We start from the raw sequence: 241,386 nt of genomic DNA, 5'->3' as shown, positions 1-241,386 counted from the left end.
GTTTTTCTCTGATATTTGACATGGTATGTGTCAAATATGTGCCTTATATGTACCTTTAAAACAACTTAAAATAAAGAATTTTATTATGTAAGGTCTTACATTTTGAGATGATGCATAACTCCTGAGCTCACAGTGAACATAATTACATAATTGAACAAAATGTATCCTCAAAGAGACAGCCAAAGATGCTTAATACATGGTAAAAGTAATTTTACTGTAACATAGCAGCACAAAACAGGCTCATTTTGATCTGATTTTGCTTAAACATGCATACACATCAACAGCCTACTGACATATTTTCCAACAAATGTTTTTCTTCAGAGGTCCTGATTCAGAATTTAAAACTTCATCTGTTTAATTTATTGAAATTATGTGAGAAAACTTGGCTAGTGAAGGAGGTTTGAGACCAGCAGCTATTAGTTTTATAAGAGAAGAGTTTGAAAATATAGAAAGTCTGAGTGATGCCTCTTATCTCATATGCAATCTTTGGCTTTACACACAGCGGTGTTGTGGAAAAACTTCCCCACTGACTGGCAGAGAGCACACACTATGAAAATGTAACAATTTTGTCAGAGAATTAACGTTAGTCAGTAACGGATGATCTGACCTGATATGATCAGTTATACCAGCAACAGTAATGATCAGTATGGTAGCAAACTCAACATTAGTAACAGGAGAGGGCAGCTGTGGCACATATCCCCTGGTGGTTCGATCCCCAGCAGACCATTTATCATTTACCATGGCTTAATGTTTGCTTGTGCATTAAGCAGAACTTTTAAAATGGGTGGAGCACATGTACAGTCACGAGAAAATAGACACCTTTTTTTTTTTTTAGATTTTAAAGTTATCATTATAATGTTAGGTGGAACTAACACTTTTTGGCCCTCTCTGAGAATGATTCTGAGAAGCCACGTTGTTAACATTGGCATTGCTGGCACTGCAGTTTCCACTAGTCCTTTCAGGTTTTTATGAGCGACTTCCTCGTCGGTTAGTGTTGATTTATGTTGTGGCGAGTGGTTCATGTTTGCACTTTTCTATGTTCATAATTGAAACCTGGGCATATATGCAGTGAGAGGCACTGTAACTGCATGGGGTTAATGAAGAGACTGGGAGACAGTGAACAAAGAGTGCTTTCATTGTGTTGTTCAATTTCACAAATTATGAGTGCTTGATTTGCGGGAATCATTGAAATTCAGGGCAATTCTCACAATCCTGCACCAAAATTTAGGCCTGAATATAGACCAGCAGTTTGACAGTGTGGATCTTTTGCATGCATTTAAAGTGGAAGTGAGATAACATCCAGTCATTAGTTAGTGATTACATGGCGAAGACTTCATCCCCCCCCCCCCCCACACACACACACACACACAGGCACACACACACACACACACACACACACACTCCAGCTGAGATGTAAACAGTCAGGCAGTGCTCCAGGAAATACACCCCCACACTGCAGCTACCCTCAGGCAGATTTATACTGAGGAGGATATTTTCCAGTGTATCCTGCTGTTATTCTGTCTCTGTGTGTATTATATTTGTGTATGTACTATGTTTGTGTGTCTAAACACTTCATTGGAAATATGTACTGTATTCATGTATTGTTAGTGTGTCTAATCACTTGTGAGTGCGCACGTGCGTGTGTGGAGCAGAGCTCTCCCTGTAATCTCCATCCCTTCCCATTGCTTTTGTGGACTGATCTTGGAGAAAAAGGCTTAGTCTGATTCTTATTTAAAATAGACATTTTGGTTACAGTAGATTTCACATGGATTGGACTAGCTGATGAGGCCAAGAGTTGGGGGGCTGTATGTGTGTGGGTGGGGTGACAATGAGTGGGCTTTGGGTTTGTGGGTGGGGGAAGGGGGTGGGGCAGCAATTTCCTGAAATGATGAATCCCATTTATACGCTGAAGACTGTCTCAATTGCTTCACCAGCGCACAAAGCTTTTTAATGCTTTAATTATGTCTCAAAGGAGCAGGGCAGAATCAAATTAGAGATTGTCCTACATTTAGGTGGTGTGTGTGTGTGTATACTATGCAAATTTTTGCATGTGAGGGAGAGTGTGTGTGTGTGTGTGTGTGTGGGCTGTCGTATCCTTGTGTAAGATTCATGGCAGAGAATATTTGTTCTTCTGACAGCCAAGCATCATACGTAGAGGCTTATCACACAAAACACAGAGATGGGTACACATACACAAACAGTGTCTCTTACACGTCTATTCACTGTCTCTTTTGCTGTAACACACATTTCTCTGTCAAATTCACACTGTCTAGGCTATTCCTCTGTAACACAAACAAAAGCACAAGCACAAACACACATAAGTCAAGCTTTTTTTTTTTTGCAACACATTTTTACTCACGCAGTGTGTAGGCACCTTCTTTGTCACAGCAGATGGCATGTGTCACCATATTACAGCAGTATTTCATTAACATTATGGGCATCCATCTGTTGTAGGCTCTCAGGCTCCCATAGAGTACCTTGGTTCGGGCACTGACAGAGAGAGAGATAATAAACATTGTTGGCTATGTATATTTCTTAAGTTTCAACATCTGATGTGTTTTTAATGTTCTACTGTGAATAACCGTAAAACGGTTCGCATCTTCCCAACTTTTTTGCAATTGGGGTTGTATTTTTCTCCTTGCTTTACCAAAAATTAATCGGACTAGGACCAAGATACATAACCAACTGCAATTTTTGCATAGAGTTACACTCTATTTGTTAGGAAAGTACTAGTTCTGCTGCTTCTGACAGCCAACCAACTCAAGAGGAGTAGGTCTGAAGACCTTTGAAGCAAGGGCAAAGACCTTTTAGAATATTAGTGCAGCTTCTGAATCATATCTTATGGAATATAGGCATAAATAAAATGCCTCTTTTGCTAACCTGGTAGTAGATGAGAATAACACCTGTAACCGGGGTAAGTGTACAACAAAGATGGCAACAGCTTATCACAAATAAATATTAGAAATGCAGGCCAAACGGACTACATAATTATTTACAAAAACATGCTAAGGCTAAAATGTCAAGTCTACATATAAGTGATGTACATGTTTAAGACAAAACAAAACTAAAAAAAGTTGCTAAAGTTACCACCACTATGAGAAGTATTTACTGCACTTTGCTGGATCTTTTACCCAGGACTTTTTTGGGGAATTTTACTGATTGTTGCTATTAGATTGCAGTATAAGTATATTTCACATCACTAGACAAACAATTTAATATTACTTTTTTATGCATGTGCCACCAGTTGCGTGTTTAATACCATAAGAAAGCTTGCTTTGGCTGAATTGAATTGTGTTTTTTCTCTTGGGTGCAGTGGTTATATATTTGATGTGGTTTTAATAACATCCTTCCCATTTTGTTAGCGTACTTGTAACTTCACCTCCAGCCAAGCTTGCAAATTAATACCAGGCATCAGCCAAATGTGGCCACATTTGAGCTGGTATCAGTAAACTCTTTTTTTTTTCACTGTACAGTTCTGATCTGTATATTAGAAATCGGTTTGCCTGGGGAAACTTCAAGCAGACTTTACTCCAATATTAAAAAATCAAATTTATTGTAATGATTTACCACATTAGAAAATCTTTACGTTTTACTCTACACTTTTTGTTAAGTATTAAAAAAGCTCACATAACAGTTGCTGTGTGTTAATAATTGATAAGATTGACTATCAATACCAGAGAAGCGCAACCACAACAAATGGCATTTACAAATGGCATCAAAGGTTTGGAGTCAAAGAAGGGCAGATAAAAGCAGTAGGTACACATCTCTAAAATGAACAAAGCAATTCAGAAAACATAGCATATTCTTAAAAACAAAGACTACTTTTAAGTTTTTTATATTAACTAGAATACCAGATCAAAAAACATTTAATTTAACATAATCAAGGGTCTTCACATCTTTAAGCTTAGATATTTTACAACTAATTTAATTTACCCTACAAAACCTTACTTTGTGTATGCCAATTCAAAATGGAGCATTCTACTGTGTGCTGTTTCGGTTTCACATGCATTTTCACAAATGCCTGTAACACTTTGTATGGTCAAATTTCAATGTGGAATGTTTCATATTCCAAAATAAGGGATTTTATTTTGCATATACAGTGCTGGAGAAGTTACTCAGCTGTTGTTGTAAGTCATAAAAGTCCTAATATGCCCCTCCTGGCCTTTGCTTGCTTTAGTTTTATAATGTTACAGCTTTTAAAAAAGTCTTTAACTCCTTTCTTGTATTTTTCAATTTATTCCCCGTGGAACAAAATGCCCGACCCAGGGCTATTTCAGTAGAGAAACTTTGGTGCTTTAAATGTTTGCATACTGCACTACAGAAGAAAAAAAATAGATCTAGGCCAACAACTTTACCCTCCAGTACAAACTGCACCCTGTAGGCAGACACATACAGAAACATACAAAAACACACTAAGAGCTCAGAAACCATGCAAGTGCAGGGAGCGGTTACTGCAGCATGAGTTGCATAGTTGCCTGTAGCTGCCTGCCTTGTGTTGACACAGCCTTCGTGTGGCACAGACCCATATAGCAGAGCTGTTTGCCAAGTTTCGATCATGCCATACTGGCTGGCAAGATATTATAAAAGGTTATTCTGCATTACAGTTGAAGCCTCTCTTTCCAAGCAGTGGCTTGGTTTGTTTTGACAAGGAGTGTCTGTGTGGTGGAGGCACAATAATGTCAACACTTATGATGGCATTTTAATTATAATGGCTGAGGTCACTGTGCTCATGCGGACTGTGATATTTTTTTGTTGTTTTTAATGACCTCCCAACTGTACTTATGTTTTCCATATTTAATACATCTAAATTTCTCAAATGTTGTTTATATTTGTTGTACATTATTTAAATTTATGTTTATCTACTGTTCCAAATGATATGTTGCCCTTGGAGGCTCTTGCATGAATTCATCTCAGCCCGTTAACCATGTTCAAGCCAGGCACTGCCTACTGAGGAACAAAGCAAAAAATAATTCGGCCTTTGAAGTAGGCAGGTTTGTTACTACAACCCAAAGCAATCCTCTTGCTTAGCATATTCTCTGGCCATGCTTCTGTGAATGCGAAGCAGCCTATTTGTAGTTTAAAATGAAGCTGAACGACATGCCGCAGGGAGCAGAGTAGAAAGCAACAGGTCATTTTTAACAGCAGTGGGCTTGCTTCCCGTAAGTGCTGCAATCAGATTTCTGATGGTTTTTTATGCCTGCTCAATCATAGTGGGAAAATGTCGTTCTTTTCCCACCTGACCCATTATGCAGCCTACTGAGAAATAATGAGATTTTGTACCTATTTGGATTTGATGCTTGCTGTGCTCTAACACACAACCGGGCCATCCACCGCTGCCTGGGGAATGTAGTGCGGACAGAATTACAATAAGGGCTAATGGCAACATTCAGCCTATGTGAAAGAACGATTGTGTAGCTGCCTGTATGAGCCCCAGACAAAGTCTTTTGACAAGACATAACATGGGTTTCATTTGGTACACAATTTTATCCAATACTGTATTCCTTTCGGTCAACTGTTATAGTATTGTAGGTGTCACTGTGTACTCACCTTGACTTGGCCTGTACTTGGCTAAGCAGGTAGCCTCAAACTGAGGTGTGCCCTTGGGATTCCCATAGCCTGAACTACTCAAAATCTTTTGTACTTGTTACTCTTGTTTTCTCAAACCTCTTTGTAGTTCCATTAATATGTTGCTTGATCCTTTTTTCCTGCACTTTTTGCCTGTGTATTGTTTACCCATTCTGCCAGCATAGCCATCTTAGCTGAGATGTTGCAAAACTTTTCTTTAAACAATCACTGTTAAGGTCAAAAATGAGTTTGATATTTGAGGTTTAATAAAAATTCACAGAGATCTTTGTTAATTTTCTATATTAACACATAACATAAACTGCTTTTGTGATGGGATCCTTTATATTTAATAACCAAAGAAATCTTAACATTAATGACTCTTCTTTCTTAAAGGTGTTTAAGAAAATGACCCATATGCTTTTTCAGTTGTATTTCTTCACTATTCAGGTAACCTCACAATTTGGATGTGATTGCCTAAAGAAGTATTTGCACTGCAACATATTTCAAGACTAAAACATAAACTGCCAATAGCACATACAGAAAGCTTGAAATAAGGTCAAAACACACAGGATTATTGAGCCATAGTTATCCAATGTCTGCCACAGGACAAAAAAAAACGATTTCTAACTGAGGAGTCTGATCTAGAGGTGTTTGTAATGTCAGTACAACTGTTTTGTAGTAGTCTCTTGTCATTTGGACCTGGTTTGTTAAGGTGAATATACACTGCGCTCTGGCACATGTGCCATGCTGCCTTTAGGAGACACTTGCCATATAGTATAAGCCGCTGTGTTTGATAATTAATCATATTTATTTAAAAAAAACAATACAGACCACTACCCTCAGAATTATCTATTTGTTTTTCTCCTCAATGGCTTTCGGCTTGTCCTTCATTGGTCACCACAGCGGATTGTGTTCCGCACGTTGATTTTTATTTTTTTTAAAGGCCAGATGCCCTTCCTTCCACCACCCTTGCATTTTATCTGGGCTCGGGACTGGGCGGGCCACACCTGTTGGGCTGGGATTTGAACTGCTGCATCCTAACCTGATGCGCCCATTGATCTACTTAAAGTTGCTTCAGTATTTTAAAGATGGTGCCTGTTCCTAAACAAAGTTAGAAAGAGTCTGGGTTTGGTCTATAAAAGGTTAAATAAAGTAGTGTAGACACACACTTTTGGGTAATTGTGGCTGTCTGTGGGTTAGGCTCATGTGCAGGCACATCATTTCACAGTGGTTGAGATGAGCAACAGAGCAGTGCTGGCATTTAAAAACCTGACAGAAACAATGGTGATGCATGTTCCTGCTTCGTCCACAGTTTTAGTTTTGGATCTACACACAATTTAATGCATTTGGCTTCTTCTGAGTGTAAAGATACTTGCCAACTAATTTCTTAGCAATGATGCAGTCGTTGGACTGCATCAAATTGAAAACTGCTTGATGTCATGATTATATTTTTAATTATTTCTCTCACTCAGCTCCCTTTCTTTGTCTTTTCACCCCTCTTCATCATTTGTGCTCCTTCTTTCCACTTTTTTAACTTTCTCTCCTCTTTCTTTTGTTTTTGTCTTTGGCAGGCTTCATCACAGCAGCTGAAATTCACAACGTCCGACTCCTGTGACAGAATCAAGGATGAGTTCCAGTTCCTCCAAGCACAATATCACAGGTGCAAACAGAAATACACACACACACACACACACACACACACACACACACACACACACACACACACACACACACACACACACACACACTGAAGTAATCTTCAATTTTGCTACAAAACCTGATATATCTTAGCCTGAAATTGGATGTGATCTAGGTGTAGGGCCTTTTTAAAGACTTCATTTTAGTTACACTTGAAGGGGCAGCCACAGGGTCAGTGGTTTGATGCCTGGTCTGGGCAAGACACTGAACCCCTAACAGCCCATTCCTATCTCCAGCTGTGCAGTGCTGGTCCAAGCGTGGTAGAAATTGGGGAAGGTTGCATAAGGAAGGGCACCTGGCTTAAAAACTGTGCCAAATCACCTTGCGGACAAAGATCCGCTGGCGAACCTGAACTCACGGAATAAGCCGAAGCCCCAAAATAAATAAATAAATTAATAAAATTCACACTTACACTTGGGAAGAATTTATTTTATTTCAGAGGCCTTTATGTCAGTATCATAATTTTCCAGGAAGTTCCCCGGTAATAATTATACTGTTTGCCATTGATAGTTGATAAATTTAGGAGACCTCCAATTAGTTTGACTCAAGTAGACTCTTAAGCAAAGATGCAGTATTCATCGACAAGAAAGCAAATGATTCAAAATAAAGTACAGTAGTGAATCATATTATAATTTAATAGTAAAAAATATTTGCCTTAACCTAAAGTGATGAAGAAAACCCCTATAGAAATAAATGGTTGCTGTTCAACTCATTCCAAACAACTAAAATAATTTTTTAAAATGGGCCTAAATATTTCCTGTTTGTGTACTAGAGTGCATTAGTTCTCTTCAAATCTCCAAATCAGATTCATAAAATAAAGCTTAAGGGACCCCTCAATAGTGAACTGTGATGAAATAAAATGTCTGCTTCTTTTTCACTACTCTTTAACTCGGCCTCCACACTGCACGCTGAGGAAATATTCTCTTTTGACTTACACCTAAATCAATCGTGTTTACCCTCGCCTGTTGACTCTCTTTACTGCTTAATATTAGTACACTGCCTGAAGTCTGAGGCACTACCAAAGTGCCTGGTCCAACCTTAACTGATCTGTTTGATAGCAGGTATAAAGAGGTGGGGGATGCCACAGGGTCTCCATCTCAATGAGAGATCTCTTTGTGAGAATTCAGTCTTTGAAGCCTGCCTTCCTTCCTGAGGAGGTTGGATTGTTCTTCTGTACCTGTTCTTCTAGAACCTTCGAGAGGCTTCCCTCTGCTGGTTACAGAGACAGCCAAAGGCAGATGAAAGCCTGGTATATTGTGTGCAAAATCCCTGCTCTGGTCTGATCGCTCTTGTTTGTGGAGGATTCTGAAGCAGCAGTAACACCCTGCACGTCTTTTTCCTCGCCTTTGGTTTTTGTAATTCCCACAGCGGTGAGCAGCAGCGTTTAACCCTCTTCAGAGAGCCAGGGCACAGTTGAAAGAATACCTTTTTTGTCTGAGTATACAGAACATGCATACAGTGTCTATTGACTCAGGAGGGGAGCTGGGATAGTGTGAGGGGCTTAGGAACCATAGAAGAGGCTTTGTAGTGTGCTGCTGCTGCACTGTGCTTGTCTGGTGGTGAAGCCTTTAAAAGGCAAACGTACCGCAGGCGTTCCCTCGGGTATACTAGCAAGCATTGTAGCTGTCGCTGTCTTCTTCTTCCCACCCCCCACCCCTTTACCATCTCTTCCCCCCTCCCCTCGTTCACATGCATAAATAGATCAGGGAATACATAAATCAAAATAAAGATGACAGCAGAAGCGATTTAGAGACGAAAGAATCGGCAATAAAACTCCATCAAAGTGTCGTTTGAGAGCACATTGCAGGCCTGGGGGCTCCTGAGCACCAATCACAGGAGGCACAAAGCCAATCCCAGGTAGGCTGGTAGCAGGGAGGCCCGTTGTCATGACAACCCACCACACAGCCTACGCTTGTACGCAGGGACTGCAGGAAGGGCTCTATGTAAGAGGGAAAGGGAGTGTTGTGGATAAGTGGAGTCTACTCATACACACACAGGAATAAAGTCACCCCTTACCCCTTCAAAAATAAATATAACCCATTCCTACTCACAGTGACAACATGAGCCATCCTCACCTTGATAATGTTTTGAATTATCGGGTCTGACCATACAGCAGCATAGATCTGGACCCTGCACGTTTTTGTCAAACTAATGTAAGGTCTGGCAACATTTGGTCTCCATTCCTTTCAAGACGAACACAGTTCCAGGGTCTTTTGGGTAAGGAGTGCAGACGCTAGCAATGATGACTGGGTCATCTATCAGAAAACAGGCAATTAGCTGTAATAGCTGATGATATTTGTTTAATTACAAATTGTTTCTGGAAAATGCAGTGCAGAAACACCACCACCAGTTCTTTTTTAAAACCATGACATCACCACAATTTAAAAAAGTTCAGCCAGAATTTATAATTTTTTTTGGAACTGTAATGTACCACAATTAAAGCTAATTTTAATAAAGGATAATTGCATGGGGGCATCGCTTGGCTGCATTCAATTTGAGATGGAATGAAAACAACTCCTGGGACTTCTTTGAAGGTAATTGATCACAATCAAATGAGTAGCTTCATGAAGAGCAGTTGCATATCAGACCATAGTAGGATGCTGATATCAAGTGATTAACTAATACATCTGGAAATGAGTTTTGTGTATTGACGGTATTAAATGCTCAGTGTTTTTGGGAGCAAAATGACAGCTGAGATGAGACTGAAGGAGATGTTTCTGTCTGAAAACAAATACACAGATCATTACACAACTGTCAATGAACATGTAGTTTTTAAACAATCTTTATGTATTAAATAGTGTAAATGAAGAATGAAATTTAAAATAAAACAATTATTTTCTACATTTTCACTGATAAAGTAATTTTGTCTTGTGATTTTAAGCTTTTTTTTTTAAACAAAGGCAAAATTTGGTCAACAGAGGTCAAAAGCCAGAATCTGTGATGGCATGCGGGTGCATCAGTGCCCAGGGCAAAGATGCTGAGGTATATCCAGTTTCATATTCTCAACTCCATTGCAAGAGTTCCAAAACAAATAAAAATACATGTAATTAAAAGGAAAGACGATGGGCCCAACAGTTTCAATGTGTTACAGGCATCAGACTCTACATTTGCTTATATTTACAAAATACAAATCTAGTTGGTCACTGACTCTATTTCAACAGAGGCACTTACTTTTTAAATGAATAAAAGGAAATTGCCAGTTCAAAGATTTGCTTCATTTTATTTCAGAAAAAGTTCCAACTTTTCTGTAAATGAGGATTGTATGAAAAAGCACAAGCGCTAAACTAAACTTTTGTCAGTCAAATACCTGTATAACTATATGTTTCATATATGAATCAGTAAAAAAACTAAAGGTCATGCATGAATCCAGAAGTAAGCTCACATTATTGAGCATGTGTAATGCTATGCTCAATATGCCAGTTAGGAGTGACAACAATGAAGATTCAGTCAGCGCTGGCTGTTATCGAGCCATCATTCCTGACAGTACATCCCAGCATAAAATTACACACACCATCAAACAGGTTGCAGACTTATCCTAAATCTGAACCTATCCACCATGTGCCTGAGCATATCTTTATTTGATCCGAGTCTTATCCAGTTCTCACATCACCTGATGCCTTCTGAGACTGGCACAGTGTAACTGGCTGCTTCTGGCGTCAAGCGGCTTTTTGTTTTCTTTCTCTTTCTTTGTCTTTTTTTTATCTTCGTCTTTTTCATTTGACAATTAGGCTGACTTGTTGACGTGTCCTCCTTTTGTCCTGTCGCTTCCTGAAACATCAGTGTTGACTTGATTACAGCTAATGGCTGTGTTGTAGGGAATGGGTCACAGGAAACACTATATTTAGACTTTTTACTACAGAGCCTCATCTTTGAAAAAAATCACCCACTCTAGCTAGACACATAAATTTGACTTCTTCCTGTCAGTTGACACCTTGTCAAGCCTAGTAGAAATGCGGCTGCTGACCAGCAAAGATCAGGGTAATGACAGTAAAAATGATGACTATGACGATGATGATGATGATGATGATGATGATAAAGATGGTAATGAGAGATGATGACAGTTGAATCGGTACAGGTGATGATAAAGGTGAAGGCAGGGATAAGGGTTGAAGTGATGCCAAAAGTGATGACTCTGTCCTTACTGAAAGTGGAGGTAATGATGATGAAGGGGGAAAGATCACCTGGTGTCAGCATTTTAGAAAGAAGATTGACAAGCTCACTAACAAAGTCTGACTCAGTGCTCCTCTCTTCATCCTCTCTCCCCAGTTTGAAGCTTGAGTGTGACAAGTTGGCCAGTGAGAAGTCAGAGATGCAGCGCCACTATATCATGGTGAGTGAAGCCGTGTGTACCTATGTGTGTTGTTGTGCACCACTGACAATGGATCGTATATCTTTGAGCCCTTTTGTCAAAGTAATGTACTACAGAATTGTTGCTATCTAAATGTTATTTTTGTCGCAAATGCAACACCACTTACATTAATACTTTTCTCCTCTCCTACCAACTTTACAGTCCAATTGTTCTTCTGTGTTTTTTTTTCTCCATTTTTAAAGCTACAATCTTAAAAGGTCATTCTGATTTATTACAACTCAGATATTATTTTTGTATGTTTGACCATCTGTTCGATGTATTAACAAAAACTGTACTCACCAAGATAACTGCTCAGATCTTGCAAGAAAGTGATGCTGCAAAAACAAGTCAGATCGGGCAAGAAACACCAGCAATCAAACATGTTTAACATGCAAGAGTTTGAATCGCACAACAAAATGTTAACTTAAAATACAAAATTGATTAAATAAATAGATAAAAGGGGATAATGTCTTTCTTAGTTTACTGTCAAACCAGTCCCTCATGTCATTAGTACACTGACTTACAATATGAATTATAACTACACATAAAAACTACAAAAAGTGTGTGGGAATATGCAGCTTTTATTTTGAAGAACATTAATTATAATTTGAAACTATATTGCAGTCTGTATGAGAATGATGAAATTAAGGTAAATTTTATGAACCATCAACTTATGTACCTTTGTTCTTTGGTAGAAAGGCATTGTTCCACATGTTCTAGAGCAGGGGTACTCAATTATGATTTAAGGAGGACCGGATAGAGAAAATTTTCTCATGCACAGGTACACAGCATCATCATTTTTAAGTTGCATTAAGTTTGCATTCATTTTTGTATATTGAAGTAGGATTGTCATTGTATCAACATCTGCACTGTATGAACACTCAGATCAAACAAAGAAAGCTATAATTCAAGCTATTTCAACAATATTTAATTTCTGTAAAACTCTGGACTCTAGTTCGCTTTAAGATCGTTTATTTTCTTTAGTCAAATATTTTTGAATGCAATTTTGTGCTTTGTTCGTGTTGGGGTCTTACACTCCCACTTTTAACCACTGCCACAGTCTCAGAGCAGATGAGACAGAGTCAGAGTTTTCTGCCCTGCTTTCTTCCTTTGTTTAGTTCACCTTTTCTTGCAAAGCTAGTTTTTAAGTCATTAAATCCAGAATCGGTCAGAACAGTTTCCTTATTTGAAGATAAACTAAATGGTTTTAGTGTCAAATAGTTTTGCCCTCCCAGTCCACAGGGTGATGAGATAGGGGTGGATGAGTTGGTTAACACAATATAGGGCTTTGCAACAGGAGACCAATTTTCATTTCCCAAACCAGTTTTTTTTCTTCACGAGTTGTTCCATTATCCTGTAACACGTTACTTTTGTGCCTAAAGCCAACCAAGCCGCAACCATAATGCCCTCAGAAAATTATGTTTCTCCTTCTTTTCCCTTCTAACCCATTTCATTTAATTTCCTCTCTTTCCTGGTGCACTTTTTCTGTCTTTGTCCACACATACACGTTTATGTGCTTGCCTGGTCTCTGCTCCACCTCAGGGCTAATCTCATTGTTGCTGGCCGTGGCTGTGTAGCCGTCTGATGTTTTGCCTCTAATTGATCCTCTGACTGGCTTTAATCTCATCTAATCTGTGCTGCCGCACTGCTCTCTACACCATCAGCCAGCCAGGAGACCCACATGTATGCACACTACACACACAGAAACACTGTGTGTGTGTGTGTTTGTTTCAAGCAGGCATGAGTAAATTCACCCTCACAATTACATTTTCAGCCTGATAGTAGAAACAAACATGCACTTACTTGCACAAGTAATGATGGCACATGCTGTCACCTCACCAGTTGTGATTCCTTATGCACACACTAAAATCTACTATGAATTGCCCAAATCTCACCTCTCCCAGAAGGCTTTTGACTCTCCCACATTTTAATATCAGGTCTGTTAATATTATGCAGTCTTGTTTAAATCTCATATTTCCTTTGTTGTTGTTGCAAATGGACTTTGTATGTTTGCATTAAAAAAGAAATGGATAGCATAATCTTCACAAAGAGTAGCCTCAGCCTCTAAGCAACAGTGCTGACGGTACACTACAGAGCTCTACAACATAGATAATGTAAGCTAAATCCAGCAAAACTGACAGACATTATATTTGAAGAAGCAATTCATTGTTGGTTTTGTGTTTGTGTGGGGATTGTTGAAAATAAGTTTGAAAATATGTTGTTCTTTAACACAACAAAACTAGAGCAACATGTTAAACAAACCATGTGAGAATATGTAGAAGCGTTTTGGATTCACAACCACAGGCAATTTATAATATGATTAAGTGAAAATTATTCTGAAACTATTTTGATAACTGATTAATTGTTTTAGTCTGAAATCACGTTACAAGCTAAGACTTAACAATAACTTAACTTAACATTGAACAATTGGTTCTAGCTACAAGCTTCTCAAATGTGAGAATTAGCTGTTGTCTCATCAAATCTGATAATAACCAGACTATTTTTAAGTTTGGGGTGTTGAGTAAAACAAGCAATTTGGAATGTGGTAATTTATTACTTTTTTTATATCTAAAATATTTTTCCCCTTTTTTTTTTATACAAAATAATTGATCAGCCTTTTAAAGATACAGCTGCCTGCAGCATGGGTAAGAACACAACACATTGAAGTGCCTATTTGGCTGTTAATTTTAGAGTTTAATAAGTCTATAATTTAAGTGACAGTCCTTATTAGAATTGTGGTACTTTGATGCTTTATTATAAATCATGCTTCCCAAATACGTTTCTTCGAATAAAACTGTTATCTCAAAATGTTGGTGTAAAATTAAATTTTGTATGTTACAACGTGACCCTAACCTTAATTATGACAACTTATGTTGTCAACCTCTTTGAGTAGTAAAGAAGGGACAAACTGTCTTCACTGCAATGGTTTCTTACTAAAATTTGTTCAAACACCCATAAAAAATATGTACACACCATGTACATACATGTACACATTTTCAATCCCACTTTCACTCCATCAGTGGCATGCCTGGTCTTGTATCCCCACAACACCCCCCCACACTCTTCTCTAATAGCATACTGGGTTGCCCTACTCCCCTAGCCAGCAGCGGCACCTCCATTTCCCCAGTGCTGTAATTACATTAGGGAGCTTCCGTCAGCCTGAGCAGTGCGTTTGAGTTTGTATGTGTGTGCGTTCAGTGTATGGGTGTTCATTCATTCAAGTAGAAGTGTGTATGTGTCAGTGTGAGAACAAACAGAAAACAATGTAGTGTGTGGTTGAGAGAGTGCAAGTAAGTGACAGAACTCTTTTGTGTGTGTGTGTATACACGTCCATGTGCATGTCTCATGCATTTATGTGTGAGAAATTTGTGCATTGTTTGTTTTCCAGTGACAGAGCCAGTCCCCCTGCAGACAGAGTGGGTGATTAACAGGGTTGACGCCTAGAGGGTGGCCCTCTCATTAACACTGAACACTCAGACAACAGAGGCTCTGTCTCTGCTGTCTCTCTTTTTCTCTCTCAGTTCCTTTTCCTGTTTGTAGCAGTATGTCTTCTTTGCGTGGGAAAATGCAGGGATATTTGTGTGAGTGGGAACACATTCATAGAATGAAAATCTGGGATCTTGGTAATCATTAAGATGTCAAAAATGTCATATTCACTTGATCTACTTTGTACTCGATGATCATTTTGTCTATTTTCTATCCCAAGCTTCTATTGCTGTTAGATTTTAGTTTCATAATGGAGGATGTGTGCCACATATTTACAGTGCTACTTCCAGTGTTGCAACTCTCCAATCCACATCTAGTATTGATGCCCAGAAAATATTAGCACAGTTTTTCAGTGATTGTCCTTGATATTGTTATATTGTGTTACTGATTTATTGGGCATTTTAGTTTGAAATTGAATCAAACCATTTTTTGTCAAGATTACCAGCTAACGGCATGTTGTAGCTAAAATGCTATGGTGCATACAACATAATGGTGATACCCATTTATCAAAAAAGGTAAAACACCAAAAAAAATTATAAATTGCCAGCTGTAAATGGGAAAGTTAGACAAATCAGTATATTGCAGATTCAGAGAAATCTGCAACACATGGTTTCTCACTCAAAGTGGATAGTGTGTAATGAAGTGTTACTATAGATATCCTGTTGAGAAAAACATGACAACGGTTACAGTTACCTCTTTTATGATGTAATATAATGTTGTCTTTATTTTTTCCCCTCCTTCTTTTACAGTACTATGAGATGTCCTACGGACTTAATATTGAGATGCACAAACAGGTAAGTCTATACATTATTGAAATAATTTGCTTGTGGTACAGGCTGCATTCAAACCAGTGCATTCAGCTCTGTTGTCTTTGTAATGTGTTCATCAGCATAGGCTGTACTTTGCAGAAGATAATCCGGGGGGGGGGGGCGTAATTATTAGCCTTACTGGGACAAATGGGTGCACATGTACTGCATCTACCAACTTTCAATCATAGGGCCAATTGTAAGCAAGTTTACCTGTTTACATATTAAGGTGACGGTAAAACAATTTCCATCAATTTCCACCAATATTTCCACCAATTGCGTCAAAAATTCTTTTGTGAGAAAAGATCACAAGTTCAATACACATCAAAGCATTGCGCGTCACATAAAAGAAACGTCATTGTGCCCGCTTGCGCATTGTGAATCTTTGGACAGTTCCCTGCCCAATTCACACACGGACTTATGAGGACATAACACATAATTTGAACTTGGGACCTGGAAGGCTAAAGTCAGTTTAATAGCCGGTCCTTCGGACTCAGACATTTGCATTCTCACACACTCACTACTGCAGCTCCTCTGGGCAAAGTGTAAGTTCAGAGTTTGTCTGAAAAAAGTAGGTAGAGTTAAAAATACAGTACTGACACATTAGCTCTAAATCATACCCATGAGTTACAGTTATTCAATTCACAATATGAAAAGAGAGGAATCACTTTCATGTGGGTCTGCAGAAGGTAGCAAGAGGCATGAAAGATGCATTCGATTAAGTTAAGAATAAGTTGTTGCTGTCAGAGGAAATGCATAAATATTGTATATGATGAGTTCCCTGGTAATGTCTTCTGTCACATTCTGTTGATTACTGCTGTTGTTCGTGTTCTTACTGATGAACCAACTGGTAGAGTTTCATGGCCAAAGAAACCTTTAAAGTGTTCCAGCTGTCAGTCATCCAACATCCTCTGCGCATTAAAATAAATAAAACGACATAAAAACTTTACATCTAGATCCTTGTATGTCCAAAATAACTCTTTACTCTGTATTAGAGACACACAGCTGTGCATTCCCAACTCCAATCCCCCACTGCACACCTGTAGCTCACTGACTGGCAGGTGTGAATTACAGAGATAATCTCCCATCACTTTGGGAGTGTTAAGGGACATTTACATGATGTCACCTGAGGCTGTGTAAAATTCAGGTTCCGAGGGCATGTATTTATAATTATCTCCAAATTGTCAAATCAGTTTTAGTCCACTCAATACAAAGTATTCCAACTGTGTTTAAGGAAGTCAGTTACTTAGGTCAGAAATTTCTAACTTTCATGGCGGGAATGTTTGCAAAAATATTTGCAAAGATTTATCCTGAGAAAAAATTTAATCTAGTAGCAGTTCCATATAAAGGAATCCTTCACCCAAACAGAAGCACATGTATATACATCACTTTCTGTGGTTGAAGCTGGAAGAGTAATTTATGCCCAGCCTGTAGGAGGGAGAATGGACCGGACGTCCATAGGACCAGCCCTCACCATTGACCCCATCTGGCACTGCCTGAGCCACACACAAACACATGCACAGTCTTATGATTGACAGAGCATGCTGACAGCCATATTGGAAGAACTGAGTGTGCTTTGACAAATGGACAAACACGCACAGTAGAAGCAGCTTCCATGAGTTAAAGTCCTTTACAGATATGCACGCACACTCTGAGGAAAGAGGCAGAGGACGGCCCCTGTAATGCGCATGCGTGCACACACAGACTGTTATTGGCATTCAGTCACACACACACACATACTGAGCTTGTGTGTGATTCATCACACTCTATTCCTTTATGTTATGGGGATGAAATTCTCACAACCACCACTGTGGTTGTAGTTGTCCATTGTTAATAATGATGTGTGTTTTTGTGTGTGTAACAAATTTCTTCATACTTTCCTAATGCCTGTTTGCAATTTTTAAAAAATGCCCATCTGTGTGTGTGTTTACATGAACATGTGTCCCCCTCTATTTGTGCGTGTGTGTGTACTTGCACATGTGTCCCCCTATATTTGTGCATATACGTGTGTGTCTGTGTGTGTGTGTGTGTGTTGCTGAGGCTTGTTCATCATGTGTTCTCTTGTTATCGTGTGTGTGTGCACTCCCTTTCTGCGCAGTGTAACTGAGTGGGTGCGGAGAGTCGCTAGTTCCATTAGAGAGTTGAAATTGAAGGGGATGTGTGGAAACGAGTGTCGAGGAGCATTCATGTCTAGGCCCATTGTACAGAGCCCCCATCCTCCTCCTCTTTCCACCTCTGTCTCTATTTTCCTCTCTTCCTTTCTCTCACACTCCCACACATTCAATTGCTCCCTCTTGATCACTCTGTCCTACTCAATTCAAAAAAAGCCTATCCCCTCTCTATCGCTCTCTCTCTGTCTCTCTCTCACCCGTTTTTGTCTTTGTGAGGAGAAGCAAGATTTAGCTGTATGAATAGAAATGTATTGTCGCTGGGTCCACTTTGTCTTTCTGTTGTGCTCTCTCTTTCTTTTCTTCTCATTTTTTGCTGCACATCTGTGTCTTACCTGACAACACATCTGTTTTTGTGTTTGCATATTTTTCTTACCACTCACTGTCTGTTTTATATAATGTACGGTACATTGTTTTGTTAAGCTGTCATTGTTATACATTTTAAGTAATAATCATTTCCGAAGTAACTCATAATCATATCTGTGACAATGCTGTAGTGGATACAAAGTACTCTTTCTATTAATCATATTAACTACAGTTACAAGTAATTTAATTTTAATTAAAAACAAAGATGTTTTTGTTGTCAGGATTCAATTCAATTCAACTTTCAACTTTTTCGAGTGTAAGTATCAAATTTCCATTACTATATGCCACGTTTGGGAGTTCATATAGTTTTAAAGGCTCAAATGCGAATATAGATGCGATATACATGTAGAAATGATATCAGTTCTTAGGTTTTTATTCTTTTTTTTGAAATGCAAGACATTATAAAGTATCACGACATAAAGTCCTGATATTCTCCTGGCAGGAAGCACTAGCATAAAATTCTTAAATGGTGAGTTTCATTCAAGGAAAAAACCAGGAAAGTCTGTGAAATGTTAGGTTTGTTTAGGCTGCTGTTAAAACTTCCTTAAAGCACATTTTAAAGCAACTTCTTATCTCTACAACTTATCTCTTTTTGCTTTCTCCCTTAAGCCTACATTTTTATATGACAAAAGCTAAAACCCGTTTAAATGCGCAAAAACAGCAGAGACCTCTGCAACTCCAATGAATTTAGTCTCTTGCTGAGCCCTGTACATGTATTTGTCCAATTTTCCTGCTCATTTTTATATTGTGTATATTTTATTTGAACACATATAATTCTAATGTCACTGAATGTGTGCTACAGTAGCACTTAAGTAAAGCTAAAAAAGAAGAGGAGTTAGATGAAAATAAGAGTACAAAGGAGAGAAAGAAGCATTCGGATAGAAAAAAAGGCTGGGGGAGACAGAGAAGAAGACAATAGAAAGCTCACATAAATGAAGATACAGAAGCAAGCTCGAAAAAAAGAGCATAAAGGGCAATGAAATAGAGGATGATCCATAGTTGGCGTGAAACGAGTCCCGCAGAGACATTTTAGGGAGATATTTTAGAGATGTCAGGGAGTGTGTATGTGTAATCATAAGCGGATAGGAGTGAAGTGCTTGATGGTGAGCTGTGCTCTGCATGCCTAATGACTGTTCGGAGAGCCCCTCTCTCCTCATTGCGCCACGAATTAGGCTCTAACACAATTACAGCCGCTTTGCATATCTCAGACGGATTGAATGATTACCAAGTAAATGTGATAATAGACCTGCATGTGAGAAAGATCAGCAGTGTGCATGACGAGAAAAAGGAAAGGGTGTGTGTCTGCTTGCATAAACACAACTTTGTCTGTAGTTGTGATTGTATATGTGTGATTACATATTAATAATTTTGAGAAAAAGTATCAAGTACAAGCAGCTTAATTAAGGAGGTGAATAAAAAGGTTCTGAAAAGGTGTGCGTGAGAGAGAGGGAGAGAGAGAGAGAGATGCAAGTTATATGTGCCCTAGTCTTAGGGCACAAGAAACATAAGTGTGTTTCTCATACACGCGAAGCCGATCGTGAGCTAGTGTTGGGCTGTCACAGAGTTTCTGTTGGCCTAGCCTTTGCAGTGTTTCTTGCGGTGTTGGCGCTAGTTGGACCCACAGAGGTGGGTCAACATGTTCAATGGACATCTGTCTGCATCAGCTAGTCTGTGAAAGGGACCACTCTGATTAGCTGCTCTGCTTAGTGAATCAGTGCATGAGAAAAGATAACAGTATTAACAACACCAGAACAATTTGCAGCTTTTTATCAGACATATTCTTAATTAGTACCATCTGTAGTGCGTGCAAGTGCTGTGAAAATTGTAAGCTAACACTGCATTGCTTAGATTTTGTACATATGCAGACCTAGGTCTTCTGCCTTCTCTCTCACGCTAACGCTACACGCTCAACGGCTCTCGTCCTTGCAGTAAGTTCACAGACCACTTGTCGGCCCCTAACAGAAGCGACGTGAGCCAATGTAGCATTTGGTCTTCATCATTGCTAATTCTTTGATGTCGGCTTTGTGTGTCACGGCCCTAAGAGTGTGTGTTAGAACCCTGAGTCACACGCTTGGTTAGAGCATGAGTGGGTGTGGTTTCTACTCCATTACTGTTTGGCACACAAAATGACACATGCTGTTTGTGTTGAGAAACAGCAATGTGTGACACACACTCAAAATGCCACATGTACAAGCAGCATCTACTAAATGTCACTAGGTAGTTTGTAGGGCCTTTTAAAAATACATCAGTGAGCCACACTGCTGTGTTCAATGACATGTTAATTCATTATGATGAACATTGGCACTGTTTTATTTTGAGTCTGTAATACCACAACCATCCTGCTGATGTAAATACTCACAACGCTAAGTGTGTATTGATCCTGTATGCATCTGAATGTGGTACCTGACAAAACCACATTTTAATCCTGCTTGATTAACATTCACAAGTAGATAGCCCAACTGTTTAAGAAAATAGCTTGTCCTTGTTTAGCAACTTTATATTCGTGGCCTGTCTGTTAACAACTTAAGGAACAATAATTGGGCCTATGGCTTAGACCCACAAAAAGGGCAGGAAACATGGAAAACATTGAGAGACCGACCCAAAAGTGATATTTTTATCTGATTTTTTTCTGTGATTTATGACATAATTTAGACTTACAGATTTACAAATCTCTCTCTGCAGGCTGAGATAGTGAAGAGATTAAATGGGATCTGTGCACAAGTCCTGCCCTACCTATCTCAGGAGGTAAGCACTCTAAGACACATACTGACAAAAAGACGTCACTAACCTCCTGACCCTCGGCCCTATTCCTTACATCCTGGAATGAGATCACCCTCATTCCCACCTCATTACCTCTCTGCTTCCATGACCCTTCACTCAGCCTCCTCCATCCCTCCCTCCCTTTTCTCTCCTCTCCACTTTTCTCCTCCCGTCATTCATCATCATTTGCCTCCTGCATTCCCTCCACCCCACTTCCATTTTATTCCTCCCTCACCCACCTTGATTTGATCTGTCCTTTTTTCCTTTCCCCCTTTTCCTCCTCCCCTCTCCCTCTTGTTCCTTTTCCATCCCACTCATTTTTTTCTTTGTGTGTAATCAATGAATGTGTGATTCAGATAAGCCATGCTCTTATCTGCCCACCAGGGGGTTGACCTCCACCCATTACAACACACCAACCAACCATCCATTCGTGTGTGTGTGTGTGTGTGTGTGTGTGTGTGTGTGTGTGTGTGTGTGTGTGTGTGTGTGTGTGTGTGTGTGTGTGTGTGTGTGTGTGTGTGTGTGTGTGTGTGTGTGTGTGTGTGTGTGTGTGTGTGTGTGTGTGTGTGTGTGTGTGTGTGTGTGTGTGTGTGTGTGTGTGTGTGTGTGTGTGTGTGTGTGTGACTGGATGAATAGCTGAATGGCCAGAGGTGTTGTCAAGTCTCTCTTGGGACTATCGATATTGATCTAACCTCTCCCCCAAAACTCCCCTCCCCTTGTTTGTGTCTTGCTTTTATTGTCTTTCTCACGTTCCTTCTCTCTTCTTAAACCACCCTCCCTCCCTCCCTCAATCACCCCTCTGTCTCCAGCACCAGCAGCAGGTCCTGGCAGCCATAGAGAGGGCCAAGCAGGTCACCCCTCCAGAGATGAACTCCATCATAAGGGTATGATGTTCCAGACTCAAGCCTGGCCTCTGGGTCTAATAGTGGCTAGAAAGGCGCAGTTATTGAATACTCATGCTTTCTATAATAACTATATCATTTCCAAACCTAACCTGAGATGACCCTGATGACATCACTAAGACTAAATCTGGGGCATTTTCTCATATTTTTTCATGAAGATGCACAGAAAACATTACACAGCTATTTTCACTATTTTCCCTCACTAGTGACGGGCTAGTAAACAGATTTCCATATGTAAATTTAAATTATATTGATCATCATGACAACACCAGGATAATTAAGATGATGCCCTCCTCTGTCCCAATACATGGGTAAAATTACTGATCACTGAAAATATTAATATTACCTTGCTAGGTAAAATGGCAAGTCGGTATGGTATCCAGCTAGCCACAATCTGTCATCTTTATGGCTGGAATGTTAGCCAGCCATAAGCACTTTGTCATTGTCAGCTTTGTGCTAGCTAGGATAGTTACTCCATCATGTTACCAGAGGTTTATTGCTGGCAAGGCTACCTCCTCCATCATCTTACTATGGGTTGGGTGTTAGCCAGCCTAGCCTCTCTGTCATGGTGATGCATGATACTGAAAGGCACCTTGCCTTTGTAATTTGTCTTGCTTTACACACAGAAGATAAGGGTCTGTATTTAGGATTGGACCTTTGTGACCTAACCCAGAGTCACACAGTACTTTCAGTTGTATGATCACTCTTCATTCATTAAAGTCTCAATTTCACAGCCGCTAGTATAGACCTAATATATGCATGCAGGATATAGATTTGAATGTAATGCCAAAGTATTGCCTCTGTAGGCGGTGCCTGAGCAAGTGTGGGCAGTTGCTTAGAAATGCTGTTTATGAGACGTCAGTCGGGACTGTCATACACATCAGCCCACTTGTGTCATTATGTTCAGTGAGCATAGTCGGGAGTGATTAAAGTGCAGAGGTCTCACAGTAACAATTTTTCTTTTTATTGAAATAAAACGAGTAATTCCCATGGTAGATTTTTTATTTTTTTTTTTAATGTATACTCTGTTTTTGACATCACTCCCTCTTTCTGTTCTTACCTTGCTTTTGTGTGGAAATTGAGTTTAATTCTTAGGGCTATATATCAACATTCTCTTATTAATACATTATTTGTGCTGCAGATTTTGAGTCTCCTTTTAAGATATTTATTTATAACACATATACTTTGTGATGTCTATCGTTTTTTTGCACTGCAGTTTTGTTTAAGCCACAGTGTCTCTTTTTTGCTGTGATTTGTGGGTTGTAGCTATCCTGCTGTGTCTAAGTTGTGTCTGGTTGTATTCCATGCAGCAGCAGCTTCAGGCTCACCAGCTGTCTCAGCTCCAAGGTCTGGCCCTGCCCATGACCCCCCTGCCGCTGGGCCTGAGCCAGCCAGCCCTCCCTGCCGTTACCACCTCCTCCGGTCTCTTCTCCCTCTCCTCCCTCCTGGCCTCCCAAGCCCAGGCCAAGGAGGAGAAGGCGTCACGTGATGGAGTTGATAGCCACCGTGAGGAAGACGGAGACAAGTCTGATTAGAAAGCATCATTCAGCTCTGTTTTTATCCAGAGACCTGAATCCCCAGATCCAAGTCCCTTGGCCTACAGCCTCTCCCCTGGTCTCCCTCTCTTTTACCCAAGTTAACATGGGCTTAAGTTCCTTCATTGCAGCTCCAACTCCAGACCCCAAACCAAAAATGGGGCAAAGCTTTGGTAACTGCCTGTTTTGTCAGACCGGCCCTCATTTCTATGTATTTACTTTACCAGGATAGTTAATTTATCCTCTTGTCTCTATATCATCATCAGTATATCTGATTTGTCTGTGTTGTTTTATGGTTAACCTTTGTTTTTCTGTGTAGATTTTTTTTACAGGAATGCTTTCTATTTTCATGTGTCCCTGCCTTTCTTACATACCAGTTTTTATTCCTGTTAACTTTATTTTGATTCATCCACGCCTCTCTTCCTCATACTCTTCCCCCCAGCCTCTTGTGGGACCTTGTTAGGCAAAACTGCTCAGAGACTGAGTGCACCATACTATAGGTATAAGGATTTTTTTTTTCTTTTCTTTTTTTTTTCTTTTTTTTTTTGACAAGCTGTTAAAGTTGTTGAACAAAATGCAGGATTCCTACAAACTTTAATGGTGAAGGTCTCTCATAAATCAGTAGTATTTTTCCATACGCTCAATCAACCTAAAAATTTGCTTCTAGTTTAAATAGTACATTTTTATGGATCAGAAAAAAGTGTTTAGCTTCAGCATAAATGAAATGGTTAAAGAGAGACTTGGCCCAGGTGTATTTTGTATGTAAACCTACACATCATAACCAAAAACTGGTGATTTTAAAGCAGAAGACACCTCCAGTCTACAAATTTGAGTATTTGTGTATAATCCGAAATTTATATAGGGACAGGAAAAGTACCTTCTTAGAGCAAACTTCAGCCTGACAGCTGTTAGACTAGATAACAAACCCACGTAAGAAAGTAATCCCCCAACACACAATCCTTGCTTGACCCTTCAAGGAGCGTCCAATAAATCCACCTAGCACCTTAAATGAAAAACATAATCATGAGTAGTTAAACAAAGCTGAGGCAGCAAAATGTGCAGCAAAAAGAAGAGATGCCACTTGACTCCTGCACCCTCCCACCACCTTTTTCATCTTTAATGTGCACTACTATTAGAGCAGGCCAGGGGGGAGATAGTGTGCATGTTGTGCGTTTGACAGTAGAGGGCAGCATGTGTCTTTGAAGAATCCTCCTCGCTGGTTTCAGGCCTGAGCAAAACATGGAGAGGACAATAACAGAGCACAGGCTGTGCCATGAGGGGTTGGCTTATTTATCTTCTCTGTGCGTACAAACTTAATATACAGACTTAAGACTGGCGACATTATTCTCTGCATGAAGTCAGTCCCAGTCTCTTTTATGATGTAGTTCTCCAGGAGTAGTCTTTGGTCTATTTTAAACAACATTTCTGATGCTCCCTGTGCACGTTCATATTTAAAGATTTTCAATTCAATGTGTACATGCAGGTCAGCCACACATCACACAACTACATTATACTGTTTAATACTCACATTTGCACAGTGTGAAAAGTTTCAACTAAATTGTATCAGTGTAGATCTTATAGACAAAGTTAAAGCATCCTCCACAGCTGCTCTGATGTGTTAATAAAACAGTTCTCCCTGAGCCTTAAAGGCCCTACACACACAAACACACACACTCGAGGGTTTTGAATTACTCTGTGATTAGACCTCAGGTGGAAGTTGGTGAAACTGTGCTGGGAATAACGTGAGATCTCCATACTCCATAGCCATGTCTGTATTGTCTCTGTATTTACTGCCTATGGCATCACATGTAGCTCTGTTTAACTTGTTTTCAAGGGCCTAATAAGTTTTAGGTTTCCTTTCTAAAATACAACTCTGGATGTTGACATAAGCATTACATGCTGGAAGCAGAAAACCTGCAAACAGTATATGAGATGAACACGGCATAATACCAGACAACTATATGTGCGAGGGAGATGTCAACCAGGAATAGTTGATTCTCACTGACACAGTCCGGGGTCTAAGGGGTCAAGGGGTCTAATCAGGTATGGTAAATGAAAATACCTTTATAGGTGGACACCTGTGTTTTGTGGCGTGGCTTCAACAGTTTTATTCAATAAGTTAAAATTCACCTTTTTTTCTAAACATGTTTATTTTCCAGGCAGAGGTTGCCTCAGTGGTATTTAACCTTCCACAGATTACTTGCTTGATTTGATGGCGACAGCCTGTGTTTGTCTGAACTGTCATTCAAACACATCGTTTCTTCTAATCCTCTGTTTAATGGGTGCACTACAAGTGCAGTGTAATAAGGAGTTTAATTCTCAATTAAACCATCGCTTTTCCTCAAATGATCGCTGGCATGATGATGGATGAAACCGCTCATTGTGTTACCTTAAGTCATTGTGTTACCAAATGGTTGATTCATCTGCAGGTTTAAGACATCTGGCACTGAGTATTTGGAGAAACAAACAAAAAAAACATACATTTTATGTTTCAAAAATTTTAGGTGATATACTATTTGTGAATTTGACAGGATGCCTATTGTTGTGTATGATTGTTGATACATAAACAAGGTGTGTATAAAGAGCTGTACAGGTTCAGAAGTTGGTGATCAAACACAGAGATGAAATGCTTTGCCGTTCTTACTACAACTGAAGCTAACAGCTTGTGCTTGTGAATTAAGCATCGTTCTTTCATCTAGCCACATACTGTATGTATCTAGCTACATACTGTACTTGTCGTAGTGATATGCAGAGTGTAGACAAAGCGAGACACACAAACCCGCATCAGTGCATGTCTGCAGGGGAACTAAGATTGATTTCTTTATAGTGGAGACTTTTTTTTTTTAATGTTTGGTCAAATTTTTTGTGAACAATGCACTTGTTTATTTTCTTCTCTTCTTTGATTTTAAATATTAATATGAACTAGAACGAGAATTACAAAGCTGACAGTATAAACATACAAATGAAATTCTATGTATTTTTTAAAGTAGTTGGAGGTGCTCGCCTTTGTATACAGTTATACATAGAAAGCTTTATGTGTATATGGCTGCATTTTTTTTTTGTCTGTCCTGGATGATTCTTGTGCTATTGTTACAAAACATGTAACACACCAGGGGGGAAACTGCAGTACCTTGAACTCTTGCCCTTTTACTCCTCTCCTTATCCCACCCCCACCCTTTACTCCCATTCCACGTCCCACCTTCCCAACTTTTGCCCCCATAGCGTGAAGCATTGTAAGCGTTTTGAGCTTTGTAAGGGTCTTTTTTTAAACTCTTATTTTGTGTATAATGTAAAACCTGAAAGTGTGTACTTTGGCTAAAATGTTTTGTGTCTAAAATCATAGCTTCATTTAAGCAACAACAACAAAAAAAAAACTATAAAAAGTACAACAAACATTTACTATAAGTAATATGAAATGTTCTGCAGTAAGGAAGGATTTCTGGTGCCTTACAAATAAAGTCAATCAAATCCTAAGAAATGGTTTTGTTCTCTGTTGACTAATTTTCAATGTTTTTAACTGTATGTCTTCAATTTAACAATACATTTGTCTCCTGATAAGCTGGATGGCTGTGACCAATAATCATTATGTTATGTTATGACATGCACCTGCACACCTTTTTAAATTACTTATAATTACTGTCCAAGCAGAATGCACAGATTGGAAGTGGACACTGGTCAAATAATATTCTGTTTAATAACCTCATCTTTTAGACAGGCATTTATAAACCTTATCAAAGTATGAAAATCAGATTGTAGAGATGTAGAATGTGATTGCTGTCAGTGAGCCATCACACTAAACAAATCTGTTTTGTTTTTTTTTTAGGTTGAATTTCATTTTATAATGCATTTATGTTGTGTCAAGAAACAGCAGGTACTTTAGTATAAGTTTCTTTGGGAACTGTCTCACGTTGTCATTTTGGCAAAGTGAGGAGCATTTAGGGAAATGTGGGGCCTTGGCAAACCCAACCAGTAAAGCCTCTGTCATGTTTAATTCTCTCCAATTTCCAAACAGAGGTTCTTATCGATATGGCAAAGGTTATGTGCTGCCTTAGTTGTTACTGTTTACCGTCTTGTTTTTTCCTTCTGGTGCTTCTTAGACCAACTTGCTGCGGCACCAAGTTAGGTTTTTTGTTGTTGTTTTTCTAATTATCTGTATCTAAAATTGATAAGTCACTTTGAGGGACTTTTGTACATTGGAGAGAAAAAAAAAATTATGTATGTATGTATGTATGTATGTATGTATGTATGTATGTATGTATGTATGTATGTATGTATGTATGTATGTATGTATGTATGTATGTATGTATGTATGTATGTATGTATGTATGTATGTATGTATGTATGTATGTATGTATGTATGTATGTATGTATGTATGTATGTATGTATGTATGTATGTATGTATGTATGTATGTATGTATGTATGTATGTATGTATGTATGTATGTATGTATGTATGTATGTATGTATGTATGTATGTATGTATGTATGTATGTATGTATGTATGTATGTATGTATGTATGTATGTATGTATGTATGTATGTATGTATGTATGTATGTATGTATGTATGTATGTATGTATGTATGTATGTATGTATGTATGTATGTATGTATGTATGTATGTATGTATGTATGTATGTATGTATGTATGTATGTATGTATGTATGTATGTATGTATGTATGTATGTATGTATGTATGTATGTATGTATGTATGTATGTATGTATGTATGTATGTATGTATGTATGTATGTATGTATGTATGTATGTATGTATGTATGTATGTATGTATGTATGTATGTATGTATGTATGTATGTATGTATGTATGTATGTATGTATGTATGTATGTATGTATGTATGTATGTATGTATGTATGTATGTATGTATGTATGTATGTATGTATGTATGTATGTATGTATGTATGTATGTATGTATGTATGTATGTATGTATGTATGTATGTATGTATGTATGTATGTATGTATGTATGTATGTATGTATGTATGTATGTATGTATGTATGTATGTATGTATGTATGTATGTATGTATGTATGTATGTATGTATGTATGTATGTATGTATGTATGTATGTATGTATGTATGTATGTATGTATGTATGTATGTATGTATGTATGTATGTATGTATGTATGTATGTATGTATGTATGTATGTATGTATGTATGTATGTATGTATGTATGTATGTATGTATGTATGTATGTATGTATGTATGTATGTATGTATGTATGTATGTATGTATGTATGTATGTATGTATGTATGTATGTATGTATGTATGTATGTATGTATGTATGTATGTATGTATGTATGTATGTATGTATGTATGTATGTATGTATGTATGTATGTATGTATGTATGTATGTATGTATGTATGTATGTATGTATGTATGTATGTATGTATGTATGTATGTATGTATGTATGTATGTATGTATGTATGTATGTATGTATGTATGTATGTATGTATGTATGTATGTATGTATGTATGTATGTATGTATACACATACAGTTATGTATCCTGTGCATACAGTAGAAAACTGTTAGTACCCTATGACAGTTTACTTTTAACTAATCTAATACCAGAAACTACAAATCTCCTTTTTCGGGAGCTAAAATTATGGGTGCACAAGGTACCAAATATTATTACCATTCAGCAACACATTAACACAGCATTGACAAAACACCGCTAAAACAGCAGAGATGCAAATTGCCTTTACCACAAAGATAACCTTGAAGGTAGAAAAACACCCAGTGTGTTTAGTGCTCTTAAGGATCTTTCAAGTGATAAACAATTGTTTTCTTGGAGATGTTGTGGAGTTCTGTCCATGATTTGGATTTTGGTCAACAATCCTGCGTGTAATTACTGTAGTAAAACATGCTAATGTCCTTAAATATACCATTGTCCTCAAGTGTCACTGTGCAAAGATTGATTTAAAATATAACTGATTATGGAACAGAGGCTTACAAACACAGTCATAGATCCAATACCTTCATGAGGGCACAGGACATTGTTTTCAGACCCATCCTCATACTGATTTTGTCTAATTACCACAGGAAGGCTTCTGAAAGATGATTTCAAAGAGGCTTAGATGGCTTCTGACTGCTGTAGTTCACAGCAGGTCCAGCAGGAGGAAGTGTTTATTTACGTATAGCAGCACCGGTGCAAAGGCGATACCAGCAGGTAATGGATCTGAGATATTCTCACATGTGCTCCAGTGTTTGTGTGTCACATCAGAGAGGGCACTTCCTGTTCTTTTGGCTGCTTTGATGAAGGTTTAACAATTCTGCGCCTCATGTACCCAGAATTAATGTGACATCTCCGTGGAACAGTGGATCGCGCCCTGTTTGCCACCTGTGTATCATCCTCATTTAGACATTATGTCTATTAGTACTGAGACATAAGTTGGTGTGTTGCATTCACGCTTCCTCACCCATTCACACATACACACACACACTCACAGGCACATAGATACACATGATTTTTCTGTGTGTGAATGGCAACGGCAATGGCAATGGCAATGTTCTTGGTTTTCTTCCTCAATTCCTCCTGTATTCTTCTCACTTTCTTTCCTTACCCATCACCCCTCCCTCTGTTTACCTTTTCCCTGTGTGTCCATGCACGCAGGTGTGTGTGTGTGTGTGTGTGTGTGTGTGTGTGTGTTTTAAGAGATAGAAAACAAAGACTTGTGAAACCTCAGAGTTCCTGTGGTTGCAGCCCTTCTTCCCTCCTTCCTCTCTCTTCTTCTCTCCCTGTAGACAGTACTGGATCTGACACTTAAATAAATATGAAACTGCCCTATTTTTTCACTTTCTATCTGAGGATTCACACAAGCAGTGATGCAGAGGATGTTGCAGAATGGAGGTTTTCTCATGCAGGCATTTTCTATAGAGCACATCAGAGCTTGTGGACAAAGACACAGTACCAGATTCAAACCTGTGTTGTCTCACTAGAACTGGCATCTAAGGGTAGTGCTGGTGAAGTTCTATGTTTTCCATAGTTTCAGCACCATCACATCACCACAGCTAACTATACATTGATCCTGACAATGATTCTTGCCTGATTATAGCTTATTTCTCTGTTCATTATCATCCAGTGAGTTGCATTGTTGCACTTGGTGACACGTTCCTTCTCTGTGGTTAACGTGGGTACTGCAGTTTATTTTGACTTAAAAATATTTAGTGTCCCGTGTAATAATCCAATCCTTAAATAGTCCCAACCAAATGCACTGCACAGTGTCGATCTGTGTGACAAGGACACAGTAGTGGAAGTGTATATGTGAAAGCTGGAACCTTTTACCTGTCTCATCTCGGCATCGGGTCAGTTACTCAGGGAAATTTTCATTTTGAGAAAAACTAATTCTGAATGCCAAAGGTTGTAATGAAGTTATCAATTAACAAAATACTGACATCAAAATTCACTGTTAGTTTTTCAGACTTTGTTCAAGCTGTGCTACAATGTAAAACTTTGCATTACAACAAAACAGGAGCTTGGTGTATTGGTTGTTGGAGGTGTGGTGTTCCATGAATCAATGAGACAATAAAACACGATCTGGGTCATCCAGGCTGCTGTGTTTTATACCCCGAAACCCAGCACAGTGTTTTGTAATGCTCACAGATAGGATTATACAGTTCGGAAAAGTGATCTCAGATATTTGACCTATGGTCATGATGATCTTGTGAAAAACTAGAGAAATAAACCATTCACTTGTAATGTGAATGGTTTATTTCTCTAGTTAGCTACCAGGAATGCACACAAGGCATCGCCATGCTGTGTGTTCTCACTTTGCTTTGTAGAAAAAGCTGAACCAGTTAAAATCTTCTCTCCGCAAGAGGCAGTGTCAATTTGCCGGAGCTTTACGTACACTCCCTCATTTAAATTAATAAGACAGGCTGCATTTCTTATCTTACAGTGATGCTGTCTGAATGTGGCCTTATTCTTTGAAACAGTGCTTCCCAAAATTAACCTGAGGGGACAAGATGATTTTGATGGGGAAGGAAAACAAATAGAATGGGGGGGCAAAGACTGAGACTGATGTCCACTGTTAAACTCCCAAAGCATGTTTTTCTGTCGAATGCACTTTTCTCAGTAGGAAGACCCACAAACTGCTCACAGTTTCAGTAAAAACTACAGTATGCTGCTGCCTGTTCTGCTGCGGTTGCTGTTATTATACCGTACAGTAGTTTGCCCACCGCCTCCACCCCAGCATCCCCAGTGGGCTCTAAGTGTTGCCATCAGTACCTGCTCCCTGCTGTGCTGAGCTTGATGCCTCCATATTAGCAGCGACAAAGTCAAAGCATCAAATATCAATGCTGTACACATTCCTCTATCCTATTTCAGTTTGTTGCATGAGACTTGGCAGGTAGAACTTCTTTTAGGGCTTCACATTTAAAACCACTGGTGAACCACTATTTCAAAGAAACTGACTGTGTTACTGAAAAATACATGAATGCATGTACACAATCCTGATCGGCGTGCACAGAGGGCTGCACTGGAGAACACGGTTTTGTGTGTCTGCATGTGCATGATGATGGGGATGATGAGGCTGAGCAAAAAGAGAGAGGGAGAGAGTGACGGAGAGCGAGAAGCGCCTTGATTAATCATGATTGACTCATTCAGAGCCCACTCATCTTTTCCCCCTCGCTCCCGTTCTCCTTTATGGCTTGATTACGGAGACGTACTCTATCTCTCATTACCTCCCTTCCTCCATCCCTCTATCCCTTGCTTCTTTTTCTCCATCTTTTCTGTCTCACCGCCCATCATTGCCCACCCCCTCCACTGCACCAGTTTATTCATCCGTCCCCAGGAAAGGAGGCTGTCAATCTGTCTGCCGCCTCTCCATCCTCTAACCCGCTCCGTGTCCCTTTATCCGTCCCTCCATCCATCCATCTTTCTCATCCATCACTGTCACTCTTTTTCCTCTCTATTTTTCTCTCTGTCTCACTCATTCCTGCCACTTTGACGCACTCTTATAAATAAATTGTCTCTCCTTCTCTTTCCAAAGTCTTCATCTATCTATCTTCATCCCCTTCTTCCTCATCTCTGTATTCAGAGTGATCAGTCTTGCCGTGTGTGTCTGGTGGGCACACTCACAGTGATGGTAAAAAGGAAACGCACAGATTTTACTTCCCACATCTGCTGCCACTCTCTCACTCTCTCCCTGTATGTCTCTCTGTCTCTTTCCCTCTCGCTCGACTTCAGCCGGAGCAGCAGTGTTGACACAGCCCAATCTAATACAGATGCTTCCAGAGATGCACCATGGGAAACCGTCTCTTGGCCTGGTTTTCTAATCTTGTCTTCCCTCTGCACAGTCTGCCCCCCCCCCCCCCCTCCCGTATTTGCACACACAATGTCATGCTCAGTGTTTTTGTCTAGACTTTTGTGAACCATACAGTATGTGTGTGCATGAGTCTATGCCCTATGTGCATATATGTGTAAAAATTTGTGTGCTTACGGTATCTTTGTGTGTGCGTGTGCGTGGCAGCTGGTTTTCTCCAACAGCAGTAAAGAGAACGAGAGATGAGAACTATTCAAACTTTAATGGGCTCGTATGAGATACAACCTCTCCTTTCTTCACACACTCTCTTCTCCTTCACTGACCTTTCTCATCTCACTTTTTCTCTCTCTTCTTTCCTCTAATATTTTCATGTTTTTTTTAATTCACTAACCTTCTGTCTCTCCTCTCTCCTCTCTACTCTCGTTTGCTCCTCTCCTTGCTCATTTTATATTCTCTTCATCATCTTCTCCTGTTCCACTCACTCCTTGTGAATTTTCTCTTTCATCTTCAATCCCGTCTTCATGTTTGACTCATAACCACTCTTGCCTTATCACTATTACTCATCTCTCTGTTGTCGTTTCTGTCTCTGAATCTTTCTTGTTCTACTCGCTAATGACCTCGCTTTCTTTAGTGATTCACCAATTTCTTCTTGCTTTCTTTCTTGTGCTTTCTGTGTTTTTAAAATATCTTCACTACATCCTTCCATTTAGCATGTTCAGCTTTATGATGTACCAAAAGGTTCAAACAACTTTATGAAGCTGCGACAGTCATTGCATCCAGCTATTGTTTGCTGAGAAAATTAATGCACCAAAAATTAATGTACAAGTTAAACCAATCTATGCTATGGTTTGGCCGAATGGAACCTCACACCATCTCGATGCTTTATCAAAAAGTTTGACTATTGGGGAAATGTGCTATTTTAATAACCAAGAAGGAGTTGAGATAGTCAATATAAGATCTCCTATCTAAAAAAATCCAAAGCTAGAGCCTGTAGATATTTAGCTTAGCACAAAGACTGGAAACAGGGAGAGAAGGTGGAAAAGAAAAATCTAACTGGTGCAGGGATACACCAAAAAGCTCTTAGCAAAGTTTATGCTGGTTCAGACGACATGATAAAAACCCCACAGTCTGAACTGACAGACATTGTATCAGAACCAAAAACTGATCAACAGAACGCAGTAAGAAAAGATGCAAGCAGCACAGTGAGCATCGCCATAAACATGAAATTAGCCATTATTCATCAATTATCATATGTGAATGGAGAAGGTGGCCTTTGGAAACTTATGTTTACATTGCATTTCTTTCCAAAACACATGAAGCTTTGAGGCCAATGAAAGTCACCCATCACTACTGCTAGTGGACAGAAACTCAATACCTTTGTATCAGTGTTATAATGCTAATAATGTTTCCCCAAATGCTGAACTATTCCTTTAGTCCCCAACTGTTCTGTAACATGTGAGGATGCTCTGGAGTTGTTTTTTCTTGGTTTAATAAAAGCAAAACAAATTTCCTTTTCAACCCCTTTATTCTCTTTTTTTTTTCTTATTTCATTTTCTTCAGATTATTTTATGAACCCCCCCATCCCTCTCTCTCCCTATCCTATCTACCCCTACTGTTCCTCAGTGTGGAGCCTTCCCTGTGGTTAGTCTACTACTACCCAGCTGCCTATGATACTTCCTGCCTGTCACATCCAATCGTGGTGACAGCACGCCTATAACACTCACACAAACACAAACACTTGCCTTGTCTTTTTCTGACACACCATCATTTAGGAACATTATTTAGTTGCCCGTCCAACAGATATGCATAACCACGCACACTAATGATTTTCTGACACTCTTACTTGCAAAACAACTTGTGCATTAAGATACATATAAATGCGCGCACACACACACACACACACACACACACACACACACACACACACACACACACACACACACACACACACAGTACAAAGCATGCACTCAGCTGCAGATGCACACATGCAGGGGAAAAAACTAAATCACTGGAAACTCTTCAATACACGCTGGCAATCATACATTTGTATATATGAGGATATGAACATACAAAAACATATGCACACACACACACACGCATATTACTGGCACAGCAGTCGAGTAGACTCCCCATCGCTGAAAGCCAACCAAAGTCATTTAGCTCTCTCTCCAACTCTATTTGCAGCCTGCCTCACTCCTCCTCCTCCCACTCCTCCTCCTCTTGGCTGCCAGAGGAGAAACCAGGTCTTCTTTTCCTCTCCCTCTATCTTTTTTCTTCATTTCTTTCTCATCTTTTTTCTTCTTCCTTCACAATATTGTCTGTAACTCCCTATCTGTCTGTGATTTTTCTTCCCGTCTCCATTTCTCACAGTTTTTACTTACAATAATACACAAGCTGTACCCACATTAAGGTTTATTCCTGACTACTGTATGACAAAACATTCCCAAGGTATCTTCCATTTATTATATATTTGAAGCATTCAGCTCTATCTTATAATTCTCATCTGCAGTTGGATGTTTTTCAAACACTTACACAACATGGTGATAGCAGAGGAAACTTCTTTCACCATGGAGGATTGTAAGAATGGTTAAAACCTGAATAAACAATCTAGCAAAGATTTCATTTTTTAATTAATCAATGAAATTAAATGCATTTATATTTTATTGCCAAGTCCTTCTGGTCACAATAGAAAATGTGACAGAAAACATAAATCTAGCAGACGTGTTAGCTGGCTGGCTTCACTTTGTTGCTGATGGGGCAACATGTTGGCACGGTTAAGTTAGCACATGTATTTGTGTCTCTCACTGTTAGATAATTGTCTACAAACCATTTTCTTTAATCTGACAAAAGATGTGAAACAATAAGATGGATAGTAACCTGTACGTGTCTCTGCATGTGATCCTGGATTTAGGAAAGTCATATTAAGAATGTGCTCATGACCTGTTTTCTGTTATTCATGCTGTGCAGCTGGTTTTTAGCTTTGCCTTGAACCCTATACAATTTGGTCAACTTGTTTTAAAATGTGCTTTATAAATTAAGGAAGTTGTTTTTTATTAAGTCAGCCTCTGTAAACTCTGCTTTTACACATACAGAAACTGCCTCATTTTGGACTTTGTATTGGTGGAATTTCTTCTTGCTTACTTGTCATTTTCTTCTGTATGTCTGTAATCATTTTAAAAAGGTTTTGTCAGGTTTTGTGAGCTGAGCCACTTTGTTCAGCCTGTATTTGTTGTTCTCTTTTAAAATATTTTATTTTTTTAAATAACTCACTACGTCTTGTTTATTTGGTTTCCAGATGTTGTCATGGGGACATTAAAAAACAAATAGAATTATGAAACAAAAAAAAACACATGCAAAAATAATTCTGCACAAAGTTAACTGATGATTTTTTGATATTGCTGTAACGGTATTTTACAAAGATGCCTGCACAATAACAACACGACACATTTTCATATTTTTAGTATGATTCAACATTTGACTGCCAATAGATTATTAATTAACAGCAAAGCTAAGAGTTTACAACCTGTTGTTCGCAGCTACTGTGGTCATTGGCCATCGATGTTCATCTAACAATCATACTTTAAAAATCCAGCAGAGGCAGATATAAAAATGCGTCAAGGGCGAGCACAGTTACATACATTTTAAGTAAAAGCTTTTTCTGCTATACTGTAAGTGCATAACGGAAGAAGTTAACAAGATGCTTCCCGCCTGTTCTCTGGCTGTTGTTGTAATATATGCTGTGAAACCTAGGAAGTGCTAATTAAGTGAGTTCTTCCCCAAATACCTGCTGGAGCCGACTGACAGACTGACACACTGATTGTTGATATTATTGTTGGTTGAGTTTGTGAATGTGTAAACTTGTGTTAAAGCTAATAAAATTGCTCTTGTAGACATTCTCATGTCAGAGATGCTTTAGTTAAAATAAACCACTTAAAATGTTCATTTTGATGATGTTTGGTGATGAATCATTAATTTTTTCGTTGCCTTGTTTTCTGTCCTATGGTGTCAGTTTCCTTTTTTTTAAATGATATGTAGGTGTGATGTTGCTGCTGCTGCTGAGGAAAAAAACTTTGAAAAACTTGCACCCGAAATACAAAGATGACCTGACATTCACACTGACAGGTGTACGGGTTGTGCTGAAGTTTTGTTTGCATGTGTGATATGTGTTGACTGTGCATGGTTCATGGCCGGGCCTGTCTCGTCTATCACTCGAGCCTCACACCCCTGGTTTACCTATACCCTATGTGCTCTGCCTGCTCTGCCCTGTTGTTGCTGGAAAGCACTTTCATCCTGATCCTCATCACTAATTCATCTGCTTACGACCTCCATCCATCAGCACCAGCTAAAGTATAAAAACACCTCAGGCTAACTCACTACAATAGTGGCCTGGCTTCTCCTCATGCCGTGAAACTGTCTGTGCTTCTTTTCTTTTCACTGATATGCCTGGAAAAAAAAAATCCCTATTTCTCTCATATCTCACTTTGATTTTTTTTTCCAATTTTTCTCTGACTCTCTGCTTTTCCAACCCCCCCCCCCTTCTACTTTTGCCTCTTTTAGTCTGTGTGTTTTCCATTCTTTTAGCTCTTTCTGTTTTCCATCTCTCTGCTTTTCATTTCTAGCTGCATTTATCTGAGCTCAGCCCTAAAAGCAAGCTTCACAGTGAGTGCCAATGACAAAATAATGGTCTGCTTGTAGTTAGTCTTTTAAACACAGCAATGCTAATGTTAGATCCTCTCAGCCCCTCTGCGTACTTCACAAATATATTCCTGCCAACATGTACTTCAGAATCCTAATTGTGTCGATTTTTTTTTCTTTTTTCCTTTGTTGTTCACATTAAAAATGTATGTGTATTTTCTCCAGCTCTGTTGCACAGTGATCAAGGTTAGAGTAAGAAATGCTGCTCATGCAGTGTTAACTGTTTAGTCATGTTTGGATTTTTAGACTTTTTCACATCAGAGGAATTTTAAAAGTTTTTTTTCTTCAGCTACGGTTGGTGGGGAACCATTTAAAGTCTTTTGTATGACTTCATAAATACATGGTGTCAGACTAAAACGTTAGGTTTGCTCAATTGCTGGAATGCTGATTCCTCTGTGATACAAGTGTTTTCAGCTGTCATCTGTGATATGCTACTCAGTGTCAGCTTGCCAGCTCACATCCTAACATTTAGAAACCCAATTGAGTCTGTCCACACTGGTGTTTTTCCATGCAACATGTTGGCCCAGACTAAAATAACTACTGAAAGGATTGTCATGTAATGTGGTGTATCTATGTCCCTCTCAGGGTGAACGGTAATTACTTAAGTGCCATCCTTTTAATTTTTTTGTTTTTTGGGGAGCAAGGTAAAGTACTGGTTGAGCCAACACATACATAACCGCGGGTCCATTGTTGCCTCTGTTTGCCAATGTGTCGTGCCTCCACTGTCAAATATTTCCTCCACTACTGGTTTATATCCACATAGCTGCAAAACGAAAATGTGGCAGCTGTTTTGCATTTAAATGTTCTGCATGTTCTACAGAGAATTAACTTACTTATAATGTGTCAATTGTACGCATGTTACAATGTATTAGGCTTTACGTACCTCAAAGTACCAGATGTTAACTATAGCCTTTTTCTGTCAAATTCCTGGTGTCTCTTCAGGGCTGGCTGTTGTTGCACCAGTTTCTCTGACTCTCTGGGGATTGTTAGATCAGTTTTTTCCTGAAAAAGTAAAATGTGTTTCTCAGGTTTCATATTCTATGGCTGCACTTGCTATTATACTGTAACCCTTTATGATTTGTTTTTCGGTACAGAAAAGGCTGCAGCTTGGATGAAGATTTACAGGCATGTCGGCGCATATAATATCCTATTATATGTGTCCTTACCTGCAATATCCACTTGTGTGTCATTTTTGTACCAATTTATTCAGACAAAACAGCACATACTATTCAGCTTGCTGCTGTTTATAGCTGTTTTCTAAACTATGGTCACAGCTATTCAACTGGAAATGGTGTATTTTTAAGAGCTACTAAAAAGAATATATTCATTAAACCCTGTAAAAAGAGTTTCTCACAATTCTATGCTACATGCTGCTGAGGAATTTTTTTTATGTTCTTAATTTAGAAGTTCCTCACTGACTTTGGTACTCTGTGATGACCAATCCAACTGTAAGACAAATGTGCAACGTGGAGCCCAAACCATACCGATTCATCCAGATCACCTCTCCCATCAGCTACATGTCTTCTAAAAACCACAGTTTCCATTAAAGAAAAAAGCTAAAATGGACACCCTGGTAGCGTGATGTTCTTTTTCTGGTTACCTGTGCACTGTCACATTAAGGACTGCATGTGGCTAAGTCTTAGGATAAATCGTTTCTCCACAGTGGATCCTCTGTCAGCTGAATTACTCAGCTGCCAGTAGTAAATACAGCAGGCCTTAAGACAGACAGGAGGAAGATTGAAAGTTATTTTTTAGGAAATGATCAAATTGGGCTTTTGGTCTGTGTAAATGTCTACCTCCTTCAAATCTGCTTTTCTGCTTGTCCTTTCCTTTTTTTCTCTATCAACGGTTTGTTCTTACCTTCTCTAAAGCACTTCATCTCTTTTGCCAACTCTTTTCCTCTTGTCCTTTCTTGACTTTGCCTCCCTTCCTGTCTCCCTTTATAGCGCCCTCCCTCCCAACAGCCCTCCTTCCTTTCCATCCTGCCATGTCTTCCTCCTTTCTTTGCTCTTTGCTCCATCTCCTTCCTCCCTCCTTCCTCTTACTCCCTGCAGACGGCCATATTCAGCTCTGTAAATGGCAGTGTGCTTTGTGGTGATGTGGTCTGACTGTGGTCTGTTTGCACTGCCACTGTGGTTCCTTTTGCTTACCAGCCTGCTGCTTCACCCAATTGGGACCCGGCTGGCTGCCTGGCTGACCAGCTGGATGGTTAACTGACTGACTGCTGCGTAATTGATGCAGTAGAGAAAATGCATGCGCACACACACCACCCCAAGCCTGTCATAAAGTATGTGACACTTAAGACACAGGCCAGCCATCAACATCCTGTTGCTGCTCTGCTCAGAGCTTAATGCTCCCTGTAGTCTAAATGCACCAAACGCCATTTATCATCTGATAATTGCAACCTGTAGAAAGCTGGTCAGCGATAAAGCTGAGAATGATTAACGTGATGACTCACATACCTTTATGTATCAGTCAGCTGATGGGGACTGTGATTTGAAAGAGGCAAAACCTGCAGCCCATGTCTGTATGTAGAGAAGAGTGTGTTTAGTTGACTGTAGATCCCTACAGGAAAGTGGCTCATGGACAAAAAGAACGGAGATGATGAGCAAAGAACGCAGAAAGAATGAAAGAAACAAAGCAATGAAACAATTATATCCAGAAAGCAACACTATGAAAGTTAAAACAGGAAGATGTGGGTAAGGCAGTGGGAAAAGTGTGGTAATAGGGTTGTGTTTTGTGCTGCACTGTGTGTTTCTGCCTTTGTGTTTCACAGTCTGCGATGAAGCAGGAGAGAGAAACCAAGTCAGACAGAAAGCAGACAGAGGGAGAGAGGAAGTGGAAGCAGGAGGAGGGGTGCTGCCAGAGGGTGAACATTGGAACATAGAGCATGCTGTGTTGATTTGATTAAATTCAGTTCTGTTCTATTTGCAGTAGGCCTTGTTACTCAGCTATATTTGTACAGTGCTGTCTGATGAGCTTTAACAACACGACACAGATCTCAGAGAGAACGGGAGGCTTGGGATTAAACTCGGAAATACACTTTTAAAACGGATACAGTTAGTTTTTGGAGGAGCCTCATTTATCAATTATATCCATTGCCACTGATACCACATTAATCAACATGTCCCCAGTTTGCTCCTTGAGCTCGATGTTAACACATTAACAGAGAGTTACTATTAGCACAAAAGTGTGTGTGTGTTCACCTTAAATGAGGGGAGAATTCCACAAATAAATGTAATAACAGTTTTTTGTAAGATATGGTTTTACATTGTTCTCCAGGATTGCAATGATTGTTTGCACCTATATCTTTGTGTGAATGGCTAAAGTGTACTGCTACAAAAACATGGAATCACTGTCAGGTAAAATATCCATTTAGAATGAAATATAAACTTAATGGATATACTCACAGGCTGATGTACAGAAAACAATGTATATGTATGTGTTTGCTGTTGTTCACAGTGACTCCAGCTCTACTTGCAGACCTTTAAAGACATTTTGGCCAGTCAGTTCCGCTGCTCACTTGTACTTGACTCTTTGTTACAGGTCCAGCCCAGACTGGTTTGGGGTTTTTTGGGCTTATCATTCAATAAAATGAATGTAAAAAATAAAGCCAGTAAAAGTCAGCATGGAAAACCACTAAGATCTGGTCTGAGTCTGTTTTTGAATTATCTGACGCAGCGTGCTGAATCTGACATTTGAATGTTCTAATGAATTATTGTTTTCACTTTTACCATTAGTGTAAGCAAACAGGCCCATACTCACACATCTATAGTAAGACAGCTCAGCAGCTTCTATGTCCTCCTTTTTTTTTCATTATTTTTGCCTCAGTTGCCCACGAACTGTTCCATCTTTTTGCTTTTGCTCATCACCTGACACAGTCAGTCACCCTGGTGTTCACAGACGACCTGCTTACACTTTCTACTAGATTGTTTGTTGCTCTAATGGTTTTTATTTTGTGTTCTACTTGCCTTTATTTGCCAGTCTGTACCTTGTCTTAGGTCTCAGGATTAAAATAGGAAATGGTCATGAATGCACTTAAAGAACATACTAGAAGTAGAAGTACTACAATGAAGTAGAACTAAAGTTCTACCTCATTGATTCATTGATACCCAAAGCAATTTACAATGTTGCTTTTCATTCACCCATTCACACACCAATGACACCAAAGTTGCCATGCACAGTGCTTGCCTGACCCCCAGGGAGCAACTTGCAGTGTTGTCCATAAAAAGTGTCCAAAGCGAACAACAAAGACAGGTCTGCCTGGGCGCGTCACCTGCCCTTCCTCATGTCTCTCCCAGAATGTGATGTGTTTGTTGTTTAATCAAATTAAAGTGAAGCGATACATGCTACATGTTACACCATTAGCAACAGACACATTGAACCTTTAACAGTAAATACCATCCCCAGACATCTTTCTGAAAATGAGAACAAAGTAATTTCAAAAAAACATTTTTAAATGCAGAGAGTGTCAGGTGTAAAGAAGTGATAATGTTTTTGATTTGTGAAATCTCATGTGCATCCTTATTTATCTGAACACTGCAGTACGGAGATTATGTGAAGAAGCCAAAGGGAAGCTATAATGGTCAGTTTTCATTGCACCATTATGTGTTTTGGTTTGGAACAGACGATGAACAAAGGAGTGGTTGCTTGACGCAATGCATGAGCTCATGCTTCTCAACATTTTGACAAACTACAATTATTTAGCAGATGCAGAGGAGGAGTAAGGTGGCTTGTGTTCTGAATGCAAAATTTTGCCAGTGAAATCATTGAGGACTTAATAAGACCAAATGCTTCCTGGTAGAGAGTTCAATAAGCAAATATTTCCTGAAAACAAATTTAATCCTGGGCATAACAAGTGAGAGATTTGAAAAATATTGCTTTCTGACATAATTCAGTTGAGGGAGCTGAAACCAATTTAATTCTGTTGAGTGTGGGATTCAAAGTTTCACTGAATGTGTTTATGAATTTGATGGATGGATCTTGGTGCGTTAGTGTGTCGATGGTGAGTGTATAGCGTTCTGAGTCAATGTCTGGTGACAGCTTGGGAACATTCAGCCAGCCAGCTCCAGTCCCACAGGACTCACAGACTAGGTCACACACTCACACACACAGAGGCCAGACTGGCTTGCTCGCTCAATGTCAATTTGACATTTAGTCTCCCAGGGAACACTGCTGTCACTGAGGCCTATGTGTCAGAAAATGGAAGCAAATTTTTTACAGTGTTACTCTGTAGTGTGCATATAATTAAATACAACACAACTTAAGTAAATCATTTTTAATTTGTTGACTAAATCTGATCATTTCCAGTGTGTTTCTGAAAGTAAAACCCGAGTTTCATGTGTCTTAAGGGTCTATTAACAGTTTCCCTTTTCTACGTGATAGATGTGGAACACATAAGTGGTTTTAGTCGGATGTCCGAAGTTGGCTCCCTGAACCCAAGCTTGAAACAGACCATTGCTTCAAATTTTCACAAAAATAAAGACACACAATGTCAGGAATCCATAACACATAATTTGCCGCCCTTTTTCTCTTTGTTACCTTTAGTTCTCTTAGAGGGGCACTTATGCATATAACACAGTATCCCTATAATGCACAGAAACAAACACACACACACACACACACACACACACACACACACACACATTTCCTGGCTGACTATGTTGCCCCAGTGTCCTGCCAGATGGTGTCATTTGGCCAGACAAGGTTGCTCTGCTCCACTCGCCTGCAAAAAATCTCTATCCTAACAAGTTATTTAAAGGTTCACTTCACCCAAAATATTTATAAAAGCATTTTCCACTTACCACTAGTTGTGTTTAGCCATGCAGATATATCTGTTTTTTGCTTTGCTGAAGAGTTTGAAGAATTTACCGCTGACATGTCAGCCTTATACGATAGAGGTGAATTTAATCTTTTTTATACTCTAAGCTTTGAAAAACAATTACATTGGCAAAACAGGTACAAGTGTCTTTTCACAACTGATGGCACAGCTATTCTAGATAATACACAGTGCTTACAGCTGACAGTTAATGAAAACCGAAAAAGGGAATTATTTTACCCACTGTTTGGTTTCAAATGGTCAGTCCTACAAATTCAGCATTTCCTTTGAGCTCTTTGACACCTTTTGCCTCATGCCTCTCCTCTACTCAGCCCCCTCATTAACATTGCTCTTAGTTAATATCTGCATATCTGTCAGCTCCTAATGATCCTATTTCCTCCTTTCAGTTCACTCTGTCGCAGACACTGTTGCCACGGAGAACAGAAATGTTGGCGTTGACACGAACATGTGTGTGAGGGAGAGGAGGGTTCATAGGAAACTAGGTTAATGTTTGGGGTGGTAGGTTTGCTTAGTGTGGATGTGTCCTAGCTGGTTACTGTGACTGACTTGTTCACAGTGTGGGTGGGTTAAACTCTGTCTGTGTGTGTCTATGTGTGTGTTTGGTTTCAGTTCAGGGTTAATATTGTGGGTTGGGGTGGAAATCCCAGATGGAAAGCTTTTAGTTTCTGAACTTAATTGGCATGACATGGCCCAGGCAATGTGCCAAGCTGTATGTGTGTGTATGTGTGTGAGTTCATGTGTATGTAATGTTCTGTGTACCAGTTTGCACTGTACTGTATATGCTGTTATGTTTGCACATTTGCAGTGACCCATACATGCAGTATGTGTTCTTGTCTCTATGTGGGTGTGTCTGTACATGTCTGTACAGCGCTTGCAAAAATCCCTGTACTTCTGCATATATAGTAAAGTGTGGATCTATTTGAGTACAGGTATGCTCACACTATACTAAGGTTTGTGTGTAACACATGCATAAATATTTAGTGTATATGTGCCTATGTGTGCAGACATGCATGACTGAGGATATGTCAAGGCAGTCGACACCACAAAGTGGAAGCAACATCTGATGAATTTATCTCTGCCTCAGTTGAGTAGAACCTGAGCCACAGCTGGAGAGCATCAAACATTTCTGCATGTAAAACAAATACAAATCAAAGCCTCACAACAGACTGCCTGAAACGTGTATGGCAGTGCACAATGCCAAACTGGGATGTTTGGGTGTGTTTTTTATATGTATATATATATATATATATATATATATATATATATATATATGCTGTAATATGATTTGTTCACACTTAAGGAGCTGATAATGCTAAAACCTTTTTGTACTCAGCCATGTAAGTTTCTCAATAATAAAGACAGGATTCAGACTTCTTTTAGGGGGTATATTGCCTTTCTCAGATGAACAGCTCTTTTGCAGCTGGAATAAAGACCATGTGGATTCTGGTGAAATTGTGAAATGTACATTCAACCCAGCAAGGACAAGGTCACAGAAATCACTGCATCTGAGTCAGCAGGGTTATGTGGGGCAGTGAGCCTCTGCAGTACCTGCTTACTAAAGATTTTAAGTTACTCTTAACCTAAGCCTGCAAAAGAGAATAGGGAGATGGAAGATGACATGATCAGCAGGGGAGTTTTTATTCCAGAGCAACACCAAACAAGTGAACAAATATCCCAGTACTGTATGTATTTTTCCATGAGAAAAACATAATAAAAAAATCATAAAAAAATAGCTTTTCTGTGGATTCTCTACAGAACCAGAACTTCTGGTGTATAAATATGTGCTACTTTGAATTGATTTTAAAAAACACAACAGCTTGAAAGCAAAACTAGAAAATAAATAAAATGAGAATCAAGATAAAAAATATCCACCATTAGACTGACTTCTCTGAGGTACTGGTGTGTTGAACAACTCAGTGTAAACACAAAGAACTCTGTGTGAGGCTCTGGGTTTGTTGCCACTGCCGATGCCAGTTTCCATTACCTACACTGCAGAGTCCGAACTTGCTCCACTTGGGCTTCAAGTGCTCTGTTTGCACAAACGGTCTTGGCACGCCAATGTCTAGTACACCTCACTCAATAAACACTGTGTCACAGGAGCAGCCATGGAGTAATGTGTGTGAGGGGGAGTTTGGATCGCAGTGTTCACACTCACTGGAAACACCAGCCTCAATCGTTCTTTCTCTCTGACTGTCTCTCATCTTGTACGTGCACATATGTACAAGCATCCCACACGAGGAAAAAAGTCTTATTGTTGCAAACAATCAAATGTCAAGAGGAACTCCTAATTCACAGAGCTTCAACATTATGCAAGAAAAGCATGTCTGTCCCCCTTTTCCTTTCTTCTGAGCATCTCTGCCTCTGTGGTTTGTTTCCTGATATTAACAATGCTATTAGACTGTAAATGTCCTGTGTCAGTCTGTTGGTCAATCCAACGCTGAGACATCAAGTTATTATTAGATGGATTCCTGTCTCATTGAGTAAACACATTTCTGGTGCCCAGAGGATGAGTACTGATGACTTTAAAGATCCTCTAACTTTTGTGGTGTTTAATACATTGCCATAAAATGTGCTGTGGACATTCATATCCTCTTCACAGTGATTTGTAACCACTTTGGTGCCCGCATGATTTATAATATGGAGCCGTCTTTTTAATTTGTCCAATATTTTTAACCACACACTTACATCTAGCAAAATTAATGACATCCCTGTTAGCCTCAGCCTGACTTTGTGCTGAGTGTCAATTAACGAGCGTTAACCAAGATAGTTACGTTGTACCTGTGAAACATCAGCCTGTCAACACTGTCACTGTGGACATGTTAGCACGCTGATGTTTGCATTTTGTCGAAAGCAAAGCCTCTCAGAGCCCCTGACATGGCTGTGGATGACACCTCAACTTGATCAAATGCAAAATATTTACTCTCATTCAGCAAATGTCTTGTGTATAACTTGGATAATTTAAAAATGATAGCTAAGACTGAATCTTTTATTGGTTTACTAATTATTATTATTACTTATATAATATAGAATTATTTATTACATCTGGTGAAATGTTATAAAATATGAAACATGTACTGTCACTTTGATGCACTGGATAAAATATAACCAACATTATCAGCCGCCCCATATTAAACTCTTGAAGAACTTTGTTTTACTCCTTTGTTTTTATCTTTTTGGGAATACCTTTTCTGAAGATGAATAAGACAATGTGTTTGTTAGAAATGTACATTTCTAACACATTATTCTTGTGAAAAAGCTGTCAAATATTCACTTGACAGTTAGATAGATCTGGCAACTTTTTGAGACAAAGAAATTTCCCAAGAGGCTGGTGAAAAATCCTAAAAGATAAACAAAGGGGGAAAAAATCAAAATAACAGAAATGTTTTTTTATTTCTCTGTTTGTATCAGAGTTTCTCTGTTTCTAAATTCTGTCTTTTAACACATACACATACACAGTAGACTTATAGGCCCATGATGTATAGAGTGAGTGTGTGTGTGTGTGTGTGTGTGCAGTGCTCTGTAAGGCCAGTTGAATAACAAGATATCCCCCAGAAATCTCCAAACATGGCATCATGAAATTTTCAAGACTGACATCCGCCATCTGCACCTCGGTCAGCTCAACACACACACACACACACACACACACAAACAACAATTGAGAATTCCTCACACGCATACATGCATCTGCTCTCTTTCGGTTTGTCTCACCTCACTCTTTTTTTTTTCTGTGTGTTTTCGTACCTTCTGCATCTGCTCACAGGATCACCTGCCAGTACATTTTACGCTTACATATTGCATTCTACTGTCAAAATGGTTTAAAAAGGGAGGCAGGCAAACAGAGGGGTAGAGAAAGAGAAAAATGAAAGACAAAATGAGGGGTAGAGGCCAAGAAACATATTGATATTCTTGTTTGATTAGTATTATTGATAAAGCAACAAACCATTTTTCCACTTCAGTGTATTGAATTCAAGAAGGACCTGGGAGGCAGATGAAGAGAGTGAGTCTGAGGAATCAAACGAAAGTGTTTGGTATGCAGGACATATAGAGCAACATGCAGAGATGAAAAACAAAACACAACGACTCGGTGCTGTGCTGCTGCTGCTGGAGAAATGACGAGCTATCAAAAGGTAAAGAGCTGCTTGGGTCTATTTCCCTGATGTCAGTTGAAATGATCAAGAAAATAAAAGGCAGGAGCCCCTGTGAAGTAGAACGTGAGGTCTTTAGACCAATTTTACACCAGTGTGCTGTTTGTTCTACGGTCACACACATACAGTATTAAGAAACACCCCTTTCATATTCATCTACAATACACACACACACAGACTTATACAGTACTTCACGCACAAATACACCAGAGAACATGAACAATCGTAATGTATTTACATCTCACTTAAGTACAGTTATTAAAGCTCATCAGTATGATAGATACTGACATCCATCAGCACAAGCTACAGAGCTTTTAATGCATTTACACCCTCGTCTCGCTGTATGTTTGTGTGTGACTGAACAAAGGAAATGACAGTCGGTGAAAGAAAAGAGCTCTATAAGTATAAAGCTTGCATTAATGTGTAGAGGTCAGACACACACTCATAAATGCTATGGGGCTAACCCACTATACTGTATCCGATTTACAGAACAATGTGGATACACAGGTACTGTACCCAATGTGCTGTTGTCTTTCTCCCTCTCTCTCGCTCCGTCCTCTCACTGTGTGGCAGAACAAGGCAGTGACTGACACTAACTTCATTTTGCTTGATCGGATGCTTGCCACATTTCCTGTTGATCTGATGTTGATGTTTTCTAGTTCATTAATTGAAGGATGGTGACACATTTTCACTTCTGCTGGTTCTATTCTCCTGCACCTTCAGCTGGAAATCAAATAATGTTGTCTCATAACTTTAATTATTCACATGCATTTCACTTGGAAAATCGAGGACTTGTATACTGTTTTATAAATAACCAGCCTGATCTAAGCGTGCTAAAATACACCGGCTAAATTAACAATACTGTAAAGATTATAATGCCACACGGTAGAAACATTATAAGTACGCTGACATCGTTGTTCTTAAAGGTCAGTTAAACGTCTGCCCACACCCAACATTATGACTGGTCTGTTATTATTCTACAACCCCAGGTGAGAAGCATTGAGTCACCAGTATCTGGCAGCATAAGCATGATTGTTTACCAATGGCAGTTATGCTGTACTTTTATTTTTATTTATTTATTTGACAAAAACAATGGGCAGTCTTAAAATGGCTTTGTTATATTCAGTCTGGTCTTCAGGAAACACGAACAGATGAGTAACATTACAGCTGAGTGACAGTACATACAATAACATTTACTGTATGTTCATTTGGATGGTCCCGGGCCTTACAGGAGAGAGCAAAATAGAAAACGGGTGGTCTGATGAATGTGCAGCATGTCTGATTTTCTACAGTACACTGGTGTTTGCCTTCTGTCACAGCCCTTAAAATGCTCACGTTTTAATCGCAGTCGTTCGCTGCGAGATATTACAGGTGGCATACGGCGCTGTTGTTTAAGATAGCCAGGGGTTCTGCAGGAGCATTCAGCATCTTGTCGGGTGATGGAGTTGAAAGCAACGCCTATGAGTTCAACCATTGTCAGCTAACTACCTTTTTCAGTTAAGAACATTACAGTGTTTGTCTATAAAGAACTCACTGGATCTGTTTATTTTAATATTATTTTTTATATTTTATATTGTATTTTATATATTTTTTTATTTAGATTTATATTCACGGTAATTGTGCTACAATATAGGTGTGTGAAAAAGGTGAAACCCCTTCACCGTTCAACCAGTCACTGTTTCATTTCACATCCAACATGGCTGAATACAGAGCCAACATCAAAATATGTCGCTGTCCGCATGCACATGAACACATGTGACACAGTTCTTTCCTGCAGCCAGAAGCAGGAAATAAGTTGGATGAAGCTAATTATGGCACAGAGTGTTGCTTCACATACGGACCCGCTAGACGCACAGCCAGCCAGGAAGTCACACTAATCTTGCAAAAACATACACAATCGCACCCAGACACGTCAGCGCACACACAAGCAGGAAACACTCCAAAGCGAGCACACACAGGCACACACACGTATGTCCATACACAGTATAGCCAAATGTTTGTACTGCAAGGTCAGGAGATCACATGTGTTTGCAGGCGCATGGGGACCTGCAACACACAGCAGGTACACACATATGGCAGTTTTATTTGCCTTGTGTGTGTCTTTTCTCTGTTTGTGTGTGGGTGTGTGTGTTTGCTGTTGTGTGAATAGATGTCTATTTATCCAGCGTCACACTAGCATAGAGTTTATCCAGAGTCCCACATCATAGAGGGTAGGGTTTCTCCCTCTGCCGTTTCCTATTACTGCGGGGATTAGTCAGAGCAGATCTGCAGATCATTTCACTGACTGACAACTGATGAAGTGCATGTGTGTGAGCGTGTGTGTGTCAGGGGCTCAGTCAGAGATGGATTTCTTTTTTCCATTTAATATTATTTTATAAAAGAGCGTAACAAAGTATAGGTTAACAGGAACAGAAAGTTTTAACAAATAAATCCTAACTCAGGGACCACTTAGCCTCAGGTTTCAACCACATCTCCTTAGTCTTCCTCAGCAGATGTGAATGAAGAAACCCATAAGCTGACCTTAAGTAAAGAAGTGGGTTTCATGCTAATTTATTTTTATCCACACTATCAAGAACAACATAAAAAATGATACATTTTTGCGTCTTGGTCAATTTAGTCATCAGGCCCAGTCTGTCGTTCACATCAGCTAATAAAGAAGTTATGTTTTCTTAAACAATTTGTGGACTGGACTCTTTCAAACATTACTCTTTCATGCAGCTTTTAAATTAAACATTTTACAAAAGAAAGGAAAATGCAACCAAAATCATGTAAAGTGGAGATTTTCTATTGTATGTTTCAATCTACACTATTATACATATAAGTTAACGTGTAAGCAATTTAGAGTCAAAGAACAAGTCACTGTTGTCAGACTTCACCTTTAACACTCGATCTCAACAATCAGGGATAAACCCTCTGAACAAGTAGTTTACCCAGTGCGATGCAATGTGGCCGAACGAGGTTTGAGCACAGTCAGGTCAAAAACACTTTGACTCATATGACTATCAAAGTGCACTCAAAATCACTAACTCAAGACAATGTACGGCCCAGACAAGACAATAGGAGTCAGCAGGTTTTTATTTTTATTCTACAACAGCACAGTTATTAAATGTGGTCTGTGAATGGAGCTATCGTGGCGAGGCACGAGGCATGCCAAGACACACCAAATATTACCCTGAAATGAGATGCATCCGAGGACACATCTCAGGGAGTGGTATATAACCCAGAACAGTCAGATGCATGTGTTTCACACTGTGTCGCCCTGTAAATGTGCAATTTTTTATTTGCATGTTTAAAAATACAGAAATGCAGAAGAAAGAAAGAAAACCACACACTGCAGTTTGGGTTTCCACCTAACTTTGTATACCTTGTTTTTTTTCTCTCAATATGCCTAATTATTTTAATTTAGCCTCATAAAGGCCACGCATGTAGTCATTTTGATGGTTCAAACTTCAAGTTTTTCACAAGTCAGGTTTTTACCTACTGTGTGTGTGTATGTGTGTGTGTGTACTACTATAGCTGGTGTGTCTGTCTGCAGTAGAAATAGCAAGATTGAAATTAACGGCGGAATTTACTGAGCATTTATGTAGCGTGACTGACAGCATGCGTGCGCGTGTGTGTGTGTGTGTGTGTGTGTGTGTGTGTGTGTGTGTGTGCAGAATAATTGGAACTTCAATGCCCACAATCCCCACAGACTCCTCAGTTCCCCCCACTGCCCCTCCCGCCGCCGCCTACATCCATTCAGACGCCAATTCGGCCCGTGATTGGTCTGATAGCCTCATGACATCAGGAGCCAACGTGGGGTTTTCTGACGGGGATTGGATAACAGCAGACATCTTTTGTCCAATAAGCACACGGAGAGGATCCTCAGACAAGAAAGCACTTTTAAGGTGGAACGGAGGAGTTGCGAGCGTCTCTCTGTACAGCTAAATTGAGATGTGTGGATGAAAGTTTTGGAGTAAGAAATAGTAATAGACACATGTATTTACCTAACAGAAAGGTGACCGGGTTGGAGAGTAAGTTATAAAGAGTTGGTCTATGTCGACCGTTAATGTGGTTGTTAGTTCAAAGTTCAAATAGAAACGGTGCTTTTCTGGTTGGCTAAAAAAGTTTTTATCTCTTCCGCTTTTGTTTTTGTTTTCACTATCAACAAGTCCCCATTTGTTCTGTACGTTACTTTAGAATCTAAAAACCCAACAATGTTTTTATGGCAGATTTTTGTTTAGGTTTATGTTCAGTTGTGTATGAAAGGAATCGTTAAATTTTAATTTAAGGAACTCTCCAAACTTGAGACCATTGGAGCATTATTGTTAAAGTTTGTAATTTCAGTGTTAATTGTTGCCCAATATGTTACCCAACATTATTTTAAGGCATAACTATATAGCATAATACCACAGGGACTGGAACCCTAATTTTGTAAGAGCGGGCATTCGAATGCAGTTTCTACTATAATTAGGCCAGTAAGTAAATAACTTTAATTTTAAGCCCCTAACTCAGTCTGGTAACCACTGTTCTAGACTCTGTAAGCGCAATAGATTATTATTTGCACATGTTAACCCCCCCACACACCCCCAAAAACCTGAGAAGAATATCTGTTATCCATCCATTTTTAATTATCAGCTGGTACTGCTGTTTAGAGTTTTATCAAGAGATCATTGTGTCTTTATTGTACTTGTGCGGCAGCTGGTTAGATGCGCACCATCATGCTAAAGGTGCTGTCTGGTCTCTGAGGATCCCCTCTGCATCCTTTCTTTTAGTTATGTTTTACCAAGGCAAAGGTCAGTTAAAGGCGCTCTCTTCCATACATTCAAAACACCTAGTGAGGCTGCAATCTTGAGCATATTTTGAGAAAAAGAAATAGAAGCCAGAAAACATTTTTTTTGTCTTTCAACACTTTCTTTTGATAGAAAAGATTTTCAGATTTAAGATTAAAGCTCTAATGCATGAGCATTTTTATTAAAGGGTGTGGTTTAAGGCAAGCTTACTCTGATGTTATATTTGTGTTACCACCATAGTCCTCTGTGTTGTACAGGTTTGTACTATAGCCTACTGCATCCAGCCCAAAATCCAGGTGTAGCTTAATGCTGTAAGCAGTTTTCACAGCTAAAATTGTAGTCTGTAAATTAAAAAAAAAGAATGAACCATAGTCAACTAATACATCTGTGATCTGAAAAACCTGCTTGCCACATATATCCTGTTGCAGTGGAAAAATGGTATGGATCAACATAGTGTGATGAGTGCTAGTGGTAAATATGTACGTCTGCTTTGAATCTGTGTAACTTCTCTCTGAAACCCAGTGTGAGGAGTCAGGGACATAATTACCTGCATAATCCATTCTAGACAATTAGATGATGCTGATTAGTACAATGGGCTACATGGGGAATGGGGGTGATGAGGAGGTACACCACTGAATTGTGTGCTGTGTGTCTGTCTTTGTTTTTAGAGTGTTCAACATGGAACACAATCACCCACTGGACTGTAATGTTCCTTTCTGAGCAACTGTTGGCACTGGATTTGTACCTTGGGTACTATGTGGAGTGTAAAGTGTAGATGATAACTTACTTCCTGTGAGGATTTCCAGTCGAGATCTACTTCTAGACCAGTTTCTGCATTGTTAGACTCTGTCCCCGTGCAACCTTGCTGGATAAATAATTTGGATATGAATGTCTAGTTTGGAAGATGTTTAAGAGTGTAATTTCCTAGTGTTGTTGCGAAGGTTAAATTATGGATAAATCACAAAGAGAGACAGCAGAGGTTCAAAGAATGAAGGTCATGCTGGTAAATGAGTGTTGCTTTTATTTACTAATTTTCTTATTTAGTCTGGCGCAAATGACCGCATCACCATCAATGATGAATTTGAAGGGACACCCAACTTTTTCTGAACAGTGACCACTCCAGCCACAAGAGGTAATTACATGATAATGTCACATTTAATTTTCATTTTCTTGAGTTGCTTGCCATTGCCATAATATAACATGAACAAAAGTCAGTAAATGGGATCACAGCAAATTTGTCTTGTGAATGTAGGGCACATTTGTCTTGCGTATGTAGGGCACAGTCTTATTTTACTTAAAAAAATATGGACTTAAAAATATAACTGTATAAAATCATTGGAATGTTCATCATGATATTAAAACTAAATAGTAACTCAAAAACACACTAAAGACTAACATTAACACTTGGATCCATGACTTACAGGATTTAGCAGGTAAAGTAAACCTGTAGGCCATCTCATTATATTTACAATAGTTGAGTGAGACTGTTATTTAGGGAACCTATCATTTGTAAGAGAATGAGATGAAATACACTAGAAAGACCGTAATGTATTTTTAAACCAGCAAAACATAAAAGCAACTTTGGAAAGCATTATTTTAAATACCTTTTTTAGCCTTAAACTTACTCAAACTCAATTCATACCTACTCATAAACAATATTGGAAAAAGACTGTCTTTGCTTGCTGTGTACACTAATATTTCAACCTGCTTACTATCAGTGATCCTATGCTTTCAATATAAGGCCTCCATCACTGCATGGCGCTCCAAGATGCCCCAAGCAACCCCAAGATGACACAGTGCAGAATAAAATTCTCCCAACTTTCATAAACATCGGTTTATGCAGTATGTACATAAACCAAATTTACTTGTCCATGTCCTTTTCCCTCATACATACAAAACATAAAACGATTTCATTGTAATGGAGCTTATAGAAAATATTAGGTTTCCCCATAAGGATCTAGTATTTTTGTAAGGCACTGCAGTGGATAATAGGACGTCTGTACAGTATATGACCTTAATTGAGGCTTAGGGCTGCCCTCTGGATAACCTGCTTGTTATCAAATGCAGTTTCTGTCTTACTGGAAACCCTCCATGGATGCCAACACTGTGTGTCAGATTCTGCAGTGTCGGATTAATGGCTGTTTGATCAAGTTCAAAGGCAGAGCTGCCCTGGATAAACTCATTATAAACAGCTCCAAATGACGGCTGGGCCAGTCTGCTGTACTGTACATGGAAAGGCTTTAAATACCAGATCTTAGCTGGTCCTGGTCCATTCTGGACAGTCCTGTAAATAACATGCACACTCGAGCCAGGAGCCAAAAGTAGGTAGGCAGACATTTTGGTCTTGCTGTAACGGGAATATTTGTGGGATGTTACGGTGGTTATCCTTCAGATAATTGACACTATTGATTTCTATGACTTCTCTGTCAGTAAGTGGACATTAGTGTGATGTTCGGCACTGCGGATACGGATACAGTAGGTGGCCCCTACAGTAAAGTCTGTTTTTTTTCCTTTTGATTACATTTAGGATTATGTATAAGGCAGACTTTCTTGGTGGCTGCTGATTTGCTTTTGGTAGCTCCTGAGCTCTTCTATTTATTTAAGTCAGTGTTTTTGTTGCGAGTAAGTAAAAGCTTTTTTCTCCATGAAAGACTTTTACAGATTGTGTTAACAGCAAATGTTTAAAGAAATAGTCAGATAAGTATTATTATATTATCTGGCAATTGAGAACAGCAAAAACACGAATAAATACTTATAGGTATCACACATGAACAATTTTACTGCATATTTTATCACATGCTTCAGTGTATAGGAATATATGTTTAAGACTCTATCGATTTGTGATGTGATGTGTAAATTTAATTAAGATTATTATGACAGTTTGATTCTCATCGGTGTTAATTTTCCTGAGATACATTACATGTGACAATTAAATTGTTTGTAAAACCAGTATAGATCTGCTGTAACAACATATTTGTATAACTGCAAATGTATGACACTAATATTTGAAGCAGCATTCACGCTAAGTTCCTAATAAAATATTAGGTGGTAGTTTAATAGGTGCAACTAATTGGTTTCTATTAGTCAAATTGGGATCAGAATCTGTGTAACATCACCTGATTAGCAGACCTTGATTAGCTGTTAATCTCTCTTATAATTGTGCCAAGAGTACCTAGTTAGTTTAAGTGTTTTTATTGTTTGCCGGATAGGTCACACAGTGCGGTTATTTTGCACATAGGAGCTTCATGGTAAGTAAGTCATTTGTAAAATTAAGAAAAACATAAATAGAAAATAAGTCTCCATTTTGGTCTGATATTACCTGTTCTTTAGTCCTCTGAACTCAGAGTGACAGTGAGTATGTGATTTGACATGAGGGTGCATTTACATTAAACACACATCTGGATACTTTCAGACCACTTTCTGAGGTAGTAGCATCCTTTCCTTGCAATATGAGTGTGTTTACATCTGGATTTATATGTGATTAAGCATGATTGGATAGCTATCCAATCATCCAAGGTGATATTTAATGCAAGGTGTAAACTGGGTAATAAACTTATCACTCTAAATAACTGTTAGGTGTGTATGTGCAAGTGTATGTGTGTTTGTGCTGCATAACAAGTGTGTCCATTATAGCTGTCATGAATTTTTGTATGAGTGTCGGAGCATTTGTGTGTGTCTTGATTCATATCAGTTTGAGCTTAAGTCTTTGTGCATGAGTGATTGCTTTGTCTGTGTTCACCACAATTGAAAAGGGATCCATCTCTCTCTTTGCCTGTCTCTCCTCCCTCTGCTTCTCTCGCTTTCTGTGACTGGGTTTCTCTTTACTCAGTTCCACCTTAAGAGGAGCTTTAGCAGCCTGTCGTGTTTGTGTTGAAGCCAACAGGCACAATATATTACAGTCTAGGGCTTGCTGCTGAAAAGCCCGCTGGATCCTCCACTGACCTGCTGTTCTTTCCTGCTTTCCTCTTGCGTTTTTTCCACATTTAGATTAAAAACAAAGCTCTCTCTTTCTCTCCCTCCCTTCTCCCCTCCCTCCTTCTTCCTCTTTTTCTTCTTCTCCTCCTCCTTATCCTTCTTTTTTGCGGCAGCCGTCAAGGCAGAGGCTTCAGTGTGTCAAAGAGAGGGTGACGAAGAGGAAAAAGCAGAGAGGAAGACTATTTGGACGGAGCTAAGTGTGTTTATGTTTGTATGTTTCACCATTGGATGGCCGGGTGAAGGGGCACAAGGAGGAGTGCAAGAGGAGGATGAGAAGAAGAGGAGAGCCTGCCTTGATGAAATTCTCTATGTCATGTCACTGTGTGGACCTTGACTGATCACACGGGGAGGAGAAGAGAGAAATTAGGACGAAGAAGAGGAGAAGAAAATAAAGGAAAATAAACTGAGACTGTTGTTGCACTGGGAAAAGAATGGGAAGGGGGTAAAGTCTGTTGCTACAGTACATTTTATCATGTCATTGATGGGTGAACAACATTAAGGATTGAGTGCTTTTCAGTTGTATGTCAACAGGACTTCGCCTTAGACAGAGAGAGTGAGAGCTAAGAAGAAAAGGAGAGAGACTCTGGAAGAGTAAAGACTGCTGTGTTTAGTCCAGCTAAAAAGCAGAGACTGGACTCACTGACTGTGTGTGTGAGTGTGGGTGTGTGTGAGGCTAAGTAACCAGTGGAGGGCAGAGGAGTGGAGGGCCAGGGGACTAACCTGGCCATCAAACGGACTGGCAGCCTCTCCTCTCCTGGGATCATGTACCCTCAGGGCAGGCATCCGGTAAGTACCCCCTTAGGTCTCTTTCTTCTGTCTGTTTGACTCTTTTTCTGTCTTTCTTTCCATATCTGTCTCTTCCGTCCAGTCTCTCTTTCATTATTTCAGATTCATTTTGTCGCTTCTATCTCCTGTCGTTGTTTCACTCCTTGTCACTTCTTGCTTCTAGCATCTTATTTCTTTTCCTTTTGTTAATTCCACATGATGTCTTCCTATGTCTCTCTCCTTTTTTGTTCCTTCTAAAGTATTTCCCTATTGTTGTCCTTCGGTATGTCTCTTCAGCCTGTCTCTGTTGTCCTCTCTTGTTAAGTTATAGGGACTGTTCTGTAACATGAGGAGTGAGACATAGAAGGAAAAGAGTGTTTGGTTCGTGCAGAAAGATTCTCTGTTATGTGTGCACACACGCAAACACACACACACACACACACACACACACACACAGCCTCACTCTCTGCCAGCTGCAACCAGGTGCCTTTGAGATCTTGTTGGTGGTTAGCTGTGTAGGTGGCAAATAACTGAATCTGCACTTCTCACCTTGAGTGCGTCTGTGTGTGCATGTGTGTTCAGTATGCTTTTTATTCATCACTGTGTATATGTACTGTACAGTATGGGTTAGACCATTTGTGTGCATGGCAGCATCTGCGTGAGAATAGATCTGTCTGTATAAATGAGTGTGTGCATGTGTGCAAAAGAGTCTGTCCAACTGTCAGCTGTCCATTGACTCATTTCTGTTGCTAAGCAAACACTTGCATACACACTCACACACAAACTAATTGATAGTAAAGGCCTTTTAATTCATTTGCATTGCCGTTAAGAAAGGTCATGAGTGCACAAGTACTTTAATATCTCCTTAAACTTCTTTACCTCATTCACTTTAACCTTCCATCAGTTATGAGAACATGGATGGGTAAATTTAAAATTTGAATATGTGAAAAACCACAGAAGGATGAATGACAGCTCAGGCTTAGTCTGGCTTAGGCCATTCATTTCACAGGGACACCGGTCTGGTTGCTATAATCAGATTTGGTTTGTCAGTCTCTTTGAATGTACTACAAATGGGTCAGTGGCCACTTTGCCGTGCAGTCAGCCAGTCAGCCAACTACTCAGTCAGCCAGCCATCTAGCCAGCCAGCTAGCTATCACACAGAATTATGAATGACATTTTCACAAGAGGAAGGCATGAGGAATCAATTATATATACAGAGAGAATGCTAATAAGCCCACCACTGAGGAGAAGAGTGAGGAGAGCGGGAGACACTGAAAGAAACGAGAGAAGCAAAAAACAAAAGGAGAAAGTGAAAGATGCAAGAGCCAAAAAAGAAGAGAAAGAACGAATTATTTTAAAAGGCATGGCCGGGGGTGGAAAGAGAAATGAAAATGAATGAGAGATGCGAAGGAAGAATAGAGTGTGAACATTCTTCTGTTCTCAAGGCGTATCAGAGAACTTCCTGCTGCGATACTCTGCTTTTGTGATAAAGTTCAATCCCAGATTGAGCCAACTCAAACCGATCGATTGCCTCTATCTCTCTCTCCTCCTCCTGTTTTTCTCTCTCCAGTCTCTTTCTCCCTCTGCAGCCCTTCTCTGCCAGTGGAACTTTATTTCTGGTGTTGCTATGAAATGTGATCTGGGGAGAAGTGTGAGGGTGCAAAGAACAGTTGTGTGTGTGTCTGTGTGTGCACATGCATGCCTGCGTTCCCTGCGCTTAACTGCTTTTGAAAGTTTGCAGTTGCTGGGTCAGCCCCTGTGCATTTTTACATGCTGGGACTAAGCAATGTGTACGTGCAAGTGTGTTTATCTTTGTAAATTCTGATCAAGGTTGCTTATAAAATATGCAGTTCTGTTTCTCAGAGCAAAGCAGGAATATAAATGAATTTAATAAATTATTTGTCACTTGGATTTCTCATGTTCTAGGTTTAAATTAAAATTTATAGTAAATTCATGCAGTTTTAAACTAATCTCTCTGTTTGTTCTTCCCAAAGAACTTAAGTGACATCCCAGTAAATAGGATTGACTCTGTTCTGTGTGGGCTTGATGAATTCCTGCAGGGGTCAATCACACATTGTGGTCAGTTTCCTGAATGCTGTAGACAGAGCTGCCTGGAAACCACTTCTTTTAACACTGTGTTTCCCTTTGGAAGTGATAAGGATCATGTCTTTAGTATAAACTGATAAACTCTAGCTGTTTTTTTTAATCAGAAAAAAAGTCAGACTTTCTTATTCTTACTCCCTGGTAGGCAAGGGTTAAAACCGAGGGCTGATTTGCTAGGCGAGCAGAGCTGTAATTGGTTCCACTGGATTTTTATGGCAAGCATTATCAGAACTGTGTGAATGTGTGTTAGAATTTGTGTGAGGTGTGTTAAATGTGTTTTTTGTTTCATGTGTGTATTTGCTGTGTGGGTGTGTGTGTGTGTGTCTGTCAGAGAGAGAGAGAGAGATTTGTTTTAATGTGTCCATGTCCCTTTAGTAGTGTGAGTGTAAAAATGTTTGTGGTAACAGTGTGCTGTCACTTGTTTGTTAGATGTGTGTATATGTGTGCACACATGCATGTCCAAAATCTTCTGTTAGAGGTGTGCATTTGCTCATATGTGTTAAGTGTCATGTGTAATTATATATACAGTAAATCATTTCTGCATTTGTCCTTGTGTTCCTGTAAGAGTGCTGTGCGTGTGTGTGCAGCTGGAAAAGTGTGTTTGGATCTGAGAGACAAAGGGGAAAGGAGAGCGGTGGTGGTTTGTGTGCATGTGTATGTGCTGTGTACCAACAACAATAACAATAAATAATGTCCCAGTTCGACCTCGACTGTTGCTGTGAGTGAACAACCCTTGATTGGCTGCCACACCCCAAAATGTGAGAGAGGATTTACTGTGTGTTTTTTATGGTTAGGAAAGATGCATAAATCTACATATTTTGAATAATTTAAATATATAACAATGTAAATGAAAGCACCCTTACAAACTAGCACACACCTGTTATTTAACATGCATTTTTATGTATGTTATTTTATTTACTCTCTGGACATGCACCCGCATATAACTGGCCATATTACTAAAGCAGAATCTGGAAAGTTTTGACTACTGTACATTAAAATCTTTTACTGTGTATTTGTGTGTCTTTTCCCCCATGAGCTTTAGTCACTGCACCTAGAGATTAAGATAAGACAAAGTTTGTTCAGCAGGCATACAATGATAAAGGAGTTTTTCTTTGGTGTTTGGTGGATAATGAGAGAAATAAGAGAAAAAGTGCAGGAGATGCAAAGGTATTAACGTGTGGTACAATTAAAAAAGTTGTAGATGAGGGCAGGGCTACTTTGTGCGCGTGATTTCCATGTGTGTGTTAACGTAAACAAGATGGAATTTTGTCTTTCAATTATTAGTCGCAGTGCTGCCCAAAGTTAACAACTAAGCTGTGTACATGTACTTGACAATGTGTATGAGAGTTTTTCTGGAAATGCAACAGTGTGCTATTTATTTTTGCACAGAGTGGACCTGTCTCTTTTAGTATCCAGCTGTGTCAGGCAGTTTGTTTTTCCCTAACATTTGTGGCTGTAATGAAAGCCATATACGGAAAACAACACAGCAGATTGCTGTCACTTTCCACAGATGACATTCTCCCCTCCTTTCCTTTGTCCTTGTCTTGTTTACATTTAATTTGGTTCAGCATTTCAAAGGCAACCCTGTAAAATGGCAAAAAGTCAAATATCAACATTAAAGCTGCAGTGACATTACCCTAAGAACAAGCAAACAGTCATAAAGGCAGTCAACAATTTTAACTCAAACATCAGCCGGACAACAGATACCAGATAAAGTCTGCTTTCTCATTACAAAAACAGGCCACTTTCCATCCTCAAATTCTATGTTCTCTGTTGTTTTCTTTGTCATTTAAAGAAATGATCACAGTAGGGCTTGGATGGAGTCCAGAGACTCTTTTGGCTGCCAATCTTTCCCTGATTTGTAGTCCACCGCTGGCTTAATGTTTGACTGGTGAGCTGCAGCATTAACTGACTAGGACTCTGATTGACTGCCTGAGTTTTGGTTTGCTGGCTGGTTGTTGAGCTGGGGGACTGAGTGAGTGAGGCTTGTTAATTGACTGTCAAACCGGATGACTGACTAGCTAGTTGGCAGAATAAGTGAATGGCAAAGTTGTTCCCTGGTTCTCCACACAATGAAGGACCCACTAAATCTAAATGAACTTCCATTGTTGGAAGGCTGGCAGGTTGTCTCGCTCTAAGTTATCAAGATCTTTGAGTAGTCTGCCAAAATGCAGGCAGAAGTGACAGACAGAAAAGGGAAAATGTGAGGGCTTCATAAAAAGATTGCTGATGTAAGTTACATTCCCATGTTTCCCTGCAGCCTTTCTTCAGTCACTCTCTCTCTTTCTCTCTCACACACACGCACACGCATGCACACACAGTCCAAACCAATGAGGTGTTTCTTATGTTCATTGCTGCTAACATCAGCATGCATGCGCACGCACACACACACGCACGACTCCTCTGCCACACTTGGTCTTTCTCATCTATTCATATGCCTTTTTCCTAAATATTTCACCAGCCAATTATTATTTCATGCGCTATCTGAATGTGTCTCTGCTTGTCTCAGGGACACATTTGAAAAAGGATGAACAAAAAAGGTTAGAAGAAGGAAGAGTATGGAATGGAAAGGGTAGAAAAGGAAGGGAGGAATGACAAAAGGAATGGGCACAAGAAAGTGACAATATTTTGTTTGTGGGTGCTTTTTTCAGGTTGATGCATCCATGCATAGGGATGCCTGTTTACCATGCGAATTCTTCTTTACCCAATCACTGGCAGACCTATATCCTATTTGCAGTTGTTGTCTCTCTCTCCCATGCACCCGCTGCCATTGGTGGAATAATATGCAGCTCCTTGAACAGAAGTCTTCCATGTAAAGGAATGACAGACAGGCAACAAGACAGAGAGACAGAACCTGACTGATCTAAGACTGAACACAATGTGAGGGAAAAGTAATAACAGTTTATCAGACCCACACAAGATTTTGTTAATCCTTTTTGAAGTAATGCGAGGGAAAGAAAATGCAGTTATAATGAAGACTATAGTAAATGCAAGTAAACAGTGGTAACGTGCAAAGACGAGTAGAAATGCTTCCCCTAATGCAGTAAAAAAGGGTCTTCAACAGGTAAAAATAGATATTTAAGTATTCAAAAATTATTTATTTTGGTAAATAACATTAAAGATACCTTTGGAAATCGATAGAGGGTGCCTCCAAATTTAATGCTTGGGAACCATTTTAAATATTCTCTCTAAATAAGTTTAGATAAGTTGTGATCACTATTGTGGTCAATATGAAGAGTTGTATTGCTGTTTAATAAAATCACCCAATGAAATCTCTGACTGGCAGGCGTTTTAAACCAAAGGCAAGCACAGGTAGATACTGACAAACAGGTTATGGTTACAGCCAGTGAATCCCAACTTCATTCTGTTATGTGATACATTGAAACAGTGAGACAGGCTTCACCCAGCACTCCTCCCCTCCCCTCCCTCCCTCCCACCCCATGGATAATCCTTCCTAATTCCAGCTCGTCCAATTTGTGATTGACTGCTGTCCCACATTGAGCGTGTGTCTGTGTATGTGTGAGTGCATATGTGCATGTGCGCATAAGTGACCCCCGCCCCCCGGCCTTCCACATCCACGTCCATGTCCACCTCCTAGATTAACCGGATCAGTTTTGGGTTTCTCACACACACACACACACACACACACACACACACACACACACACACACACACACACACACACACACACACACACACACATTGAAATAAACACACATAAAAACACAGGAGGCAGTAGGCTGGTTTTTGGCCCTTCATGATGTGCTATTGGACCTCTAACAGTCTGGGCTGCCATCTGTCACAATACAGGAGAGACCAAACACACACACACGTACACTTCAACAGCAAATGTTTGTTATGGTGTGCATACGGCGCGACTTGCTGATGCCTTCAATTTTGTAAACATTGCAGATGGATGCACATTTATTCCATCACATAGCCTATACTTCCAGTTTATTCATAACATCCGAAGTGTCCTTGTGCAAGACACCAAGTCTGCTATTACTAGTACTAAATATAAATTTGATGCAATCTTTATACTAGTCTTTTTATACTGTCAGGTAGGGCTAAAGAACAGACAGAGAATATTTTTAATAACGCTGGAGGACATTAAAACTCAAATTTCTTTTTGTATTTCATTTTCTTTTTGCTTGTAAGAAGGTTTCTTGCTGCAGGGTCCATAAAACTCATCCAAACTGATGCAAGTCTCAAATTAAAAGTAATTCTGGAGTTTTTGTCCAGCAGATGAAAGTTATTCCATTCTCTGTCACCAGCACACCACAGAGGATGCCATGTTGACACCGCATTTATTACTCACATATCTCTTGTATAATCCTGATCTGTGACTATAGGCTTTGTTATGTGACTTAGTGCTGCTAATGTAACCCCCCAGCATCTCTTTGTCGGTGTGCATCAGCATTAGAATGTGTCTGTCTTCATGCAGCAGATGGTGTTAGGAGTATTACTACAGACCGATGGACAGTGCACAGGGTAGAGCGGATAGGCTGTGTTGACTACAGCAAGGACAGCACGAGTCTCTCTCTCTCTCTCTGTCTGTGTCTGTCTCTCTCTCTCTCTCTCTCTCTCTCTCTCTTCGTCTTCCTCCCATCCCCTCAGTGTCAGGTGGATGAATGGTTGGCTATCTCTCTCAGTCAGCAACCACACTGCTCTTTCATCACCTGTTTCTCTGCTCGTTCTTTCATTCCCCTGTAAGAATGTCAGGCTAGTCTATCACTTCTTCCATCCCTCAGTCCATCCATTCCTCTGTCTGTAAGATGAGTATCAATCTCTCATCCACCTTTTCCGTCAATCTATCTCTCCATCTCTACTGCCTCTTCCTATGTGGGTTTTCTATGTGGATATGTAAAGTCGGCCTCTACATGTGCAGTATTCTGCATGTGCTTGTGTGTTTATCGATAAACAGTGTGTGTTTGTGTGTGTCTGTCTGTCTTTATATGTGCCATATCTCTATCTATCCCTTCCACCCCTCCTCTCTTTCCCCTCATTACCTCCCCCACTGAGTGTATGTGGTGTGAATCAAGGTCAGTGGGGATCTGTTGGCAGATCCCCCGCCTCACCACAAACACACACACACCCACACACAAACCCTGCGGGCTTGTGTGTTGTACCAATCCAGCCATCTAGATGTCCCTGCTATGCCTGCCTCAGCTCAGTTTAGATCAGCTCAGCTCGGCTCTGCGGATTAATTACTGGGGAACCCACCGCGTTGCTGACCTCCACCATTGGACTAATTGAAATCTAATTGAATTGTGCTTGTCTAGACTAATGAAGCCCCGCCACTGAAACCGCCAATCTTTTAGCCATAGCTGCGGGCTGATAGCCACTCAGCTGCACTGTAGCTACTGCACTGAGCCACTCAGTTTGGATAGATGAATAGATGGGTAGATATGTGATCAAATGTATTTTTCTTATAGATATTTATAGATACCTTGGGTAGTGAGATTGCTAAAAATATGTTTTAACTTTAGGTACATCATTTGGGACTACAGTATCATTAGAAGGTTTTTGTACATCCATTCCAGTTAACACATACTGTATCCTTTTATTTTTTTAAGCAGTTTTATATTTGCTCACATAATGGGTGCGCAATGAGTTTTGCATTTTTGCTGTTTGTCAAGTTGACTTCAGTTTTCTCAGCTTGCAGCATCACTTTGTTACATAGGTTACTGGGTGGCACTGAAGAAAAATCATGACACCCATCACTATGACACTGAGATGCTCTAGGCTTAACCAGGAGCACCATCAACACAGTGGGAGCTGATGAGTTTCCTGGTGTCTACAGTTTGCTGGCAGTTATTTCCTAGTGTACTTGTGTTGAAGGAAGTGGGATAGGACATTTAGGTAGGATAGGTAGGACAGTTCCCACAGTGCAGATTAAATTAGCCAATGCAAGTACAGAGTGAAAGAGAGAAAGAAGATACAAAAAGTTAGCAAATTCCTGCATAGAAATGTCCGTTGAGAATCTACAACTAACACAACTACTTGTGATTACACCAGCCCCATTCCCAAACATGAACAACTATATCATCAAAAACATCCACAATGCCCTTGTTTCTCAAACTTGATGAAGATTATGGAGGAGGCGGACCACTGTCGGAAGTGCTTTAGCAAGACATGGAAGACTGGTGGTGGGGGGGGGGGGAGACCCCTGGGAGGTGCTTGTTTAGGTGTTTCTTCTTTAGCTTTTAGCAGGTGAGAGACGGTGCCGCGATTCCCTATAAGTTATTCATTTGACGTTTCCTCCCTTCTCAGCTCTTTGTAGGCTGGAATACATTAGCGAGCTGGCAGAATGGAGAGGATGCTAATGTGAAAGAGAGGGAGAGGCAGAGGAGAGGAAGAAAGTATGAGGGCAGTGGAGAGAAGGAGGCAGAGTTATTAGAGGAGGAGGAGAACAGAGAGAGAGAGAGGACAAGGCTTTATGATGTGTGGGAAGGGGAAGTGACCTTCCCTCTCACTTTCATCTAGGCTTTTTCCTCCCTTTGCTCTCTGGCACACACTCACACACACACACTAAAATGTAGAGTGCACGCAGGTATATACACACAGAAACACTATCCTTGCAATCTAGTCCTCTCTTGACCAGACACATGTGCATATCTCAGTGTCAGTTTTTCAGTTTTTTCTCTCTCTCTTGTGCAGGTCCCCTTGCAGCCTGGCCAGTCTTTCAAGTTCACAGTTCTGGAAACTCTGGATCGTATAAAGGAGGAATTCCAATTCCTCCAGGCTCAGTATCACAGGTATGGACACAATTTGGGTTACACATGTGACTTGCCCACACATGGAGGCATGTACACTACATTTACAAATGCTTACATTGTATTTCTAAATATAAACACATTTCATAAATGTAAATGGTCAACATACTGTAGTAAAATTCTTTCTAATCCAAAATAACTTAATATTCTGTTTATTAATGTAAAAATTAAAGGCACAAGTTCAGTTTTAAAATGGCTAATACATGGGCTAAAAAAGATGACATGACAACATTGTAGTGCTGTTTTTAGTCTTTATTGTCTCACTTATTGTCTCATGTATAAAATATTAGGGAAAACCCTTTCTCTATACTTCTCTACTTTATAATTCATGGGCATTTCTTCAGTGCTGTAAAAAATGGTTTGGTTCATCTCTTAAGGCCCACTCACCCTGAGTCCTTTCTATTTGTCCCCCTTGTGAAAGCCTACCAGTGAGCCGAGCACAGTGGTAGAAAACTTCCCAGCTAACTTGAGCCATTGATTTATTTATGAATTAATGACATTCATATGTATGACTGTTGGGAACAGTTTGGGAGAGTCTAGAGAAAGACTATTGGAGCTGCTGGACAGCCTCGGGAAAGTCTGGCAACAGAGTCGGGAGAGTAGACAGTGATTCAAGATTTTGTCTTTGTACAATTTCTTTTACATTGGTGTTGTTGAATATGGACACCAGTCATCAGTACAGTGAAGTGAAAAATATAATAAAAGCACAATACCTTCAAATTCTGTGAATATCTGTAGTCTGTGGTGTCACACTTTGTTAAAATATAACTGAAGTTATGTTTAACTGCTTGGAATCTGGGATGGTGGTTCATAGTGACACAGACAGACAGTTTCAGCTTGGTCAATAAACTGTGCACTGAGTCAATATTAATGAATTCCTTTCTACAATAGCAAAGTCTTTACTGACTGAGTATGTAAATCTACATGAAATTAAAAAAAAAATGGTCCTGACCATAATCACTGCGTGAAGTTTATGAAGAATGACAATTATAGTAAACACGTTTCATTCTCTCTGATGTGTTTCACTGCTGAGCAGCAGTAACTATCAGTAAATCTAATATTGTTGGGGGATTTGAACATATATATGGACAACAGGAATTTTCCTCTCATCAGAGACTTTTTATCGTGCCACAGGAGGTTTATATTGGTTTTTCCCACCCAAAACAAAATATTAAACATATTAATTCTCTATTCATTCTGGATTGTCATTCTCCTTAATAGACTATCCTCCATTGACATCATTCACACCCCCATTGACTGGTTTCGCTCATATCTCTCAGACCACACTCAGTTCATCCATCTTAAATCCTTCCGTTCCCAGCTTTCTCCTGTAGCTAGTGGTGGGCTGTCCTGGGGCCCTTTTTCTTCATCACCTACCTTCTTCCCCATGGCAATACTTTCCATAAATTAAATATACATTTCCGACACCCAGGTCTACCTATGCAGCAAACCAAATTTCACAATTTCACCCTCTTTCCTTACCAACAACTTATCTGAAATAAAATCCTGGTTCACCTCAAACTTCAGAAACAGAACTTTTCATCAACACAAAATCCACATTATCAAAAGTTGAGTTTATCCCTCACAATCAACAGGTCTTCTGTTTCCCCCTCCCCTCAGGTTAAGAGTAACTCTTGACAGCTCATTATTATTATAATCCCACATCAATAACATCACCAGGTCTGTACATTTCCATTTACATAACATTAATCGTCTCTGCCCCTCCCTCACCCCACACCGCCTCAATTCTTGTTCACAGTTTTGTCACTTCCCATATTGACTATTGTAAACCTCTTCTCTTCGGCCTCCCCCACACAAATCCCTCCATAGGCTCCAAACAGTTGAAAACTCAGCTGCTCGCGTCATTACCAAATCATCCTCATTTCATCACATCACCACTATCCTATAGCAACTCCACTGCCTCCTGGTTACAGAATATAATTCAAAATCCTCTCTACACCTTCAAGGCCACCTCGCACCTCCATATCTGTCTGATCTCCTCTACATCGCCACCTCCTCCCGCTCTCTCAGATCCTCCTCCTTCCATCCTTTAAATTGTTCAAGTTCGCCTACTCATAACTGATAACCATAATCTGTTGTCCTGTTATTGTCTTTTGCTTTAATTGTTGGTTGATTGGTTTGTAAAGTGTCCTTGAGTGTTTTGAAATACTTTTAAATACAGTTATTATTATTACAATTCTCACACTCTTGGACGCTGCTTAGGTTTCATGCTTTGGCAACCAATGACAAAGGCATTTTTTGATGCTTGGTAGAATCAAAGCAGTTTGGTTGGTGACATAAAAGTTCCAAAGTACTCAGGACTATCCCTAAATAACTACAGGACTTTATCACAGATGATTGAGTTCTTCTCCATTTTATATTACTTCTCATGCCATTTTCTGACCTATGAAAATCAGAGGAACATTTATAATAACCAATCACTGTCCAGAGACCAGAGAAATGCAGAAGGACAAATCTGAGCTAAAACCCATTACGTCATCAGGACCCATTGGTAGAGAACCTAAATATACTTATATAGTATGTGATGTACATAACACACATGCAGTAGGTGTGATGGATTACACTAGTGAATGAGACAGCTGGCTGTGGTTTCCATAAAGGTGATATTTTTAGTGTCTCTTTAAGCAGTAATAGGTAGCCTAACTGTATGGCTGGGAGTATGATGTCCCTACAAACTTGCAAACTGTGATTGACCTATGGAAAGTCATGTTGAAATTATAAATTATTTCAGTAGATGCAAATAAACCCTTTAAACTGTGTATGTGTGTCCTTTTTTCATTCTTGTGCAGCCTGAAGCTTGAGTGTGAGAAACTGGCCAGTGAAAAGACTGAGATGCAGCGGCACTACATTATGGTGAGTCCAATCAGACCTTTACCAGAGCTGGTGATTTGTTAGTCTGACATAGCTATTCTGAAAATCTGAAAACTCAGCGGTTTCATATGCAAGAATTACAATCAGGGGAGTGTTATCTTTGTTTCTGATTAGCTGGATTGATGCTGTTTAGTGTTTATGTCATTCAGGAGTTGAAGCTCTGTTTGTCTCTCACGCTTCTCTGTTTGTCTCTTCACCTGAGTTCCTCTTATTGTTTCTCTCAATGTTTCACATTATTTCCACTCTTTTGCTAAACCACAACACACACTTTACATTTAACACATTTAAAACATATATAAAATGACAACATCCAGTTGCTTGACTGGTTCTAATCGCACTATCTGTAATAGCTGTTCTTTTCTTGAGAACCATGTGGAGTGGTGCATAATGATAATCTGTAATGGTTGCAAAATTTCAACAGTGTACACAGGTCTATAAACCTTACAACACCAATAAGGGTGTATTATACATTTTTGTCTATTCTTTATCTTGTTCTTCTTCCTAAGACCCCTTTACTTCCTCAACCTGTCTCTGTCTCTTCTTCCTCTCTTTGTGTTTTCTCTTACACGCTAACAGCCTGAGATCCCTCTGTGCCGGTGTGCCTGTGCGACTAAAGGCTCACATGTATTGTAAGCCTTCGTCTGTGGTACAAAACCCAAAAACCCACAGAGCCGACCAGAATACGATATGCACCATCTGTTAAGCTGCTCGCATTTCATAAACCTGGGAGAGCAGGAAGGATCAGGGCCCTAAGCTAGATAGACACATGGATATATAGATGGAAAAGAGAGAAAGACAGACAGACAGACAGACAGAGAGAGAAAGAGAGAGAATTAGATAGGCAGATAAACTGACAAATAGACTGAGTGTGTTAGAAAAGCAAGCAGGCCGACAGGGATACTGGCAGACAAACAAATAGATATAGAAGCAGACAGACAGGGAGGACATAAATGGGCAAAAACACACAAATGCTCAGGAGATACAACAAATACACGTACATTAATCGATACTTCCACACGTGCACTCATGTTCTATCGTCATAGAGGACCTTCGATGAACAACCTGTAGAATTTTCATTCATTGTAATTATTTTAATTACTGACAACGTACTGCAAAATCAAGTAATCACCTGCAAAAATGTCACAGCTATTTTTGCAAATAAGATACTTATGTGATGATATAATCTTTATAAGAGTAAAGCATATAACCACTTGGGTTTACTACTAAAATCATAGTTTAAACACTTTCTAGCATTGTATTGGTTTGTAGACAATACTGTGTATTATCTAAAGTGGGACTGAGTCACTTTTAAGAAGAAATACATAACCTCTGGCATTTGGCTACTAAAACTTTACTTGGTCTGGTATGCTTACTGTATTTAATTGTCACTTTGTTGACTTTGAGTTTCCCTGCTTCTGTTACCCTTGCAATATATATTTTAGTCTGGCACAAATTAACATTCACCAAAATAAGGAGTAAACACAGCCTAGCTCCTCAGAAGAAGCAGAAGTAACGAGAGTATTCACGTTACTTAGTAATGATGTCTTGAAAGCAACTGACTCAAGACAATTATAAGAAATGAAGATCCCTGGCCAATGTGGCCATGTAAAATTTATACGGGAACACTTTAAATTTAATAGTTGTTCTGTATACTTGAGTTACACCAGAATGTCCTTATTCACATGAGTATATATCAATGTTTTGACACAAACCCAACCAATAGACCAACCAATACTTTTTATCACATTTATATGAAATTTTCTAGTAGTTTCATAAACACAGTACAATTCTAAATCAGTTGTACTTCATAACAATAAAGTAATACATTTGCATAATCCAAAACATGTTCTGGTTTTGTTGAGGATACTAAACTACCCAAACACAAACCCTCAACCAGTTCTTTAAATAGAAGACAAACCCAAAAAACAGAAGCACTTGTGAAACTGACCTCATTTCATGAAAATATCCTGACTGTTCTGAAGCTCAAAGTGCTTCTCAAATTGGGGAAAAAAACAAAAGATGATACATGTGCACATAAATATGGTATGGTGCAGAACACACACAAAGAAAAACCTCTGAAAACCACAGCCTTCTCAAAAACACCCACTTTCTTAATCTCAGGCACTCCCCATTTTAGCTGTGGTTTAACAGAATTGCTCTGAGGAGCAAAAAGCCCAGACAAACATCCACCTTCCTTTGTAAATCCTCACCACCCAATCTTATACAGTAGCTGTAGAGGCGTGCCTGCACAGATAGAGTTCTGTGTTTTTCCGTAGACATGGGCAAAAGATGACATTTGATTCAACTTTGTGCATATTAAATGTCATGGCCTTTGTTACCATTGGACTCTTGGCAAAATGAAAAAATAGTAGGAGCAATAGCACAAGAGTATCCTCTGCCAGATGTTGGCACTCAAGACTAGACTTTAACAGTTCTCTACGGTAACAGGTCAGGGAGCTGCAGATGCAGATGACATACCCTTATAGGTTAGCATGGCAGACGGTTATCACTCTAGGCTATATTACTTGAAATGGGGCTCACCGTGTCAAAGAGGAATGGTTAAAAAAGTGCTATGCTACTTCATACACATGGCTCAGAAATGAGAGGGAAAGAAGGAGAGAAAATGAGAGGGAGGGCAGTGAAAGAAAGGCTTAAAGGGAAAGATAGCTTGAGAGAAAAAAGACTCAGAGAGTGTCGGACAGAAAAAAAACGTAGCTGCTAAGGGAGGGAGGGAGTGAGGGAAGGATACAAAGGGAGACAGAGATAATGAGAATAAAACAGGAGAGGGAGAGAGTAATAAAGGCAGGAGAGAGATACAGAGGGAAATAGAGAGAGAAAAATGTTGAAACGGAATGAGAGAGAAGAAAAGAGAGGGAGGGAAAGAGATACCAGAATTGCAGTTTAGGAGGAGAGATAGAGGGTGAAAGAAAGATGCTGCACGAGGATGAAACAGACAGAAAGGAAAAGAATATGCAACCCAGACTGCAAGAGAAAGAGATAGTGATGTGTTTGTGTGGGGGGGCGTGAAATGAAAGAAAGAGAGAGAGGGAGAAAAAGAGAGAGAGGGTGCACGCACAGACACGTAAATAATGTGAAGCAACAACGGACTCGCTGCGCCCACAGAGGAGATAACCCAGAAGGCTATATTTAGCTTGTTAGGCCTGTCATCCACACTGAGGCCTGTTTCCACAGGCTGGGGCTCTGCTCACCATGCTGCACTGCTCCTGCCATTTACTATTCATCAGATTTATGCTCTTTAAATACTGGGTGAGGGGTGGGACCGTAGGAGATGGTACACGACTGATGCATGTGGATTTTTTGTGGACTTTAACGCATAAGAAGAAATGATAGTAAAGCCTTTTTTTCTGTATGGTGACGATCATTAGGTGTAATTTTTTTGTCATTGTTAGGTGTTCTGTGATTATTTGGCAAAACTGAGCTCAAGTTTAGCAGTGGTTTGGCCAAATGTAGTGTAGTGAAGTAGTGTAAATAGCTATCCAAACTTTTTAGAGGTATGAAGTCTGAGTAGTTTGTTCATTTGGGAAATTAATTTTGACACAGGAACACAGGAACTGTACACTTCACTTTTCATATAAACGTTCTGCATTGGTTTATTTTAACTATGATCAAAAGTGTTTTCCAACCTTAAACAAATAAATATTTAAAACTAAACCACAATCTTTTCTCATACTAATCCAAGAAGTGTGTGTTGTTCCCAAACCTAAACAAAGCATAAATACAGCATTAAGTAAGTTTTTTCAAATCATTTTAGTAGAGACTGCCAAAACATGAAAATATGTGTTTACAGTAGGTTTAGGAAATGTCTGGTGAAAACATATTTTTGTAGTAACAACTGACAACTGCTGAAAAAGACTAATAATAATAACAGGCTGAAAATATCCACACTGCATTTAACTATTTAAGAGGATTTGACATTATAAGCAAATAACTGAACAGCTCTACGTGTCTTCAAGCCACCAACTAACAGAAGGTGTTGGTTTTGCATTATGCTAGAAATCCCTTTATGGCATGTAACTTTTCAAAGTCAGGATGTTTGTTTTTCCTCACCTTTACTACTGCAATTCTATAGCTGGCAGAAGGTATAGGTTTTACATATTTCACGCTCAGAATGTTGCTGTATAACAGCAGAGCCAAGTTTGGCTTTAGTGCATTTGAACGTTTGGCAGACCCACTCTCTTTAGCTTTTTTGGAGAGCGGATATGCTTTATGCTGGCTGCCCTGCCACACTGGCTCATTTCTTTCTATGTGTAGGGAGACACTGACAATGTGTAATTTTAGTGGTAGCTGCAAACACACTCACAAACATAAAGTCACAAACATTGAGGATGTGTGTGTGGGCGTCTTGCTTTTCTCCAGCTGTTGTATTTATTATTTATGGCTCTCAGATTTCACTGCTGTCCTGGAATTCCACTGTGTATTTTTAAATAAGGTTGCATTGTAGCCTTGGCTAATCGGGAGGCGTAGATGTGTCGATCACGTGCTTACACCAAGTGCAAGCAAGACTCACACCTGGAGAGTTGTGTTCACCCCTGCTGGCCTGAGGTTAAATCTGACAAAGAACACATATACAAGCACAAGTCTCAGTGGAATGGGAAAGATGGGGAGATAAAAATTGTCTTGCATTATGAATCATAATGTCACAGTTTCAATCTAAATAGATCTTTGTGTCAAGCTCTGCTTGAAGTCCTGTCTTTCCCTGCTGCGTAGACCTTTTTAGATTTGAAATGGGAAATTCTTGATCATGGTGGTATGTTTGAAGGTTTTGAAATCAAATATATGTTGTACATCAATCACTTTTTAAAAAAAAAATAATTTTTTGGATGAAATACAATCTGACTTGACTGTTCTGCAGCCTTCCTCTCATTCCTTCTTTCAAATACAAGACAAAACTCATATGGGGGAGTACAGCCGACCCCTTTAATATAAAGTAGAAAAAAGATATGTCTACTGGAGGGTGACAGCTCACAGTCGGGAATCACATTAGGTGGCCTCTCAATCGTTGTGTTGGTGTGTGTGGGTGGGTCGTTGTGTTTAAGTGTGGACAGAGGCACTGCGGGGGTCTGCAATTAATGAACAACTAGGCTGCTAGCAGGAGACAAAATATTGTTGCTCCAAATTTTGTAATACAAAATAATGGTACAATGATATTAAATTTCATATTTTATACCTGATTTTTCTTCCTGTGCAGGGAGATGGCAGAGAAATAGGAGAATGACTTTGCATCGGAAATAATAATGTGGAACAACAAAAAAAGTTAATTGGTCATGATATGACAATACATCAAATTCAAAGTTCAGACAGGATTACGCAGTAAATGTTTAATTATAACAAAAACATATGAAAAGTTATGTTTGGGAATTTTGCTTTACCATTAGCGATTCACTTCAACCATTTAGTAAATCAGACACGTGAGCCATTATTCAGACCAGCGAAATTTGGCTAAACTGCTAACCAAATCAGGCAGCAGATGGACTGTCAAATAACTTATCAATTTTACTTTTTAGCAACAAGGCTATGGTTTTACTTAATAAGAAAGATTGTTATGAATCTTCATTTGTTTGAATAGTATTGTTTTGTTTGTGACTTAAAATAAATGCATAGTAAGGTTTATTGGAAGTTTAAGGTTTAAACAACTACAACAACCTACTCCATGTGTTAAGCTGATCCTCATGACGACACAAAGACTTTCACTTTGAGGCTGCTGTAGAAGGTGTCAAAAGTGTAGCCGTAATTTAATTTTTATACCTGACCAAATGTCACTAAGCAAACCCTATGGTTATTAATAACATTTGTGGCATGATTTGCTGTCAATTGGTTTATTTATTTTTTGTGAATACTGTATCTTAGGACATGTATTGGTATTGTATCATGGCCTCTGTGTTTTGTCTCGTGTCTGCCATGCGGCCATTTGCAGTTTGTGAGCATGTGCATCTTTGTGGTGTGTGTTTGTGTGTACATGTATCGCTGTGCTTCTTCTGTTCACTACATCCCTTCAGGCAGAAATGGTGTGTGTTTATGGTTTTGTGCGCGTTTATGTTTGTGTGCGCATGCACGTGCACACACGTGTAGATTAACGCTGTGCTCTCAGCCTCTTACTCCACTCCCCTCTGTCTGATTCAGGCTGACACAGTGTGTTCTCTTCAGCAACATTACAGTCACACACTGCTTGAGAAAGAGGGAAAAGGGGAGGTAGAAAAGGGAAGGAGAGAGAAAATGAAGAGAGAGAAAGGAGAAGTAATAAGGGAAGGGAAGAGAAAGAGACAGGGACACTAAGATAGAGAGAAACAGTGTGAGGAAAAACAGACGAAGATAAAAGAGAAATATGAGAGAGAGGGGGCACAAGGGCATTGGCAGAGAGCCAAAGAAAGTACAACGAAAAAAATCAGAACAAGGACATTGACAAAGAAAAGGGGAAAGAAAGGGGGCATTTTATGTGAAATAGAGCAAGAGAGTGGAATATGAGATGAAGAGAAAAGCTAAGAATGGGGGAAATTGAGAAATTAAATTAATGTAATAATGTAGAAATTAGAAGGTAGAATCTGAACAGGGACTGCTCTTTGCAACCATCTGATGGTGGGAGTTAGCTAGGGGATTTAAGCAGGGTCAGATGTTGAGAAGGATTGAGTATTTTTTAAAAGTCTGGAGCAGGTGAAACAAACAACTCAGGAGTATTCAGAAATATGAATATACAGGGTCTCCCTCACAGTTCATACTGTACACATGTGTTATTTACAATTCAAGGTCAGTGCTATCCAGTTGTTGTGGCTCTCCCTGTGATGAAATTCGCTGCAAGAGAAGCTGCAGTCTGAACATTTGCCGTGACTGATTTAGTCATCACCCACTGACAGGACATTGAAGAAGTCAGAGTCTGCTAACCTAACATTCGATGTTGCTAATAAATGTTTTAACATTGTGTGTGTGTGTGCATGTGTGTGTTTGGGCAGATGAAGAGACAAACTCACCCGTGAGACACCAGTGAACAATGCTTTGGTTAAGGGGTTTTGCACACATCCGCACTAACTAAAATATGCAGGAGTAAACACAAACTGCATGCACACACATCATAAACAGGTCACACACATATACATACAAATGTGCAAGGAAGCCACACATTAGTGTAGAATTGCATAAACACAAACATGAATGTCACATTTAGATCATTTTAAACTCTGGCAGCATTCTTTATAGAACGCATAGACGAGCTAGAGAGAGAAAGACAAAGTCTGGCACCTTCGTCTGACACTCTCTCAACACCATAGGGGTGGGTGGAGGGAGGGAGAAATGAAAGAGCAAACACTCCCTTAAGAATGAAAGAGCACAAAAGAGGAGCGAGACATAGGAGTTAAAGAAGAAAAAACCATGAAAAGAGAGGGAGTGAGAGCAGCCCGTTGAGAGAAATGCAGGAATGCTTGTTTTCTGACTTGCCTGATGATAACAGTGCAATGTGTTATCAGAGGCAGATGTGGATGTATGTATATGCAATATGTTCAGAAGAGTGGAGAGTTACAGTATACTCAGACAAAAAAGAATTACACCCTAACCGCATTTATCTAATATGGGCAGCATGGTGGAAGAGTGGTTAGCACTCTTGCCTCAAAGCAAGAAGGTCCTGGGTTCGATCCCCTACTGCTAAAAACATGTGTGCTAGGGCAAGCTCAGTCACACTAGCTCAGGACTAACCCTCCCTCTGACTATCTGATGCAATTTTGTTGTACACCTTGTATGTACAACAAATTGACACTCATCCATAAAAGGTGTGTATGCTAACTGAGCAACATAACTAGACATTTGAAACCCCATTAACACAAGGTAGAAATGTTTTTAGTTGTCTTTTAGAAACAGCACTTTGTACCGTGCATGTGACACAAAACAAGACAATTACATAAAGAATTACTACCATAACCAGCCTTTAATAATATAAAATGATAAAATCATCACTCTGTACAGTAGGTTACTTGCTCACTTATGCTGCCAACACAATGAAGCCATGTTAACTTTAGGCTTTAGGCATGTCTGAAATCAGTTTGTGTCTATTACCTGCTTTTAACATCTTCATTTCAAATATTTCAGAACAATGTTTCTCTGTTTTCTGCCCTCTCATTGTCCGTCTCTGCAAAATAGCATCCACTTGGGCCTGTCTGGTCTCTGCCAGCTGTTCGTCTCTTAAAACATTTGTCAGGTAGCAGGCAAGGCTAATTTACAGACCGAATTCTGTCTGCTCAGAGAAAAAAATCTGAAACATAACCAGACACACAGTCAAAATGTGAGAGAGATAATTGATGTAACTCAGAGGGACCATGTTCGGTGCCATTTTTACTAGATTTATCAGAAAATGTGCAAAAACCTTAGTGAATAGCGCTTTAACAATAATTTGTTTTTCCTATACAGTGTTCCACCATTATTAAAGGAGCAAAATCTCCCAAACCTGACAACAGTGTCTCATTATCTTTGTTGTAGTTTCCATGTGCAAGGATTGCAGCTTTATTCCTAATTGTAATTCCATTGTTTTGTGTTATGTAGTGTCTAGATGAAGCCCGCTGTCGATGCCAGTGACAGTAATGTTCATATGATCTTGTAAGGTGCTTTCATTAAATGCACTCACCAAATGCCATATTGATTTACTCTAAGCGCAGTGGATTACTTTGTACAGTAGGTGTGCTGCTATTCCTATGCTGTAATAACCAAATATAGAACAATGAACAAACAACTCCTTTCTCGAGCACTTACATGTTGTCCTGTCTGTTCCTCTCATAAGATACTGTAGCTCGAATTTGAATCTAATGCCAGTTATCTGAACAGTTCACATTTTAAATATTCACTGTTCACATGTATGAACTAAGTTCACAAATCTGTTTGCACACCTTTACACTTAACATGCAACACAAACATACCTTGTATACAATTTTAACCTGCGTATGCAGGAGATCTTACAGAATGTTCAATGAGAATGCAAAGACATACAGTAACAGAAGCATTATATACTGTAAGACAGATCGCATGGTATGGGGGGTGTAAATTGGAAGTTGGTAGGCAGCACAAAGTTAGAAGAAGATGGACCTACTCAAAACCGATTACAACAGACAAATCATAAATTAACAGCTCGGTTTTAAGTACACATATATTGGTAGAAGGATGCTGAGGTTGGAGCTGCCAGGCAGGAGGATGCAGAGGACAGGGTTAGATGGAGGCACATGATTCGCTGTGGCGACCCCTGAATGGGAACAGCCAAAAGGAAAAGAAGAAGTTTTAAGTACACATGCAGTACAGTTATAACTATCCTGCATTAGTGACACACACATTACACTGTAATGCAGCTTTTTATGTTTTTCATATTTAGGACTAACTAGCAGTCTAATTGTAATTAACATATGCAGTGTAGGATTGTCCCTAGAGTGCTGTACAAACTGGACAAAGAGTACAATAGTCACTTCACTGCTGTCTAGCCAACACCCACAGGACAACTGTTACTATATTTCAGTCACTTAGTTTTCTCCTCTCAGCACCTTTAAAGGAAACTCTTAAGTGGTGCATGTTATTGTGGAATTGAATGGTTGTAATGTTTTGTAATAAAGTCCTTTTTGGCAAATGAAAAGCCTTCTTAATTGTTTTTATCTGGCCTGAAGGTGACACTGTGTCTTACTTTATGCCAGGAAAGTCAGCATAGAAGAAATCCTGCAGGGACCAATAAACTATTACAATCTAATACTGTTATCAGCAATAGTGCTGTAGATCTCTAGTGACAGTGCAAGGAGGGATATTTGTACATTACAAAGAGAGTAGAATGCTGCTTCTTGAATTATGATTTTCACTTGCATTCTAGTGGTCTTGTGATTATGTGACCGTATATTTCTAACCCTGAATGGTGGTCAGTGGTTGAAAAAGCTGTATTGAAGCAAATATACTACAAATATTAAGAATAAAACCATGCATCAGTAATTCTTACTGTAAAACTTATCTTACTGTAAAGATTTATTAATAGGTTTATTTATTATTTTTGCTATAATGCGAGAAGCATTTTATTGTTGTATTCAGGGATAGTGAAGCGCATTTTCACTAATTTATGAACAATTTATATGAATTTTACTATTGTCATGATCTGTTATCAGAAATTAGCTTCTGCCCACTGTTTGTCATGAAATGGCACTTTTAGTACAGTGTATATTATAGTGTCTCCCAAACCATATATTTCAGTTACGTCCAATCTAGTGGAAGGTGGCAAAGGCATCTGGAAGTCATGTATTCACTTTACCTTTCTTTGGATTTTTTTTTTTTTACCTGAAAGATGCATAGCTCAAGAAAGATGTTCTGCGTAATGAGTGTGGAATGCATTAGCATGAGTGGCATTTTTAATTTTCACAGTCTCAATTAAATTGACAGAAGTGAACTGAACACTTCCGTTCTGTCCACTGAATCTCAAAAATACACAGTGGCAACATCAAGGCTTCTTAACTTTTACTGTCACTAACCCCAACCTGCTTGCTTTCCCTCCGGCTTTTCAAAGCAGAGTTCACATCATACCTTTATTACATTCCTGTCCGTAATGTCATGGTGGTTATATACAGTCAGCGGCTTCATTTTAGACCTAAGCAGAGAGCTCTTGCTGAGTCTGGCTGCTGAAGTGAGTGTTGTTACTTGCAAGGTTGCATTCAAATACTAGGGCCCTGGTCACAGCACAAAGCTATTAGTGTAGAGGGAAAAAGGTGAGATACTAAATGAAAAGAGGATGTTAGAGAGGAGGGAATAAAAGAGGAGAAAGTAAAAAAGAGAAAAAGTAATGACATAGAGGTGGAGAGGCTGATGGGAGAGATGGAGGGAAAATTAATAAGAATAGACAGACAGGAATTGAGTTAAAAAGATGGGGAGGGCTGGGGAGAGGTGTAATGATGGAGAGGTGAAGAGAGAAGCCGATGAGAGATGGAGAGAAAGAGAGCGAACAAAGAGAGATGTAACATGCCTTTCATGTTGAGAGAGCTGGAAAAGAGCTGGCTCAAGTATGTTTGTGAGTGTATGCTTTAATGTATGTGTGTGTTTTCAGGTGTGTTCATACTTGTGTGAAGTGTGTGTGTGTGTGTGTGTGTGTGTGTGTGTGTGTGTGTGTGTGTGTGCATTTTTTAAATGTGAAAGAGATTCCAGGATTGCGTATGTCTCTGTCTGCATGGAAACACATTTTTTATGAGTGAGGTTGTCCATTAGAGAAATAGAAAACATGACTTAAATAGGCAGCAGAGGTAAGCTCGACTGGGAGAAAATATAGAACTGGTGCTTGACAAGGGCAAGAGAGACCACGTATACAAATAGAAAAGGGAAATAAAGAGAGAAAGAGCATGGAACAGGGAGAGAACATAGAGAAGAAATAATTGATAGAAATGACTCAAATAAAAATAGAAAAGAGGCTGACTGTAAAGGACGGTAATGAAAATGATACCACAGATAGATAAAGACAAGAGGAGATGGAGGAGAATGTAAATTGAAGAGGAGAGAGGGAAAGGAAGGAAAAGTGAAAGAAGGGATAATCTTCAAAAAAAAAAAACAGGAAAGGTGTTGATAGAAGAGAGTGATGGAGAATGCAACAGAGGTAGAAGCTGAGAAAGGAGAAACAGGATAAGGGTATGACAACAGAGGAACAGCACCTTTTCAGATAGGTAGGTAGGTAGATTTGTTTTAAGATTGATTGCAGTCTCCCAGTATGAAATATTTAGTAATCAATCCATCCACCCCAGCTTGCTTACGCACTGTGTAAAAAAGGCCCCACTGTGTCTCATGATGAATAAGTGTAGTAATACACACGGCCACTACTGCTCCTGGGCAGGTGCAATAGTTTGGCTTTTTTTCTTCCTGGTACTAGTTTGAAATTTTTTTACCCAAATTAAAAATATTATGAATTATACCTCAGTGCAAGGAAATTGAATTTATGTCAGGTACCATGAGGCCAAGGATAGCTGTGATGTTAGTGACTCGGTGCAGTTGAATGAAAGCAACTGATAGAGGAAACAACATTTTTAAAATGACATTTACAGAAACAGGTGGTGGACACTGTTGTTTGGATTTGGGCAAACTGATTTAATTCTGCTGCTTTCTTCTGTTGCTTTCTTCAGTTTTCTAATCTAAAACTCAAAAGAGTTCAACACAGACTTTTAGAGCAAAATTTAAATATACTTTGGTGAAAAAACTGACATTGCCACTGAAGCAGCAAAATATGTCAGAGCATGTCACTGCCTCAGGGAAAGCAAAACAAAACATGAAAATGCCCTGAGCTTCTTCACTCCCTTTTCAATATTTCTTTTTATTTTATAATTCTCACCACTACATTGCAGCGATTTATTTGTAACGATTTATTTTTCTATACTTAGCAGACAGAATAGTTTGCTCTTTTCGTAAATTATATTTTATGTAGTATAGTAAAGTTACCATGTGGTAATGTGTGTTAAACTACACAAAGTATAAACCTTGTGCTATGTGATTTAGCAATTTTCCCGATGCCAATAAAGAGAATATGAATTTAGATGGATAGATGGATGTGTGGATTGAGACATACAAAGATAGCAAGTGAGTTTAATAAGAGAGGAAATAGAAAGATACACTGAAATGTAGAGTGAGAGAACATCTGACAGCAAGAAAACGAAGGAAGAGAATAACTAGAGGCAGAAGAACAGAGAGAAAATGGACCCTAAAAGACAGGGAGAAGTGAGAGGAATGAAATGAATGATGTGGGGAATAAATGGAGAGAGAAGAGAGCGAAGATGAGCAAGAGAATACAGAAAGGAAGAGAGAAAGAGTCATGTCTCACTCTCATCAGTCAGAGCGTTGCTCATCCGGCAGCAGAGGCTGCCTTTGTCACCATGACGGATCCTCGCTGTCTGTGTGCTGCTCGCCACCCACACCATTACAGAATATTACTAATGTACACACACACAGGACAGAAAGGAACTCATTTTACAAGTGCACATGTGTAGAGCTGGTTGCACAAGGCATTTAGCAATCACGCACACTCATACACGCGCATTTATATATTTATTGTGTCTGTGTCAAACACAAAGACACACATTAGAAAAACATTGAGAGGAGAGAGGTGTGTTGTGTTACTGATTCCCCTTACAGCTGATTCGCATACAGCTGCGTGTAACAATTATTTCATCTATTTGTTTTCTTATTTCCCAAATAATTTATTTAATTGTTTATTTGTTCAGAAAGTTATGAAAAATACCCATTGTAATTACCTAAAATCCAATTTGACTTACAGTTTGCGAATTGCTTGTTTTGCTGATCAACATTCCTGAACCAAAATATCAATTGTATTATTATAGAAAATTTAAAAAAGAAATCTCAACACAAATGCTCCTATTTGATAAGGTTAAACTTGTGAACTTGAGATGTTTTTGATTAAAATTACTTTTAGTCTTTTTATCTTTAGGATTGTGGCCACACTTTACAGATTGCATGTAGACCTGGCTGAGATTTGTAGTCTGAGACATAGCACCTCCAGCAGCGGTCTGGCCTATGTGATAGCATAATTGCAATGTGTTCTATGAGCATTTACACCCTTAATTGCCATATGAAATTCCTTTAAATATCCACTTAGACTATGTGTTAGTACCAGGTATGAAAGGAGTCTATCATATTCTAACAGCCACCATAGGTAGGATATATATAAGTGTCAATAGACACAAAAATGCACATACTTTTACATACACACTTAAACACAGAGGCAGGAACACAAAGTCATGCTCACTTGGCAGGCACACATCAAACCAATTATCAAACTGGTAACCCCCCCTCACACACATGCTGGGACAGTCATCGCACATAACTCACACCGAGACATAAATACTCCCTCATTATCTGCATTTACACACACACGCACACACGCTAGTTTTGCCACACACGCATTCACTCTCTGTCTTTTTTATCTTCTTGCTGTTTTCGTTCTTTCAGTAAAACCATGACGGCAAACTGCAGCATATGCAGCTACACAGTGCAACAGAGTTTCAATGAGAGAGATTGTGTAAGACTGACTGTTAATGTTTGCTTTGTATAAAATGGTATTGAATCTCCATTTTTTGTGTTTGTCTCCACAGTATTATGAAATGTCGTACGGTCTCAACATTGAGATGCACAAACAGGTAAGAGAGACTGGACTGTGTATTTTATGTTTTCTTTACATTGTCAAACCGATGCTGATATACATGGAGAGAGAGTATATAGTGTATGTGTACGTATCATTTTCTGTGGAGAAATTCTGTTTCATTTTTTTTTTTTTTTTTGGTAGGTTTGAAGTACAGTACATTTTCTTGCACCTTACAGTGTGTGTGTTTTATATCAATATTATGTGGAATTTATATAACCTAGAATTTAGTTTGCATATAAAAGCAAGTAGTAATCTCAGCAAATACCAAATAATAAAGTTAAATTAAGCTAAAAGTTCTAATCTTACATTACATCACATGTTTGCTTAGTTAATATACTGTATGCTATACTATATTGGCAGACTAAAGCATGATAAATGTTAGCCTTAATACCTGGGTTATAACTACTATCTAACCTTTGTGTTAAAAAGAAAGATGGTAAACAGAGCTATGTGTAACATTTTTGTTGAAAAAGTATTTTCAAAGTCAGACTAACAAAAAATAAGCAGTAAGTTGTTTTAATGCATTACTTGTAATAAGGGTTACTGCACAATACTGTAGTTACTGCTGTATGCACTTAGTGAAATACAAAATGCTGTAGCTAGAAAAAAACAAGCACAGTGGTGAAACCACTATTGACTGCATTTTTACTTGTGTGTTTCTTTCTTGCTTATTGTCAAGTGATCACTACTGAAGGTGAGAGGACACATAATTACTGATGTGATAATTAGGGAGAGAAGCAGGCTGCTCTTAAACTGGCTGCTTCACATGGTGGCCAACTGTAAATGTATGTTTTACAGAAGTGGCAGTGAATGATTAAGATTGACTGACACTAGATATGGAGAAGGTTTACTGCAGCTACTGGTTTGTAACCATGTAAAGACTATATATCAGGTAAAAGGTGATAGAAAGTTATTGTAAATTGGGCACATTTTCTCTCACTGACATCATGGATTCTCAAATGGTGACATGTTTCTGATGAGGAGTCTGCACTCTTAGGAGCTGGTGACTGCTTGTCAGTCTCCACACTTTCTGCTAATTTGCTGTCTAGGCCACACTGCAGTAGAGGAAGACAGTCTAATTGGAGACAGAAAGACAGGTACACAGTTAGATGCATTTACAGTCAGACAAAAGGCAGATAGGCAGATAGCAGGCATGAGGTCTGTTTGGCTGTGTTGACAGACTTCCTTGCACATAGACAGAATCATTATCCAGTTGAATGGCATCTACTTTTAAGGTGACTGCCTGTGTCTTCCTCTTGCTCTCGCTTTCTGTTTGTCATGATAACTTTCTCTCTGTCACTGGACTTAGACATTGTCATGGAAGACATTTTTATTTTTCAAATTTACCATGAGCTTCCCAGCATGCCCAGAATATGCATTTAGAAAGCCGCTGATTAAAACAATCTCTAAAAACATATTCAAATGAAACTTCTGTTCTCTGCACTTCAACCTCATAATCATTTTGCTATGTATGGAACAGCTCCAGACTAATACATTGGAACTGCACACAACCATATAAGACTCTCGACTATAGATTACTTTAGCTACATGATTTATGTTATATTTCAAGGATGTCGATTAGTCATAATTAAACATTTCATATTTAAAAATGAGAAACAGGTGTATTACGAAGTTTGGGTTTATCTGTTCTGTTCTGCTGTGCTGTGATTGTTTTTGTTATTTGTTATTGGTTGATGAGACATATCTGCTCAAATTGTATTGAATTGAAATGTTTTGTTGGAAGTTGATTTAGTCTAAAATGGTCCTCTGCATTTTTCCCAAATTAAGTTTTTAGATAATAATCCCTTTAAGAGGCCAAAAAAACAAAAGTGCCATTTCATTGCAATTGCATTGTTGAAAGAAAGTCACACGAATACAACAAAACCGACTGATAGTTAGGACAGATTGATTCCTAAATCCCATAGCAGACATGACTATTGATAAAGCAATAATCAGGTAAGAGAGACTGATGGGCAACATGAAAGAGACTAGAGCACGATGAAACCAAAACATTGGACAAGCTGCCATCAAAATATAGTTTTACAAGCTACTGATCATTTCTGCTGCGCAAGAACAAGAGAGATGGCCAGCAGCAGAACCAGACAGAACTGGACTGTCAGCTCTTGGTGCCAAAAAAAAGAAATGGACCAGGGTGCTGGCTACACCTCTGAGACAAGAAGAAAAGGGAGGGAGAAGGGGGTAGATGAGCACGATGAGAGAGTGAGGGAGGAGGGGGTAGATGAGCACGATGAGAGAGGGAGGCCAATGAAGGGAAAGCATGGAAAATAGGAAGAGAGGAAGAAAAGGAATGGGTGGTGAAGATGACAGAAGGAGACCAAAGAGATGCAGTCAGGTGAACGAGAGTGAAAAAAGAGGAATAAATATGAAAGGAGAAGCCTGTGAACAAGGCTACAAGGAGGGTGGATAGCAGGGGGATAATAAGAGAGAGGACAAAAGTATATGTTTGAGCAACAGGGATAAAAAGAGCACGTGAAAAAAACACAAGAAGCTGATAAAAAGAATAAGAGTAAAGGGGAGTCAGTAAGAGGTAAGTATGAGGCAGATAAAGAGAACTTACAGTTTCACAGATACAAAAAGAAACAGACAAGCAGAAATTGACAGAAATAACATAAAAAGAATGTGGCCAGGGAGCATGATAGAAAAGAGAATTTGGGAACTGATGTAAAAAAGGACAAAAGAAAGTGGTAGAAAAAGAGAGAGGGAAAAGAGAGTGGAGGATAAAGTACAAATTAGATGTTGTAGAAAAGCTAATGTTACAAAGGGAGAGGGGATGGAAAAATAAGTGGGATAGTTTAAAAAAGTAAGATAATTAAAAAAAGAGGATTGAAGATATGATACTTCAAGCATAAAAGAGTATGAAAAGGGAAGGGTAGTTAGGAAACAAAAAAGGGACATGGCAAGGAAAACTTATGTGTGAGAGCAGAGATGAGAGGAAAAGAGGGGGAAAAAGATTAATTGAACGGATGAAGGACGAGAGGGTAAACAGGAAGGATGGAGCTTTAGAAAAGACAGATAAAGACCTTAGAGAACAGATGAGGGAAAAAAATTGGAGATGAAAACGAAAGTGGAAAAAAAAGCAAAAAGGAAAGAAAATAGAGGAGGGTAGTTGGATATAGAGAGAAAGACACATCAAGGGAGGGGGGCTTTGAGCTGCAGTGAGAAATAATGAATCATGAATAGATTTAACAGTATCTGCTCTTATTTCCTCACCTCCTCCTCCACTTTCTCCCCCCTCCAGCGTCCTCCTAACATCCTGTCGAGATCACTGCTATTGCTTCTCTCTCCCCTTTTTGTCTCTTTCTCTAAAGCTCTATCATTATCAGTGGCAGGGCCATGTCATGTCCTGGCATTAATTGAGATGTAACAGTTATCTTGTGCAGTCCTACTCTTTCATTGAGCTTCCTTTGGTCTTGTCTTTAACGCTCTCTTTCTCACCTTCATTTTTTATTTTTTACCAAAATAATTGTATCTGAATTATATGGAGCCAAGGAAAGATAACCCCCCCCCACCCCCCACCCCCACCCCTCCTCTAAGCTTTATCAATACATTAAAACGCATACATATCATCATATTATCTCACTTGGTTTTCTTCCATATTCATACCATATAGCTGTACCCCCAGAGGGAGTGAGAAAGGAATGAGGCTTTTACGCTACTCTCTGTGACTGTCCTGTATTCACTGATATAGCACTTCTGGGGCCTCAGTAGTTATAGCCTGTCTCCTCTGCTGTGTGCAGTGGCACACCATGTACTGTATATTCAGTGGCTGTAATTCAGACACACACTGGATGCTATGGTAGTTGTCAGAAGGCACCTTACAGATATGACAATGTTCTGAATGTGTTGTCGTAAGGTGCAATAAAACAGGTTTTGTATTGACAGCTGATTCTAGAGGCAAGATAACATGGTGATAGTGGGAGGTGATGAAGAATAGAAGCTTTGTTAGATTTGTTTTCAGCAAAGGGCAGCAGCAGCAGCTCCATAACTTGTGACCAGAGTGCAGCCTGGGAAAATATAAAAATATGGAAGGTAGAAAGTGTATGAGATATGCTTGTCCTTCCATCTGCAGTTATCTTCAAAGGACCCTTTAGCAAGGCACAGAGCCCACAACTGCTCACTGATAGAAAGAAGACAACCACAGCAGTACTAAACAGCAGCCAAATGTTTTTGTATCTATAATCTGCATTTTGGAAGGATTTTAAGTCCCAAATTTTGTTCCAAAAGAGGCAAAACCTGTTAAAAAAGTCGCCAAGAATGTCAAAATATTTGGCTTAAATGGATCCATGTAGACAAACAACAATGCTGGCAGCAGAATCTGTGTCATCACTGAAAAATCATTCCCGAAAGAAACTGGATAAGTTTTAACAGGCTCTGTTTAGCTGATCTTACAGTGCTATGATCATACATTTTTACTTTCAGCAAATAGAATGGATGCAAATTTTTAGAAAAGTCCCTTAGTGCAGTTGTCCAAAAAGATCAGCCCTGTTTTGTAAGCATACCAATGCATGTCACTTTCAATTTACATCAAGGATCAGTGGCTCAATCTGTTGTCAAAAAGACAAATTTGTATTCTGTGATTAGTGGCTTATTGTGGGACCACTCAGATGCCCAAAGGTTTTAGGCATGTTGTGATACGGATGCAAGACTTGCAAATAAAGGTTTGTCTTGACTAAGCTTATTATTGTTCATTCAGAGTTTTTTTCTTGCTGTAGGGACCCGTATTTGCACTGCAGTTCAAACATTTTGACTATTTACATGTATACTAACCTTCAGATCAGATGAAATGTTTCCACTTCCAGTCTCTACATTACAAACTCGACAGGGTTTCCATTTATGCTGCCTGATTAGAACTCCTTTTTTTGTGTGTGTGTGAGTGTTAACTGACATCTCTATCACTCACCAGTTAGTTTTGCTCCATCTGTTAACAGTACATCATTTAGTGACATTGCATCATTTCCTGCATAGCTCCACCCAGCGTCAACCTCATCAGAGGCCTAATTAGCCAGAGTAATTAAAAGTCCTGTGTGGCTGCGTAATAAAAAACATACATATATATACTTCATAACTGTAAACACTGCTTACCATCTTTCATTGGGACAAAGGGAAACGGTAAAATTTAGACACCCCTGCACTGTTTGTTTATGATGAAACACATGTATGTATTTTGGGTGTGCTTAAATGTGTCCCTGATTTATTTAGAAATCAATATCACAGGAAACCAAGTCACAGGCAGTCTTATACAAGTGTGTGTTGCTGCCTGAGCACAATACTAGAGAATGTCCATTTATACAAAAGTTACAACCCTTGAACCAGCATGCGCTTTTTAAGTAGGGTTACACATTGAGCTGTGACACAGATTTAGGATGGTGTAAGAAATTGTTCGAAATCTACTAGGAAGGGTTGTTGCATCCTTGTTTGCATTTTAGTAGCCTGATACAGCAGGATGCTAGGCAACAAGGCTATTGGCACCGAGTGCTTAATTAGAGATTAGACAGCAGGGACCTTAAGTGGCCTGTGTAGTTGAAAGCTGGGACACAGTTTAATTTTTATTACAGTTAATGCTAGGAGATGTCAACTTTCTAGGTGGTTTAGACACATTTTCAATAAACAGAGAGGGTACAGAGGAATGGGAGCAGACCACATCTCTCCTAAATACTTTTTTTTGATTCTTATTTAAACAACATACAGTTGCAACAAGAACCATGCATGTAGTAGCTGAATATAAAAAATGTAACTAATTAAGTTGCCCACATTTTCCCAGAGAATACACAGCAACAACTATTAAAACAGTGAAAGTTGTGATAAGGGTCTTCAACTTGAAGTAGTAGGTAGGTAAAGTCAGACCTCAGTACTCTTTGACACACCATATAGTTGTAACTTCTTACCACCATATGACATGTTTAACATTCAGCCTGTGTCTAATTGGTGTCCTAATTCGTGTTGTCCTATTTTTATTTTTTTCACTCTCTTTTTACACAGTCCAGTGTTTTCTAACAATGTTACTTCACTGTTCTATAAGTGCCAGAAAAATTGCATCTCTGTGACAAGCAAGGAAAAGTTCACCTTTTTGTTCTTTTATGTGTTTACCCTGAATAAAGTATTCAATCTCAGACCTCCCAAATATTTTCATCATTAATAAAGCTTCGGACATTTAAGTATCTGAAATATGTAAATAATTTGTTTGGCCCAGTGCTGAAATCCCTTAGCATTTGCAAATTCATTTAAACATATTCTTCAAAAAAATGTAACAAGCTATTGGGGAGAAAGGTGGCTTAGTGGTAAGTGAGAGCTTTCCATTATTGAAAGGTGTCGGTGTGCATCAATATATCATTGAGCTGGATAGTGAACCTCTCGCTGGTTACTAATTATAAAGTCATTTAGGATAATACACTGTAACAACGTAAGGTAAAAGACTGAAAATTAGCAGCTAGTAATCAACATAGAACTTATAATAACTTAAAAATTGTCTATAAGAGCATGCTTGGTAGCCAGGCTTTTTAGCTTTATTTTTCTCCAGTCATGTGAAACCTTGAACTCCATCACGGGACACGGAAATTATTATATTCATGATATTAGTAAAGTTGTTGATGTTTCGACAATAGCTTATACTTTTTCTCTGATGCAATTGCCATAGGCAAGAATGGCAGCTTCACACACACTACAGACAGGATATTACAAGAATCAGTGTTAGCATATATATATATAGCCTTTACATAGTGTGTTAGAATGCTAGATAGAAAGACTGTGTGGTTCACAGGCCAGGCAGGATATTATAGGAAGCTGTGTTTGATAGTCAGGATGCTCGGCAGCCAGACTGTTTCCCCTGTGGACTCCTGAGGACAGATGAAGCAGCTGGCCGTCCTTCCTTCCTGCTCCCTTCTTTCATTTCACCACCACACATGTGAGGCTGAGGGTGTGGGAGTATGTGTTTTTCGGTGACAGAAAAACAGTGAGTAGCCTAGTCCTAGTTTGTACAGCAAACAATCTTTAAACAATAGTGTTACTAGGATTTCTCATCAGCCATACTAATGTAAGAGATGGCTTTGAGTTGAGTGAAAAATCTGAGAGAAAAGGACAGGAAGGAGCGTGAGCTGAGTAAAGAAATAAACAGAAAATGAATAAAACAGAAACAGGGATTAAGGAAGGAAGATTAAGACAGAATACAAGCAGGAGAGCAAGATCACGAGAGAATGTTTATCTGTTTGCATTGTATAAAAAGTGTGTGTGTGTATGCGCACATGTGCTTATCTTTTCGCCTAATTAGCCTGAGCTGTCTAGCCTTTTTATGCATGTGTTTGTGCACATGTGCAGAGTGTGTGTTTGTGCACATGTGCAGAGTGTGTGAGCGTGCATGTGTTAGTATATTTGGCAGAAGTTGTGACCTGAATCCACATCTCATTTGGGAAAAAGTAGAGTGCGAACAAGAATGAGAAGGAGAGGAAGAGAATGTGAGGGAGAGATGCCTTCATTTCAGCTCACAGCTTTGGTTCATAATAGGATTGGGCTTCTCTCCTTTTTTTTTTATTTTCTTTCCCAGTTTTTTTTTTTTCTCAATCTCACTCTACTGATGTCCTCTGCCTTACATTTTTTTCTCTCTGTCATTTCCACCACCTAGAAAGTTCATAATCCCACAGTTGTGGTTTGAGTTATTGCTGTTTGTACTTAAAGGGCTGTATTAGGAAGAGTCTACTTATGTGGGTCAACTACACCCGGCCTTAGGGAGGTTAAAGGAATTTGTATGTGTGTGTTTATGGTATGTGTTTGGAGCTTTGGTGTTTTACTATCTTTTCCTCTCTCACTTCCTGTCTTCACCCCATGTATATATGCATATGCATAAATGGTAAACATTGCACATTTGTGAATAATGAGGCATAAAGAGAGAGTTATCCACACAGACTATAATACGAGTTTGTGTGTGTGTGTTGAAAAGCATCTGGATGTGCTACTGTATTATGATAACAGTGCCCCAATCAGAACAAGTAAGGTGGAAGTACTCTCAACAAGCAGCTGTGCAGCATGTGACTTTTATTTAAGATAACATACAATATGTAGGTACACGTGTGTCAAATGTGCACCCCATGTAAAATCTTCTTCTAATTTGGTTAAAGAATAAAATCATTAGGTTATAGCTAAGGCAGTGCTGTGAAGTCAGTTTGCCACTGATTTGGTCCAATCAAAAGAACTGAATAGATTGGCACCAAATTTGACTTCCATGGTTCCCACACAATTTATTAATAGGATAACTTCTGAATTTTCCTCTAGCGCCACCATGAGGTTTCTGTAAAAGTGTCTCAGTCATTAAATGGATTGAAAAAGTGTTATTTTCTAACAATGTCTGTTCCTTGTTTTCTCTTTGGTACCCTGATTGCTATTATATTACCACTCAGGTCTTAGTGATGATTACCATAATAACTACTGATGCCAATGTCACAATGTGTGGGTCAACAGTTGAAGCAAATGAAATGTCATTTTGAAATATAGTCGACCCATAAAGATGTGAGAATCACTCTGAGCAGCTGTGGTTAGTAACATAGGAAGCAGCAGGACCTATATTAGTTATTTAGTATATGGCGCTTGTTCAAAGTTATTCTAGAATTGTGAGTATCATACCTGCGATTCCCAGGATACACATGTATGCTAAATGAGGTACAATTAGTATTATAAGCAAAAAAATATAGTGATAGTTTAATTTATGCACTTCCTGAGATGTTCATGCAAATGTGAGAAATTATGTTGTCCTGCGCCTTGGTGTGTGTATGCTCCACCGTCTCACACAAACAACACTGGAATCCTTAATGACAGTATTGATTACTGTGTTTGATGTACACATCTTTGCATGCATGGATGCTGTGCAGCCAGCTTTGCTAGTCTGGCTACTTTGTTTCTGATTGCACTGTGGACAACATGAGTTTGAAGTTGTATGCAGTCTGTCAATGCAAGCTGGTGAGTTGGCACAGAGCAAATATGACGAAGAGCTTAGAGTACAATATAGCCAGAGAGAGAGTAAGAGTGTGATCTGCTGTAGTTGGTTGTAAAACTACAACCCTGACTGTGAGGCACAGATTTTTTGTCTCCCAGTCAAATGTCCTAGAGTCCCAATGTGTGTGTTCATATGTTCTGTGTATTTTTGTGTATAGGTCATGCATCTATACCCTCACCTTCAGGTCTATATACTGTATGTATCTTATGTATCTGTGTAAAGTCATTATTAGTACATGTTTGTAGCTGTGTGTGTGTGTGTGTGTGGGGGGGGGGGGGTGTTAATAGAAGTGAGCTGTCTGTCAGTATTTTTCATTCTAAATGTTTCTGCTGCCTGGCCTGCTGCCTGTCTTGTATTGGTTCTGCACTGAGGGTTGAATTGGTGTCTTTTTATGTGTGTATGTGTCTGAAGAATTGTGTGTGTGTGTGGGATTCTTGGTCTCATGCTGAGGGGCTCTGCTTGCTCTGCACACAGCACTTTGTATGTTCTCTCCTCTGCTCTGTTTGGTTTTCTGTGTGCCCTTATTGGTCTGGTGGGCTTGTGTGTGCGTATGTGCGTTTTGCATGGTTTTTTGTGCGCATGATTTTTAGCGTGTGTGTTCATGGCTTTGTGGTGACTTGTGTGTGTGTGTGTTCTTGTACGTGTGTGATTTTTGTACACAATTCTAAGGGAATATGGATGCACGTGAGCCTTTTAAGTGTTTCTGTGTCTTTGTGTATGTGTGTGTGTGTGTGTGTGTGTGTGTGTGTTTGTTTGCTTGTATGTGCTTTGCTGCTGCCCTTTCCTCTTGCTCTCCTTCTTTCTCTATTTCCCTTCCTCTCCTTCCGAAATAGAGGGGCCATCAATCAGAGGCAAGGGGGATAGAAGAAAGGAGGGAGGGGAGGAAGAGGCAAAGAGTAGGAGAGGAGTTGGCTCAATGCCAGGGATTAGGAGCTGGCATGTTGCCCAGAGGAGAGTGAGGGTGAAGAGAGGAAAAAACAAGACTGGGCAAGAAAAGAAAGAGAGGGAGGTTGCAGGAAGATTCTAAAAAAATGTGAGAATGAGAAAGAGGGCAGAGAGAAAGAGCAAAAGAGCAAGGCCAAGTGCACTGAGGGAAAACAGCAAGAGCTAGATACTGTGGATGTGGAAAAATGAGCCAGCAGAATGGAGAAGAAGGCTGATTGCTTAGCAAAAAAAGGGAAAGGGGGGATTGAAAGAGGGGAAGCAGGAGTCGTTGTTTCCATTGAACAATCAGAGAGTGATTAGTCACTGGCTACAAATATTTACCTAAACCCATTCACAGAGGGGTGAGCAGTCCAATTAAAAAGCAGGGGACTGAGATAAGCTCCAGGATTGTGCCCCCAACCCCTGACTCTTGAAAATAAATAAGGGTATTTTGAACCCATACACACAAAGTACAAAGGCTTTAAGGAACTATCCCATTCACTATGACTTTGTAGAACATCACTGCATAGCAGGAACTCTGTCTTTTGCAAGAAATTTCACAGACTTTCTCCCTTGATAAATGTACAGGACATTACACCTGTAATCCGCAATATCTATTTAGTTCTAATAAAGAGTGAACTGCAGCATGATGCAAATAAAGCTGATTTAGAATACCAAGTAATTTCTAATTTTCTTGATTCATTAATGTTAGTTTTGTCACCATTTCCCAGGACCACCACTTCTTATACCAAGTCATGTTTCACCATGTTTAATTGTCTGTTTTGTCAGGACAGCAGTTAAATGGACTCAAATCTTTAGATTAATTTTCTATAACAAAAGGAGTAGCAAACCATCACCAATAATACACTAGAATCGAGTTGTTTTTATATATTTTTATTTTTATTTTTAAGCAGTCTTTCTTAATCATGGTCCTCAATGACCCTTGTCCTGCTTCTTTTCCAATTATTCCTTTCTTACCCACTGTTAATTTCCTACATCAGGTGTGTGCAGTCAATTGAAACTTTTCTGGCTCACATGCAGTCTGTGCATAATGGCTTGGGACAGTACATGGAGACACACTTGGCCTCTCTCTGTCTTGACCCTTGTGGACTGGGAAGATGATGAAATTTCCTTTATGGATACGGACACGCAGATGTGGAACTAGGATTTAGCCCTATCAGACAAGTACTGTAACATCATGCTCACACTCAATAATTTTACTATTTCACAAGCATTTTATTTTATAAATAAAAAATTACCATCCCCATAAACAACAAATGATAAGAAGTATAATGGGCCTGTTTCTATATGAAGTTGGCACAGCCTGCATTCTTTATTTCATTAACAACGTGCATCTTTAAATTTGCTTGATGTGCTGTTGCTCTTTCTGCTTCCCAACCTACTTCACACTTCAAACGAGCAATTATTGCAGTAGCAAGAAAGCAAGAGGTGCAAAGGATAGGAACTGAAAAGTGGTTAAGACAGATATTTGTTGAAAACAATTACAACAATTAGACACACAGACTTACACACATACAGACTCACCCCCAAACCTCCATAATGCTGGCTCAATCAGCCGTATAGTGGGACTTAGAGGCTGGCACAGCTGGCAGCGCCCGGACGAACTGGGCACCATCTCCCTCCACAGGATGCCAATTTCAACCCACGCTCATCACATTCAAATTCACCGAGCTTTATTGGCAAGATAACCGTGGTCACTGACCAAATACAATACTGATCTTTCACAGGGAAGTAGCTACTTCATTGTTTGATTTTAAGTTCACTTTGGTGTCAGGATTGAAAAGTGTGCAAAGAGAATGTTAGGTTATTTTCTGTCAGTTTTCGTATATCTTTTTGTCTGGTCGTCTACATATAAGCTTTCATATATTTTTTCTTACCTCTTACAAGTCTGCCACTTCGCTATATTTACACAGTGCAAGACATCTTGTCATTCATGCATTTGAAAGAAAACGGCTGCAGAAATCCTACTTCATTAATACCCCCTTCTTTTAGAATCAGATTTATGTTTATCTGAACAATCTCAATCTCTTATTCATTATTTAATTAAAAAAACCATCATACTAATACACTGTTACACCATTAGTCTGTCTTGAATTATTTTGTGAGTGAGTGTTATTTTATTTCGTTTTGTTTTATGTGTGCGTGCCTGTGAGCGTACGTACCCACCTCCCACCTACCTGTCTCGTCTATTTCTACTTCAGTTAGTCATTCTCCACATTTCCCAGAATGCCTTTTGACTACGTTCACAGAGCTGGCAGGAATGTGTTTGCACTGTTGCTTAAACATGTAGGTGGAGAGGGTGCAGTAGCAGTAGTGATAGCAATTGCAAAGTTAGTGCAATAGAACAAGTTTTTTCCGTCAAGAAAATTTTTGAATTACACCTCTTTCGCAAAGCACAATTCTTGTGCCTGCATTGGAGTTTGGTCCAATGACTCAAGTGTTAGTGTAGAAATTTATATTACTGCTGAGTTTTCTTCTACTGCTCAGTTTTCTTCTACTGCTCAGTTTTCTTCCTGATTGAAAGTTGAATGTTGCCAAATATTGGATGTAGGAAAGACTGTGGCTGTGATGCTGAATTTGACCTTTATTTTTAGTATTTCAATTTTCAAATAAAATTTTTTTTCTTTGTGACATATCTGGGCAAAAATTATTGCAATTATTGCACAAATTTGGAAATTCTGAGATCATTTTTCAGTGCAAAAAACCAACTGTAGCTTTTTGTGCTTAATCAGTTTTCTTTATTTAGTACCCTGTAATTCAAATACATCTTTTGTATTTTGCCTTGAGTCTTTTCACATCGATTTACTTGAACACACACAGCATGCTCACAAACCACACACAGGCTGGATTCTAGTTGGCTTGCTCACAGTCTGTTTTGCTTCTTGTTACTTGTTGGCTTCACTGTCAGCACTGCAGCATCTTTAAATCAAATGTTTAACTATACTCAAAGGGGTGGCAATGAATCATTAATTTATTATTTATTTTTTTTCATATTCTTTCCTAATATTCTCATTATAAAACCTTACAAGAGGTACATTCTTGGTTGTTGTTTACCATGTTGTTTTTCAAATATTGTAGTTAAATAGACTATAAATAGCCAGTGGGACAAGGTGTACTACACAGAGTCTATAGCAGGAACTTTTCTTACCCTTATCAAAAACACACAGAAAAGCTGAAGTCATGTGAAGAACATAATGTACAAACACTTGTCCCTTAGAAACTTTACTGTAACAAAACGTTACCACTCTTGCACCAAGTTGGTCAAATTCCCACTTCTGTCAAGTGGTAGGGATGATTTCATGGGCTTTGATTGTGCTCTCTGTCTCTGTTTCTTTTCTCTAAACAACTTCTTTTTTGAAATGAATCAATACAATCTAATTACTGTTTAGTAGGTTTTTTTTGTAATGTAAGTTTTAGGTAGATTTTAGTTAACTTGACTATCAGTACATACAGTACCCTATCAAATTAGAGAAAATTTAAACATAGCATTTGCTATTCTAGATGTATGTGTTATACTGATGCATTTATCTGAGACCATCGTTATGCAGCAAGACAGCAATGTGATCATATTAACATTTTGCTGGTTGTGGTTATCATCTTGTCAGCAATCTGACAAGATGACAAGTCTGAGCATGTTGCTTGTGTGTGTGTGTGTGTGTGTGTGTGTGCGTGAGTGGGTCCGTGTGCGTGTGTGTCCCTCAGGCTCAGAAAATATGTGCCACAGCCTCTGGAACAGACTGTCCTTGTCTTAGAGTTCATTCTTTCATCTTCTCTTTCTCCTTTCTCAGTTTCCTTACTCCATCTATTTCCTGTTCTAAAGAATTTTGGGGGGAATGTTTGCTCTTTTAAATGAAAGACTTTACTTTTTCCTCTCTCACCTACATTTATCCCTGCCTTATATAAAGCCTTTTCTCTCTCTCTGTTCCTCTCTGTCTCAATGCCAGTTGGCATCGTATCTGCCCTCAGGTGTTCACTGACCGGCCCCCTCCCATCTTTTGTATCTGCCTATCCGTTCATCCTTCCATGCGTTCATCCCTCCATCCGGACAGTCTGTGCCAGTTCTCCCTGGTGGCTATGCATTGGCAGAGATGTGCAACGAGACTGTGCCGTGTTGTTTCTGACACCTGGCTGGGCTTGGACCACTTCAGCCCAGCTCGCTGTCACTCCATTGTAAAATCCATTGGCTGATTGGTGCCTTGCATTTATAACACCATCCACTGCCTCTGAGCCAGAACATTTAGTTGGCTGAATGTTGTGTTGCAGATAAGGCAACAACATTGTGCTTTAACAAAGCATATGCAAAATATACCATAAATGTACTTTCTGGTTCAATACATACGTTTTTGTTAATACATTACCGTTGATTGTGATTGTGAACGATTGATAATGTTGTCCAACCCACAGTGAGTTAACACCCAATATCATAGCTCCTTGTATATTTTAGTGTAGTGAGTCAAATGGAGATCCAAAAAGCCTAAATATATAACATACAAAAACACAGAGGTGGGAGCTAATCTAGTCTACATATAGGTCTGACATATGGTGCAGCATCAGCACTGTATGTTAGTTTTTAAATGGCCCAATCTGTGCCATGATCTCTGAATTATTCTGTGGTCTAAAGACAGCCTGTTCTTTAGCAGGTGTAAGTTGTAATTGTAGAAATAAAACTAAGTCTGGGCAACTGATTCAGAATCAATAATAGAATATTTTAATTAAATTTAATTTTTTAATTTAAGCAATGCATATACAATATCTTACTATTTGCCCCTAGAACAAAGGGTTTGTATTGCAAGCTTTTGTAATGCACACTAAGTAAAATGTTCCTGAAAAGCTCTGTCAGGGTTGTACAGTTTGTTGTCACCAGATTGAGACATCTTTGAAGAGATAAGATAAGCTTCCCAATTATATAAATTTAATGTCAAGGTAATTCAAACAAGGAAACAGCTATATTTGTGAAAATAACCTGTTAAGGCCAACAGATAAAAAAGCTAACATACTGTAGCTAGTTTTATGCACCAATATTAGGATTATTATCAATGTCAAGAATGACAGTATAAACTGTATGCAAAAGTCCAACCATGTGAGTGTCTAATGCCTTGTTTAATTTCCAGGTGTAAAAAACAGGGTATGCAAGAGTCAAGCAAAAAAGTTATGGTACTTGAAAGGTTTTTTCATATTGGCAAGTTAAAGTAGCAACTCTCTCTCAGACACACAGTGTGGACACATATCACAACTGCACAAATACATGCAGAGCTTAGGCACAACCACCTCTAAGCATACATTGTATGATGTGATTAAGCCGTTTCTATGTAGTTTATGAAGTTGTGATGAGACTGCCTGTAACTGACAAGCTGTGTGTGTGGGTGCATGATGAGTTTTTTCATGATGGCGCATACATCTCTGTCATTGCATTGCCCTTCATCGCCCCTCTGATGTCTTTCTCTCTACCTTTTCAGTGTCTTGAAGTGCCAGAAACATGTGTTAGTCACAATAGAAGGATACAGAAAGAGACGAAGAGAGAAAACAGGATGGCGAGAGGGAGAATACACAAAAAATTTGTGTCTGTGGTAATGTGTGACAGTGAAATAATAAAGAAAAAAACAGTGGAATGACTAATGTTAGAGGAAAAGAAAAGACTGCTGAGAAAAAGGAAGGAAGATAAATTAAAACGGCAAAAGAGAATAATATAGAAAAATAAAACGATGGGGAAAATGAGACCGAGCAAGCGAGGGAGGAGGGAGAGATGAGAGGGGCAGGGTGATGGGAGGAAGAGGATGAATAGGGTAATAATGGCTCAGTGTGAGAGCTGTTGTAGAAAAAGAGAGAACGGCTGAGTGAAGAAGAGAACAAAATGAGGCTGAGGGCACTCAGACAGATAGAATTAGACACACCACAGAGGTTCAGTGTGTGTGTGTGTTTGTGTGCGCAAGTGTGTATGACTGTGTGTTACAGAGAGAGTGTGCTTATGTTTTTATGTATTTGTGTATGCTTGTATTGCCACATGGGCATGTTGTGTCAGTTTGTGTGTGTTCACTTGTGTGTGTATGTGTGCACAAGTTTGTGGGTGGGTGGGTGGGGGTAAGAAACCAGAGAGCAAAATGTTATTCACTGTTTCCAGACCAGGAAAAATCATTTTTATAGATTTTACGTGTTTTAGGAAATGGACAAAGGCAATAGCACAGAATGGCAATTGTGACAGGCGAAAGGTCTGAGAGGGAAATTCTCAGAGGTTTTATCCTCTTTGTGAAAGTGTGTTTGTTTGCTCATATGTTTGTGTGTGTTCGAGGGTAAGAAACAGAACAAGGCTGAAGTGGGTAAGAGTGAGCGAGGCAGAGCTACAGTAAATGAGAGTGTGATGGTGCTAAAAAAACAGATGATGACTGGAGCTCTAATGCGATCCCCATCCTTGCACCTGTGCTGTTCGACTCCACATTCCCCCACATTTTAATTCTTTCAGTCTCATAGAGTTGTCACAAATAAAACTCCTTGCTCATTAAGAAGGTGCTTTAATGAAGCAGAGGCTTAATGTTCTGTGAAGGTGTATCATGTGCTCTGAATTCATTGTGTACTTGTCTTACGGTATGCAACATGATCATATATCCCTTTCTCTCCATTTCTGTCTCTCTCTCCCTAATTTCCCTCCCTTTCTGTCACAGGCGGAGATTGTCAAGCGCCTCAGTGCCATCTGTGCTCAGATCATCCCTTTCCTCTCTCAAGAGGTAAGTGTGAACACTGCCAGACACACTCCAAAATGTACCCACACACAGTCAGGACCTTAGATATCCACACTTCAGGTTTATGTCATATTTTCTTTGCATTCAGACTAATAAATAAACTAAATATAACAGAATATAACCAATCACAATAAAATATATAACATGTATGTATCGAACCACTACCTTGTGGTCCGTGGGCGACTGCCCTTACCAACTGAGCTACAGCCGCCCCATTTTTATATATATATATATATATATATATATATATATATATATATATATATATATATATATATATATATATATATATATATATATATATATATATATATATATATATATATATATATATACACACACAACTGCACAAATACATGCAGAGCTTAGGCACAACATACACACACACACACGTATATGTATATATATATATATATATATATATATATATATATATATATATATATATATATATATATATATATAAAATAAGCCCATGGGTTTCTGTTATATAGAGAGAAAACATGCTTTTGTCAAAAGGACTTCATTGTTAAGCTTGGAGTTATTTGCAGTTTTGTAGTAAACTGCAGTTTTAAGTTATTTAATGGGTCTGATTGACTGATTCATTTTTACATTGTGTACAAATTATATTAAGTTTAAAACAACACAGCTTATCAGCTTTCCGTTTTGTGTCAATTGCTTTTGTGGGCATTTGATTATGGAAAAATGATTTCAAGCTACCTCAATAACTCACCCTTTGTGTTTTTAAAAAGCAACCCAGTCAACAAATCTGTTGATATATGCTCAAGCCCCCACTAATAACAATATCTGGTTAATTAATAAATACATAAGCCAAGGCAAACGTGGTAATTCAGTTAAATACTGCTCATGGGAAAAAAACTGTTTTATGTCCACAGAATAAACACTAGTGACCTCAGCTCCATTCATTTTTAATTATATTGTTTGCACAATAGTGGAATAATGTTGACCGATGATAAAAGTACAATTGGGTCATGATCTTCAAGTGTATATACTGTAATATATATACTATATCATCCCCCACATAGTTGATTAGTATGACGATTGAAGCTTTTCTGCTTTGACAGACAACAGATCAGCTGGTTGTCAGCTGATCTTTGTAGCACTGAAACCTTTGTATTTTATGTAAACACCTCCTACATCTACCACAAGGGATCCACATCATCTGATTACTAATAACAGCTATAAAATAATATCTCAACAATGGTAATATATGTATCAAGGAAATGTTTTTTCTTTCAAAAAGTTAGTACATTAACAAAATGTCAAACAATAATTGGTTTAACTGCACGAGAGGTAGCTAAGATTTTACCGAAAAGCCTCATAGAGTTTGAGAGTAATACATTAAATTGTTTTCAGAGCATATAGATCCCATTATATTTCAGAAAATTATCATCATTTCTGCAAGGTTGCTGTTTTTTCACTAAAAATATATAAGTGAAATATATTGTTGTATATTACAATGATGGTGGTGCCAGGTATATTAATATTATAACAGTGAGTGTGTGAGTACTCTATGTGTATGTGTCTGCCTGTACCTGAGTGCACAGCAGTTGTACGTGCAAGTGCGTAGATTAGAGTACAGATCTGCTGACACATTTTTCTTTATGTCTGTCAGTGTGAGTGTGCACTGATAAGTGTGCTTCCTAGAGACAGAAGGTCGCAGTTCTGTCATTTTGAGCAATATTGACTTTGTGGGTTTGTGTGTATGTGTGTGTCTGTGTGTGCAGGTACTCTTGCACACATACATATTTGCATTTGTGTAATTACATTGGGATTTTGTGTAAACAGAACTGAGATTTCAGTTAGTGTGGCACTGAGCGTGTGTGTCTATGTGTATCTGGTCAAATGTACCATGTGTGTTTCTATGTATGATTTGTATATCTGTGTTTGCAATATTTGAATGTATGTTTCCTGAACCAGAAATTTACATTTGTACATGTTGTACCAATAATAGCTTAGTTCTTGATGTGTGATTACTCACTGTACAAGCCATACAGTGTCCATTGTGTTACTGAGCTTACTGTAATGTACAACAGCAACAACATTTTTCTGTGGATGTTTAGCACCAGCAACAGGTGGTCCAAGCCGTGGAGAGAGCCAAGCAGGTCACCATGGCTGAACTCAATGCCATTATCGGGGTGAGTCACCTGCATTCTTCAAACGAATACACACCTAAACCTACATCTTACATTACAGAAACTGAGCTGATTAAATAATTTATTCACTGCTCTACAATGTATGTCGATCATAATAAAATTGTTAATCAAATAGGTGAGGTGTGAGAATAAACATCACTCAAGGTACTAAGTTGAATGTTTGTTCCTCAGATGGTGATGTTGGTCAATACACAGTGACGATTCATCCAGACCACAATTATTTACCTAGCTAAAGCTAGAGAACTTCAGTAGAATAGTATAGAGAAATACATTAAGAGTATATTAACTTTTAGAGTTGCCAGTCCTACCAAATAATACTGGTTAAATATGACAACCATTGCTCAGAGCACTAATCACATATGCTGAACAGTATGGTGTGTGTGCACTACAATAATTATGGCTCAGTTGAAAGGTTTTTGTGTTAAACACATTGGATCCTTCAGCACTCTCTGAAAAGCAGATGGCTCATCTGTAAATTTAAATTAAATTGAAATGAATGTAACCTGACATGCTGAATGACCCATCATCTTAAAGTAATAGTTACACAAGCCTGTTTCACATACGAACTCTGGACAATATCAGGAGAAATCAGCCCCGGACATTGTCCAGAGTTGTGTTTCACATGTGTAACACACAGCGAGAGATCAGCTGAGTGAGAAGTGTCCTCATGTGTGCAACTCCGCTCGATTGCAGTGTGCAGTCAACGCACACAGGATGCACTACATGATAGGAAAGTTAGGCTGAGGGATACAGTGTTTTATTTACAGCACAACGGAGCCCGTGCATCTAAAAAAAGGTTCTATCACTCGACTACAAGGGGAATCGAGCCATATACACATCATTACTACACCCAGTAGCTCACTTTAAATCCTTAGGACAATTTGGGACCGAGCAGCGAACTTACTAGGGGGCTTGGAGGATGAAGTCTGGATAATGTCAGGAGCTCCTCACTCGGACATTTGCATTCTCACATGAACCCTTCAGACAATGTCAGGACAATTTCAGAATTCCAGTGCATGTGTAAAACAGGCTACAGATGTTACACGTAAATGCAGATGTAAATGTTACATTTTACACTCAAAATACACCAGCACTCACATTTGATTGCAATGCATAATCAAGAAAATATGACGCACATTTTTCAGCCTGCCTGCTGTATTTTTCTTTATAAGTAGACACATTCAGACACAGTGATCAGCAGTAGAAGGGGTTTTCCAAAGCTTGTCAAAGCACTGATCACATTGCTGTCTACTTAAAGCCCTTTGTTCCTCCCAGCACTACAAACACAACTGTCTCTAAGGTGTGTGTTTGCTTGTATGTGTGTCTCTAACACACCAACTTAACAAAACAGCACACAAAACAAATCATGATAATAGCCTTTCGTTTTCTGTAGCTGCTTCTTTGCTCTGTTGTCTCTCTGTCCTCTCTCTCTTTTCCTTTTTTCTCGGCTTCTCTGTCTTGTTTTCTTTCTATTTTGCTCATCTTTTCCATTGTAATCTTTTAGCAGTCTCTTCCTCTGGCTTTGCCCCCGTCCTCTTTCTTCTTTCTCTCATTGTTTTTCCTGTTTCTTATCTTTTGCTCCCTCTTATGGCACACTTTCCCTCCTTCTTCCGGGACTCATTTACCCACTCTTCCTATCTTCTTCTTCCTGAATCTTCTAAATCTCCTTCACTTTTCATTGCTTCCACCACGATTTTCCTCTGTTCTTTTCAATAATGTACTCCCTGACTCAAACATTTTCCTCTCTCTCTTTTTTCTTGGGCATGTTTTTCTCTGCCTCTGTTGCCTTTTGTTCATAATAAACTCCATTCATCATTCACTCTTTTCACCGTCTCTTCCCTTTTTGCTTCTTGGTTTCCATCTCCTTTACTTTTCTCTGTGTATCCACATCTTTCAATTTCTTTTCAACTTTCTGGTGCTGGGTGTCCATCTCTCTCACTTCTTACTGCACTAATCTATTTAACATCCCATCTACCCCACCTTATTTTTCTCTCTCACTGCTGAATTCTCCTCGTGGATTCCATTTCATACTCCTCATTCCTCCCTCCTGCTTCTGTTTTTCCAAACGCAATCCTCACTTTTCTTTTGTTCATTTGTTCTGTGACTTTCTCCTTATTTTTATATTTTTACATTTTTACACTACCTGTTCTAACCACTAACCCCCTTGTATGTCAATTCCCCAACCATCCCTACCTACTCCCTTCTTTCCCTGTGGCCACAGCAGCAGCAACTCCAGCACCTGTCTCACCATGCCCCTGGCATCCCTTTGACGCCACACCCATCAGGCCTATCCCTGAGTGCAGGGGGCTCAGGTCTATTAGCGCTGACTGGAGCACTCGGAGTCTCAGCCCATCTTGCCTCTAAAGATGAGCGCAACCACCTTGATCCTGAACATCTCAGAGGTAAAAAGTTTTTATCCTTAATTTTGTTCATAAATTCAGATGGACAGATGAATTGTTTTGTCAAGATGGTCAAAATGAGTCCCGCTCAGCAGGAGCAACAGGAAGTAGGACACTGACATTAATGCATCGAAACGTTTCAAAACTGTGACTGTAAAATAAGCAGCTGTGCCAGCCTGTATTAATTCACTAAAAGACAGTAGAGCCCTTCTTTATACACAACCGAAAATCTATAGGAACATTATTCTGATTGATATCGGAGACACAGTATGGCATTTACAGCAGGATTTGACCAGGGCAGTTCAAGACCTTGCAGCCTGAAAATATATCATAATACTTCTGTAATAAAAATCAGTGTACTTGCTTTGGTTTCAGGTTAGTGTTTACAAAATGTATCATAATTGAAAATCAATAATGAAAAAATGTTTCTGAGGGGATGTTTAACAATTACAATACAAGTAAGGTAGAGTAAGAGACCCTGGGAAGGCCTCCAGAATAAAACTAAAACAAATCATGCAAGAATTATCTTTTTCTTTATAAGATGTTTGTATTTCTGCACGTGTGTTTATTTCTTACTAGAAAGGGGGCAGAACAGCTGTAAGAGAAACAGTGACAACACTGGCAGAATAAAAAATACATAATTTTATCAATTTAGACAAGATAAAATGCAAAGCAATACCATAGATCATTTTTTGTAGGCGTCTTTGTTATAGAGCAAGTCACCTTTTTCACTGAATTTTGACTTCCTTGTTTATCCTGCTGTCATTATATGGACAGACGTATTCATGTGCTTGTGTAAGTGCTGGAGAAGTGCGTTCTCCCCATGAACTTTCATTCACCTCGATAGAATATCTTATCTTTTTGCTCCGTTTCATGCAGCGAGCCAAGAGACACATTCTCATGAATAAACTGAGATCTAGCAAGGAAAAGAAAAGAGGAGTGAAAGTAAAAAGGGGGAAAGATAGAGAGATCACTGTGTTCATATTGGCATGTAAAGCATATCTGTGACAGTTTGTGCATGTCTGCAGCTGAGTGTGTTTCTGGTCTTACATACAAGAAGAAGAAAGAGTAAAAAAAAATTGTGAACGTTAAAAGAGGCAGCAAAGGAAGACAGCAAGCTTTGTCTAGTTGCAGAACGGAGAGGGGAAGATAGAAAGGCCATAAGAGAGGAATCCAGCACAATAACTAGTCTGTATCTATATTAGAGAGGAGCAGTCATAGTTCAGCCTAACCTTGGCTGACTTGGGACTTGTTATTATTATCAGGACTGACGTCAAACTCTCTCTCTTTTCCCCTTTTTCTACTCTCTCACTCTCTTTTTCTCTACTCTGTTTCCTTTCTTCCATACTCTGACCCATCCCAGAGGGAGCACCCAGCAGGGTGAGTAGTTGTGTGTTTGTGTTTGTGTGTGTACATCGATTTAAGTGTTGTGCACACCCAAATTTGACTGTGTGTGTGTGTGTGTGCCTATGTGTGCGCGTGCGTGCATGCATACATGTGTGACAGTGATAAACGGAGGGAAATGGAGACACACTGTAAAGTGGCCTCTAAAAAAAGATGTGCATTGCTGGAGCTCAGCCAGGAGTAGCACAGCTCAACACCATCACAATAGCTGCTCAGCGCTATCAACCTTGAGCTTCTCAAGGTTTTATACATCACACTAACATCTGAGCTCACAGCATTTCTCTGTTATCTAGTACAAAGAATAGTCGAACAAGCAACTGTTTGTTTAGCACCCCACAAATGTTCTTGTAATCTACCAGACTTACAGAACAAGTGAAAGGATTAAAACCCAGTTAATGGCAAATACTGCACAAATTACTTCAGTCTGTAGAAATGAGCCTGCTTGTAGAAAATAACAATAGTAAATGGATCCAACAAAATAAAACTAAAGGTCAAAGAGGATCACTTGGGATCACTTCACTTTACATCCATTTGATGTTTCCCAACAGAGTCTGATTTGCAATATCCTTAGCTAGTATTAGGGGATCAGTGAAACTGCCGTTTCTGCAGCAAAGTGAAACCGCTGTACCAGAAAACCAAAGTGTCAACAAAGGTACTTGGATTGACCCTGTAACCTGCATGTAGTATGATTTTTAAGTGTTTAGCTTCAACTTGTTTTTGTGCTACCACAACATCAAATAACGTACTATAGCATGCCTTTACATACTGCATAGTTCTTTTCTAAAATTGTTTTACTCTGTTTTTGGTTGATATTGGTGCAGTACAGGAAGAGAAAATGAAGCAGGGAGGAGTGATAACACATAAGTTGTTCATTTTGTTGTGTTTCTTTTAACCTGATAACACATCTCGGAAATACTGCTCCATTTTCACTTTTAGCTAAAAGGCAAGTATACATTTGTGTTTTTTTGCTGTTGTTGCTGTTGCTGAAGGGGTCTACTTAGTCAGTGTTTATTAATACTGACCTAGACGATTGAAGTTCAAATTCAGCAGTCCTTTAATTCAATGTGAAGATGAGATTATAATGGTGTCTGAGGTTGCTATAATTCACAGATTAAATGAAAACAAATCCAAACTGAGCCAAATGAAGTAAATGTAACATGCAGAGAAACTTGAAATGCATAAAGTAAATCTTTTTACATGGTTTTTAAATATATTTTGTGTCACTGTAGTTAAAGGTCCCTGTTAATCACCAGGAGAATTAACACAGTATGTATGGGAGGATTGAAATTCAGTGGATGACTTCTATGGCTTATACTATTCTCTCTCTGGCTGCAGATTGCTCTATTTTATGGAGGCTGTGCGAACACTTTCTTGCTGTACTGGCTGCCATAGACAGCTAGCCTTCATCAGTGTAACTGTTGATAACAAAGAGGGAGAAAGGGGAAGGGGGGCTAGGGGGAGATGGAGAGTGAAATTGGAAAAGGAAAAAGAGATAGACTGAAGAGGAAGAAGAAAGCAAGGAAATAGGGAGGGAAAGGTTGTTAAAAAATACCAGCAAGTCCTTGTTCTAGCTTTTATTGCAAAATGAAAATGATTTAAGAGCGCTACTGACTTTATTTCCCTCTCTCTCTATCCGCAATGAAACCCTTAGCATAATTTAATTGCTAAATACAATGTTGATTGTTAAGCACCAGGAAAATATTTCTCTCATGAGTTGAGGTTTGTGCTGAACTTAGCCAAGCATTACAGCCTTTGGCAAGGGAGGGGAGTGATGCATGTCAATTGGCATTTGTCAGAAAGCTCTGCATCAGTAAAACATGTTGGAATTTTAAGGAGGAGAAAAGGGACAGCGAGAGGAAGTCAGGGAAGCAAGAAGAAAGCAGAGGAGGAGGAGGAGGAGGAGAAGAAGGAAAGATAGGGAAGTTTGTTGAGCTGCACTGAGGTCCATTGTGTGGTTTCTCCCCTCCTCTGTGGAGCACTCCTTCCTGTCAGCCCCGTGGGCTCCTTCCTGTGTGACTCATTGGCATGTTAAACCTTCACTGTTCTTGTTGTTTGCACTGGGGGACGGAGAGTGACAAGTGGCCCTCGCCAAACCTCTGGCCCAAGCCCCAACACAAAAACAACACAAAGCTTTGATCGGCTTTTCTGAGCGCTAAGCACCAGGCCAGGCCATACTGTAAATATGCCTACACAGCTTTACTGCCCAGTAATGAGATGGATATTTTATATGAGGAGTGGTGTGTCAAGGGGGGAGTACTAGGTAGCCTTAGGGGTTGTCCTGTGTGCTATATCGTAACCTGCACTTACATCTGCCACTCTTACCGTGTGCTTGTGTGTTTGTGTGGGTGGGTGTGTAGCGTGGATTATTGTGTGGGTTTTTTTTGTAAGGCTTTCTGCTGATGTATATTGTTCTGCCCAGTGTGCTTTTCATGTCTACAGACTGCTTTTTGTAAGTATATTTCTATACCTCATGAGCTGCACAAACTAATTGTGTTTTGTATGTTTGTACAGTACAATACTGGGCTCAATTGTCTTTGCTGTGTAACTCTGTGAAGATTGTGGCAATTATTTTATTTGTTTCCCTATCTTCCTCCAGAGTAAGTCAGTGTCATCAACAGACAGTCAGCCCACTGAGGAGCGGCAGGGCCCATCTGCAGGCTATTCCTCCTCGCAGGGAGGAGCAGAGGCCAAGAGGAGGCGCTGTGATGACAAAGAGTCTCTCCCACCACACTCCTATGTATGAATTTGTGTGTTTGTGCTTAAAATATGAGAGAAGCTTTAAAGCATCCCTGTAAATGTAGCAGCACATGTATTTTATGTATTTTTATTTATTGACTGAATTTTATTTTATTTTCTATCTTACAGTGTTTTAATCATACATTTTATATTTAGGTTGGGTTGCTCTATTATCCTATCAATTATCAGTGTATTAGTTTTAAATTGGTTGTTATATTTTATTAACCCTTAAAGCACTTATCTGTGGTTCTGTAGATTATTGTGTTTAATTACATCTCTCCATTTTATACATTTTAAAACTTTTACTCTTACTGTAAAGCACTTTGTTCAACCTGTCGGTTGTTGGAATGTGCTATATAAGTAAACTTTGATTTTGATTTGATGTAATATAAACGAGCAAAGTAAGTTTAAAAAAACAAAAATATGCATAAAAATACATAAACAGGCAGCAAAAATTGTTAAATCTATGCTTATTATGCATAGTATGCATAATCTTTACCAAAAAACTTAGAGTTATATATAGGCACTAAAGACATCACAAAGTCCAAGTTTGTCTGGGATATCACCTATGACATTATAGGCCACACTGGGTCGGGGCCCCCACAGCCAATTACAGATGTGTTTGGTTTGGATGAGTCCAGTGGGGAAGAGCAAGGAGCCAGAGGCGATGTAATGCCAGAAGGGAGATGGCCAAGGCAGATAGCTGTAATGAATTAGATGGCTGTGTGTTTGCAGTCTGGAGGATTGATTGACAGTGGGAGTCTGTCTGGTGCAAGGCGGCCTCCAGCTAAATCAGTTTGGCATCAACAACAACAGCCCAAATCTTTCCATTAGTTCAGAGTGAGAACAAGCACAGATAGTTTCCACTTTCTGAATGTTTTTCCTGTCTTTCTTACTGTCGAGCCACATTACAGCTTCTATTTCTCTGTGTTTGCCTTTTGCCCTTCTATATCTCTCTCTGTCTCTTTATCACTGTCTTGCAATTTCTCACTCTCTTGTCTTCTCGCTGTTTTCTTTTCATTTTTTTTTTATTTCCCTTTTCTGTCTCCTTCGCTGTCTATTTCTGTTGTTCTAGCAATAGGCTGTAGAATTAGGTCTGCTTTGGCTCTGTATAATTAGCTACTGATGTCACTCCACACTGATGTCAATAGGGATATCAGGCCATGATCACATCAAAGCGCTGTTGCCATAGTGACTAAGTGCCATCGTTCTCACCCCAGAAAAAACGAGAGAGTGAAAGAGAGGGAGATGGCTAGACGTAGAGCAAAAAAACGCCATGATGGAGAAGGAGTAGCCTAAAAGTGTGTGTGTGTGTGTGTGTGTGTGTGTGTGTGTGTGTGTGTGTGTGTGTGTGTGTGTGTGTGTGTGTGTGTGTGTGTGTGTGTGTAAAAGATTGAAGTAATTGCATGAGGGAGATGTTTGCTGAGAACATATGATATACTGTGTCTTTGTGTTGTATGGTGGACAGACAGTGAAAGGAAAGAGCTCAAAGAGCAGCCAGTGATACTATCTTTGTGTTCAGTTGGGCATGTTTCCATCATTAATAATAAAATTCTCCACATACAATTACAGTGTGCTGTGTGTCTGAGAGTCATAAAGAGAGGGAAACATTTTACCTTAATGGATGCTGGAAAGGCATATACATTATGTTTGTACTTATTTTACGTCTTGTTTGCTCCGCAGGACAGTGATGGAGACAAGAGTGAAGACAATCTCGTCGTGGATGTCTCTAATGAGGCAAGTTGCAGATGTGTGTTATTTAAATGACATTTTCAAACAGTGCATCATAGCCCCCTTCACTTTTTTCAATTTTGTTGTGTTGCAGCCTTGATACTACAGTTGTTTTAATCATTTTTTTCTCATTAATCTACACTTAGTATCCAACGTGAATTTTTTAAATATTACAAATTTTCAGCTCTCTCCAGAGATGTTTAATAGGGTTTAAGTCAGGGCTTTGACTGGGCCACTCCAGGACATTTACAGCGGCTCCTGTGTTGTCTTGGCTGTGTGCTTACGATTGTTGTCATGTTGGAAGGTGAAGCTTCAGCCCAGTAATTTTAATTTGTATGGTTTGGTATGTTGTATCTTTTTATTTTATTTTATTTTATTTTATTTTATTTTATTTTATTTTATTTTATTTTATTTTATTTTATTTTATTTTATTTTATTTTATTTTATTTTATTTGCGACAGTTCAGATGACGCCTCTTGTCTCCACTTGCTCACTATAAAGCAGCTTACAGACAAACTTAGTTAGTCGCTGGTCAGCAATAGTTTTGTTGGCTTCTTCCTTAGAGCAGCTTAGCAAAATTTGCCCAAATTAAACATTTACAGTATTTTTCTAACTACTTGGGTTTTTTAAGCAAAACTGGGTTATATAGTTGATCAATAGAAATATTTTAGTTTATTAATACAGATGACTTAAAATAATAACTACAATAACGGTTTCTTAGATTTTTATTCCAATCTTGTGATAATGCTGGTTTCCCCACATTTGTCAACAAAGCAGGTCAAATGGGTCACTTTTTATGGGTATGTTAATGGTACAATGTCCCAGAAAGTCAAACACTAGTGACTACACTTATAAACGTAAAAAATCTCCATCAGCATAAAAATATTCCACTCTCACTATTAGTGTTTACACTATCAAAAACGTTTTACTTTCTTACAAACCTCATAGTCTCTCCCGACAGATCTCTTCACAGCTGTGTCCTTGTGTATGAACTGTACATCTTTTTACAAAAAACTTTTAATTTCCTTACAAATCCACAAGTTACAAGCAGCCTTTAACACACAGATGCTCTCTGACACTCTGTTGCAGCCCGCATATGAATAAAGCATTAATCTCAATTCAATTCAATTCAACTTTATTTATATAGCGCCAATTCACAACAAAGTCATCTCAGAGCACTTTACAGAATAAAGTCAAGATTATAAAGATATATAAAGAGAACCCAACAATTCCCCCTGGAGCAAGCCATAGGCAACAGTGGAGAGGAAAAACTCCCTTTAACGGAAGAAACCTCCAGCAGAACCAGGCTCAGGGTGGACGGCCATCTGCCTCGACCGGTTGGGGTGAGTGGAAAGGGGAGAGAGAAAAGAACAGAGCAACAAAAAGCAACAACAAAACATCGGGCAGATTGGTAGGACCAGTAGCTTCACACTGGAAGACACACAGCTTCAAAGCCGGGGGACACCTGCAGAAAGGGACAGAGAGAGGGGGACAGAGGAGGACAAAGACAACTACGGGAGAGAACACACAGAGTTAATGACATACAGTGGTGACAATTGCGGGATGAGAGGAGAGGAGAGATGGTCAAGAGGAGGAAAGGAGCTCAGTGCATTGGGGGGTGGGTCCCCCAGCAGTCTAAGCCTATGGCAGCATAACTATAACTAACAATATGCTTTATTAAAAAGGAAGGTTTTAAGCCTAGACTTAAAAGTAGAGAGGGTGTCTGCTTCCCGAATCTGAACTGGGAGCTGGTTCCACAAGAGAGGAGCTTGATAGCTAAAGGCTCTACCTCCCATTCTACTTTTGGAAATTCTGGGAACCACAAGAAGGCCTGCATTCTGAGATTGAAGTGGTCTACTGGGATGATATGGTGCTATGAGGTCTTCTATATATGATGGAGCCTGACCATTCAGAGCTTTATATGTAAGAAGCAGGGTTTTAAATTCTATTCTACATTTAATGGGAAGCCAATGGAGAGAAGCTAGTGAATCTGACATTAGAATGACTGCTTCTGCTCGAAGGAACATCTAGAGGTACTTTTGTGAGCTTGAAACCACCCCACTGTTTAAAGCATCTTTAAGGTGGTTTTGTTTTTAATAGGTTGTGTTTAGATTTTATTTTAAAAAAACATTGAATTTTAGTGTAATTTTTTAGATTTACTCCCCTTTTATTGTCTCAAAGTTTGATGTTTTACAAAAGTATAGTTATAGTTATATCTCCAAAATTATTTAAATGAAATGATAAAAATAACAGCTTACCCTGATTTTCTGAGTGTAATTTACTTTTTGTAGCTCTACGCTCATAGTTACACAGTGGTATATTTAAGCTTTTTGTTCAGCTTGGTAGCTTGCTTGTCACTTTTTCTATGGAAATCCTGCTATTTGTCTGTGCATGGATGGATATAGTGTGTGTGGATCAGTGTGAAATGTGAAATGAATCTTCAGGTATGTAGCTAGTTCAGCTTTCTGCTGCAGTTACCTTGTAAATAGGAAAGGCTCCTATGTAAGCTCATTATCAGCCGCCGCTGTTTCTGTTCTCATCTTTTTAACCGTGTCAGTCCAAACACACACTTTCACAAACACTTGGTCTCAACCTATCTCTTCTCATCTGCCTCGCCTGTGTATGTTTTTTTTCTCTTTTTAGCCTCCTGAAGCCTCTGTTTCTCTATCTCAACTCTGTTTCTTCTCCCGTCACTACTTCTTTCCCACTGCTCTCACCTCACTCCACATCCTTTTCTTCTCTGTTCTCTCATTAGGTAACTGATGTCTGCTTCATTTAATATATGCAAAGCCGTTTATGCCCTTGGAATATTTTAGTACTTTTAAATGCTTCACGCAGTGTACCAAAATGTGTTTTATCTAAGCCCTCTCCATTTTGTTATTGCACACAAAAGTGGAACTGGTCTCATGTGTGATTTGGTAACTGGTACAAAAGCAGTAAGAAAAAAATTGAATGGCAGAAGAAGGGAGGGATATTCTCTGGTAACTGGTTTGTGTGTCTGTGTGCGTGCGTGTGTGTATGTGCGTGTGTGTGTGTGTAAGCATTAAAAGTGTGTGCTGATTACTGTGACCCACTAGGTTGTGAGAAGTGCTTACTCCATCATTCTGTTCTTGGGCACGTAGCACTTGCTCAACATTGAAAACTGTGGCTCCAGTGATTATCCCCAGCTACACACACACACACACACACACACACACACACACACACACACACACACACACACACACACACACACACACACACACACACACACACACACACACACACAGATGATGTGTGTCATGTAATGTTACTATAGCCTGATATCTCAGCTCTGATATACCCATCACAAAGTAAACTGTGATGGTAAAGTTATTTTTTATCCCAAAGAAGAAGAATTTGCAATCTATTCCTATAAGTTTTTTTAACTATATGACAACTGCTTTAATAGATGCTGGCACATTAGAAGGAACATGTAAGTGTGTGTTACAAGGGTGACAGCTGTTCTTGTAGCATAATGACAGACAAAAAAAGGAATCCAACCATAATATAACAAACAAAAAAAAAAACTGCATTTAAAAATGTGCAGGTGGCCTAGTTGATCAATGTGTAGCAACCATGTTCTAAAAAGTTCAGTTGGAATAATAGACCAGTAAGTGTGAAGGCCTGTCAGTCTTACAACAATGCATGTTTTCAGGCAATATTTTCAGGTAGGAACAGTGTAAAATTATCATGGTGACAAGCTTATAATCTTTATTTCAAAACAATTGCAATGGACAGCAGTAGTAATGAAACCAAAAATGTTTGGTTGCAACATGGGCCAATCGATCAAATTCATCCTTAGACATTATATACTAGTGTACTTTCTACAGGCAGCAGTGTATAGGTAGCACACTGCAAAAACTCACATATAGAGCAACAAAACAGTAGAAGCATGGTGTGACATTTCCACATTTCATGTTCATTTGTCATTCAGGAGCCTAACTCTCCTGCGGGCAGCCCTCCCCATTCTCCACATGGAAACGGGTTAGACAGAGCCCCCACCCTAAGAAAAGAGCTCCCAGGCTCTTCAAACGCAGGAGAGGCCCCCTCCACCTCAAACCCCCGCAGCCCCACCCCAGGGAAGACCAAGGATCCTGTACAGGTAAGACAGATTCTTGGGGAGCTGCTGCACTTGTGTAGCAGACAGATGAGAACATAATAGAACATAGCAGCCTCATTCTTGTTACTATACATATGTACTATACTTTTACAGGGAAGAAAAACATTTAAGTTTGTACAAGCCATAAATATTATTATTTCTACCTCTAATGCAATTAAGGAAAACTTTTTGTCTTTTCATTACGATTGGGCGAATTGTAGTTTATTGGGATTTATAAAGTTATTGTAATGAAGGAAGGCTAGAGCACCAGTACTGATGAGCCTTGCTATTTTTCAAATATTTATTGTTAAATTATCTGCAGATGGATAAGTCCCAGTCTCCACTGTCCAAGTCTGGCACTCCATCACCATCCCACCGTGAGGCCCTTACTCCTGGAGCACCAGGAGCCCCTGGTCCCAGCACCTCCTGCCTTCGCCTTGTCAGCAAAGCAGCAACTGGTGCAGACCCCCTTGGTGAGACAATTCACACACGTTAGATGACATTTTAAAACTAAAAATGTTTGTGAGGTTGTAAACGTTGATAAAAGAGCTTCCTACTTGTACTACATTAACTTTTGTTATAGGCACTTATTCATCAATTACTAAGCCATGTCATATTAGTCTCCTATGACTTTGGTGGTATTTGCACCCAGTCTACTTCTGACCTTGATGCCATTTATTCTCTTGATCCTTGTTTTTTCCAGTTCCTTATATGTTTACGCTGTGACAATTCAGTGGCATGATCATGCAACAGCTCATTGTGCCAAACCGATGTTAATTTAATCAAAGTTAAACATAAATGTTTCTTTAGGACAAATGTTTTAAATATTATAGAGCATATGAAAAAAATTGATACCTCCATAAACAAAGTTTAAGTTAAGAGAAGTTATCATTCTTCTCAGCCCCTCTATGACTGTGTTTGTGCTGTGTACTATGTATTGTTCCCAATTTCTATCCTTCAATCCTTCCTTCCTCTTTCCCTCCCTTCCCAGCTCTCCGCAGTCCCATGTCTGTGCCCCCTGGTTCATACCCGGCTCATTTTGGCGTGGTGTCCCACGCAGGACTGAATGGGGAGCTGGCCAGCCCAGGAGGTTTCGGTGGGGCTTTAACTCTTTCTCCCCAAATCAGCGCAGCAGCCAGCGCGTACTCCAGAAGCCCCATGGTGAGTAAAGGCCACATTATTCTTCTCTGTCAGGGTTTGATTTATAGTTCAGTATGACGTCTAAGGGTGTTCTGTGTTATCAGCTACTGTTGTAAATTCCTTATACACTAATTAATACAGTGTTTACGTTCTCTTATTCACTTTGATTGAAAATAGCATTTACAAAGAGGAAAGGTTTTGCAATTGAAATGGCTAATTTGAAAAAGGTTTTCAGTAACAATAGACACATCCAGCATCAGAAGCACGTGCTTAAACACAACGTATCCCAGCAGTTTTTCCATTCTCCTGCAAACTCTGTTGATGTCTAAATCAGCTGTGTTGGGATTGGTAATGTGCCTACAGTGTGGTGTGTATGCTCAGTTGTAACTCAGTCTTAGGACAGGATGTTTGCTGCAGTGCTCTGTTCATCACCCTGTCATCGTTCTGGGGAAAGACAGTTTGCTTACAACATTGCATATTAGTGTCAGCACATTCTTAAACTTTAGCCCAGTTTTCAGAGTGTAGACTTTTTCAATACTGTATATTCTTGAAGAGTATAATGAAACAAATTTTTGTTAGCTCTTTTTAAGCTGGGAATCATTTGTCAACTGTGTTGTTCTCACCAGGTGGCATACGACTCTCGGTCTCATCTGAGGGCCCCAGGACTGTCCTCCTCTCTGCCTGGCTCCTCTGGTGGCAAGCCGTGAGTTATTACATATATAGCATACAGTTCTAAAGGTTATGCAGAAGTCCTGCAATAAATCCTACCTTCATGAAACTGATAATGTTGAGTGTCTGTTGAAATTGTGTAAAGAGGTGGTGATTCAGAGGTTTAATCATTTTGGAAGATGAAGTAATTGTATTTGTTTTGGAGATGTACTACAGGAGATTGTTATGCAGTGCATTGAATGATCAATGATCATAGGATGACATCAGTAATGATGATGGTCAAAATTTAAACATTTAAAAGCCTTGCTAAAGTGTGATTGTGCTAAATAAGACAGGAAAACATAATTGTCCAGTTTTAGTCCCGCTTTAGTTCCAGTCCCCCTTCCTGTGAAAAAAGGGGGACAAGTTGTATAGGATCAGTCTCTGACTAAACGTGTTGCCCTGTTCAGCCGGCACACTGTGCATTAGGTTGGGGGGATTGTCTAAGATTGACAGGTGTTTAGGCCTCATCCTCCTATCCGTTATAATATGTAGAGGGTCTAGTACCTCCCCCCGAACAGAGCCAGCCCTTCTGATAATTTTGTTCGGGCTGTTAGTGTTGGAAAACAAGCAGCACAACAGGTCTCGAGGACAAGGGCTCAGAACCACTGGTCTATATTAAGCTTGAGTTGGCAATGCCTCCGTTGTAGCTATGTCTCTGTGAACCACATTAGACTACACTTGCAAATTATGTTTTCCATTTTCACTAGAGCCGTCAGCTAGTCCATCTTATTCTCCAGCGACCTCACAGTGCCCATGATGATAGTGGGAAGATGTGGCTTTAATTTTCTCACCTTCCCTCTGTCTTGTCTCATGTCTCTGTTCTTTATTCGCTCCACACCATTATCATCCAATACTGCATTCCCTCATTGTCTGCTTTCTTATCTCATTGAAGATGTTTAAAGTCAGAGACAAAGTTAAATCCATTCATCCGGCAGGGTCCAGTGCAATCAGCCTAATGGTGCTGCTGTGTAATAATCACAAAGTGGGGAAAAGAAGTGTTCCACTTTGTGACTATCTGGTAGATGCACCTTTAATTTTTTTACTGCACATTTTATTGCATTGCGAATTTATATAAAAATAGACAAATCATTACATACAATATTTACACTGAAGCTTTGAACTGCTTCAGAAGAGTCATAGATGTTTTGATGGCCTCTCTCGTGGTCACTTCATTTTTGCAGATGACTGCCACCAGACCAAAAAAAAAAATTCACAGAGTTGAGGACCAGGATTAGGAACCACTGGTGTAGATAGATAAAGGGCAGGATGCTGATTCAGTAACTGGACTTTCCAGGTATAGGTGTATTTATACTAGACTACACTACTTGAAGCACATTCACTGGACTCAGTTAAGTAACTGTGAATTTGGAAACCAATTGGTTGCACTAGTAGTTATTTAGGTGAGTTACTTCAAAGGTGGTGCCATCATTTCTTCTTTTAATTCTTCATATAGAAGAAAAGAATAGTTTGTAGAGATCTGTTGTATTTTTCCCACGGACAAAATATTGTCACAAAAGAAAGCCAAAAAAATGTTTTTCCTGTCAGTAGTGATTATAAAAGGAATATGGGAAAACTTTGGATTCTAATGTCAGAGTAAGAAGATACTAAGACAAGTGGACATTCAAAACCAACTTAGTGATTATTAAAAAATGTTTGGATTGGATAAAATTCTAAATTAGTAGAACATAACTTCTTGCTTTGTCGTTTTATAGACCCGCAGCCTTTGAGTGTAACATTAACTGTCTTCCTCGAATGTTCTCAATACTGGATATATGATGACATGTTATATTTTCAGAGCACCTGCATGCAACATGCTTGCACGTATTCTCCATCTGACTGAAGAATTGTGTTGTTTTTGTCATTTGTGGCAGAGTAGCAATTCTTAGTTTATTCTTGCAGTGCTAATTTGAAATCATAAAGCAGCCTCGGCTTCCAACCGCTAAAGTATTGATCAGCCATTAGCAATGCCACACTGCCTCTGTTCTGAAATACATTCTGCTATTATACATTCTCACCTACAGCTATAGTGGGCCAAGTAATTGCCAAATATCAGGCAAATTTTGTTGTAGTTTAAAGGCCATCATGATGTTGACAGACTGAAAACATTGCAGATGTGTGTGTGGTGTTTAATTTATATTTAGCTGTAGGTCTTCCACTGCATTCAAACTGTTATTTATTGATTGATTCACTCCATCTGTCTCTAGCCCATTTCTCTAGTCCTTCAGTCTTCTTCACCTCACCTAGTAGTCCAAATTCACTTTATTTTTATCCAGTTCTCAAGTATTGATTTATTTTTATTCCCTTCCTTCTTCTATGCAGCGCCTACTCGTTCCATGTGAGCGCAGACGGACAGATGCAGCCAGTGCCCTTTCCTCCTGACGCTCTGCTGGGACCGGGAATCCCTCGCCACGCCCGGCAGATCCACACCCTGAACCACGGAGAGGTGGTGTGTGCCGTCACCATCAGCACCTCGACTCGCCACGTCTACACTGGAGGAAAGGGCTGTGTCAAAGTGTGGGACATCAGCCAGCCGGGCAGTAAAAGCCCCATGGCCCAGCTGGATTGTCTGGTGAGACAAAGAAGTAAAACAGACACACACATAAGAACACACACAAGTGCCCACTGACTTACATTCATGAATTAGGCAACCAAAAATCATATTGAGTATATTGTTTGTGTATACTGATATATACTGATGAAATAAGTTACATTAACATCTTTCTTATAAAATCTCATTGTTTTTTCTCTTAATACAGTTAAAGAGGTATAATCCTATCCTATCTTGTCCAATCAGAACAGGGATAACTACATCCGTTCTTGTAAAATCCTTCCTGATGGAAGAACCTTGATCGTTGGTGGGGAGGCCAGCACGCTGTCAATCTGGGATTTGGCCACACCCACTCCTCGCATCAAGGCAGAGCTGACATCGTCTGCTCCTGCCTGCTATGCCCTGGCCATCTCCCCTGACAACAAGGTCTGCTTTTCCTGCTGCAGCGATGGCAACATAGTCGTCTGGGACCTTCACAACCAGACACTGGTCAGGTAAGAGGAGAATGTGGAGAAGAAGTTGGAAAGACAGAAGGATCATAAAGCTTTGGTGTCCTAGATTGCATTAAGCAAAGTAAACAGAGGGGAGGAGGAAGAAGATAAAACAGAGAAAAAGAAAGGAAAAGCATATAAAAGAAAAAAGTCAGAATTTAGGGGAGTCTGGGGCTTCCTCAACTAACCACGTAAGAACAGTGGGTGTGAATTAGCCCTAGAAGATACGTATTGGATTAAACAGCCAGAGATGGCACTAAAAGAAAACCGAACTGATGTAGATTGAAAAGGAAGATTGTGACAATTTTGAAAGGAAGGTAAGAGAAAGTGTTGGTGTTGTGAGGCCAGTAGGGCCAAGCAGAAAGAAGGATTAAAATATATTTGGTCTGACACCTCCAAAAGAAAAAAAAACGAAACAAAGAAACACACAGGAAAGCAGAGCCTGTAGAGCAGGTATTTGCAGTGTGTATTTGTTTATGTGTGAATCTCCTGTGTCTCATCCCTGTAGGCAGTTCCAGGGCCACACAGAAGGAGCAATCAAGCTAGCCAACCCCAAAATATGAAACAAGCACTGCAGTCTAACTCAGGCTACGTATACTGTGGTATATGGCACTGGGCCACTGTAAATACTTGTCACCATAAACATCAATCAAAAAAGTCCATTTAACATTGATAAGCTATGATTTATAACATGTGTAATGTTTTTGTAGGGCTATAATAGACATATTAAGTGTTTATTTAATATAAAGTATTTGTGAATATTTATACAAAGGAACTTAATATGTCTTTTTAGAAATACAACAATCCCAGTGTGTTTATATAGTATTTATTCATACTAGGACTGCTAAATGCTGTAGAATGTGTTGCCACATTAAGATTAAATAACAGCTCTTTAAGTCACTGTAGGTAGCAGTTATTGGACTAAAATGAGAAAAACCATCTGTGTGGACCCTCGGAAGAATTGGAGAATAGGAGGATCAGAAACAAACCACTATGAATCTCCTGTGTCTCCACACGGCAGGCAATTCCAGGGCCACACAGACGGAGCAAGCTGCATAGACATCTCCAACGATGGCACCAAACTGTGGACCGGAGGGCTGGACAACACAGTCCGCTGCTGGGACCTCCGAGAAGGACGCCAGCTCCAGCAGCACGACTTCACCTCGCAGGTACGAACACACACTCTACACGTATGTCACGTATGTCATGGAACAGGTACACACACACTTGCTTCATATATACTGCACACATAAACACACATTGTCATAATCTAGCAAGGACACACACAATGTAAACTAACGCACAGCAGCTTGAATCCATCTAACCTCACTTTGCTGTTATTGACACAAGTACACACCAGGAGAAACAACATTAGCATTTCACTTTAAAGGTTCACACACACACACAGTCTCTCTCATTCACTCTTCACTGTCATTACAGAGCTATAGAATTGACCACTTTTGTCAGATGAGTTTCGATCCATCGTGTAATGACTTTCTCGCCTGCTTGCCGCCTCTCTCTATCCACCACTTCTCCTCTCACTCTGCTATTCTCTTTCTTCACCGATGTCTCTCTTTTTATTAATTCACTGTATCTTTACAATATTACATCATTTCATTATTTTCTTTTTAGTTTTTTAACTGTTCCTCATTTTAGTCATCATCTCTATGTTACCTTATTCCTACGTTCCATAATCTGTCCTCCCTAACTCCTTCTGTTATGCTTTCAGCAACCATTTCATTTTGTCTCCCTTTGTTTTCCCTTGTTCTACTCCCTCTTTTATATTCTTTCTTTTCCTCCAATTCCTCCACATTTTTCTCTCCATTCTCTCTCATTTTTTACCCTTGTTCCTTTCACTTACTTTTGATGCACTTCTCTCCTCTCTGTCTCCAGATCTTCTCTCTGGGCTACTGTCCGACAGGCGAGTGGCTGGCTGTGGGAATGGAGAGCAGTAACGTGGAAGTCCTGCACGTCTCCAAACCTGACAAGTACCAGCTTCACCTGCATGAGAGCTGCGTTCTTTCACTGAAGTTTGCCTACTGTGGTATGCACACACAGCCCTTGACACATCAGCTATCCACACTATTGGTATATAGCATAGTGTCAATGTTATTTTATTTCAGGCAAGTGGTTCGTGAGCACAGGAAAAGACAATCTCTTGAATGCATGGAGGACACCATATGGAGCTAGTATTTTCCAGGTAAGACAAGCGGAATGCTTTGAGGGTGTTTATGCTTTGTATATTATTACATATAAATATATATGTCTGCATATTCAAGGTGCAGAGTCATCTGTTTCTTTAGTATAGGTTGTTCTGTTGAAGCTATTTTTGTTTCATGTCCCTAAACTCTCCCTTTATCACACACACACACACACACACACATAAACACACACACACACACACACGCACACACACACACATAGACACAGCCCTTGAGGTACAAAGGAAAAAAGGATGAGGGGGTTCAGAGGGAGACAGCAAACTTTTTTTTTACAGGCTGACACACACACACAAAGGACACAGAACAAAACTATTAATTCCATCATGAATGGTCACTCCATTTGTAGAATCGTTGAAACATGAATATGCAGGGACACAGTATTTTTAGCTGAGCCAGTTTGTCTGGGTCTGAATGAAACTAGCAAAGGGACATGAAGCTACATTTAAGCTGAGCATGTTTGGTGTGTGTGTGTGTGTGTGTGTGTGTGTGTGTGTGTGTGTGTGTGTGTGTGTGTGTGTGTGTGTGTGTGTGTGTGTGTGTGTGTGTGTGTGTGTGTGTGTGTGTGTGTGTGTGTGTGTGTGTGTGTTTGTATCTGAGGCTGTCATATTTCTGTAAGCTACAGTGGGCAGCAGGGTTGGCGGCTTCTGTCTCTCCCTGTGGACTGAAAGGAGAATACTGCTATCTGCTTTGTTATCTAAATGCCAAACGTTTCTCCTGCCAAACAGCTCCCTCCTGTCACCATGTTATACAGAGCTGCTCTATCTCTTATTCCTCTCTTCTAGTTTATCACAGTCCTTTCCAATTTGTTTCCTTGCTTTTGTTTTAACCTGACTTTCCTCTCTCTCCTTCTCTGTTTATTGTTAACTACACTCTTTACTCATGTCTACTCATTTTTATACCTCTAACCTCAGTTTTTCTCTGTCCTTGTCTTTCTGTTTATCTCTGTCCTCTGATTTTCTCTTCCATAATTTTAATCATTTATCTTTATTCTACCTGATCATTTTCACATTTTCTCCTACCCTTTAGCTGGTCTGTGGCCAGCCCCACCAAAAAACACATTTATTCTTCCTCTTTGTCATTTTTATAAAATAAGCTAAGCTGCTGTTTGCACATTGTCAAGGGTTTCCTCAGTTGGCTTCTGTTGTGTAGGTGCATTATAGAACTGCATAACAACTGACGTTTTCATGTATGTCCAATAGATTCATTTTCATTTTGCTTTTATACATTTTGTGATAACTGGCAGGTGTTCAATAGGGCTAAAATGACTAGTCACTTGTTGTTTTTTTTAATTACCTTTGTAGACATATGCATTATAACTTATCTTATTGTTTATTATAGGTGTTGTCAAAGTTTTCCGTTACACATATTTACAGAACATCGCTGACAGGACTTTCTCTTGTAAAGTTTTTTTAAAAGTCTCACCCTTCTAACCAATCACAGGTCAAAGCCTGCGCCTCACATGCTGACTCAAAAGGGCGCTTTGCAGAATTCATTCCACAATGTTGGTTTGAGAAAACAGAATTTGGTGAAAACTGTTGAGTTTAAAAATATTCTCGATATAAAATATAAAAACTCTTTCATGGTTTCTGTACATTCTTTAGACTGAATGATCATTTGGTTATTCAAACATTATAGGCAAACAAAATTGATAACGAAAATAATTGTAGCCATGCTACACATAACAGGTCTGTAAAACGAAGTGCAATGGAGAAATGGCAAAAGGTTTTTTGTCAACTCTAGTGGTCACATAGGGAGATGCTGTATAATTGATTTGTTCTCAGTATGTGTGCTACATTTCTTTGTTGTTGTACCTACGTATCAGTCTAATTAAGAAGAACAGATCACTATAGCATGATAACCCTGTGTAGAAGTTGCCTTATTCTGCCTTAAGTGGATGTCTGAACACAAGTAATATCCAAAATCTGAATTAAGCAGCTCACAAACGGCACTGTCACATATGTACAGTAAGAAAGTATTGGTTTGGTTTAATGAAGACAAGTAGTATTTTTTGTTTAATTTAAAACTGTTTAATTTTCATTAGTTTTTTTACACAGCCCATTAACCTTTATCAAGACAGAGACATTCAGTGTCATTAACATATGCTAAAATAAGAATGAAAAAACTAAAAATTGATTTGAATAACCATTTCTTTTCAGAAACCAGACAAAGTATCATAGAAACCCAAAGACAAAAATTATATCTACTGGAATGCTAGAGGTTGCTAAGTCTCTACGTTTCCCTCACTCTTTCTATGTTTTATCTCTCTCCCCCTCCATCTCTGTCTCTAAAGCTTTACTTTTCTCCCTTCCAAACTCATCCTTTGGCTTGTCACTGCATGCCTCCCAACTGAGTGCCCCTAACCCCCCCACCTGCTATCTTTGTATAGTTTGAGGGATCCTGTGTGAAATGGCCTCTCACCAGTGGCTTGATGATTGACAGCCCCGCTGTGCCTGTAGCACAGAGAAAGGGAAGGAGGGATAGCAGGAGAGGAGATGAGTTTAGAGAGTAGGAGCTGACATTAGAGAAGGGTGCTCAGTGAAAGGGGGGGGGTCTAAGAAGAAGATGAGGAGGAGGAGGAGGAGAGTCTGGAAAGATAAATGATGATGGAGCAGTAGGAGGGAGAGGAGAGGGGGGGGCTTTAGATAATCTAAAACCAGCTGCCCCGGTTTGGTGTACACAGAGGGGAAGGGAAAGAAAGAGGGGATTGTGCATTTTGCCATTTCATGCAGGCCTTAAGAGTTGTGCTGCCAGTGATGCTTAAACCTGCAGTTAATGAGGCTGCATCTCTCCAGAGAAAGCAAGAGGGAGAGCAGAAAAAAGAGAAGGAAAGCAATGTGTCTCAGACTGAAGCAGACGAATGAGTCAGCATCCTGGAGCTGTGGAGTTGTCTGTTTGGAAATAATTGCCAAATGTTTTGAAATGCAAATATGTCTTGTATGATTGAGTATTAAGTTATGAGTCATATCTTTTCTAACAACTCTCTCTTTGTATTTGTTTCTCCCCATCTGTCTTCATCCATCTATCTATGATCACATTTCTCTCTTGGGTTTGTGGTGGTGTGCCTCGCCCAGTCCAAGGAGTCTTCATCTGTGCTGAGCTGTGATGTCTCTCCGGACGACAAGTACATAGTGACGGGCTCTGGGGACAAGAAGGCCACAGTGTACGAGGTGGTGTACTGAGGGCTGGGATGAGATGGGAAGGGACAGGGACAGGACTTTGGGTTGGTTTTGGAGGGATGGAGCAGGCTCGCCCAGTTGCCCTGCGAACTGCTCCTAATCCTCAATTTGTCAGCAACAGTGGCACCTCTGTCTCCGTCCTGATGTCGTCCTGATCCTTACCCCTAATTCATCACCCTCTCCCCCTTTTTGCTGTGATATAAGCTACTGTGGAAGCTCTGAAATACCCCTTCCCTCCTCCCCTTTCCACTTTTCGCCCAACAATGAGGCATGATAGAAGAGAGAGAGGCAGAAAGGGAAGCAGCAAGATAAGGAGGACAAAGGAAAAGGGCGGTGGAGCATAAAGATAAAGTCGGGAGGATAAAGAAAGAAAGGCGAGAAGGAGAGAAAGCGCGAGTGCAGAAGGAAGAGAAATTAAACCGAGGAAGAGGAGGACGAAGAGGAGGAGGAGGCAGGGTAATTAGGGCTGTTTCCTGATTAAGAGCTCAGTGGAAGGGAGGCCCCCAGAGGAGGCGCGGAGCAGCACTGTGGGAGCGCCATCCAGGAGCATTGATACCACACAATCGATTCATTAGCCAGACAGTGGGAGCCTTAATGAGGCTGACGCCGCAGCTCGCTCTCCCCAGCGAGAGGTGTCAGGAGCTGGGGAACGATGACGCTTCAGATATCCACATACACTGACATGAAACGTAGCCCTTCTCAGACACACACACAGGCAAAAATACACATACGCTCAGATATATCTCTTGAGGTAATTGTAAGAGGAGAGAAACACCCATACAACACACATAGCACCCAATTAAACATTCATCACAGTGTTCCCCGTCTCACTGCTTAATATCTATTTTATTTTGGTCTGACAAAGGCAGTGTCTAATGAGCAGCAGAGTCAGTGGGATTCTCCCAGGGCCCAGAGACACAAACAGAGAACATCAGCCGAGCTGTTCCTTCTAATTCCTCTGGATTGTTCTCCTGACACCGGCCGCTGCACTCACTCTCATTAAAAGCGCTGTCAGCTAGATGAAGTAGCAGAACGACAACTTTACTGTAGGGCAGAAAAGAGGGCAAATTAACAGCAACAGATTATGCTATCAGCAGCAGCAAAATAACAGCAACTAATCTGGTTTCTTTTACATTTTATGCAATTAGTTGCTATTTTCATTTTCAAACCAGATGATATTACATCGGATTTTTTTATCTGGGTGATTTTCTCCATCTCTGCCTGCCTGCTGATGTGCTAGTCTTCAAACTGCTCAACCCAAGTCTTGGTTAAGCTATTGCTATCAATTGAAGTGCTAAAAACCTTAAAGGAAGCATTAGACATTTTGCGAAATATGCATTTACATTCTCGCCAACATTTAGATAAGACTGACATCACTGATTTATGAAAACAAAGGTTAAAGCTAATGCAGGCCACCTGGAAATGAGGAAACCGCTAGCCAGGTGCAGTTACTATATGTTTTTTTGTTTAAAGCATCCCCATACCATAAAAAAATGGCTAAAACTTTTTCTTTGGTGATTGTTATTTAGTGGCAGCTGGACTTGTTTGAGGGTCTTGCAGACATTTCCACTCGGATCCAAATGGCTTTTTCCGCTGTGTTCGATGAGACCTAGTTTGGGGGACATATTGCACCATTTTTCTTGGTCAGAACCAGTTTTCCAGCAACCAAAAGGAGATTACCCAGGGTTACTGGTTCTGAACAAGACATGAGTCCAGCACATAACCAGCATGTACCTATGGTATGCAAGTCACACGTTCCTGTTGCTCTAAAACAAAATATTTGTGTTAGTGAGCGTTAGAGGCAGTATAGAAAGATTTGTTGTACTTCTAGACAATGATAAACTAGCTGCTTAATGTTGCATTTATCTGCTACAGTTGGATGCAAAACTTTGCATCCCCTTGTTTTGAAATGACAAGAAAGCTAATTTTTAATAAATTTATGAATATCAACTTTTGCATAAATATGATTTTTACTATAACACTTTTTTAACACTACTCTGACTATGTTTTTTACATCTGATGAAGAAAGAATGTGCATAATTACCATTATGTTATGTTTGCATTCCCTTACTGAAATTGCGTGTAGGGTGATGCCAACCGAACTTTAACACTAGGGTAATAATGTGCAGCATCAACAGATGTTCTCTCATCTTCAGAACAAAAATGGTCAAGGATTGCACACAAAAAGTTAAATAGTTAAATATTGAAATGCATATTAATGCACATTTCTGGTGAAGGAAATTTTTTCAATGTTGATGGAAAAAAAGCTTTTATTCTTTTTGTCTCAAAATAAAATGACTGAAGGTTAGCCAGCAGCTGGCTGGTTTCACACGTAGCATACAGATATAAGAGTGGAGTCAGTTCACTCATCTAACAATCTCTCGGCAAGAAAAAAAAAAGCATATTTCCCAAAATTTCAATAGTTTTCTTTAAACAAGATTCCTTCTTTTCAGTCCTTCTTGTGGTGTATTCCAAAATACTGTATATCAGGGTCTCTGCTTCTGTAGAACATGCGTCATCAACATGTACACTAAACAGGCACATTTCAAGCTTTTCCTTTATTATTCATTAATTTCAGTATTTTTAATAAACAGTGACTGCTCGTCTTATGTAATTATATGTTTATGTAATGGGGATGCCTACGACTGCGTTTTGGGGGAAGCTGAAAGGGATGTGCTTATACATGGAAACAAAATCAAGGGGAACACAGACGGGAATATTAATTTGTTTTTTCTATTGTTTTTTTTTATCTGTATATTTTTTTCCTTGATAATGACAGGCAGAGGGCAACAACATCAGCAAATTTGTGTTTAAAAAAAAATTGGGAGAAAAGTTCCTCTGTCTACTGTTGGTTGTTCATGTTCCCTTATTTTCAAACGTAGTAGTAAACATACTATAGTCTGTTTTCAGTCTGTATTGTGTAATTATACAGTTTCTGTTGAGTCTGTGGTCAGTGTGCAGCAGACGTCAACTGCAACATGACAATACAGATTTCGCCATCAAAGAAGTGTGACTTTTTACTGCATGCTCGTTGCATTAAACTGCACTTCTGCTGAAAGAATGAGACAAATCTATTTTTAATTTTAGTGGGTACAGTGGGTGGTATCACAGCCACAATTTTAGGATGAATTTAACATTACATTATGCAATTTAGTTCAGCTGTGTAATATATTAGCAAGATGTGTCCATGTTTCTCACTGCAGTGCAAATGCAGGATAGAAAAATTATTCGGGAATTGTACAATGGTTACTGTACCAGTGAGGAGTCAGATCATCTGTACAGATCAATGCCGTTGCCTGCCTCTTTCCCTCTCTACCTGTCAGCCACAGGTAAACCTAAATGATATTCTCATACACAAGCTTGTATACTACTCAGAATGATGCTGTATAATGGCTATGCATTTGGTGGTATAGCGTGAATATTTGGGACGTTGTATTTGATACTCTTCTTTAACTGTCAGTAATGTCTGTCTTCTGCCTGTGCTTTCTCTGTTCCAAAAATAAAAACATCTGTTTTACAAGCTTGTTCAGTTTCTCTTTTTAAAAGCCAAGGAACTTTTTTTTTTAAATGCAGTGTCTTCCCTCCTGATGCGTTTCCCATGTGCTGTAAAAATAAATATGTGTGAAAAATAAACCAATCTTGTGTTCATCTCTTCCTGTGTCTCGTATCAATATTTTGAGCTAATGTAGGATTTCATCCAATTCAGGACTAAATACACACGCTTTTCAATCTTTTAGTACAGCTCATTTGGACAGTGTGACATTATTCCTGAAAAGAGGTGAAGTTTAAGTCTCTTGTCGTGTAAACCTGGATGCCTTTGAATTGCATTGAATCAAACTAAAACTCCAAAAGGAGTCAAATTTTTGCTTGAGTTATTACCTAGTCTAAAATCTGAAACCCATGATGGGCTTTACAAAAGTAGGTGTGGAGATAAGAGGTTTGGAGTAAATATTTTAAACCAGTATTAAAAGTGTCATTCAACCCATTTAAACTGGGAAGACTCTTCACTGTGCTGTTTGGCATCACTGTGTGAAGGTTTGCTGACATACATGCAGATAACTCACAAAGCTTCTTGAGAATGCTGCTAAATGCTTAATTATGTTAACAAGTTAGATATTTTGTTAAGTTTCATCATTTTTTAAGTTATTAGCAGGATTTTGGAAGTTTTACGTTTTACCAGACTGCATAAAGTTTATTTCCTTGCTCCAGGGCAAAGGCTGAATGCTAACCGGACAGACTCAGCAACACCATGGACAACAGAAAGCTGTTCTCTCTCTCACTGTCGAAGACTTTGCTCGCTTCTTTACTAATAAGGTGGCAGCAATCAGCTGACAGTTCTCTCCTCCAGATAATGACATCTTGCTAACTTCTTCCAACACTTCAACGCTCTCCTCATTTTCAAGTCTGACTGAGAACGATGTATCCACCCTCCTCCTCTCTAACCATCCGACTACCTGCTCTCTGGATCCGATCCCTTCCACATTCCTTCAGTTGCACACACACTAACACCAGACATTACACACATCATCAACACAACACTCTAAAAACAGGCACTTTTCTGACCTTGTTCAAGCAGGCCCAGATTACCCCACTGGTTAAGGAGCCTTCTTTTGACCCCCCACCCTAGTGGAGAATTACACACCTGTCTCTTTTCTTCCATTTCTGGCCAAGACAAGCAGTCTTCAATCATCCCTCTGGCCTTCTTTCCCAGAATTACCTTCTCGATGTCAACCAGTCTGGCTTCAAGAGTGGTCACTCCACAGAAACGGCACTCCTGACGACCTTGGAATCTCTGAGGACTGAAAAAGCTGCAAGTCAGTCTTCTCTCTTAATCCTATCCGATCTATCTGCAGCCTTCTCCGCACTCTCTGACTTGGGCGTTTCTGGATCAGCTCTAGCTTGGCTTTGGTCTTACTTATCTGGATGAACCCTCATCCTGGCAGGGGCACATTTATGGGTTCTATCATGCACTCACATGATGCTGACGACACACAGCTCTTCCTGTCCTTTCCACTGCCTCATCACGCATTTCTGCCTGTGTCTCTGACTCCTCTGCTTGAATGAGAGAAAGACATCTTCAGCTCAACCTCTCCTAGACCGAGGTTCTAGTCTTCCCAGCCAGACCTTCGACAAATCACACACAGCATACGATCTGAAGTTATTGTCCCGACTAAGTTGGCCAGAAATCTGGGGGTCACCATGTATTTACACCTGCTTTAGCTGAAACTTGAGTGTTACTGATACAGTCGTACTATGAAATCGGTACATAAAATTATACTGCTTTCAGACAAAAATCCCATGATGTAGCGAGTAGTTTTTGCTGAGTGATGTGACTGAAGCGCCAAGCAGGTGAGCAATATATTTTACTTTTTCTTTATTCAATATTTTTCTTTTCCTTTGACACTCATTGGAAACCATATGAAAGCCATAATGGCCTTGAGGACACTGTGAAACATTATTATGGGTATTTACAGCAATTTTGTGCGTTATAGGAAGAATACAAAGGTCAAAAACTGTTTTAATTTTGCATTAAGAGATTAACTGAAGCTAAATGATTTCATTTCCATCTGTATGCCAAAAATAATTTAGCAGGAACAGGAGTTTAATGCTTTACTTGATTTTTCCCATGTTCTCTTCTCACACAGTTTAAGCTTTTTGTCTCTGCAGGAGAGTCCCCACTACAGCCTCAATCACTGAAAAACTCTCGGGTGTTTTCATAGTAATCTATTCTGCAAATCACCTCTGCCTCGCCATTCTATGAGCTGTCTCAGCACAAACGCACAACTGTACAGCTGCATTATTTAGCAAGAGCTCCAGTCACAGAGGAGCGCTGAACTCTAACTCATGCTGTGGATTCGAATCCTCAAGACACTTTCTCAAATCTCTAAAGACGCAGACTCTGGCAAGAGAAGCTTTGTGCTGTTGCATTTCCTCAGAAAGTTAGAGAAATGTTTCCATCACAGGAGAGCGGAGGCAGCCTGTGTACTCAACATTCACATCCTTCATTTTTTGTCTAAATATTTCTGAGACTCTGTTTGGCACCTCACTGTGAGCACAAACATTTCTGGCTTTAATGGTTTTTTAAAAAAAAATGTTTTTTTCTGGTTTTAAACACCGAAGCTCAATTTGTCAAGAACCTAACTTGTTTCTCTGTTTCAAAAACACGAGAATACACACACACACACACACACACCCCTACCTGATCTGCCCCACTTTCACACACACACACACACACGCATTAAGGAGCAGTTTTTGTTTTTCTGTGAGAAAATGCTTGTGAAAGACAAAAACTAGACGGATGCCACACACATGTTTGTTGTTTCAGATGAAATCCAATCACATAACATCCTTGTTTGCCTTTAGAGAACTTTATTTACATGTCCATATATAGCAAGGTTCAACGTTCATGATGCAGTTGTGAAAATACCTGTCAGCCTAATACGTGCCCTAACAAATACAATAGAAAAAAACACACGTAATGTTGAGTGTTAAGGATTAATGATGAAGCACAGGCCACATCCCTAAAACTGGAGAGTCCATGTGAGTTGTTTGAATTGACTAGAGTTTTCTGTACTTGGGGTTGTGGTTTTCTGTTCCAGGCTGATTTCCTTAAAAACATGTTCAGAATAAGTTCATCTTTGTTCTTCTGTAAAAGAAAAAGCAAATTAAAAAAGTAATAGTCTTAGTCTCAGGACACTTCAGAGGAAACCGAGCCCCATTCTATCATGTACGCGGTGGAGATGATACAATCATGATGCTGCTGAAACCTAAACAGGAGGGGAAAAAAAGCTGGAACCTCACAGCACACCATCCTGCCATCTGTCACGCATCTGCTGCCCCGAGGAGCAGCCACGTGCTGCGGACTGAGCTGGACGAGACCAGACCAGACCAGACCAGGCCAAGCTGACCCAAGCTGGGACTTTTTACACAGCTCAGGATATGGACCGTATTTTTCCTTTAGGAGTTTCCAGTCCTCTCTGAACCCTCCTCAGTCCCACATCTCAGTCTATTTCCATTTGATGTCCAACTTTTTGCGAGAAATTGAAAGACTAAAAAAATATTTTTTGCTAATTTCTTGTTCACTACAGAGGTTTTATTTTGTTTTTAAAAAAAGGAAAAAAGGAACAAAAAACAAAAGTTCTTTGGAGGATTCCCACAATTGCGCAGCTATATAGACTAACCAGCGTTCTCAGAGTATTCAAAAGTAAAAGTTTTTTCCAGAGATCTGACTTTGTGCCTCCTGGCTTCTCTCACTTTTCACAAACGTAAACAAAACAACAAAGTACGACTTGAGTGTCTCTTGTTTGCCATGCCACCGAAGCTCTGTACAGTCATTGGTGCAGGGGGGAGCCTTGGCCCCATCCCCTGATTATTAGTTTTACTTTTTTCAACCAATTGGAGTTCAGTAGATGACTTCATAGACTGTGGCTTTCTTGTCCCCGGAGCCAGTGACTATGAACTGGTCGTCAGGGGAGATATCACAGCTGAGAACCGACGAAGACTCCTTGGACTGAACACATACAGAGAGAATTATGAGGTACAAGTTGTACAAAGATTAACACAAAAATGCAGTTTTTAGGTCATAACTAATGTGTCTCCCAAAATAAAACCCTAATGTTTATACATGAGGATGAAAAAGCAGGAGACCAAAAATAAGGGGTTGGAAATATTTTACACTTTTGACAATTAAATCATTTCCAGACCAGAGAAAGTTTCTCATCACATCATCATATTTCAGTTACTTTTTTAAACAAAAAAAATATTAGTGTGGAAATCTGTGTATAAAACCCAGTTTTAGCTGGTTTTACCTGGAATATGCTGGATCCGTAAGGTGTCCGCCATGCATTCAGGAGGTTATCTTTGCCTGTGCTCACAAACCATTTACCTACAGGACGAAACACACACAGCCATCAACAGATAAGGCCTCAGGGGAGGTGAGATATACGGATAAAGCAGAAAGGAAGAGCTGCTTTTGTGAAGCACAAAAGTGAAAGCAAGGAACCACATTTCTGAATAATGAGAGAAGCAGATTTGTTCTGCTTCCCTGTGATTAAATACCCTCAGGTAATGTGATGTAACATCAATCTAGTCTCTGCACATGGGCTGTGTTTGTGTGTGTGCACATACCACAATAGGCAAATTTTAGTGAAAGAACGCAGCTCTCGTGCAGGTGCAGCTGGTACTTGTCAGGTTTGGAGACGTGCAGGACTTCCACGTTACTGCTCTCCATCCCCACAGCCAGCCACTCGCCTGTTGGACAGTAACCCAGAGAGAAGATCTGGAAGGGAGAGAAGGAAATGGGCAGATGAGAGGGAAACATTGTTGATCATCAGTAGGCTGTCACTATTACAGTAGTGTGGATAATATATTTGTGTTAGTATTTTTAGTGTGTACGTACCTGCGAGGTGAAGTCGTGCTGCTGGAGCTGGCGTCCTTCTCGGAGGTCCCAGCAGCGGACTGTGTTGTCCAGCCCTCCGGTCCACAGTTTGGTGCCGTCGTTGGAGATGTCTATGCAGCTTGCTCCGTCTGTGTGGCCCTGGAACTGCCTGCCGTGTGGAGACACAGGAGATTCATAGTGGTTTGTTTCTGATCCTCCAATTCTTCCGACGGTCCACACAGTTGGTTTTTCTCATTTTAGTCCAATAAGTGCTACCTACTTTCAACATTTCTGAAAGCATGCAAGTGGCATTAGAATGTTGAGTAAGTTTTTTCCTATTATCCACATGTGAAGTGATTCTGGTCCATTCACAAAGAGATGTAATACTTGTTTGACATATTGTTACTATTTTTGTTGAAGCAAAAAAAAAAAAGGGGAAATTAAAACTACAGTGACTTGAAAATGTATTATTTAATATTTATGTGGCAACAGATCCAATGGCATTTAGCAGTCCTAGTATGAATAAATACCATATAAACACACAAATGGGCAACATTTCTAAAAAGATATTACACATCTTGGTAAAAATATTCAAGTGATTCAAGTACTTTATATTACAGCTAAAATGTCTAATATAGCCATACAATTACATTACATGTGCTATAGTGAATATACTGAAGTGTCCACATTCTCCTCTTACCTGACCAGCGTCTGGTTGTGAAGGTCCCAGACGACAATGTTGCCATCGCTGCAGCAGGAGAAGCAGACCTTGTTGTCAGGGGAGATGGCCAGGGCATAGCAGGCAGGAGCAGACGATGTCAGCTCTGCCTTGATTCGAGGAGTGGGTGTGGCCAAATCCCAGATTGACAGTGTGCTGGCCTCCCCTCCAACGATCAAGGTTCTTCCATCAGAGAGCAACTTGCAGGAGCGGATGTAGTTATCCCTGTTCTGATTGGACACAATAAAAGAGATGTGTTGCAGTAATTGTGCCCATTGAGGACACACAGCATTAAGCTGTTTGATGCAAGTTACTGCTGCCTCAGTATCACAGCGGTAAGGATGCTGCATGAGTTTGGCTTGTGGACACCACAATAAAGGTGAAACATCATCCAAAATGTGTTGTGTGGGAAAAATAAGAGCATCACTTCTGGCAGTAAAGCAACATTATTAGTCAAAAGATGGACAACGGATTTTAAATGTGAGTCTACAAGCATTTATCTAACTCACCAGACAATCCAGCTGGGCCATGGGGCTTTTGCTGCCCGGCTGGCTGATGTCCCACACTTTGACACAGCCCTTTCCTCCAGTGTAGACGTGGCGAGTCGAGGTGCTGATGGTGACGGCACACACCACCTCTCCGTGGTTCAGGGTGTGGATCTGCCGGGCGTGGCGAGGGATTCCCGGTCCCAGCAGAGCGTCAGGAGGAAAGGGCACTGGCTGCATCTGTCCGTCTGCGCTCACATGGAACGAGTAGGCGCTGAAGAGGAAATGGAACAGAAAAGATGGGCTGAGATTGTTTCTACAACAAAAACACACTTACTCAAATGACCAAAAAAGCTGCACCCTGTTGAATTATCCAGTGTAGATAATAAGTGTGTGATGAGCATTATTTAAGACTTAAGTCACAAAGATGCTAAAAAGCTGCAGTATTTTTGTGTATAGGCTTTTCCCACTATAACAATGTCTACTTAAACTTTTAAGTTCTTTTCGATTCTCAGAAATACATTTGAGAGACTGACACTAAATGACTTAGACAACAAGAGATTACGGGTTTTCACTGCTCGAGTCTACTCAAGCTTCTCTCCAAATACCACCGCTGTCTACATAAGTCATTCATCTGCATAAAAAAGAAAAACAAATGCTCTGAAGAAACAAGTAAAGTGGAACCTGAAATGTAAGGCACATTGCTAACAACTGCTTAAAAATATTTTTTGAGTCAATCAAGGATGACGTTTCTTGAAATTTTGTGAGGTATGAACATAGCATTTTTACTTTCAATAAACAAGCTGTGCTGCTGCTTGACCTAACAAAGTTTTGGAGGCTCCTAAACATTAACTAAAATCTAAAATATTTTTCTGTAGCTTTCAATTTGTCTTTTCTCTTCAGCTGGAAATGAAATTTGAGAAGAACCTAAGTGCAGTTAATAGTGAACAGGTGAGGCTTTCAATGATCAAAAGCAAGGAAGAGGAATCTCACGGTTTTCCAGAGGCAGCCGACTGCAGGCTGGCAGGCAGCCCAGGAACCCGCATGTGTGGGTGTGGAGACTCGTAGCCCACCTGGAAGAGACAAAGACAACCTAGTGTAAGAAAAAATTACTTGAAAAAAGCTAGTAAGAAGATTGAGGAGAGGAGGGTTCACTTAGAAAAATGGTTAATACAAAGACGATATCAGATGGAAGATCATAATAAAATGAGATCACATAAAAACTGATATTCCAGAGCCAAGGCCACAGATACCTAATGATAAAGAGGACCATTCAGTCTCCATTACATCTCTAAAATGTTCCCTCTTCCAAATATCTGTCTTCTGCCCTTTTTGTCAGGTTTCTATGCTGAGGTATTACATGTGACGGTGACACTGAAAAGATAAATTATCTGCAGAGCGTCCAGCTCACCACAGGGGACCGGCCGTAGCCCGCAGCAGCTGCTGCCGCCGCCGCAGCTGCAGCTCCATTCATCTGGGGGGAGACCAGGTGTAGGCCAGCGCCGTAGCCCGCTGCCCCGGGCAGGTCTCCATTCACCCCCGGGGGGGCCAGACCAAATGCCCCTGGTGGGTAGGCTCCCTGAACCGCAAGTGGGTTTCTGAGACCTAGAGCTGGGTAGTGGGAAAAGAAACGGAGGAAACAAGAGAGTGAAGTTAAATGTTTTAAATGATGATTTTATTGATTTGGGCGAAGAAAGCGAGTGTCAGTCATTCAGAGTTTTAGATATCACTTCATCATATGGATGGAATGAGCTGCATGTTGTATTAGGGTGATTCCCTCTGCAGAGCCTCTCAGTCTTCTGTGAGACAGCTTTGACTGACACGCTGTGAACAAGCTGCAAATAAGGCAGGATGTTACTAGTACCTGCAGTGCTAGAACACTACTGACCCCTGCTGGCCACCATACACTCCTGCAGTGAGCCAGTTACAGTGTTTGTGCTCTCACATACAGATCATTTATATCTTCTGTCTGCGGCATGTAGCTGCATCTATGAGTGTGTGTGTGTGTGTGTGTGTGTGTGTGTGTGTGTGTGTGTGTCTGTCTGTGTCTGTGAGTGTGAGTGAGAGAGAGCGAGAGCGAGAGAGAGCGAGAGAGAGCGAGAGAGAGCGAGAGAGAGCGAGAGAGAGAGAGAGAGAGAGAGAGAGAGTTGGGGCTAACAGGTGATGTGAAAAAAAAGAAAGTGATACACCGAAATAGATGGAGGCTCATTATGAAACAGCTCACAGTCACAGTCCATCACCTCTCCTAATCTTTCCATTTAAAAAGTGAGGTGCACTGAATATTTCTGCGCACAGCTGCTTATTAAGTCCAGATGGTGGTCGGTGGTGGGGAGCTGGCTGACATCCATACCAACTACTGTGGCCCGATGTTGATAGAATCACTACATGTAACAAAGCCTGTACAAGCTAAAAACCTATCTCCACAAAAGTAGATTCACGTTTTTTAATTGATCCCCAGTGTGCAGGGGAAGTATGTGTCCCTGAGAGGAAGGTTGGAGACATTTATCTTTTGGTCTTGTGAGAAACATGGTGATTGAAAAAAAAAAAAAGTGATTTTGTTTTTTTCCCAGAAATGGGAAAAAACACTTTTACTACAATCACCCAAAGGCTTTGAATAATAAAGAACTGATTAAATGTTTTGGGTAATCAAAGGAAGGTTGTGGAAAGCCCTTACCAAGGGGGTCAACACCAGGTTTTCCGGGCACAGGTCTGAACTGTGGTGGTCCACTGGGTCCTGGGGTGTTGGACTCCTGAGACATGGGGGTCCCTGGCTTCATTCCTGGAGTACTGGACTTCTCTCTCTGGAAAAGTGGAGAAAAACAAAGATCGAAAACAAAATAAATGTAGAATGACAAATTAAAAAAAAAAAAAAAAAATACAGACAGACTGACACAGTCATCTCTAACAGAAAAAGATTGAGCCAGCTACGGAAAATGAAGAATGGCAAAGAAAAGCACACACAAATGTACACATTTGTTTTTTTATGACCATGTGTGGCCCACTTAACTGCACCAGAACTCGGGTGTGTTTGTCTACCTGTGGGGGGTCTTTGCCACGGGAGGGGGAAGCGGCGCTGCTGGAGGAGGCTAAGGAGGTGGGGCTGGCCTGTGGAGGGCCATCCTTTCGGGATGGGGGCATCTTATCCAGACCGTTCTCCCTGGATGAGTAGGACTGCACACTGCGGGGGGACGATGGGTCCTGAATTTAAATAACACAAGTTTGTTACACACAACAGACATAAGAATAAGGATAAGGATGAATGCATTCAGTTATTCAGATTTTTTATAAAAGCCCTAAAGGCCACAACAAATATCGTGTTTATTAACTATTTTCTTAGCTTTAGTCATTGTGGTTTTAACTACTCATGCCAACTATTCAGTTATTAACTGAAGCGAAAATTAAAACCCTGGCACCGAAGTTCCCTCTACAAGACCCACACAGTGTAAAAGCTTTTATCAACAGCCTCAATCATTTATCTTATTTATGTGGATGTCAGAGATAATAACTTTGAAAAACAGGACTTGCTAAATTACTTTTTTTGTGACCGACCTTATTTGCTAACCTCTTACAACCCCATTGTTGTCTATTATACAAACAAAACTAATCAAGAACAGGTCACACGTCATGCTTTAAGAATTACATAAAAGGTGCACAGATGTGGAACTGTAGTCAAGTGTGTGCCTATGTACTTTAGGGTTGTGCATGTTGTGAAATAGGCTCAGACAAGCAGGGTGGAGGAGAGGCAGACTATTATTGTTATTATTATTATTATTATTCAGAATATACTGCTGGGTGTGTTTACATGATGTATGCAGATAAAAGCAGTGAAGTGAAGCCAGCAAAGGCTAGCTGCCGCCCACTGACCTCGTCCACCACCAAATTATCATCACTCTTATCCGCATCGCTACCCTGTGAGGGAGAAGAGAGGGAGAATGATATTAGACATTCCAGCTCTTCTGTATGATATATGCAGATTACGTGGAGAAACCTACAACACACACAAAGCCATACCCTAACAGATGGGTCTGTCTCAGGATGTGTGTTAAAAAAAACTGCACTTTCGCAAGAGCTTTAATTTGCTGCAAATAGAGGAAAATTAAACATCTTATCTTGACATTTCATGGTTGGGGGTAAATGCAATAGATAACCACATTTAATTAATTTTAAATGTTTAACTTGGAGAGGTGAAACCCTTTACAGCATAGCTCATGTTTTTTATATTTCAGGTTGAGTAAAGAAATAACGCTAAACTTGTATTTAAAATAACTACCCACATTCATTTATCTCACAACAAAATTGATTCCTAACACTGTACATCCTGTGCGCCACATCGTCACCAATACTAGTAAAGTAATGACGGCAGGGCATGTGAATATTTCAAATACAGTCTAAAAAGAGAGCAGGTCTCCCAAGTCCACCGTGCAGACCCCAGTGGTCTTCTCTGACAAGGACTGGGTGAAACTTCCCCTCAGTTATTTAAACATTTAGCGTGTCCTCACATAGTCTGTCATGAACTCCTTCTCATCAGCTTTCCTCTTCTTGCCGTTGCTGAGGTAGTCTGCTGAACGACCCTTATCCCCATTGGACAGAGAGCTCTGCAAGAAGATGAGAGGGGGAGCAGAGGGATGAGGAGGGGAGGAGAGGGGTAGAATGAGTTGGGAAAAGACAGAAAAAGTGAGGCAAAGAGCAAAGGAGAAGGACACAGAGGAGGAGGAGGAGGCGTTGAAGGGGAGAGGAGTGTAAAAAAAGGAATGAGGGTAAAGAGGAAGGAAGAGGGTGATAATGAGGTGAGAGGGACTGCATAAATCATGTCAGGCTCATAAGCTGTGGAGATGAATGTGAAAGAATATCAGCCTGCATCGATCGGCCAACACACTGTGGGAGTGAGATGAAGAAAGAACGCATCAAGTTTTCTTTAAGGGGGCTGAAAAACCTGGAGTGGTCTGAGGCTGCTTTACCACGAATAGCTTTTTAAAACACCCTTTTTTCACAATTGTATAGCAGTAGTGCTATGTGGTTCAGGTATAAATCCCTAAACATGCACCAGTGTTAGTGATTGCAATTTGTTATTTGTTATAAAAGCCAAAATTAATCAAATTAGACATTTTTATGTATGTAATGCATGGAAATAAAGGTAATTCATAAACAATATTAAAACCTGACCCAACCTGTGTACTTTAATGGACCACGGCTAATGGGTTAAAAACTCTAAGACCAACACAAAGATGCATCACATCACAAGGCATGTTTGCCTACAGATCATAAAACCCTGCAAAGTAACCGTTAACTGCTTAAAACATCTGGTTTTATTCTATAACATCAATAATTTCAGAGTTTCTCAGAAAGAGCTATCAAATGTGATAAAACACACTATGTCTAATATATGCATTTATTTTGACCTTTCTGTCAAAAGCCCACATTCAACAATTAATTTTTCTACAGTATCAGGAGACTGGACAAAACGGTGGAGTGAATTTAACCAATATAAGCGATTGTTTAGTAATTTGTACTCACTGGTCCTGCTTCACGGTCTGTTCATTCCAGGCAGCAGCACCCAACACATTCGGGTCCCAAGACACAGCACAGCAAATGCAGATACAGACAGACACAAACACATACATACACACACACACACACACACACACACACACACACACACACACACACACACACAAACAGGATTATCTGCCATCGTTTTACATCACTCTGTAGCTGATGACTCAGTGGAAAAAATATCCCTGAGGAGTGTTGTTATCAGCAACACTTCTGTTTCCTGCCAAAAATCCAAAGCAAAGTCAATCATCAGGATCCATTGAGCCAAGCTCCAGTGTTTACTCTACTACCTCCTCAGTGAGATGTTTTCTTCACCAGAAATGCAACCTAGCTCTTGTCCCAGTCCCAAACTCATTGACAGTTTTACTTTTAGAAAGTAAAACACAAATAAGTACGTATGTGTGCATCAGGTATAGTTCTCATGTACCTCTGTGGTGTTCTGCTGCAGCAGCAGCGGCTGCTGCTGCCTCTAGGTGGGCTCTCTCATCCTTAGCAGCCAGCTGGGCCCCTAGAGCTCCAGACAGGGCCAGCAGGCCAGACCCTCCACTAAGTGCCAGACCAGGGTGGGGTAGTCCTGATGGGTGTGGGCCCACTGGCAAACCCTGGGCATGCTGAGAGAGGTGCTGAGCCTGAAGCTGCTGCTGCAGAGACAAAGAAAAGAAGAGACAAAAAGAGAGAGGAGAAGGAGGAAAGAGATTTGGGTGACCTTTGGGAGCACTGGAGGAAGTGACTAAGAAGGAAGTAATCAAGACGAGGGAAGGAATAAAGGAAAGCAAGGGAACTAAGTGCTGCGATGTGCACGAGAGGAGACATGAGAAAGTCAACGCAGTGACTCTTTAAGAGGGAAGGTTCCGCAGCCAAAAAATGCATTGGAACAAAAATGTCAAATAACTAAAAATTAAATGTTATTTTTAAACCTTAAACTTTAATTTGGAATGTTTGGATCCAATCAATGAATTCTGTAATTGTTAGAACCATTCATGTACTTGGTAAGGACACAAATAAAAAAAACGAACTAAAGAAAAATTCTTAAACTATGATATTAACCCATCTTTTGAAACAATGAGCCAATGCATCAGTAAATTTAAGTGTGGGCCAAAAGAAGTTTGCCTCAATAAAAGCAAAAGGAGGAAAAATAAATAAATGGGATTATAAGGTACACACGCTATGAGGCAGAGGGGGGAGCCCACGTACCCCTATCGAAGCATTTAGCTCCCCCATGGTCACCTGTTTGGCGCGTTCCATTGCCTGGACCACCTGTTGTTGGTGCTGTGGAATAAACCAAAAGGTCAGAAGGAGGTGGAGACAAAATCCAATACTCTGGACCAAATTCAAATAATTTTCCTCTTTAAACTGAAACAAATTAGATGTTAACATTTCTTAAATGGTGTAAAAAAGTATTAATTTTCTCACAAACATTATCTCTGAAATCCAGATTTTTTTCGCTCTGAGAATCATGTGAATGCATGCAGCCATTTGGCGATCGAGGAAAATGAATGTGCTTTGAAGTTCTGTCCATCTGCAGCTCTGTGTGTGTGGATGGGAGTTATTGATAAATGTGTGTGTGCATGTGCATGCCTTCTGTGTGGGCTGCTGTCAGACAGGAGAGAGACTACTAAATGCTTACTGTCTGTGAGAGTGTGTGTATGTGTTTGTGTGTGTGCGCGTCTGTCCCACACCTCCTGTGATAGAAATGGGATGAGCTGTGCACAGATCACATTCAAGCGCTTGGCAATCTCCGTCTGAAAGGAAAAAAAAATACTGTCACTTAGATGAATAAACACACACTTGCACAGCCAAGATAAAGCACAAACAAAGAAAGCCATGCACACACACACACACCCCACAGGTTGCGCACACACAGAATGTGGCTGTGGCCTGCTTCTCTCAGGGCCAGTGTGGTAAATATTTCAGCTGCTTACATCTGGTCCATGCAAATGGAAACTCTGCCAGGGAGTTTGGCTAAAATATTCATGGACAGCATCTGCTATGGCCACAGCCAGCCCACACAGTGTGTGTGTGTGTGTGTGTGCGTGCGCATGTATTGGGGGAAAAAAAGATGCAAAATTCACCATCTTTTCTGTGTGTGTGTTTCCTGCTGGGGGTCAGCGATTCTTGCTGTGGGTGTGTGTCTGTCTCGATCTGCTCTACTACACAGCCAACTCTTTCCCCCCGCCTCCTCCCCTCCCTCCATCCTCATCATCTCTGACTTTCCATCTCACTCAATTTTTTGCTCTATCCATTCCTTGTTCCATTTCCCTCTTCTTAGAATTAGCACAGCAATCAGCGTAACAAACCATTGCCATGTGATGTTTAATGCACACACTGACACACAAACACAAACACACACACACACACACACACTTAGCAGCAGGCCCAACAAGACCGTTAGGGCCAGTAATGATATGCATGCAGAGATCATGACAACATCATTATGGCCGCAGGCTGTTTGTCTTGTTGACAGCTACACTCTGCTATGTGTGTTTGTGTGTTCGCACGCTACTATATGTGAGAATGCGTGTGTGGGTGTGTGCGTTCACGTAACATGCACATCACCCACCCTATTCTCTCTCTCTTAAGTGATTTATTGATGTCAGACTGAACTTCCACCCCCTCCTTTTTCTCACTCTTCCTCTCTCATGCTCTCTCTCTCCCTCATTCCTCTTGCTTGCCCACATCTCTCCCTCCACTCTCCATTTGTCTGCCAGGCAGCTTGCTCCCCCCTCCTCTCCTTTCCTCTCCCCTCCTTCGCTCCATCCTCTGAATCCATCACCCCCCACCCCAAGGGAGACACAATGATTTCTTGTTAGAGAACTCCGACTACTAAATGACATCTTCAGGAGAGAGAAAGCGAGAGAGGGAAAGAGAACATGAGCAATTGAGAGAAAGAAGATAAAGAGGGGAGGACAAAATGGGAGAGGGGAAATAAAAAGAGGAGGTGGAGGAAAAGGGCAGACTGGTTTGAGGAAGTGACAGCAAATGAACGGAGGATGTAGGAGAGAGAGGGGGAAAATAGAGAAAGAAGAAACAGAAGGAAGGCAGGGGAGGAAAAGATTGGGGGGGTGGCAACAGCGTGTCAAAAGAGAAACGATTGAGATGGTGAAATGAATGGAAAGAGCAAGACAGAGTAGACGGCAGGAAGGCAGTGACCTGATTTAAAGTGAAATTCAGCATGGACTGTATGTCTGCGAGGAGACAGAGTTGGAGGGAGGATGTACAAAGAAAAAAGAAAGAAATCAATGGAAAGGAAGGGAGACAGAGGGATGGTGAAGGAATGGAGATTAAGAGAGAGAAGCATTAAAAAGACAGTAAGATAGCAATTGAAGGGGAAGGAGATGGCATGGAGAGGGAGTTCTAGAGTGGGGAGAGGGAGGGATGGCTAGAGCAGGAAGGCAGAAACAGACAGAGCTTTATGATGGGTGAGAGAAGAGGCTGTTTTGGAGGCTCTGGGAAAGGCAGAGTATTCTCATCTGTCTGTGGTGGCGAAATGAATTCTGTTTGTGGATCCTATTAACGCCTCCACAGCATAACAGTGCTATATACAGTAGGTCCATTTCTTTTATATATATATATATATATATATATATATATATATATATATATATATATATATATATATATATATATATATATATATATATATATATATATATATATATATATATATATATAAGATGTAAGGGGCAGACACAGAGAGATGCCTTGAGGTCACTTACCTGTTTGTGCATTTCAATATTAAGGCCATAGGACATCTCATAATACTGAAACAGAGAAGAGCATCAGTTAATATGCATGACTGCAGACAAGCCAAAAAGTAGCGTGAGTGACAAGCACTCACAGTACATAAACATTAGTTATGACAGCATTCTTAAAACACTGGTTATAGATTTAAAAAGGAAAGTTCAAAGCTGATTCATTAGACCTGGTAAATTTCACAGAAATGTTTTTCATCACTGGAATTACTTGTATCACAACAGCTGAATGTCATGTCAGGTTTAACTTTCTATATTAGTTTATCTGCAAAACAGAGTGATATAGTGATATAATAAAAAAAAAGCTATCATCTCCCACATGGGGGTTGGCGCTGTTACTCACCAGCAGAACAAACGTTAATAGGTCCCAACAAATGTATTGTTTGCTCCTGTTTGATTCATGTTTTCTAAAAATTAGAGCACCCAGCTGTTTTAGCATATTTTTTATATTTATATTACATAATTATATCTTTGTGATCTCTGTGGAGTGCCACAGACTGAACTAAAGTACAGCAGGTCCTTTCACTAAATCTGCCGCATACACCAACAACTCAAAACATCCCATTTCTGCCACTACTTACAGGAGATGTTATATTTCCATTTTTTCAAAACACTGCACAGCGTAACCACTCAGGAGTCAGTCTTAAACAATGGCAGCCTGACTATCTGTGCTCTAAAGTGCCCATATGTCCCCAAAAGGACATCGTCACTAATTTCACCTTGACTCTGCTGAAAGTCAATGGCTCTGAAATGATCCTGAGGTGTGTTTTGGAAGCCAGAAACCTGAATTGAGGCAGTGAAATTGTCGCCAGGCAGAAGAAGGTGACAGGGTATTGCAATAATCACGTCTAATGTGAGCTTTTTGACCCTCTCTTTTATCTGAAAGTACAAAAAGCTGGGAGGGCCAAAGCAGAAGATAAATGCCACAAAGAGACACAGGTAAAAGTCTCTCTCTCTCTCCCTCTTCTGCTCTTTCTCTCTAGCTTCAGAGATGGACGAAGAAGAAGAGCATTTTAAAGTCAGATGCCTCGAAAAGTGACAGCATGACATTTGCTTTTCAGCGTGGCTGGTTGAGGAGAGAAAAGATTGGCAGTTGGGCAGCCAAAACAGCCTGGCAGGATGGGAGAGGAGATGGCAGGGGTCCTCTCTCTCCAGACATCTTTCCTGGCAGTTACCATGTGTATGTGTTTGTGTGTGTGTATGCATGCAGGTGTGTGTGTTTGTAGCACAAGTCTGCAGCTGAGTAGGCTTGTGTATCTATGTGCTTTGTGGTCACGTTTTGCTGTGTGCGTGTTCTCACCATATGTGTGCGCACTCCACTTTCTGTGTGTGTTTATGTGCCTCCTTTTCTGGCAGCTGGCAGCTCTGCTTGGTAGTTGGTGTGCCAAGTTTTGCCTGTTGCTTAGCAACATCTAAACTCCCCAAATCATCAGCCAGGAATGGAGACCTGGCTGTGCTTGATGCCAGCCACCCCCTCCTCTTCCTCACCCCACCCCCCCACAAGTCCCCATTCTGTGCCAACATTGCCCCATAGCTCTTTTTTGGCACAGCAGTGTCTGTGCAGCTTACACTCAGTCAGCTGTGGCGGCGTGTGATCACAGGTAAATCAAGGCTGGAGGTTTGCAGACTTAAAAAATAAAAAAAAAGGATCTGCCTTCTGCCTTTGCCTTCCTTTACCCAGAAAAAAAGATACGTTGACAGTCCTAAACATTCACACAAGGTGTTGCAGAGAAACTGAGCTTGGAAACAATTATGTTCTTCTGAGCTGTCTCCATTTATTTAAATGCCAACTTTTTTAGGAATCTAATTGGAATTCAACCCATGGTCACAAGTTCACTTCTATTCTGTAACTTCCTCTGCCCTCCAGAATGAGATGCAAAAACATTAAATGTGTGGGACTATCTAAAACAAGTGGGCAAACCAAGCAGCAGTATCAGAACAGCTCGAGTGATCAAACAGGGCAGTGTGGGAAGGATGACAGACAACCATTGACACAACAGCGAAACAAGCACAAGTCACTGTAGCTTAGTGAGGGCACAAAGTGCTTTGCATCAATCGAATCAGTATTTCACCATTGGATTAATAAATTGTCAAATGTGTGAAAAACAAAATGCCAGTTCCCAAAGTTCAAGTTGACATCATCAAATGTTTTATTTTATCCAACCAATAATATGTAAACTGTATATTTACCATTAAAACAGCAAATATTCACATTTGCTGTTTTAATGGTACAGTGACCGTGTTTACATGGATCTAAGTAACCAGGTTGCAGTCTGCTTTCTTGGTAAAGCTGAGTTCTTAACCAGGAAAGTTGGTTTATGATATCTGAGTAGGGGATAAGAGAAATCTGGTTTCCCCAGGTAGATTTCCGCCTGAGAACGCAGATTTCTTTACTGGGTTTCTAATCGGCCTTCTCCAACAGCGCAACAGTGTAACAAAAGGCTGAAACACAGGGAAAAAAAAGCTGAATGAAAGAATGAATACATGTAGAGATCGTTAAGGGGGCAATGCGGCCTCATTTAAAAAAAAAAAAAAAAAAGGCTGTCTGAAGTTCACAGCAGTGTCACAGAAGTCTGAATGAGTAACAATCTCCACATGATGTCATCTGGAGGAAGTTTTCATCATCAGTAGTACAGATATAATCAGAATGAGGATCACGTTAAGGAAGACTAAAACCTCTGTAATAATGCAAAGTCTTCCAATTGTGGTCATCTGATATATCTGTCCATCTACTCCCCAAACCAAAACTAGAGGAAATAGGTTGAAAATTAGTGAACTGACCCTTAAAGTTGTTGCCATGAACCACAAGCACCATCTTAATTCCTTTTATATGGCCAGATTACAGATTACTTACTTAATTATTTAAACTTTGAGAGAGGTATTACTCATCATTTGACTATTTTTAACACTGGGGCCACACTAACAACAGCTCAAATGGCAATTGTTCTCTGAACACAAGCAGGAATACAAGAATTTCTCTTAAATAAACTGGTGACATAAGTAAAAAGAGTATTAATCAGACTGGACAGTTGGGCTGGTACCAACATATTGAGGTTCAAAACAAAGCCCTGGACAGATGTGTGCACACGTCAGCAGTATAGACCAGAAAAGCACATCTCAAATAACAAAATGAAAGATTTGCAAACACAAACGTGTGCAAGCCTATGTAAGTGCTGTTTATTCTGCGGTCTTGTGTGTGAGAGTGTGTGGTCTTGTGTATGGGCTTTAGTGGGTGTTCTTTGGCAGCTGTTGAAAGGGATTCAGCGAACTGGCACTGCACTTGTCCTGTGTGTGCATTAAGGTGGGCAATACAGACCTAAATCTTTATCACAATATTTTTATGGTAAGATCTGACAAACAGAACCGTTCAAGTCACATAAGCATGCAATCTTGAGAGCTGTGTAAATACAAATTGATGAAACAAACTACCAAAAGCTAAAAAACGTTATACAAATTAAATATTTCCTTCTCAGCAGGTTATACCTAGGGTAATTTATTTATTTTTATTTTTTTTACACTCTCTTGAATCTTTGCCTCTGTGCCACTCTCAGTTCATTCCAGCATAGGAAAAAAACACAGGCAAACACAAACATTTGAATTAAAGGATTTTGTTACTGTTCCTGCTTCAACATCTGCCATTAGCTCCTCCTATCGTTTCTGTTTGTGGTTCAATCGGTGAAACAATTAAATTCAGATTTCCACTATTTCTTAGTTCAAGTTTGACCGATCCTTCTAAAACACAGATACTGTAATTGATTCACATAGGATTTTTTGATTATGTGAAATGCTTTAAAGAACATATACAAACATTTTTATTGCCTAGCTGTATCGTCAATATCACAATGTGACAGTTAGAATTTTAAGGAATTCTTAAAATATATATATATATAATGAATAATATGATGCAACAAAGCCCTAATGTATGTGTATCTTTCTCACCATAACATAGTGTCTCTGGATCTCCGTCTTCTCTGTGGCCAGTTTCTCACACTCTAATTTCAAGCTGCAACAAGAGAGAAAACGGAAAGAAATACAGCAAGTTAGTTTTGATGAGTCATGTAAAAAAAAAAAAAAAAGAAAAGAAAAAAGGAACACAATTAGCAACATGACAACAAATTACTCCCTACTCACTCTCTCACTCACACCCTCCCTTCACTCTCCCTCTCTCACACTCCGGGGTAGGGGGTGGGGGTGCTGCTGACAGCCCATTATCACCTCAGAGCAGAGCAGAAATAGACAAAGTCATGCCTGGAGCCTGAAATCCAGCCAAGACTGCAGACAGGCACATCCAAGGTATCCCCCCCCCTCCCCTCCACTCTCTACTTTCTCTCACTGGACCATTTTTAATCTGTGTGCCCTCCACTCCTCATTTTTTTGCTTCCGAATTACCAAGCAGTCCGTCTCTCTGAATGTTCACCTTTAGTTTCCCCTTCAACAGCACATTTCACCAAGTTTTCCTCAACTCAAATCTTTAAGTGGGTCAAATGTGGATATATTAGCTGAAAATATAATAAATCTGTTTTTTTTTCCTGCTTTAACAATTACTTTACTATTTATATGTTCAGGACATGACCTGTGTGTTTTTCACAGTCTGTGAGACCACATTAGGCTACACAGCTACAGTGTGACATGAAGTTCCATTACCTCTCATACAGACACACACTTCTCGGATGCCAGCAGCCAAATACCTCTCCCATGTGCCCTATATTTCTATCTGTCCTCTGTGTCTCCTAGCACCCAAACTAGTCCCCACTGTCCTCTAAAACTATTTGATACCAGCGGCTGGATTCATTCACATACACACTAATTTCTGAATGTGTTCAGGTCCAAGCCTACATCTGGAAATCTCTCTCCATCTCTCTCAACCCATCTTCTTTCTCCCCCTTTCTGTACATACGACTCCCCCTCCCTCCCCAGAGACTTACTATATTTTGAGCCCTTGGCACTTTACACTGGTTGTTTACGGATGGCAGATAGATTGATAGAAGAGGGGGGTTGTGTTGTGGTGAGGTGAGACTCATTGGAGAGGGTGGGGGTTGGGGGGGGGTCTTGTTTGGCGGAAGAAAATTAGAATATGATTAATACAGCAACATTACCCCCAGCCGCAACAGGTAATAACAGCCCCATCCGCTCCCCTTCTCCAACGCAGCGTGCACACACACATAATTGACTCATTTATCATTGCCAGCCAGTTGAGGAGAAGAGGGATGCGGGGGGAGAGGGAGAGAAGTGGGACGAAGAGTGGAGGAGGAGGAAGGTGTTGGTGAAGGGAGGGAATGAGGATTAAATGCCCCACCCACCCTATAGATTTTATTACAGTGGAATTGCCTCTTGGCAGAAGTCACTCACAGCTGGGCTGGTGTGTGTGTGTGTGTTTGTGTGCATGTTTGTCTGCATGACTGCCAGTGTGTTCATCACAACCAACTTATAAAGAGTTTGGAGAGGCAATGAACACACACACAGTTATTGATCTGTGCAGAGATGATTAGCAGCTTGTAGCATACCTGTGTTTAAAATGTGTTGCTGTGATTATAACTAAAGATTTTTTCATCAGCGGTTAATGGCTGCCAAACCATATAATATAAAAAAATACGAAATAAAGTAATAATAATATAAAATAAATAGGTTCACGGCCCAGGACATCAGTGGGTCAGTTGGTAGAGTGGCCACCTACTAGGGTCGGAGGTTCCCAACCACATGCCAAAGTGTCCCTGGGCAATACACTAAACCCCCAACAGTCCTGCAGTGCCAGTCCCAAGCCTGGTAGAAATTGAGAAGGGTTGCGTCAGGAAGAGCATCCGGTGTAAAAATTATGCCAAATAAACATGTAAAGTATCAACATGCAGGTAGCTTTCAGAATATTTATAGTGGGTTAGAATATTTCCATCCAAGATTAGCAAGTGGTTAGCCATGTTGGGAATTTTTCACAAAAGAAAAAAAAACAAGTGAATTCCTCTCTGCCGTTTGTATGTCATGGTGCTTCAGAGTGTACACAACAGCACCACAAGGTTGCACAGCAACTGTATAAACCTATATGTACAGACGGACAATTCTTGTGCCTACAGAAAAGACCCCAAAGCTGAACTCGGAAAGCAATAACCATTCCCCACAAAATGGGGAATTACTTTGTGTGTGTGTGTGTGTGTGTGTGTGTGTGTGTGTGTGTGTGTGTGTGTGTGTGTGTGTGTGTGTGTGTGTGTGTGTGTGTGTGTGTGTGTGTTGCCATTATGTATCTGCAGGACCATAAAAGAGTTGGAGGGGGGAGGAAATGAGAGAAAGAGGGGAGAGAATGGTAAGCAGGAAGTGGATATTTCATGTCGAAATGATTGCCTGTAATAATTAGTCTTTGGCTCAGCACCATTTGCTGAGAGAGAGGGTTTGGAGAATGGAGGGAAAGACACTGCAACACAAGGAGAAAACAAGATTGAGTGAGTGAGCAAGAGAGAAATAACGACCAAGAAAAAAGCAGATATTACTGTGTCTGTGTGTGTGTGTGTGTGTCGTGGTGGGCTCTGTTCCTCCAATCTTTCACTGGCGGTGACAGGAGATAAGATGATCAGCCAAACGCGCTTCAAATCTGCAGCCTGCCAGCCTTCAGACAGCTCTGTCAGTGCTGCGTTTCCTACCACACACACACACACACACACACACACACACACACACACACACACACACACACACACACACACCTGCTAGATAAACATAGGCATGAATACACAGACACTCTAATGAAAGCCTAGAGACACTGAAGCATCTAATTAAGACCCCGCACTTTGTAGAAATGTGCCGACTGCCTTTTTAGTCTCCATGTTTCAAACAGGCTACTGGGTACTTTAAAAAATGTCAACTGTTTCTTCAGCACTGTTTGTTTTTCTGAACAATACTTTTACCTCCACTATTCTCTCATTGATTATTTATCCAAAGAAACAAAGACATTTTCTTTTCTATAAAACACTTACCCATTGCTTTTGGCTGTGTGAGAATATTGTTTTAAACATGTTCACACACAGAATCAAAAGAGCATGAATTTTCTTCCCACAATTAGGAACCGGTGTGGGCAATAATACAGAAAAAGAAATAAATCTCTAAAACAGGTTTGTGCCAGCTGATGAAATGATAATTGTCATTTCTTAATCTTGATGAATAAATACAGTACAGTCAGCAGGATAATTGCTCTTTTAAGTACACAACAGAATTACAGTGCTTTCTGGAAACGTGTTTAGGCAAGTGACAACCCAAAAAGCCAGTCAAAGTAAAGCAAAGCAAAAACATTCATCCTCTAGTCAAATGTGTGTCTGATCTAAACAGAAAAAAACCATACACCTTCATATTTGAGATACATTTTATTTTAAATACATGTCCCATGGGGCTGTGTCTAAAACAATTACAAGTAAAACAATAGTTTCATTAATGTTAAGGCAAAACATGACAGATATCAACTGTTCTAGGTCCTCAAATTTGACTGTTTGCTCAGTCTTCCCGGATAGACCACCCAGCAATTTAGACAAAGTTGCTCGTCTCCGTCATGTTGCAGACAAACAATTCATTGAGAACATAATCATTAATACATGGCACAGCTTGAATCATATTTGTTATCAACAAAAAGGTTTATTTCAAGGGAAATATTTCTAAAGTTAGGCATTGATACTGAAACTCTGATATTATAAATCAACTCTGGTAATAAACAACTTTTTACATTAATGATGAATTTGTCCATTATTTGACTAATCAATCTCATCCCTGTTCTGATATCAGGTTTAGTTAAAACTGAATTCAAAACACAATTTCCCAAAGACCAAGGTGACATCTTCAAGTTGCTCGATTTCTCTGCCCAACAGTTTATTCTATTTGATTATATAAGAAGCAGCAAATCATCATATTTGGCTTATGTTTAATTACCAAACCTTTGTCATTTTTTTTAGAATTGTCAAGTAGATAAATAGTAAAGTAATATTTGTTTCAGCTGTACATGTAAACAGAATTATTAAACATCTTTATAACTAACTAATCAGGTAACAGAACTGACACAAGCACTGCACAATACAGAGCTACTAAATAAAGAACACGCACACAGAGTTTGGAGCCATGTAGTGTCAGGCTTTTACAGTGTCAGGACCATTTAGCCCCTCAGCCTCCAGGTATGTGACTGTTCACTTTACATCTCATTAACTATTGATCACCCTTTCCTGTCTGCTCCACCGGAAAACCCTCAACTTCAGCTTCTGTCGTCAAACACAAACTCACACACAGGCGCACACAATTTGCCTGTGTCTGGTTTCATCATCTCAAGGGTGTGTACAACAGCAAGTGCACACACATGCGAAAGCTGGGATATTTTTGCACAATAGCGGGTGAACCGTACCCCCCCTGCATCCCAACTCACTGTAAGGATTCCCTTTTATAAATGTTTCACACACAAACTCATGAAGGTTCCATCACATGAATCAAGCCATGAATAAAACGCACACATAACAAAACAAACCACAAATCCTTAGCCCTCCCAAAGGCAAATATAATTTCATCATTTGGTGAGTGACAGACATGCAGTTAAACACTGCTGATTCCTGACTATTTTATTCAATTATGGGTGTACACACACACACACACACACACACACACACACACACACCCTCACTAGATTCACATGCCGTAAAGATATATTCAGTTTAGACTAACAGACTTTGGTCAAAATTAACTTGGCAATATACTCTACACATTTCAATATTACTTGACAAGCTCTGGGGTTTATGTTAGAAATGAAATGTTAATGAAAGGCTGCTGTTAGGTCACTTAGCTAAGTTACCAAACACAGGTAGACACAGAGCACTAGCATGTGTGCTCTTAACAATTTCCTCTCCTCATCTCAAGGATGATCAGTTGAAACAGGATGCACCAGAGCTCAATTTTGAGTGTCGTTGCAAAGGCCATGAATACTTATGTACATGTGATTTTTTTTAAGTTTTTATTTTTAATAAATTTGGAAAGACTAAAACTTTTTTCATGTTGTTATTATGGGGTATTGTTTGTAGAATTCTGAGGACAATAATGAATTTGATCCACTTTGGAATAAGGCTGTAAAAGAACAAAATGTGGAAAAAGTTAAATGCTGTGAATACTTTCTGGATGAGCTGTATGATTCAAACAATTTTCATACTCATCTGACCATTAAGTAATTGCTTGTGTCCATCCTGTTTTTCAACTTATGTTCAACCTTTGTTTGACCTACCATTTATATTAAATGTCTGCCATAGGTTAATCTATGGGCATCATCATTCACATATTTGCTGAAATTACTTGTCAGGTAATCATTTAGTTGGCTGACAGAAAATAATGGTTGATAGTTTGTCCTTTACATCAGAAATGGCAAACATTGGCTGTTTACTGCTGCTCAATTGAAAAATTGCCTGAGGCATTTTTTACTTCAAAAAGATGAGTCACAAAAGAATCAATAATTGGAAAAAATAAATAAATACATACATTGAAGTGAAGACATTTTAATTTGCAACCCTAACTCAGACACTGGTGTGTAGCTGTAGATAAATGGACTGCACTTGCACAGCACTTTTCAACAGTACCCAAAGTGCTTTAAACTGCTTCACATTCACCCTGTCACACTCACACACACACAAACTTACTTACACTGATCGGGGAACTGGCCTGACTCTCCTGGAACCAATAACTTGGGTTTAGTGTCTGGCTCAAGGGCACTTTGACATGGCAGAAGGAGCTCGGAATTGAGCTACCAGCCCATTGATTGGTAGCAACTGCTCTACCTCTTGAGCCACAGTCGCCCTTAAAATAAAAATTGGATATAGTTAAAATGGCATTTAGGATGGTAGTGGCTTAGTGGACAAAGTGGTTTCCCAGTGACTTCAGGGCCATTGGTCCATGGCCTATGGCCTGACTACCCCTGGCCATATGTCAAAGTGTCCTTGGATGAGACACTGAACCTCCTCACTGTCGAACCACAGTAATTGAGTTTGCACATGCCAGTGTACTCTGAGCGCCAGTTCCAAGCCCAGCAAAACTTGGGGATGGTATTGGAGAAGGTTGCAGTCGTTAAACATAAAAAAACAAAACAAAAACTGACATTTAAATATGGTTAAAACTATATTCTATAGGCAGTTGTGATGGTTAACGGAGTGAGGCTAAGAAAAGCATTGTGTCAATGAGTGTCTTTGGAACTACAGAACCATGTAAACAGAATTACAGTAATGAAAGCTCTGTGTCAGCAGCTCCTCCTGTCTCCCTTCAGTCTGCCGATTATAGGCTGTTTAGATAGTTAACACGCAAAAAAAAAACCGCACCCGACCTACCAAAGACCCTTTAATTAATTTAACCCTTTCGTTTTTTTAAGCTTCCTTTGAAATCTTTTTTATCCCTTTATATCAATCATACATACCACAAAAACCAAGAAGCAACACACAAATTTTGAAATGCCACCCACTTATCCATCCTCCCACCCACACACGCAGTTGCAGCTCATCAGCACTAATCCCTTCCCTTCGTCTCTTTCCTGCCTAATCCAACATCTATCAGAATCCAGCCACCTTCTTTGCAGCCAAAATACACAGCTAAGCCCTGCTATTTCTAGACAACATCTATTTGTGTATAAAGACCATTGGGGAGGCCCGTACATGTGTGCAAGTCTGCGTGCATGCGTGTGTGTAAAGGGCATTCATAAGATTGGAAGTATACCTGAATGGGTTAATGTGTTTGTCTCTATAAGAGTTCAGGTCACGTTTTCCCTGCAAGGCGAGTACATATTTTCTTTTTTATAAGCTCACAGTTAAATATGGCTCAAGAGACGTGGGCATGCGTGATTGGGCTCCTCTGCGACAAAGACTTTAGCTAATGCTACACGATGTAAGAACAAGAACTGTCTTACATCAGCTTTCAATAAACATCCTAGCAACCATTTAAAACTCATTTAAAATTACATCAGCATAGAAAAAGGCTATAAGAAGGAATTGGTATAACGTAAATGTTAAACTGTAGTTCCTACTTTAGCTAATATTTATTTCCTCATTTAGGGCTGTGCAATGATATGTCATGTGATGACAGGAAATTTGCATGAAGGAAACAAAAATAACCATGAAGGAGATTGAAAGTAACACAAAAGACACGATAAAAAAAAATCTTATACCCAAAAAGTGGGGCTTCTTGGGCTTGGACCTGGTTTAGGAATGAAAAAACACTATATGGCTTTAGAAATGATGCCGCAGAACCTTCCACACAACAGACTTGAACACAACTAACCTCTTTGGCTGCCTGTGCAAGAATTATGTCAAACAGTACAGAGAGAGCCCAAGGACAAGAACCACAAAGGTACAGTCAAGTATTCAAAAATGACCCCAGTTGTGCAAGAGGCTTTTTCTACATGCTTAATTGAAAATGTCCATAAATAAAGTGCATTTACATGGACTTACAGTAAGTAACTAGACTACAGTTGGCTCTCTCAAGAAAGCTTATTTCTCAAGTGTCATGTAAACGAGTAGGGTAGTTTACGAAATTGGGATAGGACATTTGGGAATCCTGGCCTCACCAGGTAGATCATCAGAACACATATTTCTTTGCCATGTATACACGTAAGCAGGTTTCTTATCGTCCTTCGCCAACATGTGCGCATGTGCGTAACAAAAGGCTGCAGATGGGAACACGCAGCTGAGTAAACGGCTGAATGAGGAAGAGAAACAAAGTCTGTGTTAATTTTTCTGTTAAACATTACTCAAAATATATGTAAATCGACTGAAGTTTTAGTTAAAACATACATTAGTAAGCACATTTTATTTGTTGAGTTTTAAAGGAACAGGCCTTTCCATTCATGGTAATTTCATTTTAAAAAAATGTAGTCATTTTATTTACAGGTGCTATACCCCGCTATGTATCGTCATGATTATAAAATTACGTGCATCCTTGTTCATATAAATTAAGAAGGCAAAAACAGAAATGCCTGTGGAATACAAACTAAAGTTTCTAAAATGATCATGCAGTAAAAAAAAGAAAAAAAAAAACGCAACAAAATAAAGACGAAGTAAACTGCCAACTGAACTAATACAAATGATGCAAACAAATGAGATCCTTGATTCACACGAGGAAAACTCAACCTTTAAGATAAATGCATTTAAATGCATTTTTTTCAGTTTACAATTTGACTTTGCTTTGTGATTTTGGATCCTAACATACTTTTATAACATAATATCAAATTACCACACTATCATTAGCAACAGACTCCAAAAATAGTTTTCAAATACGTTTCTTCCCATTGGGTTGCTGAGTTTCAAACAAACACATGAAAATTTATATGGCAATAATTGAACGATTCAATTAACAGGTTCATATATGAAAGGAAACCTACAAAACAATGTCTGATAACACAAAATCTGTTCGAAAAAGGTTGATGTCATTCAGTATTTCTTTTCAGGTATAGGAATATTCTGTGTTTTAACCCATGTTGTTTTTGTTCCTGAAACCTTTGGGCGGTGGAAGGTAGGTTTAAACAACCTTTCCTGAAAACCGGGACTGCTAACACAACGTGCAGTGTTATCACAACTGGAAAATGCTGATGAAATCACAAGCTCACTCTTGCTCCCAATCGTGTTCTTAATCTTATCATTCATTTATTGTTTATCCTTCTTACTAGTTCTCAGTAACAGCGCCTGGCAAGAGGGCAATGCTCCAGGTGTTTTGTAACATGAGGTGTAACGCTAAACTGCTGCCAAAGGGGCTGATCACGTTGTTTCAAACAATAGATCCAGGGGTGACTCATGTTCACAGAATGCCTTGATTTGTCTAGGTCACTGTCGTTCAAAACGTTGGTTCACAGGGACACTGCAGATTCACATTTTAATCTGACAGGATGATGACCTTGTACTCGACAACATACATCCACACGAACAAGCACAGCAAAAAAAGACGCCAACTGAAGAGACTGCTTCTAACACTCGGCAGGTTAAGTGTGGGTGTGTGGAACCTAATCTGTCAGTGTTAGTGACAATACTGGACAACAGTCACATCAGGAGAAGCAAGCACATCCACACATTTTTCTAAGTTCAAAATTAAACAAAATACCTGTATACAGCTATTCCATTCTTAATTTATGTGTACTTTAAGGGCATAGCAACACTTTGACTACAAACAGCGTCTCTCAGATTGTTAAACATTTTTGTGGTTAAACTGTAATCAGTGTAAAAAAAATATTATTTAATTATAAATGTCTCACTGTCATTAATTTACTCATATGGAATCTGGAAATGTGAGAAAAAAAGCAGCATCTAACTAAAACAACTCTATTATTACCAATGCATTTTTGTTAACAAATATTCATAAATTCATATTTTTAAGCTTATTCAGGGCCTGATGCTTAAGTATTTTTATGTTTCTATGCAGCCATGCCAGTCCCTGGGTGTTTTGGACTGTGTTTTGAGCTTGAGGCTAGAAGAATGTGGAGGCACACACACACACACACACACACACACACACACAAAAGAAGTTTGAAGGGGGGACAGAAAGTGAGGGTGGGGAGATTCTGGCGAGCTAAATCAAAGCAGGATGAGAGGAGGGGAGTGAGGGAGTGGGGACCCTGTGAAGGTGTGCCAAAAGAATGGGGAGGGGGGGACAAAAAAGAGAGGACGGGAGAGAGAGAGGTAGAAGAGGCCAGGATTGCCCAAATCCCAGATTCAGGCCACATTCCTGCACATCAAGCAAACAATACAGTCATGCAAAAAGGGTAGCCTGCATAGGTATGATTGTTTTCAGTGCTTATTTTGATGTGAATGGGCAGTAACAAAAGGAACGGTAGAGGATAAACCCAAATGTGCACACACACAAAAAATTATTTTAAAAAAGAAAAAAAAAAACTGAACTCCCACACACCCACCTGTGGTACTGGGTCTGAAGGAACTGAAACTCTTCCTTAATGCGGTCCAATGTTTCTGGGTAGGTTAGTTTCAGTGACTGGGGCGTCCCCGATGCTGCCGCGGCGGCTGCTGCTGCAGCTGCCACAACTGAAGCCGACGATCCTGGGGGCGGCTGCAGAGGTGCCTAATACGAAAAGAGATGTACAACACAGGGATTTAATTAGTTAAAGGCCTGGAATGGGTAAATGTAAGAAACAATCATCCTAAACATCTGGTTTTGAAGTTGTGCCAATAAGCTATGCATAGTCAAAAATATAATTGTAATATGAATAATTTATATAGTAAAAAAGGTCAGCCGGGTGAGGTTATCTGAAAGTTGAGTCATGGCATCTGGACTTCTCTTATTGGTTGCAAATGTTTCCCCAAATTTGGGAATCCCCTAAACAACCTTCCTCAGACTGAAACGTTTCAAACTAAAAAGTAAGAAGTCGAATTGATGGCTCAACTTCCAGATGCTGTCTATAGAGACACTACAATTACCAGGAGAACCAGATATGACTGGGTCATCAACATGGATGGGAGGTCGAAAAGGTACAAGAACTTCAGAGCCAAATGAGCACACTTTGTTTAATTCCAAGTCTGAGCAGAATAATTGAAAAAAATACAATAAATAGAACAGTGGGAGAGAGAAAAGAGGAGAAAAAGGACCCCATCACATCTGATGACCCCTCCCAACCTCTGTGCGTAGTCTCCCTACTCTGCAGGGTCCAGAGCAATTAGGAGACTACAACCATAGAGGTAATGCTGCAGGACAGGCAGACAATAGGAGGCTGAGAGCTGGACTAGGAGGCTGGTGGGGGCTGCCCGTCTGTCTGTCAGTTTGGCTCTCTGTCAAAATAGCAGTAGAAGCCAAAGTGGCCTGGGACAGACAGTTCACAGGCTTCACCATGGTCACAGATGGCTGTGACATTAAATGATAATAAATACAAATTTCAAGGAAAGTGCTGCCTAGTTATAGTCCAACTCTTCTCTACAGATGATTTAGAAGTAACATTTGACTTACACCATCAACGGGTGACTGGTTAATCCAGAAGTTTAGGAATAAACTGAATGGGTGGTGGCAGTTTTTAATTTAGATTGTGATGATTTTCTTTTAAAAAGAAGTTTATAAGATTTGCCAACACATTTTCTTAATGTCAACATGTAGAGCAGACGGTGTTACAGTACAGCAGCTTCTCTCTTAAATTCCACATATTATAGCTGCAACTTGCCAATAAATGCTGAAAACTTTTGCCCTGGAGCAACATTTTCGTCTAAGATTGCTGTGGAGGAGGGCAGCTGATTTTTCTCTTATGTTCAACCTTAACTAAAGCCATGCAGCTTTGCCATCCTTTGGCTCCAGAGATTTATTATAATGTGCTCAATTTCCTTGTGAAGCTCGGAATAAACAGAAATCAACAAATATGTTTTGTGTGTTTTATTTAGATTTCTTTTTTTCCCCCAATGTTTGTAAGTTATTTAAAAAAAGACGGCTAACCAGACTGGTGAGTTAAAAAGGAGCAAAAGTTTTTTCCTGTGTTGGTCAGTTAGTTATTCTTTTATCTCTCACACATAATCCTGTGGCATCTGCCTCATTTTGTTACAACCATTTTGTTTGTGCCTCGTAATTATTTACCGTCAACAACTACAAAGCTTCCATCCAAAGAATCTGGTCAAGTCTGAGCAATATGGGCAATGCCTTTGAAATGTGATTATGTACTTTAAAAAGGACCTCTTTCTGCCGTGAATTATTTAGAAGCTAAAATTATGTTTAGCAACAAATTATATACTATATACTCTCGCTTTCATTCATTCCAGTCAGGACATAACTATGTCCCTCAGGAATCCCAAAACAAAATGAACACATTTCCAGCTAAACAAATTATTGTACAACCTGAGTTCAATGACAGGAGGTGCATAGGGGTATGATTCATTCAATTAAAAAAAAAAAAAAAAAAAAAACAACTCCCATCTCGGTGGCGTACATATCAGTGTTGTTTGTCCTCCATTAATGAGGTTTAATTAACAACAATCTCAACATCACTCAATTCCAAAATCAATGCCAAAAAGAACACCGGTGGCAGTGTAAGAAGGATGTTACAGGTATTTGCATCTATTTGCATCTTGCATGACAAGATTGTCTGTGCATACAGTTCATAAAGGTGAAAGGAAAAAGAAGCAAGGCAGATAGTAAGTAAAAATAGAAGAGTGAAGCTGGGAAGTGAGAAATTCTGAACCTATACACAAACATGCACACACACACAAAGGATGAGAATAACTTTTTGAAAAGACAATGAAAGAGAGGATAAAATGGACGTCAAAGAATCGAGGAAAAGGACAAGTTAAAAAAAAAAAAAAACATAGGAGAGGGGATGTGGCCTCATTGTTCCTCTAACAAGCTGCTCTCAATCTGTCGGCCAGATCCACCTCCTAGAGCACAGACATCTCCATGCGCGCACACACACACACACACACACACACACACACACACACACACACACACACACACACACACACACACACACACAGAAATGACTCTTCACAGGAGAGCACACAGGCCATTTTATAGGAAGATAAGGAGAAAGAAAATAGACTGTCCTCCTTTTTCTTTTTTAATCCTCCATTTTCCTCCCATTTCTTTCAGTTTTCACTGATTTTACTTTTTTCATATAGTCATGTCTCCACAGGACAGGAGAGAGAGGAGACAAGACTAGTCACATAAATTGAAAATGTGAAAGAGGGTTGGTGCATTTCATAATTTTCATAAGAAGAAATATTTCAGGTGGAAGAAACCACTGTCTCTTTGCTGTCTCAGCAACTCCTTAGGCACATGTCCAACATGGTTAGAACTGTTATGATGATTCACACCAGACTGGACGCACGTGACAGAAGCTGCACATAGAGACAAAGCACAGATCCAATCCCTGTATACACAACCTCTTTCCTAACTCCCTTCATCTCTCATGAACCACGGGTTTGAGTCTGTCCAAACTCCTGATCCGACAAACAGCTGAGCAGGCTTTAGAGTGAGAGGTCAGGTAATCAATCTGACCTAGTGACCTCTGAGTATGGATCTAGGCTGGGAGCATCACCTGATAATCCCACAGTCAGTTATTCCTTGCCTCTCAGCCGTGTTCTGACTCCAAAGCAAACAAGAGACATGCTGTCTGCCCTTGAACAAAGCTTACGAAGAACCATGGTTACACAATTACAGGATCTTTCTGTGGCTCATACAATCATATAATCAGGATCTGTAATACTAAGAAAGAATTGCATGGAGGTGGGGCAGCATGAGGAAGGAAAGCTTTTGTCTTGATATTATTAAAGATCATCTTATTATTCAACTGTTTAGATAAATCGGTGGGGAGGTGTTCACAGCCCCAACCACCTTGCCGTTGTTGCCAGTGCTGCTGCGATCTGATCATTCAAGAAAGCAAACAAACCGGCTAAAGTTAGTTAAACTTTAGGTATGACCCTGTTCCACCAGATGTGTAGGCACACACATTTTCCATCATCTGTGTTAGTGCAAAAGGCCTAATGTCATTTGCAATGATTAAATGATAGGAATGAGAAGAGCATGAACGAGTCATCTTTGAGGACAGATGATTTAATAAAACTCCACATCCCTTCAGTTGGAAGGAATAGTGGAAACAACCCAAGAAGTAGTTTTAAACATGCACCAACCACACAACATAAATACACATTATATCCAAGGCCACACGCACCAAAAAACCCCATGAATGGGAAGATTCCAATGTCCAAACAAATTTCTACCCATGAAAAACTGTGCATAAAAACACTCTGCGCACATTACATTCAGATGTGAAGGGACTGTTAACAGTGTAGCAGTCACTGAATGAAATCATTCCTGTTTTCATTCAAGTTAACTCTAATTACACCGCAAGCAACAAATCACTATGACCTCATATCCTTGGTCTAACCCCCCACCCTCAAAACAACATGTGCGTGCACACACACACAGACTACACGCCCACACATGTCCGCTACAAATACTAAGTGGATGTCTGCATGATGCACTTTCCGGCAAGTATTTACAAGCAAACATGCATTTTATTGTGTTCAAACGTGACATAGCTCCTACGTCAATACTGGTGAGAATGCGCAAGATGTGTCTCAATCCTGACTACCCGCACTGAACCACAGAGATAAATAATTTTATTTGCTTTATTTTTTTCGCCCCTTTCAGCTTATCCGGGCTCAGGGTCGCCACAGTGGATCATTTGTCCAACTGTTGATATGGGACAGTTTTTACGCTGGATGCCCTTCCTGACGCAATCTTTCCCAAATTTTTGTGGGCTTGGGCTTGACAGGCACTGCACGGCTGGGGATGGGGATGGGCTGTTGGAGGTTCAGTGTCTCACCCCGTGACACTTCAACATGTGGTTAAAAAAAATAAAAAATTGGGACTATCGCTGTTTTGGTGTGTTCGCATGACGATAGGACTATTAGGTTAATTTAAAAGGATGCTCCTTTGTGTCTTTTTTCTAAGGCTGCAGAGGCTGGAAATGATTTCTTTTGGCTGACCTCTCACTACTTTCTTTTTTCCTCTTCAATGTCCACCACTCAAAATGTGGTTTTAATATTCAGTTTCTTTTCTGTCATTTTAAGTTCCTCGTTACAAACCCTGAACACTTATCAATGCTAACATGTGGTGCAAACATTACCAAACAGTACAGCTGAGCCAATTGCAATTATAAGTTTTAAAGGTGTTTGATCTTAAACAAGTATTGGACAGATAAAAATTGACCATTATTTGTACAATAATTGTTTACTCACCGATGATGCATATTCATACTTTCCCTTTTTTTGTGAGCATGTGTGAAATGCATCAATATCCCAAATTGTAGTATGAATAAAAGTGCATGCTTATCCCTTGTCCGCATCCATCTGTGGACAAGAGTACGCAGAAAGTATGATTGTCTCTCTAGGGGTTTACTAAAATGATTTAAATTCATTCTAATGGGAATATGGATGTCTGTTACTAATTTTAAGGCAATTTTATATTAACTAGAACCTTATGACAGTACAACAGGAGATATAGTGCTGTCATATCCTATTGAGAAACATGAATGTCTGTACAATATTTTATCTTAATCCAGCCAATAGTTGTTGACATATTTCACTCTGGACCACAGTGGTGGTTCGACTGAACAATTGGCAGACCATCAACCCATTCCCAGAGCCACGCTGCTCGTGTGGCTAAGAAATACATAGCCAAATGTTTAGATTACAGTTCTGCTTTATTTGTTTAATTGGAGCTCGATCTGTCTCCTTCAGCTCGGAAGATGCCGTGCTGCTGCCTCCCTTCATATAGCTCAGCCCATTAGTCACGCCACTAATTACACTGCTTACCCACAAAGTCGATCATCTGCGTAAACACCCACCAAGAGCTCTCTCCTGTTCTCTCTCATTTGACTACCACCAAGGACGCTATGACAGCAGGTCTAACCCAGAATAGAATTTCTGTGTGTATCTTTGTGTATTCACCCACACATGCCTAAAAACACACCTCCCCATCTCTGGGAGCTATGAAAGATGTCAACACACTGTCCTTTCATAAAAGCATTCATAGTTAAAGCCTATTACTTCCAACTATTCATACAGGACTGTCAACATTCAGTGGTGATTTGCATTGTTAAAGCAACTTGCAGTGGGGAAGAAAAGACTCCAGGCCAGTGTCCCCACCTCCACCCTCTCCCAGTCTTAAATCAAGTAGCTATCTGTTTGGCTCTGCACTGGAGAAACATGCTGGTAATCTCTCGATGATTCCTGCACTTAAAGGGGGAGGGGCTGCCAGGCACCTGTTTCATTAGTGCCGTACGTCCCCCCATCTGACCCCCTCCTCCTCCCTATTCCTCTCTCCTTCCTCCCACAAGCCTCGTTATTCAAATTTCCCTGCTGTCAGCCCACATTAGCGGAGTGCCACAGTTTGCCTGTCAGCTGGCTTAATTGCTGGAGGTGCCTTCTTTTATTAGGTAACCCCCTCAGCTCGTTTGTTCCTTGCACAGAGATGCACCTCCACAACAGCTTGTGTAAACCTGAGATCCCTTCAGCCTCTTTCTTCATTTTCCTCTGCCTTTTCTTTCTGGCTGGCTGAGTGAAACAGGGGAGCTTCTGATCGATAGCCACACTCTAGCCACTGGACAACAGTGGTGATAAAGAGCTAAAAGCATGCTAGGACTGGGGAAGTTAAGGCTTGCTTTGTGTAAAAGGACAGCCTCATCTCAGTCTTTCAATCAAAGTACTTTCAACAGTGTGTCCCCCACCTGGCCTCATCTGTGTTTGAGTGACTAAGTATTCATTTAAAAACCTGACAACAGGGCAACAAGACATACAGAGAGGAAGATTTTACCCATGGCTACACTAGAAAATATTGAATTGTAATGATTGTGTTATACAGCCCCTAGTTTGCTGAAGGTTCTGTCGGGTCATTGTTGACACTTATTTTAAATTTATCTAAAAATGTATCTTTAGATTACAATGTTTCTTTAGATTACAATTTTTCAAAAAACTATCCATTGTTAACACACAGTTTTCCAAAAACTCATCTTAACCTGCTCTGTTTTTTACAGAAATAAAACCTTACAATGCCACTTAGCAGCAGTGGCCTAAATTGCAGGGTTTAGTGGCAAACGCTTTGTGTTTTGCATGTGACATTGCACAGTGTGACCTAGAGTCAAAATTACAAGCTACTCAGCTTTTGCAGTTTTACAAGTTTATGGGGACTGTGGTAGACAAATGAACTTTTCAAGATGGAATATTATAGGACATGCATTAACCGTATTCTCTAACACATGTAGAAGGAATCATGGCCAGCTTTCTGTTTTTGTATGTCACAAACTAAAACTATGTGCCACTGTGAATACATTAGTGAAAACTAAGATAAGGCAGGAAGTGGTTTTGAAGTGTTTTTTTTTATACACACTCTGGGTAGCAAACAAATCAATGCTTTAATGACAAAAAAAAAAACATGGACATGTTAGGAACTGGTATGAATATCGTTTGCCCCAGTAGATTATGAAACATAATCCTAACATATTCAGTCTAATTACCCACGGTATCTTAAGATGCCCACTAATCCAAAGTTTTTTCCAGAACTTTTTGGCAGATGTGCAGTTGAAATTATTTTTACCTGTCTTATTATGACCTTTGAGAGATTTTTATGTTTTTAAGGACTCAATGAAAATCCTTTTATCACCCAGACCAGGTCTGTGGCAACGAGAGAAATTGTTTAGAATTACCTTGTAGTAACATGGTTTAAACACGGATACTTTGCTAATTAACTGTAATTCAAATATTAATGTCAGAATTTTCCCTTTTTTAATGTATCTAGTTTATGTTTACATTTTGTTTTAAGTGGGTCCATGTATACTGGGTGTTACAGTTGTTAGTATCATTTCAAATTTAAAGGATAGTGTTATGTTTTTATCCACTTACAGCTGTGTCTACTGTATAGTTTGTATGTTTCTGTTACTACAGCAGATTTTTGTTTTTTAAATTAAAAGTGAAATTGTTTCTCCATAGGTACATGCAAGCATATATGCAGAATTATGCAGAGAACGGAATAAGAAGTAGCCACAAGGTCACAGAGACTTGGGGAATGGCCAACTTGCACAAATCTTAAAAACTTATTATGCAGATTGGTTAATGTCAAATTCTCAAAATGCAAGATCAAAATTAAAAGGAAAACAAGATAAGTAACACAGCTATTCCAATAGTCTTTTGCTTACATGGGGACAATTTCAGTTTTTATTCTGGTTTTAATCTCAATCAATCACTATCGGCTTGTCCCTTCAGGGGTCACCACAGTGAAACCTGTTCCACATGTTGGACATGTTATTTGGCACGGGTTTTTGCGCCCGGTGCCCTTCCTGCCGCAAGCCTCCAATTTCTTTATTTTATCCGGGATCGGTAGCCCTTTGTGGATGGACGGGATTCTTCACAAGTGAGAATGCATCTTGCAGGGACTATCTCCTGATGTTGGCTACGTGTCTGAAAGGGAAACTTCTGACAATATCAGGACCTGATCCTCTGGACACTCTCTAGAGTTCATGTCTGAAACAGTCTATAGCAGGGGTCTCAGGTTTGATATGATCATCTCATTGTTTTTAATTACTTACTTAATTAATTAATTAATTAATAAAGGTGTCCCACTGTTCCAGCTGATAATGAACAGCCTGTTAGTAGTCTTTTTTTTTTGTTTGTTTTGCGCTTGCTATCCCAGTACTTTCTGCCATCTACAAATGTTATGATGTTCATGTCATCATGAAAGACATGAAGCCTTCTTCTTTAATGTGCTTCAAATGGACCTAATTAACCTGCAGTGCAACTCTGACCTCAAAGCCAAGTTCAGGGAAGTGAGTGGAAAGGCAGACAAGCTTGGCCAATTTTTGAGAGAATTGATCCTCAGCTGTTCAAGCGGACCATGTGCCTTTTTGGGAGCTCATATTTTGTTTGAAAAGTGTCTCTACCTTGAACTTTAATAAGCCCAAGTACAGGTCCAGACTTACTGACGTTCATCTTCAAGCCACACTGAGGGTCTCAACTGCTTCCTCCCTCAAGCCAAATGTGGCTCACCTATGTGAGAGGAAGCGCTGCCAAGTCTCTGGCAGCAAGAAGTAGTCATGTTCAGAAGAACCGTTCATGTTCTTCAATATTCCATTCGTGTTCAGAAAAACCCATTCAAGTTAAAGAACTGTTAGTAATGATGTTTGAGAACAAAGCAGCCTCACCAAGACTCTGCCTCCTGTGGACCCTCAGTTAATTTGAGTTTGAGACCCCTGGTCTATACTATCTTAAAACTGAGCAGGTTCTTGTAGACTTTCTGTAGCTGTCCCCACACTCCCAAACCCACCACTTATCTACATCGAGTCTGCATCACCAGAGAGAGAGAAACCACATGACATGAACTAACAGCGATTCAATTTTAAGTTTTTTTTGTCATTTTTTAAATTCACCCAATGGTAAATGTGAAGTTCCTTTGTATTTTTAGAGATTACATGTAGGCTAATTTAGGGAAACATTGAGTCTCTGCTGTGACTTCGCTATTGTAGGTACATCCAGCTAAATTATTCAGTTTGTCTATCCCAACTGCCCTATAATAAATCCTTCATAAACGTGTTAATGTTCAGTTTGTAATCGGCTGTATGATCTATTCGGATGCTGTAGTTGGACCTTCTGTTGAATTGAACTGAGGCATATGGAAACAGTTTCTGCCATTTAGTTCACCCCATCACTGATACACTTAGTGAAACAGGTTACAGTTGATGGTGGGTGGTGTTATTTCTCATAGAGGGGCAAAAGCACAAGACCATTTAAGTGAGTAAAAAAGGAGTCCCAAGATAAACCATAATACCATAATAATAAGTTAGTTTAAATAGCTGGTGGTTTTTAAACTTAAGCTTGGGTGAAATAAACAACTTACTGTGTGTATATAGTGTGTGTTTATTCATATTTCCATCACTGTGTCACATTTAGAGAATTGATTTACAGTGTAGTTTTGTGGGTGCATTTATTGACAAACAGTAAGCCAAACAAGGAAAAGAAGCAGGCTATAGTAAGGAAAACAGTCTGGACCCTTGTACCAGGCTCAGAATCATTAGTGCATCTAGTGAAACCAAAGTATTTTCCAGAATCTTTCTATGTTAACGTGTTCTGGACCTTTAGTCGATTGTTTTTAAAATACAATATATGAATCTGTGTGCAGAGTACAAAACTCTAAACTGGCTATTAGCAAAAAAGATTTGTTGTAGGAAGCTATAAACATGCAGGTTGAATTACATGCTACTTGTCAGATCACAACCATAAAGTTTGAGACATAAAAATGCACAGGAAAGTGAAATGAGTGTAGGTCAGTTTGTCATTTCTTACAACTTCAAACTATATATTTTATAATATTTGGGCCATGTACTTATGTGGTATATGAGTCAGATGCCTCACAGCGGGGCCCCCACAACCTGCCACTGGTGTTGACAGGTTACCGACAGCCTTGCATTTCAGAGATTAAACAGTTTGCTGTGTTGAGTGGCCCTTCACTCCAAGGTGCAAACAAGAGCTACTGATGGCCAGAGGCTTTCTGAAGACGGCACTATGAAGATCTGCGGAGGGTTGAAATGAAACAGAAAGACGCTGGACAAAACATTTCACCCAGACCTGCAGCAGTTTGCTCCTCTCACCCGGGACGCCTGCCCATACATTAAGAAGTGGTTTGGAGCGCTCAAAGGAACACAGCGAGAGGAGGCTGGATGAGAGGGATTGGGTTTACAGTGTAAACCACAGACCCACAGTCTGTCTCCTGCCTTGCCTTCCTGCAGTCAACTACACTACGTATACAGCTGCTGCCGGCGTGTGCGATTTATGTGTATGTGCTGGATCTTTGGATAGAAGGGATTCACAAGATTCCTTTATCACTCAAAGGAAGCACAGGGTGAAATAGTAGTTACATGATGGCAGGGCAATTTAAGCATTATGCCAACACACAAAGGCTTGAAAAATTAAAACAACGTGCCTTTTTTGGGTCTGAATAGATTTTTGAGAAGAATTAATTAAAGAGCTGTGCGCACATTCACGCAAGGGTATACTCCACAAGCTGCTCAAAGTGGTTTCAGTGCAATGGACATGAATGTCAAAACACTGTCAGAGGTGGGTGCAGGCTGAGGGACATAGATGAGGGTTAGGCAAATGAGCAGGTCTTAATTGATACTTCACACAGCTGGAGGACCAGTGTTTATGCATTTCAGCCTGCTCGAAAGCTCTCCACCTAACTCCACTAAAACAAATTAAAGCCATGCGTTATGAATTCTGCAGACTGAATATGCCCATTTCTCTTTCATTTTTAGCCACATTACTACACGTTACCAATAACTTTTTGCAGTAATGCTTAGTTACTGGAAAAGAAGGCAACTTCTAGTTTTCAATATATCAGTAACACAAGAGCATGAAACCCTCCTCAGGTGACTGCATCGAAATGAAAACCAGGAGGAGAATTTCTTTGGTAAGAACAATATGGGGCACTTGAGAAGGTCTGACCACACACACACACACACACACACACACACACACACACACACACACACACACACAGAGGGGAAGGGACAAACAAACGTACACTTCATCATCTGGGTCAACTCCACAACAGTATGGAGATGGAAGGAGGCTCCATGTTTCTAACCTGATGGTGGTGGTGGCCACCGAGGACATGAGATTCTCACAGAGAGACACTTGGTAAAGTTAGAGGTTGTTTGAGGAGGGTTTTGCCTCACTAAAACATATAGTAACAACAATCTGCCTGAGCTTCATGAGACAAAGATTACACAGGGTTTTAAGTATAAATAAGAAACGAGGTTTCACAGAGAGCCGCACATATTTCCCACAAAGGAGTCCCCGGAAATACACAACAAGAATGACAAAGAAAACAATTTCGGATTGGACTTTCTCTCTGTGGCTCAGCGACGTTTAAACTGGTGTTTATCACATACGGCTCCTGTTCAGTAAAAGCTTTGTGTCTGTGAGACATTATCCTCGTTAAACATAGGATCGTGCTCCATAATATAGTCTACTTACCGATGGTCGGTTTTGAGGAAACATTGTTGCCGCCGACTTGTGTCTCCCTGGGTGCGTTTTTTTTTCCTCCTTCTTTTGGTCCTTCTTTCTCCTTTTGGGGCGGAAAGCTTCGTCGAGCAATACGAGCAGCCGATGTACTATTGTTCGTCTCAGAGAGGCATTTGGCCCGGTTTCAAAGGTAATGGCACAGCCAGTCTAAGCTCGCTCATTCCTTGCCTCAAGACTCCTTTGTTCTGGTTTATATCTCCAACCCCACACCGCAACACGCTCGACAGGGAGAGGAGAGGAGGAACACCCGGTCCGAGCGAGCTTTCTTCCAAGTCCTCAACTTCGCGCTTGCAGCGGTTACAATATCGCTCTCGATTTCCGTCTCAGATATGTTTTCGCCGACTGTAGCATGGAGGCCAGGAAGGGGAAATGTGGTTTGCTTGTGGCTTCGCAGACGGACACACCAACAGCACGATGAATGCAGCCGCAGCCTCTTTTGTCTCGCTCGTTGGCCTGCACTCTTTTCACACAACACTCCCAGTCCCTCGCTCCTCTCCCTCTCTCTCTCCCCCCTTCTCTGATCCTCAATGGGACATAACATGAGTAGCTTTCTTTAAGAAGGGAGGGGGGCTTGAAGACACGGTTTGGTGCTTCTCCCCCTCAATTTGTTTTATGAAAATGAACAACCCTACACTGGTTTGGCAGTGATCCGTTTACAGAAAAATGATTTTGGAACACGTCTAAGTCATAAATACAAACCAAACCAGGGCATCGAGCCTTCACATAATGGTATTCTTCAAAGAGCCTGATGATGTTTGTAAAGAAACCTTATGCTGGGTTTCCTCTTTTGTTGATGATGCTTTGTGATTAAGCTCATCCACATATAGCCATGTATTTAAAATCGAGCCACACAATTAGGTCATTTTAATTTCATAAAAAGTGCAAAAAGAGAATCACAAAAATTGTTCAATGATTGAATGAAATCTCCACGTGGGGCTCGGCCTCAGCACAGTAAACACTGGTAAGATAAGCCAATGAGTATTGAGAACACCCACGTGGGCTGTGCTGACCTGTTGCTGATTGGAGGGTGTAGGTAGCACAATGCTACGCACGTCAATCAAGCAGGCTACAACCGCTCTGTGCGGTTAACCCTTTCCTGGGTACGGCAGGGGGGCGGGGGTGGTGATTGAGGATGCCAGGAGTTGTGTGGTGGCTGTATCAAGATTCAGTGGTTTTCCTTTTTCTCCCCACAAACTGTCACTTCATCCAAAACATCTAACATATCCCCTATTTCGTCCTTGTTGATGTGGAAATAAATAGACTTCGCTCTAACATCTGTATTAGCTTGTTCATTCCTAAATGTCAGAAATTACTCATGAGCACCAGGACGTGACCAAATAAATCAGAGCACCAAAGGGGATTACGATCCTACAGGAATACAGTGGTGATGCTGCTGCAGCGCTTACATGGCTATATATCGAATGTGCATATTGTTGAAACCTTGAAAAAAAAAGAATTATTCAGGAAAAGGGAGAATGGTGGAAAAATTGGTATTCTGGTGGCACGACCCCTTTAGCGGGGCTCATAATTAGAGAGAGAGATATTGAAAAAGCAATTTCTGACAGTGGAAATCACAACCTGCCAGAGGTGGAGTTGGAAAATATAGATGGGTGTGTGTGTGTGCGCGTGTGTGTGAGAAAGACACAGAAGAGAGAGGAAAGGCAGAGGGGGAGGGAGGGGAGGAGGAGGAAGAGAATAAAGGATGAAGGACAGCAGGGGGGCTGCTGAGAAAGACGAGCCAGTAGGAGGGTTAGAGATTGAACGAGAGGGAGAGTGCACACGGGTGATGAAAAAAAATGTGTGTGTGTGTGTGTGTGTGTTGAACAGACAAGTCAGGGAATGAAAAAAAGAGAGAAGGGTGAGGGGAGCAAGTGGGACGAGTGGAGAGAGAAGGAGAGGAAGAGAGAAAGAAAGAAGGATTTTATTGCCATTTTTTCCCATGAATTTTAATGCACAGCACTGGTCTCCCTCCCGGATTCTGGGATCACATTTATTAGAAAAAAGTCATGAGGAATGCAGTGCTTTGCAGTCTGCTGCTGTACAGGGAGATGTTTCATGTTAGTGTGTGTGTGTGTGTGTGTGTGTGTGTGTGCTGGGAAAGAAGTGCTTGCTGGGCTGGGTGACAAGCTGGGGGTAGGTGGCCTGGTGTGTGTGTGTGTGTGTTGGGGGGGGGGGTTCAAAGGATGTATGAGGCAGCATTGTGTTGTACTGGGGGAGGCAGAGTATAGATGATAGAAAATGATAAGTGAAGGACACATATTATTGCTATTGGCAGGTCAGATGAAGGATTGTGCGAGGTGTGTGTGTGTGTGTGTGTGTGTGTGTTGGCTGAGCTCCAGTGATTAAATACACTGTAAAGTACACAATAAAGTCCATAGTGACCTTCTCTTCTCCACTGAGGTCCAGTGCAGCGGGACATCAAAACAGTCTCACAGGTGTGAGTGCTGTAGATTTTGGTGTTAGTTCAGTCGTGCAAAGTTGTTAAAAGTAAATTCTGTCTAACCTTTGTTTGCTAATTGTAAGTAAACACATGCTCACCTGTACACACCTGTATCAGAGGGCAGAACAGTTCAAAGTATCTGAGGGAACAGGAAGGCAAAGAAAGAAAGCAGCAGTAAAAAGTGAAGACATTGGGTGCCCATACTGTGGGAAAATTATCACCAAAGAGATGTTTTTGTACAAGGTGATAAAAGCAACTTAACTTCCGTGCAACTTCAAGAACAACTTCATTCTTTGTGGTTACCAACATTAAACTGTGAGTTATAAATAATCACTAAGGGATGTGCAAGTAACACAGGAAAAGGTCTGCTGAACAGAAGTCATGTCAACAAGGTGAACCATCATTTTGTTCTGCACTTTTCGTTTTTTTAACGAGAACGCAGCTTGATGACAGCAGTTATTACAGTGTTTTTTTTATTACAGAGCGTTTCTTGAATGCAAAACATCCATTTAGCCTTTCTTGAAAGTTGTGTGATATTTTAAAAACAGACTGTAAAGCTCCCAAATCAACTTACTAAAATATTACAGCATTTCATTTCAAAATTAGTTCTGAAAAATGTTTTCCTTAACCCCCCCCCCCCCCCCCCCCCCCCCCCCCCCCCCCCCCCCCCCCTCCATGGATGATACTCAAGGGGGGTGCTTTGGTTCAGGTCAGAATCTTTTGGTTTTATGGTATCTCTATTTACTCCCCACTCCTCCCAATCCTAACAACCTCTCCCAAAACTCCCCAGAGTCTCTGGGATGGGGGTGAGAATGGCTCCTGCCCAGGAGCTTGAGTGACAGGAAGACAAGGCCACAGTGTAGTCACGGTGGTGCTACCCCACCCCACCTCCACTCACTGCAGCTTCAATTTGCCCCCACCCCTTCCATGTCAGTGCAGAGACGGCATGGTGATTTATTGGTCTCTAGTCCTGTGGGACGCGCACATGGACACGCGCTCAGACACACACACACAACACACATGCACAAATACAATATCTACCCCCTCCTCTTGCTCGCACTCCCACCATCACCCTCTATTTTTCCCATCCCCCCGCTCTGTCAACCCCCCCTTTCTGTCCTCTCCTGCTGCATGGGCCCTTGGGGAAAGAAGGGGTAATGACCCACATCAGCAACAGCCATGCTCACATGCACACGCACACACATACTGTTACAGACACACACACACAGAAACACCTCCTCTCCTACTTGCTGGCGGCTACAAATAAAAACCCTTTCTGACACACACACATATGCACACATTAAACAGACGCTGACACATTTAAGCCCACAGGCATGTGTATCTGGGAACCCAGGAATTCCAGTGCTGTGCTGTAACATTGTTTCTCTGCTCTAACTTCTCCTGCAGTGTTTGCCCCATGTAACAGCACTGAGAAGATCAATACTCAATCACATACTTCTATGGTTTTTGCTAAATACTTCTCTCTTTTTGTAAACAATACACTGTTTTCATCATAACCTGTTGTAACCTTGCGAAGAGGGAATATACTCCTCTCATTTTGACTGGCATTTTTTTTCTTTACAGAACAGAACAATTTGTGGTTTTTTGCAGTGAAGTGGAACAAGATCTCTTTTTGACTTTCCACATATCTTTGAATACAGCCGCTTGCACAGTTTGGCCATGAAATCATAAATTGCACTGCGCACTCAACAGAGGTAATGATGAAGAAATGCAACTTTTTAGAAAATAGTTTCCTCATGATATCTTGTTGCAAAAAAGATAACTTCATATGTGTCTGTGGATTTCCTAGACAAGGTCAATGTGATGGCTCATTCTTGTTTTCTCTTGCTTTTCTTTTTAAGGGGCCAAGTGTGAAAGGAAGACCATCTTTTCAGAAGCTGATTTTAGATTCAGGAAGTTGAGTCATACTGAGGGAAGAGTGAAGAGGTTAAATCTGAGCACTGACTTGCAAATGGTGCTGACAGCACTCTGAGAGCACTGTCACTCATCTCACACAGCACAGTGATGCTCTCTTGCAAAAAGTATGCAGTCATTGACACAGGTTTTCACTTTTGCTAGCAAGTTTAAGAGCAGAGGTCAGGTGTTAGGCGTTTATGCACTCAAAATAGGAAGGGTAATATATAAATTAGTATAGTAGGATATAGTAGGGAGTAAATTAAACCTCAGTTGACAGAGTTTAGGGAGCTGCAGAATGAGGTCATTAAAAACTGTAAAAAAAGACCTGCAGCATTTAAGAAGGATTTATTGATTAGAGTGACATATTGAATATGCAATGACTTTGTTGTCATCGTTTACATAAAACAACTGAATATAACCCAATTATTCCCGTATTGTTTCCCGCTCGTTACTTTTTAAACCTTCAAACACGCAAGCAACATACTGGAACACTGCCTTCCACTTCCACCTGCCGATCAACAGAGGTATTGCAACCAAAGGAGTTCTTTCTTTTTTTTCGTCCTTCCAGCTGTAGACAATACAGTCCATCCATCCGCTAACAGATTATATTAATACAGTCACAAAGGCCCATTTGTTTAGTGGGGAGCAGCTGCCCCTGGAATCCGGAGATCTTTGGAGCCACAGTTCAAATCTCGATACAATATGTTTTTTTTTTTAAGAAAGAACTTGATGCTAAAAGGTTTCATAAAATTCCAGGAAATCATCAGTTGAACAGGCAGCAAAGTAACACATTGTCTGGATGATTTCTGGTAGCTCTCTGTCGCCTCGTCACAAGGTGGTGATAACTTTCCACAGTTAATAGAAACTGATCTTTGCTGGAAGCTGTGGCGTGCAGAGACGCCATTTTCAGGCAACAGGATGCAGTTATACATCTGTAGCACATGGTGCCGCTACTACACTGTAAATACACAAGCATCACATCAGTGGAGAGTATTATACAGTAATTCATAATTTGTGTTTGTGTGTAGCTGCGGTGTTTGGCATATATACTATGTCTGCTTGGTGAGTCAACACACAGGTGCCCTTCATCCACATGGTGCTCGTGTACTGTGGGCAGCTAATTACTCCGAATTTAAAGGATGGGGTGGTTTGATAGAACATACTAAATGATGATCCTCCAACACCCAGTCAGACCCCGACGTTTTCACACATTCATACAACTTCATATTGCCTATTTAAAAACAGCACTGTACACCATGTTTGAAGTTTGTTGGAGTGCATAAAATGTTTTTTGAAAATTAATTACCTCTTAAAGTTAATACATTGCACATGACTTCATGTAATCAATAAGATAAATGAAGATAAATTATGTCCATATCTTATGTTATCAGGTTGATGAAATCAAATGAAAGTAATATTTCGTATGAACTGTCTTTGACTTTAAATGAGAATCAGTTCTCCTCTGGGCACTTTTTGCAGGCAGGTTGTTCTAAATGCTTCAGAGAATTTCATAGAACAGTTGGTTTTATGGATTATGGCTGTTTCAGTGTCTTCTATTTCTTTATTTACTGTTGAGATCAAGATCTATGGTGCCAAAACAGGACAAATGCTGCAATCACAACACCCAGATTAGAACAGAAAACTCAGAAGTCCCTCAGAATTCAACTGTGACTAAATATACATAAATAAACAATTCGTATTGTCTTCGTCAGGGCAGTTTTATGAGAAAACTCACCCATACACATTTTATAAAGTTGTTATTATTAAAGTCAGAGTTAATTACTTTCTATAAGTAATTAACTCTTAAGATGATTTTAAAAATATGAACCCTCCTGTCCTTCTATTTCTTAGCCAGCAACATTTACACTAACATTTTCCCTTCTTTAATCCGCATTTCCATCTCGCTCAGCAGATTTCTGGCACAGCAAGTTATCTTATATTTTCCTGGGGAGACCAACTTCCTGTTGAGGAGACCCAGGCCTCCCACTTCCCTCTGTGGCACTCCTGTATCTTCTGTAGCTACAACTAAAACAGCTACACAATAATACCTACTTACCTTCCTCCCTTTCTACTGAATGGGAAAAATTCTGATTTAATGTGAGTTGGAACAAAAAAAAGATTCAGATATCAGTACTTGGTAGAGCAGATTTAGGTGTGGATTAACCCTTTGGACAACTAGGTCAAACTCAGCATTTGGACAGTGTAGAGATTTCACTTGCCAAATACCCACATATTTTTTAAAAGAAACTTTGACAACATTTTTGTGGAACCCAAACTAAATGGTCAGGTTAGTTACTAAATCAGCTACTGCCCATTGGGGTTTGGGGCTTGGTACTGTGGCTGGTGAGATGGGTGGTCTCTGCATGCATCCATGCATGCTTTACACTGTACACTGTCTCCTTATATATTATAAAATTTTGTATTAGTCATTCTTTATGCATGAACACATGAGCGAGAAATTACACTCCATCTTTCCTGATTATTGTTCTTGTGCTTCATTAACTGCACCCTGTACAGCGAACCGTTGCCTTTTCAATGACATCATTCCAACCTGGAACAGTACCTTGGGCTGTTTCCCAACAGAGAGCCGGTCACATCTCTGTCCTGCTACTATTCTGCAGTGGGACACATTATCCCCTCAACCATAAATCTATAAAGTTTTGCATGACTTGCTTGTGTTGTAGAGAAATGACATGAAGCCTCTGGCCAAGGCGAGATGATGTGTGTGTATAAATATATAAATCCCTCGTCAGGGTCACCGGTGTTAGTGGTGAGGATGGATAGCAGCCAAATAAACTACCTCTGCACCCTTGCTCTCTGCCTCTCTCTCCCTGCGTTGCCTGAAAGAAATGTGCCGTTATCCAGCAAGGGCCCTACAGCTGGGCCCCCGAGTACAGAACTGCTGTCCAAGACAACATGCAAAGGCCAAGAGACTGGAGACTGAAAGCTGGAGAGGAGAAAACTTTAGATACCTCCCCAGACTGTTTACAACTAGCTCTACTTCTGCCAAAAGCTTCTTTTTTCCATTAGGTTATTGCCAGTGAGGGTGACATGTCTGTGAAACACACAGAGAATATAAGCAGGGCCTCGAGAAAATACAAATTAGTCTAGAAGTTGTGTGTGCGTGGCTTCATCACTCCAAGAAACGATTTGGGGATAACTGCAAGCTTCATTATCGTTCCCTGTTTTTTTCTCATGACAGATGACAATGTGACATAGAGTTTAAAGGTCTTTGCATTTACCTTTGTTCTGCTTTTCTCCTGATGATGAAGTATTACTTACTAAGACTGTTGTGATGCTCCAGATAAGCACTTTGATTCAATAAAAAAAAACAAATTAACAACAACAAATTATATTCAATTCTAGATAAGACACCACAATAATTCTCATCACACAGTCACTAACAGGAACATTAGTATCAAATAATGTACAGAAAATGTCTTTTCCTGCAAACAGTAATGTATTTGCCCAAGTTTTTTCAGGAGATGCAATTACTGAGTAATTTCCTGGGTCTATATTCATGGAAGCTTTAGTGATGGTTCACGAAAACTCTCCTGTTGCCCATGAAGAGGCCCCAGTGCAGTAGCAAGACTCGGACTAGGTCAACAATATACCCTTAGCTGGCTCATCAGATGCAAGATTTACAATATCCAGGTGGCTGAGACAAGCCACCTACTCTACAGCAGAGGACTGGTGAAGCACAGCAACTCAGTGGGTAACTGTCGCTCATGATGTGAACAGGGTTTTCAATTTATCAAAGGGGTGGGTGTTCAATCCCCAGCTGTTCCAGTCCACGTGTCCTTGAGCAATACACTGAACAAAGTAATCGTTGGTGAGTATGTCCATATTTAACAAATTCATTTGCCAAATGGCTAAGTTTAAATGTCACTCTCAATTATTGAGGTGAAAGGTCACCAGTCTCATCAATGTTGTTGTCATCATTGTAAGAATCAAATTAATTATCTTTTGCTGCATCTACCTCAGTTTTCCATAGCTGAGTCTAACTGGTGTAATTATAATTGGAAACAACTAATAAGTGCTGTGGAAGGAGGTCTTCTAAAATATAAATATATTTAACCATAAATACATTATATTTAAACAAATCATTAGATCAGTTCCCAAAGCAAATGCTATGAGTTTGTGGTTGGAATTGTAAATGATAGGGAAATAGTTGGATAAGAACAAAATCAGGTCCATTAAAACATTAACAGTCTGCATAAAATGCTGAAAACTGGTATTTGTATTTTTTAGTATCTGCCTTATTGAAATACTGCATTTGTCAGTAACACATTAAACCTCAATAGGGTATAGCCAAAATGCAAATCTAATCCTAAAATAATTTCCCTTAGCACACAAGGGTTAAAGCAGTAAGTTCCTCAGATTTTACTCTTGTGGACCTTATTATAAACCAACATATTCATACTGTTATTTCAAATCACACAAGTCTACGACACTAGCTGATTAACTTGCGTTAATAATATGGATATGTCTGAGTGTACATGTGGAAGAGCGAGGGGGTTAATTAATGTGACTCATTGCAGAAGCATTTTCTTTTCCTGTGGAGCAGGAAGACTAGCTACTGTCTGGTATAGCAGGAGAAAAACAACAGAGGCTGGCTCCTCATTTCTGGAGGCATTTTAATTGCTAGAATACAGAGCCAAGCTAAAAATGTCTCCCGTGGCCTCCAGCATGAGAAGGCATGAGCCAGTATATGAGATAGTATCATGAAATGTAAACACTTTTCTGATAGGACTTCGCTTTGACGTTTTTCTCCTTGACTTAGATTTTTGCTTTGTACCTCACTTGTAAGTCGCTTTGGATAAAAGCATCTGCTAAATGACTCAATGTAAATGTATAAGACTTTGCTCTCTGTAGCACCTCTGAATCATTGCAGCAGAGTGCTGTTAATTGTCAAAGTACTCATCAGATACATGTATTTCTTGTAATATACTTAATAGTTAGTGCTGTAGAAAGTCTCGCTCTGGTTCTGTGTAGTAATCCTTACAAATTCTTACCTTCGTCACTCAAACCATCACATGAAAAGATCTGACAACACTGTGGGTTTAAGATCACTCATCTGGTTCATCTGACTTTTGTGGTTACAAATTTTCATCCACTTTGAAACTACAATCAATTTAACCTCAGTTAATTATTGACCGATATCCTACCTGAGGTACCTACTCGTATATTGAGACAACACAGATCCAAGAATCTCTAGCAGCACCCCTGTCACACATTTACCATGCTTCTGTTTCTGGTCCTGAAATTCCAACTTGAACCCAAATGGTTGACCAAAGTGAGCTGTACCATAAGGCATATAACGGCTATAATGTCAAAAAAACTAAGAAATTACATTTTTTTGTCATGCTCACAGAATGCTAGGCCTGTGGAGTGGACCACTGATGATTTGTGATGGTTTTCAAGCAATGATCTGTTTGCGGGGCTTGTGTTGATGCTTTTGTGGTGAGCCTTTCATGAAAGACTATTATTTTGTCAAACAATATTTTATGATATGCTTGTTATTCCAGTGTTCCAATTTTATTCAAAGGATAACAATGGTTTGGTGTGCAATTATGAAAATAATGTAAAGCCACGAAAATCCATAATCTAGTCCAGGTGGAGTATTAATTCCATCTGCCCCACTAGGCCCTAATACACATAGCCAATCTGATGAATGTCTTATGCCTCGGGGGATATGGTGTCTGCTCACAACTGTTTAGAAGGCTCAGAAATGCCCTGTTTACCGGCGACCACTACCCATAATGTAACAAGGTAAATGTAGCATTAAGCATCTTAATCCCATAGCTGTGAACTCCAATATCCTCCCCCAAAAAGCAGAGTGGCTAATATCTAAATAAAATACTTTAACATTTTTTATTTCTAGTTGTTTTGACAGCAGTAACTTTCACAACATACCAGTGAGTAATATTGTTTTAAATGAAGGATGACAGTGGTTTTCAATACTACTGCCAGCAAAGTTCCACAAATGTCCCTGTGAGTCCAGTATTTATTTTTTTATAAATATATGTGTTTATTTTTGTGGAGCATGTAATTCTCTGGACTGGACAGACTAGGGCAGCAAGACAGCCTTGAATGACCCCTCCTGAATCCTGACAACTTGGAGAAAATAAAGGTTTAAGTTGCCCAAAAAAGCTACTCTGTGGGTCATCCAGGGTAAGACAGCAGTGTGGTTCGAACACCACAAAGTAAATTCCACTCATTTCCGTTACACTGGAGTGGATTTAGAAATCTTGAAGATGGATCTTGAAATCTGGGCCAATATAATCAAAACATTTAACATTGCAAAACATCAATAAAGATAAGTGAGAATCTCTTTCCGAAGTATTTTTGAGCTGTTATCAGGTTTCTGAGAGCAGATGCTTTACGTCATCCTGGTAGATTAATAATAGGCCATCATTTTCAAAGAACGTCTTGCTTAATATAAGACAAAAATGGGTCTTTGTGAATGTGAAACACAAACTCAGTTAATTTTTATACCCAAGCCAGGTACTGTATCAGCAGAGGAGGAAAAAGCTTGAGGGTATGCTAAGATTCTTCTTCCACCATTTGTGACAGATCTAACTACAATTAAGTTGACCTTCTGAGTTGTGATAGTTTTATTTTGTATAGTTCCAGTGATAAATTGCTCGCAATGATGGTTACAATGACCTTGCCAAGAACTTCTTGACGTCTTCATGCCGCAGTAACATAGTTTATCATACTTCACAGATTTTATTATCTGTGGCCCACAAGAGGAAAGTTCCTTTCTGCAAGACACTTGTACCATCCACACACACACACACACACACACACACACACACACACACACACACAAACACAAACACGCTTTAGACACAAAATATGTCATGCTTCTTTTTTTTGCATAACCTGTTTTATTGCATAAAATTTTAAAATAAAACTCAATGTGGTTAATATAATTAAAATTCTCTTCTGTAGAGACTACAATCTATACACAACAGCAAATGCAACAGGAATCATATCTACAAGTGGACATGAAAACAAAAGTGCCCATTCTAAGGCATTAATGCAATAAAGCACAGTAACACATGGAACCACATTACAAGCAGAGAACCCTGGTTTTCACAAAAGTGGAAGCAAATGAAACCCTATGATGTTTCTACAACTTTATCTCATTTGGGCTGTTAGTCTGGCTGCAGTAACACACAGATGATTTAGCTTGCATGGCACTTCACCACAAGCACTTCCAGCTGTTTCTTGTTGTAAATCTGTGTTTTAAATGTCTAGAAGTCCCCAGGGACCAAGGGTCACCACAGGATACCCCACACTCCTTTCCCTAGACTCAGTTCAGCTTTGGGGCCTCACAATTACTACCAGGTGAGATTCTCACGTTCTTCCTGTCTCCCGCCCATCGAAACTGTGGTCTGTCTGATCTGTTTTCAGTCCTCCAGGGGTCTGCATGTTGTATAAGGACAGTACAGAAGACCCTATTCACAAATTAACCCCTATCTATCAACAGAGGAAGGGGAAAAGGAACATAGACGAATGCCTGAAGTGGGAATGGAGCAGAGTTACTAGCTTCAAACACAGTTGGTATGTCACCCTTTATCATTACAACAGCCCTTTAAAAGCCCTGCCAAGGCATCTGGCTTATGTTTGGACCTGGAACCGAATCTGTCTGATCCCTGTGAAGTCATAGGGCAGTGTTCAGGAGAAATTAAAACTTACCAACATGTGAACTAAAAACATATAAGCATAGACATTTATATACACAAACATCCTTCACGGACCATGAAACACGTCTCATAGACTTAGTAAATACACTATTTGTGGCTCATAGTGGCAAGCAAAGGTGATTGCACAAAAACTTTAACAGCGCTGGCATTTTCAACTTTACTGAAGTAAATAAACTTCTATTTTAATAAATTAAAAACCATTTTCAAAATGGCTGTCTCATCCTTCTTTGATTATTATTTCAGAAATAAAAAAAAGAAACATAAAAAAGTAGTACAAGCCAAGTAAAGGGCTAACTTCTTAAGGTCACGTAGTAATCAACATAGTAGTGGTATGACACTTTAATTCCAACACAAATGAAAGCAATCTGCTTCTGCCGTCCATTTTACACAGAGGAAAAATTAATCAATCACAAACGTAATTACATTTATATATTTTAGTAAACCATCACTACAGTTTAGTGTAAATCTGTCCTAAAGGTATATGTCTTTTCCTTAATCCAGGTTAAGACTAGTTGACAATGTTGACTCCTGTCTAGATGCACTTAGAAAGTGATACAACATGACATTCACTCACTTTAACAATAACTGCAGTTGAAACCTCTGATACAAGTGCACCAGACAACCAAAACAATGTGAGTCACCAGGAACAAAAGCAAAACCTGTATAGTCACTTAAAAACATCTTATTGTTTGTCGGAGTTGATAACCAGACCAGTTTGAGTGGCAGTTAGGAGATCTGGGAGAAACACATGATCAATTTCAGACTACAGGATTATCTTTGAATGTTTCCTGAATGTTTGGCAATGTGACATAAAGCAGCTTTGAGACAATGGGCAGTTAACATTTCTGGTTTTTGAGCTGTTGTGCAATGAGTGCAATGATGGAGAAACATGATATATGGAGAAAACCTACTGGGAACTGGCTCCCATTTGTTCTATGATTTGCAAGAATCTTTTTGTGTGTCATCAGCTTAAGGTGCAATAAAATAAAGTAATGGACACAAAACTGTGCATTTACCAACTGAAAACTAATCCCTTTCGGTCTTCTTTCCTAACTTTTTTTTTCATCCACGCCAACACATGTAGTTCTCTATACAGACATTTAGAAACCTACAAAACACATCAAAGCTCCAATAAGCGATACTTTTAGAGATTAGCATTAAAGGAATTGCCAAGACCAGTTTTCAGTCACCCGGCAAATCAAGATCATATCTTCTTCCCACAGATCACTGTTTTTCCGGCACTTCCTGATTTTTGAATTGCTGCATTAAAATTCAACTGCATACAAGTGTGGGCATCTGTTACTGGCAATCTTGCTTTGAAACAGCAAAATGTTGAGTTGAATTTAACAACCGTGAAGCTAGAGACAGCCAGTTTGTGGGCCAAAAAAATTAAATAAAATAATAACAATAATAACTGACATTCATCAGGTGGGCTGGGAGATGACTGTAACTTGCATTGTCATTTTTTTTTCTTTTTCAGCTAAAAAAAAACCTGCATGCACTTATTGAGGCAACAATATGTCATAGTTTAGCTGCTGTGGGTTTGTAGTTTTTTGTTCAATGTTTTTTTTTTAGCAAATACACTTTACCATTAACAACGTCTTTAAAAAAATGCTTCCCTTTCCGTAAAGGGAGAAAAGGTCATCACTATCATTACTTTGAGAGGGGACTCCGGCACCTGGTGATGGGATACAGCCCCCTCAGTCAGTCCAGTGGTTGGGGAGCATTGGGGCAAGAGTGGTTGACATAGAGAAAGCTAGGGAGGTTTGGAGGATAAGATTCCTAGCTTTACTTGTTTTAAACAATATTGCAAAGGGCTGGTAGCAGAAAGAAATTTATACTGACACTTCAAAATTTTACATTTACCAGTCAGAACTTCTCACATGTCTTCCTGTGTCTGCAGGGGTCAGCCCACAGAGTCAGGACTCCAGTGGACTCTGGTTGGATCCTAAACTAAATACTGGAGACGGCACATTCATGGTTGAACCTCCTGGTTGGGCCCCATCACACAGGTTTGGAATCTGTTGACTGCAGCCATTGTTCCTTAGTGTTAGCCCCTATCACACAGGACCAGGATGGTGATAGTTGTAATGGTTGCTGTGCTCAGAGTCTGCAATCTGCAGACTGGGTTTCCTCTCTGGCTCCTCGCTATCAGCTGCACTTGCCCTAGTGCAACGTGGAGGACGCTTCTTAAAGAAATCTGACACAAAGCACACCTGCAGAGAAAAGGAGAGGTGAGGAGGTAAGCGTTGGTCAATAAAGGGAGGTTTTTTCCCACAGAGATTAGGGTGTAAGCATGTAAAGGCAGGGCTGGAAACTGTGATTACATATGTCTCTTTGCACAGCTGTTAGGTGACACACTTACACTCATACACATCTGAGAGGAACACACAGAGAGTAGGCACAGCCCCTGTAGGCCATAAAACACTATGCCCAGGAGGGTCTCTAATTGCGCAAAGCAATGTGAAGGCCAAAGGCGTGGGCTCACTTCCCAATTAATAATACATGGACCCACATACACGCCTGCACAAACACACACTCTACCACTCCAGAATTTCCACAAGGTCATGCTGACAGGGGTTCAATCAAAACAGGGAAGTGGCCAAACAGTAAAGACGCACAACTTGATGATGAAGTGAGGAGAATGGACTTGTTGCCTGAGAACCTTCCAGTGTGAATGTGTGGGCTTGTATCAAGTCACACTCCACCCTGTCACCTTTAACCCCAGTCTGCCTTTTTGTCCTTATGAATTTTTACTGCAAGAATAAAGTTAACCTAGGATATAGCTCCATCAGTGGGTGTTCTGTTTTAAAAGGGAGAATCACTAACCATAAGTTTTCCATTAAACGTCATTCTTATGATCTAGACATTCATACCCATATTTGATTTTCCTAAAGGCAGAGACCACAAGGGCAAGACCCAAAGTCATCAGGTGTAAAGATGGGTGCTTCTTGAAATGTCAAAAAAATTTAAAAGCTCTGTAGTATTTTACCTGCTAAAGGAGCAAAGTTTGTGTAAAGTAAGCGTGTTTAGAGCATCTCAGTTGTGTGACAGCACATCATCTGAGCATCATCCATTGGGGGTGCTGACTGTCCTTTATCATGCAAATGTAAAAACTTGTAGAGCCTCTTAAATTTGTAGTGCTGGCAATGTGAAAAATGCTCAAGACATTGTCTTTCGGACTCACATTAAGTACGGCAACAAGCGCTCCTTGCAGCAGCCCAACCAGCACATCGCTCCAGTGGTGCTTGTAATCAGAGACTCGGGTGTAACCCACATACACAGCGAAGGCCACCAGGAAGAACTGGATAGTGGGCCGGAGAAGTCTGGCCCACTTAGCTGCCAGTCTTGCCTGCACGTAAAGCTAGTGAGAAAAATATATTGGGAGGGGGAGAGGGGCATAGAGTGTTTGTAGGTTGTGGGGGATAAGCAGAGCAAATGGAGAAAAGAGAGAGATCAGGGGGAAAAAATCAGCATGTTTACGAAGGCATTCAGTTCTGTTTTAACTGTGAACTTTCTGTTAAATTGCAAAAAAGTGTCATTAGTGGTTTGGCCCCACAAAATGTTATGATACCAAATATGGTTAGGATAACGCAAATGATGTCTGGAACCGTATCTGTTTGGACTGACATAATAAATAAGTATAATGTATTATGCTGACAAGGCAGTGAAGTAACGCAGCACTGTTTTGCTAAAGTCACCTCTACATTAGGTTAAATTGATTCCTAATTGTACTATCAGATTTCAGGATTGACCGAATTTCATTCCAAACAAGTGGTTTAGGAAGATTTAACATGAATCTGTGTTTCTATAATCCAAAAAAACAAACAAACAAAAAAACATTGGATGTTATGCATCAAATTGGATTTAATTGTAAAATAAAGTGGTGAGAACAAAGCTAATTTATGTCCACTGTCGACCGAAACCCATCTTTTACTGGAAGGAAGCATAAGCTCTAAAAAATTAAAAACCTGGCAACAATACAGACATGTCTGGGCTTTTGTGGGGCTGCTGTTGGAAGGTGGAAAAATTGGCATCACACCACAGTCCCCCTACCACACAGTCACACTCGCTGAACCCTGCAGGACACGTTTTCAGTTACAGGGGATCACATCTAAGCTCTGTTTGTCTGCAGTATTGGCCAGGCTAACCACTCACAAGCTGGAGACATGCTGTTTTTCCCTTTCAAATTTTCTTTGAACTGAACAATATTGCTTTGCTTGGCCTCCTGAAACTTGCTGAGTAGTACTGGTGCCTGGCTTTTAAGACAAAGAGATGAGGCCAAGGATAATGAACTGGAGAGACTGGGAAGACAGCTCACACCACACTGCTTTGCCTTCATCACTGCTGGGAAAAGGCAGCAAAGGCCTCCAAATAATTTATCCCAGTTTCTACATTCTTCCTCTGAACTCTTGCCTTGTTCCTTAATGTCCAGAGGAACAAACTGGCTCTATGAGCCCTTTCTCTTCTTCAACAATTAGCCATTGACTACTGATCCCATGCATAGGCTTGTTCTGAGAGGAGTCCATCTGGGGTTTTTTAGTGCGTCTGTGTTGCTCTGTGACATTTTCATGGCCATCACATGAAGACATTTAGTTACAGTAAATATAGATGGATATGTGCATTGACTTTTAATGATGATTTGAAATGTGCTTGAAATGTACTTACTGCTAGAAAGAGCATGCAGTACATTCCAAAAGAGGAGTGACCAGAATAGAAGGACAATCTGGAAAAGAGAAAAACTCAAAGGTTTCTGTATTATACAAAATTTTTATAGTGTGGCATCTCATTTGGATCATTGTCATGTGATATTTGTTAAGACTGAACTTCCCAAACAAACCCAAACAATGTCTCACTTAACTCCCTTCTGATGTGTCAGTGTGCTAATCAGTATCATTGTTAATCTTTTAAAAAAAGAACATAAAAATGCTCCAAAGCAAAACCTTGCAGGTATAACAATGGGTTTCTTCCTACCTGGCTTCTGTGACATCCTGAGGATGGCCAGTGCAGTTGATCACCTGCATGTATCCTGTGCAGACCTTGGGGGCACATACGGCCATGAAGTTAGGTCTCGGGCGGCCAATGGTGAACTTGGCAAGGTCAGTCAGGGACTGGCTTACAGATCCCCCAAACAAGAAGGTGCCTACTACTTTATAAAGTGCGGCTACATACTGGTTGAACTCTGAATTAGAGTAAATTCTCTTGCTGTAAACCAGATAAGCCTCTCCAGAGGAGATCTGAGGGAATAAGCAGAACAGTAAAAAAAGATTTCTTTCCTTTTTTGACACCAATGCTTTGCCCAATTACAACAGACCATTTAGTAATGAAGCAAACAGTAAAAGGATGTTTTTAAATAAATAAAGCCTTATAAACTGATTTTGCCTTCAGGCGAGATTATTATACTGAGTAAAACTTACAATGATGACAGTGCAGGAGATGGTGACTGCAGCCAGCATGCCGTGAGTGATGGTGTCTGGTTTAACAGGGTACATGACGCTCTCATCATCACAGTAAACTCCTCTTTGATATGGCTTGTATACGATGTTCATAACGATGAAAGGCAATGCAGCTTTAATGAACACAGAACAGGACAGAGCTCTGATAAGAATGAATTAGAAAACCTAGCGAAACTCTACTTTTAGAAAAGCGAGATGAAAACATTTGTTTTTGACTGTCATATTAAGACTGTCCAAGTGCTGTTAGTATCCCGTAAGTTAATGGATTTAATCTTTCAATTTTCAAGATTTTTTTTTGAAATGACATTATAATATTTGCTTCATTTGCTGCAGGTTTTTCAGAAATTACATCACTTCCTATACTTAGAAGTGAAAATGTTTCTCTAAGGACAGCTAAATTGTTTTCTCTCTCACTCATGACCTCAAGGTCTAAAACCACAATGATGAAACAACCCACGTGGAGAATAAACATTTAGTTTTTAAATGCCACAGAAATGCACATTAAGGAATGACAAAAATAAAATTAGGAAAACAGTATTTACACGCACACACACACAGACACACACACACAAACAAACACTTATGTGTGTAAAAGTCAAGTTACACAAATTACTGTGCATAATACAACTCATGCAACTGCAGCTGTTTTAAATGATGTGGGTGTGTGCAAATACAAAAATCAAATATAGCTGCTCAAGGATCCTGGAAGCACAAATGATGTCCTTGAGATGTTCTGAAACATTAATCCTCACTCACGCTCTTCCTCCCTTGTTCACACATAAACACTCAACTGAGCGTATATTATGAGTAAAACTTTTGCTTTAAGTTGCATGTCGACTTGTAAAGAGTAGAACGACATAGAAGATTACGAAAAAAAAAAAGAAGCATAATAAGGTTTTGAATAGACGGTCTAGTGTCATGAGAAGTTACTTTGAACTTTTTGATGCTTCTTTACCACTGGAAAAACTGCTGCCACCCAAACTTTTTACTGTTCCATCTGTTCTAATGCAATTAAAAAAGATGAAAATAATTATGGTTCACAGCCCTGGTAAGGAATGTATTTCCCACCCTGACATCCACCACCACAATGCATAGCAGCCAGACAGACATTCATGGGGCCACTGTGGAAAGGCATACAGCTGCGTACTAAATCCAATAGCAGTGGTAAAAGTACTACACTCACTTGAAAAGGCCACTCACCAATAGTATTACATTTCTGTCTAAATGAACAGTGCGCCCCTCCCATTCTTTCAAAAAGCAGCAAACATACTTGCTGAGGTACTTCAGCAAGGCTGACTGACAAGAGACGAAGAGTCAACATGTTTAAGACTCATACTAAAGGAAAATATACAACTTGATGGTGGATCAGGATTCAGCTAAGGAGATTGCACTTTAACTCCGCCCACAAACCTCTCATGATGGATTTAAAACAGCAGCTACAGAATTTCAACACTTATTTCAAAATGTTTTAGGACAAATATGAATTAGTATGGATTAAACAAACAAGTTATAATTGGCAAGTGTAGGGGAAGTGTGCTACTTTGAGGCAGAGCTAAACTACATGTTTCCTTTGGTTATTGTCTTTATGCTAAGCTTAGCAATACAGCTGCTGACAGTAGCTTCATATGTAGCATCCACTTACTGCACACCAATCTATCAGCCAAGAAGTAAATACAGACATTTCTTTACCAGCATCTGGTCTTGACTTATTTTAAATGATCCGTCCCTTTTTCTCCACCTCCCTCTCTTTGAGAGTAGCAGCACCTGGATGGCACCTGTCCATTCACAGCAGCTTCTCACCAATAACCAGACGGCCACAGGATCCCCGTTTACCCAACTACAAGCCATGATGTGGTGAACGTATTTCACGTTTTCCACCACCAAAATCCTGTTTGTGAGAACCACACACACACACACACACACACACACACACACACACACACACACACACTATCAGGTCTCTTGTATTTAACTGACATCCTGTTTCAGGCGCCTCAGGGGAGCACCCTGATACTGATTTCCTGATGTGGCTTTTGGGTGGGAGCTTCTACATCTGTACACTACATCTTGCTTGCAGCTGGCAAAAAAATGGAAGAATGTTGGTGGTGTTGGCGCTTTACCTGTCCTTCTCCTCCTCGTCACTGAAAAGCTTGGGTTTAAATAAAACCGTGACAGTGCATTGGATTTTATTCCAGGAGTTATTATTGTGGTGAAAACATGGGTGGGGGTCCCCTGAAACATGCAATCTGATTTACTTTAGCAACGACCAACATTTAGTACAGTTTGCAATTTCTGTATATAGCAAAAAAACTGATATTAAATTATATAAGAGCTGGTTTGAGTAAGACTGGCCTGGGCAAAGCCTAAGAAAAGTTTATTTACTTAAAAGAAAATAGTAAATTTAACATTAAACCAATTGAAGGACATATTTCTATATACGAGTCACGTGGTACTGTGACTTTAAACTCTTATGAAGCTTTCAACACTTGCCAGAGCAGTGCATTTTTCTGGTGATGAGCAGCAGAAAAATGATGTAAAAAGCTTTAAAGAGAAATGCAATTTGCTAATGAATTAAACTTTTTTTTTTACTTAACAAACTGCAGCATCAACATTAAATTCTCAAGTGTCATATACATTGGTCTGTTTAGCCAGATGCCAAAGGTTTTTATAGGCTTTTAATGTTTAATAATAGTCTTAAACAAACAGAGATTTTGCCAATTTGCCACACAGTCCATGGACTGAGTGCAGTCAGGGCAGCTGGTCTTAAATGACCCTCCCCTGGCTTGTAAAAAATAGTGTGAATTTTTAATTATGTATTCATTACCAGAGCACAAATTCAGCTGACATCTGTCTTAAACATGTTACTCATAAGTTAGAAGTCTGGATCAAAAGAAAAGCACTAAAATAAAAAAATGTCAAGCGTCTGTACTGCAGTCGTGGGTAGAACGAACATCTTGGCATCTTGTATGTGAGTGTGTCTTATAAACACTGCCCCTGTGGATCTCTCCGAGAAACAAACCAGCCACTCTCTTAAAAGCAGACAGACACAGCTTACAGGCAAAAATAGACCCAAGTGCAGACAAAATAGGTCTTCAACGTACCACGAGACAACCCCACAACCCAAACTGAGAGTGCTACAGAGCTGCCTTCACATAAAGCCAAAGCTAAACTCAGACCGTCTATGGTAGATTCCTCTGCCAAGAAAGTCCAAAAGAAGTTCTACATGCAGTAAAGGTACAGGTACTTTTTCTTTAGGAAACAGCAGAACTTTCTTCCTAGACACCTGCTTCTAGAGACATGAGGCCGCCAGTTTGGAATGTAGCCAAGGCCTGAGCCTCTAATGGGAGCCCATTTGAAGTCACAGGATGTAGGACTTTAGCTTATCCGTCTCAGATTAGGGAAGGACCCTTTTGGAAAGCATCTATGTACCTGTCTGCAAACTATCATTCACTCGCAGTGGCACCTTGGTGTCTCCCTGCTGAAGTGTGCACTGGTGCAACAAAGAGCCAAGTAACTGATAATGTCTGCATGTCAAGAGGGTCTGAAAAAATAACACAGTCACAGACCATCATGGAAGACTTCAGCATGAATTAAAACCCACTGCCAAACAAAGATTTCAGTGTGAGAAATTATTTGCCTTTTGCTTTATTTCTTGCACTACAGCTGATTCTCATCTGAATCTCCAGTCTTTTGTTTCTCTCTTATTCAAAGTCATTAATTCTTCTCTCTGCTGCTCCATCTTCCTGTCTGTCATTCTCTTGATTGCTGTGTCCTCCCACACACTTCTCCTTCTGTTATAAATATACAGGGCTCAATAGGATGGAGCTTTATTTAGCGGGCAGATGTACAATTACACAGGACCACTTGGACCACAATCTCACTCTGGGGCTGAAATTTGGGGCGTGTTTTGTTCTCTCGCTGCCTCTTTGTGTTTTGAGTTGTTTTATGTCCCTTTTCCTGTCTCTGTCTTTCATGGATTTTATTTTCTCACATATTCTGCTCCACGTTTCCACTACAGAAAGGCTGACGCTTTGATTGCTACTGTGGTTGCTCCAGTGCTTTGTCAGTACCTCACACCTACTCGCCCTGGTTTCTTTGACATAACCTGCTGCACCTGTAGAACCACATGGATTAACAATTACTCTCCTCTATTTGAAAAACACACAGTCATGGTTTTCATTATGCATATTTTCTAGGTATGTAAACCCCGAGTGTGTGGTGTGAGAGGGATGTTCCCATGCCCCTGAGCCACCCTGCTTGGTTTCAACCTTTCCTTCAGGGTCACAGCTGGAACACAACACTCCTCCATTTAATCTCCTCCACACTCATGTCTCATCTTTCCAACATGAAGGTCACTCAGAGGGTTTCTTCTTTGTCTTCTGTCTTTTTTCCTATCTGGGCCACCTTTTCTTTCATTTATAAGCTCTAGTTTCTTTCGGATCAACACTATCCTTTGCGCTTACATTTTCATCTCTGAAGATGTTTCCAACTTCCATTGTGGTTGAGCAAGGAGGCCAGCATTTTTTTAGCTGCACTCAATGTTTGATTTTTGTCCCTCCACCCACCTTCATTTGTTTTATCCCTTCACTTTAAACATACTTTGTTGAAATGACAAAAATAACCCTACAGTGCCTAAGCCCTATAGGTGATGTTCCAGAATTTTAAAAGTCAGCAACAAAACAACTTAAAATTGCTGCTTTCTGACCGTCTCTACTGGAGCTGGACTGACTAATGTGGAAGGTATTTGCTGAGCCTACAAACCTCTGCCGACATTGGCCTCTGGAATTCTAATACAGATGAGAAACGCCCAACTTCACCAGTCACACCAAATCCTGCTGCTGCTGCTGCCCATTTCTTTATTTTTATTCCCACTGTTTCCCCCCCGTCCATCATTTACGCATGATTAGCTGCAAGTAGTGCAGAAAGAGACAAGGTGGCAGGCAAGGTCAGACGAATGGTTGTCAGGCAACTAAATCTGGGTTGGCAATCAAAGACTTTGGGCTTGGAGGGGATCAAACAAGTCGGCCACACAGATTTAAACCTAAACCATAGAGGTCTGCAGAAGGAGTTCAAGGGTACAACTATCCTAAATAGCATTGAGTCTGTCTGAAAGTCCTCTAAGTGCATTGCTGTGTGTTACATTTATAAACATCTGCTTATCTTTGCCAAATATGTAGTGAGTCCTTGGTGTAATTACTGTATGCAAACGGCACTATGTTTAGCTGTTTTCTTAAACCAGCAATATTGTTAGTGACAGTGTTACTCCAAATCAGGACCACATTTTCCAACATTCCACAGGGAACAGTGCTTCTTGCATCCCTCTCCATGCTTACAGTATGTTTTCCTTATTGGAAAGAGTAAGAGTAAGAAGGGGCTTCTCCAGCTTTTTAACCACGTACCATTAGAACACACTACAGCTACATTTGTGCTGAATGAAAAACAGATGCTACCTGCTTCGTGGTGCAAAATGCCAACAATTTCTCATAAAATCACATCATAAATATTGTGTAGCAGCTGTCAGTATTTACATGATTGAGTTATACTATACTCACTCGAATTCCCAAATGTTTTGGTTGTAATCAGGGATTACTTGTGGGATAAGTGGTTTAATGTCTAATGGAGCGATAATTTTAAACTAACTGTAAAAAAAATAAAAAGGCTTTCATCCACTAGTACACATTATAGTATAGAAGACATTACATGTTAACCATTAGTTTTAACATATAAATCGAAAATTAAATCTCAAGGGGACACTCATGTCTGGTAAAAAGGGCCTTAGTTTTCATGACGATGCTTACTGAGAAAATCTGTTTCCATTAAGAGTCTTCACTGCTTTTCTCTGAGAACTAAGGACAATCAGGCTTCCCAATACAACTGGATGAGAGGCCAGGCTCCCTGGAGACACTGCATCAACCCCAACCGACGTCCAGCGAGGTCAAAGAACAAAACGTTCAGATCCTCACATTGTAATTTAATAATACAATGTAATTACAGACTTATATAAAGTAATAAGAATAATGCAAGTAAATACGTAACAACTCTTTCATAGTTTACTGCCTTCGGGCTTTGGGAAAAAGCACTATGGTATCAGCATAATAAATCACTCAATTAGAAAATAAAACAGAACAATTTGACATTCAAATGTCTGAGGATGTATACGTTTACAATATTAAATCCAAAAAACTAATAAAAGCAAACAGGAAACTCCTGTATGAAAAAGGAGAAGTATAAAGCTATACCCCTAGTGTCATCTTTTACAGCTGCGTTTCTCCAAATCCACAATAAATATGTGTGTGTGTAAGATTAGCGCAACAGCCTGAACTGGTTTTTCACAATGTACAAACAGCCCAAGAAAGTACAAGGAAAAACCTTAGTGCTTGACCAGGTGTTGCACTGATGCCTGGTGGAGTCACATACTACTTATGAGTATCTAGCATATTACTCATAACCCACAGCTTAATACCATTCAGGCTGCCTACCCCAGCAACCGAGCTATGCTTTAATGTGAGCTGTGAATCTTCCTTAACCGGTGGCACTTGTGACTATAACAGCTGTAGACAGTGAGAGGTTAAATCCTTTCTTCATTTTCTCACAGTGCTCTCAGGTAACACCCACTATGTGTTTCCACTAAATGTAGACTGACAGAGAAAGAGAGACGGAGAGAGGGTTACACTAAAGAAAAAACGGAAATAGAGGTTTCAGGCCAAGATCTACCCAAACAAAAAAAAAACAAACAAACAAAAAAACAACAACAAAAAGCCAAAATTAGGACCAAGACATATATTTAAGCACAAACAGCTCATATATCCGTCATGAGAAATCCAACAGGCTTCAACAATAGAGATACATACAAACCTCTTAGCCCCAGGAAGCCATTTTGAAAATAAAGGCACATCCATTCATATGACATCAACAGTTGTTAGTTTGATGTGAGCAGGGTCAAACAAAGTGTGATGGACAGAAAACCTAAATAAATCACACTGTGATTGTATCAGCTACTTTTATCTGGTTGAAGAGACATGAACTGTTATGAACTGCAAAATGTGTAGAACAGGAGATGGATATTGTGAATGTAGGGGTAATTAATAACTGAGTCAGTGAAAAGAAGAAACTATGAACATAATAACAGCCGGTAATAATAGGATAACATGTGGCATTACTTGCTTTTTTGTTTAAATAGAGAAATGTAAACAGTCAAAAAATGCATACAACCCCAGTGAAAACTCTGTTTCCATAAAGGCTAATGGTCAGTATAATTACAACCTCTACCGTGTTGTTACATAGCTGGGGTAACCTCACTGAAGCCTGGGGTTGACTTGATGATTTTTTGGGTGGGTGGCAGAAGGCAAGGGCGAAGCAAAATGGTGGGATGCAGTCATCCGGACCTGACTGACTGACCCAAACCAGACGTTAATCCCAAACTTGTGATGGCGAGGCTTATCGAGTTCAGCAGCCTGGATGTTCGCACAGATGGAAAAATACCCCTAAGCTCTCTGAAAAGCCAGGGGGGAGCTGCAAACGCACAACAAAGCAGATCCACACACGCATGACCCATCCATCCTCCCTTCAATTTCACAACTATCACCAACAGAGACATAACAAGAGATGAACACGACAGCAAAACCCAGACAATTACGCAATACATATCTGTCAAGAACATTAACACAAAAGAAAAAACCTATGTCCCACCAAAGCAGTACATTCCGCATACACACATTAACATTATGGCTGCATTTGAAAGCAGCTTCTTCTGATGGTGGTGCGGACAAAACTTCACAAGCTTGACATTATCAGTATGGAGAACCACAGAGGTCAATGGTTGTGACTTATTCGGCTCCTGAAATAATTTTATGCTAATTAGCTTCCTCGCCCCTCTCCAACTGGACCCATTTATTCACATTTACTAAATTAATTCCAAATTACATTGTTCAAACATTAACGACTTTCGGCTTGTCCCTTCAGGGGTCGACACTGCAGAACGTGTTGCGCACATGGATGTGGCATGAGTTTTTACTCTGCATGCCCTTCCTACCGCAACCCTCCCATTTTTTTTTTATCTGGGCTGTACACCAGCACCAAGGTAGCCCTTGGTGGCTGGGTGGGGCCACACCTGTTGGTGTGGGATTCAAACCCGTGGCCTTCTGCATTCGAACCCAATGCTCTACCACCACCAATGATCCGCTGTGGCGACCCTGAACTCACGGGAGAAGCCGAAAGGACAAAAAAGAAAAGCTACAACCATTTACATGAGACCTGTGGTCCTCCATACATCGCATCCTGACTCATTTCAGTCATTTTAGTCATTTCAGACTAATGGGAGAACACAGAGGGAGGATTAGTTTTGATATTGATCACGTTTCACTGACATGATTCATTTTGCAACTTTTCATTATTTATCCATTGCTCAGAGAAAAACCAATACAGCAAAGATGCACTCCACATGTTACAGTCGTGGAAATTGTTTTAAACTGAAGTGAAGTGGAAGACAATGGTCTGTAAAGCACAAGTGGGATAATGTAAATAAATAAACCGTATGAGGGAAATGGGAAATTCAATGACACGAAGAAACTGATAAAATATTAAAGTTTGAATATGCCGCACATATACATTAAATTTCGAGAAACAAACATTAAGCGTCCCAGACTTTTAAAAGTCCTGCTAAACCTGTGGGGGAGAAGACTGCAGCATGCAATAAGCCTGTGCGGTCCTACTTTGAACAAATTACATTTAGCACATTGTCCTACATTTGAGATCTGCATGCTCTGCAGGGTGACAAGCTCCACTATTAGTGTGAAACGGGTGGAAACCCAGCTGCTTCTTTGCGCCTTCAAAAGGCAAATGGGGACGTAATTGGCTTCTGCATTTTCCCTAGGGTGTTTTCGTGTCGTTTGTTTATATGTCGAGTGCAAATGATTTTGTCGAGTTCCTGCAATTAAATAAATGCACGCGTTCCTGTCAGGGGCGAAAAACCACACACGACTTACTGAGGAGGAACTGGTGCCACAACAACGACTCGATAAAAGGTAGATTATGTTGACGTACACTTAGTAAACTTAGAACTTACCAACCAAAACGCACAGCACGTCCATCACCACGAACAGCTTCTTCTTCACAAACTTGTCCATCTTTTCCCGTTCACTGTAGATTCAGCAGCTAAAAGACAGAACAACTACTTTGTGAATAAGGTAACACACACCATAAAAAAGCCCAGGCTATACAAACAAGCTTTGGTAACCTGCACTACGAGTTCTTCCGGGATCCTCTTCCCTACCTGTGCGAACATTGACAGCAATAGGTGTGATAATTTATTCAATTGTTGTTTTTTTTAAACAAGTTTCGGAGCAGATACGCGGCACTGCAGGACTCTTCCGCCCCTTGCGCGCATTTACTGCTTTGGGTAAAAACTGAAGAAATCCTCCGACTTCACCGCGCAGGAAAAGTCCCGAGAATCCAGTAAAAAAAAAAACTCTTTCCACCACACACACCAAGCTGCTGCACTATGGTCCCTCCTCCAACTTCCTTGTCTGGCTCCTCTCCGGCTATCTGATCATGGGCGTGAGAGAGAGAGAGAGGGGAAAAACGCGGTTTACTTGATTTTATTCCTCTCCCTGCTTTGCAAACAAACCTTTTATGGCTGTTGCGTATAGAGGGTTAAACCACAGCACAAACTTCGCTGTTAGGTCAAAAATCCCTCAAGGGAATAAAGAAGTAGTCACATCCTGCAACAAACGACGTCATTACACTTGACTTCATTATATTTAATGCAGATCTGGACTAAATAATAAAACTTTAATTAAGGACTCATCTCTGCCCCCATTTTACAAATCCTCATAAAAGCCCTACACGATCTGATCCCATCATTCACTGATTCAAGTGTTTGGCCCACAGGGATGTCCTTGACCTTCTCCCACTCCTCTTCCACTCATGTGGGAGAATACTGGAAGCTGACTAACAAGTGATCAGGTTCTACAGAAAGGCCACACATCATGTCACCAGCAGCTGGACCCACACAGAGAGGTGGGCTATAAATGTAAAAAGAGGACACAACTTTGGGCTCAACTTTAGGATTTCAATAAGCCCTGCGAGGACTGCAGGATAAAATTTGCATCACTCTGGGCAACAGTGTCTGCTTTTGCTCCAGGCATGCAGGACTTTTCCACTTGCAGCCAGGCCACTACCTGGTGGCTGCAGCCAGAAAGCGGTGGCTTTGTAATGAGTATTTAATGAAATTTACTGCAACTCTGTTTGCTTGATAAACACCACATTTATTAGTTCAGCACCCCTCAGTTAAGTAGATAATCTCACATCCACACACTTGTTATAAATTCGACTTTCTGCACATTGGCACACATTATATTACAATAAACGTGTATCTCATACCTTGTAGCTGCAGATTAAAGCCTGATAGTGGGCAAATGGGAAAAATGTATGGAACTGAAAAATCGTTCACATGCAGAGGAATATCTGGGTAAAAAGAAGCATGAAGACATTGCTGTAAAAATAATATTCATCTGCCCCCTTGTGGTTGGTTCTAAGAGATTATTTGATTATTTCAGTAATGATTTAGAGCAAAACCACAATGTTTATAGATAGAAGGGCTCAACCAAAATGCTCCTTTCTGAATAGTATAAAGATGAAATTCATACATCATTAAAGAGTGTGCCTGAGCTTGGTTCACACCTGCAGTGACCCACAAAGACCGGCTTTTCCTGTCATATCTGATAGATTCCAGACAGACCAGTCAAACATGCAGCTTCTCCCCTTACACTGTACACTGCACGTCACCTAGCAGTGAAGAGGTATTTTTTAAATAAAGATATGATAAGAGTTAGGAGTTAAGAGAGATAAGAGTAAGAACAGAAACCTAAATGTATTTTTTTTCATGCCATTTAGATATTCTTTATCATCCATATTAAATACTGTATCATTTTGAGACTGTAAAATCTTATCTCTAAATGTCAAGAGATTGAATAAAAACCTTTGAGAATTATTTATACTTTGATAAGTAAACAAGTCAAACAGTATTGGGAATTATTTATATTTTGATAATTAAACAAGTCAAACAGTATGAAACCCCACTGGGCAATGAAGCCATGATTCCACAGGTAGAGGCTCCTTTACCTGCAGCCTTTGGGGGGGGGGGGGGTCATAACATCTAGAAAACTATAGGCTTCTTTTAAAGTAGCTAAAATTACTGTTCATAAGTCCACCACCAGGAGAACATCGAACAAAAGGGGTGTTCATGGCAGAGTATCAAGAAAGAAGTCACAACTCCCCAAAAAGAACTTAGCTGCTTTTCTACACTTTGGTAATGACTGTGTGGATGAGCCAGAGGCCTGTTGGAAGAATGTTCCGTGAATACATGAGACCAAAGTAAAACTTTTTGGCTTCAATGAAAAGAGTTATATTTGGTGTCAACCAAACCCTGAATGGAATCATAACATCCTGATCCCACCATGGCAGCGTCTTGGCATTACAGGAATTTGGGCCTGCTTTGCTGCCTCTGGACCAGGACATCCTGCCATGAGTGATGTAGCTATAAATTCAAGTTGTACACGCAAATTCTACAGGAAAAAGTCAGACTTTCTATCTTTTAACTGATGCTCAGTGGAAGAAGGACTGTGCAACAATTCTACTTGTACAAGTCACTCAACCAAAGAATGGTTAAACAGAATATATTTATTGTTTTGGAATCGCTAAGTCCAAATCCTGACCTAAATCCTATAGAAAGTGCTGTTTATGGACCTGCGGCCTGCAGTTCATGCAATGAAGCCAACAAACAGAAAGAAAGCTGGAAATAATTAAAGAGTCAGGTTTTTTTTTTTTGTCATTATGTTATTTAGTCAACGTAAACATTGTCAATGGTCACCCGTAATCAAAATGGGCTTAGGCAACAATCAACAAAGCCATGTGATTCACAAAAGCATTTGAGAGAACAGAACATTTGCTTGATATTTTGGGGAGGCGTAGCCTAACCTAGTCTCTCAATAGCACAACCTGGAAATTGTCCTGTAAAGACAAGTGGACTAAAATTCCACAATGCTGATGTGCAGGGCTGATAAACAGTTACCTGATGTTTAGTTGAAGTTATTGCTAAAGAGGGTCACACAGTTATGGAGGGGACAGATCCACTTACAGGTTCTAAACAAATATTTAAGATGGGGTCATTTTCCACAATAAATAAATTAATACTTGTTAGTTTTGTCTCATTTGTTTAACCGGATTCCCTTTGTCTGGTTTTAGGACGTGATCATGTTTCAGGTCATACTGAAGCAGAAGAAGAGGACATTTTTAAAGGTTCACAAACTTCAAAGCACCACTGTGTATAGCAGGAAAGGTCTTCATGGGGTCCTGTGGCACGTCATCACTTTATCTCAGACAACAAGACACAACAGGGCTGACTCTGCCTTGACAGCAGATAAGTGGAATTTTCAGCATCGCCTATTAAAGAAGTAGTAAGGATTAAAAACAAGCTGTGTGACACCATTAGGGCATTTTTCTTATTCTTTTATCTCCCTTAAGATTTTGTTTAGGTTTTTTAGACAAAAATTAGACCATTTAGACAAAAATCATTGAAGTCCTGATGGTTATTAGTCTTATTTAGCAAATGCAGAGACGTGCAGTGGGCCGCTCCATCCTTCCTTATTGATCATTGTGAGTCTGTCTGTACTTATTTTACATTTGTTTAAAAAAGTTTGTTTTTTAGTTTAGCATGTTCATAGTAATTTGATACAGTGTACTAAATAATCTGATTTAAGAATACATCATCATCATCATCAGGATCCTCTATGTCATATTAATTTAACATTGCAGCCTATACAAAATCTGACAACCAAAATAGCGTGCATAAAAAAGTTTAAATTAAAAAAAAAAAAAAAAAAAGGGGGGGTAGCACAGCATTCACAAAAACATCTTGAAAAACTTGCATTTGTCAAAAATCTACAACACCCTCCATGTGTTCACCAAGAGGTTTTTACTCTGCCTCCATCAGTTTGGGCAGAGCATCAGTCTGGAGAGCCACTTGGATATGGACATCTGCAGCCTTATGTCGCCCTCTACTGGTCAGGGTGAGTTTCAGGGTTTGTTGGTGAAGTTCTCAATCATCCAGGTGTAGTGAATGTCAACTGGACTTTTTTTTCCTTAGCTGAAAACGTTTCACTACTTATCCGGGTAGCTTCTTTAGACTGAAAAAGACTGAGGAAACTACTGTCAGGGTAATTACCAAAGGAGACACCTCTGGACATTGGAAAACCTCTGGTTAGAAATTAGTTTGTTGAATTCGATATTTTCTGTATAACTAATTACACCAATGTACACATATTGTAGTAGTTTATATCTTGTTCGTATTTTAAAGTTATCAATTTCTCATTATCAGTGTATACTAATTTCCTTGCTGCTAAATGCGATCTCAAATAGATCAGACTAGACCAGAGTAACAGAGTAGTGTATCAACGGCATAACCTCAGTACATCTGATCAGTAGTCAATTGTGCCTTAGCTCTTGTATAGAATCACAACCAGCGCTTGGCACAACAAAAACGTATAAAATGAATTGAAATTGTTTAAAATATGTCTTTCATACAATACATATTTTATAAACATATTTGACATAAGATGTTGCAAACATCTATATGAAGGAAAATAAGCGCAGTTGTACTTTTACATTAACTGTAAATTTCACTACTTACTATTCTATTTTCACTAAACTACTAATAACAGTAGTTTCCATGCTAATATGGCACTATGCACACACATTGATACACATCTTGATAATTTCACAATTATTCATTTTAATATTTGTTTCAAAATATAATAATTATAAACAAACATAACAGAAGCAATGCAATATATAAATTGCTGAAAATAAAAGTAATACTAACAATCGAATAAAAGGCAGTGATTCTACTCCTTTTCCCATACTTCGTGGTCTTGTCCTGAACGCCCCCCCTAATGTAAACAAACATAAACTGAAACCAGGTTGGCTTTAAGCAGGGATCACAGGAAGGGTCAGCACATTTTTGACAAAAACAAAGAATAAATAGAAGCACAAATGGAGGGAAGAACCCTGGGCTTCCACAACTAACAAAATCCTTTCCTTTATCTGTGAATCAAACATACTGAGATACAAAAGGAAAAAAACAAGTGTATATATGAATTAACAGAAAATAAATACATTATTTTGTGAAATAACTAAACATGAATGACATTGTTGCTAATAACAGGCACTTTAAAGCCAATCCACTAATTTATTTGAAACTCTTTGTTGTTTGAAATCTGTTATTCGGCTATTAATACAATATTTAAATCATAAAATATTAAAGTGAAAAATTTGTAAATGCACACATATACATATGCATTTACACAGTTTTAGTACATTTTATCACGTTCATTAAATCATCACTGGATGTTAATTGGATATTGCTTTCTTGTTGCTGGTTTTCAAAAAAGGTTCTTCTCATTTTGATTAGGTTCTCCAAAACTAAACCAACTAAATCAAACCAACCAGGCCTGTTGCAAGTAGAGGTTGCAGAATCACCAAAATAAAACCCATAGTAATCCCATGTATAGAACACGATCTAGTGTAAAATTATTTGGTTTTGGTGCTAATCATCAAACAGTATGCCACTTTAACAGGGGCCACGATGATCTGAGGAACTCAACATCTGTTACCACATAACTTTAACCCACAACAAGCAGCTGTCTTAATGCAAGAAGGTTCTACCAACATAAACACTTTTCTAACAGGCTCTTCACTGTACTAAATACTTAACATGAAAAAAATGGTAATCAGAAATGATTAAGAGCACTGCACCCTCCTAAATCACTATATGAATCCTCAGGAAATAACAAGGATGAAAAAAGAATCTGCAAAAACACTGTGCACCTTGTTGCTCCGACACTGCTGCGTATTCAAACCAACCTTAAAAAATCTTGTTTGTCATCTCAATACATAAACACTTTTTCTGCCCAAAGTTTACAAACAGGTAGAGTGTAGGAGGCTGGAAGTTCAGAGAAGCCAAGAATAACAAAAAACTGACAAAACTGAGCCAACTGCACACTGGACAGATGATGTTTAACATGTTAAATAAACGACTCTATGTGGTTTGATTCATGCAGTTGCTGCAGCAAAGGTATACAGAGAGCAATATGCAGGACAAAACTTCTGATTGGCTATTGTTGGAAGAAGTCTGGAAAACTATGAGGAGCAGTCTAACTTTTCCATCTTGGTAAGTAAGAAAATAAAGCAACATTGATCTCTTTTAGCAAAAAGAAAAAAAAAAGAAATATGCTTCTGGCTTGTTTGCATGTTCACTGCACTGTAGCTCTCTTCACCTACACTGTGATTTGACAGCTATGAATGCATGATATTCAACAGCTTTGCCTTAGTGGAGGATGTGGTAATGAATGATTATTAAACATATAATCAACATCTGGACATAGCAATTAACACTTCCATAATGGACAGATAGTTCAAGTGTGTCAGTTTCAAAAGAATATTCATATGGACAAGTAACCCACCCCACACAAGTAGAAGGTCTGTCTTTTTTCATAAAGTTAGGTAAATGCACTTTTTGTCTTGTTTTTTTTTTTTAAGTTCAGTGTGAAAACCAACACCAATCATTTATCATGACAAAGGGAAAACTACAACTACAAGTACCAATTAATTTAGATTTTCTCATGTCCTGTCACTGTGTGGCAGAGTGGGGATGCTGGACGGCATGAATGCCTGGAAGTGTGATGGGAGAACAGCAGATGATGGAGGTGAGGTAGACGGCAGGCTAAATTCCACCTGCAGCCCATGGGGGGCACCAGTCCTATCAGCTGCCGGACCACAGTCGGGGCCCTCAGAAACAAAGGGTCCACCCCTCATGTGTAACTGGTAGAAGCAGGAGCCTGGGAGGCGGTGGTCAGCATGACAAGATGGAGGACTCCTGAACGCAAAACTGGAGTGTTGGGCAGAAGCCTGGGACTGGAGATGGACTGGAGCAGAGGGACAACATCTCTCTGACCCAGGATCCTTTGAGTCAACCATGGGCAGCAAAGAGAAGGGACAGACAACCATCTGCTGGGGACAGTCATCACCACATAGCTCTGACAGCCCCATCACCAGCTCACCATCTGGACAGATGTGGAGGAGTTCATGAGATAACACATGAGCAAAATGTCTGCACCTGCAGTGATGTGATCTATCTCCAATTTCTATGTAGGTTCAGTAATAATTAGTGAATGTTCTTAATAAAGATGTTCCTCTATGAATTATTATAATATGCAAAGATTATGGAAATCATTTGGGTCATATTTCAAAAGGCCTCCCAGTTAACAGCTCAATGATATAATTCATTTATTTGCATGATGATTAATCACTTATAAAGCAATCTGTATGTGTTTCTACTGTTTGCTAAACTATACGCGTTTCATTTTGCTGACGTGCACTGAAAGTTCCTTAAACATTATACTGTGTTTGCATGTATGTTACATGGAGAGCAGAACATGACAACTTGTAAGCAAAAAGAAGTTATACCAATTGTAAATGGGTCTTTAAATGTTGGCACTGATTCTGAGTTTTAGTTTCATTTTGATACAAGAATTTGTTACACATTAAATGTCACACAGAATGTGCTATTTAAAAAAAAAACAAGAGCGCAAATATTAACACTTAAAATTTCTAAATAACTTAATATATCTGCCTCCTTTCCCTTTGGCTCTGTTTAGAGTCTGATTATCTACAGCGAGTAAATTAATGAGATTTATTCCCAACTACAAATTGTACTTATTTTCTGACTCTTCCTAATTTTTTTACCTGCAGGCCCAGCCTGCTTTCTGTGGCCTGAATGGATGAGTTCATGGCTTTAAGTGAAAGCGGGGGGTTCGTCTGCGCCGGGGACGGCCCTCCTCTTCTGGAACACCGTGTCAACATGCACGGCATGCACATACACACACAGACACACACAAACAAATACAGACATGCATTTGTACACGCACAAAGACAACAATGCAGGACACACAAGAATCAAGAAAATAATGGGGAAAACACAAGGGAAGACATAAAATGATTCATGACATATGATAATGTGTATGTGAAAATAAAAAGGAACACAGTGGAATGAAAATAAAAGTCCACCAAAAAAATTAAATCCACATTGTATGTTTTACAAACTGATTTGGAAAATGTGTCTGACATATATTATATACAGAAAATAAACAAATACACAGATTTCTGTTTTCAGTAATATTGAAAATGAATCCCATTCTTTCATCATTATGCTGTATTTGAACATTGGCTGAGCTAAGTGCCCTATGATCAGCTTTCACTCCAAATGAAACTTAGTAGAATATTTCTAAACATTTACTGTACATGTGCTTTTTTTCCAGGCACTTTTGTCTTCATTTTGGTAATTTAATAATATTTTATGACATTACAGCCCTATCCTTTTCTCTACTTAACATTGCACATTATGTTGGCCATCGGGAGAATTATTGTAGATTAAATGAAGTCAATTTAAAGCTAAGCAGATGAATACTGGTAAAAGCCTGCAAGATTTGAGCCAATACATCAGAAGCTTTTAAGGGCCTTTTCCCTAAGTTACCTTTGTCCAGGTCCAAGTTTGACTCTGCAGGTAATGGAAACTCTAGCTGAGGCCCCATAGAGCTATGAGACAACAAGCCTGAAGAATTGTTGCTTCCCTCTACTTCCCCTATCTCACCATCTTGGTCTCCACCGTCTCTGCAACACAGAACACAGCCACTTTGAGCGCAGGAAGATAAAATATCAATAAACATGACACATGAAGTAATCAGTCACTGGTTTACTACAGAAATGTATTTTGTTGAGCATCTCTGAGATTTTGCTGCCATCGCAATACAATAAAGGTGGAGAGAGATTTGGTTTTGTGCTAAAAAACTAAACAATAACTTAAAAACTGATCATCCTATAATTTCTTTCAAAGTAACAGACCTTGTTCCTTTGGATAGTCACAGCACAAGGGTTTTTACAAGGGCTATTTCCTTAGCAAAAATAGCAAAACTCTGGGCGAACCAATCATTTCACAGAAAATAAGTGAAGTGAATTCCAGGTAAGAGCATTAAGCCTTACATCAGGTGAACAGGTGCTTCCTACAGAAAGTAGAACACTTAGAACTACAGTATGAAACTTTTTGCATTTTTTCAGAAAAGATATATTCTATTACTTATGTAAGTGTGAACAGATGCTTTTGATGTCTTCTGTGACACTGAACAGAACAGCCCTCGCCGCAGTGCAGAATTATTCACTTTGAAAGGCTCATGGGTGAGGCTCCACACTCTACCCAATTAGATCAGAGCAAATCCTGTGTGTCACATGCAGTCACACAAAGGGTAACTCGTGTGCATCTTGCATGAGATGCTGCAGGCTTTAAAGCAGTAACATTATTTGACACTTTAGTTGCATCGTGTGACAAACAGCTTGGCTCCCAAAATGTCCTTATTGTAGCTTTACGTAAACGAGTTAGCTGACAAAGGAGTAGTTTATACAGAACTACCCAATGGATTACTATTATAGGAAAGAGTTTGTTCAAACAGAAAGGTGAAAGTCCTTGTAGGAGTGAATAAGTCATTAGATTAAAAAGGTATATTATATTGTTGAATTTTAGACAAGGGCGTACAGACAGTACAATATAAATACGTTTTTTACAAGTTTTAGATGATTCAGTTTAATTTCCATAATTTCATTTCCATTTTTATTGCTACATGTGCAGCATCTTTACATTAGTGTTCCATGTACTCACAAGGTCCCTGATTGCAGGCTGAATTTCTTGCGGGTGATTCTGGTGGCCTGTTGGGTGAAGTACTCGTGACGGTCCGATTTTTTCCACATGTAGTAATATTCCACACACTCACCAACAGAGCGTGTGCGAACCTAATGAAGCAAAAAAAACTATAATTTTGTGTGAGAATAGCAGATAGGTCAAGCAAAGTTTTGATGAGAACCTTAAGCAAAGATTCGAAAGGGAAATCAGAACTTCTTGTATACTACTTACCTTATTTGCCTGAATGAGGTGGAAGTTTTTCCCGTAAACTCGATAGCCGTGCTCAAAGTTCCGACTCTCCTCCTTACTCCATGCACACAGCTCATCTAAAGAGAGGAGAGAACAGCCATAGGATTATAGTGCTATACATTTATTTTACAATCCCAGGGGGTGGCAGTAGCTCAGTTGGTAGAGTGGCTGTCTTTCGACCCAACGGTCGGAGGTCCATGCCCTGCTCTTGCCGACCACATGTCGACGTGTCCCTGGGCAAGACACCAAACCCCAACACCCCATCCCCAGCTGTGCAGTGCCGGTTCTAAGGCCGGTAGCAATTGGGGAGGGTTGTGTCAGGAAGGGCATTCGGCCTAAAAAAATTAAACTGAAATTAAAATTGCCAAATTAACGTGCAGACAAATGATCTGCTGTGGTTACCCTGAACTCATGGGATTAGCTGAAACAAAAAAATAAAAAATAAATTCCAAAGAAGTTGGGATGATGTGTAAAATGTAAATATAAACAGAATCCAAGTATTTGCAAATCTCAACAACCCATATTTTTTCACAAGGGTCATGTACAAAATAAAAATATATCAGAATTCTGAGGCAAAATGGAAAACTATGGTCAGATGAGTCTAAATTTGAAATTCTTTTTGGAAACCATGGACGCTTTGTCCTGTGGCCCAAAGAGGAGAGGGACCATCCAGCTTGTTATCAGCAGACACTTGAAAAGCATGCATCTCTGATGGTATGGGGGCGCATTAGTGTCTATGGTGTGAGCAGCTTACACATCTGGAAAGAAACAATCAATGCTGAGAATTACATAGAGGTTTTAGAACAACATATGCTCCGGCAACTGGTCTCCTCGCTTCCTAGATGTTTACAGACAGTTGTTAAAAGAAGAGGGGATATTACACAATGGTAAACATCACCCTGTTCCAACTTTTTGGAGATGTGTTGCTGCCATCAAATTCAAAATGAGTTAATATTTCCATGAAAATGTCTCATTTTTAACATCTGATGTGTAGTTGTGCAAATCATTGCATTCTGTTTTATTATCGTCCCCACTTCTTTGGAAATGGAGTTGTAATTTATGCATATGTACATGAAATATATAATATGATTTCAGCAATAGAAACCTAAGCCTAACCATCCAACCTAAAAAAAAAAATATTGGTTTATAACATTTTTTACTTCATTATGTGATTTTCTGGTTTGTTGAAACTACCATGTTAGCAAGTGTTTTAACACAATGCATTTCTGTGTTTTGTAATTTATTGACTCAATGACTGACTTAATATTCCCCCTCTTTTTCTTGGTTTCCTTAGATTTTCCGTTATCTGTTGATGTAATGTTATCTGTTAGCTGTAAAAGGTTTTTGTTTATGCCCCGTAACTACAGATTTTATTCCCAGAATGTCTGGTTTGTTAAGTTACACGTTGCATACAGAAAACTATCCTTCACAATAAAAGCATGCACCAATGAGTAATAGGTGTCATCAACAAATATTCTTTGCAGATAGATGAATCAAATGACCGGAAGAAGCACAACGACTGACTGGTATTTTGGCAACACTCCACTATATCTTTTGGATGAATACACCAGTACTATAGTGTCATATGCAGCTTTTTACTTTGAAAGACTTGGCAGGCTAATTTGTGTACTTTTGAGAATTAAACATTTAAGCTTTCAGATGCTGTTTTTTGGAGCTCTTTTCAGGATTCCATCTTAAGAAATGATTAGCTTGTTTTAACTTTGTTGTTGTATATCAACAGTTAATGTTTTGAGACATTTTACACACTCTTTCACTATGAACCACAAACTACTACTACAAAAAACAGAAAAAGTAGGACAACAGGAAGGTTCTTACCACTAAACACTTTCACGTTGAAGTGTAATCGTCTTAGTGCCTCATCTGCATTGAAGTTGCATTTCACTAGTTCGTACAGTGCCTGAGAGTCAAGAGAGGAAAAAAAAGATGCATGGGAACATTGTCCTATCTGGTTAATTTCCAGAGCTGCACTGCATTATGTGTTTTGTTCAAAATTACTTTAGTAGTGTAGATGGTCTGAGCCACTTCGCATTTAACTATTGTTAGCAGCACAGTTGGAATATGCCTAACACAGCTGACAGTGTCACGTGAAATGAAATAGTCACTGTACCTGTTCATTGTCTTGAATAGTGTAACCTTTTGTTTTTGTGCATGATGTCCTCTCTTGGCTACGTGGTCTCTGTGCGCTCAACAAAAATTCCTCCACTTCTTGCACTGAAAGTACACCTGGCGTCCAAAGTAACTGGTCCTCACTGCTGTAGGCTGAGGAAAGTGAGAGGAAAGGATGAGTTTCTGTGGCAAGGCCAGAGAAAGGGATTTGGAAGGGGAGAAGGACAAACTGGCTAAAGATGAAAATAAGAAGAAAAACCAAATACAGGTAAAGATCAGAGTGACACAACCTTTCATTTTACCGGAAGAAGCCATATAGGGGCTTTGATCACTTTGAAGCAATAAGACTTTTATACAACAAATTATACTAGGCTGACACAACTGGTACAATTAGTTTATAACTCAAGTAACAATACATTTTTAGTTACTTACTGCTCTCCTGATAGGTACACAGACCCAGTGCAGGAATTTTTGCCTGGTACATAGAGCCAACCATGATCTCCTGAGGAGGAAAGCAAAGACACATTTGGTCATGGTTTCGAATCATACCATCGTTTTGCCAAAAAAAGACCTATTACACATAATTATTCGCAACAGCTATTATTATAATTACTACAGTTATGTTGTTAAAGGTGCAATTTGTGAGTCTCTCCCACATAAAGAAGTGACATGTGTTTTATTGTCCTGAGTAACCTGCCTTGTGCTCTTCATTGGAGGGAATAGAGACATCAGAGTCCTCATCTGATGAGTTGATTGATGTGTCTTTGTCTCCACCTTCAAGACACAAAGCGAAGAAAAGGATTAGGACATCAGTTGATAGACTGTCCAGGTACCGGATGTGAAGATTCAGTCAAAACTCTTGAATATGGAGTTATATCTTTCTGCTGACAAAAACCTCTTTCAGCTGTATCGAATGTGATAACCATAAGGAATATAGAGGCCTGACTGAGAGCTTTGTAATCTAACAATAGTCGCTCAAAGCTTAATATCAGCAAAACCAAAGAGCTGGAGAAGGAGCAGAAAAGCGTAGTCTCTATCACCATCCTAGAAGAACGAGGTAGAGACATTGGACACATACAGATGACTCAAGGTCCACATAAACAACAAACTGGACAGGTAAAGCAATACAGACACGCTCTTTATAAAGGACAGAGAAGGCTGTTTGTCCTCAGGAAACTGCCCTCCTTTTACATATTTAACTGGATTTGTGATATAGAGCTATGTGAATACATTCTGATTTATACCAATCTAATAAAGTGTCCATCACTTTATCATTTTGAACTACATTGTGACGGTTACCCACTGTTGTCTTATCACTTCTGATTTCTATTTTTTTCTTTATTTACAGCACAGTATTAAAAAACTAAACTACTTGATGGACTATTGTACATATATAGCCCAAACTAATATTTTTACTACTAATATGTTAACTTTAATAGGTTTACTGTAATGTATTTTTTCAATGTCAACATAAAACATTGGGTTTATTTTATTATTTAAATAGTACATTGTTTGTTTTCTGTACTGTGTTAAACTCACCATGGATTCCAGATATATTATTCTTCAACATTTAAGGTAGTGTGTTTTTAGTATTTCTCTTTGTCTTATTATTAGACAATATTTAACGAGGTAAATACTACAGAGATAAAAATGTTCTTGTGAAAGTCAGCAGTTGAAGACGGGCACCATGGACATAAAAATACAAAAGAAATGTACCTACACTTTGTGTAAATCACAATTCAGTCTAAAGCAGCAAACAGAAAAGGAAAGAAGAGGAACAAGGCTCCTCTCTTTTAGTGTGGTACCTACTCAGGTAATCTCTCCTGAATGGAACTGTATACAAAAGCATCATATCAACCATATATTTGGTTTTCATCATATTTTCTGGACTCAGCACCAATACTGTCATTCATTTAAAATCAATTCAGTACAAGAGGAAAGATTTTTGAGTATTTTTAAACTCTTTCAGTTGAGAAATGTTTGAGCCGTTTTAATATGATTCATTCGGGACAGGAGAGACAAAACAATACACGCTGTCATGAAACATAGCACAAATGTATGAGTAAGAAGTTGCAGTTTCAGCAAAGAACTGATTTAAATTTTAAATGTTCCACTACATAACAGAGTTTCCAGCAATTTCCTGTCTTTCAGTAAAACTGTCCAAAAGCTGGTCTCAAGCAACTCTTTGAATCCAAATTATGAATCAAACCCTCAATTTTTTTATTTGTCTTTGGCTGGGAAAACTAATATCAATTTACAAGCCAAAAATTTAACATCACTCACATATTGGATTAGCATACTCCATCCAAGACCCAGACATGACTCCAAGTTATTTATGTAATATATTTCTCCCTCTGCTCACTTTTATAAATCATTTAAAAGTCATCATGTTATAATTGATGACGTATCTATCACCAGCCATCTCTAATTAGAGAATAGCATATTAGGGCAGTGGTAGTCTAATAGTTAGCTAAGAGAACGTGTAACTCCATGGGTGCCAGTTCAAAGCCCCTTCAGTTTTGAAACTGACTGGCAGAAATGAAAAATAGCATTTGCCACTCCCACAGTAACACCACTGCGGTACGCTTGAGCAAGCCCTTAATTCCATGTGTTTGTGTGTGTGTGTGTGTGTGTGTGTGTGTGTGTGTGTGTAACTGTATGAGCATGATCAGGCTGTTCTACTACTCTGAATAAAGGTTAAACCAAATCTCTCAGATCTGTCACATAGTCAGAAGCATATAAAGTGATTTTCTAAAACATACACAAATCTTCGGTTATTGTACACATCCTTAATTCAAGCCTTACTTCAGGCAAGTGGTATGGTGTACCCTCAATGTAGAAGACTGCTCAGGTTCTCTCAAAGCAAAAAGTTTGTGGCAGTAGTGACCTTAGAAAACACTAACTCATACCTAAATTGTCCTGTCTTTCTAAAATTGTAGAATAACTATTTAATCCACAGCTACATGTCTTCCTGGAAGTGAATAATGTTGCTCAGCCACAGTGGGCTTTAGACTTGCTCATAGTAAAATAACTCCAGCTGATGCTGTGAATGACATATTAATTTTACCTGACTGAAAACAACACTGTCCTTCAGTCTATGTAGGTCTGTCCGAGCTTTTTAATTCTGTTTTGTTAAACAAGGTATGTTGTCATATTTCTACTTACAACTACAATAAATTGTGTTTCTCTGGTTGAGTTCAAACTGTTGTTGCTGATAGTCTCAAATCAAATTCCTAGATGGTTATTGAAGGTGTTCACTGGGATCAATATTAGGCCAACTGCTTTTTACTCTGTATATAAATGTTTAAGTATTTACTCAGCAGTGCATTACATATTTACATCTATGCTGATGATACCATCTCATATACTTTTGTACACATATTACATACACAAATTGGTGACAGATTAGATATGAAGATTGTTCGTATGAATAAAGTGTTATTGTATTAATTTTTCTGTCTGTATTGTATTCTTGTAATGTGTTCCCAGGGCTCTCTTGCAACGAGACATTGATCTCAATATATTTTGTCATTCAAATAATGCCTAACTAACAAACTAAATATAATATATCCCGGTGTAAATGTACAACTGTGTTAAAACAGAATTACCTTGGAGACGGCAGAGCAGCTCTGAGGTGTTTGAGGTGACTGAGGGGGTGAGATCATCAGCTGATGATACTTCTTCCTCCTCCCCAGGAAAGAGATCTTCTGATATTTGATCCTGAACAATGGAAATAAAGAATAAGAGAGATGAAGAGCATAGCAGAGCACAGCAAAAAAACATCGCAATTTTCTTCATAAATATACTATATATTTAACATTTTTGTAAATATTTTATTCCAAGTGTACACTAAAGCAGACTAAACCCAAGAAGCACCCTTTTTAATATAGATTTTATGAGTCGCATTACAGATGGCCACAGTACTAGTCAGTTTTATTAAAACAGGTACTGTTATGCTTTGGGCTGTAGCTCACCTTGTCCAGTGTCATGCCTGGCAGGCTGGCAGCCATGTGACAGGTCTCCTTCTCTGGATCTGACACTGTGTAGCCATACAGAGCCAGCAGCTCCTCCAAAGGAAGCTCACTGGCCTGTAAACAGAGTCACAATGGAAAAGAGTGACAGGGAGAGGGTGATGATTCGGCAAAAGAGAGAGCAAAACCACAGAAATATTTGAATTACTCCCACATTTCTTGAAAATAGCCAACTCAAGAGATCTCAAGGGCATAGTTGGCATTTTCCCTCCTCTGCCCAAGTTACTCCATCTCTACCTCTGTTTGCAAAGTCAGTGTCAAATGTCAAAAACATTACCAAAATAACATCATTCAGGAAAGGACACAGGCTATCTGGATTTCTTTGCTGAGTAAATTCAACATTCAAAGTTATAGGTTTGAGGGGATTTTACTCGTGTGCAGGTTGCTAACTAGGTTTACAAAGCAAATCTGCAAATCGGTTAATAATTAAACAGCACAAAAGAATAATGTATAGTCTTTGTGTAATACAGGTAATAAAAGGTTAAATGACATATCAACACAGGTACTGGTAAAAGTTTTTACTAGTAAAAAAAACCCAGCAGAGTGAAAAAAGCTGTTGATTAAACAAAGGTCTGTTTGCAAATGTTAAATGATAGAAGAAAAAGAGATGAAGCTGAGCTAAAGTGGGCACTGTTACTAATTGGGCAGGCTGCAAATTAGTTATGGATTGTGGAAAATTGGCTGGTAAATAATGCCATTTATATCCATTTGGAGTATATAAATATACTCCATAATAGTTAGTATATAAATATACTCCACATATAAATATATAAATAAAAAGTATAAAATACTTACAAAGTTTCTCTATAAATTGTAAACCAAAAATTATACCATTTGGGAGAAAGAGACCATAGCACTATGATCAATTACTACCTTAAAGAGTTAAATTATGTAAATAAGGTAGAAGACTGCAAAACTAATGCTAGTCTTGCAGCAAATAATACACAGGGGAGGTTTTTATTACCATAACATTGATTCAGTAAGATATGCAGCTATTAGTTCCTGTAATCACTGAAAAGAATTTTCTCAATGAGATTGCTTTTACACAACAACCAGCAACTACATACAGTACACAGACATGGCCGAACGTGACCGTACAGTGTCGGATTGCGCTGCCATCTTCATGTGGTGACTTCTCCTCCAACTCCACTACGACCTGTGAAGACTCCTGCTCCTCCTGCCGAAGGCCTTCATCGCTGTACCTCATTCACTCTCCACTAGACCACAACCTCTGCGTTTATCTTCAGAGGCATTTCACATACCTACACACACACACACACACACACACACACACACACACACACACACACACACACACACACACACACACACACACACAGAACTATTGGAGTATTCAAAGTAAAGTAAAACAGCATGGGGATACATTACAACTGGGCACTGATGTACACATAAACTAGATGGGATCAAATAGCGGTTGATCCAGGCTCATCCCATCAGAGATCAGCTGACTTCTGACTTTTAAACCCCTTTTAATAACTTCTGAAACTTCTCAATTGTAACTGAAATTATCATCGAACTGTTTGTGACACTTTACAAATGGTCTTGATTTTTAAGTCTTTTGATTCAATAAACATTCCTCATACACATCATTACCTCGTTGGACGATTTCCAATCAGTTCTCTCATATATATGCTAATTGACCCAAAATACTGAGACATATCTGAAGACTTCCTGGACAGGTTTTGGTTTTCGTGTAAAATTTATGTCGCAAACTTCTTCAAATCATACCAGGCTGTAGCATAAACACCTTAGACTACATGAGGCGACAGCAAATCTTCCTATTGTATTCAACACTTTTCCAACTCAGGATTTTGCGGCAAAGACAATTTAGACAAAGCATCACTTTGATCGGAATGCAACTTGAGGCCACGTAGGACTTCAATACAAAAAAGAACAACTTCGAGAGGCCATCAGATGATCTAACACTTCTGCCCTAGTTCACACCAAGTGCCATCACTCGGTGGATGAAATTACACCTCAGCTCACACACTTTCTGCACAGCAGAGCTGAAAAAAGTCGGTCCAAATTTCGTGCTGCTTCTCCCAGCCCATCGGGCGCAGTCTGTCTGACCAGGGGCGCTTTCCTGTGACTTGGTGCTGAACGTCTCTTCCTCTCTCCGGCTCAACTACCGAGCGGCACAAGAAGGAAATAAGTAGTTCTCAATATTTCCGAAACAGACTGCCGGAGCTCGCCGCCGCCGAGTCATGACATCTGTCCCAACTTTTTTACTCAACCCACTTCGTCGGCTGGGGAGGAGGCGCACCTGAAATAGTTCAGCACCACCGTGTTAGACCCCGCCGGGCTCCCTATTGTTTTCTACGGCTCTACTATCACGGCAGAGGGAATGGCTCTTTAAAGCCAAGAACGCAAAGAGAGGCGATACACTGGAAAGCTTCTCCGTGTCTCCCTCCGCTTCCCACTTTAAACCCCACCGTAGCTCCCTTTCGCCCGGCGCTCGCCGGCCGGTGACACCGTCCACAGCCGTGTGTACCGCACGGAGTGACACAAGTCTGAAAATCGGTCCAGTTTCTCAATCATTTAGGTCACTGCATTCCTCGTTTTCGCTCACTTACCTCCGCCATTCCGATTCTGCGCAAGCTTACTATTGCCCGGATGTTGTAGGTCTACTCTTCTGTACGGCTCCGTTTATTGCCGCAACTCTTCAGCTACAGCGGCAGTGCTACAGTTGTAGGTGCGGAGCTGTATCGACTATTTCCAAGTAATTTAGCTATTTTTGTCTCGCCTCACAGCTGACATGCGAGAATATCCCCTTAGTTTAAAGCACTGTGGTAAAGCTCAGTCTCACTTTCGGTATCAATTTTACAATTCTGCTCTAACTGCACTTATTTTTACAAACAGCTTACAAACAAAACAATAAATTAATAGTCATTTAAAATACTGGTATTGATATTAGTCTTTGCCGGTTAAAATATTGGCCTCCGATCTCGTGTTGCCTTTGTCGTGTTTTAACAACAGGTTGGCACTAACTGAACAACTGACATGAATTGTGTGTTATCTTTATCAAAAAAAAAAAAAAAGGTTTACATTTGTTGAATCATATGGCTTTAATGCTCATGCCATGTGAGTGAGGGAGGGGACAGGACATGTCCACAGCAGATAAAGCTATAAGGCTCTGTCCTCAGCCAATGACTGCACACAGCTCACAGAGATAGGAGAAGCAGAGGTAATGTATATGCTGCCAACACGTGACAGTATTTAACCGCAACAAAATTAAACCGAAATTGACTCCATTTATTTTCATATCAGACAGTCACAATAACAAACAAAAAATATTTTTAATTAGTTAGTTTTATTAGTTCTCCATTAGTTAGCTGATTTCCGCTACCCTAAGAATCTATGCATGTAAACACAACACAAAGACTATACATCTATACATTAAGCTCTAATGCACTGCAATGCATGCAGTCATTTGTGACCACTGATTTCCAACTTTCCATCTATTATTATCACCTAAGTGAGCCATGTATTGTATGTCAAAAGGTCCTGCAGATAAAGAACTGTTTATGTTCAAGAGAGGCCAAAACAACACGGGGAAAACTACATAAAGGACCACTGTGTTTGACTGTATACACTGAGATTCCTATTTACCATGTAGGTTTAGTTGTCTTTTAGTATACAGAGATTGTGCAACGAGTAGCCATACAGCATAAATTTCAACTTGCACCTTGGTGTGTATTTACTGCATATATGTATGACTGAAACAGCAAGCAACCTTGTCTGAACTGCAGATTAAGTCCCATGTATAATGAACAAGATTTAGCTGCACAGCAACAATGAGGGTCACCAGTATATAAAGAACATACTGTGAAGCAAACACAACAATAGAAGTAAACCTTCTGGAACTAAACAGCAGTTGTTGTAGTGTGTGGCTGACAGAATACCCAGGCTGCAGAGGGAGGTCATGTGACAAACAGACAGAGACATACAAATACAACATACCACTTCTTTAAATACCAAATACATTTAGTTTTATCTGGTTCAAGTGGTTATTTTGCATTTCTTGTTCATGTTAAGGAGATTGCACAAGATGTTTGGGCGTGAACAAGACGAGGGTCAGGACAGTATATAAAGTGTTCATCAACAAGCTGCTCCTCCCTCACCAAGAGACCTTTCCTCTCTTCAATTGCCCCCGGTCAAAGGGTTTTAGTGAGGTTGTTTAACTGACCACACTTTGCTGTGTTCTTTGGGTGCCTTTATACAGTTGGACGCACACGTTTGCATCCACTTATTTTGAAATGGCAAAAAGAGTAAAACAGATTTTTTTTTTCTCTACATAACATTTAATGCAAATTTAGTTAGTACAATTGTTCTTTTATTGGATTTTAATATTTAAAGAAAAGTTTGAATTAACTTATCAAGGGGTTGTTTTTCACCAGTGTATTTTTATTATTTTGCTAAACAAATACCCACAAATACCCATGTACCTATATAAGCATATTATACAGTAACATTAGTGTTCATTATTTTACTGATGTAAAAATGATGTAAAAAAAATTTAGAGAAACTAAAGAATAATATTTTTAGAGTGTGTATTGCAAAGTTTAAAAATGACAATGTGTTTGCAAAAACCAAGAGGTTAAAGCATAAACAAAATGATTCTGAGTACACTGTACACATATCTCATATATTGTGTATAGTTGTGTGCCCCTGCGCACTGACATCAAGAAGCTAAGTTGTATCCGTGGGAGCTACAAAACATAGTGTTTTTCTGCAGTAAATAGAGTGTATTCATAAATCAGTGTGGTTAAGGTCACTACAGTATACTGAGGCGCACATGGGAAGTATGGGAACTTAATGCAGTGCCTATAAAAAGTAATCACTTACTCTAGATGTTTTTAGCTTTTTTTTCCAACATTGACTAATGGTGAGTGTAATTTTGCTTTTGTAATACAGATTTACAGAAAATCTCATGTCAACGTAAAAACAGATCTCTACAACCCAATCTAAATTGATACAGTATCACACAATCATCGCTGGTCCAGTCAGATGGTTTTAAAAGTCGTACAGTTGGTTAAAACGTGTATTTTAGGTGAAGTGAATGTCTTTAAAAGGATTGTAGTATGCATGACATCAGTTATCGTATGTACATTCTTTCCCATGTCAGCAAAAGCAACTCAGCCCGAAAAGTTACAGGTTTCTCCTCACTAGTCTCTTTCTTGCAAAGTCATTCAGTTTTTGAGGTCATCCTTCTCTTGGCAGATGTATACCTGTGCCACAATCCTCCCATTTCTTAAATTTTATCCATCTTCTGACTTCTGCTTTATATTTTCAAAGAGTGGATTAGAGTGTTCATTTGCCTTCATGGTGTATATTATTGGCCAGGATACTGATTCACCAGTAACTTGACCTTTAGGTTACAAGTATATTTATACTACATCCTTTGAAGCATTCCATTAACTTCAAACTTTTTCACTTTTAATTTAAAAGGGGTGAACATGTATGCCTTACTCATTCTCATTTTTATATTTTATTTTATTAAAATGATTTCATAGATATCTGTTTTCATTTTCACACGGAAGATTCATTTTTGTAAATCTACTTTAACTCTTGTAATAGTTTTCAATACCTACAGCGTGTGTCTTATTGCAAAGTTGAAGTAAATTATGCTTTTGCAATGTAAAAGGTTAAAAACTGTAGTTAATATTCAAGATTACTGAGGTGGTGTGAGGGAGCAGTGAAGACTGCTCCTGCCGCAGTGTGCAGGATATGCATGTTCTGGATGTAACAATAAAACAAGTGCAAAGCATTATGAGGAAATTTTCACAGTTTCCTGATAATCATATTTTCCTCCATCCTGTAACATTTCTTGTCACTTGGTGTCGTCACTCATGATTCCATAGTGATTTCTGCACCTAAAAAGTAGACAGAGTCTTGTAGACTTTGGCAGATTCCAGAACAGCTTCATTCTGTCCTCTGAGAGCTTTGCTAACCTCCTACTAGATGCTGAAGAGTATAGGTCATAATAACCATTTATCACAGTTTTTGACCTAAGCATGTTACAATCATAATACTGTAAATTCCATGATGTAATAGACTTAAGTGTGATTTAGCACATGTTCATTAGATTTGTTATGAAACAGTATAGCTGCACAAATAGATCTACCACTTTATTACGTAACTGTGCCAGGGTAGAATAAAGGACTACACTTGTACAAAGTTATTACGGTTTGAATTTATTTGTGCAATTAAAACTCATATTTGACTGACTTATTGGAAATAAATAGGAGGGAAAAAGAATTCTGACTTACTGGAAATGACTCTGCAATTTTTTGGTAAGACTGCTTTCTCTTTCATTTTGCAGAACACAGCCATTTGTATGTGGACAGTACTCACAACAGCTCACCCGCAAGACTAAGTAATAAACTAGAATACCATATCAAGACTGTATGCCTTTGTGAACCAGTGAAGTTTTAGTTCTTATAGATGTCTGTCTTATTCTAATCCAGTGGTTCCCAATCATGATCATCAAGGATCCCCTGCCCTGCCTGATTTGTACCTAACCCTACCCAACAGGTGCCTTATCTACTGCTGATTACCTGGATGAGGTAGGTTAAGACAATTAGAAGATGAAAGATACCAATATGCTTTATAGTTCTCCACCTCACCGTAAGATGGCATCTTCCAGTTTCTGACTGACTGAACACACCTGATCCAGGTAATCAGTAGTAGATAGGGCAACAAAGTAGGGGGTCTTTGACAACAAGGATGGGAACAACTGTTCAAATCACTTCATCTATGAGTTCAAGTAGATTTTTGTGCCAGATGTTATAAAATTCCTTCCAAGCATTTCTGGGATATAGCATTTTACAATGTGACATTGGCTTCACAAAAATGGCAGGGAGAAAAGCGACGGACATGATGTCACAGTGATCTTGACCATTACACCAAATCTCAAGGGCTTTGTCTTTGAGCCCAAGAAGATGCTTGTTTTAAATTGGAATAAATTCCCTCAAGTTGTTGCTGAGATATTTCTTTTACAAGAGTAGATGAATGTCACAGTGACTATGACATTTGACTCCCAAATTTAAATTAGTTCATCCTTGAGTCCTGTTGAAAGTTTGTAGCCAGTAGCTATGCAGTGATATCACATTCACAATAACGGGATGGATGGATGCAATGGACAAATTTAAGTCACAGCAACACTGACCATGAACTTTTCAAATCTAATTAGTTCATCCTTGACATCTTGTTCATCTGTGACAAATTTGAAGAAGTTCCCTATGATACTCACAAGAATGCGATGGAAGAACATATGAATAAACTAACATGCAGATGTATCATTGGATGGTGGAACATTATGCCTCCAACTACAACTGTCTCTAGCACAGAAGCATAAATATACCAACTTTTAAACTTTAAATGAACTTTGGCACTTCTCTGTGAGAATAAAGTGGGTGTATCATTCCATAGATACAGCTGATTCAGTTTAAAAAATCTTCAAATGACTATAATACAAATTGTGCAGATGTTATATGTGTGTGTTTAAATTTGTATGTTTTTGCACATGATATAATTTCAACATTCAGCATTTCTACATTCAGAGTCTCCAGGTCTAAGCCACAACTAAACAGTTAAAAACATCCCATAATTTACCTACAGGGTGGTATGTTTGTGTGTGTATGTGTGTGTATATGTGTGTGTGTGTGTGTGTGTGTGCTGTAAGAGTAACATACAGTACACTACATACTGTATTCATAAAGATGCATACACATCACTTCAATCAGAAAAAATGTTGACAGTTCTTTGTCACATGTTAAAACATGGTATAAATTTCACAGCATTATAACGCTTTTATAATAACATTTGTGTTATCTTTCATTCGGTTAGAACTGTGACACAGGAAGAGCTTCAACCCACATCTATTATAGTGTACTACTATTATACTGCAGTGAAAAAGTGTCTCTCTTTTTTTTTCTTAATTATGCTAATAACGTCAGCTTTTTTATTTGACCCTCTGTGTTTTATGCTCTCTTCTATATAACAAAGCCTGTTCTACTGTAACTACCATTCCACAAGGGGGCAATGCTGTCCTATGCTTGGGATCATTTTGGATTCAAAAAGTTCAACACAGCAACACACATCTTTCCTACATCTATTTCAACAACTTTGCCAAGCTGTCCACAGGAAACAAAGTGTCAGTGTTGTTAATACTGTTGTGGTGGATCCAGCTTCCTCTGTTTCGCATTTGGTGTATGTTAACCAGATGGGGTAAGCGATTACAAGCAGTGCAGTGAAGTCATAATTGGGCTAATTTTCAGTCTGCTGCCGGTTTTGTTTGCTCATGGGTTTCTGCATGTATACTAATAAGACTCACTGTCTACATTTAGCATGTTCTACATTGACAGAAATGTAGTTTTAAATAACCAAACTCTAACACCAAACACACTAGTGTGTCTAATGAACAGCGTTTCTGATGTGCACAGACATTATAGTCAGCACCTTTTCTTGTTCATTTACTAGCACTGGTATTTCTCATTCTCTCTCTCTTTCTCCCACTCCCTCTCTAAACAGGAAGTTTGTCTCTCAGGGGGCCTGCTGCCAGCAGCTGATGATCAGATAGTGTGGCTGTGGAGTGCCCAGCTCTCCCAGCGCTGTGTCAGATTAACTAGGATTTAGAGCTTCCATTTAGATTCCCCACTAAACTAACACGCTGCAAGACACGGCAAAACACAGCAAATCACAGGAGGTCATGCTGCCAACAGTGTCCTTCCTCAGGGCAGCTGTTGACAGTGAACCCCTGCACACACCCTACATGTTTTATTTTAAACTGCTTCTCAGTCTAACAATTAAAACACATAAGCAGGACGATATTGTCTTAGTGAGACAGGCAGTGTAGTGATGAATGTGACAATAGGGTCACTGTTGAGGAAATATCCCATTTCTTATCTAAAGGAGACAGTTACTGATATGTTTGTGTGCTAATGCACTGACAATAATTGTTACACAACAGCAGTCAAGCCTAAGTGCTGTGCTTCATAGAGCCTAATAATTCAAGCTACAGTGATGCTTACATTCACGGGTTATGCCATTGCACTCATGGGACTTAGGTTTCCTTGTATTGTACTTCTATGCGTGTGAACTCACCGCAGTTAATATCAGATGGCTGCCTGGCGCAGTGGTTTGTGAGCCACCGGATCTGAATCACGAGTACAAGTTGTTTTACGGCAAAACAATTGTGCCCAAGTGTGAGTTACCTAATCATAATTGTCACACAGGGAGAATTAACACACACATATAAAAGGTTTTTGTTTTTCCTGAGTTACTGAAGCATGTTATACTTTGAGAACAGGCTGCAGGGTCAATTATAGTCAGTTACTCTTTGGGTATAGTCTGCAGTGGAAACAGCAACAGGAACAGTGCTATAGTTATACATAGATGTCTATGTTCAGGATGTTCTGCCCTTTTATTAATAGTTGGATTGACTTTTACCAAAGAAGAAGAAGAAGAAGTTAACTCCATGTTAACTACAGTGAAGGGCATTTCCTGTGAGAAGCAACATCCTCAAATCAAAACACAGGAGTGGAAAGATGTCTGTGGTTTTGCCCTCTCCCGTTTCACTCTCTCCCTGCCCTCCAACCCCTATATATATCTCTCCGATGTGACACAACCATTCCTTTCCCTGCATTTCCTATTTTTGGCAGTAGCTCAGGAGCTGAGCTGGGTCGAAAAAATGTCCAGTTTTATGTGTTCCAAGTTGCACATGTGAAAATATGCAGAAATAATTTTAAAATTTTAACCTTCATTCGGACACAACTGATTCTCTGTTTGTAGGATTTCCTCAAATGATTTTTCAAACATGCACAACAGCCTGAGTGTGAATTAGGCCAATAAGTGGTGTCATTAAGTCACCTACGCCCGGACACATAGGCCTTTCACAGTGTGAGCTCGCCGGTATGTGTACACACACGTGTCATAGATGCAGCACACAACCAGTGTACTGTTTGAATCTGCAGGTAATGTGCAGTCATAACCACCCCCGTTTCCACACAGTCATATAAGCTGAGAGTGAATACACGCTGTCTGAAATATTACATCACTAGTCAACAGCCACTGGTTTTCCACGCTTTGAATCATATACAGTAAATCATATGATTTTGCCACTTAAACCCTGAAGGATGCTTTTGTTTATATGGTTTACAACAACTTGAGACAGTTATATATTCATAAATTTGTATAACTATTTGAATAACAAATTATCTTTGAGATCGATAATAGATTGTTTTGTGTACAGCACAATGTAAGAAGTCGGTTCCCCACTTTAACTGTGATTTTCAACAATGGTAGTTTGTTAATTTTCCATGAAGACTGTTTCTCTTTCCATCCTCTAAGGCTATATTTGAACAAAACATTTCCAAGGCAGAATGAAAGCCAAGTAATGCAAGTGCCTTCGTGGTGACGGTCTTGTAGAGTTGGCAGTCCACTGAGAGGTCATGTTTTTATCTTTTGGGCTGTGTCCATGGACAACAATCCTTGAGGGTGAGAGCTGCAGAGAAAACATTAACTACAACAAGCCCTAAACTCTGTGGAAATACACATTTCAAATAGCTTTCATTCACTCCATCTTGATAAAACTTTGTCCTCAAGACGTCACTCCGTTGATAACATGTAAAAACATTGCTAGGGAATGTTACAATGGAGCAGGGAGATGTTAAAATATATGGCTCCGAGCCAAATGCAAACCTAAATGTCCATGATAAGGAGCACATCTCATATCAGCTCAAGCATTTTACAGTGTTTTAAAGATAATGTCTAGACCTTGGACTGTGTTATTAAAATGTGTATCAGTATAAGAATGGTCCTGGGGGGACTTGTAGTGGCTTGTAAAGGTGATGGATGTGTTGGAACCATATGTTCACTTTCCTGTGTTGCTGGTTTGATTATTTTGGTTTAGACTCCAGGGAAAACTGTCTGAAGGTCCAAGGCAAGGGCAAGGTTGTAAGAATGTATCAATGTCTGTGTGTGTGTGTGTGTGTGTGTGTGTGTGTAACTATAACTCGGTCAGATAGATGTTGGAGAATTGGCGTTTGTGGTGGCCAACCCAAAAGCTAAGACAGTGGAAAGGATGATCTTGAAAAGCAGACAATTCTTTAGTGTTTCTATAAACTTTTACCAGCCCTGGATATGGAACACCCTTGTAGGACTTACTGTTTGTGGCCCTATTCGTTTACTTTCCCATCACATTCCCTCAATTTAACTTCGATCCACCTCTCTCTTCTCCCTTGTTAACTTCACATTCCATCAATAAACATCCCATGACCATCACAGCCACCCTTTCTGTTGGACCCCCATCCGGTTGACCTGCACCACCAAAGCTGCCATGGCAAACTGACTGGGACAGGAGGACAAATGTGGACATGAAAGTGGATGGAAATGACTGCTGTAATTCCAGAAATGTGCTGGACAGTGACATGTTAGATATAAACACAGGTGGAACATGACACAGCAGGCCAGGAAGTATTTTAGCATGTGTGTGAAACATGTTCTACAGATTCCCAGGACTAAAATATCTGTAAAGTATCCACTATACAGTGGCTGAAAATAAAATGAATCATTACTGTGTGCTGTTGTGCAGCTGATAGCTCCATATGGAAAATGTAGACCTGTGACTGCAATTTGTCCTGTGTGTCATATTGACCATGAGGTCAGTCTTCAATGATTGCTACATTGTGACTCAAGGGGCACTTCCACTGTTCTCCAGAGTACTTTAAGTAAATAAACTTGGAAAGAAAGATGAAAAAGGATTTTCCCTTTTAGACTTAAACTAGTTGTGCTATACCAATTTTTACTTTTATTCTATTGCATTTCACAGGCATTTTACATTAACTGTTTAAGCACAAGCTGCTTTACAAATTAATATTTTATAAACCTAATACTGAACATATGCAACTAATGCCTTTAAATAAATTCAACTAACATTTCATAAAACATTTCATAAAATAAAGATTAAACTCAAGCACCCACAACATTAAAAAAACTGGTGATACATAAATTAACCAATGAAAACAATCCAATATTTTAACATTAGCTAAAATTACACCAAAAGTTTCCATTTTACACAAACATTTTTACTTTCAACTTAGCATTTTGTTGATAATTCTCATGCTTTTTTAGTTCTAGTAAATACTCAAGTAAAGTACTTTAAAAGTGAATTAACTTGAGTGTTAAGATGTACATTTTCTTATTTTGTGTTTTTATCTATGTCAAGCACAAGGGTATAGATAAAAAGTAAAGTGGATGTTCAGACACCAGATAACAGTTATAATTAGTGAATGAACAAAAGCAGGTCCAGCAGATATATACCTGTATATATCTATATACATTTGTTTGGCTTACTTGGTGGAGTCAAACTGTTTTGGACCATCTGTCAGCTGTCACAGTGGCCCTGTCTAATCAGTTGTGAAGGGTGTGATTTTAGCCTTTATTTTCTCCAGCGTGTCTCTGGAGCCAGGGAGCTTTAGGATGGCTGTGCCCGATGGCTGGCCTCTCTTTCTTGTTGTTAGTGGTTGAGCTGTCACTGTGATAGGCTTTACTATCTCTGCAGATCGCTATCGAGCCTCTATTTATCCGGAGCATCGCAGCGTCACATACACCACTGTCAGTGAAAGTCTGTTAGCCCGGCTGTAACTGACATTCACACAGTAGTAATTCATTCACAATTCATTCACCCTATTCATTTAACATAGCGTCTGTGGTGGAGTGACAAGCAGGGAAAATATATGGACAGCACATGCACACATGAGAATGCCCACATATATTAATCGTTTCTTAGGATGGGATTTGGATATATTGCTTACACAAATGTGGCAAATACCACTAGCACAGATAGAATGTCGAAGAGAAAGTCCAAGAAAAAAAAAAAATTACTTAAAACATAACTTAAAATACTGCTTGGAAAGACTCAAAATGCTGATTACACTTAATAATACACTTCTGATAAACTTGACTTCTGGCAGTTTATGGATCACTGTTTAATCTGGAATTTCCAAATTATTAGGAAAAATGCAGGACTGGCTCTCTGGGTGTTTTTTAGCCTAAGTAATATTTTGAATAGCTTTTGGTGGGAATTGTTTAATTTCTCAGGAAGTATGAGTCATAAAACAATAGCACATGCCACTCTCCTTCTAGTTAGAAAATTGTCTTAAAGCTGGATGGATTTTGAGCCTCATGCCAGGGCTAGCTTAAATTGTATTTTGTAGCTTTAACTTTAGTTAGTTATGAAAAGCCAAACTGAAACAATAATGTCCTCCAAATGTGATATGGAATCAGTCTTTCTACACAGTAATTGACAGCATATTTATTTCATGAAGTTTGATGACAAAAATATTACACAAAAACTGGGACACTGTTAAAAATGTTACTGAAAAGAGAATACAATTACATATAAATCACTTTAAAAATACTTCTGATTAATCATTCATAAACTGAAGTTACACCACAATGCTTCTGGCAGTAGCTTAATATTTACTACGCAGGCATAAGAGTGGTATTGATTCACTCATTTAATTCAACAATTAATAGAATAAGCATACTAACAGTAGCTTTACATGTTAATCATTATCAGTTATCATATGTAACTTAAACATATTTGTTTACCGTAGTTTTATATCTTTGTATGTATGTAGTATGTAATGTTTATGTATTGTAATATGATGATGTGTTTGTCTTATTTAAGAATTAGTCTTCGCATTGTTTGTTAAAAATAAAGACACTAAAAAAAGAATTCTTTGAAGGGGTAAAGTTATTCTAAATTTGTACTGATGGCATCTAGAGATGGAGTCGGGTCTGTATCTGTCAGAGGGTCAGCTCTTTCTCAGGCTTTTGCTGGATTTCTTTAGAGACCTGAGAATGTGGCAAAAGGGGTCTTTGAAGATGTTACTGGTGAGGTGTGAGGGGGTGGAAGATGACGTATGATTGGGGGTCAGTGTAACATGTGTTGAGCAAAACACATGCATTATTATTAGTCCTCATTTCAAGGGAAATGCACCTTTGACCTTTTCTTATAGAACAGCAGACAGACAGCTCCCAGCCGCCAAAATATCTGAACCTCCCGAAACAGGATGCACAACTCGTGTGAGTAAAGGACACGTGTTTTTCCACGGTGTGACTATCCACCTGTTGATTTGTGTTTAGCAAATAGAGTGATGGGCTTTGTGTAAAAGAGCACAGATAAAAGAGTTCAAAAACACAGACATACAAGTGAACAGATGCAGACATGCATCACGCCAACGTATTTCTGCTGCAACACATTTGCCTTGTATTCACACTTGCACACACAGACACATACACATACAAAGGAATCTCATACAAGTTTTCCCAGACATCACAGAAGCAGTTCTGAGAAAACGGGGCAAGATTGTTTACATGACTGAGGTCCAAGTTATTTTTAACATGTTTTGGCAAACCCAAGGCTTGAAGTCTGTTGAATGTTCAAACCCCCAATCTTAAAGAAAATGGATAACGCCTAAAGATCTGGACGTTCTAACTTCCAGGGTGAATGGGTGAAAATAGACACGCTGACGTTGTGAAGATGATAAAGCCATGATGGAACGTTCAGATATAGCACTATGTTTACAAGCACTTCAACAATTGCTACTCTGAGATCCACAGCTTTTTCATCTGAAAGGTGAAACGTATTTAAATTCACCACTGTTGCAGTTTTGTAATTTGACCAACTTCTCTCTACACGCCAAGAAATGTCTGTGAAATTAACAGTAATCAAACATTTTAATAAAACACTAATCCAATGTTTTATTTGCAGTAAAATCTAGTAAAGCAGTGAACCAAACACAGCTGTTAATTTTAAATTAAATATACATTAAAATAGTCATATTGTACTGTATAATTGACAGAATTCTGCACCTTAAACACATACAGTAAAAACTGCAATATAACAACCAATACAATACTTTTAAAATTACAACAAGATGGTGTTAATATTTTTTTGTAACTAAAATGTAACCTGCATTACATTTTACAAAATCCTATGCTATACTTTACAGATAAGAATATAAAAAATTACAGTAGAATTATATTATCAAGGCGGTGGAGTGGTTGGCGCTGCCACCTCACAATTAGAAGTTTGTCCCACAGCTGTTCCAACTCCAGTGTATGACATCATGCTCTTTAATTATGATCGTTACACAACATAACACACAGGAGGTATGTGTGGGACTTGTCAATCTATGTAGCGTTTTCTTGTAACAAACTGCAAACAAACTGTAGCGGATATAGTTCTGTTTTTAAGGCAGTCGTCCAGGAACCACAGGGTCAGAGGTTTGATTCCCGGTCCCTCCTTGGTATGTGTTGAAGTGTCTTTGGGTAAGAAACTGAACCCCCAGTTCAGAGCACCTTGGCATAGCAGCCACTGCCATTGGTGTGTGAGTGTGTGTGAATGTTTGAATGTAAAGAAACATTGTAAAGGGCTTTGGATAAAAGCACTATATAATATATGTTACCATTTAACTAAACCTTACTCTGAAGTTTTACTGCCTAAACCTAAATGATGTTGTTTCTTAACGTAACATTACCCTGAAGTTGTTTTCCCTAACCATAACGCAGCTTTGTGTGTAGATAAAGTCACTGGCATGGTGAAAATTAGCGACAACTGCATGTAAATCTTACTGAAAGAATTTGTAGTTTTTACAGCATGGGCGTGGTAATAGAGGAGATAAAGGCTGTTGAGTTTACAGGTTTAAATGTAACTTTTCTGTAGAATTTAACGGTTTTAAACGGTAAAATGTATAGTTTGTCCTGTAAATGTGTTAATAGGGGTAATGTTTTTTTTTTACAGAATTATTCTGGCAATCACAGCTGCCCGTTATTTTCTGTAAAAACAACAGATTTTACTTTTTTACTGGCCACCACAGCTTATTTTCCATATAAACACCATTTTTTTTTCACAGTGAGATTTTAAATCATTTCTTTAGTACTTTCTCAAAATGTTGTGTGTTCAAGGGTAAGAAGTAAGACTTTATTTACTCAGGACTGCTAAACCCTGATTAAAAGATACAGACTGACTGTCTCAACGTCCTTTTTCCTTTTTCTTACAGATAATTTCTCTCCCTTCCTCCTTTCTGATAATTGCTCACAACCATCTCAATCTTTAAGTGCTTATATTTTCACAAGTGTCTTTATAAAACAGAGGTATTGAGAAAGAGAATACTATGCAGTTTTGCACAGAACAATTAATAACATGAGCATAATAATACATCCATCTGTCCTTCATTCATTTATTCATCCATCCATCTGTGCATCCTTTGATGCTGCTATTTGGAGCTGGATGCAGATAAAAAGGTTATCTGAGAGCAACAGCAAGGTTGGTCATCAGACTAGCAGTCACCTTGTGCCTTTAAAGACCCCAGTCCCCCACTGATAATTGACCAGCAGCACTATTGCTCCAGATAACCAGCCCTCAGAGCTTTACCCACAATCCTCTATGAAGATCTAACCCATGTTCCATGCAAGAAAGTATGTGATGGTCCTGGAGATAAAGATGATGTTGCAATAATGTAAGTTTAATAAGACTTTGTTTGTTGTTTGTTTTGTTATAAAATCATGTATTATAATCAACATTAGATGATAATCTAATAATAAAACTTTAAGATCCCTGTCAGCTTTAGTCCCTGAACATGGGACATGTGAGAGAGCCAGCAGAGCACAATGATCTGCTGGGAAGATAAACTATGAGGAGATTTCTAAGTTGATGCCATGAAGTTATTAAAAAATGATAATAAGAACCTAAAATTCAGTTATGTAGCTCCAAGGCAGTCAGTGAAGAGATTTAACATAGGGGTGGCTGTGCGGTCTTGTTTAGGGAGGATCTCTACTGCAGTGTTTTGAACTAGCCTGGATGTCTGCTCTGGTGAAAGGCCGGTGAACAGTCCATTTTTCAGTTCCTCCAGGATTTCACAGACCTTTTTTTGATTATTGCAGCTTAACATGGTTGATTTCATGACAGCTTTCCCCCAAATAATGTGATGCATTTTGCATTGTTTTTATTTTTTAAATTGCAATGTTGCACAGAATTCCCAGCGGGTTGTTTGCATTAATTCTTGCAGTGGCAAAATCGATTGATTCCTGGAGGGATTGATTTGTGTAATCAGAGAAATTTGGTTGTAATTCATTTGCATAGGACTGTATAATGTAACCTATAAGGCAACATTTATATACAGAAAACAGCTGGGTCCAGGGTTGAAAGCACAAGAAGTTATTCTTTCTCAGTAGAACTTCCAAAAAAACAAAAAGTTGTTTTAAATGTTTTAGATTTAAAACTTTTCTTTTTAGATACTACAAATATATTTTAATCCCTGGTATTTTCCAGGGACCCTAAGTCATGGCACGTTATTCAGTCTCCAAACACAACCAGCAACAAGACTTGGGGTAAATCAATTGTAACAGATTTATAAACTAATCTCTTATCCTGCCTTAATTAATAATTTTGCACTGGCAACAACACAACTGTTCACAGTTTGCCTTGAGGTTGGAACTTGGATTGGATTCATATAGTAAATATGTACTGTTTTATCTGTGTCTATTCGATATTGAAATAGTATCCTGCTGTAGCTTGTGGTCACTGCAAACATTCTTTCTAATTCTTGTGAAAGATTTTTTCAGTGCATTCGGGTAAACTGCAGTAGTGGAGGGCAGCGGGGTGATGGCCCAAGAGGCCTTTCTTTTCCACCATCACTGCAGCTCTTCTTTGGTTCCCACTACACTTTGCATTCCCAAGCATCTAACTAACCGTCTGAGCCTGAGGCAGTGTGCCCTGAATCATAGTGCTGCACACAAAGATGCAGACACATGCACGCAACCACATCACCACTACTCTAATGTTCATGGATCTTGGCAACAATGCCATTTTTTATGGTGACCTGTATCTACTTTTCCTCTTTCCTCCACAGTGCCAAACATTCTGGATGTCTGTATCCAGCTTGCAACAACAAAGTGCCAAGGCCTTTAGGGTGTTTGCAAATGGTTATATATAGTTTGTCAGAGTGTCTGTACATCTTTTGCTGCTCAGGGTAAAGTCAACAACTTCAGCGGTCATTTATTAATCTGCAGTGCCTGGCTTGATATGTGCAAGAGGGCTAGACTGCCTGTAACTACTCACAATCGGTGATACCACAGGGACTGTGAGATAGAACAAGAGAAACCTGCGTGCTCTGCTGCTCCTTATTCTCCTGCTCTTTAGGTGTCTTTTTCTATCTCCCATTCTTTTTATCACCATCAGTTAACAGTTAACGTTTCTGTTAGCCTGTCGTCTATCACAGTCTCAATTTCTGGCCTGACCTACGGTATGCTATTTTATCCTATTTGATCCAGAAAAAACAAAGAATGCTAAAACAAAAAACATTAGAGCTCGACGTTTTGAAAAACAGAGTGGACCTCAGTGTGAAGAAAAGAAGAAAAAATAAACTAGCCCCCATCTCAGTCACAGTTTATTCTCTGCTATTTTGGACACATTTTCCAAGCATTTTAAAGACTCTTTTTTTGGACCTGTGGGTTAGTTTTGCTTAAAGGTTGAAACTTAAAGTTTAAACAAATTAAAGACCCTGTGATACACCTTTAACTGACCTGCATCAGTCAGGTCCTGCTCCATTTCCATTGTGAGAGGTGTCCTTAACTGTGCTGTGGCTGTTTTTGCTATGCCACCTGGTCAGCTGTCTTTCTATCTCTTTTTCACTCTCCCACGCCAAATAAGAAACCATGGTACCAAACATATAGAAATCTACTATAAAATGCATAACATAAACAGTGACTAAGAACTAACAGCCTCAACTCTTTATTTCCACTAATTACAACATCCTGGGGTTGAAATAATGGCTTTTGGGACATTTGATAGGAGAGTGTATGTGATTTTTAAAAGGTCAGGGTAGGGTTGGTGTGGGGTGGATTAGTAGAACAGAATGGGGTTGTTTTTGGGTCACATCTAGTCCTCAGCACGTCTTATATAGTCCACATCCATCTCTGATTTCTCACTTGTTCTCTCTCTTATTTTCTCAAGTCACACATCAGTGGGTCTTGCAGTGAGAAAAGCATGATGCCCACAGGGATATAACATGGAATTGCATGACAAGTTTTATATTTGCAGTAATGGTTGACAGAGCACATCTGCTGTTTTTAACAAGAGCCTTCTTCACTTCAGTGATGCAGTTGCACACTGTGACATTTGCTCTGCATAACTGTAGTCCTTCTTTCTTGACCACAGCAAATTGGTGGGCATTTGCTGTATCTTGAAGACACATCAATGGTTATTCAAGGTGTTATAATGTTTACCTCTGCTTTTGTTAAATTTTCAAATTAGAGTTATCTGTTTTTTGTCCATCACTGTCAGTCTGACCTATCTCACACTCCTAAAGAGCAAAGGGACAGAGTTATTTTTTATTTCAGTGTGAAAAACAATGACTCACCAAATCATAGATATTAAAGGGGCTGTAACTTCTTGGCCTCTCAATGGAGGAGATTCCACAAAAAAGTAAATAAACACATCTGTTAGCTCGTGTCTTACCCTTTTGGCCAGGGGAGACAGAGTTTGCTTTGCATCAACCCCGAAAATATTCCCCATTGCTTTGATAAAAAGTTTAAATGAAAATGTGTGTAGTTAAAAATAAAATTATCTGGTGTGCAAAACTATTTTTATAGGGAGCCTTAAGGCAAAAAACTGTAATATGTGTTAGGACAAGTTAAATGCAGCCAGCAATTTAATGACACAGACCAATTAGGTGTTCTTTACTGAAAGAGTCACCTATTTCTTCACAGAGGACACATCATTTTGATCTACACCTGAAAAACAAGAAAATCAATTTCTAACTGGAAAAGGTGATTTTCAAGGAAATTACGTGGGAGAGCTGCCCTTGAGATGACGATCGCTTAGAAGCTGCTGAGAGTGGACATGTTTGCACGTTCAAAGCTGCAAATGCGGAGGCAAACACGAAAACTTTGAAAAGATGCAGAAGAGGAAGAGAGATAAATACGGACAAAAGGAGAAAGACACAAGATTACGAAAAGGAGAAGAAAGAAAACAAACGTTCAGGAAAATTTGAATTAAGAAACAAAGGAAGAAGTTAATAGGTAAAAAGTTAATATTAAAAGACACAAAGAAAGAAGCTAAGAATTTATCATTATAAATAAAGTTAACATTTTAATACTGAAAATATTTGAAAAAGGTTGAAAAGTGGCTTTAATTTGAAAGTGTGTTTCCTCTCTGTGTTTGTGTGTGTGGTTGTGTTTGAGGTTGTGTTTGTGTTTTAATTGTAGGGAGACTTCACCACTAACTCATTAAGGCATTTAAATGCAAAAAATTTAAAAAAAGAGATTATTATAAAAGTGTACATGCTGTACATCAGGAATCTGTGCTTATGTTAGAACCTGAACCTTTTACTGCAAGGAGACTAAAACCACAAACTCATTTTACTATTTAAATGCCAAAAAATTGATTATCAAGTATTTTATTTTGAAAGCGTGTTTCCTGTGGGTCATGAGTGTGAAGTCCTGTTAGAACTTGGGACTTTTACTGTATGTAGACGTCACCATAACCTCATTCAAACATTTAGAATGCTAATATCTTATAAATTTAAACAAAAGGGCCTTTATTTTGAAAGTGTGTTCCCTGTAGGTCAGTGACGTCAGGTCATGGTACAACATATATCTTTAATATCATAACCACTTTATACTACAAAGTGCAGCAACTTTCCCTTAGTGACTGTAGACCTATAATAACAAATGCTGATCTGTTCTACCAAGAGGTGAAAAGGTCGTGGTGGGTGTGATTGCAAGTTAGCCTTCTAAAACTGTGTACTTCTCTGTCACTCAACAGGGATACAGTTCCTTTTGTCTTCCATAACTTAATCATCTTAATAATATACAGAGAATACCAAATTAACAATAAAATCTTTATTTGGAAAAGAACAATAACAACTGTATATGTGTGTCTGTGTGTTTGTGTATGTGTGTGTATATCTGTGTTCCATGAATACAGGCCTGGTAAACAGCAGGAGAGCACAGGTCTTCACTGTGATGTATCGTAATGAAAACAAAAAATATATTATTTTCCCTATATATGCAGCAATGATTATCATGCTTGAATGCCTAATTGTAATTATGGTATCAGTTAGGCTACTATATTACACAGGTAATATATTTTAAATCACATTTATTACGATTATGAGATGATTTAGATAATTTACACACCTCACAAGATGGCAGTCCTTCTACTTTAGAGATGTCCCTTCCCTTCATGTACACAGTGATTGAAAACGGCAGGTGTGCAGACAAGGTCATGATGCCACTACCACCCCACACTTCTCCAGGGACCTCCACCTCTGTTCCTTCCTGGGTTAAAACCACCAATGTCCCCTCTTCTTCTGCCAAACCTTCTACTTCCTCTGTGTTATTAGTCTAAAAAAATGAAACACATTGTGACATGACTTTGAGATGTAGAGAGGTAAAATGAGAATCATATTTATTCAGTGTGTAAAATTTAACAATGGACCATTTCATTAATAGAGAGACAGACAAATCTTAGGTTGATAAAGTGTTTGTGTGTAATAGCTCTCTTTTTCTCCCAATATGCTGGAGTCCCTCTCCATGGCTGCATCAATCTAAGCACATCTTTGTTTCACACCAGTTTCTCAACCTCTTGCTTATCTTGCAACATTGCTGAGGTTATATTTCTTCCATCTCTGATCAGTGGCTTTCCTTTGTGTAACTGTATTGTCATGCTTGAAGTGTCCAAACTTATTTCAGTCACAAACTAGGCAAAGAACAAATAATTTGTATCTTTGGTAAAGTGTTCATCAATACAGAAAAGCCTTGATTTGAAATAATTGCAAGGTGATAATTTTTTTCATCCAGTGTATTGTGGCCTGTAGGGGAACTGAGCAGGGAATGCCATGGCTTCCAGTTTAGATGTTTTAAAAAAGCTTACTGGATTGTTTCTTTCTGCAGATGCAACTGAGTAGATTCCCTCACTGAAACATAATATCTGTTCTGCAACAGCTGGTGGCTGATGGCAGGATTCTAGAGCAAAACCTCCATTAGGCATGTCACCCTCCTGTTCTGAATCATTTCTTTACTCCTTTGGTTTGTCATTATAAGCTACTTTATCAGCAGCTTCTATATCTTTTTCTAAGTTACAAAGTACTAATCTCAAACCTATCAATCTCCATGAGGTTGTTTTCATCATAATCGTCCCCCATTTGTTTATCATCACTATCATCATCATCACCTTCCTTCTTATCATTCTCTTCAGGAAATGTTGGGTCAGCTCTTTGTTGCACACCTTCTAGATCATTATCTAAGTCAAAAGTGCTCTACTCTCAAACCTGTCAATCTCCATGACATCACCTTCATCATAATCCTCTATTTGCAAAATTGGTAAGGATCTCCAAAGTTTTGTGATTTGGATGACAATTTTATGACCTCCATTATAAGGGAGTTTTAGACAGCATTGTGTTAGCTGTTGGCCAACACCTAAAAAAAAAAAAAACTATATCACTATAAGAATCACATTTCCCAAACCAGCATGAGCATTCCAAAATGGTGATGTATTATTTGTTACTGAAAAATGAAAGTTTACTGAAGTAAATAAGAAGAGGAAAAAAGTTGATAGTCGAAGCTGAAAAGTTAAAGTGTTCACTGTTGAAAAATCACGAAAGTGTGCCTCAAACTAAATTTGCGATTAGTCAAAAAGTATAAAAGATACGAAGAAGCTGATCAAAAGAGAAACTTTTGAGAAAAAGTGTCTAGACCCGTTTAAACTTTAAATGAAGTTTCTACGACAAAGTAGGACACCGGAAACTGATCAAAGGAGGCAAGTTGAAGGGAATTTTTCAAGAGTCTCTCTTTGACTTACAGGGGGGGAAAGTGACATAAAGTGAAGGATAAAAGCCACATCTCCTAAAAGTGACCTACGTTTAGGAAGTAGAACGAAGTTTCTACGATACACGGTCTAGAAGGAGAGAGCGACCGAAAAAAGTTGAAGTTAAACATAATAAATAAAAATAATAAAAAATTAGGATATTATAAGTGTGAAGGTTACAGCTCTCCCACTAATAAACAAAGCATACGCAACAACCAACCAACGCAGAGATAACAGAGGGTCCCGCCCCCACGTCTGAGAGGTGGGAGGATAGAGAAAGGACAGAAGAGGAAGAGTTGAGTGGATGTAGTAGATGTTTGGAGGAATATACTTCAGCACAGGACACAGGCACGGACAACTTCTGGACTTTTGGCTGCTTTTTAAGGGAACCACCTAATTTGGATCAGCTCATATTTACACAGCTTCCAAACTATAGAGAGACCTCGCTACCCTGAAGACATGTTTGGGTGAAGGCACTGACTCCAGAAGGTACAGAAAGTTACTGTAGCTGCGATGAAGAGGTGTTGAGATGATGGAGAGACACGTTCATTAGTCGGTAACACAGCTCTCGTAACTTCACTTTCAAAATAAATAGTTCCTACTAGCACGCATCTGGTTTTACCTAAAATGACCGAAAATGTGATTTCTTGTATTTTGACAAAAAAACCTACAGCACGAGCAGTACAGTCTCCACAGTGTTATTGAATTATCCGTGCGCACAATGACCTTAAACTTGACAAAAACGAGTTTTTACAACCTTTAGTTGTGTATATATATATTTAAGCTTTTCATCATCAACTTTATGAGTTACATAAAAAGTAGTACATTCCTTATATATTTGAGTTTTGCCACATCTCCTATTTTAAAGGTGGCAAATAATAAAAGGAACAACTAATTGCAATGTCGTAATTACAGGTCCGAGCTTATATTTGATTTTTAAATCGTTTTGTGCGTGTCTATTGTGAGTATAGGAAACTTAAATTTACTGAATGCTGCTTTGTCCTTGGCCAAGGAACAACTGTATTAGATTAGATTAAATAAGTAGGCATAATATTAGGTGATTTTTCTAATTAGTTTATATAAAGTATATACAAACATTTGCTATTTTTATGTTCCTTCACAGCATGCTTTCTGCCTTTAGAGTCTTTCTAGAGATGTGTTTCTTAAGAAAAGTATCCACAGTGTTGTTGAGTGTAACTTCTATGTTATTTTAGTGGAGAATGTAACGTTTTAAGGTTAAATTTTATCCCTTTACTGCATTTGATTGACAGGCCCTGGAAGAGGCTGTACAATGACTTTCCTCCTGCTGCTGCGTCCAGTGCTGTGGCACCCTCTGCTGTGTGACTAAGGAAGGCCAGGAAGGGCAGGCAGTATGGGGAATGTAGTGGAGGAAGGGATGAATAAGGTCATCGTGGACCACTACAATCACTCAGGAAAATGGGACCGGCCTCGCAGCAGTGGGGCCTGTAAAATGGCTGTGCTGCTCTTCATCTGTGTGCTGATTGTCCTGGAGAACATTATGGTTCTGCTCGCTCTCTGGAAAAACAAGCGCTTCCACAGCCGCATGTATTTCCTTATTGGAAACCTGGCACTGTCAGACCTGCTGGCTGGTGTGGCCTATGTAGTTAACATTTTTACCTCAGGGCGTAACACCTTCTTCCTGACACCAGCCCAGTGGTTAGCCAGAGAAGGGAGCATGTTTGTTGCCCTCAGTGCCTCCACGTTCAGCCTTCTGGCCATTGGGATTGAGAGGCACATGACTATGGTGCGTCTGCGTCCCTGTGAGACTGCAGGTCGAGGGAGACTTCTAGGACTACTGGCAGCCTGTTGGCTTGTGTCAGTGCTGCTCAGTGCTCTGCCCAGCCTGGGTTGGAACTGCCGGAACAATCTGCCCTCCTGCTCTACAGTGCTACCACTATATGCTAAGAGTTATGTGGCCTTCTGCATTAGTGTCTTTAGCGCTCTGTTGGTGGCCATCATCATCCTTTACATCAGGATTTACCGCCTGGTGACCTCAAGTGGCCGCAGGGTGAGCAGCCGGCCCTCAGAGTGCTCGTTGGCTTTGCTGCGGACAGTGGTCATTGTTCTTGGAGTTTTTGTTGTGTGCTGGGCCCCCCTCTTTCTCCTGTTGCTGCTGGATGTGGGTTGTAGCCCAGATAAGTGCCCTGTGCTCTACCAGGTGGACTGGTTCATCGCCCTGGCTGTGCTCAACTCTGCCCTGAACCCTCTGATATACACTCTGTCCAGCAGGGAGATGAGAACAGCTTTCTTCCGGCTGCTGTGTTGCTGTCAAACCAGCATGGAGCCGACTGGGATTCCTGTGGCGGGCAACCCCCACCTGGGCACTGCCATCCCCACAGTGGAGAACAGCAAGACTAGTTTAGGTGGAGGAGGGGGCAGTGGGGTGGGTAAGTCCACCCTGAGTAGAGGGAAAGTTCCTACACCTGTGACTTCTGACATTAAGCATGGAGACCCCCCTGCCACTGCTGTGCCACACCCCTCTGGGCCTGCAGACCTGCTCTCAGCTGTGCTTGTGAAAGCCGGGGCGCTGCCGCCCCTCAGTAAGTTCTGAGTGGAAGCACCTTAATGAGACATTATACCTATGCATAAGTAGACAGAAAAGTAACATTATCCTGCTATCAGCCACTTTTTATTTATGTACAGTGGAGAGTGTAGCATGGATAGAGTGAAAATTATTCAGTTGGAAACAAATTAATGCAGATTGTTAATTAAAAACAATTAAATAATTTAAAGCCACTATTTACAACACTACAGAAACAGAATAGTGGATTTTGTGTTACGAAATGATTGAACTGACTAGTTTAAAACTGAAAATAACAATCGTTTATTGGACTAAACCAAACACCAAATTAAATCTCTATTCTTTTTGTGTGAAACTACTCTCTAGGTAATATTTTTAACAACAGCAGAGTATAATTATCTTTATTAGTGTTGTGTCTGTCCATACATATTTATTTAAGTTTACAATTATAAGCAGAACAATTCAAATTGGGGCATGTGAGCTAAATGCAAGTATTCTTAAAACATCTGCATTTTAGATTATAACTATTTATTTTCTGTAAAAATGTTTGCCCACTTAATATTATAAATCTTTGGCATGTATGTTTTGCTATGTGTGCAAAAAACCATCATGGTACTAGAAGTGTAATATTAACTTTGTTAAAACATGAGATGCACTGTAACAGAAAACAATATTCCACGTTTATTATTCATACCAGCGGCCTCATGAGGCTGTGATGTTCATTAGTAAAAAAACAAAAAAACAAAACACAACTGTTGGATGAATGAAAAAAGTGATATTACTAGTATTTAATTCTTTACCACTAGTTGTTAGAACAAGCTAATTCTTTGTGACAGTAATACCACAGTTTTTACTTTAAACAGTGGGGTTCCACTTCTCTGTGGCCATTTTTGACTATTTCAGCTCACTTTTATCGGTAAATAACTAAACTTATGGACCTTTTTGCTTCTCATTAGCACATCTAGAAACCACTCTCACATCAACTAACCACTAGCAAATAGAAGTTTTGGGTTTGAATTATTCAATTCAATGTCTATGGTGATGTACTGCCTGATACCATCATGTAGCCAATAAAATCATCTTCCCTTTCTAAGAGCTGTATGAGGTGTCATATTGTTACAGATATCAATGAATCACTACCCCTTCACCAAGGATGGATACATCCACAAAGTCTCTATGTCTAACCTTTGCACTTTTGGTCTTTGTATGTGCCAACTCACATCAAAGGCTTACATGCAAGCTTAAGCCACTTCTGCATTATATCAGTATACGTAGAAATGCTGTAATTGGTCATTTTATGATTTGGAATTCACACAAGACAATTGTCATCCGACTTAACCTGCTGCACTCATTTATTATCATAATGGGAGACTGATTGATGCTCTCTTATTCCCATTCATAGGACGACTGTGGTCAAGCTGCCACACTCATACACACAAGTGATAATGTGAAAAGGTTCTGAGACACGGTCACCAAGTGCATTTCACTTTGTTTTCTACATACTGATAACTAAAGACATTTAATTCATGTGTTTTAAATCTGTATGTTGTCTGAGTTTGGTTATTATTAGAGATGCTCCAAACCGAGCGCATTGTTTCAGTTTCAATCTTTCAATTTCAAGAAAAGTGAAGGCTTCCAGGAAACAGGTGTGGCAGCTTATCATTCAGTTAGATCAATTAAAAGACTCGGCTTTTTACTTCGGAAATCCAAACTCTCTTGGGACGTCTTAACTTCTTAAAGAGGCATTTGCCATTAGTCGATTTAAATGCTTTTTTGTTTACATGACTTTGAGAGCTCTGGGTGATGTGTTGATGTTTTACAGTCACCACTTGCTGCTCTTGATGATAGGTTTCTTCTGATAAAGTTAGTTAAATCAAAACCAATCTGTCTTAAATTCATGGTTTTTACGGGAAAAATAATAAATGTCACACATCTGTAGACTTCTCCATTTTCTCAATATTATTTTCCATCTATGTCTAGATTAAAAAAATGCACAAACATGTTTTTATTTTGTCTTCTAATTTCAGATATAACAAATTCCGTTTCCATTTTAAACACCTGAAATGAATACCATTTAATGGCTGCATGTGCTAACTGGGTCAAACACCTTAATAAATCATGTTAACTAAATAACCATCACTAGTGTTCTTTGAGGATTTAGACATGGTGGATTTGTGTCATTCTCTGTGCACAATGCTTATTTGCATATGACTAATGTGAACATGGCAGAGGACAAGAGAATCACACCACCCCCTGTCATCATGATCCTGGATTTATACTGGTGTGTTGAGTGGAAGAGTACATGCATGTGTGTGTGTGTGCATTTGCATGTGTTACATTTTTGTGCAGATAGACTTGTGTGTTTCGTGTGTATTTGAGAGACAGAACAAAGACTCCATCTGCTCTGAGGCACTGAATGTGCCAGTATGAATTGCTTGTGTCATTCTCTTCAGTCCCTTTATAAAGCTCGGAGGTGGAGTGGGACCAGGCAGAGAGCAACGAGGGGTCCAATTTGAGGTGGCTTCACATTGGGCCTGTCATGCAGGAAGCCCCCAGCTGAAACCATTCTTTCTTCCATGACTGAGTTATACCACATTCACTGGAGGAGACACACTCATTCATCTGGTGTGTGATGATTGTCCTTTCCTTACCTTCACCTCCACGGGTCTTAGATTCAATGGAGTGTAATTATATGTGGAACAAAGAGAGGGAAGACCTAAGCAGACTTTGATGATAAGCTCCTCGGGATCAGAGGGCTTTATCCAGAGAGCAGCTGAGAAGAAGCTGGGGGAGCCAAGAGCAAAGGTCACTTTGTCTGAAGGAGATGGCCGAGTTTTGAATTGGTGGACACTCATCTCAGCGTCCCTCGCTACACCACACTGTCATCATGGCTACTCCTGATCTCCAATTGAAGTACATCAGGGATACTAAAGCGAAAATAGAACATGATGATTGTTATTTAAAATATATATAATTTTCTTATCGAGTTTCTTATGTTCTCCCAAGGCACCATCTGTTGATATCACATAGGACTCATGAGCCTTTCAAATTTGATTTTTGTTATCTATTAATCCCTTTTCAGTTATTTCATTCAGGGTTTGGGCATTAAAATGTGAGAAAACTCCAAAAACCATTTACTGCAACCTGAGGTTTTTGAGTGTCTTCAAATTGCTTTGTCTTATCACAAGTCTAATCACAAAAATGTTCAGTTTACAATAGCATAAAAGCATCAAATATGACATGTCAATGGTTGGAAATCAACAAATTGTTCCAGCATTTAGATTGTGTAACTGCAGGATATTGATTACAGATCACAACACTGAGATGCAAATTGGTTACTCATATATACCAGAATAATATAGGATTTGGACAAGGACAAGTGAGCAACTGTGAAGTTGACTGTCATGCCTGTGTTTGACTAATTACTGTGCCTTTCACGTTTTTGTGCCCTGCAGTTCATTACAGCAGATAAATACTATGCTCCTGTTGTACTATGTTCAAATGTAACCTGGTCATAACAAAAGAGGAACTACACAACTTTAAACCTACAGTTTTAAACTCAGGACTGATTCTGTGATTCTGCTACAAGTAAATAATAAACTTTTAAATGAAGGAAAGTTTAAACCTTTTTAGAGACATGTGATTTTTAAATCAAAGATCCAAGTGGGAATAGTTCACATCAGCCTTTGAATGTCATCCTATCATAACAGATAGGTAGCAGGAGTGGGTAACCAATCTTTTCCAGGATCTACCCAACAAATAAACCCCCCCTGCAAAATCCCCCAAACTGCAGCTGCTCCATTTCCAAACCTTCTCTGATTGCAGTCTTCTAGGAGGGCCTGATGGCATACACACACCTGCTCATACTGACCTCCAATTTATCTCTTGCATTCTTGTCTGCCACAACTGTTGGGATTAGCATGTCTGGGACAGCGGATAAGCACAGGAAGATGTCTGACATGCGTGTCTCATCCCTGAATAGAGGCGCTCAACATGTGTGCACAGCTGGTTGATTCCCTGCCTCTATGCATGCAAGCATCCTGGAGGTTTGTGTTTGTTGTGTCCATGAGCAGCTGGAGGTGCAAACTTTAAATGTGCATCTCACATAAGAGTTAAAGCCCATGGCAACTGTGTATTTCTCTGTAGCAATAAGTACAGTATACAGTCTAAATAAGCACCAATTAGAGCTAAATTTTAGAAAAACATCATAAAAGTTAAGAATCAATAACTCAGTTGATTTGCCTTATCAGG

At 39.5% G+C, this 241,386-nt stretch overlaps 6 protein-coding genes across 20 annotated transcripts in view; 3 read left to right on the top strand and 3 right to left on the bottom strand.

Annotated features, from left to right (window-relative positions):
- Positions 1-26,810, top strand: part of tle5 (TLE family member 5, transcriptional modulator) — a 40,882-nt gene extending 14,072 nt beyond the window's left edge. Inside the window, exons 2-7 of one of the 4 annotated variants that reach the window (XM_067513166.1) lie at positions 7,137-7,225; positions 11,530-11,593; positions 15,847-15,891; positions 21,120-21,182; positions 22,007-22,081; positions 23,413-26,810. In XM_067513166.1, the coding sequence (XP_067369267.1) occupies positions 7,137-7,225; positions 11,530-11,593; positions 15,847-15,891; positions 21,120-21,182; positions 22,007-22,081; positions 23,413-23,634 (558 nt within the window). In that variant the 3' untranslated portion in view covers positions 23,635-26,810. Of the gene's footprint in view, positions 1-7,136; positions 7,226-11,529; positions 11,594-15,846; positions 15,892-21,119; positions 21,183-22,006; positions 22,082-23,409 lie in introns of all 4 variants that reach the window. The other 3 variants (XM_067513165.1, XM_067513169.1, XM_067513167.1) reach the window with 3 other exon arrangements.
- A 29,433-nt stretch (positions 26,811-56,243) lies between these two features.
- Positions 56,244-128,080, top strand: tle2b (TLE family member 2, transcriptional corepressor b). 3 transcript variants are annotated; one of them, XM_067514117.1, is made up of 20 exons: positions 56,245-57,129; positions 65,872-65,969; positions 68,798-68,861; positions 82,976-83,020; positions 99,628-99,690; positions 101,790-101,864; positions 104,107-104,284; positions 105,645-105,661; positions 108,282-108,422; positions 110,105-110,158; positions 114,108-114,275; positions 114,595-114,745; positions 115,264-115,433; positions 116,039-116,115; positions 118,443-118,692; positions 118,918-119,165; positions 120,184-120,331; positions 121,056-121,206; positions 121,286-121,362; positions 124,456-128,080. In XM_067514117.1, the coding sequence occupies exons 1-20, from the start codon at positions 57,106-57,108 to the stop codon at positions 124,561-124,563; spliced, it is 2,307 nt and encodes a 768-aa protein (XP_067370218.1). In that variant the 5' UTR covers positions 56,245-57,105; the 3' UTR covers positions 124,564-128,080. The 3 variants fall into 3 exon arrangements, with proteins under 3 accessions (XP_067370219.1, XP_067370218.1, XP_067370216.1); XM_067514115.1 differs by having other exon boundaries at positions 104,104-104,284; XM_067514118.1 differs by lacking the exons at positions 120,184-120,331; positions 121,056-121,206; positions 121,286-121,362; positions 124,456-128,080 and adding an exon at positions 119,671-120,160 and having other exon boundaries at positions 56,244-57,129; positions 104,104-104,284.
- Positions 128,081-130,908: 2,828 nt separating this feature from the next.
- tle2a (TLE family member 2, transcriptional corepressor a) lies at positions 130,909-169,499 on the bottom strand. 5 transcript variants are annotated; one of them, XM_067514110.1, is made up of 20 exons: positions 168,927-169,499; positions 157,325-157,488; positions 147,385-147,448; positions 143,410-143,454; positions 141,373-141,435; positions 140,858-140,962; positions 140,121-140,334; positions 139,655-139,671; positions 138,640-138,735; positions 138,005-138,049; positions 137,177-137,338; positions 136,815-136,941; positions 135,552-135,751; positions 135,134-135,213; positions 134,165-134,414; positions 133,638-133,885; positions 132,959-133,106; positions 132,688-132,838; positions 132,369-132,445; positions 130,909-132,070 (listed from the first exon to the last, which is right to left on the bottom strand). In XM_067514110.1, exons 1-20 carry the CDS (start codon positions 168,948-168,950, stop codon positions 131,963-131,965), a joined length of 2,388 nt encoding a protein of 795 aa, XP_067370211.1. In that variant the 5' UTR covers positions 168,951-169,499; the 3' UTR covers positions 130,909-131,962. The 5 variants fall into 5 exon arrangements, with proteins under 5 accessions (XP_067370211.1, XP_067370212.1, XP_067370213.1 ...); XM_067514111.1 differs by having other exon boundaries at positions 140,888-140,962; XM_067514112.1 differs by having other exon boundaries at positions 140,921-140,962; positions 168,927-169,498.
- An 11,703-nt stretch (positions 169,500-181,202) lies between these two features.
- Positions 181,203-196,035, bottom strand: plpp2b (phospholipid phosphatase 2b). Of its 2 annotated transcripts, none has more exons than XM_067514109.1 (7): positions 195,774-196,035; positions 195,567-195,655; positions 186,464-186,615; positions 186,021-186,283; positions 185,715-185,772; positions 184,234-184,410; positions 181,203-183,262 (listed from the first exon to the last, which is right to left on the bottom strand). In XM_067514109.1, exons 2-7 carry the CDS (start codon positions 195,625-195,627, stop codon positions 183,107-183,109), a joined length of 867 nt encoding a protein of 288 aa, XP_067370210.1. In that variant the 5' UTR covers positions 195,628-195,655; positions 195,774-196,035; the 3' UTR covers positions 181,203-183,106. The 2 variants fall into 2 exon arrangements, with proteins under 2 accessions (XP_067370210.1, XP_067370209.1); XM_067514108.1 differs by having other exon boundaries at positions 195,738-196,034.
- Positions 196,036-201,573: 5,538 nt separating this feature from the next.
- On the bottom strand, positions 201,574-214,464 carry mier2 (mesoderm induction early response 1, family member 2). 4 transcript variants are annotated; one of them, XM_067514077.1, is made up of 13 exons: positions 214,288-214,464; positions 212,792-212,955; positions 211,637-211,750; positions 211,271-211,382; positions 208,360-208,436; positions 208,095-208,164; positions 207,664-207,815; positions 207,372-207,453; positions 205,518-205,612; positions 205,266-205,396; positions 204,090-204,226; positions 203,303-203,396; positions 202,483-202,620 (listed from the first exon to the last, which is right to left on the bottom strand). In XM_067514077.1, the coding sequence occupies exons 2-12, from the start codon at positions 212,816-212,818 to the stop codon at positions 203,344-203,346; spliced, it is 1,050 nt and encodes a 349-aa protein (XP_067370178.1). In that variant the 5' UTR covers positions 212,819-212,955; positions 214,288-214,464; the 3' UTR covers positions 202,483-202,620; positions 203,303-203,343. The 4 variants fall into 4 exon arrangements, with proteins under 4 accessions (XP_067370175.1, XP_067370176.1, XP_067370178.1 ...); XM_067514076.1 differs by having other exon boundaries at positions 203,303-203,399; positions 214,288-214,462; XM_067514074.1 differs by lacking the exon at positions 203,303-203,396 and having other exon boundaries at positions 201,574-202,620; positions 214,288-214,461.
- A 20,412-nt stretch (positions 214,465-234,876) lies between these two features.
- s1pr3a (sphingosine-1-phosphate receptor 3a) lies at positions 234,877-237,329 on the top strand. Of its 2 annotated transcripts, none has more exons than XM_067514190.1 (2): positions 234,877-235,082; positions 235,865-237,329. In XM_067514190.1, the coding sequence occupies exon 2, from the start codon at positions 235,966-235,968 to the stop codon at positions 237,163-237,165; it is 1,200 nt and encodes a 399-aa protein (XP_067370291.1). In that variant the 5' UTR covers positions 234,877-235,082; positions 235,865-235,965; the 3' UTR covers positions 237,166-237,329. The 2 variants fall into 2 exon arrangements, with proteins under 2 accessions (XP_067370291.1, XP_067370292.1); XM_067514191.1 differs by having other exon boundaries at positions 234,877-235,149.
- The last annotated feature ends 4,057 nt before the right edge of the window (positions 237,330-241,386 follow it).

Source organism: Channa argus, chromosome 8, assembly GCF_033026475.1.
Source record: "Channa argus isolate prfri chromosome 8, Channa argus male v1.0, whole genome shotgun sequence".
Taxonomy (NCBI): domain Eukaryota; kingdom Metazoa; phylum Chordata; class Actinopteri; order Anabantiformes; family Channidae; genus Channa; species Channa argus.
Note: the sequence above shows the minus strand (reverse complement) of the source record. Positions and strands in the feature narration are given on the sequence as shown.

Bases quoted from the DNA above. Each gene is read 5' to 3' on its own strand.
- tle2b (XM_067514115.1), top strand. From the start codon at position 57,106: ATGTACCCTCAGGGCAGGCATCCG. The intron at 68,862-82,975 runs GTGAGTCCAATC...TTGTCTCCACAG, and splicing joins TGCAGCGGCACTACATTATG to TATTATGAAATGTCGTACGG. The intron at 101,865-104,103 runs GTGAGTCACCTG...CTGTGGCCACAG, and splicing joins AACTCAATGCCATTATCGGG to CAGCAGCAACTCCAGCACCT.
- tle2a (XM_067514110.1), bottom strand. From the start codon at position 168,950: ATGTTTCCTCAAAACCGACCATCG. The intron at 143,455-147,384 runs GTGAGAAAGATA...TCTCTGTTTCAG, and splicing joins TCCAGAGACACTATGTTATG to TATTATGAGATGTCCTATGG. The intron at 137,339-138,004 runs GTCAGTGGGCGG...ATTTAAATTCAG, and splicing joins ATAATTTGGTGGTGGACGAG to GACCCATCGTCCCCCCGCAG.
- plpp2b (XM_067514109.1), bottom strand. From the start codon at position 195,627: ATGGACAAGTTTGTGAAGAAGAAGCTGTTCGTGGTGATGGACGTGCTG. The intron at 186,284-186,463 runs GTAAGTTTTACT...TTATTCCCTCAG, and splicing joins TCTCCTGCACTGTCATCATT to ATCTCCTCTGGAGAGGCTTA. The intron at 184,411-185,714 runs GTAAGTACATTT...TTTTCTCACTAG, and splicing joins ACTGCATGCTCTTTCTAGCA to CTTTACGTGCAGGCAAGACT.
- mier2 (XM_067514074.1), bottom strand. From the start codon at position 212,818: ATGAAGATGGCAGCGCAATCCGACACT. The intron at 204,227-205,265 runs GTGAGTACATGG...TCTGTGTTGCAG, and splicing joins AGCCTGCAATCAGGGACCTT to AGACGGTGGAGACCAAGATG. The intron at 202,621-204,089 runs GTAACTTAGGGA...ACATCTGTCCAG, and splicing joins AAACTTGGACCTGGACAAAG to ATGGTGAGCTGGTGATGGGG.
- s1pr3a (XM_067514190.1), top strand. From the start codon at position 235,966: ATGGGGAATGTAGTGGAGGAAGGGATGAATAAGGTCATCGTGGACCAC.